Source organism: Saccopteryx bilineata, chromosome 1 (genome assembly GCF_036850765.1).
Source record: "Saccopteryx bilineata isolate mSacBil1 chromosome 1, mSacBil1_pri_phased_curated, whole genome shotgun sequence".
In the NCBI taxonomy this organism is placed as follows: domain Eukaryota; kingdom Metazoa; phylum Chordata; class Mammalia; order Chiroptera; family Emballonuridae; genus Saccopteryx; species Saccopteryx bilineata.
This window is the reverse complement of record NC_089490.1, coordinates 399,344,685-399,590,141: the sequence shown is the minus strand read 5'-3', so window position 1 is coordinate 399,590,141 and position 245,457 is coordinate 399,344,685. Positions and strand designations below refer to the sequence as shown.

The window sequence follows — 245,457 nt, the reverse complement described above, 5'->3', positions numbered from 1 at the left end:
TGAAGCTGGTGCTTGGACCAAGCAGACAGACCAGCAACAAAAATACAATTACTAAGGGTGGAGCCAGCCGAGTCACAGGTGGAGGAAGGGGCACTGTTTGTACCGGCAAAGGGAAGGGAGACACACTGGGAGCTGATGCCCCCTGATAGGTATGGGCTTTGTGTAATCCGGGTGGAGCACACTTCAGGCAAACTTGTGGCAAAACAGTATGTGAAGGCGCCCGTGGGTCTGAGAGCCAGGTGTGTGCAACAGGCCTGGGTGGCGGGTGTCTGTCTGGTCTGACAGCCCTCCTGGCACCACTCGGACCGTTGGCCTTGTGTGGGGCTTACCCTGACCCTCACGACCCAGGGTGGCGGTGGTTTCCCCAGCTCACAGCGGAGAACTCAAGACTCAGCAGGGCTTGAAGAGCAGGAGTTGTATGGATGAGATTCAAACCTCACCTGAGGGACTCCAGGGTGTGAGCCCCAGGAGTCTCTAATCCAAAGTCCCCTTTCAGAGAGAAAACAAAGCTTATATCTCAACCCCCCACCCCACCACAATTGGCAGCTTTAGACTCAGACCTGAGAAACCCACACGGAAGATTGAATAGATTAAATGCATCACTGCGGCCATGGCGTCTTGGCATAGCCCTCACTGTCCAGGGGTCACCCAGGACGTGCGGCATACTTGCTCAAGCTGTTAGAGTGCAGAAAACGCAGAGCTTGGTGGCTGGGAGAGGGGGCAGCCACAGCTGGGCGATCCGTGGTGGGAGCCTGCTTCCTCGGCCAACATAGCTCCATGGTACTGGCTGTGTGTTTTGAGAAGTGAGGACAATAAATAAGAAGGATGCGGCCAGAATTCATTAAAGCCCCGGAAGTGCAGTCAAGAAAGGTGGGGATAACCTCAGTGTGAAACAGCTGAGAGCGTCTGGTCTGGGGACAGACACTCATGCTTCTTACCTAGATTCTGCCTGAGCTGATCATGTGATTACATCAAAGTACAAAGAGTGTTAATAAATTGCAACTAATAATGCTTACCTGACCAGGAAAGAGGGAAAAAGAAAGAAAATGCAGAACTTAGGAATTTTCATGGGATGTAAGAAAAGAGCTGCCTGGCCGGCTGGGCCCGATTTCTAGGGCTTTCCTATCCCCCCACCCAGTACGGAGTGACTGCCCCAGGAAGGTAGCTGATGGGCAGAGGGGACTTGAGGAGGGGCTAAGAGCAGGTGGCTGCATCCTGCTGGCCTGGAGCTCAGGCCCCTGGTTTGAGTTTTTCAGGTTGGGGGGCTTCTCCCGGTTGTGATGGGGGTTCAGGAAGGGCCAGTGTGTGGAGAAAGGTGTAGCCACCCTGTGGGGGGGGTGCAGCAGCCACTCATCACCCCCTCCCCAGGTCCCTAGCTGACCAGCATCCCCAAAGGCCCCGCTCTTCAGGGGTTGGTCAGGCACTGGAAGGCTGAGCCCGTTGCACCCAGAGCTCCTATAGTAAGAGGACTTCGGGGCCAACTGCCCACATGGTACCTCAGAGTCCAGGACCCAGGAAGCAGGGGACCCCACATGGCAGCTCTGTTATCACAAGTGGGTCCTTGTGAGATCTCATCATTTTTTAATTTATTTTATTTATTGATTTTAGAAAGAGGCGGAAGAGGCCCTGGCCGGTTGGCTCAGCGGTAGAGCGTCGGCCTGGTGTGCGGGGGACCCGGGTTCGATTCCCGGCCAGGGCACACAGGAGAAGTGCCCATTTGCTTCTCCTCCCCCCCTCCTTCCTCTCTGTCTCTCTCTTCCCCTCCCGCAGCCAAGGCTCCATTGGAGCAAAGATGGCCTGGGCGCTGGGGATGGCTCCTTGGCCTCTGCCCCAGGCGCTAGAGTGGCTCTGGTCGCGGCAGAGCGAGGCCCCGGAGGGGCAGAGCATCGCCCCCTGGTGGGCAGAGCGTCGTCCCTGTTGGGCGTGCCGGGTGGATCCCAGTCAGGTGCATGCGGGAGTCTGTCTGACTGTCTCTTCCCGTTTCCAGCTTCAGAAAAATACAAAAAAAAAAAAAAAAAAAAAAAAAAAAAGCGGAAGAGAGAGAGAAAGGGGGGAGAACAGGAAGCATCAAGTCATAGTAGTTCATATATGTGCCTTGACTGGGGAAGCCCAGGGTTTCAAACTGGCGACCTCAGTGTTCCAGGTCAATCAATGTTCTATCTACTGTGCCACCACAGGTCAGGCATGAGAGCTCATCAAAACAAACATTTGTTTGTTAAAAAAGTTATCATGAATCTGACCCCTTGTCCTATTCTTATCTTAAATGAGGTGGTCACAGAACTTGCCCAAGGCCGCCAGGCTGTGACAGGGTTAGGACACCCAGCCACCAGTTCTGCCCCTCATTTTTAAGCCAGTAGAGGGCAGGCCTCGGGCAGACAGGTAGGGGCTGGATCCCAGGTCTGCTGCTCCGGGGGACTGCTGCTGCTTCTCCCTCCCGAATGCAGACGGGAACGCCTGCTTCCCAGAGTCAGGGTGCCTGGGTGGCCACCTTTGCTGAGCGCTCAGTGCGGTTGGTCAGGGTGGGGGTAAGGGTCGGTTTGGGGAGTCCAGCACCCCACCCAACTCCCAGAACAAAACAGATAGGAACCACCCTTCCCTAAAGCAGCTCACAGACTTGGTGGCGCCCAGGGGCCAGAGGGGTGGTGGCTGAGGGGCTGGGGGCCGGCTTCCTGTGTGCCCAGAAGGATTGTTAATTATGAAACCATGTGGGGCTGCGGCCTCTGTGGAGAGAGCGTGTGAGCCCCTATGGCCTGACGGAGCAGCACAGGGAAGGTTTTTGGGAAAAAAGCCAGGATGATGAAATCACCATATGTCCACCCATTTGGAGCTTTGGACTTTTCAAAGGACACACCCCTGGTGTGCTGGTGTGGGCGGGGAGTTGGAGTGTGGGGCTGCCAAGGACTAACTGGGGGAGTGGGGACCCTCAACCCCATTATTTTCATCAGCCTCTACCCCACATACACACGTTTGAATAAAATCTGGATCCTGAGCAGCAATGCAGCCCCCACCCTCCCGCCACACCCTCTTCCCAGAGACCGGTTGGCAGCTGCTGGTGGCCATCCCGGGGACCACGTGCCCCTCCCACCTGATCTGGGCCAGTTTTTCATTGCGCTCCACAGCAGCCCATAGAGAGAGGAAGTGACTTGCCCAAGGCCACAGCCTAGTCAACAGTATGACCCCACAGCCAGCCTCTCCTTGTTCCCTGGCTCCCTGGGGCAGGAGTGGGGACACTGTGCTTCCAGTGTGGCCCAGGGCCGGGCAGCAGGCCATTGCAAGCAGCTCCGCTGGACAGTCTGCTCAGAGTGTTTCCTGAGGCAGGGCTGGGAAAGGTTCACTCTCTGCCACGGGGAAGGGGAGCCATAAGCCCCGCAGGGAAGGCCTAAAATGTGGCTGGGAATGTGACAACTTCCCAATCCTGCCTGTGTCTGAGCCACTGCAAGACTCAGAGACCTATTCTCCGAGGGTCAGAAAGGCTGAGTTCCTTGCTACACCCTTGCACTGGGCTCTTACCTCCCCATCTTTGGGGATCCCCCTATCTGAACCATCCTCTTTCGCTGGGCCTGGATGGTTGAACTGACAGTTTCTGTTTTCACATCATCCAAGGCCCTTCACAGAAGCCTACATCAAGTCCATCACTGGCCTTTTCCGGTCCCCTGCCACTAGCGTCTGGGGCCACATACTGTCCTTCTACTGCCAGGCACTGGCCCAGGCCTGGAACCTGGAGAAGCTGGAGGCTGGCACCGCCCACCTCCCCAGCCTCAAGGTATTAATCTGTTAAGGGAGGTAATAACTCCCTCCTGTGGCAGGGCCCTTGTGAAGATAGTAAATCTGTAGTCACTTTGAAATGCTAAGGACCACAGGAATGAAGCTATAATCACCATGATTAGCTATCCCCAGGGCTCTGTAAGAGCTAGTAGTGCCAGTAACTCAATAACAAAGGGGGCAGGAAGGGGAAGGGTGTATGAGAGCAGGTGCCCCTGCACCTGGGTGGGACCCCAGGAAGCAGTGACTAGGGGGTCTGAAAGGAGGTAATAGGAAGGGCTTGTCCTCAACTCCCTGGGCCAGGGTCTCCACATGCCTCCCTGGGGCGAGGCCCATGCAGCCCTGGTGGTCTGGCTCACATAAGATCAGAGCCCAGACCTGCTGGGGCAAAGCTGGGGCAAAGCCAGGCCAAGTGCAGGACCCATTTCTGAGGGCAGGGCTGGAGGACTGGCTGCTCACTGAGCCTGGAGCAGGGGTTCAGGGACAGGCTGAGTCTTGAGGGGCTTTCTGACCTTGGAGCTGCGAAGGAGAGGGCAGGGAGCCAACCTTCTTTTACAGGCGAAGAAAACTGATGCTTGGAACAGGATGTAACAAAAATAAATACAGAATTAAACAGAATCAAGTATGAGATGGAATGCCCCTCATAGACATTGGTGGTCCCCCCCACCCGCTGTTATTTAAAAAGAGTTTTTATTTATTGGTTTGAGAAAGAGAAGGAAGGGAGAGATGGGGAGAGAGAGAGAGAGATCATTTGTTGTTCTACTTATTTATGCATTCATTGGTTGATCCTGTATGTGCCCCACCAGGGATCCAACCCCCAACCTTGATGTATCAGGATGATGCTCTAACCAACTAAGCAACCTGGCCAGGGCTCCCTTTGCTATTCTATGTGGAGATGCAGTCTGAAGGGCTGGTGGATGGACCTGTCTTGAGAATTTGGTATTCAGAGAGGCAAAATGACTTGCCTGAGGTCACGCAGGAAAGGAGCCAGGACCCACATGCCTCACCAGCTGGTCCTTGATGGCTGATCCCTGGGGGATGGGGGTCAGGGTGTCCAAGGGGCAGCGAGGCATGGCTCATTTTCCCACTCAGGAGCCTTTCCCTGCCTCATAGTTGCCCATGAGATGGGAACTTGGCCCTTTCCAGAACACCTGGCCCTCTCCTGGTCTCTGGCGCCCCCTTGTGGCCTCCCAGGGTGCAAACTCTTCTGTAGCCCAATCCCTGCCCCGCCCCCCAAAAGAGGGCCCAGAGTTCTACAGGTGAGAACCTGGAAGGCTCATCCACACAATCCCAACCCTCCTCCCAGAAGACACAGAAGCAGTCAGATTTGAATCCGGGCTCCCTTCCCCCACCAGATTTGGGTCCCTAGACAGTCTGTCCTCGTTTTCCCATTTCACACACTGCGGACAGATCTCAAAGGTGATCAAAGGGAGAGACCCGTGGGGAAGCCCCGGGGTCGCTAGGGATGCTCAGTTCAGTTCCAAGGACACGCACAGAGTGCCTCCTCCACCAACGCTGGCAACCTGACCCTGTCGAGGGGGGTCTCCGCCCGAGGAAGGAGGCACACTCCCAAAGAGAGCTTTGTTAATGAAAGATTTTGTTATCTAAATCAACTAAAAACCCCACCCTTTGATCCCTCCTCTTGGACAGATCCACAGTCCTATGGCTTCTGGTCTAGCCCAGCTGGAGACAGCTGGACAAGTCAGAAATTGTACCAGACAGAGCCAACCCCTCCCTCCTCTGACCTCCTCCAGCCCAGTCCGGACTTCTCCTTGGCCTTTAAATTCCAGGCCGGCCATAGGCCCTGCTCTCGCCTAGGCTTTAAGAGCCTAAGGTGGAGTTACCAACTCAGCCCCACTGCAGGATCTAGCTGCAAGGCACCCTCCTCCTCAGCCCCTCAATTTATCTTTGTCCTTTCCAAGTCTCAGTGTGTCCATCTGCCAATTGGGTGTAACCATCTCTGCCTCACATATCTGTCTCCCAGGTCAGCTGTGACGATCGAAATAAAAGGAAATCACAAACTAGCGAGTTCTTTTGTAGAGGGCGGGGGGGGGGGGGAAGGGGGGGAGCAAGCACAGTAGGCATCCCGGGGAGGGAGCGGACTACAACTCCCATCCGTCCCCGGGCCGCGGGCGTCCCCAGCCCCTCTCCCTTAGCTGAGGGAGAGGCGGCCGCTGCCCCGGCGGACGAGGGAAGCTGCAGTAGCCGGGGCATCCCCACGTAGGTTAGAGGTCAGCGAGGGTTCGGGTAAGGCTGGGTCTGGGGGCGCGCGGGGATCTTGCAGGCCATTCCGGCCCCCTTGAGACCCCAGCTTTGAGCCGCCCCACCCAGGAGTTAGGGTCCCGCCCCCCACTTCCTGGCCGAGGTTGGCCCCGCCCCCGCGCGCCTCCGTCCTCCCACCTTCACTTACTGTCGCGTCTCTTATTGGCCGGCGCACACCTGCCCGTCCGTCGGGGGGGCGGGACGGAGGGCGGGGCGGGGCGCACAGGTGAGGGCGCGCAGGAGGCGGCGGAGGAAGGTGACAGCGGGGAGGGCGGGAGGGTGGGGGGAGGACGCGCGGAAGACCCGAGGACCGACAGACGGACGGACCGACGGGTGGGCATGCGGGCAGGCCGGCACTAGTCCGGGCGCCGAGCATCGGCCGCAGCCATGGAGCGGCGGATGCGTGCGCTGGAGCGGCTGGCGCGGGGCGAGGCCGGCGGCGGCCCGGGGCTCGACGGCCTCCTAGATCTGCTGCTGGGGCTGCACCACGAGCTCAGCAGCGCCCCCCTGCGGCGAGAGCGCAACGTGGCGCAGTTCCTGAGCTGGGGTGAGTGACTCATGCGGGACCGACGGGGGGTGCGGGGGAGGGCGGACCGAGGGACTGCGCGTTGGGACCCTGTCGCTCCGCACTCCACGCTCCACACCTGCAGACCCTCCCACCTGGAGCCGCACGCCCACAGATTTACTGACCCCCTACCCACAGATACCCGGAACTGGCCCTGACACGTGCCACCGGACCCCGCGGGCCCCTTAGTCACCTGCACACCTTACTCTCACTCGGATTCACACACATGGCACTTCCCACTCACAGCACCTGGCACAAGTATACAACACACATCTCACATTGACTCAAAGAAACGGTCCCAGGTATAGCCCCCAGATACAGGTACACAATACATGCTCTACACAGAGGCAGGTCCAGAATTCTTCGCTCATACATCACACCTCATGACCTGTGAGAGCACACTCTCGCATGCAGACTCCCTTACATGTCACCCACGTACACACATGCTTTCTCAGTCTCCCACACACCACAGGGACCCAAGACCCAGGGAGCCCCACACTTCTACATGCAGACCACCCCCCACCACACTGACTGTTGCACACTCACCTGTTTCTACTCACAGATCTGTAGGTATCACACCCACACACCCACACACACACTTCCATCTCCCTGCATATAAAACCTCCTCAGGCTGGACATGGGAACCAGCCTCAGCCCCTTTGTGCAGTTAGCTGGCCAGGCCTCCTGAGGGCTTTTCCCTAGGGCCAGAGAGGGAGACCTCCCTGGAGATGGGTCTGCACCCCTTCCTGGTTGACTCACCTGAGTCACCAGGAGTGGCTGGCCCGGGGTGACCCTGAATTCAGTGTGAGCACTGGCACCAGCCTCAGGGCTCCCTGATCACGCCTGGCCAGGCCCAGGGGAGAGGGCATGGGGCCTGGCCCGGAGGGTGGAGTGAAGCGGGGGTTTGCCCAGTGGGCAGCTAGTGTTCAGGCACTCCTGAGCTCTGGGCTGCTACAAGGCCCAGCCTGGCACAGCTGGGGGACTGAGGTCTGCCAGTGAGTTGGCCCTCAGCCCAGCCCTTTCCTCAGAGGTGAGGGCAGTAAGAAGGCCCCTGTCTCCTCTGCTGCCCGCTCTTCTTTCTGGACTCCTGCACCTTATGTGAGTGTCTCACTGTGTTGTCATCCCTGCCTGTGACGCCATACCCACGTGTATGTGTGTTTGCACACACATGTGCTCCTCCCTGCCTGCTTTTGGCACCTCTGCCTGGAAGCCCGGCGTGGGGGCCTGTCTGTTGACATCTCCTGAGGTAACTTGCAGGGTGGTGACTCACTCTGCTACTGCCCCAGCTTGTCCCTGCCCCTGCCCAGAGCCCCCATCTCCTGGGGCAGGGCAGGGGGACTGGGCAGCCTGTCTTCGAGACCTAGATCCTCCTATCTCTGGGCCCCAGGTTTGGGTTCCTGTCTGGCTGTTGGGAGCTACCCTGGCCTTGGCTCCCCTCGGAGGCCTGTGGCTGCTGCTCTCAGCTGCACACACCGACCTGGGAAAGAGACAATTTCTGTAATGAGGTTTCCACCCCTGCTGCGGGGGTTCTGCCTGATAAACCTGTGGAGCAGCTCTTTGTCTCACCCACAGACCTGCCCAGCTGGCAGGGAGTTTACCTCCTGGCAGGGGGAAACTGAGGCAGTGAGACAGGCTGCAGCTGACCTGAATCCCTACTGGTCACTCTTGCCTCCCTATGTTCCAGGCCCTGGTTCCCTCCTCCAGGCCTAGAAAGGGCCTGGAAGTGGCTGGAGAGGCCCCTCTTGGGAGTATTAGGGACTCTGAGGAAGGAGGAGGTTCCTGGCCAGCTGAAGACCAAGTCCAAAGAGGGTGGCAGGGCTCAGCAGTGTAAGGCTGGTCAGGCCTGAGGAGATCCTGTGCTCACGTCCGTCAGTGCCAGCCTCAAGCACTAGGGAAAGGCTTTTTGGCCCTGTTTCTGAGTCTCGTGAGAATCTGGGCAGACCTCTCTGGGCCGGCAGATGAGGAGGCCCCACGTGGGGAGACGGAGCCTGTCCTCCAGAGCCCTGCTGAGCCGCTGTCCTACCTGTGCTCTGGAGCTCCCCCAGGTCTCACCCCCAGCAAGCTACTTCTGTGCCTACAGGGTCCCAGGACCAGGCCACAGCTCCTCAGTGGCAAAGAAACCTCTCTGGGGACAAGGAATGTTGCCTGTCCAGTTTCCTAAGACAGGCCCTGGCCTGGTCTTGCTAGGTGGCCAAGAACTGTGAGCTGGGGGTGGGACTGGTATCCCCATATGCGCCAGGGAGCCAGGCAGTCGGCGGGGTCAAGACCCCACCTTGCGTGCTTCCTGATCATGGCAGAATGGGCCTCACCGACTGTCAGCTCCTGGGAGGTCATCCTTGCCCTTGTCTAGAGGAGTCACAGCTCCTGGCTTTCTCTGGGTGAGAGTGGGATCTGAGGCCTTAGCAACAGGCTGCGTGAGTCCCATTCTGTGTCTCCTCAGCCAGCCCCTTCGTAACAAAGGTCAAAGAGCTGCGGCTGCAGAGAGATGACTTTGAGATCTTGAAGGTGATCGGTCGAGGCGCCTTTGGGGAGGTGAGCAGAGGGCCTTGGGGTGGGTGGGCGGAAGGAAGGTGTTTGCACCCAGACTGGGCTGACCCATGCTCTCTGTGGCCTTAGGTCGCCGTGGTGAGGCAGAAGGACAGTGGGCAGATTTTTGCCATGAAGATGCTGCACAAGTGGGAGATGTTGAAGAGGGCCGAGGTCAGCTCGGGGTCTGGCGGGACTTGGGTACCCTACATATGGGCGGGGGAGGGTGTGCTGCCAGTGAGATACTGCAGGGGAAGGGGTGGGCTGGCTGCCAAATAGGCAGAGGACCCACCCTGACAGCTGCCAACTCCCTCATCCCTTCCTCGCTATAAACCTTTCTTAGGAGCAAGTGGAGTTGTTCCCACTTTCCTTATGATAATACTGCATGGGCCCGGGCTTACACAGGTGACCTCGATCTGAGCTCCTAGTCTTACTGAGTGTACTCAGTTCCCCTGAGCAGGCATGGGCCTTTCCTGGCCTCTGATTCCATCCCAATCCCTGCTCCCCAAATGTGCTATAGACAGCCTGTTTCCGGGAGGAGCGGGACGTTCTGGTGAAGGGGGACAGCCGCTGGGTGACTGCGCTGCACTACGCCTTTCAAGACGAGGAGTATCTGGTGAGGATCCTGGGCGAGGATGGAGGAGGGTTGCTTGGGCATGAAGGAGAAAGTCCTCGGGGGCCAGAGGCACTGGGTCCAAGGAGAGAGAGAGACCCTTCCTCCTGGAACCAACAGTCTTACTTCCCTCACTAGTTCCAGGGCCTAGAGCCTCTGCCGCAGCTCTGGCTGGAAGCTGGCTCCCCCGAGCTGGTGGTAGACACAGCCCTGCCTCCCAGAGCCCCATGGGAACAATAGGAGGTGGGGCCCTGGGACAGGTTCCCCCTCTTTCCATCTGATTCTTGCCTCACCTGCCACCATCCAGTACCTGGTAATGGACTACTACGCCGGTGGGGACCTCCTCACTCTGCTGAGCCGCTTTGAGGACCGCCTTCCACCCGAGCTGGCCCAGTTCTACCTGGCTGAGATGGTGCTGGCCATCCACTCTCTGCACCAGCTGGGTTACGTCCACAGGTGGGGCCCACAAAGCCCCACTGCCCTGTTCAGCTCCTGCTGACAGCTCTGGGGACAGCTGACATTTGCTGAGCACTCAATACGTGCCAGGCCCTGTGCTAGGTTCTTCACCTGTATGATGCCTTTGAATACTCAGACCAAAAACCTTATGGGATGGGGGCTGCTGTTATTGTTCCATCTTACAGATAAGGAAGTCAGGGCTGGTGCAGGTAAGCACCTGCCTGGCCTCAAGGTGGCTCAGCTGGTGGGTGGGTCTGCACAAGGGAAGTCTGACTCCTGTGTCCCCCATAGCACACTCTGCTGCCTTCGAGGGTCATCCTGATGGATCCCTTTCCGTGATCTAACCACCTTCTTCCCTTCTGGGAGCGAGGAGGCCTCGCCACCAGCCTTCACCTATCCCATGTGCATGCATGCAAGAACACGTGTGAACACATCCATGCTGAGGTGTGCACATGCCCATGCACACACAGATCAGGCCCCTCCTCCTCCCTGCCTCCCCCAGGGATGTCAAGCCAGACAATGTCCTGCTGGACATGAACGGGCACATCCGCCTGGCTGATTTTGGCTCCTGCCTACGTCTCAACAACAGTGGCATGGTAACGACCCCACCCCAGAGGGACATTTGGCTGGGAGAGCTCCTGGGGCTTGGGAGGCAGCAAGCCTAGAGCAGGGGTCGTCAGGCTCCCCTAGGAAGGAAGGACTAAGCCCAGGCCCCAGGTGGAACCACTAGGTCAGCCAACCGCTAGGCAGTGGTGGTGCCAGGCCTAGACTCATGCTGACGGGTCAGCAGGCCCAGCCAGGCCCGGGGCTGTTCTCATGGCCTCATCGACATTACTACCCACAGGTGGATTCGTCAGTGGCAGTGGGGACTCCCGACTACATCTCCCCTGAGATCCTGCAGGCCATGGAGGAAGGCAAAGGCCACTATGGCCCACAGTGTGACTGGTGGTCACTGGGGGTCTGCGCCTATGAGCTACTCTTTGGAGAGACGCCCTTCTATGCTGAGTCCCTGGTGGAAACTTACGGCAAGATCATGAACCATGAGGTCTGGCCACCAGGCCCTGGGGTTCCAGGAGGGCAGTGGTACCCCCAAGTCCATGGGGTTTGCAATACCCCTAGGTGGAAGGTGGGATTTGGATACCCTCCCACACCTCTAGCCTTTGCCTGCAGGACCACCTGCAGTTCCCTTCGGATGTGCCTGATGTCCCAGCCAGTGCCCAAGACCTGATCCGCCAGCTGCTGTGCCGCCAGGAGGAGCGTCTGGGCCGTGGAGGGCTGGATGACTTCCGGAACCATCCCTTCTTTGAAGGCGTGGACTGGGAGCAGCTGGCGACCAGCACTGCTCCCTATATCCCTGAGCTTCGTGGCCCTATGGACACCTCCAACTTCGATGTGGATGATGACACCCTCAACCATCCAGTGAGTGGTGGGTCCTACTGCAGTAGGAAAGCTGTGTTGACCCTCCGTGGCTATGGGAAACCCCCAGCTGGGCTGGGGATGAGGCCTTCAGATTCCAGAGGGTTTGGGGAGTCATGGTTGACCTGCCCTGAGTAATGCAAAGTGAAGGTCCTTTGACCTCGTGTCATTCTATTAACCAGAATGCCTATAAGGAAGACCCCCAGTGGTGCTAGGAGGCCCTACCCTCAAAGACTCATGGGAATTGTAGTCTGTTTAGTGGGGACCATGTTCCCACTGAGCAGGAGGAGGTCAGCACTCCCAGTTCCAAGGCATCTCCTGGGTCTCAAGCCTCAGCTTGGAGCTGTGCCTGTTGACTATGACTCTCTTTCCATTCCTTCTGCAGGGGACCCTGCCACCACCCTCCCATGGGACCTTTGCAGGCCACCACCTGCCATTTGTGGGCTTCACCTATACCTCAGGCAGGTGAGTGTTGGTCCTCACACACCTGATGGGAAGCTGGAGCTGCCTGGCCCGGAAGACACCAGGCATGTAGCTTGTTAGGACCCTGGGAACGAGGCCAAATGTCCCACCTGGTGCCTGAGGAAGTATGCTCTGAGCCCTCAGGAGGATAGTCCCCATGTCCTCAGGGTCCTAGTGGTGTCATGCTTATGCCCCCTCTGGATCCTGTCCCAGCATTTGGCCCTCACACTACCCTCCATGGCAGGCTAGGAGTGTACTGGACTTGGAGTCAGAGGCCTTGCATCAGAAGGGCCGCGACTGCTCCCCGAGCCTCACCCTGTGCCTCTGTAAAATGGGTGGGATGACCCGTTTCCATGTGTGGGCTGGCCTGAAACCATGGTGAGGTCCTAAGAGAAGAGGCGCGCCCAGGTGTAAGCAGACACATCTGACCTACACTCAGGAGCGCCCACTGAGTGTCGGGCTGGGGCCGGCGGGACGTGTCTCACTGAGTCCCCTTAACAATCCTCGGAAGAAACCCTGTTATCACCTCCATTTTCCTGTGAGGAAACTGAGGCTCAGATATGTTAGATGACTGTTCACGGTCAAATAGCTCATAAGGGCCAGGGCTGGGCTTGAACTTGGACCTGTGGCACCTGGAGCCACTGCCCTGGGCTGCTGCCCATGGTACCAGCCTAGAGCCTCCCCAGGGCAAGGTCTGGTCTGATCTGTTTCGCTTCCTGATACAGAGCCCAGGATTGGCTACAGACCTGGCTCATAGTGGGTGTTTCTTGGTTGAATGAATGATTAGATGCAGGAGCATGGAGGTGCCTCTGGCGGGTGGGGTCTCTGCCAACCTTTGTTGCCCTGCTCTCCCCAGCCCGGGCCCTGAGAGCAGCTCTGAGCAGGAGGCTGCCCTGGAGCGGAAGCTCCATTATCTAGAGCAGGAGAAGATGGAGCTAAGCTGGAAGCTGCAAGGTACGGGGAGCCAGGTGCGCCAGCGTGGGTGGGTCTTCCTGGGACACTGCTGCTGGTCCAGCTACTCACCTGTGGGCTCTCCCCCACACAGAGGCCCTGCAGGCCCCCGCAGATCATCGGGAGCTGGAGCAGCTACGGAAGGAGGTTCAGACCCTACAGGACAGGCTGTCAGGTATCCCTGCTCACCTGTCCCTGCCCCATCTCTTCCCCCTGCCCTCACTGTGGAGGCTGACCTGCTTTCCCAGCACACCTGAGTCCAACCTGGGTTCCAGTCCTGCTCCTACTCTGTCCGTGCTTTAGGGTTTAGGGAATTACCTTAAACTCTCTGGGCCTGCATAAAGAAAGTGGACCAGAGAGGCGCACCTCCCAGGCTGCGGTGAGGGTCCCACAGGACACTGCATGTGGAGCGCCTGGCTGAGGCTGGGGCAGTCAGTGTATGCAGGTCTCAGTGACAATTCCTGGCAGACACACTGAGGGACAGCAAGGCCCCCTTGTGCCAGACGGATGGGCCCCCTGCTGGTAGCCCAGACCAGGACAGTGACCTACGGCAGGAAAGAGACCAGCTTCTCCAGGTGAGGGCCTGGTAAGGTGGGTAAGTGGCCCAGGGCTCGATGGTAAGAGGTCCTTGCCCTGAATCCAGGCTGCATCTTCCCTCCCCCTACCCTGACTGCCCAGGAGCTGGCTGCGGCTCAGGCGGGGCTGCGGGCACAGGAGAAGGAGCTATGCAGAGCCCAGGGGCAGCAGGGGGAGCTGCTCCATAGGCTGCAGGAGGCCCAGGAGAGAGAGACAGCCATGGCCAGCCAGACGCAGGCCTTGAGCTCCCAGCTGGACGAGGCCCGGGCTGCCCAGAGGGAGGTAAGTGATGGGGCAGGTGGGAACAGCAGTAGGGCCCTGCCCCCGTGCTCCCTGGCATGACTGGAAGAAGCCGAGGGAGCTTGGTGGGGGGTTCGGGAACACCGTGTGCTTTTGTGCCCCCCACTGGCTAGCAGAAGCCTGAGCACTGGGATGATGTTTAGAGTTGGGTGGGCTTGGGGTTCACTGCCTCCATTCCTGCTGTGGCTGGCAGAGGCCAAGGGTCTGCAGCAATGCCAGTTAGAGGGTTGGAGCGGACCAGGTCAGCACTGGCTGCCTCTGCACCCCATCACAGCTGCAGGCCCAGGTGGCCACCCTGAGCCAGGAGGTGACCCGACTACAGAGACTGCAGGAGCAAGGCCTTGAGAAGGAGTCTTCCCAGGTCCAGGTAGTGAGGTCTTACCCCTGCCAAGTGGCACTTCCCTCAGCCTGGCCAACTGAGGGTCCTCAGGTCTGAGCCTGTGTCCCGGGGACATGGTGGGCCATGCCTTCTCGGACCCTGCGCTGACCCATCTCGTGTTCTCAAGACCATCCACACTGCCTCTGAGACCAACGGGACGGGACTGCCAGAGGGCGGGCCCCAGGAAGCACAGCTGAGGAAGGAGGTGGCTGCCCTGCGTATACAGCTGGAGCAGGCACTCGGCCATGGGTGAGCTGGGCTGCTGGGTGGGGGTCAGGCCCAGGGCCCAAGCTGGGAGTCACTGAGCCTCCTCTCCTCACCAGGCCTAGCGGAAAAGAGGAGGCACTGTGCCAGCTACGGGAAGAGAACCGGTGGCTGAGCCGGGAGCAGGAGCGGGTGAGCAGGGTAGACAGCAGGCAAGAAAGACAGCCATGCCCTGGCCGGTTGGCTCAGCGGTAGAGCGTCGGCCTAGCGTGCGGAGGACCCGGGTTCGATTCCCGGCCAGGGCACATAGGAGAAGCGCCCATTTGCTTCTCCACCCCTCCGCCGCGCTTTCCTCTCTGTCTCTCTCTTCCCCTCCCGCAGCCAAGGCTCCATTGGAGCAAAGATGGCCCGGGCGCTGGGCATGGCTCTGTGGCCTCTGCCTCAGGCGCTAGAGTGGCTCTGGTCGCAATATGGCGACGCCCAGGATGGGCAGAGCATTGCCCCCTGGGGGGCAGAGCACTGCCCCTGGTGGGCGTGCCGGGTGGATCCCGGTTGGGTGCATGCGGGAGTCTGTCTGACTGTCTCTCCCTGTTTCCAGCTTCAGAAAAATGAAAAAAAAAAAAAAAAGAAAGACAGCCATGCTGTGGGACAGAGCAGGGAACAAGTGCCGCAGGGAGGTGGGCAGAACGGCCAGGTCCCAGGGCCGGCTGGCTGCTGGCCTATTGCAGTGCCTATGGCAGGCGGGCAGGCTGTAGCGGGGGAGCAGGGGTGGATACAGGTGGGGCCTAGGGGTGCCTGGGCCGCAGCGCTCACGCCCACCTCCTGCCGGGCCCCCAGCTGGCGGAAGAGCTAGAGCGGGAGCAGCAGAGCAGGCAGCGGCTGGAAGGCGAGCGGCGGGAGACGGAAGGCAACTGGGAGGCCCAGATCGCCGACATCCTCAGCTGGTGGGTGCCCGGGGCCGTGGGCCGGGCTGGGCCTGGGCAGCTCTGAGGGCCCAGCCCATGACCCTGAGCCCCCTTTCCAATCAGGGTGAATGATGAGAAGGTCTCCAGAGGCTACCTGCAGGCCCTGGCCACCAAGATGGCTGAGGAGCTAGAGTCCTTGAGGAACGTGAGCACCCAGACACTCCCTGCCCGGCCACTGGTGAGCCGCACAGATACCCAGTGGGGAGGGGTTGACAGCAGCCTGGCTCCAAAAGTGAAGACAGCTCACACAGAGCAGTGACCTGCTTAAGCCTGCAGCGTGTCAGTGGCCGAGCTGAGGCCTTAGGCCTGGCCAGGTGGCATGGCAGTTGTGTGCTCTGCTGGGAGGGGGTCTCTGAGGAGCCAGTTTCAAGGAGCCTCTTACATGGCGCCCCCTGGCCACAGGAGCACCAGTGGAAGGCAAGGCGGCTGCAGAAGATGGAGGCCTCGGCCAGGCTGGAGCTGCAGTCAGCGCTGGAGGCCGAGATCCGGGCCAAGCAGGGCCTGCAGGAGCGGCTGACACAAGCACAGGAGGCCCAGCTTCAGGCCGAGAGGTGAGACTGGTGGGCGCTGCTGAGGGGACCCGAGGCTGGTGCAGAGGCCCATAGTGACCTCACCCGCTTCTCCCCAGCCGTCTGCAGGAGGCTGAGAAGCAGAACCAGGGCCTGCAGCAGGAGCTGGCTGCCCTGCGGGAGGAACTGCGGACCCGCGGGACAGGTGGTAAGTGGCTGTCTGCAGTGCCCTGGAGCAGGGCCCTCACTCCAGCCTCACAGTTACCCAGGGGGCCCACACAACCTCGCAGGGCTGTGGAGACAAGAACTCATTCAGACTGCCACTTACCCACCACCTGCTAGCCAGCTCTTACTGAGCACCTGCTGTGTGTCAGGTCCCACTCCACAGCCTGCAGTCACTACCCCATTTTATTGAAGCGGAAACCGGGGCCCCCACTGGCCCCGGTTCCTGGGGATAAGTGTTACGGCTGGGCACCCAGCTCCCGTGACCCATACCCACTCTGTTTGCAGACACCAAGCCCTCAAACTCCCTGATTCCCTTCCTGTCTTTCCGGAGCTCAGAGGTAAGAACCTGGTGAAGGGGCTGGCTGGGGAAGAATCCTGGAGAGAGGCCCATGGACCTTGACTTTGCCTCCAAATCTCAGAAGGATTCTGCCAAGGACCCTGGCACCTCAGGAGAGGCCCCGAGGCCCGGGGCGGAGCCAGAGCTGAGGCCAGAGGGCCGCCGCAGCCTGCGCCTGGGGGTGAGGACCGGTGGGAAGCCTGCAGCCGGGGGCCCTCTGCACACGCACCTCTCACCTGTGTGCTCGCCCTCCCTGCAGGCTGTGTTCCCCAGAGCACCTGCTTCTTCCTCCGCCTCTGCGGAAGGTCCTCCTACAAAGGTTGGTGCCTAGAGAGGTGGAGCGAGGTCAGGGCGCCAAGCCATTCTGCTGGGTTTCCAAGGACCCTCTTATTCCCCCGTGAGCATCATGGTCAGCAGCCCACGGGGTGGGTGTGGCAGTGGCAATGATTCTGAGTGCTGCCACAGACTCACTGGGGCTCAGAGTTCACACTGACACCTGGCTCCTTCCCTGGTCCTGCCTGACACTTCAGGGTGACCTCGGGAGGCTGTGGTCAGACGTGAATCATGGCCTGTTCCCCTTCCCCAGCCCGGCTCACATGTGCTGCGGCCCCGGAGTTTCCCGTCCCCCACCAAGTGTCTGCGCTGCACCTCGCTGATGCTGGGCCTGGGCCGCCAGGGCCTGGGCTGTGACGGTGAGACCCCTGCTGCTCTCTGCGCCCCGCCTTCTGGGCACCAGCCATGGCCCCTAGGAGGAAAGGACAGAAGTAGCCTTGATCCTGCCCCACCCAGGCTGTTTCTCACTACTCAGTTGCTCTGTTTCTCTTTTCTTACTTGATGAAGAGGAGTTTGTAACAGCTCAGGTGCCACCACGGCCTCAGGGAAGTGGGGGCCAGAAATGCCCAGAGTCCTGGTCCCAGGCTGTCTCCACCCAGCCTCACACTGTCTGCCATCTGCTGCCTTCCCCACAGCCTGCGGCTACTTCTGTCACTCGACTTGTGCCCCACAGTCCCCACCCTGCCCTGTGCCCCCTGACCTTCTCTGCACGGCCCTGGGAGTGCACCCCGAAACAGGCACGGGCACTGCCTACGAGGGCTTCCTGTCGGTGAGCTGGGGCGGGGGCCGGGGAGGGGGGCGTGGTGGCGGCAGCCTGGCGGGCCCTCCCATGTATGCCTTCCCCAGGTGCCCCGGCCCTCGGGCGTCCGGCGTGGCTGGCAGCGGGTATTTGCTGCCCTCAGTGACTCACGCCTACTGCTATTTGATGCCCCGGACCCTCGGCTCAGCCCAGCCAGCGGGGCCCTCCTGCAGGCACTGGATCTGAGGTGAATGCCGGGCAGCAGCATGCGACGAGAGACAAGTGGGTGGGTGGGGTACAGCCAGGGGCAGTGTGACCTCTGACCTGTTCCATGGACCTCCCAGGGACCCCCAGTTCTCCGCCACCCCTGTCCTGGCCTCTGATGTTATCCACGCTCAATCCAAGGACCTGCCGCGCATCCTTAGGGTAAGTGCCTGGGGCAGGATGGGCCAGACCACCATCCACTGTCATGTTGACCCCCTTCCAGCAACTTCTCCATCCCCATGGCTGTCCTGCCTCATTGAGGACTCATCTGTGGCTCCTTATCACCCTATGCCTGCTCCTGACTGTGGCCATGAGGCCCTACATTTTGACCTTGCAGGTCTTTCCCGCCTTCCCTGGGGTCTTTCTCTGCTCTGACCATACCCTGCTTTCTCTACTTCTAAAAGTGCCCTGCACTCCTGGACCCCATCATATCCGCCCCCTGCGCCGCCCTCTGCTGGCCCCTCCCCTACACCCACTATTCTGAGTTACTCCACTTGTCCCAGGCTCCAGCAGACATGCCTCTTCCCCTGGGAGGTGCATCTCCCCACTTAGGTTGAGTTGGGGAGATGGCTCTGTTCCCACAGTGTCCCGAACTCCCCTCCTACCGGGCTCTGTGGTTGTCCCTGTGCTTGTCTGACCGCCCTGTCTAGCTAACCCCCTGTTCTAAAACAGCAGCTCATTCTGCACCCAGCAAGCTCACATCCAGGCTAATAGGCATTAGCTGCTAGAGAGAAAGAAGGGAGGAAGGGCCCTGGCCCTAGGTCCTCGGCCCTCCAGCCTGGGTCTCCGCCCACAGGTGACAGCCTCCCAGTTGACAGTGCCACCTGCCACGTGTACCGTGCTGCTGCTGGCGGAGAGTGAGGTAGAGCGGGAACGCTGGCTGCAGGCGCTGGCCGAGCTGCAGCGGCTGCTGCTGGATGCTCGGCCGAGACCCCTGCCCGTGTACACGCTCAAGGAGGCCTACGACAACGCGCTGCCGCTGCTGCCCCACACGCTCTGTGCCGCCATCATTGGTGAGCCTCAAGCCCGGGGGACACTGCGTGTCCGGGGCAGGCGGGAGGAGGGTTCAGGGCCTGTGGACAGTGCTGACTCACAGCCAGAGTTACGAGGGCCACTGTCACTGCCCAGTTGCTGCAGCCCTGAGCTGTGGGCTCTGCCTGGACGTGTGTCCTCCTTGACCATCCCCTGGGCATGGCCGTGTGAGGAGCCAAGGCAAGGGGGAGGGGCCTGGCTTCTGCTGCTCGCCCTCTGTGCCTCTGTCTCTGCTTTTTCTGAAAGAAACACAGGCTAATGAGCAGAGCAAGGGCTTTCGTAAGAAACAAATGAGGGGTTTGCTCCCGACTCTTACTCTAGCAGGTGGGTGACCATGGGGGAGTGTGGGCACTTGAACGTCACACTGTCTCCCATAGGGCTGCTATGTTCAGCAAGGAGCCTGGGCCTCCATGACAGACAGCTGGGGGACAGGCGCTCGCAGTGCTCCCTGGCTTCCCCGGGTCACCCAGGTGCTGACCCAGCCCGGCCCTAGCGAGCCGGGACCTCTCCCTACGGTCACTCGGCACGAGCCACAGAGAGGCCGTGCAGGTCCGCCGGGTCCCCTGTGTCGTCAGGAGGCGGGGGGCACAGGGGCGTTCACCGAGCGAGGGCTGCCGTGAGCTTACCGCTCACCCTGTAGCACTTCATCTCCACAGCCTCGCAGTGGCTGTGTGACAAAGGTGCCACTGAGGCCCTCAGACTTCCCCAGAATCCCACAGCTTGGGGTGGGGGCCCTCTCACCCAGTGTCTGCCCCCACAGCCCTCATCCATTAGAGTGTGGACTCGGGGACAGAAAGGTTCAGTGACACGGGGACAGGGAGAAACGGAGGCTCAGCAAAAGCAGGAGGTCTGCCCAGTCCCCGCCTCTGGACAGGCCCTCTGACCCCTGACCCTCTCCTTCCCTCTTCCAGACCAGGACCGGCTTGCTCTGGGCACTGAGGAGGGGCTGTTTGTGATCCACCTGCACAGCAATGGTATGTACCAGGCTGGGCCAAGGCCAGCGTGGGTGGGGCGTGGCTCTGGGGGACAAGAGAGTGGGCACTGGGCTGCTTCTCACCCACATGCTGGTGACGTTCTCCCTTGCTGACTCCGCAGATATCTTCCAGGTGGGCGAGTGCCGGCGAGTACAGCGGCTGGCTGTGAGCTCCACGGCAGGCCTTCTGGTGGTGCTGTGTGGCCGAGGCCCCAGCGTGCGCCTCTTCCCGCTGGCTGAGCTGGAGAGCGCAGAGGTGGCCGGTGCCAAGATCCCTGAGTCTCGAGGCTGCCAGGCACTGGCAGCTGGACGTATCTTGCAGGCCCGCACCCCGGTGCTCTGTATAGCTGTCAAGCGCCAAGTGCTCTGCTACCAGCTGGGCCCAGGCCCAGGGCCCTGGCAGCACCGCATCCGTGAGCTGCAGGCACCAGCACCTGTGCAGAGCCTGGAGCTGCTGGGCGACCGGCTGTGCGTGGGTGCAGCTGGGGCTTTCTCACTCTACCCGCTGCTCAATGAGGCTGCACCGTTAGCGTTGGGGGGCGGTTTGATGCCTGAGGAGCTGTCGCCATCAAGAGGGGGCCTGGGTGAGGCGCTGGGCGCTGTGGAGCTCAGCCTTAGTGAGTTCCTGCTGCTTTTCACCATTGCTGGGGTCTACGTAGACAGTGCCGGCCGCAAGTCTCGCGTCCATGAGCTTCTGTGGCCTGCCTTGCCCACAGGCTGGGGTAAGGCCAATGGAGGGCCAGGAGGGGTGGGGCCAGGCACCCTAGGGGTATCCCATACATCAGAGGAAGACAGGGTCCTGCCCAAACTCCTTAGCTTGGCATTGGCAGCCAGTGCACACCTGCCTGCCCAAGCACACCCTGCTCTGAGCTCGGCAGCTTGTAGGGATCTTTCTCTTCCATACCTTTGCGCAAACCTTTCCATTGCCTGACCTGCTCTTTTCGTACCTGGCAAACTCTTAACCAAGTCCAGTCCCAATGTCTGCCAAGGGCCTGGAGCTGATAGGCCCTCCAGAAATGACCACGACGCTTGCTGTCATCATTATTATTTTCACGCTCCCTTCCCGGCCCTCCCCCACCATTGGTCCTATGCTTCTTTTTTCTCCCCCATCTTTTTGTTCGGACTTCTGCCCTGGCTTGTCAAGACTGACTTGGTGCACCGGGAGCCTGCACATCGGTTGGGGCTGGTTTCTTCACCACAGCCAGCACCCACCCCAGCAGGCACGTCCCAGGAGCTCTATTTGGAGGAATGAGTGAATGAATGGGTGGGGACATGGGGGGATCTGGCACCCTTACAGGTAACTGGTGTGATGAGTGCTGGCTGAAAGGGAGGAACAGCACTCCCTTCCTGAGCAGTGGGCCTTCTGGGGCAAATTGGGTGGAGCATAGCCATTCAGAGCCATTGAGCATGTAAAGCTTGGAGCCAGATGGCCTGGGGCCAATTCCCAGCTCTCACCACTACTGGATGACCTTGCCCTTTACTTAGCTCTGAGGTTTCTGGTCCCCCATCTATAAGTTGGGGGTTGTTTGAGGATTAAACCAGAAAAAAGTACACAAAGTGTTTAGAACTATGCCTGGCCCGGCACAGAATGGGCTCCAAGGTTGTTATCACTGATTTGTTACGGAAGTCGGGTAGGGCAACGTGGAGAGTCTGCAGAAGAAGGGCTTTTGGTGGGGCAGGAAGTTCCTGTGCTGTGGCAGGGCACAGGGTGACCCCGTGGCAGAGGAGGAAACCGGCCCAGAGAGGTGCTTGACTTGCTCAGGGCTGCGCAGCACAGGCAGGTCCTACCTTGCAGGCTATGCAGCCCCCTACCTGACGGTGTTCAGTGAGAACTCCATCGATGTGTTTGATGTGAGGAAAGCAGTATGGGTCCAAACGGTGCCACTCAAGAAGGTGAGAGCCTGCCAAGGCTGCTGGGGCCGGATTGGGGTGGGACAGGTTAGCATGGCGTGACCTCTGTGCCTGCTGCCTCAGGTGCGACCCCTAAACCCAGAGGGTTCCATGTTCCTCTATGGCACCGAGAAGGTCCGCCTGACCTACCTCAGGAACCGTCTGGCAGGTGAGGAAGTGTGTACTTGTGTATGTGGGTCCGCATGGGTGCGTTCACCTGTGCACACGGGTGGGTGTGTGACCCTGAGCGCCAGCTGCCTGGCGTTCCGTCGCTGGCCATAGAGGCTGGGCGCTGCGACGCCTCCGAGAAGCTGTGGGGCCGCTGCGGGACGGAGCTACTACGGCCACTTCGGCCCTTCACTTCAGGGACCTGTTGGGGAACGGTGCGGACGGCTTTGGTCTCAGCGGCAAAACAGTCCGTGACAAATAAGCCCTGGGGACTTGTGAGCACTGCCTAGCTCTCTTCTCCCACAGAGAAGGACGAGTTCCACATCCCCGACCTCACTGACAACAGCCGGCGCCAGCTGTTTCGCACCAAGAGCAAGCGCCGCTTCCTTTTCCGGGTGTCTGACGAGCAGCGGCAGCAGCAGCGCAGGTGCGCGTGCGCACAGTGCAATAGCTGGGCTGGGCTGGGCTGGGCTGGGCTGGGCTGGGCTGGGCGTCCCACCCCTGGGAGGGCAGGGAGTCAGCACCGAGAGGGGCAGGGGGAAGAGATGTGACCTTTGCAGTCCTCCCTACACCCTCTCTGCTTGCAGGGAGATGCTGAAGGACCCCTTTGTGCGCTCCAAGTTCATCTCACCGCCCACCAACTTCAACCACCTGGTCCACGTGGGCCCTAAGGATGGGAAGCCCGGCGCCAAGGACCCGCCCCCGGTGAGTCATAGGGAGCCAATCACAAACCTCTTTGGTAGGGCTGAGCCAATCACTGGCTTCCCCGGTGCGCTTGCTGTCTTCTGCTTACCTGTACGAGGTCCAAGCGCGCTCCTCCAGGCTGGCGACTGAATGCAGTTTATTTGTCACGGTCTGGTTTTTTTTTTTTCTTTACAGAGGCAGAGATAGACAGGGACAGACAGACAGGAACGGAGAGAGATGAGAAGCATCAATCATTAGGGTTTTTTTTTGTTTGTTTGTTTTGCATTTTTCTGAAGCTGGAAACAGGGAGACAGACTCCCGCATGCGCCTGACCGGGATCCACCCGGCACGCTCTGCCCACCAGGGGGCGATGCTCTGCCCATCCTGGGCGTCGCCATGTTGCAACCAGAGCCACTCCAGCGCCTGAGGCAGAGGCCACAGAACCATCCCCAGCGCCCTGGCCATCTTTGCTCCAATGGAGCCTTGGCTGCGGGAGGGGAAGAGAGAGACAGAGAGGAAGGCGCAGCGGAGGGGTGGAGAAGCAAATGGGCTCTTCTCCTGTGTGCCCTGGCCGGGAATTCCTCCGCACGCTAGAATCATTAGTTTTTTGTTGCGCGTTGCGACTTCTTAGTTGTTCATTGATTGCTTTCTCATATGTGCCTTGAACGTGGGCCTTCAGCAGACCGAGTAACCCCTTGCTGGAGCCAGCGACCTTGGGTCCAAGCTGGTGAACTTTTTGCTCAAGCCAGATGAGCCCGCACTCAAGCTGGCGACCTCGGGGTCTCGAACCTGGGTCCTTCCACATCCCAGTCCGACGCTCTATCCACTGCGCCTCTGCCTGGTCAGGCGTCATGGTCTGTTTTGCCGCAGAGTCCAAAGCCCTCTGCACCGTTCCCCAACAGGTCCCTGAAGTGAAGGGCCGAACCGGCCGTAGCTCCGTCCCGCAGCGGCCCCACAGCTTCTCGGAGGCGTCGCGGCGCCCAGCCTCTATGGCCAGCGACGGGAACGCGGACCTCAGTAAGGACAGCCCCACAACCTTAGCACTTCCACGTTCCTCCCTCAAATTTCCATCCCCACTTTGGACCCCTCACATTTGACCTTGGATTTTGTCCCCTCACCCTGTACCTGGAACAGTGAAGAGGAAGCCTTGGACATCTCTGTCCAGCGAGTCCGTGTCCTGCCCCCAGGGATCTCCGAGCCCTGCAGCCTCCTTAATACAGGTGAGCTAGTGGAGGCTGTCCCCTCCACCACGCTAAGGACAGGCAGTTCTGGTCCATTTTAGGCCCTTTACTACGACCTGAAGCCAGAGAACAAGTTTAGTCCATCCCTTTCCTGGGTCCTAAGAGATGGAGACTCATTGTTTTGTTTTTTGTTTTTTATTTACTTTTAGAGGGAGAGCTAAACATTGATTTGTCCCATTTATTTATGCACTCCTTGGTTGACTCTTGTATGTGCCCTGACTGGGGATCAAACCTGCAACCTTGGCGTATTGGGACACTAACCAACTGAGCTACCCGGCCAGGGCAAAGAAATACAGGCTCTTACCTGTCTCACCTCACAGCAGGCCCCAGCAGAGTCCTGGAGGTGGAAATCTTGGCTCTGACTGTCCCACCACTGTGGCCCCAGGCAAGGTGCCTGGCCTCCCTATGCTTATCTTGCCTGTAAAATGAGGTGAATGAACAAAGGGACTTTAATTTGGGCTCCAGGATTAAGTACAAGTTCCCCAGGTCTTGTCACATAACCCCACCCTCACCCCACAGTTGGTCTCCTCCAAGGGCCCTGCTGCGGCAGGTGGTGGGGCCTGGGGAGGCCTCTGGAGCCCCAGGCTGGGTAAAGAAAGAGTCCTGCTCTCCTCTTTCCACCCTGACTCCTTCTCTTTTCCTCCAGGTCTCAGAGCGGCCCCGGAGCCTCCCCCTAGCCCCTGAATGAGAGAGCTCCCCTTGACACCCTCTGGCTGGGCCCACCTGAATCCCAGGACTGAGATGTGAGGGAGCAAAGACCTTGAGGAATGCCATACTCCGGCTGGTCCGGGACATGTGGAAATGCGGACTCAGGGAGAGCCTGGGCTGGGTAGATGCTGGAAGGCTGGCCTGGGTTCCCAGGACTTGGGAAGACTGATTCCCAGCCCTCATCCCATCTTTCTCCTCTACTCCCAGCCCATCCTGTGCTAGCCACTGGGAATAGAATGGTCCCCTTTTGCCCTGGGGCCGCCCCTCTGTCCTGGTGTCCAGAGATGATTGTGCCAAAACTCTTGTTTCTAGTGCCAAGCCCTGGGAGGCTTGTAAGCAGGAGTCAGGGTGAAAGTTGATGGAAGGGCCAGGTCCCTGGGAACAGTGTCAGGTCTGGGCTGCACACTGTCTCATCCTCAGTGAAGTCACGTTGGGGCATATCCGAGTCTCTGTTCAGGGTTCTGGGGGGGAAGGACAGGCTCTGACCCAGAGGAAAGAAAGGTAAAGAAGCCAGGGGAAGGAGGTCGGTGAAGGAGGTGAGAGGCAAGTGAGGAGAAAGGAAGTGGAGGAGGAGGTGATAGTGATTGGAAGGGAAAAGCCATCTAGAGAAGGAGAGAGGGATAAGGAAGGAGCAATGAAGAAGAGAGATGAGATGGGTGGAGGGGTGAGGGAGGAAACTGAAAGAACGCTCCTCTGGGTCCTTTCATTCTGGGGAGGAGTTTGGTGGGAGGGGAACAGGGAGGGTCTTCATAAGCCAACTGACATTGTCCTCTAATCCGTCCAGAGAAGAGAATTCCTCAGCAGGGCTGGGATGGGAGGGTATTTATATGGGCTGCTTGGTGGGAGATGGGCACCCAACAGGTCCACTGGAGGGCCTCCACGCACACTTTGGCTCTTCCCCAAAAGGGGAGGCGTCCTTTTTCTCAACGCTTCGACCAACTGTGTATTAGGGGATCATAGGGGACATTTTATTGATCACAGTCATTATTATTATTATTATTATTATATTACTATTTTTATTAAACTTCCCCCTACTGATAAGTAGGGGGCAAAATAAGTATTTATCTAAAATGTGCTATTCCCGGGAGGGGTCAACCCTGATGCTCTGTGAGGCAGTAAGAAAACAATAAAGAAAACTTTGTAAGCTGCCGGCCTCCCCACCTGGATCTGTTTTTCTGGGGTTCAGAAAATGTGAGGAGGGATCAGAAATGGAGGGAGGCGAGGTCGCCAGCTTGAGCACGGGCTCATCTGGTTTGAGCAAAAAGCCCACCAGCTTGAACCCAAGGTCGCTGGCTCCAGCAGGGGTTACTCCGTCTGCTGAAGGCCTGCAGTCAAGGAACATATGGGAGGGCAGTCAATGAACAACTGAGGTGTTGCAACGTGCAATGAAAAACTAATGATTGATGCTTCTCGTCTCTCTCCGTTCCTGTCTGTCTGTCCCTGTCTATCCCTCTCTCTGACTCACTCTGTCTCTGTAAAAAATAAATTAATTAATTAAAAAAAAAATGGAGGGAGGGTATCATGGAAAATCAAAGACCAGGTTGTCCTCCCTGTATTTTCAGGAATCTGGTAACATTCAAATGGAGGTAAATGAAGAGAGTTTAATAACAAAGGGATGGTTTTCTTTTCTTTCTTTTTTTCTTTTTTGTATTTCTCTGAAGTTGGAAGCGGGGAGGCAGTCAGACAGACTCCCACATGCACCCGAGCGGGATCCACCCGGCATGCCCACCAGGGGGGCGATACTCTGCCCATCTGGGGCGTCGCTCTGCTGCAATCAGAGCCATTCTAGCACCTGTGGCAGAGGCCATAGAGCCATCCTCAGCGCCTGGGCCAACTTTGCTCCAATGGAGCCCTGGCTACGGGAGGGGAAGAGAGAGACAGAGAGGAAGGAGAGGGGGAGGGTGGAGAAGCAGATGGGCGCTTCTGTGTGCCCTGGCCGGAAATCGAACCCGGGACTCCCGCACGCCAGGCCAACGCTCTACCACTGAGCCAACTGGCCAGGGCCTCAAAGGGATGGTTTTCAAAAGTGGGTAGCATTAAGGGAGCTCACTGAGAAGTGGCAGTGCCCCCAGCCTAGCAGCAGTAGGGCGCTCCTCCCACCCTTGGGCTGGCCAGGCAGGAAGAGGCAGTGGTGTTACCTGAGAGGAGCTGTGACTCCGTGGGAGAACTTGGAAGAACTTGGCCATGGCCAAGCAGGAAGGCAGCCCAGGAAATAAATTCCTCCTGCTCACACTACTTCCTCCCATCTCCCGCCTCATTTTGTCCAAACTGAGCTGTCCTCAGCCTGAGGCTAAAGCTGGAACCAACTGAGCCACTGGCTGCGAGACGGAAGACAGAACAGGGAGAGGGGTAGGAAGAGAAGCAGATGGTTGCTTCTTATGTGTGCCCTGACCAGGGATGGAACCCAGGACGTCCGCATGCCAGGCCAACGCTCTATCCATTGAGCCAACCAGCCAAGGCCTCTCCCAACATTTTATGTTAACAAATCTCAAACTTAGAGTGTAAATTCCTTGTATTGTTCACCTAGATTCACCAATCATTAACATTGTACTGCTTTTGCTTTACTCCCATATCTATCCGTACCTATCTATTTACTCACAGCATGTGATCTGCTACCGCTTGAAAGTAAGTTGTAGACATCTTGAACTTTGCACCTAAATACTTCATAGCCATCACTTAAGAATAAGGAGTCACCAGAAACCACTGTTATCTGGAGAGATTTAACATTGATACAATAATATTGTCAGACATACAATCTGTTATGGGTTGAATTTTAACCCCCCCATCCCTATCTTGAAATACTAATGTTAGCCCTGGCCAGTTGCCCAGTGGTTGGAGCATCTCAGACTTATAGCCTCCATTACTGTGAGACAATACACTTTTGTTGTTTAAGCCATGCACTTTGTGATGCAGTTGTGTCAAAATGGTATGTATATACTGCACTTAAAAAAAAAAACAAGCCTGCCCTGGCCGTTTGGCTCAGTGGTAGGGCGTCGGCCTGGTGTGCAGAAGTCCCGGGTTCGATTCCCGGCCAGGGCACACAGGAGAAGCGCCCATCTGCTTCTCCACCCCTCCCCCTCTCCTTCCTCTCTGTCTCTCTCTTCCCCTCCCGCAGCCGAGGCTCCATTGGAGCAAAGATGGCCCGGGCGCTGGGGATGGCTCCTTGGCCTCTGCCCCAGGTGCTAGAGTGGCTCTGGTCGCAATAGAGCGACCCCCCAGAGGGGCAGAGCATCGCCCCCTGGTGGGCAGAGCGTCGCCCCCTGGTGGGCGTGCCGGGTGGATCCCAGTAGGGCGCATGCGGGAGTCTGTCCGTCTCTCCCCATTTCCAGCTTCAGAAAATTACAAAAAAAAAAAAAAAAAAAAAAGGACAAGCCTGACCAGGCAGTGGCTCAGTGGATAGAGCGTCGGACTGGGATGCGGCGGACCCAGGTTCGAGACCCGAGGTCGCCAGCTTGAGCGCAGGCTCATCTGGTTTGAGCAAGGCTCACCTCAAGCAAGGGGTTACTCGGTCTGCTGAAGGCCCATGGCCAAGGCACATATGAGAGAGCAATCAATGAACAACTAAGGTGTCAACAAAAAACTGATGATTGATGCTTCTCATCTCTCTCTGTTCCTGTCTGTCTGTCCCTATCTGTCTCTCTCTCTCTCTGTCACTGTAAAAATAAATAAATAAATTTTTTTTTTAAAAAAGAACAAGTATCCAATTCTGGATCACAGCTCTGGCCAGGTAGCTCAGTTGGTTAGTGTCATTGCTATACCCCAAGGTTGCAGGTTTGATTCCTGGTGAGGGCACATGCAAGAATCAACCATTGCCTGACCTGTGGTGGCGCAGTGGATAAAGTGTCGACCTGGAAATGCTGAGGTCGCCGGTTCAAAACCCTGGGCTTGCCTGGTCAAGGCACATATGGGAGTTGATGCTTCCTGCTCCTCCCCCCTTCTCTCTCTATCTCTCTCCTCTCTCTCTCCTTTCTATTTAAATTTTTTTTAATTTTATTTATTCATTTTAGAGAGGAGACAGAGAGGGACAGAGAGAGATGGAGAGAGACAAAGACAGGGGGGAGGAGCTGGAAGCATCAACTCCCATATGTGCCTTGACCAGGCAAGCCCAGGGTTTCAAACCAGCGACCTCAGCATTTCCAGGTCGATGCTTTTATCCACTGCGCTACCACAGGTCAGGCCTCTCTCTCCTTTCTAAAATGAATAAATAAAATTAAAATAAAATTTTAAAAAAATGTTTAAAAAAAAAAAGAATCAACCATTGAATGCATAAATAAGTGGAACAACAAATTGAAGTTTCTCTCCCTCTCTCTCTAAAATCAATACATAAATTTTAAAAAAATTTAAGATTAATTTTTAGCCTAATCAGGTGGTGGCGCAGTGATAGAGCGTCGGACTGCGATGTGGAGGATCCAGGTTCAAGACCCCAAGGTTGCTAGCTTGAGTGTGGGCTCATCTGGCTTGAGCAAAGCTCGCTAGCTTGGACCCAAAGTCGCTGGTTCGAACAAGGGGTTACTCGGTCTGCTGAAGGCCCACGGTCAAGGCACATATGAGAAAGCAATCAATGAACAATTAAGGTGTCAAAACGAAAAACTAAAGATGCTTCTCATCTCTCTCTGTTCCTGTCTGTCTATCCCTCTCTCTCACTCTCTGTATTTGTAAAATAAATAAGTAAATAAAGATTAATTTTTAAAAAGATTTTATTTATTGATTTTTTTTTTTTTTTTTTTTTTTTTGAGAGAGAGAGAGAGGAGAGAGAAGGAGGAGAAGCCAGAAGCATCAACTCTCATATGTGCCTTGACCAGGCAAGCCCAGGGTTTCGAACTGGTGAACTCAGTGTTCCAGGTTAATGCTTTATCCACTGTGCCACCACAGGTCAGGAATAATACACAAGAAATTTAAAAATACTTATTTTATTGATTTTAGGGAGGGAGGAAAGGGGAGCGAAAGAGAGGAACATCAATCTCCTGTATGTGCCCCAACTGAGGATCAAACCAGCAACCTCTGTGCTTCCAGGCAATACTCTAACCAACCAAGCTATCCGGCCAGGGCACAAATTGTTTTTGTATACAATCAGAGACTGAATTCCCCTTGACTCCCTGTGCTGATACGGTAGTTTAGGTTAATGCGCTCCACATGTGCTCATACATATATATTGGTGGATCAAATCCCCTGGCCTTGCCTCCATCAGCAGGAATCAGATCAGAGTCTCAGGACCCCTCAAACCCTTGGCAGAAACCTCTGCTGCCTATGCCCTCATACTCACAGCGGGCTCCCCAGCCCATCCCCGCTTCAAGAGCGTCAGAACTGGTCCTGTCATTGAACCCTGTCGACAACTTTCACCACAAGGGACTCAGGCCTCCTCAGTTCTCCAGAGCTCTGGCCATCTCCGTTTCCTTCCCATTTGCCCCCTCAGCTCCTGATAGCTGTCCGCTGTGCCTTCTACAGCTGATGGTCCGTCTTTAGCAAAATCCCATGTCTTCACCTTTTGCAAACAGTCGGGTCCTTAACCCTCCTGCTCTAGCAGAAACCACGCCCTCCCTGAGGTCACCACTGCTCTCCTCTCACACTCGTCCAATAGACTCTCCACAGCCCTCCTGCCACTGGGCCTGGACGTGTGGCCGGCATCCCCTCCTCACCACTTATAGGTGTCCTCCTCTCTCCTCCTCCCAAACAATCAGCTTTGAACTCAAGTAGTTATCAGCTTATACCACACACTTTGTTTCTGCCGTCTCCCAACACATGGATCTCATACTTCTCGATCATTTTAGCTCCTGGCTTGCTGTCACTCTCCCTGTCCCACTCCCACTTTAATTCTCAGAGGCTTCAGTATGTCAGTGGATGATTCAGCTGCCGGGCCTCTCAGTTTCTTGGACTCTTCTTCCAGGATCTTGTCCTCCACCTCACCCGAGCCACTCACTCCCGCAGCACTCTCCCATTGAAAGCCTCCGTGTACATGCGTCTACTGAGCACTTGAAATATGACTGGTTTGGCCTGACCCATGGTGGTCAGTAAAGCATCAACCTGAAACACTGAGGTCGCCAGTTTGAAACCCCAGGCTTGCCTGGTCAAGGCACATATGAGAAGCAATTACAAGTTGATGCTTCCTGCTTCTCATCACCCCTTCTCTCTCTCCTCTCTCTAAAATACAAAAAAAAAAAAAAAAAAAAAAAAAAAAAAAGGAATATGACTGGTCTGAACTAGGATGTGCTGTGAGTTTAAAATACATACCTGATTTCAAAGATTTTAGTGAGAAAAAAATATAAATTATCATCAATAATTTTTATGATGATTACAAGTTGAAATAATTTTTTTTTATTAAAATTTTTTTTTATTTATTCATTTTTAGAGAAGAGAGAGACAGAGAGGGAGAGAGAGGAGAGAGAGACAGAGAGAAGGGGGGAGGAGCTGGAAGCATCAACTCCCATATGTGCCTTGACCAGGCAAGCCCAGGGTTTCGAACCGGCGACCTCAGCATTTCCAGGTCGACGCTTTATCCACTGCACCACCACAGGTCAGGCCAAGTTGAAATAATATTTTGATACATTATTAAAATTAATCTCACTGTGTCTTTTTACTCTTTTTTTGTGTGTGTGGCAGAGACAGAGAGAGGGACATATAGGGACAGACAGGCAGGAAGGGAGAGAGATGAGAAGGATCAATTTTTTGTGGCACCTTAGTACTTTTCGTTTTTTGGAGTTTTGGGTTTGATGGTATTTTTTTTTTTTTTTTTTTTCCTGAAGTTGGAAACGGGGAGGCAGTCAGACAGACTTCCGCATGCGCCAGACCAGGATCTACCTGGCATGCCCACCAGGGGGCGATGCTCTGCCCATCTGGGGCGTTGCTCTTTTGCAACCAGGGCCATTCTAGTGCCTGAGGCAGAGGCCACAGAGCCATTCTCAGCGCCTGAGCCAACTTTGCTCCAGTGGAGCCTTGGCTGGGGGAGGGGAAGAGAGAGACAGAGAGGAAGGAGAGGGGGAGGGGTGGAGAAGCAGATGGGCGCTTCTCTTGTGTGCCCTGGCCGGGAATCGAACCCGGGACTCCTGCATGCCAGGCCGATGCTCTACCACTGAGCCAACCAGCCAGGGCCTTTTTTGTTTTGTTTTGTTTTGTTTTTAAACAGAGCCTGACCTGTGGTGGTGCAGTGGATAAAGTGTCGACCTGGAAATGCTGAGGTCGCTGGTTCGAAACCCTGGGCTTGCCTGGTCAAGGCACATATGGGAGTTGATGCTTCCAGCTCCTCCCCCCTTCTCTCCCTCTGTCTCTCTGTCTCTCTCTGTCTCTCCCTCTCCTCTCTAAAGTGAATTAAAAGAAAACAGAGACAGAGAGAGAGTCAGAGAGAGGGATAGATAGGGACAGACAGGAACAGAGAGAGATGAGAAGCATCAATCATCAGTTTTTCGTTGCGACACCTTAGTTGTTCATTGATTGCTTTCTCATATGTGCCTAGACCGTGGGGCTACAGTAGACCAAGTAACCCCTTGCTTAGGCCAGTGACCCTGGGTCCAAGCTGGCGAGCTTTGCTCAAACCTGATGAACCCGCACTCAAGCTGGCGACCTCGGGGTCTCGAACCTGGGTCCTCTGCATCCCAGTCCAACGCTCTATCCACTGCGCCACCGCCTGGTCAGGCGGCACCTTAGTTGTTCTTTGATTGCTTTCTTATATGTCCCTTGACTGGGGGGGCTACAGCAGACCAAGTGACCTTGCTCAAGCCAGTGACCTTGGGCTCTAGCCAGTGACTGTGGGGTCATGTCTATAATCCCATGCTCAAAACAGCGACCCCACACTCAAGCTGGATGAGCCAGCGCTCAAGCCAGCAACCTCAGGGTTTCAAACTTGGGTCCTCCGTGTCCCACCGAGGATCTATCCACTGCACCACCACCTGGTCAGGCTCTTTTTACTCTTTTTTTTTTCTTTTCCTTTTTTTTTTCCTTTTCTTTTTTTTCCTTTTTTTTTCTTTCTTCTTTTTCCTTTTTTTTTCCTTTCCTTTTTTTTCTTTTTTTCTTTCCCTTTTTTCCCCCGTCTCTTTTTACTCTTTTAATGTAGCTAATACTTTAAAATTGTACATGCACCTCGTGTTATATTTCCACCAGAAATGTTGCTGTAGATATTTTCACTGCCAATAATGACACAATGATGATGTCGAGCAGCCCACTCTCACCAGGACCCCTGTCTTTCCAGCTTTCCAACTCCAGTAAATTTTTTTGATTTTTAGAGAGAGAGTAGTGAGAGAGAGAGAGAGAGAGAGAGAGAGAAGAGGGGAGGAGCAGGAAGCATCAACTCCCATATGTGCCTTGACCAGGCAAGCCCAAGGTTTCGAACCGGTGACCTCAGTGTTCCAAGTCGACGCTTTATCCCACTGCGCCACCACAGGTCAGGCTCCAGTAAATTTTTTACCTTATTGGAACCTACCATCCATTGATTTTGTCATACTTTTGCTGTTCCTCATCCCTCTTGTGTGTGTGTGTGTGTGTGTGTGTGTGTGTGTGTGTGTGTGTGTGTTTCAGAGAGAGAAAGGAATGGGGAGAGAGAGAGAGAGACATCAATTTGTTTTCCACTTATTCATGCTGTCATTGGTTGATTCTTGTATGTGCCCTGACAAGGGATCAAACCCACAACCTTGCCATATCAAGAGGATGCTCTCTAACCAACTGGGCTACCCATCCATCTTTTTGTTGAACACCAATCATGTGCCAGACATTCCTTGTCCTTGTGGAGCTTATATTTTGGTGGTAGGAGACAAAAAAAAAATTATATCCTATGCTAGAGTAGTGGTGCTCAACTAGGGGCAATTTGGCAATGTCTGGAGACATATCTAGCTGCCACAGTAGAAGGAGGTGTGCTATTGGCACACACTGTAGAAGCCAGGCTGCTGCTGAGCACCCTGCAGCACGCAGGCAGCCCCCAAACACAAAGAATTCTTGGCCCCAAATGTCAGTAGTGTCTAGGTTGAGACTTGCTGCTCCAGAAGCTGTTATTGCTTTTGAAAAATGAAGACAAAAAGTAGAGTAGGGTGGTAGGACTGAAAGAGGAATTTGGGCTGAGGCTGTGGTTTTAGCAGGTCTGGTCAGGGTTGGGTTGGCTTCATTGAGAAGGTGACATTTGAGCAAAGGTGTGAAGGAAGGAGGGAGGGAGACCAACTAGGCTTTCTATTTCATTGAGAAAATCAAAGTTCCCACCACATGTGCCTGTGTACTCTGTCTTCTCACCAATTATTGTGGATAAATTATAGCGTTCCTAGCAAAGGCCACACCTCTCACTCAGGAATGCCGTTTCCTCCAGCTGCTCAAGGCCATCGGTCCTGCACTCTCCTATTAAATAATAGTAGCAACCGGAGCATTTGATACCTTGCTCCCTGTTACTATGACTCAAATAAACTCTTGTATGTGTGTGTGTGTGACAGAAACAGAGGGAGAGACAGAGAGAGGGACAAATAGGGACAGACAGACAGGAAGGGAGATGAGAAGCATCAACTTTTTTTTTTTTTTTTTTTTTTTTTTTTTTTTACAGAGACAGAGAGAGAGTCAGAGAGAGGGTTAGACAGGGACAGACAGGAACGGAGAGATGAGAAGTATCAATCATCAGTTTTCGTTGCACGTTGTAACACTTTAGTTGTTCATTGATTGCTTTCTCATATGTGCCTTGACCGCGGGCCTTCAGCAGACCGAGTAACCCAGGGGTCCCCAAACTACGGCCCCACAGGCCTCATACGGCCCCCTGAGGTCATTTATCCGCCCCCGCTGCACTTCCGGAAGGGACACCTCTTTCATTGGTGGTCAGTGAACAGACTTTTTCCAGAATGAAACATCTGAAATCTTCAACCAGATCTAGATGAACTGATGCACACTTGCATCACTTGTTACAGCTAGCAGTGACAAATATGGAACCGGACATTGACCATCTATCTCATTAGCCAAAAGCAGGCCCATAGTTTTCATTGAAATACTGGTCAGTTTGTTGATTTAAATTTACTTGTTCTTTATTTTAAATATTGTATTTGTCCCCGTTTTGTTTTTTTTACTTTAAAATAAGATATGTGCAGTGTGCATAGGGATTTGTTCAGAGTTTCTTTTATAGTCCAGCCCTCCAACAGTCTGAGGGACAGTGAACTGGCCCCCTGTGTAAAAAGTTTGGGGACCCCTAGAGTAACCCCTTGCTCGAGCCAGCGATCTTGGGTTGAAGCTGGTGAGCTTTTGTTCAAACCAGATGAGCCTGCGCTCAAACTGGTGACCTTGGGGTCTTGAACCTGGGTCCTCTGCATCCCAGTCCGATGCTCTATCCACTGCGCCACCACCTGGTCAGGGACACCTTAGTTGTTCATTGATTGCTTTCTTTTCTTTTCTTTTTTCAGAGAGAGAGAGGAATAGACAGGGACAGACAGGAACGGAGAGAGACGAGAAGCATCAATCATTAGTTTTTCATTGCGCGTTGCAACACCTTAGTTGTTCACTGATTGCTTTCTCATATGTGCCTTGACCGCAGGCCTTCAGCAGACCGAGTAACCCCTTGCTGGAGCCAGGAACCTTGGGTTCAAGCTGGTGGGCTTTTTGCTCAAACCAGATGAGCCCGCGCTCAATCTGGCGACCTCGAGGTCTCGAACTTGGGTCCTCTGCATTCCAGTCCAATGCTTTATCCACTGCGCCACCACCTGGTCAGGTGATTGCTTTCTTAGATGTGCCTTGACTGAGAGACTACAGCAGAGCAAGTCACCAGTTGCTTAAGCCAGTGACCTCTGGGCTCAAGCCAGTGACCATGAGGTTACGTCTATGATCCCACACTCAAGATGATGAGCTTGTGCTCAGGCTTAGGATTTCAAACCCGGGTCCTCTGTGTCCCAGTCTGATGCGCTATCCACTGCTCCACTGCCTGGTCAGGCTGACAGTAAACTCTTTTTTAAAAAAAAATTATTTATTTATTTATTTATTTATTATTATTTTCATTTTTTTTACAGAGACAGAGAGTGAGTCAGAGAGGGATAGACAGGGACAGACAGACAGGAGCGAAAAGAGATGAGAAGCATCAATCATTAGTTTTTCATTGCGCGTTGCAACACCTTAGTTGTTCATTGATCGCTTTCTCATATTTGCCTTGACTGCGGGCCTTCAGCAGACCGAGTAACCCCTTGCTGGAGCCAGCGACCTTGGGTTCAAGCTGGTGGGCTTTCCCTCGAACCAGATGAGCCTGCACTCAAGCTGGCAACCTCGGGGTCTCGAACCCGGATCCTCTGCATCCCAGTCCAACGCTCTATCCATTGTGCAACCGCCTGGTCAGGCTCAATAAACTCTTAAGAAAAAAACAACAACAACCCAGCTACAACAACCTTCTTTTACCTTCTCCCTGCCCCACCCCCACCCCTGCTTCCATCTTCTTTTTCTTCTTCCCTTTGCTGCAAAGCTCCTTGACAGAACTGTATATTATTACTGTCTCTAATTTCTTTCCTCCCATTTTTCTTTAGCCCAGGAATTTTGGGCTTTCCTCCCCCAAACTGCTCTTACTGGGGCCACCAGGAGGGCCCACAGACCTAAATACAGTCAATCCTCATTGCTCAGCTTGCTGGCCTGTGAGTGGCATCTGACACTATCAGTCAGGCCTTTGCCTTGGTGCTCCGTCTTCTGCACCAGATGCTCATCTGGTATTCCCCCCATCTCTCTGGTGAATCCCTCTCACACTCCTTTGCGGGTTCCTCCTGGTTTCCCGACCTCTACACAAAGGAGCACACCAGAACTCAGTCCTTGGTGATTTCTTCACCGCTTCCCCTAATTTAAAAAAAAATATTTTATTTACTGATTTTACAGAGAGAAGAGGGTAAGGGGGCAAGAAGTAATTGCTTTACTCTAGTTGTTCATTGGTTGCTTGTTGTATGTGCTTTGATGGGGCAAGCCCAGGGTTCCGAACCAGCAACCTCAGCATTCCAGGTCGGTGCTCCATCCACTGTGCCACCACAGGCCTGGCTCTCTAATTTTAATATCTTACAAACCACGGTACATTTGTCAAAACTGATAAGTCCTGGCCAGGTAGCTCAGTTGGTTAGAGCGTTGTGTGCATATTCCAAGGTTGAAGGTTCGATCCTTGGTCAGAGCACATACAAGAATCAACAAATGAATGCATAAATAAGTAAATAACAAATCGATGTCTCTCTCTCTCTCTCTAAAATTTTTTTAAAAAAATTTCTTTTTGTATTTTTCCGAAGTGAAAAGTGGGGAGCAGCAGACAGACAGACTTCTGCATGCACCCGACCAGGATCCTCCTGGCATGCCCACCAGGGGGCGATGCTCAACCCATCTGGATCATCGCTCTGCTGCAACCAGAGCCATTCTAGCGCCTGAGGCGGAGGCCCTGGAGCCGTCCTCAGCGCCCAGGGCCAATTTTGCTCCCATGGAGCCTTGGCTGTGGGAGAGGAAGAGAGAGATAAGGAGAGAGGGAAGGGTGGAGAAGCAGATGGGTGCCCTTCCTGTGTGCCCTGACCGGGAATCGAACCCAGGCTCTCCACACACCGGCCAACGCTCCACCACAGAGCCAACCGGCCACGGCCCTCTAAAATCCATTTTAAAATTGATGAACATTATGAATGAAATTACAGACTTTATTTGAATTTCACAAGTAGGACTCTGGCTAAATGGCTCGATTGGTTGGAGCATTGTCCTGCAATGCAGAGGTGGCTAATTCGATCCTTGTCCAGAGCACATATAGAAACAGATAGATGTTTCTGTGTCCCCTCTTTCCACCTTCCTCTCTCTGAATTAAAAAAAAGTAATAATGAATTTCACAAGTATGGCTCTGAGGTGCCTGAGACTTGACTAATTTGGTTATAAAACTGAAAAGTCCATACCCCTGAAGTCCCCTCAGCCCTGGGCACTCTATTTACCAGCTTTTCCATTAATGTCTTTTTTCTGTCTCAGGATTCAATCCACCACATTGCATTTAGTTGTCTTGTCTCCTTAGTTTCTTCTAATCTGCAACAGTTTCTCAGTCTTTCCTTGTCTCTCATGACCTTAACACTTTTGAGGAGTACTGGGCAGGTATTGTACTGAATGTCCCCTCAGTCTGGGTTTGCCAGATGTTTTCTCATTAGACTAGGCTTCTGGATTTTGAGGAATAAAACCACAGAGGGCAGAAATTTGATCTGTTTTATTCACTGCTGCATATCCAGTGCCTAGAACTGAGTACATGGGCCACTGTAGGCACCAAAAACCTGTTTGTTGAATGAATAAGGGAATGAACAACTTTATAAACATTTAGTCCTGTTTTGAAGTTTAAAAATGTGAATATAAATACTATCCTATCAAACTTATTGTTTTGCTTTCTTCCTTCAACAATGTGTCCTAAAGAGCCATTTTAGGACATAGAGAGCTACTTTATTCTTTTAACTCTTGCACTATTACAAATCATTACAATGGTTCTTGCTCTCTGAATACGTTCGATTTTTCTCATGGGCAGAACTGGAGAATTGCTAGACATTGAGTAGGCACATTTATGAGTTAATGGATATTGAAAAATGTCCAACTAAAGTGGCTGAATACATTTACACTCCGGCAGCATCTGAAAATACCCGTTACCTCACATCTCGTGGAAACGTGATAACCTACAAAAGCGCAGTGACCGCCTGAGGGTGCCTGCCCGGACCACATCTCCCAGAACGCACTGCGGTTCCTCGCCTACCTGGTTGCGTAAAATGCAATGTCCAATCCCTGAGAATTTCAGAAAGGTGGCGAGGCCTCCACGCCTCACCTACCTCTGAGGCTCCCAGAGCAGCGACTACCACTCCCAGAAGCCACAGGGGACTGGCGCCGCTGGCCACCATTTTAAGGCCCTGCAGGGGTAGTAGAAGGTCCGGGTAGTAGAGGGCCCGGATTCCATTTCCCGGCAGGCAGTGCGGCCCAAGGGGGCGGAACTCCATTTCCCAGCAGGCTCCAGGCGGCGGGCGCCGCGGTGCCTTGTGTGGGATGTAAGCGCGGAGGTGGGCGCGGGGGACCGAGGCCAGGACTCCTCTTAGGATTTGGGGGGCTTGTCCAGAGGGTGCTTTCCGGACAGACTCTAGGGGCCCGGGGGTACGGTCGTAAAGAGGGAGCGGGCGGTCGTTGGCGGTCCTCAGGGGGGCTTTAGGGGCGCACCCCCATCGGGGCCGGTGCTCTTGGGGTTGTGGGCAACGAGGAGGCCCTACAGCCTCCGCTGAGGCGGGGGGTCTCATCGACGCAAAAGCAGATGAACGGGGGGGTGAAGGGGGCGGGGAAGCAGCAGTTATTGTGCTTTTTGGGGGGTGAGGGTGGGGATTGGAACCTTAGAGGAGCTTGGGAGGGGGCTCCGGGGCCGTGCCGCCCGACTCTCCCTCTCCTGGCTCGCCTGCAGGCCGAGGCCCGCCGCCATGGGGCTGAAGGCCGCCCAGAAGACGCTGTTCCCGCTGCGCTCCATCGACGACGTGGTGCGCCTGTTCGCAGCGGAGCTGGGCCGAGAGGAGCCAGACCTGGTGCTCCTATCCTTGGTACTGGGCTTCGTGGAGCATTTCCTAGCTGTCAACCGCGTCATCCCCACCAACGTGCCCGAGCTCACCTTCCAGCCCAGCCCCGCGCCAGACCCTCCCGGCGGACTCACCTACTTCCCGGTTGCTGACCTATCCATCATCGCTGCGCTCTATGCCCGCTTCACCGCTCAGATCCGAGGTGCTGTTGATCTATCTCTATACCCTCGAGAAGGGGGCGTCTCCAGCCGGGAGCTGGTGAAGAAGGTCTCAGATGTCATCTGGAACAGCCTCAGTCGCTCCTACTTCAAGGATCGGGCCCACATCCAGTCCCTCTTCAGTTTCATCACAGGTTGGAGCCCCACAGATGCCAGGGGGCGAGAAGCCTGTCCCACCTGATAACCTTGGCCCACCTCTTCACAACGCATGGTTGTGAGGTGGGGCAGGTGTTACTCCCCCACCCCCTTTGCAGTTAGAGAAACAAGCCCAGAGAGGGACAGTGATGTGCCAGAGTCACACAGAATGACAAGGCTGGGACCAAACCCCAGTCACTGGGCTCCAAATCCATTAACCACCCCTTGCCCCCTCAGTGCCCCCATCTCTGCCATTGAGCTATAGGAGTTCTGCAGCCCAGCATGAGGCACAGAGGGCACCTGCAGATTTGAGGGGTGAGGAGCCAAAACCCGGCTACATTTTAGATAATTAAATGAGGTATATGAAAAAAAATAACTTTATTATTTTTACATTGATTTGAGAGGGAGAGAGAGCGAAGCATCAGCATCAACTAACTCACTGTTTCCTTTAGTTCCATTTAGTTGTGCATTCATTGCTTCTCATACATGTCCTGACTGGGGGTCACACCTGTGTCCTTTGGCATGCCAGGTTGACACTTTATTCATTGTACCACCCGGCCAGGGTCTATGAAAACGTTTTGAAATTGAACAGACCAGGGCCTTCGCCTCTAGTGATGGCTTAAGGCTCAGCTTGCAAAGATATTTCTTTGCTCCAAGCCCAGCTGACCAGCAATCACATCCTGGAGTGCCGCCATTTTGGGAAGGAATCTGAGGCCGCTTCTGAGCTTAGCAGGAAAAGAGTGCAGAGATAAATTAGGAATATTTGCCAGTGGGAGTGTGAAAAAAAAAGTTGGTTATAGGTCCTATTTTTGCCCACTCTGTTATAACCTGATAGGCACAATAAATTGAGGAAATTCTTAAATTAACATAAACGTATAACATGATTGAAGAGAATGAAAGGGACAGGGTCAAAGGCTGAGTGGAACTAGGAAGATACACGAAGGTCTGTTGTTGATAGGGGATGTAAGTGGGAGGGAGAGGTTTTGAACATGGAGGAGGAGGGGATAGAAGGGTGATGGAGTGAGGTTTGGACACAGGCTTGGAGGTGAGGGTGGTAGGGAACATGGCCCACCACTACCTAGCCCCTTCCTCCAGGCCAGAGCTCGGAGAACCCTCTTTCACTACCTCCCCTTTCCACAGGCACCAAACTAGACAGCTCTGGTGTGGCCTTTGCTGTGGTGGGGGCCTGCCAGGCTCTGGGTCTCCGGGATGTCCACCTGGCCCTGTCTGAGGACCATGCCTGGGTTGTGTTTGGGCCCAATGGAGAACAGACAGCTGAGGTCACCTGGCATGGCAAGGGCAATGAAGACCGAAGGGGCCAGACTGTCAATGCGGGCGTGGCTGAGCGGGTATTGCCCCCTCCCCCTGCTCCCTTCATACTCCTAGCCCAACCCACCCAAGGGGCTATGCTTTCCTGGGCCACACTCCCCTCTTCCTATCACTACACATATATGTCAGGAAGGGGATGCAGAAGGGCCCTGTTCCTGGTTGTCATCCTCGGAGCAGGCACAGGTAGGCCGTTATGAGACATCTGGTCTTGTCCTCTCCCAAGAGCTGGCTGTACCTAAAAGGATCGTACATGCGCTGTGACCGCAAGATGGAGGTGGCATTTATGGTGTGTGCTATCAACCCTTCCATTGACCTGCACACCGACTCCCTGGAACTGCTGCAGCTGCAGCAGGTGAGGTGTACCTGTGGGACCCTGGGCAGGGGCACTTTCCTCCCTGAACCTCAGCTTCCCCTTTTGCAACATGGTTAACAATTACTGGCCTGGCCTTTCCCAGGGCTCTTGGGAGAAGGGTGTTGAGACATGAAAGGGCTTTACCTCTGGCTAGGGTCTGGTTCCTAAACTCGGTCCCTTCCCACCTGGTGGGAGGTCCCTGTGAGTTTTGGATCCCACTTCTACCTGGTAGAGTGAGGACTTCTTCCCCCTCTCCCCCCCAGCTTATACATCTCTCTTTTGGCTTCTAGAAGCTGCTCTGGCTGCTCTATGACCTGGGACATCTGGAAAGGTCAGTATGGAGAAGTGGCCAGGCTGGGCTTTCGGGGGGCTGGATGGCAGCCTGGACTCATGACCTTTTCCCAGGTACCCCATGGCACTGGGGAACCTGGCAGATCTGGAGGAGCTGGAGCCCACTCCTGGCCGGCCAGACCCACTCACCCTCTACCACAAGGTGGGGACATCTCAGGAGGGTACAGAAGGGAACTGCAACAGTGGCTGGGGTTCCTTTCCACCTGGGAACTGGGAGGGGGCAGGTGAGAGAAGAACGTTGTGTGTATTGGGGACTCTCACCCATTTTGTATTTACCATGTACATATTCAGCACTGTCTGAGGGGCGTTTTGGGAGTGACAGGGCCTGGATTTGTTCCCTCAGCCCTGCTTTCTCTGCTGCTTCTCATTGTCCTTCCTGGAGTATAACAGAGGTCAACTGTGTGAGCACTGAGAGGGGATGTTAACTTGGTGGGGATGGGGGTAGAAGGACATTGGGCTGGGCTTGGAAAGCTTTGTGTTTGTGTAGGAGTGTGTGGGAAAGCCTGAGAAAGGGATGTGCCCTGAGCTTGTAGGATGGGCCTCTTCTCTTCCCTAGGCCTTGTTCTGTGGGCGCTCCCCACCCTCTGCATTCTGGCCCAGGTCTCAGCAAGCAGTTCTGCAGACCTGGTAGAGGAAATGGTAGGGGTTAGAGGTGGGATTGGAGATGGGACTCTGCGATCTTGCCTATTTGCCTTCTGGATGTGATCTGATCGGACATTTGTGCCAAATGGTGCAGCTGGGGCTGCCTCCCTGAGGCCCCTCTGCTCTATCCCCAGGGCATTGCCTCAGCCAAGACTTACTACCGGGATGAGCACATCTACCCCTACATGTACCTAGCTGGCTACCACTGTCGCAACCGCAATGTGCGCGAAGCCCTGCAGGCCTGGGCCGACACAGCCACTGTCATCCAGGAGTGAGGATCCCCCCACTAGGGCCTTAGCCCATCCTTTCTTCCCCTCCCACCCAACTTCTAATTATCCTTATCTAGGAGTGAGGCCTGGGTCCCAAGCCCCACCCCTTCCTCAGGTTCCTAGGTAGCCAGGGTACCCATCACCCAGGAGGTAGGGACCCCTGATGAAGGCCTCATGCCTTTCCCTCCCTCCCCTCTTCTCCTAATTGCCAACTACCATCTTTCCAGCAGTAAAGCCTGTACCTCCTGCCCCATGCCCCCTCCTCACTCTTGCTCTGGGCTGATACAGACACCATCATTTCGGAGTGAGGACCCCAACCACTCAACTGGTCCCTAGATGATCCAGGAAAAGAAACCTGGGCTCCATCCCCCACCAGGTCCCTGGGGGTACCCACCATGGCTGAGGCCCCACAGTGCCCTACTGCTCTCACAGCTACAACTACTGCCGGGAGGATGAGGAGATCTACAAGGAATTCTTTGAAGTCGCCAACGATGTCATTCCCAACCTGCTGAAGGAGGCAGCTAGCCTCCTGGAGGCTGGCGAGGAGCGGCCGGGGGAGCAGACGCAGGTGAAGGGCTAGGGCTCTTTCTGTGTCTGCCTTCCCACCTGATCAGGGCTCCCAGTCACAGGATGTGGGGCCTGCTGCTCACAACTGGGTGCTGCATGAGGAAGGTGGTCCAGCACCCAGAGCTCTTCTGTTCATCAGTAGCCCACCCAGGTCTGGGTGAGGGTTTGAGGGAGCTGAGGGTATTATGGGGGATTCTACCTTGTTCCTTCAGGTAAATGGGGTAAAGCCCATCTCTTCATGGCCAGGGCTCCTTATTCAGTTGAGGGGTGGGGTGGAGGTGAGGGAACGTTCTCCCTTTTCTTGGAGTCCTGGATAAGGAAGGAGGTCCTAAGATTTCCCTCCCCCTATGCTCGCCTCTTCCAGGGCCAAAGCTCTTTGCTAGATGAGGGGCCTGGCTTGTGCCCTCTGATAAGGGGTGAGTAAGGGGTTCTGATCTGTGTCCTTTCCCTGTTGCCCAGGGTGCCCAGAGCCAGGGGTCTGCCCTCCAGGACCCAGAGTGCTTCGCCCATCTGCTGCGGTTCTATGATGGCATCTGCAAATGGGAAGAGGGTAGCCCCACGCCGGTGCTGCATGTGGGCTGGGCCACCTTCCTTGTGCAGTCCCTAGGCCGTTTTGAAGGACAGGTGAGGGGCAGCTGCACAGAGGGACTGAGGAGGACAGGTGGTGGCAGCAGCTAAAGTGGAGCTGGAGTCTTTGTGGCTGTGAAGGGGATCTGTTTATCCCTTCTGGGTGCATGGAAGACTGAGGCCCCAATATGATGGTTGAGGCTGGGTCCGGCCATTAGGTTGCAACCTTTCCTTCAGCTTGCTCTACCTGTCTGGCCCAGGTGCGGCAGAAGGTACGAATAGTGAGCCGTGAGTCAGAGGCAGCTGAGGCAGAGGAGCCCTGGGGCGAGGAAGTCCGGGAAGGCCGGCGGCGAGGTCCGCGGCGGGAGTCCAAACCCGAGGAGCCACCGCCGCCCAAGAAGCCTGCGCTGGACAAGGGCTCGGGCGCAGGGCAGGGCGTGGTGCCAGGAAACCCCCGGAAACCCCCAGGGACGATCCCGAGCACTGCCCGTGCCCCTGAATGCGGCAGTGTGGCTCCAGCGCCCGCGCCAGCCGTGTCGCCACCACCAGAGGGACCAGTGCTCACTTTCCAGAGCGAGAAGATGAAGGGCATGAAGGAGCTGCTGGTGGCCACCAAGATCAACTCAAGCGCCATCAAGCTGCAGCTCACCGCGCAGTCACAAGTGCAGATGAAGAAGCAAAAGGTGTCTACACCCAGCGACTACACTCTTTCCTTCCTTAAGCGGCAGCGCAAGGGCCTCTGAGCTACGCTGGGACTCGTATCACCCGCTGGGAGCCGACCCTTAGTCTCTATGGAGGCTCCACCCCAGGCCCCCCCCCCGCGAGCCCAGGCCCGGCCTTCGGGCCCCACCCCTACCGGAATCTAGGCTCGGGTAGGTCCTGGATTCTACCCTAGCGCTCTCATTGGAATCTAGATCCCCCGAGCATTCCAGCTGGCCAATTGAAACCTCACCCTGGGCCCCATCACCAATCGTTAAAAGTCCAACGACGGGAAACTCGGGCCCCACCTCAGAACCGAGGCTCCATCCGTAGGCCTGAGCAGTGTCGCGCCAGGTCGCCCTCAGCCTGTGGGGGTGCAGTGCCACCCTAAACCTAAACGCGCAGGTCCCGCCTACAGCCCCGGAACCTGGGACCCCGCTCGGAGAACATTTCCGCACTTCAGAATTCCATCCCTGGGGAATCCATGCCCCCGACTCCAAAGAATTGAAGGGGCGCTTCCCTTCAATTTGAGAAATTTGGAAATTCTAGCTTCCTCCCTTTCCTATCCCACGAGTTCGGGACACGAAACTCCGCCCCCGGCCTGTGTGAATCCTGAGCTCCGCCCTCTTCCTGACCAACTGGCTCCAGATCAGAGTAGACCTCTCCCGACCCTCTGGGAACCTCTCCTGGGTCCATCCCGTCTCGGGGGACGCCGGAGGAAATCGACGGGTTTGCGAGTGGGTGAGGGGAGTCTGACCTCTGTTTTGTACATAGATTTATTTTTTAGTTCCGAGGAAGATGAATACATTTTGTAAAAAAAAGTACATGTCTCTTTCATCTGGAAATTTGGGGGGGTGCGGGGGGGGGAGCGCTCTCCCGTCTGCTTTCGGGCTCGTCACCTGTAGGACCAAGGGTGCCAGTAGCTGGCTGAAGAGCTCGGTCCGGTCGGCTCCGCGGTGCTTCGGGACATCCCCTCCCGGCCGAGGGCCTGTCCCGCGGGCGCCTCCACCCGTCCCGGTGGTGGGGCATCCCCGGCCTGGCCCCGCCCTAGGCCCCGGCCCCGCCCCCGCGGCCTCCGAGCCACCGGCGCCTGCCCCGCCCCGCCCCGCGCAGCCCCGCGCCGGCTCCGGCTCCGGCTCCGGCTCCGGCTTCGCAACTCGCGTACGCCCGCCCGCCGGCCCGCCCGGCGCCGGGCAATGGCGCTGCTGCGGGACGTGTCGCTGCAGGATCCGCGGGACCGCTTCGAGCTGCTGCAGCGCGTGGGGGCCGGGACCTATGGCGACGTCTACAAGGTGCGCCGGGAGGCTGGACGGGCGGGAGAGCAGCAAGGAGGGTGCCGGCTCCGCGCCCTGCCGCGGGGTCCAGCCCCTAGCCCCGCCCCTCTCCCCACTCCCCTTCTCCCGCTGTGACCCTGTAGGCCCGCGACACGGTCACGTCCGAACTGGCCGCGGTCAAGATAGTCAAGCTAGACCCAGGTGAGGGCCCGAGGCCAAGGCCTCTGCGCTGGAGGGAGGGCAGAGAGCCTTGCGGTACGGGGTGAGCTGCTGTTCTTTGGCATCTGTCTGGCCTGGAGGGAGGTAGCACTCTGCCCATTTGCAGATGAGGGCACTGAGTTAGGGTGAACCCTCTGCCCTGCCATGATGCCCTGTGCTCCCCAGGAGACGACATCAGCTCCCTCCAGCAGGAGATCACCATCCTGCGTGAGTGTCACCACCCCAATGTGGTGGCCTACATTGGCAGCTATCTCAGGTGAGGCTGCTTTATCCCCCTGTCCCCCCTCTGGGAGCCCCCGTGAGGCCCTGCCACGTGCCCACCCGACCTCTGTGTCCCCCCAGGAATGATCGCTTGTGGATCTGCATGGAGTTCTGTGGAGGAGGGTCCCTGCAGGAGATTTACCATGGTGAGGGTCAGGAGTCCAGGTCCCAAAGGGCCACAGCCTTCTTCTCACCCTCTATCCCAACATGTGGCAGTAGGGGAGAGCTTGGGCTCAAGTCTATTCCTTACTGGCTGTGTGACCTTTCCTTCTCTGAGCCCTGTACCCCAGACTACCTTCTGCTCCCTTGACCTAGGGTGGCCTGGGGGGGGGTCAACATATCCCCCAGACACCTATGCCAGCCCTCACCCTTCCATTTCAGCCACTGGACCTCTGGAGGAACTGCAGATTGCCTACGTCTGCAGAGAGGCTCTGAAGGTAGTTAGGCCCATTAGGCTGCTCATACCCTCAATCCCCGGGAACTGTGGGCAGGAAGCCCTGCCGGCCAGTATGTGGGGGGTGGAGTGCCTCAGGCAGGCCTGGCCTGAGGGGCTGTGTGTCCTGGGAGAAGGGGCCCCAGCCCTGTTGCCGGAAGCAGCCCATTTCCCTCCTGGCTCAGTTACTTCCTGTTTGGGGAGAGGGGAGGAGGAAGCGGCTTGGGTGGGGGAGGCCCCTGGTGGGTGGGGGCCCAGTCCTCAGGGGTTTCAGGAGAGGTGGGATGGTGCTGTGTAGCTGCTCTCAGGGACTCCTCTTTGTCCCCAGGGGCTGTATCACTTGCATTCTCAGGGGAAGATCCACAGAGATATCAAGGTAGGGGTCCATCCTCAGGCTTTGGGGGAGGGGGGAGGAGGCTCTCAGGAGCACCAGAGGCAATTCTCTCTCCTCCATTTCTGCAGGGAGCCAATCTTCTCCTCACCCTCCAAGGAGATGTCAAGCTGGGTCAGTTCCCGGGGACACAGGCTGAGGGTTCTGTGGGAGCTCCTGGAGTCTTAGATTCTACGTTCCAGTGCTGGGCGTCCTTGGGCAAGTCCCTTTACAGCTCAGGCCTCGATTTCCTTATTGAGAAAAGTGGAAGAGTCCTCCCTTCCAACTGGAAGTTGAGTGGGGTTGGGTCTGTATGTAGTCTGACATGGGACCTGGCACTTGGTCAGAGATAGAAGGTGGCTGACCCTTCCCGGCAGGGGGACCTGGTCTTGGCAGTTGTATCTGAGCGTGGCCGCCTGCTGTCTGAGCTCTGCCAGGTGCATCCTGAGCCTGAGCCCCAGAGGTGGGTGGGGCGTGGCAGCCAGAGGGCGGGTACTAGTTGCTGTCTCTCTGTGCAGCTGACTTTGGGGTGTCAGGAGAGCTGACGGCGTCTGTGGCTAAGAGAAGGTCTTTCATTGGGACCCCATACTGGTGAGGCTGCACGTTGGGCTGAAGGGGCAGAGGCCACAGGTCGGGCACCTGGCTATCCTATCTGTGACCCTGCCTCCAGGATGGCCCCAGAGGTGGCTGCGGTGGAGCGCAAAGGTGGCTACAACGAGCTGTGTGACATCTGGGCCTTGGGCATCACTGCTATTGAGCTGGGCGAGCTGCAGCCCCCTCTGTTCCACCTGCACCCGATGAGGTCAGCTGATCACTTGCCCCTTGCCTGACCCCTGGGGCCCTGCTGACCCTCAGCTCCTGACCTGTTGCTCTCCATAGGGCCTTGATGCTCATGTCCAAGAGCAGCTTCCAGCCACCCAAGCTGAGGGACAAAACTCGCTGGTGAGAGCCCATGTCCCTTGCTGGGGCCCCCCTTTCATCCAGTCCTCATGGGGATAAAGGAGCTGTCTGCCAACTCCCTGGTGCAGCCCCAAGAGCCTTGACCTCTGGTATCCTGCTGACCATCTGTGGGTGGGGCCTGCCCCCGCCCCCACCTCTGGGACCGGGACTGGTGTGCACAGGGAAGCAGAGCAGATGGTTGTTGATGGAGGAGCCTCCATGTTGCAATAGCCTCAGCTGGCTCCTTCCTGGGCAGGCCCAGCAGACTCCTTTGGAGTGGTGGCAGGGGCAGGTGGCGGGACACCCTGCATGAGGGCTAACCTGGGTCTGGGGGTTGGGGACTCTTGTGCTCACTAGGACCCAGAATTTCCACCACTTCCTTAAGCTGGCCTTGACCAAGAATCCCAAGAAGAGGCCAACAGCAGAGAAGCTTCTACAGGTGGGAGGCAAGGGGTGGGGCAGGAGGCCCGATACTTGGAAGCAAGGGGCCTGAGGGCCAGGGACCAACTGGCCCTCTTCAATTCGCCAGCACCCATTTACAATGCAGCAGCTCCCGCGGGCTCTCCTCACACAGCTGTTGGACAAGGCCAGTGACCCCCACCTGGGCACCCTCTCCCCAGACGACTGTGATCTGGAGGTCAGTGAGCGGAGCTGGGGAATCGGGTCTTGGCCTGGGCTGGTTGTAGGGAATGCAAAGGTAATATAGGTCGAGGTTCCTTTAACCTGAATATTTCCAGCACAGGGAGCCTCTCTCCAGGTGAGCCACCCATTAGCAATCTTCCTCCCTGTATTGCCCCTTGATAGACTCCTGCCCTTGACCCAGGCCGACTGTGACTCTCATTTAGCTATCTTCTGCTTTCTCTGTGGTCTTTGGCCAGCAACCTGCCCCTGTATGCTGCTTTTCTCATTTGTGAAATGAGGGTGCCATTTAATCTCACAATAATCTCAGGGTTGTGAAAACAAAACACGTCGACTTGTGTAAAACGCAGTGGATGTGGCATGAGGTGCGCGCTGAGTGTCTGTCCATTGTTTGTGTTCTTTCTTAGACTTATGACATGTTTCCAGATACCATTCACTCCCGGGGTCAGCATGGCCAGGCCGAGAGGACCCCCTCAGAGATCCAGTGTGAGTCGGTGCAGGGTGTGTGCATGTGTGGATTTGGTGGGAGGCTGAGTGTATGGGTTTGGTGCGGGGCTGTGATTGGTGTGTGGTTTTATTTTGGGGACTGTGTGTATGGATCTGGTGTGAGTGAGGATGAGTCCTGAGTCTTCATCCCTCCTAACCTCTGTACACTGGGCCCCCAGTTCACCAGGTGAAATTTGGTGCCCCACGCAGGAAGGAAACGGACCCCCTAAACGAGCCGGTGAGGGGACTGGCTGCATGGGAAGGGCGGTGTGCGGGGGTGGGCTAGGGTCAAGCATCTCAAATCAGGGTCTTTGAAGCACTGGCCTCTGAGCCTGGGAAAGGTGTCCAAGCAGGCTTGTCCCCACCCAGGGCCGGGAAGGCTGGGGGCTCCTTCCTGGGCCAAGTCCATCTGGAAGGTGGCAGGGTAACGACACCTTTCTAAAAAGTGGGCCTGTCACAGACCCGAGCCCCACCCCACCCCGTGCAGCACATTTCTCTCTGCCTCGATCTCTGCGTCACTGGCTGTCTCACCGTCTCTCATTGTCAGCCTCTGTCACCCCACAGTCTCGGTCTCTCTCAGCCTTGCTCTCTCGCTCTCTCATCTCCTCTGCCGTGTCTCTCTCACAATTTTTTTTTTTTTTTTTTTTACAGAGACAGAGAGTGAGTCAGAGAGAGGGATAGACAGGGACAGACAGACAGGAACGGAGAGAGATAAGAAGCATCAATCATTAGTTTTTCTCTTTTTTTTCTTTTTTTTGGTGGAGAAAGTTTTATTTTTAGGTTTCTCAATCATTAGTTTTTCATTGCGCGTTGCAACACCTTAGTTGTTCATTGATTGCTTTCTCATATGTGCCTTGACCGCGGGCCTTCAGCAGACCGAGTAACCCCTTGCTGGAGCCAGCGACCTTGGGTTCAAGCTGGTGAGCTTTGCTCAAACCAGATGAGCCCGCGCTCAAGCTGGTGACCTTGGGGTCTCGAACCTGGGTCTTCCACATCCCAGTCCGACGCTCTATCCACTGTGCCACTGCCTGGTCAGTCTCTCTCACAATTTTTGCCTCGTCGTCTTCCTCTCTCTCTCAAGTCGCTTGCCGGTTACTGTCTCACTTCCCATCTGTCTGTCTTTCTCTCCTGCAGCCTCTTGTACACTCTCTCACATGGTGTTTCTGTCTCTGTCTGTCTCTCCCCATCTTTCTGACTCGGTCTCCCTACAGTGGGAAGAAGAGTGGACGCTGCTGGGAAAGGAGCTGAGTGGGTGAGTGAGGGAGAGGGAGGCCACAGGGGAGGGCTGGGGGGCGCGGTGAAGGCTGAGCTCCGACCCCTGCCCCGTCCTGCCCAGGAGCCTGCTGCAGTCGGTCCAGGAGGCCCTGGAGGAAAGGTGAGGGCTTGGCCTGGAGGAGGCGCGGGACAGCGGGGCTGGGGCGCTCACAGCTCATGCCTCGTTTCCCTCTGACTTGCCCACCATAGGAGCCTGACCATCCGACCAGCCCTGGAACTCCAGGTGTGGACTGGAGGGAAGCACGAGCCGCGAGTGGGGGAGGGTGCTGGAGGGTGCGAGTGGGCTGGGACCAGGCTGTGGGGTGACCTGCTCACAGCTGGGCTGGGACCAGGGAGCGGGGTGACCTGCTCACAGCTGGGCTGGGACCAGGGAGCGGGGTGACCTGCTCACAGCTGGGCTGAGCCCCCGACCCTCCTGCCAGGAGCTGGACTCTGCAGACGATGCCATGGGAACCATCAAGCGGGCCCCATTCTTGGGGCCATCCCCCCAGGATCCTGCAGCTGAGGACTCTCTATCCAGCCCCCCAGGTGAGTCCCAGGCTTGGGACCAGGAGGTAGGCTCAGGGTAGGGGTTGGGCTGGAATTGACACTGGGTTTGTGCCTGCAGGAACCCCACCGCAGCCTCTCTCAGGCCCTGACAGCCCCCCGCTTCTCCCCACCGCCTGGGCCACCATGAAGCACCAGGAGGATCCTGAGGTGAGGGGTGCTGCAGAGGGACTGGGGAAATGGAAGGCCGGGTTTCCACATCGGCCCTGACTCCTCCCTTCCCTTGCAGAGATCGTGTTGCCATGGGCTCCCCCCGACCCCCAAAGTGCATGTAAGTGTGTGCCCCGCCACCTGGCAACCCGCTGCCTGCTGCTTCTGTGCCTCCTTACCAACCTCCTGCCTCCCCCAGATGGGTGCCTGCTTCTCTAAGGTCTTCAACGGCTGCCCCCTGCGGATCCACGCTGCTGTCACATGGATTCATCCTGTCACCCGGGGTAGGCGGGGCGGGGGGGGGGGGAGCAAGGAGGAAGCGGGAGCCTGGGAATCTCCAGCTTGGGCCAGGATGCGTGACTGACCTCTGACCCCATGCCCAAATCCGCAGATCAGTTCCTGGTGGTGGGGGCCGAGGAAGGCATCTACACCCTCAACCTGCATGAACTGCATGAGGATACACTGGAGAAGGTGAGCCCGGCTGGCTGGGGAGGGCAGAGGGCCTTGGGGGCTGGGGGCTGACCGCCTGTCCCTCTGTCCCTCTGTGGTCTGCAGCTGATTTCACCCCGCTGTGCCTGGCTCTACTGCGTGAACAACGTGCTGCTGTCACTCTCAGGTACCTATTGGAGCAGTCAGGGGGTGGGGCAGGCAGGGCCCCATCCTGCCCTCCAGCGCTCTCTGAGCCCCCTCTCTCCCTCCTTGGCAGGGAAATCCACGCACATCTGGGCGCATGACCTCCCAGGCCTGTTTGAGCAGCGGCGGCTACAGCAGCAAGTGCCCCTCTCCATCCCCACCAACCGCCTCACGCAGCGCATCGTCCCCAGGTTGGGGACCCTGGGGGAGCTGGATGTGCAGGGGAAAGGGGGGCAGGGGGGAGGCAGAAGGGCAGAACCGCAGTTGGACTCTGGCCTTGCTGGTCACTGGGACAGTAAATCTTAGACGTGTTGCAGTCTGAGGCTCACCTGTCAATGCCGTTAGGGCCTCCCCTCCCCCTGCCCCCAGGCCTGTTGGGAAGCAAGAAGGCGGCAGTGGATGTGAAAGTGCTCTGCAAATTGTTCTTAGGATGTGGGGCAAACATTTACTGAGCCTTTGGTATCCGCTGTGTGCTGGGCTTGGAGATGGCGAATCAAATGGTCAGTCTTTGACAGGCAGCAGCTGGCGCTGAGCTGGGCTGGAGGGATTGCTGGGAGGGGCGGGGAGGCCTCCGAGAGAGTGGGTAAACTCATGGAGTTTGCATAGGGGTCTTCCAGGCAGAGGAGTTAGGAACAGCCTTCCTAGCAGAAGGAAAGCAGGTGTGAATGCAGTTCGGTGATGGGGGTAAAAGGGGTTTGGCCTGGGCCAGGAGGGCGGCATGGCCAGAGAGAGAGCTGCTCAGCTAGCAAGGCGCAGCTTCTGGGGCCCAGGATCTGGGCTACATTGAACTGGCAGCAGCACTGCGAGCATTTTAGAAGGACCCTTCTGTGTGGCCATCTGGATTCTTCCTGTTGCCAGTGATTCGACTCCCTGGCTTAGGGACAGAAGGGAATTGAATAGCTCATGTAGCTGAAAGTCCAGGAGTAGGGTTAGCTTCAGGCCCAGCTGGATCCAGGCGTGAATGGCATCGGGAATCTTTTTGCAGCTCATGGCTCGGTTTTCCTTTTGTCACCTTCATTGTCACATAGGCGTGGCGGTCAGCTGCTGAGTGCCCACAGGCCCAGCTCAACATTCACTGGTCCTTGTGGGACCAGAACCTCTATTTCCAAGTAATTCCCACAAATGTCTGAGGGCCAATTCTCTCTCTGTCTCTGTCTCTCTCTCTGTCTCTGATTTGGGAGCCAGTTTTTATTAGCCTAGCTTAGGTCCGTGCTCAGCCCTGAGTCAGTCACCGGGCCAGGGATGAGGAGCGGGGTGGGGAGGTGGGGCAGGCCTAGCTCGCATGCACCCCCGGTGCGTGGGTGGGGAGAGGGGGCCGGCTAGGCTGATGAAGACAGGGCGTGTGCTGGCAGGCTCCGGTGACAGTGGGAAGGAGAATGAATTGCAGCGAGGCTGAGGGTACCTGGGGAGGAGGCCAGCATAGTTGGCCCCAAGACAATGGGGATAAGGGACAGCGTCCCAGGACAGTGGGAACAGGAGAGACCCCAGCAATACTGAGGAAGTGGGTTGACAGGATTTGGGGATGGGTCAGAAAGAGTGTGAGGGAAGGCAGGGGCTGGGAGGCCTCCAGAGGAGCAGCTTGTGTCACGTGCTTTGTGGGGTGCCCAGGGGACATCCGAGGTAGAGAGTCCCTCAGTCATTCAGAGCTTCATCTGCTCCAGCAGTGGGCTAGGGGCGTGGAACCCACCCATGAACTAAGGGACCCATGTGTACTCCGGACTTGCTCGTTGAGAGAGACAGAGAGTCAGCATGGAAAAGGAGTCTGTCTGTGGTGACGCATGGAGGGGAAGTGCTGGGTGGAGAGCAGGCGCAGGCGGGCCGGGGCGTGCGGCGTGGATTGTGGTTTCAAACAGAAAGGGTGGTCGGGACGGACCTCACCGAGACTGATGTTTGGGCACAGACTTGGAGGAGGTGATGGAGCAAACCTCATGGCTGTCTGGGGGAGGGCCACCCCAGGGGGAGGGGACATCAGTGTAAAGGCCCCGTGGCAAGAGCAGGCCCAGCCTGTTAGAGGTTCTGTGAGGAGGCTGGGGTGGGTCAGCAGATGATGTGAAGGAGGAGGCGGGAGGGCCCATTGGCCACCATGTGGCCTTCTGCGTTGATGTGGAGCAGCCTGAGGGCCCCTGCGGGAGACAAGCGGGGACCGAGGCTTTTATGGGAGCACTCTGGCTCTGTGTTGAGAACAAGCTAGACAGGGTGAGGGTGGAAGCAGGAGGCCTGTCAGGAGGCTGTTGAAAGAATCAGATGAGCAGTGATGGTGGCTTGGAACAGGGTAGCAGTGAAGGAAGTAAAATATGGCCGAAGTCCGGTTTTATTTTGAAAGCTGAACCAACAGGATTTCCTGACAGTTGGTGGATGGAAGAGAAAGAGGAGTCAAGGATGACTCCAAGGTCTCTGGCCTCGGCCGCGGGAAGGATGGAGCTGTCATCAGCTGTGGGTGGAGAACTCAGTGTCGTGGTATTGAGTTTGCGATACACAAGTGGGACCTTTCTCTGCTGTTGTCTGGGTGAGGCGGAGTCCTGAGGGGGGTGGCTGGAATGTGGGCTTGGATGTTGTTATGACCAGGTGGGTGATAGAAGCCCGTGGGCTGGGCAGGGGTCCAGGCCAGTGGCCGTACCGGCTGGTGAGATGCTCTTCCCACAGTGTGCTCACTTGAGGACCAGATCTGTGACCCCCGACCTTGGGTTCCTGAGCTCAGTCCTAAGCTAGTCTATGCTTTGGCCCAAGATGACAGGAAATGGGCCCATCAGAGTCCCAACGGGTCACAGGCAGCTTTTGGGTGTGTGTTTGGAAAATCATGCAGTCACAGTGTCCACTTCAAATGTAAAGAACAGAGAATCAGAATTGGGGGTTTTTTTGTTGGTTTTTTTTTTGGTATTTTTCTGAAGCTGGAAACGGGGAGAGACAGTCAGACAGACTCCCGCATGCACCCGACCGGGATCCACCTGGCACACCCACCAGGGGGGGCAACGCTCTGCCCACCAGGGGGCGATGCTCTGCCCCTCCGGGGCATCGCTCTGTTGTGACCAGAGCCACTCCAGCGCCTGGGGCAGAGGCCAAGGAGCCATCCCCAGTGCCCGGGCCATCTTTGCTCCAATGGAGCCTCGCTGCGGGAGGGGAAGAGAGAGACAGAGAGGAAGGAGAGGGGGTAGGGTGGAGAAGCAGATGGGCGCTTCTCCTGTGTGCCCTGGCCGGGAATCGAACCCGGGACTTCTGCATGCCAAGCCGACGCTCTACCACTGAGCCAACTGGCCAGGGCCGGAATCAGAATTGTTTGGAGAAAAAAATAAAATAAATACAAAATCTGTTGAAGGCCAGTTTAGAGAGAGAGTGGGAGAAGCAAGGGGAGAGAGAAGAGCGAGGACAGGGCGCAGAGAGAAAGACAGACAGATAGGCAGGCAGGCAGGTGTTGGCTTCCTCGGCAGGCCTCACACCCTGGCAGAGGACTTGTGTTACTGGGAGGAGGACGCAGGACTGCTGACATGTAGCTGTGTCCCAGTGGAAGAAACAGGCTCAGAAAGTCCCCTGGGAGTTTGGGGGACAACCAGTAATCACGGCAAGGACCCTACTTGCCAGGCACCAAGGTGAGCCAGCCATTGGCTGCACATAGCTGTAGGCTCATCTGACACGGCTGGGGGCAGGCTATTTGCCTTTTCCTGCAAGTCTTTTTTTTTTTTTTTTTTTTAAGCAAGATAGAGACAGACACAGGAAGGGAGAGAGATGAGAAGCATCAACTCATAGTTGTGGCACTTTCATTTGTTCATTGATTGCTTTCTCATATGTACCTTGACCCGGGGGCTCCAGCTAAGCCAGTGACCCCCTTGCTCAAGCCAGCGACCTTGTGCTCAAGCCAGTGACCTTTGGGCTCAAGTCAGCGACCATGGGGTCATGTCTACTATCCCACGCTCAAGCCGACAGCCCTGTGCTCAAGCCAGAGACTTCGGGGTTTTGAACCTGAGTCCTCAGCGTTCCAGGTTGATGCTCTATCCACTGTGCCACCATCTAGTCAGGCTTTCCTGCAAGTCTTAATCTCTGGGCCTGTTTGCCCATCCCTGACACAGGCCATGTGGGGCAGGGATGGGCTGTGAGCACTCTGCTGCTTAGTGGAGCTGCAGCCTGCCTCAGCGCCGGGCACCCCGCCTTCCCTGCTGCCATGCTCTTGTGATGTGCCAGGCTCCCGCTGTAGTAATTAATTTAATCCTTACTGCGACTCCACAAGGTGGGTGGCCCATTCTACTGATGAGGAAATTGAGGCATGGAGAGGTTAAGTGACTTGCCCAGAATCACACAGTTAGAGGTCATCCTGAGATCCAAACCCTTGGACTGGACAGAGACTCCAGGCTGCTGAAGTGGGTGCTGGAGCCGCAAGACTAGCTTCAGATCCCATGCTCTTCACACCTGTGTTAACACAGCAAGTTGCTTTGCCTCTCTGAGCCTGTCTCTTACCTGTGAGGCGGAGATGATAATACTGACCTCTTAGGGCCCTGCAGGGGTCTCATCCATGCATGGCTCCTGCAATGAATGCCCTGGTTGTCACCCCTACAGGCGCTTTGCCCTGTCCACCAAGATTCCTGACACCAAAGGCTGCCTGCAGTGTCGTGTGGGTAAGAGCTGGGCTGGACGGGACCATGGCGGGGTGCTGGCGCAGGCCCAGCCCGGTGCCCACTGCCGGCCTCTCTTGCAGTGCGGAACCCCTACACAGGCAGTACCTTCCTGCTGGCCGCCCTGCCCAGCAGCCTGCTCCTGCTGCAGTGGTACGAGCCACTACAGAAGTTCCTGCTGCTGAAGGTGTGGGCTGGCAGGGTGAGGCCAAGGGGGCCCTCCTGTGGGCGGCAGGGGGTGTGGGGGAAGAAACGAAGACCTGAGCACCCCTGCTGCCCCCAGAACTTCTCCAGCCCCTTGCCCAGCCCAGCAGGGATGCTGGAGCCACTGGTCCTGGATGGGAAGGAGCTACCACAGGTGTGTGTGGGCGCTGAGGGCCCAGAGGGGCCTGACTGCCGTGTCCTGTTCCATGTCCTGCCCCTGGAGGCTGGCCTGACACCTGATGTCCTCATACCACCTGGTAAGCAGGAGGCTGGACTGCCATGTATGTGTGTGTCCACAGAAACATTGGGGGCCTTGAGCTCCCAACCTCCCGTAAGATTTTATTAGACCAAAGGGCTCGGCGCCTATGAAAAAGCTGAGCAATACTGCAGGGGCTGAGCCAGACTGGGCAAGGCGGGCTGCAGAGGCTGCCCGTCTGAGCAAGGAAACAGGGCTCTGGGGATTGGAGAGCTCATGGGAGCGGAGTGGGGGCAGTGGGTAAAGGAGCAGACAGGTGCACTGAACCAAGATCCTGCTCTGCCCCAGGCCCTGAACCAGGGTTCTGATGCACAGGATTCATTCTTACTCCTCACGACAGCCCTGCCGCCTTGGCATCATCATGCTGTGTTGTAGATGAAGAAACCAACACACAGTGCCTGAGTCCCAAAGCCTGGTCCCCCAGACTCCAGAGCCCCTGCCCTCCCTCAGCGCCCCAGAGCTCATCGCTGCTCCCTGTGAGCCTGCAGGAGGGTCCTGGGGCCTCTCTGCCTCAGCTCCCTGGCTGTGCAAGGAGATCCTGACCCTGCCAGGCTTGTGAGAATGAACTGCACTGTGGCCAGGGGCTGAATGCAGCATACATATCTCGTGTCCTCCCTGGGGCCACAGCAGGGCTGGTGGCTCACGTCTCCCTTCTCTGCCTTCAGAGGGGCTCCCAGGCTCGGCCCAGCAGGTGATCCAGGTAGACAGAGACACAGTCCTCGTCTGCTTTGACCGTGAGTGTCCCTGGGGTTAAGGCTTCAGGAAGCAGAGGGTGCCAGTCCATCCTCACCCAGCAGCCCTCTCCCTGTGCAGGCTGTGTACGGATTGTCAACCTGCTGGGCGAGCCAACAACTACACTGGCTCCCGTGCTGACCTTTGACTTCCCCATTGAGACTGTAGGTGAGTGAGCCAGACAGAGGCCGGCTAGAGGGGGGTGGGAGCATCCGGGGCCTGGGGCCTGTGCTGTGGGCCAGGGCCTTGTGGCTGACAGCAGGATTGGGAGTCAGATCCCTAGCCTCTCTTAAGAGCCATCCTGGCCACCTGTGGACTGTGAGGACCGCTGTGGCCCTGACCTGTGTCTGGGGCCTAGCTGGGAAACCTGACATCCTCCAGGCCGGCACAGGGCTGACAGCAGCCTGGTCCCTTCTAGTGTGTCTGCAGGACAGTGTGCTGGCCTTCTGGAGCCACGGAATGCAAGGCCGCAGCCTGGACACCAACGAGGTGAGTGGGACTCAGGAACCTGGCTGCCCTCCGCCTACTTGTCTCCGCCTACCTCTTAGGAGAGGACCTGCTGGGGTGGCCTCAGTGTCTCTTTTCTTCCTAGGTGACCCAAGAGATCACAGATGAGACGAGGGTCTTCCGAGTACTTGGGGCCCACAGGTAGGACATGTTGCCCTGGCCTCCCTTTCAGCTGCCCCGGAGGCCAGATGGATGGACCAGTGTCTTCCTGTCTTGCTTACCTTTGCTTCTCTCTCCTCCAGAGACATCATCCTTGAGAGCATTCCCACTGACAACCCTGGGGCTCACAGCAATCTCTACATTCTCACGGGACATCAGAGCAGTTACTGAGCAGTCCGGGCCTAGCTAGTGACACTCCCCCACCCACCCCCCTGCCTTAGCTGCAGTCCATTTTAGGCAGAAGGGCCCTCCCTCCCAGATCAGTGGAGCCCAGGCACTGGGGGGCCAAAGGGCAGAAATAATCCTGAGAAGTTTGGGGGCTGTGGAGGGAAGGGCACTCTAGATTCCTGTAATAACTGGACCAGAGGAAGCTGCTGTCACCTCCCCCTCCCTTTTGGGCAGCCTGGGTCCCTGTGTCCTGTGGCAAAGGCCCTGGTAGGGTGGGGGCAGGCCCTGGGTAATCCATTCCATTTTGTACCACATTTCCTTTCCACTCTTCCTGCCAAGAGCCTGCCCCTGAACCCTGTCCTGGGGACATAATATTTAAAAGAGAGAACTATATTGTTATTAAAGCTTGTTTGATTTTATTCCATTGGTCCTTCTGGGTTGGGGAATCTGAGCCCACTGCCCTGTTCCCTTCCTCCTCCCTGGTCCCTCCACATCTTTGTGCAGCACTGGCACTGGGCATGCACCATGCAGGGCAGGCCACCAGTGCTGTGGTGGCCTCGCGGGCGCCAGGCAGCAGGCAGCAGTGGTGGGGGAGGCCAGTGTTCCCAGAAGGCACCTTAGGGCCCGTCTTTCTGGGTTCCCTTGCTCGGGATGAGCCCTCAGCTTTGCAGTGTGGCCAAGGAGTCAGGCAGATGGGAGGCTTCTGAACAAAAGGACTCTCATCCAGGGCGGCCCTGCCCTATACAGGATCTCACCAGGCAGCCAGGGTCCGGGAGGACCAGCCAAGGGCTACTGCATCCAGCCCCAGGAGGCTATGGAGACAGCCTGCTATACTTGTATTTCCAGCCCAGGCATGGGGCTGCCTCCTATCTGCGGCCTAAGTATTAGTGTGCTCAGTCAGGCCAGGCCTGGTGAATGCAGGCACCATCATCAGGCTAGACCAGGGGTCAGGCACCTTTTTGGCTGAGAGAACCATGAACGCCACATATTTTAAAATGTAATTCCATGAGAGCCATACAACAACTCGTGTATGTTATGCATTATCCAATAAAATTTGCTGTTGTCCCGGAGGACAGCTGTGATTGGCTCCAGCCACCAGCAACCATGAACATGAGCTCATGAGCTGTAGGAAATGAATGGATTGTAATACATGAGAATGTTTTTTATATATATATATATATATATATATATATATATATATATATATATATTTTTTTTTTTTTTTTTTTTTTTTTTTTTACAGAGACAGAGAGTGAGTCAGAGAGGGATTGATAGGAAGAGAGATGAGAAGCATCAATCATTAGTTTTTCATTGCGCATTGCAACACCTTAGTTGTTCATTGATTGCTTTCTCATATGTGCCTTGACCACGGGCCTTCAGCAGACCGAGTAACCCCTTGCTGGAGTCAGCGATCTTGGGTTCAAGCTGGTGGGCTTTTTGCTCAAACCAGATGAGCCCGCGCTCAAGCTGGCGACCTCGGGGTCTCGAACCCGAGTCCTCTGCATCCCAGTCTGATGCTCTATCTACTGCGCCACCACCTGGTCAAGCGAGAATGTTTTATATTTAAAAAAAAATTTTATTTTTTATTTTATTTTATTTATTTTTTACAGAGACAGAGAGTGAGTCAGAGAGAGGGATAGACAGGGACAGACAGACAGTAACAGAGAGAGATGAGAAGCATCAATCATTAGTTTTTCATTGCACGTTGCAACACCTTAGTTGTTCATTGATTGCTTTCTCACATGTGCCTTGACCGCGGGCCTTCAGCAGGCTGAGCAACCCCTTGCTGGAGCCAGCGACCTTGGGTCCAAGCTGGTGAGCCTCGCTCAAACCAGATGAGCCCGCACTCAAGCTGGCGACCTCGGTGTCTCGAACCTGGGTCCTTCCGCTTCCCAGTCCGACGCTCTATCCACTGCGCCACCACCAGGCCAGGCTGTTTTATATTTTTAATGTTATTTTTTTTATTAAAGATTTGTCTGAGTTAGATGCAGCCATCAGAAGAGCTACATCTGGCTCACGAGCCATAGGTTCCCGACCCCTGGGCTAGACTCTGGGAAGACTAGCCCTGTCCATCTAACAAGTATTCCCAGAGGGCCTCCTCAGTACCAGGCCCTGGGCTCAGAGGGGCCACTACCAAAATGTGGATCAGCCCCCAGTGTCCTCCTTGACTGGAGCCTGCATCATGAGGGCACATCCATCCAGCCGTGGCTGACCTTGTGCTTGGTGTCGCCATTCTCACGTTTCCCTCTGAGGGCTCCCTCCCCCAGGGAGCCTCCTGTTGCCCCAGGCACTGACCAGGCTGCTCTTGACTGGAGCCTTTGGGCAGGTGAGGCCAAGGAGGCGGGATGGCAGCTAGCCTTGAAGGAGGGTTTGCTGCACAGGCAGGAGCAGGGCTGCAGCAGGTAGGGAGGCCCTGGGTCTGGGGGAAAAGCTTGTGCAAAGGTCCAGGGGCCAGGTCTTGAGTTTGGCCCAATCATCTCCCTTCTGATATTCAAGGCCAGTGTTTACATAAGAACTTATGTACACCTGGTGGGCTATTGGAAAGTATTTGATAAGTGAGTGGTGGGTAGATGGAAGTCTATGTGAAGAGTCTGCCACAGCCTAGTCCCTAGGGCCCTTGGCAGGGCCCCCCCAGGCTACCCAATGGTTGCCATATTGTCCCCTTGTCCTCATTCCAGCAGAGTCCTAGCTGCTCTGACTCCTAGTGACTGGGTTTCCAGCTGAAACAGGGAGTTAGACCAGGAGAGGAGCCGCAGCCCCTGTGTGCCAGGCGTTCTTGCCCGTGTTCTTTGTGAGACCTGAGGACAGAGAGACCTTCCAAGTTCTGAAGGTTTGCCCCTGCTTGGAGTGCATTTGACAGCTAAATGGTGGAGGGATAGGGATAGAATTCCTAATGTTCACTTTTCTAGATTTCTTGATGGAGGTGTAGGGTTACACTGAGGAGCCCCAGAGGTGGGACTCCCAGGCAGCAGAGGCCCTGGTCCCAGATACCCACTAGGGAGGACCAGCTTGCCCGCAGAGCACCAAGCTGTAGACAGCGCTACCTTGTGGCAGGTTTCCCCAGCCCTGGGCTGCCACCCTTGTCTCCAAAGGGGGGTTGGAGCTGTCAGAGTGTAGTGTGCCAAAGTGGGGGGCCTAGGAAAAGCAAGGGCTTCTGCTAAAATATTTGCTGAGCCCTGGTGGGATAGCTCGGTTGGTTAGAGTGTCATCCTGATACACAAAGGTTGCCCATTTGATCCCTAGTCAGGGCACTACAGAAACAGATGGGTGCTCCGTCTCCTCCTCTCCCTTCTTCTCTAAAATCAATAAATACCTTAAAAAAAAAATAAAACATTTTCTGATAGCAAAGGCGGGCCATAAACCAAAGAAAGATCAAGAAGCCAGGAAATATGTATGTGCTGAAAGACTAAAATTATTTTTTCATGTAATTTTAATAGTTAGCCTTCACCTACGGGACACAATTTAAATTCTTTTAAGATTTTATTTATTCATTATAGAGAGGAGAGAGGAGAGAGAGAAGGGGAGAGGAGCAGGAAGCATCAACTCCCATATGTGCCTTGATTAGGTAAGCCAGGGTTTTGAACCGGCAACCTCAGTGTTTCTAGGTTGACACTTTATCCACTGCGCCACCACAGGTCAGGCAATGGGACACAATTTAAAAAAAAATACAAAACAGATACTATGAAGTCTTCCAGGCCCTGGCCGGTTGGCTCAGCAGTAGAGCGTTGGCCTGGTGTGCGGGGGACCAGGGTTCGATTCCCGGCCAGGGCACATAGGAGAAGCGCCCATTTGCTTCTCCACCCCCGCCCCCTTCTTCCTCTCTGTCTCTCTCTTCCCCTCCCGCAGCCAAGGCTCCATTGGAGCAAAGATGGCCCGGGCGCTGGGGATGGCTACTTGGCCTCTGCCCCAGGCGCTAGAGTGGCTCTGGTCGCGGCAGAGTGACGCCCCAGAGGGGCAGAGCGTCGCCCCTGGTGGGCATGCCGGGTGGATCCCGGTCGGGTGCATGCGGGAGTCTGTCTGTCTCTCCCCGTTTCCAGCTTCAGAAAAATACAAAAAAAAAAAAAAAAAAAGTCTTCCACAAAGGTCCCAGTTACTTATGAACCCAGCCCTTTTTTTTTTTTTTTTTTTTTACAGAGACAGAGTGAGTCAGAGAGAGGGATAGACAGGGACAGACAGACAGGAACGGAGAGAGATGAGAAGCATCAATCATTAGTTTTTCATTGCGCACTGCAACACCTTAGTTGTTCATTGATTGCTTTCTCATATGTGCCTTGACCGTGGGTCTTCAGCAGACCGAGTAACCCCTTGCTGGAGCCAGCAACCTTGGGTTCAAGCTGGTGGGCTTTTGCTCAAACCAGATGAGCCCGCGCTCAAGCTGGTGACCTGGGGTCTCGAACCTGGGTCTTCCACATCCCAGTCCGACGCTCTATCCACTGCGCCACCGCCTGGTCAGGCCCCCCTTTTTTTTTACAGACAGAGAAGGATAGATAGGGACAGACAGGAATGGAGAGAGATGAGAAGCATCAATCGTTAGTTTTTCGTTTTGACACCTTAGTTGTTCATTGATTGCTTCCTCATATGTGCCTTGACCGTGGGCCTTCAGCAGACCGAGTAACCCCTTGCTCGAGCCAGTGACATTGGGTCTAACCTGGTGAGCTTTTGCTCAAACCAGATGAGCCCACGCTCAAGCTAATGACCTCAGGGTCTCGAACCTGGGTCCTCGGCATCCCAGTCTGAGGCTCTATCCACTGTGCCACTGCCTGGTCAGGCTTTGAACCCTTCTAAAAGTGTACACATTTAAGCAGTCAGGTATGCGTCGTTCTTCCCCCTTTTTATACCACAGTAACACTGCACACACCGTTTGCATCTTGCCCTTTAAAATCTGTCCCAGAGGTCTTTGTGATCAATGCACTTCCCTTTTAAATAATTATTTTATTTTTATTTTTTAGGATTTTATATATTCATTTTAGAGGGAGGGGAGAGAGAAAGAAAGGGGAGAGAAGCAGGAAGCATCAACTCCCATATGTGCCTTGACCAGGCAATCCTGGGGCTTCAAACCGGTAACCTCAGTGTTCCAGGTTGACTCCCTATCCACTGCGCTACCCCTTTGGGTTTTTTTATAGCCAGTGGTATTCTATTTTATTGGTTTCCCATAATTAATGTTAATTTACTGTAATTTGATCCCCATTGATGGAAGTTTGTTTCTAATATTTTGATATTAAAAATGATGCTGCAATAAATGCTATACCAATGGAACTCTGTACACATTCAACTGTCCATTAGAACAGATTCCTGGAGTGGCATTGCTGGGTCAGAGGTGGCTGTATTTGTCCTTGTGATAGTTACTGTCAAATTGCCCTCCCACAGCAGAAGCCTCTGGGAGGGGTTAGATCAACCTCTCTCAGTCACTCCAGGGGTGTGAGGGCAGTCCAGGTGTTCAGGTAGCTGCCCATACACCAGTCATGTGAAGGTCAAGAGGGGAGGTGACAAGCAGAAAGTGGCTGTGTTCATGGTGGCACGCCCAGCACCTGGTCACTGCCTGACACACAGCAGACCTTCAACATGCTTTCCAAGAGAAGGAATGAGCATGCTGTGGTAAAGAGCAGGTCCTGGAGACAGGCTCCTAGCCAAGGTGAACTTGCTGAGCTCAATTTTCAGAGTGTATCATATCTAAGTCAGCCTGCAGGGCTCTTGGGAGGATTGAAAATACTGTAATACACAAAACGCAAGCCAGATGAATCTTAAGATAGGTCATGGCGAATTAAAGTAGCAATGCATAAACTACACACAGTATTATAGCAAAACTAAACCACGTGTAGAACTTCATTAGGTGGTTAGAAGAAAAAGCAAAAAATGCATATTGCTGATCCCTGTAAGGGGAGTAGTGTGGGGTAAGGCAGGACCCCAGGGATTTGCAAAAGGTACTGGTAATATCTTGGTTCTTAGGCTGGGTAGTAGGTCACCGGTGTTCAATTTGTAACTCAGTTCCTAATTCACAGAAGGTGCACACCTTTTTTTTGTATGTATCAGATACTATGTAACAAACTATTAAGTTTAAATATTTTAAAGTAATCACACAAAAATGAAAGCCCTACAAATGGCTTTAAGAACAAAACAAAAGCCAAGGTAATCCTTTCCTAGATGACATCAAGGGGAGAGTTCCCAGTAATGGCTTTCTTCTGTTGTCCCCCACCAGGCCTCCTTCCATCACCATTTATTCCCCCTTGACTCTCTTCGACCTCCCTCACCCTCTTTCCCTCTTGTAATCACCATACTATTTTTTTTTTAATGTTTATTGATTTTAGACAGGAGAGAGAGACAGGAACACTGCTCTAGTCCTGTATGTGCCCTGCCCAGGGATTGAACTGGCAACCTCTGCACTTTGGGACAATGTGCTAACCAACTGAGCTATCTGGCCGGGGCACTATTATTTATTTTTTAAAAACAGCGCAGTGGATAAAGCGTCGACCTGGAACGCTGAGGTCACCGGTTCAAAACCCTGGGCTTGCCTGGTCAAGGCACATATGGGAGTTGATGCTTCCTGCTCTTCCCTCCCCCTTCTCTCTCTCTCTCTCTCTCATCTCCTCCCTAAAAATTAATAAAAGAAAAATTTTAAAAAGCTAAAAAAAAAAAAACCCCAAAAACCAGCTTTAGGGAGGTATAATTGGCATACAATAAACTGCATATAGGCCTGACCTGAGGTGGCGCAGTGGATAAAGCATTGACCTAGAACGCTGAGGTCGCTGGTTCAAAACCCTGCACTTGTCTCGTCAGGGCACATATCAGAGTTGATGTTTCCTGCTCCTCCCTCCTTCTCTCTCTCTCTCTCTCTTCTTTAAAATGAACAAATAAGTAAAAATAATTAAAAGACAAAGTAGTTTAAAAAATAAACTTCATATATTAAATATATATTTGGCTATTGGTCAGGTAGTTTCCGTTGGTTAGAGCATCATCCCGATACATCGAGGCTGTGTGTTTGATCCCTGGTTACAGCACATACAAAAATCAACCAATGAATGCATAAATAGGCAGAACAAATAACTTTTATTCTCTTTCTCTCCTTTTCTCTGAAATCAATAAATACTTTTAAATGTACTATTTGATGACTTTGACACATATATACACCTGTGATCCCATTACAAGATAATATCTCCAGCACCCCCCAAATCTTCCTCTGCATCTTTATAATCACACCCTCCTGCTCCTCCCCACCTCTCCATCCCAACCAACCGTTGTTCTGCTTTTTTTTTTTTTTTTTCCCAGAGACAGAGAGTGAGTCAGAGAGAGGGATAGACAGGGACAGACAGACAGGAATGGAGATGAGAAGCATCAATCATTAGTTTTTCACATTGCGTTTTGCAACACCTTAGTTGTTCATTGATTGCTTTCTCATATGTGCCTTGACCGCGGGCCTTCAGCAGACCAAGTAACCCCTTGCTGGAGCCAGTGACCTTGGATTCGAGCTGGTGGGCTTTTTTGCTCAAACCAGATGAGCCCGTGCTCAAGCTGGCGACCTCGGGGTCTCGAACCTGGGTCCTCTGCATCCCAGTCTGATGCTCTATCCACTGCGCCACCACCTGGTCAGGCTGTTCTGCTTTTTTAGTAAAACATTTTATTGACTTTAGTGACATAAAATCAATAGAGAGGGGGAGAGAAAGAGCGAGAGAAAGGACCATCAAATCTCTTCCTGTATGTGCCCTGACCAGGGATCGAACCAGCAACATTTGTACTTTGGGACAATGCTCTTAACCACCCAAGCTACCCAGCCAGGGCACCACCGGTCAGCTGTCAACATAAATGAATTTGCATTTTTCAGAGTTTTTACAAATACAATTATATGCTATGTACCCAAGTCTTGTCTAGCTTCTTTTGAGGTTTATCCATGTTGTTACATTGTTATTATGGGGAAAACCAATGTGTTTCAAGTTTGTAACTGTGTTAAGTTTGCTTGCTTATATATTGCCTAATTGTTGCATTGGGGGTGGGACTTGTAAAGCCAGTACCCCTGGCCACCATCACAGCTGCCTGTCCCGTGCAGGTTCGAATTTGATTTGGACAGACGGTAATGAAACAACGGAGCCAAGAACTGGTGGGCCATTAGCTTTAGTCCTAGCTTGCACCCCGCGAGCAAGAAATACACACAGTGGGAAAACACTTCCCTTTCCATTCAGGGCTCCCAAAGCCACTGACTCATCCGAGTTTCCTAGAATCAAAGGTTTCTACCTCACCAGCCTTATTCACCTCTGTTCCCCATCTCCTCCTCTCTGCACAAACTCTGCACAAACTATCTTTTCCCTCAGCACTCCACCATCTTGGCTGCTTCTCCTCTCCTCCACGTGGCCTTTCTCTGCTTTCTTTTATAGTGTAGAAATCCAAACCTTTAATTCAATAAACAACTAAGGAAGTCTCTGATACAAAGTCACTTATCTGAGGCATAAATGGGATTCCTCATAAGAGGAACCACCCCACATCATCCAACAGTCAAGGGTGTGGGGAAAAGCTTAGTTTTAAAACTAAGCCTTAGGCCAGGGGTCGGGAACCATTTTGGCTAAGAGAGCCATGAACGCCACATATTTTAAAATGTAATTCCGTGAGAGCCATACAATATGTTTAACACTAAATACAAGTAAATGTGTGCATTTTATGTGACACTTTTAAAGTACAAGTCTCTGAATTCTTTTTAATAACGTTGTTATGCTGTTGCTAACCAATGATGAATAAAGTACTTCTTACCATTAATGTGACTTCTGGTGTTGCATGGGTTTTTTTGTTTTTTAATTTAATTATTTTTTACAGAGACAGAGGGATAGACAGGGACAGACAGACAGGAACGGAGATATGAGAAGCATCAATCAGTTTTTCATTGCGACACCTTAGTTGTTCATTGATTGCTTTCTCATATGTGCCTTGACTGTGGGCCTTCAGCAGATCAAGTGACCCCCTTGCTCAAGCCAGCGACCTTGAGTCCAAGCTATTGAGCTTTGCTCAAACCAGATGAGCCACGCTCACGGTGGCGACCTCGGCATCCCAGTCCGACGCTTTATCCGCTGCGCCACCGCCTGGTCAAGCTCCTCTTCAACTTTGTTTACAAGTTTCCCCACTACTTCCAGTTTTATATTATTTTAAGATTGTTTAACGCTCGCCCTGCTGGGACTCTAATGGAACTGCATTATATACATATATAAACTAACTTTAGAATTGACTTTACATTCTTCTCCACCTAAGGGCTTAATCCTTCCATTAGACTTTATAGCCACCTCCTCCTTCTGTTTTCAAAGAAAACAGAATGTCCTTTTCTACCTGTGGCGTCAACGGATCCCGTTTATAGGCACACGCCGGCCCTATCCCCGGTTCTGGGTTACCATGGGAATCGAGGTTGACGTCACTTAAGGTTTACGATCCGGACCCCCAAGAACCGTGACTTTGCCCCGTTTACGCATGCGCGCTCCTACTCCACTTTCCCCTACCGCCGTAAATTTTTTTCGGCCGGGAAACCGCGACCTCTCAACTTATTCTCGGGGAAACTGCTCTCCCGGGTAGAGGAGTGGAAAAAAAAAAAAGTCGACAAACGACAACCAATCGCGCGACACTTTGACGCCGCCGACTTGACTGAGTCTATCAACTTCAGCCAATGAGAACGCACTTTCCGCTACGTCATAGTCTGCCCCACCCTAACCCCTCCTTTCTGGACTTCGAGCTCAGTTCGCGCAGTAACAAATGAAGTGCGCGCTGCGACACCTCCCAGCTCGCTAGGCTCGGCCGCCATTTCCTCGCTTGGCCTAACGGTCCGGCCAATCCCAACGCGCATCGCGAAGGACTGAAGCTCCACCAATCGGAGGCCGCCGATCCGACCCTTTGCCTCGGCCCGGCCCAATCGGGCTCCGAGCCCGTCGCCCCCGGCCCGCCCCCGTGGCGCCCTCTCTCCTCCCTCTTTGTGCGTCTCGCGCCGCCGCCGCTCGCGGAGTGAGAGGACGGGCTCCGCGCGCTTCGCGGCCGTGCGATCGGGTCCCCTCCCCCCAGAAGGCTCGCTAAGGAGAAGCCGCCGCTGAGAAGGAGCCGCCGGTGCGGGGCCCCGGGGGCGCCATGGCGACCGGAGCGAACGCCACGCCGCTGGGTAAGCTGGGCTCCCCCGGCCTTCCCTCCCTTCCCGGGCCGAAAGGGGGCTTCGAGCCGGTGCCATCGCCTGCCCCCGGGCCTGGGGCGGGGCTGCTGGTGCCCGGGCCGCCGCCTCCCCCGCCTGTGGACTCGGTGGGGGCCTTGACGGCGGCCTTCTCCTTCGCGGCGCTGCCGCCGCCGCCCCCCCCGCCGCCGCCGCCACCGCTCTCCCCGGGCGCCTCGTACCCGCCGCCGCAGCCGCCCCCTCCGCCGCCGCTCTACCAGCGCGTGTCGCCGCCGCCGCTACCGCCACCCCAGCCGCCGCGTCAGGACCAGCAGCCGGGCCCGGCCGGCGGCGGAGGAGGTGAGTCGGGCCTAGAAAGCGCGAAAGGCGTCGCGCGAACGGGCCCGGCCGGCTGAGGGGCGCGCAGCGGCGGCGACGGCGGCTGCACGCGGCAGGGGCGCGCGTGCGCGCGCACGGGATGCTCAGGCGGAGGCGCCACGGGGCGCGCGGCCTGTTTCTTGTACCTCGAGTGCGCACGCGTGCTGGGAAAAGGGGGGGGGGAGGCTTGTCTTGCGCAGGCGCAGTGCGCGACCAAGCTGTGCTACCCAATTAAAAGGCTGGGTGGGTGGGGTGCTGACAGCCCCCTTTTGTTTTGTTGCCCCTGGCATGGAAGAGGGTGCTTAGGGTGTCGAGTTGGGTAGACTGGGTACTGGATGTACGTGTCAGGAGGGTGTGAAAGGGTTAAGTGATGACGTGGAACATCCTTTTCCTGGTTGTAGCTGAGTCTGAAAGGGAGAAGACTATCAAGAATAGCTCATTTTTCGGTTGTGAGTCAGGGTTTTCATTGCAGAGAATGGAAGAGTCGAAAGTCTTCAGGGTCCGATGTACTGTGTCTCTTTGTTGAGGGGGTGGGGATTGTGTTTTCCTAACCTCCCTAAGTTTACCTGAGAGAAGCCAGGTAAAACATCTCTAGTTGTGACTTCACCCTGGGCCTGTGCCCCTCTGGGAAGTGGAATGATTTGTGTGTACCAAATCTTTAGGGAGTTTCTGCTTATATTTTGGGGGGAGGAAGATTTGGCTACTGTTGTATATAGTTTGTTCTTTTTTGAACTTTTGGTACATCAGACATTGTCCATCTGGGCAGGAAAATTGAATACTGATTTTGACTAAACTTTTGAAGAAAAAAGTGATCTTTTTGAAGAATCCCACCATAGGTTTTAGCCCAGTTAGAAAGGTGGTAAGGTGGAAGTGGGAGGATCCAGCAGTCCCCAAATACAGCTTTACAGCTTGTTTGGTTATTCATTCTGTTCTTGTCTCCAGAGGCCTTTAAAGCATTCGTGGGTGAAGTGTATAGTATATGGCTTCTCAAAACTACTTGAAACTTTAGGCATTGAGATTTGTCACCTTGCATAACAGTTTCTCTGTAATGTTAACTCTGCACCCAATTATAGGTGCCTAGTAGTGACAAAATATTTTTGATTTCTCAGGTTTGTCTTCCATTGTTTTCCATCTACATTTTAGGTCAAGTTCTCATTTTCACAGTCTGCTGAGCTGTGTGTAATGTCCTAAGTATCCTATTGGTGGTTGCTGTGATGGTTGTATTTGCATCTGATACATTTTATTTGCCTTTAGACTTCCCAAGTAAGAAGCGGAAGAGGAGTCGCTGGAACCAAGACACAATGGAACAGAAGACGGTGATTCCAGGAATGCCTACAGTTATCCCCCCTGGACTTACTCGGGAACAAGAAAGAGCTTATATAGGTAAATACACGTTCTGCACCCAAGTGCATTGCGGGTTAATGTTCTGAGTGGCATATTATCTGTTTTAGGTTTGAGACTTTAAAGCTTTCTTTTTTGAGATAATGTATGGTCAGGTGTACTTACACAACTTCAACATAATCCTTCTGTTTGCTCTGTGGGTCCTGCACTTGCAGCTCCTTGTTATGGTCTGTTGGTAACAGCAGTGTTCTCCATGAGTGCCATGAAGGTAGAGGGACCCACTTAGGAGTAAGAATAGTTCCCAGTTTTGAACCCCACCATTTTCAGCTGCTGTCATTGCCAGTTGATAAGGTGAGTGAGTGTCTTCTGCCTCTCAGGACGTGGCCTCAATGGAGAACACTACAGGTGTTGTAAGATCAAGTACCTTTTTCATAGCATGGCCTTTTACCATAATTTCATATTTCTCCCTTCCCCTAAAATATGGTCTTTACTTTTATAGGTACTTTCTAAAAGGAAAAAAAAAATCAGTTTAATCAAAGAGTGGTTCTGAAAGTTTTTACTATTTTGTTAAGATTAACCTTTCCTTCAGCATTTCCCCTGGTTTGGTTTTTGGAGAGCTGTCTTAAAATGAGGGCTCTTGTATTTCCTACTAAAGAACTTTGCTGGGAAAGGTATACTGCTTGGATATGGAATGAGGTGGGTAGAAGGATAAAGGATCTGTTGGAAAATTTTAAGAAGAATGACTGTCCACAGTGTAAATGAAATTAACCTCAAAATTACCTTTTTTTAAAATACAAGGTTTATAATGTAAGTTTGACCTTCATTCATGTATTGGTGCAGCTGTCTCAAAAATATTCACAGTACTAATATTTTTCTTCCCCTACTGTTCCTATCTACCCTCCCCCAACTCATGTCTCATATTAGGCAGGTGTGGATCTTCACAGCCTTGTGAAAATGTCCCTGTGGAACAGTATTCCAAGAACACAGCAGACTTAGAAGGGAGGGGGAAACTCATTGTTTACATCTAGTACTCTAGTTCTCTTCCTATGGAGGGAGTTAATGCATTGGGCCTTGAGGGCTATTTATAGCTAGAATCAGAGTAGCTAGAAACCCAGCCAGGGTTGATATAGATCTCCACTCCAAGGAAGACAACATTTTGATGTAATTTTAAGTGTCAGCTATTTCCTCACACAGACCCCAAACTCCTGCAGTCCAGTTAAGAGGACTGCTTGCCGCTGGTGAAGATGACTTTGCCTTGAGTTGTTGAGCTGAGTACTTAGTGCCAAGTCAGAACTCTTCTGGCGTAAAAGAGCTTAGGGAGCCATGTGTCTTCTGTCTCACATTACACGCTTCCTTGTACAGAATGCCCCCCAATGTTTTTTTAGCGATAATGTGGATTTTCATTTCTTCTGAGTTTGAATGGGTGTGTGATGTAGCTTGTGGGACGTATTTAAAGTTGGAAGTATATCTTGGGTCAGACATACGTTAATCCTGTCTTGGAGCCAGTTCAACTTGAACCCCCCCACCCCCAAGTAACCTTGCTCTTATTAGAGATGCCTACTCAGAACTCTCAGATGCTACAAAGGTAAGAAGAAATAGGTGGTTATTCAGCATGCTGAGCAAAGTGGTCTGGCTCTGCAGGTCCCATTAGTTTGAGTCATCAGCCGAGTGGCATTTCCCTGGAGTCACTGAAATTTTGTGAAATTCTCATCTCTCTTTTCCATGTGCAGCCTCATTTGTCAAGGTCTGAGGGCCACACCATTCTCCTTGACCCCCATTTTCCATCCTCTGCACCCCTACTTTTATTCTCACATAAGGAGCAAATCTAAAAACAGATTCTTGCATCTTTACCATTACTGGTTTATTAAGGTAATATGGATTGTCATCTAAAATTTGAATAAAAGCAGAAGGTATTTGGAGATCCTACTAGTATGGATCTGGTTTTACAGAAAGTATGTATGAACTTCTCTGAGGTGTTGAATTGGTTACTAAATGTCTTGTTTAAGAAATTTAAAACCTGGTGTCAATGAAAATGATCTTTGCTCAACTGGTATTTTTCCTTGTCCCACGTTAATTGGGTCTCTATTTGGGCTATGCTTAATATTTAGTGAAGAAAAATTAACTCTCAGGAGTCTTGCCCTCAAGAAAGTAATTTGGTGATTTTAATGTTTTGTTCTGGGTTCCAACTGTTAAAGCAAGCTTTGGTGGGGAGGGAGAGGTGAAACACCTCCTAATAATTGCTTTGATATTAGCCGTAGTGAACAGTCTGTACTGCTAACCCCTCTTCCAACAAACTGTTTGCTTCCTTAAGTGTTAACCATTTTGAAGTGAAAAGACCTATAGATGTAAATGGACTCCTGCCGATAGGTGGTTGGGAGTTTTTGCCTCAATGTGTTCACTGATCAATCGTCCCTTTCAAAGTCTCCGAGTTCTTCATGCTTGTTGTTGAGATTTGAGATGTTTTTTGGTAACAATGTCTTTTTTCCATCCTTTTTTTTCTTTCCTAACCTGGTTTCTTCCAGTGCAACTGCAGATAGAAGACCTGACTCGTAAACTGCGCACAGGAGACCTGGGCATCCCCCCTAACCCTGAGGACAGGTTGGGAAACAGTTTTAACCAGCTGACAGTAACGCTTTTACCTTTTTCTCAATACATTTTACTGGTGGCAACATAATTGTGTCAGTTCAATAAAATTCTAGTAAGACGACTGGTAATCTGACCATTCTGAGGAGTAGGGTTTAATTAGCAATGTGTATATATATATGGTCAGTTAGAAAATTGGAGTGAAAATTACTAGCAGAATAAAAAGTTACAGGAAAATGGGACAACTGGTTTCCAATTGGTAAGCATGTATATTTTAACCTGATTTGCCCACCTGTAGGGACAGTGAGGTGGGCCGTTAACCAGCCTTTTCAGTATCTGCTTTGGCTGAAAGCCCAGGTTGTAGAGTTTTTCTCACAGGTACACGATGCAGGGATTAAAAATATTTTTGAGCAGGCCAGAAACTCTTAATCTGGTCTGCTCATTACTACCCTCTTCCTGCTCATGGTTTTGAGATGGTTTTAAAATAGATGAGATTTCTAACCAACTTCCTTCACTGCCAGTTAATTTTCAGCCTTGGCCATTGCCTGGGGTGTTGGGAGGGGCCAGAATATTCTCACCTGTTTTTGGAAGGCAAATAAGCAACCTTGAATTACCCCCCACCACCTCTTTAGGGGGGAGTGTGGTCCTCAAACATCTGTGGTCATATTATCTCAGTTTAGAGTTTGACCTGTGAAAAGAAAAAAGTCTATTCAAGGGGCATGAACTTTTTAAACAGGAATTTTATTGGCTGATTGTGGTCTTTGAACAGCTAAAACCTGGTTCATTTCATTGGAAGAGCAATATGCCTCCCTCTTAATGAAATTTCTACGCTGTGCAGGCAGCGTAGTTGAGAACACTTTATTAAAAAGTAATGGTTTTTGGCTTTTGTTGCCCAATTAATAGCTTGTTAAATCAGGAAGATGTAATGGTTTTAGAAGCCACTCTCTTACACATCTTTCTGCTGCCCTCTGCTAGGAAACAAATTTATTGATTTTAATTTTACTTATTTTTTTCACCTGTAGATTTTGGTTGGAGGGTTGTGTTTTATTTTCATGACTTTTTTTTTAAATTATGATTTGTGTTGTAGGTTGCAGACCACAACTGTTAAATGCCCTTTTGGCCTTTTTTTCCTTTAATCATACATCTACAGGTTACCAGGCAATTCCTCAAAAGGTTGAATTTTTAACCTTTGCTTCTTGGAGAACTGGGGTTAGAATCTAGTTGATCTATATGATGCCTACTCAAAGTGAAGAAGTTGGGCCAGTCTAACCTTTAGAATATCAGGTTTTGCCTTTCACATTCATAATTTGGGAAGAGGTTAAACTGTTGGGAGGCCTTTAATTGACCAGTTTGTACGGGTAAAACTTGTTTTGGTGATTAGCTAGAAGTGCTTAATTCTAGATAGCTGTCAGGTGGGAATTAGAAGTGTCAAGCGTGCTAGAAGTAAAACCAGAGCAGACTTTCTTTCCCTTGTATTCAGTTTGAAGGAGTCCCTCATGCCTGATTGGTTTTGCTTTTGAGCCCAGATTGGAGGGAAATGCATGAGTTTCTTACCTTAATAAGATTATTTCTTAAAAAGGTGTATTTTCAATATTAAGCCACTTTATGCCATTCTGATATTGCTTAAGTTGCATAGTTAAAACTGTTATAAATTGCTTGTAGGCTTAAATGTATAAGGTGATAGTCTAATAAGCTGGGGTTTGTTTGCTTTTGTTCACTATTACTGGATTGTGCTAACAGTTTATACAAATGCTAGAAACGGAGGTGTCATTTAGCCGTCATTAGCCATGAACAAACCTGACCTTTTATTCCATCGTGTGTGTAACGGATGACATGGTTCCCTTCAGGCTGAAGACAGTGGGAGCAGCCGAGCTCAGTCCTTGCTCTCCAACTAGGCAAGGCTCTCTCAACTAAACCAAGGCTGTAGGAGTCTTGACTACTCTTCCAGGATGTTTTTTTAATAACCTGATCCACATGGTCTCTTCCCTTCTTGCAGCTGCTACTAAATTTTCATTCAGAAAAATCAAGCTATGGTCCTTTTTGTAATCCTAACTTAGAATTCTAGGAGTGTAACTTCTCTTTTTTTATTACCGCAAAATCCAGCTGTGGTAAACTGACTATTTTATCATTACTAGTTTTTACTTGTAGCAACAGCATTTTACTCAAAAAGAGAGAGAGAAAATCTATCTGCTTTCTGGACTTATAAACTCTGGTGGAGAATTGTAGGTTTTCCCCTTGCTGTTTGCAGGTTCAGACCTTAGACAAGTACTTGACCAAATCTGCATTTGCAGCCTCTCTCAGAAGCTGCTTTAGCATTTTAACGTTTTTCTCTATCCAGACTCCCCAACCTCGAACAGCCAGAAAACAGGTTGGCTCCTGGGCCTTGGACACAGCCAGTCAGGCCATTGAAGGAAAAGCAGAGACGAAGCCTTGAACCATCTCTCTCCATTGTGGGGGTCAAGTAGCTGCAGTAGCCTTCAGTCCTAGTTGCATTGGGTTAAAGAGCTCATACTTACTATGTGGTAGGGGTACAAATGCTTTCTGATAGGGTATGAGCTCTGCAAGAGTTAACATTTTACCTAAATTTGGGGTTTCTGTGGTTCAGAGTTGTAATACTGAACAATTTTTTTCAAATGATAAAATCATATTTGGCAAGAAGACTCCAGAGAGAACTGTCCTTGCCATTTGCCGTCCACAAATTTTCCCCCAAAAGGACAGACTTTTTTTCCTTCCATTTTTAGAAGCAAAACCACTTTTTTCCTTTCTCACATACACCCCAGTCCCCCTAATGCTAAGCCAGCTTCCGTCTCCCCATTCCACACGATCTTGAATAGCACACGTTATGGTCGGTTCCTCCGAAGAGTGTTGTGTTAGGGTCTGAGGCAGAGGGGCTGGGGGAGACTTAAAATAGCCCGTGTGGGTATGCAGAGAAGTGGAGACAGAGCAGTAACAGTGGCCTGTTTCCCGCAGGTCCCCCTCCCCTGAGCCCATCTACAATAGCGAGGGGAAGCGGCTCAATACCCGTGAGTTCCGCACCCGCAAAAAGCTGGAAGAGGAGCGGCATAACCTCATCACAGAAATGGTTGCTCTCAACCCTGATTTCAAGCCACCTGCAGATTACAAGTAAGCAGAGGGGCGGGCAGGGTTCTCTGGGACAAGGACATGCGCAGATTGTGTGTGACCCGGTACAATAATTTTGGTACTGACTTCTCACCCGAGACGCCCTGTAATTTAACACATGGTGCCAGGTGTTCTGGAGGAGCTAGTGTCAACTCAGAAACATGCAGTCAGTGAGTTTCTTTCTTCCTCAGACCTCCAGCAACAAGAGTGAGTGACAAAGTAATGATTCCGCAAGATGAGTATCCAGAAATCAACTTTGTGGGACTGTTAATTGGGCCCAGGTAAGTAACTTCTAGCAAATGGGATATAGAATTACTCAGAACCTGTGAGGTTTGTCTTGTGCCAAATTAGGTACCATTGTCAGCACCTGCCCATTTCTGGGAGGACCTTCACTTTGGCTATGGCTACATTTGTGCCTTTCTGTGAGAAACATCTCTTTAACACCCCCCCCCCCCCCTTGACTGCAGAGAAGTCAGACCTTGAGGATTGCTATGGCTGACTTGACGGGAAAATCCAATTCTCTGCACTCCCAGTTTCCTATTGGTGCCTAATCAGCTCATCTGTCCCCTTGCAGGTTATAACAATTCAATCTTTTCTGCCTCCGTTAGAGGGAACACACTGAAGAACATAGAGAAGGAGTGTAACGCCAAGATTATGATCCGGGGAAAAGGGTCTGTGAAAGAAGGGAAAGTCGGGCGCAAAGATGGCCAGATGTTACCAGGAGAAGATGAGCCACTTCATGCCCTGGTTACTGCCAATACCATGGAGAATGTGAAGAAAGCAGTAGAACAGGTGAGGGAGCAAGAAAGGAAGCCCCTTCCAGAAATCTAGGTGGTTGTCCCAGTGGTTACGTAATTGCCAGTTTTGTCTCGTAGATAAGAAACATCCTGAAGCAGGGTATTGAGACCCCTGAGGACCAGAATGATCTACGGAAGATGCAGCTTCGGGAGTTGGCTCGCTTGAATGGGACCCTTCGGGAAGATGATAACAGGTATGTGATCAGTTTAGAGGGGGGTGCACAGAAACCTGGAGAACCTATCAAAGTAGGCGTAGATTGACCATAACCCTTGAGTTGACTTGTTCTCTCTCAATAGGATCTTAAGACCGTGGCAGAGCTCAGAGACCCGCAGCATTACCAATACCACAGTGTGCACCAAGTGTGGAGGGGCTGGCCACATTGCTTCTGATTGCAAATTCCAGAGGTAAGGGGCTGCAGTTGTGGTTTGCTGGAGCCTGTGGTGTACAGGACAGCTCTTTAGCACAGTGGTTGGTTGCTATTAACCAGTGGGCCCAAGGGAAGCTTGCCTTTCTGTGACTGGTCTGAAGTGGTGTGATTTTTTTTTTTAAATTTTTATTTATTTATTTATTTATTACAGATACAGAGAGTGAGTCAGAGAGAGGGATAGACAGGGACAGACAGACAGGAACGGAGAGAGATGAGAAGCATCAGTCATTAGTTTTATTGCGTGTTGCAGCACCTTAGTTGTTCATTGATTGCTTTCTCATATATGCCTTGACCGCGGGCCTTCAGCAGACTGAGTAACCCCTTGCTGGAGCCAGCAACCTTGGGTTCAAGCTGGTGGGCTTTTGCTCAAACCAGATGAGCCCGCGCTCAAGCTGGCGGCCTCAGGGACTCGAACCTGGGTCCTCTGCATCCCAGTCTGACGCTCTGTCCACTGCGTCACTTCCTGGTCAGGCTGAAGTGTGATTTTAAAGTCCAGGATGATTAGAAACAGTCTATGCAGCACACCTCTATTTTATTGCTCATCTTGAGCCCATGAAAACTGGAAATTTCCATTCTGGGCATAAGGATTTTCACTGTGCTCAACATTAAATGATTTACTGGCTGCTGAAGGTGGGTTTAAGGAAATCAAGCAATGTAAGGATGTTGACCAGTTGCAGAGCAGCACCTGATAGCAACATTTTCCTGCTTGGGTGGCTTTGTTAAGGCAGTTCTGGCAGTTGTGTTCCAGTTTTGCATACATTGCCTTCCCCCAGACTGAGAATGCAGAAATTGATGAAACCTGCTACTTAGGAGGACCTATGTTTGCCTGGTTGGGTGCCTGGCTGTTTGTGGTCTGGTGCTGTCTCCTCTGTTCTTGCGCAGGGGTCTCTGCTGTGGCAGAGACACATGTAATCCCAAATGCAGAGCTGGGCACACAACTGAAGAATTGATGGGACTATTTTGAAGGAGGCATTAGGAAGGATGATTCAGCTCCTCAAAACTTTCTGTAAATTTCTCAGGTTAAAAGTTTCCTCCTTAATGGTTTTATCTCCCTCTTTATGTCTGCCACCCCACCTCAGGCCTGGTGACCCCCAGTCAGCCCAGGATAAAGCACGGATGGATAAAGAATATTTGTCCCTCATGGCTGAACTGGGTGAAGCGCCTGTGCCGGCATCTGTAGGCTCCACCTCTGGGCCTGCCAGCACACCTCTGGTCAGTGCACCTCGGCCTGCTGCTCCCGCCAACAACCCACCTCCACCGGTGAGCTTCACACTGATGCTTGGGCCTGGCCCCCTGTCCTCTCAGACTGGAGGCTATGGGCAAGTACTTTGGGCAGAGCACATTGCTTGGCATGGCTGGCAACATTGTTCTTCCAGAATGTCAGGATGTTTGGGGACCACATTTTGGGAAGATTCTGTCCTTGTGTTTTGGTTGTCTGGCATAACTGAAAGAACAATGTTGCCACCAGGGGGAGCAGGCAGGGACGTTGGCGGGAAATGCTCTCACATAGTCTCTCATGTCCACCACCCAGAGCCGTCCACCCTGGATGAATTCTGGCCCTTCAGAGAGTCGGCCCTACCATGGCATGCATGGAGGTGGTCCTGGTGGGCCTGGAGGTGGCCCACACAACTTCCCACACCCATTGCCCAGCCTGACCGGTGGGCATGGTGGACATCCCATGCAGCACAACCCTAATGGGCCCCCACCTCCTTGGATGCAGCCGCCGCCGCCACCGATGAACCAGGGCCCCCATCCACCTGGGCACCATGGCCCTCCTCCAATGGGTAAGTAAGTGTCAGACCAGAAACCTTGGGGCTTTGGGATAAGCAAGGATTACAGCAGATTGACTGCAAACTGTCACACTGGGTCTCTTGTCAAGGCCTGGGCTCCAGCGGGAGCAAGATTCCGTTCTAATTCTGTGTGGGGTAGGCATAGGCCTATCTCTCATAGCCAAGGTTCCAGAACTGCTCTTGTAAGAGTAGTAATTGCAGACTGTGTGACTGAATAAGCTGTTGGTGGGAGTGTCTTCCCTGGCCAGTTCAAATGTCCTGCTAAGTCCCTGCTCTTTCCTTCCATCAAGATCAGTACCTGGGAAGTACGCCTGTGGGCTCTGGGGTCTATCGCCTGCATCAAGGAAAAGGTAATGGAGACTCACTTCTGTTCACCTTGAGCGCTACCTGGGAATAAATGGGGGTCTGTCCCAAATCTCTCCTCCCAGAGGCTTCACCCTTTCCTTCACCTATCTGTAGGTATGATGCCGCCGCCGCCTATGGGCATGATGCCGCCGCCACCGCCGCCACCCAGTGGGCAGCCCCCGCCCCCACCTTCTGGTCCTCTTCCCCCATGGCAACAGCAGCAGCAGCAGCCTCCGCCTCCCCCTCCGCCCAGCAGCAGTATGGCTTCCAGTACCCCCTTGCCATGGCAGCAAAGTGAGTGGCATATTTTGGGCTTGTGGGGGTGGGTGGGATGAAGGGGTGGTGCTGAGAGGAATGAGATAACCTCACAGCTCACAGGTGGGCTGGCACCTTGGGATGAGACTCTGATCTCTGTTGGGGGTATAAACAGAAAGGGCCTCATGGCCCCTAGGGGTCTTGGGAGGAGATCTGATGTTTGGTGTGGTTGTGTCTGGGGAGAGGTCCGTGAAGACCTGGAGGGGGGATTTGCTGTAGTAGTTAGGGTGCCAGATGTCCGGGTTCTCAACTGGCTGGGTGAGCTGTTGGCTGGCTAGGGCCTGTGCGTATGGCCAGGGGCGGGTGGAGCATGCATGTTCTGGAGAGGGATGTGACTGGGGCCTGAGAGACTGCAGGGCTGGGACCTGGCAGTGGGAAGAGTAGCTGTGGCCTTGAGGTTGAATGTGCCGTTCGGTGGTGGCGGCGGATGGGCAGAGGGATGTCAGAGCCGGTTTTTGTGTCTGGTACTTTCCTGGCAGCCCTTCCAGAGGGCATTGGTGACAAAGGGCTTACTAAGTTAAGCCCAGAGACCTCGAGGCTGACCCTAGGGTAGTCCTGCCCACCCCTCCACTCCCCATCACCAGGACAGCCCCGCCCACCCGCCCCCCACCACCGTACCGCATGCCAAGCAAGGAGCCAGGCGCCCCTCGCCCCCATCTCAAGGCAGCAGCCGCAGAGAACCGCGGTGTGCCCCCGCGCGTGTGACCTTGGGCTTCTTTACCACCCCAGATACGACGACTACCACCACGAGCGCTGGCACAGGGTCCATCCCGCCATGGCAACAGCAGCAGGCGGCTGCCGCAGCTTCTCCAGGAGCCCCTCAGATGCAAGGCAACCCCACTATGGTGCCCCTGCCCCCCGGGGTCCAGCCGCCTCTGCCGCCCGGGGCCCCTCCCCCTCCGCCGCCTCCACCACCTGGTTCCGCCGGCATGATGTATGCCCCGCCCCCCCCTCCTCCGCCTCCCATGGACCCTTCTAACTTTGTCACCATGATGGGCATGGGGGTGGCGGGCATGCCGCCCTTCGGGATGCCTCCAGCTCCCCCACCGCCTCCACCACAGAACTAGACTCGGTTTTTTAAGAAAATATATATTATATATAGAGAGAATTGGTCTCGTTTAAACACACGCCGAACCTCACCATATGGAGCCAGACATTGGGACGCACGCATGTGATTGTGTGCACGCATGTGTGTGTGTGCACGCACCAGGCTGGGCCAAGCGACTGAGGACTCGCTTGGGTACAGGCAGGTGGTAGTAGGGGCGCCAGCTTGGGCTTTCCTGGCGCCCCGTAGCATCGAGTGTCTTTGTCTTCTTTCTCTCCTCACCCAACTCCCTTTGCCTCTTCCCAAACTGGGCCGCCAGGATCCCTCCCCGCGGCAGCGATGGCCCGAGCCATGAGAATGAGGACTTTCCGCGCCCATTGGTGACCCTTCCAGGCAGACAGCCTCAGCAGCGCCCCTGGTGGACAGGATGGTTCGGCAAAGCAGCCTGAGTTATTTTTGTGGACGGAAACGGAACAACGCTGGCTCCATATTGTGACATTTTTATTAATTTTTTCTTTTTCCTTTGTTATTTCCGTATCTCTTCCTTTCTTCAGACTCCGTCCAAGGAGATGCTCTCCCCGGTCTTCTGCTGCAATCAGATTCCTTTTCTCCATTCCTTACTCTTCTCTTTCCAGGGAGAGAGGAGCAAATGGTTTTAGGCAAAGGCCTTGGCCACTGTCAGGCTAGTTGGGAGGGGGTTGTTTGGGTCTAAGATTTCCAAGGTGCCATAGACACCCCAAGATTTTCTTTTTTAAGTGTGGGGTTTTGTCTCTTCTACCCTCATAGACTAGTGGCTTAATCTCCAGGTCTGGGGTCCATATTTACCCCGATACCCATGCCACCTTGGGTTTGTCTGCCAGACTGGAGAGTCGTTTCTGCATTCCCTGAGCACCTAAGCTGCCTCATATTCCATTTGTTCCTCCTTCCTGAAAGGCTTCCTTTTAAATTTTCTTTGAATCCCAAATGTATATTTTGCAGTGTCTAGGGTGTTGAGCCCTTTGTTTTCGTTCTGCCTTTCCCTCCATTGCCTTCCCTTTTCATGGAGTGGTTATGTTAACAATAATGTGTAATGCGTGTTCTCTTCACTGGTTTTCACTGATTTAACTGCAGAAATTTCTGGGCTTTTTTTTCCGGTGTATGATTCAACACTGCGTTAAAGGGGGGTATTCCATTGAATAAAAGAGCAGTGTGGTTTTCTGGGTCTGTTTCTTTATTTTCTCTTAAACTTCCTCTTCCCCCACCATTAGCATCAATTTTTTTTTTATTTATTTTTTGTATTTTTCTGAAGCTGGAAACGGGGAGAGACAGTCAGACAGACTTCTGCATGCGCCCGACTGGGATCCACCCGGCACGCCCACCAGGGGCGATGCTCTGCCCCTCCGGGGCGTCGCTCTGTTGTGACCAGAGCCACTCTAGTGCCTGGGGCAGAGGCCAAGGAGCCATCCCCAGCGCCCGGGCCATCTTTGCTCCAATGGAGCCTCGCTGTGGGAGGGGAAGAGAGAGAAAGAGGAAGGAGAGGGGGAGGGGTGGAGAAGCAGATGGGCGCTTCTCCTGTGTGCCCTGGCCGGGATTCGAACCCTGGGACCCCTTGCACACCAGGCTGACGCTCTACCACTGAGCCAACTGGCCAGGGCGCATCAGTTTTTTAAAATTCATTTTAGAGAGGTGAGAGAGAAAGGAGGGAGGAGCAGGAAGCATCAACTCTCCTATGTGCTTTGACCAGACAAGTGCAGGGTGTCAAACTGGCAACCTCAGAGTTCCAGGTCGACGCTTCATCCACTGCACCACCACAGGTTAGGTAGCAGCATCAAATTTACTTATGTTCGGCAGCTGGCCTCAGTCTTCACCTTCTCCCAGGGGAGACTGGGACATTAGCTAAAGAAGCCTCCTGCCCACCTCTTTATGTGGCTTTGCTGTTGGAAGCAGAGTATGTGGGCAGCCCTCCTGCCTCTTATAATTAGTTAGTAGTTGAGAATCAGGCTCTCCCCTTCCTGGTCACTCATACCTCTGGTCCCTGTCCTTTTGAAGGCATTTCTCTGGGGCTCGGACACCCCCACATTTGCTGAGCTCCAGTTGTGATTTGTACCTGGAAGCTGCCACCTGACTAAGGCCCTGGGCCTAGGGAGGCATCATCACTAAAGGTCAGGCCAACTAATCCTGCCTGTCAGGCACAGAGCAGCTAAAATTAAAATTGCCAAGTGGTTTTTCTTTCTCTGCTGGTGACTTGCAGCCTGCCAGCCCTGCAGGCTTTGGGGAGTGGAGGGGGCAAGAGAAAATGCCCACTTTGTGCTTTGTAAGCACTTCCTTACAGAGGGTCTTAGGCTGTTTCTTTTATATCTGGACAGTACCTATTGTGGCACCAGAAAAATCCGTGTCTGGTCTCCATGAGGCAGTGAGGTTCTTGCCCTGCTGCACTGCTCCTGGGAGAGTTGTGTTAGAGCTGGCCTTTCCCCAGCTGCCTCATGTTCGGGAGGACAAGGGATGGCCAGCTCCTGCTGCTTCCAGCCTTAGGCTGGAGCTGGTCATTGCTGTTGATCGGAGCAAACCCCCTGTATCTGGGCCCTGTCCAGGGTGCTTGTCTTCTGCTATTACACGGGCAGGGGTTAAGAAAGGCTCAGGAAGTTTTCACTGAGTCCCCAGCCTTAAACCCCAGTTGACTAGGAGGAGAGGGGGAGGTCTCTTTGTTCTTAACTTACTGAATGGAGGCAGGGCTCGGCCTGGTTACCCTCTTTGACCTTGGCTTCACCTCATTGCTTCCCCTCAAGCTTGGTTTCCCTGGTGGGCTCATTGGGTGGTTAATTAGCTCTTTGAAGTTCTGGAATAGGCAAAGTGGCGCTATGTGGGTTTTAGAAATAAAATCAATAAATGACTTAACCACAGCCCAGCAATCTCCTCTGTTTCTCTCCCCTGGGGCCAGCTCCATTCCTGTGCTCACTCCTTCTCGGCTCCCTGCCGGCAGCTTTTGTTAAGGTTTTGGAGAGTAACAAAGTGGCTGACAAGGCATCAGTCTTGGGCCTTTCTCCAAGTAGCGCGAGACCCTGAAATGGAGGAGAGGCAAGAGGAAGGTTTGGCCCTTGGAGTGGCAGCAAGCCACCTGTCTTTGTGGTAGTATGGGGAGAGAGGAGAAATGCTTCCCCCTGTTCCTGGAGACAGCCAGGGTGGGAAAAGGCCCTCCCAGGACCCTGGTGTTACAGAGGCCCCGGCAGCCTTGCTCCTGTCTGCTGCTGCAGCGTCTCCTCACCTTTGCAAAGCTTGGTTGGTGGAAGGAGTGCCAGTTGGGAAAGGTCAGTGTTTGGGCTCTGTTTCTGCAACCCAGCCACGTGCTCAGGAGAAACCCAAGATTGGTCCAGGGAAGGAGGCGGGGTTTCTGGTGAGACACCTAGTCAGACATAAACAACCTGGAGTGAGTTCAGGATTCTTTACCATAAATGCATATGCAACAGTAGGAAGTGAAGGAACAGGGAAAACGGTGAAACAAGAAAGGGCAGTCAGTTCGAGTCTTCCAGGTTTCATCCTGCTGGGTTGGGGTATTAGGAAAAGTTCGGAAACAGTTGGTGGCCACTGGTGACGACAAAGACTGGAAGAACCCCACAAGAGGCAGTTAAAGGAGTCCAGTACATCGGTTTGCCAGTAGAAATGGGGTATGTCCCCATTCAGCAAATGCTCTGAGTGCAAAGGGAAGGTTGAGCACTGAATTGATAAGCAGGGTGAGGGCCCAAGCCAACTGCTGTAGAACTGCATTCGCTTGGGAGCTGTATGAAAAGATGGGAACGGTTTGTTGGGAGCCTGTCCATAGCAGCAGGAAGAAGTCAAGCAATTAGTGGTCAGTGCAAAGGTATGTGTGACCAAGCGTGCTGCCACAATTGGGATGTGAGGTGACAGCACACAAAACTAGTGTGCTCTGCTTGGACCAACCCTGCACAGAAAGAACAGGCCAGGTGGCTGGGCCAGAGGCCTGATGGAGGGTGGGCTGAGGCTCGCACAGAGGCATGGCCCAGGAGCACAGGATGGCAGCCGTGACCAGACCGGAGTGCCAACCAGCATTCCTTTTGTAAATATGTATAAAAGAGAAAACAGCCCTGGCCTGGGCTGGTGCAGTGGATAAAGTGTTGATCTGGAACGCTGAGGTCACCTGTTTGAAACCTGGTTTGCTGGGTCAAAGCACATATGAGAAGCAACTATGAGTTGATGCTTCTCGCTCCTCTCCCTTTTTTCTCGCTCTTTTTCTCCTCTATAAAATCAATAAATAAAAATCGTAAAAAAAAAACAAACCAGGTCTTTTCTTTCAGACGTTTCCCACCACTCTGAAGCATGGCACTGTGGAAGACCAGTGCTAGTCCTGTCTCTGGGTGCATGGGTGAGGCAGGGCTTGTGTGTCAGGAGGCCTGGGGAGGACTTGTATTTGGCTCCCACACTGAACTGTAATGACCTGGCTGGGCCTGCTGTGGGTTGGCCTTCCCCCACACCAGACTCAGGAGCATCCTGCAGTCGTCCAGGCTGCTAACTTGCCTTGGTCCGAACACCGAGTTTTCCCCTCCACCAACCCACCACTCCAGGAGGCTCAGGCACCCTTTGAAGTAGTGCAAGGCCCTGGGCTTGCTTTGCTAGAAGAAAGTAGGGTCCAAAGTTGGCTTCCACAAGTTTTATAAATTTGATGAGTCCAAAGCTCAGAAAAGTAAAGCAACCAGCCTAAGGCCACAGAGCAAATCGACTCTGAGGCCAGACCATGAGCGCTGAGTTGGAGGCAGCCAGAGCCTCCAAAGGAAGATGAACGGTGTAAAGTTCCTGGGTGCAGGGGCCCCATTTTACCAGTGAGATCGTGAGCCCTGGATGGTTAACTCCGTCTCCAGTGGTAGCCCCATGTGAAAGGAGTCAGTGGAAGAAGGCCTCCAAATCACCCGGCAGCTGCATCACAGGAAGACCTAATACCATCAGCCAATATTATTGGGGTGCTATGCTTCAGTTTCTTCTGACCCTGTCCGCCCAGGACTACAGTTCCCAGGGGCCCCTGCCCTAGGCTGTTGGCCCCTAGCCAAAGTTGGCCTGTAATCTGACCATCCCTCTGGAAAGGTCACTTCAGAGCTTGAGGGACAACAACAGGGGGAACTCAGAGCAGATCAGCTTTGGTGGGGGTGGGGTGGGAGTCATAGCCCTGCCCCAGGTGACAACCCCCATACCATCCCCTGGAACTCAGTCCTAGTCTCACTTTTCTCAGGCCACCTAGTGTCAGACTGCAGGGGTGGAGGGTTTTGTCCCCCTTTGCCACATTTGTCCTTCCTACCAGAGTCCGGTTAACAATAGCCCCCAATGTAACCATTATGGAAGCATTCAGCCTGTGGTTGGCCATCTCTGGGCAAATGTCTAAAGCAAACCAAGCTGCTCTGATGCAGGCTCCTGACTGAAAAAGCCCACAGTCCAGCCCCACCCTCCATCTAGAACTCGGGAAAAGGGCCAGATCAAGGCTACCTCTTAGGCTAAAGTCAGAGCCGATTGGCTCTAGGCAAGCCTCAGGCCATTCTAGTCAAAACTGCCTGCTGCGTCTTTGTTTCTGACCGTGCAGAAGGCAGGGACAGGGACAGGGACAGGAGACCCCAGTATGCGAGGCCTGGAGGAAGTGGGTCAGAAAAGGGTTGTGTATGAGCCAGGCTAAGGCTGGCCTGGCCTGGCCCCTGTGGAGCTGGGCCCTGTTCTCTCTGCCCGCTCTCTTTCTCCTCTCACCCCCAAAATAGCTCCTGGCTAGCAGGCCAAGACCCTCCCATTGTAGGGGGAGGCGGGGCATGCTGCCCAGAGACCGGCTTTAAATCACCAGACACCCGGGGATTTCCACTCCCTGGCTGGAGGCACCGCTGAGGCCGCCTGTCCGCCAGTCCACCAGTCAGTCCGGCCCACCCTCCTGCAGCCATGTCCCGGCCCCTGTCAGACCAGGAGAAGAGAAAGCAGATCAGCGTGCGTGGCCTGGCCGGCGTGGAGAACGTGACCGACCTGAAAAAGAACTTCAACCGGCACCTGCACTTCACACTCGTGAAGGACCGCAATGTGGCCACCCCTCGAGACTACTACTTCGCGTTGGCCCACACTGTCCGCGACCACCTCGTGGGCCGCTGGATCCGCACGCAGCAGCACTACTATGAGAAGGACCCCAAGGTGCTGCTTGGGGCACCCTGGGCGGGGGAATGGACAGGGGGACTGGCAGGGGGCTGGGAGATCTTGACCCTTTCTGGGGTCAGTTTTCTGCAGCAAAAAAAGGGTCACTCCAGGTTCCTGAGATTGGAGGATCCAGGTGTTTCAGGTGTCCCATGGGTGCTGTGGCAACCCAGCAGGAGATACCTGAGACGAGGGCAAGTTAGGGGGCTCAGGTCCGGGGGGGGGGACTGGGGGCACAGGCCCAGTGCAAACTCAGTGAGGGGAGGGGCTGCTGGGGGCCGGACAGGCCGACCCCAGAGACGGGGGTCGGACCTGAAGTGGAAGAACACGTCACTGAACGTGTGTGCTGTGTGCCTGGGTAGCAGGTGGCACGCAGCTGGGGTAGTCGGGGCAGTGGAGTCAAGTGTCGGGGTCAGCTGTAAATGTCAGCAACCTGACACTCCTGAGCAGGCATGGGGGAAGGGCACTTGGGTGGGGCAGAGAGGGGACCCGGGAAACCAGTAGACAGACACCATCAACATCCTGGATCCTGGTGCCTCTCCTTCCCCTTCCTGGGGCTGAGGCTTGAGGTCCAAGGAGAGCAGCTAGGACAGGAAGAGGCTGACTCTAGCTGTGAGTCATTGTGTGACCTTGAGCCAATGACTTCTCTCTGAGCTTGGCTTTCCCCTCTTGGGAAGTACTTGCAGGTACTTCTCTATGTCCTGATTCCCTGCTGGGCCGTCGGGAGGCTCGTGTGGGATGGACAGGGCGCCCACCTCTCCCAAGCACCTTACTGCCTGAGGTAGAGAAGGCCAGCCCCATTTTCCAGATAAGGAAACAGGCTCAGAGAACAGAAGTGATTTGTCCAAAGTCAGAGGAAATGCTGGGATCAGAGCCTTATGTGTTGGGTCCCAAAGCCTGAAACGGGGAGAAAGAAAGTGGAGACAGCTGCGACATGCTGGGACCCAGGAGCGGGCAGGACATGGGAGAGCTGTAGGCCCAGCAGAGCCTACCTGAATGTTGGTTGGAAGTCCTGACCTCCTCCCTCTGTGCGTCTGTGTCTTGGGCAGAGGATCTACTATCTGTCTCTGGAGTTCTACATGGGCCGGACGCTGCAAAACACCATGGTGAACCTGGCCTTGGAGAATGCTTGTGATGAGGCCGTCTACCAGGTGTGGGAGGGGTGAGGATGGGACAAGCCTTAGGGTGTGGGGCATTCCCCTTCTGTCCCTTGGCCCTGACTGCTGCCACACCCTGCCCCCTCTAGCTGGGCCTGGACATGGAGGAGCTGGAAGAAATCGAGGAAGATGCAGGGCTGGGCAATGGGGGCCTTGGCCGGCTGGCAGGTATGTGGAGGGTAGTGGGATAGGGTAGGAGAGGGTTCTTTGGTGCTGGGTCCCTGACACTCCCCTCCCTGCACATCCTCAGCCTGCTTTCTGGACTCTATGGCAACACTGGGTCTAGCTGCCTATGGTTATGGGATCCGCTATGAGTTTGGGATTTTTAACCAGAAGATCTGTGGAGGCTGGCAGGTGAGCAGCTTTGGGCCCTTTGTGGGGACCTAGTAATGACGAAGGGGACCCTGATTTGGTCATCCATCTCTGGATAGGCCAGAACTAAGCCCAGCCTTGATGACCCCAAAGCAAGCTGGTCACTCCTGAAGTGGGTGGTTCACACCTGTGGCACCTCTTGAACTCTCATACACATACCATGTCCCATCAAATACTCCGCCAGACCGGGGCCCACCCCAGAGCCCTTAACTGACATCCTATGTAGGGCACACCAGGGCCACTGCTCCTGCCCTCCCCACCGTGGCTGGTACACTAACACTGCCTTCCTTTCTCCCCTTGATCTGCCTTGGGCTCAGATGGAGGAGGCTGATGACTGGCTTCGCTATGGCAACCCCTGGGAGAAGGCCCGACCCGAGTTCACGCTGCCTGTGCACTTCTACGGCCGAGTGGAACACACCAGCCAGGGGGCCAAGTGGGTGGACACACAGGTGAAGAGAAAGTCAGGAAGGGGGGGGGAGCAAAGGAGAGGGAGGAGGCGGCTCCTAGAAGAAACGGAGATGCAGGGAAAGAACCTGGAGGCTACTAGACCTAGTGCTCTTTTACCACAGAGGACACCAAATCTCAGAGAGGTTAAGTGACTTAGTTGAGGCCACACAGCTGGAGCCAGGGAAAAGTTAGAGACAAGGAGGGTCACAAGGGAGCCAGGCCAGAGCAGAGCCGGCGAGGAGGAGAGAGGCTGCCCTGTTCCACCAGTGCCCCTCCCCTGACTATGCTCCTCTTCACCCCACAAGGCCCATCAAAACATAATCATGGTGACTGGACCCCCCCCCCCCACACACACACACACATCTGAACTAGAGGCTTGACAGGAAACAAAGCAACAGGCCAGAAAGGGGAAGAGGAGAGAAAATTAAAGCCTTGAGAGGGAGACTCTCTTGTTCAAGATCACATCGCAAGTTAGAGGGAGCCCCAAAGCCAGAGCAGATGTCTGATTCCAGCTCAGTCTGTCCTCTTGCTGTGGCTGCGGGTCACCGCCCTCCAGGTGGCCATACAGAAACTGCTAGGCTTTCCGAGTGGGCCATTGTCATCTACACTGAGGTCCAGCAGGGATCTAAGCTGCCCACCTGTCTGTCTTCTCTTGGGCCTGTCCCTTCCTTCTCCAAGTTCCAGCTTCCACTTGGCTCCAATCAGGGCTAGTTAGTATTGTGGCTGGACAAGTGGATGTGCCCCCACCTCCATGAACGTAGGCAGTTATTGGCTGTGGTCACTGATGTTCGCTAATTGTGGGAGGTGGGGCCAGCACTGGTCACTGCTAATTAGCCCTGTGGTCAATCAGGCAGAGTCCCTTGGATGGACTTGAACTCTGTGACTCCTCCAGCCAGGCCCCTGTGGGGGCAAAGGATCCTCCAGCTCCTTCATGAGTCCAGCGTGTCCTCAAGGTTGTGCTCAGGCCAGCTGGGCCAGCTCACTTTCACATTCCCATCACTGCTGAGTGGACAACAGAACCCCACCTTGGGTGCTTAGCTCATCGTGGGCCGGCCCATTCCTACCGCAATCCTTACAGCAGCCCAGCACGGTGGGGGTGGGGCATAAGAAACAGTGGTGGTGTCCTTCCTTACTTCTTTTTTTTTAGATTTTTTTTTTTTTTTTTTGTGGCAGAGACAGAGTCAGAGAGAGGGACAGACAGTCAGGAAGGGAGAGAGATGAGAAATGTCAATTCTTTGTTGCGGCTCCTTAGTTGTTCATTGATTGATTTCTCATATGTGCCTTGACTGGGGGGCTAGAGAAGACAGAGTGACCCCTTGCTCGAGCCAGCGACCTTGGGTTCAAGCTGGTGAGCTTTGCTCAAACCAGATGAGTCCATGCTCAAGCTGGCGACCTCGGGGTCTTGAACCTGGGGCCTCCACAACCCAGTCCAATGCTCTATCCACTGAATGGAAGTATGCCTGGTCAGGCCTTACTTCTTCTAGTTTTTTTTAATTGTATTTATTCATTTTAGAGAGGAGAGAGAGAGAGAAGGGGGGGAGGAGCAGGAAGCATCAATTCCCATATGTGCCTTGACCAGGCAAGCCCAGGGTTTCGAACTGGCGACCTCAGCATTCTAGATCACTGCTTTATCTGCTGCGCCACCACAGGTCAGACCTGGTGGTGTCCTCTCTCTGTGGATGAGGTCCAGAGAGGTGAAGAGGTTTGCCTGAGGTCTCCCAGAGTTGGGACTAGACCCTACGGCTGGGAGTGGGTGGAAGGCAGGGACAAAGCTTGGAGTTCCAGCTCTCTGGGCGCACAGGTGAGACACAGCAGAAGCCTAGCTCCTGACACCACCTGGGTACCCCCACAGGTGGTGCTGGCCATGCCTTACGACACGCCTGTGCCTGGCTACCGCAACAACATCGTCAACACCATGCGCCTGTGGTCTGCCAAGGCCCCCAATGACTTCAACCTCAAGGACTGTGAGTTCAGCCTCTGGTCGTCCGCAGCCCCCGCCCTGCCCAACCTATGCTTGGCCCAGGCCTGATCCTGTCCCCTGTTCCTGCTTTTGTCCCCAGTCAACATTGGTGGCTACATCCAGGCTGTGCTGGACCGCAACCTGGCTGAGAACATCTCTCGTGTCCTGTACCCCAACGACAATGTATGTTCCCCCGGGCTGGGGGCAGGAAGCCTGCATGCGTGGGAAAAGGCAGGAGAGGGGAGGGCCCTCCTCTGGTGCTCCAGCCACATCCAGGACACATTGCTGGTGTCCGGGTGTCCTGTTTGTCCAATCCCAGCTAAGTGAGAGGATGCCCGAGTCCTGGGGCAGCAGGTTAGGGTAGGCACTGCGGAAAGCTGTTCCCGGTCCTTGTGCAGCCCTCTCCTGACCCTGTTCCCACTGCTACTTCTTGGTTGGGGAAAGACCCTTGGGTCCCGGAGATGGGGCAGGTCTTGGTGTCTGGGGTCCCTCCTGGCCACACCCACAGTCGTGTTAAGCCGTGTCCTCACTGCCTTGACGCTCTGCCTTACACTGTCCTCAGTTCTTTGAGGGGAAGGAGCTGCGGCTAAAGCAAGAATACTTCGTGGTGGCTGCTACTCTCCAGGACATCGTCCGCCGCTTCAAGTCCTCCAAGTTCGGCTGCCGCGACCCTGTGCGGACAAGCTTCGATGCCTTCCCAGATAAGGTACCGGGCTGCCGGGAGGGCCGCCCCCTCCACCTGTCGCGCTGTGTGACATGCTCTCTCTTGCAGCTTCAGCCTGCCCGCCCAGTTTAGAGATGAGAAAGTGGGGGCTGGTGGTGTGTGAGGGTGGCCTGCTCTGGATCCTCCAGCAGCGGGCTCACGACCTGGGCTTCCCTCCTGCTCCTGCCCCGCCGCTGCTCCCACGACAGTTTCCACCTCCGGCTCAACCCTAGAACTATGCTGGGCCCTTGCAGGGCACACTAACCAGAGCCTTGGTTTTGAGCCCAGACTGACTCCCCGTCTGTCCCTCCCAACAGGTGGCCATCCAGCTCAATGACACCCACCCCTCCCTGGCCATCCCTGAGTTGATGAGGATTCTGGTCGACCTGGAGCGGTTGGACTGGGACAAGGTGGGCTTCCGGACCCTTCCGCCCCTGCCTGACCCTCTCTGCGTTAGGCTTCCCTTCCTGGTTTGAGGCGTGGAAAGATGCGAGCAGAACCCCCACTAAACAGATGGCAGTGTGAGGCCCAGAGGGCGGGTGTCCTAGCACAGCGGTGGCCGGGCTCCTGGCTGCACGGCGTGCGGGGGTCCCAATTCTCCATTCCTCCGCCAGGCGTGGGACGTGACAGTGAGGACCTGCGCCTACACCAACCACACAGTGCTGCCCGAAGCCCTGGAGCGCTGGCCGGTGCATCTGATGGAGACGCTGCTGCCGCGGCACCTCCAGATCATCTACGAGATCAACCAGCGCTTCCTTAACGTGAGTGGAGGAGGGATGGGCAGTGTGGGGCACGTCTAGTGGGGAGGGCCCTGGGCCGAGTTCTGAGGGCGCAGGGCTGGGGACTGGGTTCCCGCAGCCCATCCTAGCTCTGGCTTCTCCACAGCGGGTGGTGGCCGCGTTCCCAGGGGACGTAGACCGGCTGCGGCGCATGTCACTGGTGGAGGAGGGCGGGGTGAAGCGCATCAACATGGCCCACCTGTGCATTGCCGGTGCTCACGCCGTCAACGGCGTGGCCCGCATCCACTCTGAGATCCTCAAGAAGACCATGTGAGACCCCGACCCTCCTGCTGTGCCTGCTCACTGCTAGACCTCTGTCACTCGTAGGCTCGCCCCTCACTGCACGGCACAGCTGGCCCCTCCACAGGTAGCATTGCTCTAACAAGTGTCCCAGCCCTGACAGCGGGTCCAGGCCTGTCCCCAGAGGACTCCCTCTTACACACAGCAGCACCTCTGCCCCCCAGGCCTTATTCATCAGGAAACCAGGATAGGGACCCCAGAAGAAGGCCTTCATCCCACAGGGGTGAGCGGTGACCTCTGAACTCCATTCTGCAGCTTCAAGGACTTCTACGAGCTGGAGCCTCATAAGTTCCAGAATAAGACCAATGGCATCACCCCTCGCCGATGGCTGGTTATGTGTAACCCTGGTCTGGCCGAGGTCATTGCTGAGGTGAGAGGACACTGTATGGCCAGTAGGGGTCAATGTGGGTCACTGCAGGAATCAGCAGGGTCTGGACACGTAGGTGGTTCACTGGAGGGTACCCAGTGGAGGACTGAAATTCTGGTTGCATTTCGTTCCAAGCCTCGCATGCGCTGGGAGGAGGGAACCATTTTCCTACTTGCATGAAGATGTCCTGTGGGCTACAGAGGCCCTGGCTAGGAAGGTCAACCTGGTGGAGCTGACGATCTAATGGAGGGGTCGTCAATAGGTCACATGTGAAGCGAGACTGGAAGGGGACACAGGTCATTGCCTATATAAGGAAAAGGCCAGGAGGAAGACTTACTGGGGTCGGTTCAAGGTTGGGAGGGGAAGAGGATGGACCTTCTCAGATCACAGCCCAGCTGGGAAGCTGGGGAGGGAGGGGCTGTCGGCCGGGGATGGGGCTTGGCTGACCTGGAAAGGGAGTCCTCTCTGAGGGAAGACAGAGGAGGGAACGGCCTGGCTGAGAGCCATCCTCCCACAGCGCATCGGGGAGGACTACATCTCAGATCTGGACCAGCTGCGCAAACTGCTCTCCTATGTGGACGACGAAAACTTTATCCGGGATGTGGCCAAAGTGAAGCAGGTAAGGATTATTGCCACCTGGGACCCCTGTGCCAGGCCTGAAGTGGAGACGACCGGAGGGCCAGAAGTCCCGGTCAGGAATGGCCAATAGAGCTCATCTCTCCTGCAACCCCAGGCCACTGGTAGACGTTGCATGGAGTCTGTGGTGGGAAAGCATCATCGGACCTCACTGGAAGCGTACTGACATTGATTAGCAGTGTCTGCCCTGGTGTAGGAGTGGACGAAGGTGGCATGGGAGCCCTCTGTCCTTTCCCTTCCTGAGAAAGAAATGAGACTGTGGGATCCCCTGAGGCTGAGGCCTACTGGTGAGCTCTCCCCCTCCCCCTCCCCTGCCTTCAGGAAAACAAGTTGAAGTTCTCTGCATATCTAGAGAAGGAATATAAAGTTCATATCAACCCCAACTCACTCTTCGACGTCCAGGTGAAGCGGATTCATGAATACAAACGCCAGCTCCTCAACTGCCTCCACATCATCACCCTGTACAACCGTGAGTTGCAGGAACCCCACTCGATTTCCTGGTTTCCCTCTCTGTGTACCTCCCTGCACACTGCCTGCTTCCTAAGCAACGTCTCCTTTGGCCTCGGGACAACTCTCGGGACATGGAATTACCCCCATTTAACAGATGGGCAAATGAAGCTCAGAGAGGAGAAGGGACAGATCTGAGGCCACGTAGCAAGTGATTGTCCCAAGTCAGGCCTGCTGCCTCCCACCCTGGGCCCGGGCTAGATGGGTACTGTCGCGAGCTGCTTCCCAGAGGGAAAACCTGGCCCACTTCATCCTTCTCTTTCTCCACAGGCATCAGAAAGGAACCCAATAAGTTTGTTGTGCCTCGAACTGTGATGATTGGAGGGAAGGTGAGAAGCTGGGCCACAGACCCTAGCTCTTGTCTTTTGATATCTGGGTTGAGGTCAGCCGTGGCTGGGTTGCAGGATTTAGGTCGGGAGTTGGGCCATGGAGCTGACTCCAGACTGCCCCCACAGGCTGCCCCTGGGTACCACATGGCCAAGATGATCATCAGACTCATCACAGCCATTGGAGATGTGGTCAACCACGACCCCGTGGTGGGAGACCGGCTTCGTGTGATCTTCCTGGAGAACTACCGAGTCTCACTGGCTGAGAAAGGTGGGGTGCTGCCGGTGGGGACCCTAAGGAGGCTCTGATTAGGTGGTGCCCAAAAGAAGTATTAGTCGTCTCGCCCTAAGGTACTTGAACTTTAAAGTAGAATCTGGAGAGAGCAATGATTAAACCATGAGAATGTCCCCCTAATGGCAGAGTTTCTGGTAGTATGGGTGAAATTATAGGAAGGTGGGTCTTGTTGGTGTCTGTCAAGTCACACGACGGAGCAGAATGCGGGGAGGGGGGGTTCAGGTTAGACCCCTGATGTTCAAGAATCATCAAGGGGCTGGGGAGTGAAATCATCAGCTGCTGAGGACTGAAGATGGGGGGCAGGGGCTCTGAATCTGGCTATGCCGAGGGCCAGATGAGCTCTGGAGTCCCCAGCTGGGGTGGGACTCTTCCTCTGCAGAGCTGACCTTGTCCTCCCACTGCTGCCCCACAGTGATCCCAGCCGCTGACCTCTCCGAGCAGATCTCCACCGCGGGCACTGAGGCCTCAGGCACCGGCAACATGAAGTTCATGCTCAATGGGGCTCTGACCATCGGCACCATGGACGGAGCCAATGTGGAGATGGCAGAAGAGGCCGGAGAGGAGAACTTCTTTATCTTCGGCATGAGGGTAGAGGACGTGGACAAGCTTGACCAGAGAGGGTGAGGAGGTCAAGGGCTCCTAAATTCACAGTCTGTGTGCAGAGGACACCAAGGCGTGGCTGCTGGAGGGGAGAGCCGGGAGTAAGGGGTGTGCCAGGAAAGGCTAGAGTGGGCCGCTCAAGGTCTCAGTTATGCCGTCAGAATTCTGGAAAACTTTTGAGATAACTTACAAAAAAATAAGGTTAATAAAATGGGAAAAGAACCTAGTAACACAGAACTGAAGGAAAACAAAGAGAAAATTATATCAAGTCTTTAAAATAATATTATCTCTGGAACTGGAAGTAAACCTAAATTCTTAGCTCTCTGTCAGCCATGGCAAAAAGGAAAATAGGAATAACTGTACTTGTGGTCACAAGCACAGCTCTTTAGAGGAGATATTTCCCTGGCATTATGTTTTTATTTTTTTAATTTTTTAAAATTTTTTGTATTTTTCTGAAGTTGGAAATGGGGAGGCAGTCAGACAGACTCCGCATGCGCCTGACCGGGATCCACACGGCATGCCCACCAAGGGGTGATGCTCTGCCCATCTGGGGCATCGCTCTGCCACAATCAGAGCCATTCTAGCGCCTGAGGCAGAGGCCACAGAGCCATCCTCAGCGCCTGGGCCATCTTTGCTCCAATGGAGCCTTGGCTGCAGGAGGGGAAGAGAGAGACAGAGAGGAAGGAGAGGGGGAGGGGTGGAGAAGCAGATGGGCGCTTCTTCTGTGTGCCCTGGCCGGGGATCGAACCCGGGACTCCCGCACACCAGGCCGATGCTCTACCACTGAGCCAACGGCCAGGGCCCCTGGCATTATGTTTTTAAATTTTATTTTAAAATATGAATTTTTCTTACCATAAAAGCAATAATGCTCATAAATTAAAAACACACAAAATTACAAAAATAAAATGTCATCCATAATTTTGTCACCCAGATTTAAAGTCACAGTTCTCTTTTTCTATGTATATTTATATATGTGTGTCTATGTGTATAGTTTTTACTTTTTTGCACGTGTGTGTGTGCACGCGTGCGAGTGACAGGTAGATAGGAAGGGAGGGAGAGAGAAGCATAAACCTGTAGTTGTGGCACTCTTAGTTGTTCATTGATTTCTTTCTCATATGTGCCTTGATGGAGTGGGGGGGGGGCAGCCTCCACCTGCACCAGTGACCCCTTGCTCAAGCCAGTGACCTTGGGCTCAAGCCAGAGACCTTCGGCTTCAAGCCAGTGATCTTTGAGCTCAACCCAGTGACCATGGGATTATGTCTGTGATCCCACACTCAAGCCAACACCTCAGGGTTTTGAACCTGGGTCCTTAGCATCCCAGGTCGACGTTCTATCTACTGCATTAGCACCTGGTCAGTCTATGTGTATGATTTTTAAAATTTGAGAATAATATATGTACCATTTTGAATACTGATATCTTTCTTTCTTTTTTTTTTTTTGTATTTTTCTGAAGTGAGAAGGGGGAGACAGAGAGACAGACACCCACATGTGTCTGACTGGGATCCACTTGGCAAGCCCACTAGAGGGTGATGCTCTGCCCATCTAAGCTGTTGCTCCATTGCAACCGGAGCCATTCTAGTGCCTGAGGTGGAGGCCAAAGAGCCATCCTTAGCACCCCGGCCAACTTTGCTCCAATGGAGCCTTGGCTGTGGGAGGGGAAGAGAGAAACAGAGAGAAAGGAGAAGGGGAGGGGTGGAGAAGCAGATGGGCACTTCTCCTGTGTGCCCTGGCTGGGAATCAAACCCGGGACTTCCACACGCTGGGCTGATGCTCTAATATCTTTCTTTAAAAAATTTATTTATTAATTTTAGAGAGACAGGAAAGAGAGGCAGAAACATCAATCTGTTCCCGTATGTGCCCTGACTAGGGATTGATCCCATAACCTTTGTGTATTGAGATGATGCTCAACTAACTGAGCTATCTGGCCAGGGCTACCTGATATCTTATTTAACATTGGAGAGGCATTTTTCCATGTCATTAAATAGTCTTCAAAAATACTTTTTTCTTCAATAATACTTTAAATGATTGTATAGTGTTCCATCCTATGGACATGCCATAACTTATTTAACCACTCTCTATAGTTAGACATTAAAGTTGATTTTACTTATTAGTGTAAATATCACTGTAGTGACCAACATTTTACATCTCTGCCCACATCTCTGATTATTTCTCTTAATAAAATTATTAGAAGGGATATTTCTGCATCAAAAAGTGTGAGTTCTTAAGGCTTTTGATACATATTGCCATATTGTTTTCCAGAAAGTTGGGCCCTGGCCGGTTGGCTCAGTGATAGAGTGTTGGCCTGGTGTGCGGGAGTCCTGGGTTCGATTCCCAGCCAGGGCACACAGAAGAAGCGCCCATCTGCTTCTCCACCCCTCCCCCTCTCCTTCCTCTTTGTCTCTCTCTTCCCCTCCCGCAGCCAAGGCTCCATTGGAGCAAAGATGGCCCAGGCGCTGAGGATGGCTCTGTGGCCTCTGCCCCAGGCGCTAGAGTGGCTCTGGTCCCGACAGAGCGATGCCCCGGATGGGCAGAGCATCACCCCCTGGTGGGCGTGCCGGGTGGATCCCGGTTGGGCGCATGCGGGAGTCTGTCTAACTGCCTCCTCCCCGTTTCCAACTTCAGAAAAATACAAAAAAAAAAAAACAAGTTGGTACCAGTTTACACCCCCACCAACAGCTTATGAGAGCTGGCATTCAATATTGAAAGGAATTTCTCCTGTGATGCCTGACTAGGAAGTTCAGACTTGGTCCTTTGGGTGGAAGGGAGATGTGAAATGTTTTGAGCAAGGTCTGACATGTTAAGAACTAGGCTCCAGTAGGGAAATTTTGGCTGCAGGATGGAGACTGGACTGGAGGGGGGCAAAATACAGATGGGGGACCAGAGGGCAGGTAAGGATAGAGATGAGACTGGCCTTGGGGACGGTTTTGGGGATGGCTGAGATGGGCTGTGCTGCCTCAGAAAGTGGGACACTGGAGGAAAGCTGGTGGCGGGCACAGCAACTGCCCGGTTGGACAGTCTAAGTAAGTTTAAGGACAGTCCTTAGGATAAATGTTAGCTCCTCTTGGAGCCTGAAGGGCTGGACTTAGGATAGTAGAAGAAGAAGCTATTTTGGAAACACACTGGTTAGAAGACGGTGGCGGTATGTGAGCTCTGACACCTCCTTTCCGCTCTCTCCAGGTCTCAGTGTCCTCACCCACATAAAAGGGGGTGAAAAACAGCACAGAAAGAAGAGGGCCTCCAGGGAAGGAACTCCAGTGGCAGGTGCAGGGAGGGCAGACGCAGGCTGAACCTGGGGCTTAGACCTTCTGGGATTTTCTTTGGAGGAAGAGCCAGGACCTCCTTTCCTGGGTGCTGACCAGTGCTGACTGCAATTCCTCCCTGCAGGTACAACGCCCAGGAATACTATGACCGAATTCCTGAGCTTCGGCAGATCATTGAGCAGCTGAGCAGTGGCTTCTTCTATCCCAAACAGCCCGACCTATTCAAGGACATTGTCAACATGCTCATGCACCATGACCGGTGAGCTAGCCGCCCAGGGATCATGCAGGTGGGCTGCTGGGCTAAACAGGTCTTGGTGCATTAGGGAGGCTGGGCAGGGGTTCTGGGCCGTTGGGCCGACTCCCTTGGAAGCAGCATCACTCTCTAGGTCCCTAGAAGTCCACAGGACAGGATGGGCTTGGCCCTTGACCTCACTGAGCTTCTTGCTTCTCCATTCCCCTCCAGATTTAAAGTCTTTGCAGATTATGAAGACTATATTAAATGCCAGGAGAAAGTCAATGCCCTGTACAAGGTAAGAGGTGCTGGGCCAAGGGCTGGCAGGACTTTGGTGGCCCTGGCTGGGTTGAGGCAGAAGGTGGGGACCCTACCAGCAGAGTGAACCCAGAGTTCCCTTTTGACTTGTAGAACCCAAGAGAGTGGACGCGGATGGTGATCCGGAACATAGCGACCTCGGGCAAGTTCTCCAGTGACCGCACCATTGCCCAGTACGCCCGGGAGATATGGGGCGTAGAGCCTTCCCGCCAGCCCCTGCCAGCCCCTGATGACACTGTCTGAGTCCCCAGACCAGACCCCAAACTTGCCCTTGAGTCTGTTTGCAATCCCTTGGTCCAACCCCATCTCCTCCTCCAGAGGGTGAGGTACTGCAGTTAGCTATCCAAGCCTCTTCCTGAAACACTCATTACCCTCCCCCAGCCTTGAGGCCCAGTGTCCAGTGTGCCTGAGGACACTGCTCCTATCTTGTCTTCGGGCTTCCTGCCCTTCCTATTTATGGGTCTGACCAACTGCACCTACCCCTCAATAAATTGATTCTCCTTGGGAGCCTCCCTAACTCCTCTCTCGGTTGTGAAATATTTTTAGCTCAGGGCTTGCACAAAAGCAGCTGCGCAGTCACCGTGGGTTGCCCCCACCCGTGTCAGGTGCATCCCCTCGGAAAGGGGGTGCGGCCCATGGAGGCAGGGCCCAGGACTCTCCAGCCCCCATCCCGACGTCACCCTCCACGCCTCTCTTCCCAGTACTGTGTCCATACTAGGTCAGCGGCCTGCCAGGCTGGCCGGGGCGGGACGTCCGCCTGGGTGGGGCCCACCGGGGCTGCGAGCTGGGACTTGGGCCGAGGCCTCGGGGACTAGCGAAGATCCACGCTGCCGAGGGCGACATCAGGGAGGAGGAGGGGCCTGTGGAAGGTTGGCGCCTTCTTGACTCCGCCCTCAGCCCCGCCCCACTGCGGCTTTTCAAGGGTCTCTAAGCTGGTGCCTCTGCTTCAACCGAAGTCAGGGGAGTGTTTGTGCGGGGGACATTCATAGACTGTCTAGATCAGGCCAATTTTGCCCCCACCTTGTTTTGGGGAAACTGAGGACCAGAAAGGGACTGTTGCTAGGCCTCGTAGTACCTAGATTGAAGTGTTGGGGAGTCCTGACTCCCCAGCCCCGAATCAGGGAGGGGCAAACCTCGGGAGGCAGGTTTGGGGCGGGTGGTTTCACAGTGAGTGTGTGTGAACCCAAAATCCGGAAACGGTTTCCGGCTCCCCTAGGCCCTGCTTGTGGGGACCCCAACCGCCTGTCCCTCCCAAATTCCTCCCTGCCGAGGGCCCAGGCACCCAGGCCTCCAGTGTCCAACCTGCGGAGAACCCACCCACAGCGGGCAGCTGCCCCTTTCCATCTGGCCTCGTGGGAGCCAGGCTTTCGGGGACTCAGTCCCGCCTGTGTGAGCTGGAGCTCCCCCGCCCCCCACAACATCCCCAGACATCGAGGTCTCGTCTCCAGGTAGCAGCGTTTCCATTCCTCCTTCCCCACAGGGCCCTCTCCCCAAAACGCTTCCATCTTGCTCTAGCCCCTCCCCGGGACTATCACAAGGACCCGAGGCCCCACGCCCGGATCTCCACCAGGCCTGAGCCCCCCGCTGCCAGCAGGAAGACGTTCGGCCCCGGGTCGGGGTAGCCCCGTGGGAACGGTTTGTCTCGAAAACAGGAACCCGGGCCGGGGGCTGGGCGGGGCGCCCCTTCCCCACCGCAGTCCGCTTCCTGCCCCTCCCGGCTTCCTCTGCCCAACAGCAGGCAGGGCGGGGGGCACGGGGGCGTCTGGGGTGGGGAGGGAGGGCCCTTGGTTTTGAGCTCCCCTCCGTGTCTGGCGCGGTCTGAACTCTGCTCGCCCACCCGCGGCGCAGCCAGTGGCGCAGCCCCTCGCACGCCTCCTCGGTCTTTGGGCGGCGCGGCAGGGGAGGGGTTAAGCTGCCGCAGGGACTGCCGCGTGCGGGGCGAGAGGGATCCCCAGTGGGGGAGGCGCAGCTGCGGTGCCGAGCCCCGCGCAGGGGCGGGGAGGGGAGGGGGAGGCCGCGGCACGGGGGCGGGGCGGTGGGGAGCTGGGCCACAGCGCCGAGAGCGGGCGGGAGCCGCAGCCGCAGCGCGGCGGGCGGGCAGGAGAGTACGGTGGTGGCGCCTCCCGGGCCGGGTGCAGACTCCTTGCCGTGGGTCCCAAGAGTGAGTGCACTGTGCGCGGGCGGGGCACCGCGCAGAGGAGGGCCTGGCCCCTAGGGGCTCCCTAGGGCGGCGGTCGGGTTGGTGGGTGCGGAGTCTGCGGCCGTGGTCGGGGGTAGGGAAGAGCTGCAGAGACAGCTGAGACGCCCTGGACAACCTGCCGGAGGGGGTGGTATCGTGGCGCACTCGGCCCTTCCCAGCCACGTCTCAGTGGGACTTTTTTCCCGCGGATTCCCCATTTGACATATGAAAAAATTGAGGCTCCGAGAGGCCAAGTGACTTTCAAGGTCACACAGCAAGGAAGTGGCAGAGTCAGGAGAAGATGGCTTTGGGTGGCTTCTATGGAAAGTCCGCCAGAGAACTCCGTGGAGGAGCCCCCGGCGCCCCTCCCCTGCCCGAGGGTGTACGTATAGGGTCGCGGTACCTTTTCCGTGGCGCAAAGCTCTGTCGGTGGCCCGCGATGAGGAGGGCGGGGTGAGGGGGCGTTAGGGTGTTTGGCCTCAGGGCTGGCCCTGGACCGTGGATGAAGGGGCGGTGGTGGAATGGGCGTGTGCGCGCAGCCACGGGGGTGTGTGCGTATTGGGAGAGTGTACATGCATGTAGGAGCACTGTCTGGCGTGTGTGCACACGTGTGCGGATGTCAGCGCAGCCCCAGCTGAGAAACTCCAGGCTGGCCTGTCTCCAGTGAGCAGAGGGTCCGAGAGCCAGCCCCATCTGTGCGTTTGCATTCTGAGGTAGAGAGCTGCGTATGTGTGCCCGAGGGTTCTAGGTGTGCGCAGGGTGTGGGTGCCATTGTGTGTGCGACACGTAGGATGAGAGGCAAATGCCTGAGGCCCGGTGTATGTGAGCCGGGGCATCCTGCACCCCATTGTGGGTCCCTGTCCTCGGTGACAGAATGAGTGTCCCTGACTGGGTGCGTGCTGGAGTTGCTGGTGGAGTCACACAGGCACTCTCCAGCCCCCACGGCAATGGCGCCCCCTTCTGTGCACCCTACTCTGTGTGTCCGACCGTGGCAGGCCAGTGTGTACGCTCACAGTTCGACTGTGCAGTATGGGTAAGGAGGCTGGGTAGGATGGCTGGCGAAGAGGCTACGCAGGAACCCCTGGGGCCTTCCCGGAGGAGGTGGCTAGGGAGCGCGCTTTTCCCAGGCTCAGGCTTCCCGCTGACGCCTCGGGGCCGCAGCGGGCTCCCCCCACCCCTACCCCCGCCCTAGGAATGTTCCTTTCTACTCCTGTCCGCTTCCCCAAGGGCAAGCCCCTGGGGACCGCTACAGCTCCGCCTCTCCTTCCCGGGAGCCCGGGAGGGAGCGAAGCGGGCAGGACGCCTGGGTTCCTCCCTCCTCCTATCCCAGAGAGAAATTCCTCCGAGGTCCCCTCAGGCTCTGGGTTCCCAAAATAACCCTGCGGGGGAAGGGAGTCTGTGGAGGAAGGGAAGCGAGCGGGGCGCAGATCCGAGCTGCGGTTGCTGCAGGTGCTTCTGGGGAGAGGGCGCGAGGAGAAGAGGGCATACATGAGGCTGAGGCACCGATCGGACCCCTGGAATCCTGGCTCGTCCCCTTAGCCAGAGAGTCCCTTGGCCCTCTGGCGACTCCCGGGGTGGGCCGGAAGTCTCTCGGCCAGTGGGTTTCCCAACTGGTGGGTTGCACCATCTCGGGCCAGACCGTTTAACCCCGGGAGCGGCCGCAGCCTACGACTCCGCCCCTGCCCAGCAGGGGGCGTGCCTGCCCCGCCCCGTTCCTGCCCACCCACAGCTCCCCCAGCCCCCAGCCCGCGCCTCCGCCGACTCCCACTCTACCTCTCTCGGGACAGGGGTCCGGTCCGAGCCCCGTGGGAGGCTCCCAGAGCGCAGCTTGGCCTAGCCTACTCGCGCCGGCGGCCATGGCGAGCACCCTAGACTTGGACAAGGGCTGCACGGTGGAGGAGCTGCTTCGCGGCTGCATCGAAGCCTTCGGTGAGTGGCACCGGAGTATACACCCAGCCTGAGCCCAGCTGGGAGCTTGAACCCTGACCCACTCAGCTCCGCATCCTGCATCCTCTTTAACGAAAGCCTCTTCATCGTAGGAGAGATCTCCACGCTTCGAAAAGATCAAATATTTCCCTTCCCTAGTATGCCAATTTTGAAGGCAGGGACGGGATCCTCTGACTCTGACACACGGGGAGCATTATCTGCCGCCCCCCCCCCCCCGGGAATCCGGAGGAACTCTCTATCTCCGGCCTGGGAGCTGTTTCCGGCTGATGCGGGGCGGTTTATCTGGTGAAGGGGTGCCCCTTCCCCCAAGCACTCAGGAAATGACCTCTGGATTCTTGACCCCGGGGAACCCAGGCTCCTTCCGCCCCAGCTGGTTCCCCTCCGGACGATGGGCCAACTCAGACGCTCCCCCCTGCAGTTCCTCGGATCCTGCCTTATAGCGCTCCCAACTCCACCTCCTGGTTGTGAAATCCTGAGGAAACAGGAGATGGGTGGGGGGTCAGATACCCGTTGGACTGAGGGGTAGGGTTTAGGGACCATGGCTGCTGGACGAAGAGTCACAGGCTTCTCTTGGCCCCCTCGGATTAGATGACTCCGGGAAGGTGCGGGACCCGCAGCTGGTGCGCATGTTCCTCATGATGCACCCCTGGTACATCCCTTCCTCTCAGCTGGCGGCAAAGCTGCTCCACATATATCCTTTGCGGCCTTGCCAGAGCCCGTGCAGACCGAGAACCCAGGCGAGCCCCGAGCCTCGGGCTGGGCCCAGGGCCCCTACAGCATCCCACAATTCAGGCTTGGCCCCGCCCCTGACTGTCACCCCACCTAGGCCTTGCCTTCCCGCTCCCTACCGTGTCGGACAGTTCCCTTCTGCCACCTCAGTCTGCTTCTTGCCTCTCCCAGAAACCAGGCTGTCCGCTAGTCCCAGAACCTAACTCCCTTACCTCTTACCCACCCTCCTGAAGCTCACCCCTCATCTCTCCCTTCAGCCTCTTTCCAGAGCTTGGATCTGGGCCCTGCCCTTGCCCCAGATGCTGCCCCCAACATTTCTACTAGAACCAGCCCCTCCCCCCGCCTCCCCCGCCCCCACCTCTTTCTAGGATTAGGCTGCAGCCTGGTTTTCCTTAACGCTTCCACCTACAGACAATCCCGCAAGGACAACTCCAGTTCGCTGCAGGTGAAGACATGCCATCTGGTCAGGTGAGTCTTCCCTCTTGGAGCACTGTCCCCTCCCTCCTCTGCTTCCTTCTCTGTCTTCCCACTGGCCTGAAGGAGTTAGTTATGTGGGTTTACCCCGGGCTCTGTCTATGGTGGCAGTGCTGTCACAGGCCTGCCCCTTTCTGGGCCTGCTCTGGATTTTCCGATCTGTTCAAGTTGGGGGGAGGGAGGACAGAGTTAGGACAGGGGGAACCACGGTTGGAGGTGCTTTCCCCCTTTATGGGGAACTGCAGTACCAGGCGGGGTGGGGGAGGGCTGCCTTTGGTGATTCCCTCTGCGTTGCAGGTACTGGATCTCAGCATTCCCGGCAGAGTTTGACCTGAACCATGAGCTCGCTGAACAGATCAAGGAACTGAAGGCTCTGCTGGACCAGGAAGGGAACCGCAGGCATAGCAGTCTCATCGACATCGAGAGTGTGTGCGTGGGGGGAGCTCGGGGGCAGGGGGGGCGGTGGGCATATTACACCATCTGCGCTTAATAAATGTTTGTTGAATTGAATGAGTGAGGGTCATGTCACTCTCTTGCTTCAAAACCTTCTGTGGTTCTCTGTCACCTTAAAAATGTCTTGGCTGGGGACTAAGGTCCCTCATGGCATCCTGCCTCATCTTCCACGGCCTACCCCCCCATCCTGTGGTCACACGGGGCAGCTCCCCCCATCCCGCAGTCACAGGGGGCCGCTCACCATTTTCCAGCCCTGCGTCCTCTCCCATCACAATGCTCTGCTGTATTCCCCTTGCCTCTCTGTGTTATCACACCCAGCTCAAGTGTGGAGTGTGTGGGCCAGGCTTTTCCAGGGCAAAATTTGTTGTTCCCTCCTCTGTTCCCATGTGGCACTTTGTGCAAAGACCTGTACACACGCCACACAGTTCTGTAATTGTTTGTTTCTGTGTCTGTCTCCTTCAGTAGCCTGTGAGCTCCTCGGGGGCCAGGAACCATGTGTCGCTCATCTCTGTACCCCCCCAGTGTCTATCTAGCTCAGTGCCCGGTACAGAGTTCGTCTTCCGTAACTGGGTGTGGAGCGCATGATGGAGGGGAGGCTGCGGGAGTTCTGGGACTAGGTCCTCGGTCAGCTTGAGTGGCGGATTTGCGTGAGTGTGGGCATCTCCTGCAAAGGGCTCACTGCCCTTGCCCCCCCACCCCAGCCCCACCTACAAGTGGAAGCGGCAGGTGACTCAGCGGAACCCTGTAGAACAGAAAAAGCGCAAGATGTCCCTGTTGTTTGACCACCTGGAGCCCATGGAGCTGGCAGAGCATCTCACCTACCTGGAGTATCGCTCCTTCTGCAAGATCCTGGTGTGGCCCGAGGGCCTTCGGTCGGGTGGGGTGCAGGCCGGGGCTGGGGGCCCAGAAGGGACAGGGTCCCTGGGGTAGGTGGGGTCACAGGGTGCATGGGTGCCTTTAGTGGAAGCACCAAGGATACCTGGAGGGTGAGGAGTGGCCTTGGGTGAGGGGAGTGGCTCACAGGGCCCTGAGGCTGCTCCCACCCCCAGTTCCAGGACTATCACAGTTTTGTGACTCACGGCTGCACAGTGGATAACCCTGTCCTGGAGCGATTCATCTCCCTTTTCAACAGTGTCTCGCAGTGGGTGCAGCTCATGATTCTCAGCAAGCCCACAGCCCCACAGCGGGCCCTGGTCATCACACACTTCGTTCACGTGGCAGAGGTGCCTGGCCTTCTCCTGCCCCTTCACCTACCTCTCCAATTGCCAGTCTGGCTGGGTTCCTCCTTTCCATGAACTCGCTGCCTCCTTGTCAGAATGGCTGGGCCAAGTTCCAGGCTCGTTCAGTGACTCCCCTGCCCCCTTTGTCCCCTAGAAGCTGCTGCAGCTGCAGAACTTCAACACACTGATGGCGGTAGTCGGGGGCCTGAGCCACAGCTCCATCTCGCGCCTCAAGGACACCCACAGCCACGTTAGCCCTGAGACCATCAAGGTGCCTGGGACCGGGGGGTCAGGGGAGCGGCCTTGTCAAGGCCGGGGACAGACCTTCCCAGGTCTGGCTTCCTGGGGAACCTACAGCAGTGAGCCCTGGGCTGGGCACTCCTGCTCTCATTTGACAGATGGGGAAACTGAGGCTCGGAGAGATGAACAGCTTACACAATGGAAGTGGCAAAGTGGGCGCTCACAGACCTGTCTGACTCCAAAGCTTGTGTTTTCTCCTCTTGTTTTGTTTAACATATCGGGTGACATATATGATATATACGTAGAAAAGTAAATAAAACATATATACAGTTTAAAGAAAAATCATAAAGAAAACCCCTGTGTAACCACCACCCAGGTCAAGAAATAGAGCATTGCCAGCCCCCGAAGCTCCCAGCACCTTAGAGCCTAACTCCCTCCCTGTCAGAGGTAACCAATGTCATGACTTTCATAACAATAATGACCTTGCTTTTCTTTATAGCTTTACCACCTGTGCATGTACCCCAAAACTATGTGGCTTGTTGTTGCCTGTTTTTGAACTTTCTATGAATAGAATTAGGTCGTTAATATTACTTTATATCTTCTTTCATGCATACATTCTGTTATGTGGAGCAGTTGTTCATTGATTTCCATTCTTGTATGATATTTTATTGTAAGTCCACTCCAATTTCTGTATCTACTGTTGGATAGTTGGGGTTTTCCCAGTTTGGGCTGTTATGAACGACACACCTAACTAAGAACATTCTTCTAATTATTTTCCTGTGCTGCCTTTGCTTCTTCCCTGAGCCTCAGTTTCTTCTCCTGTTAAATGTTGATCATCTGTGGCCAGGCCTCGTGTAGAGGTGCAGTACTTGGCAGTGAGTGTCCCCTTGAACTCATGACCTGTGAACTCTGACCACTGGCTAAGGAGCCAGTGTTGGGGGACAGTGAGGGACGATTTTGACTTTTTACTCCTCCCCGACTCTGACCCTCATCCTCTCCCATGTTTCTAGGGCTGAGTGGGGAGGATGATTGAGCCAGTGGTGTGTGTATGTGTGTGACCCTCTGCCCTTTGCCCCGCAGCTCTGGGAAGGTCTGATGGAACTAGTGACGGCCACTGGCAACTACGGCAACTATCGGCGGCGGCTGGCGGCCTGTGTGGGCTTCCGTTTCCCCATCCTGGGTGTGCACCTCAAGGACTTGGTGGCCCTGCAGCTGGCACTGCCTGACTGGCTGGACCCTGCCCGGACCCGACTTAATGGGGCCAAGATGAAGCAGCTCTTCAGCATCTTGGAGGAGCTGGCCATGGTGACCAGCCTTCGGCCCCCAGTGCAGGCGAACCCTGACCTGCTGAGCCTGCTCACGGTGAGGGGCCATCAGCAGGCTTGACAACCACACCTAGTTCTGGGTTTACACATGGCTACAGGTAGGGCCTTGGATTCCTGGTTTTGGTCAAAGGACTAAGTTTCACCTGGGCTCCTGGTTTGGAGTCAACTCTGAGATGGGTCCCAGGCTCCGGGTAGGACTGCGGACTGAGGTCTGATCTCCAGGCTGGCGTGTGGGCCTCAGGTTGAGTTCCTAGCAATGGGTTGTGTTCAAGTTTTCGGACCAAGCCTGGATTCTGGGTGCAAGGGTGATTTCTAAACATGGTGCTGAGCTCTGAGGTTCCGGGCTTGAACTTGGACTTGGCGGGAATTAGGTTCTAGTCTAGATCTGGACCAGGTTCTAGACATTGGGCTAGGCTTCGGTTTTGGGTTTGGAGTGAATTCTTAGTTGTTCCTGGGCTCTGGACTTGGATCAGGGGTGAAATCTGAGCTGGATTCTGGATGCTGGGTTGGGTTCTAGGTTGGGGGTGAGTTTCAGGGCTCTTGGCCGGGTTCCGACCTTCCTGGCTGAGATCTTGGCACTGCATTGTGCTCAAGGTTTAGGGGCAAGCTGGGGTTCTGGTCTGTGTGCTCGGCTGGCATGTGGCTGCTGGGGTGTGTTCTACGCTGGCCAGTGCTCGAAGTCTAGCTTCTGGCCTGGGCTTGGGGCCACACTGCGCTCTCCACGTGGACCTGTGACCTGGGCCCTGAGCAGTGGGCTTCTGAAAGCAGCAAGGCCAGTGGGTGTGATCACATTGTTGTGTCACAGGTGTCTCTGGATCAGTATCAGACGGAGGATGAGCTCTACCAGCTGTCCCTGCAGCGGGAGCCACGCTCCAAGTCCTCGGTGAGGAAGAGCGTTCCTCTTCCCCACCCTGCCCGTCCTCTTCCCTTCCCGCTGCTCCTCCTAGGACGCCCAGGCTGTGAGGGCAGGAGGAGCTCTTTGTGCTGCCTCGCCCATCCTGCCTGCGTGCCCACTCCCTTAGCCCCAGGGTTTCTCCCCTTGCTCCCCTGCATCCTGGGCCTGCTCAGCTCCGGCCCTCCCTCAGGCCTGACCATTCATTCCCACAGCCAACCAGTCCCACGAGCTGCACCCCACCTCCCCGGGCCCCAGTGCTGGAGGAATGGACTTCGGCTGCCAAACCCAAGCTGGATCAGGCACTCATGGTGGAACACATTGAGAAAATGGTGGAGGTGAGACACTGGCAGTGGCTCTGAAGCCTGAGGTCCAGAGTGGTCCATCAGGACTGGTTTTGCCAGGAATCACCGCCAATGCCAAGTTCAAGGGCCAGCACTCAGTCTCCAGAAGGCATGGGGGTACGGGACAGAGCGGTGGTGGGAGAAATGGGCAGCTGCTCACATCTGAGACACCCTTCAAACACAGGCTGAGAGTGTGGGCAGAATGGGGCTGATGTTCCTTTTATTCTCCTGCCCTGTGTGTCCTTCTGTGTCCCCCAGTCTGTGTTCCGGAACTTTGACGTCGATGGGGATGGCCACATCTCACAGGAAGAGTTCCAGATCATCCGTGGGAACTTCCCTTACCTCAGCGCCTTTGGGGACCTCGACCAGAACCAGTGAGGAGGCCTGGGGGCTGGGGGAGAGGGAAGGCAAGCTCGCTTCCCCTTGGGTTTCAGTTTCCTCCTGTGCAAGATCATGCCATTGGACCAGATGATCTCAGCAAAGAAAGCTACTAATGTGGGAAGGTGCTCCTATCTGGGGGGGAGGCAGCTGGCCGCGGAGGCACAGGGCTGTCTCGCTCATTCAGACAGATGGGGGCTCCACCTGCATCTTACAAGGACTGTGGCCTGGGGACTGTTGCTACACAAATGCCATTTTATTTGTGGAGTTCACAGCTGGCAAAAAGTGTGGGCAAGCTGAACTCCTGGGTAGCCTGTTTTAATGAATAGATAAGAAAGGCCTGTAATTAGCAGCACCCACTTGCTTTTATCAACAATTCACAAGCTGATAATTTGGACAAACAGCTGGTTGTCTGAGGTAGGTTAAACGTGCCCCTTGCAACAATGTTTATACCCCTGGTTTGCTGAGCAGACAAAATTCCAATTAAAAGTTATAAGCCCTGGCCGGTTGGCTCAGCGGTAGAGCATCGGCCCGGCGTGCAGGAGTCCCGGGTTCGATTCCCGGCCAGGGCACACAGGAGAGGCGCCCATCTGCTTCTCTACCCCTCCCCCTCTCCTTCCTCTCTGTCTCTCTCTTCCCCTCCTGCAGCCAAGGCTCCATTGGAGCAAAGTTGGCCCGGGCATTGAGGATGGCTCTGTGGCCTCTGCCTTAGGTGCTAGAATGGCTCTGGTCTCAACAGAGCGATGCCCCGGATGGGCAGAGCATCGCCCCCTGGTGGATTCCGGTTAGGCGCATGCGGGAGTCTGTCGGACTGCCTCCCCGTTTCTGGCTTCGGAAAAATACAAAAAAACAAACAAACAAACAAACAAAAAAACCCAACATCTGGTTCACCAGGAGGGAGACCAGCAACCCCTCCTGGGGCAGCTGTAGGGTCCGGCCCCACCCTGACTCACTGCCTCAGCTTGAAGCTCCTCCTTTGGCTTGAGGGTATCTATTTCTTTCCTGCAAACTCACCTATTTAAAGATTTTTTTTTTTAAATTCAGTGAGAGAAGGGAATGTGGAGACAGACTCCTGCATGCCCACAACCAGGATTCACCCAGCAAGCCCACTAGGGGGTGATGCTCTGTCCATCTGGGGTGTTGCTTCGTTGCTCAGCAACTGAGCTCTTCTTAGCACCTGAGGTGAAGGCCATGGAGCCATCAGTGCCCAGGACAAACTCGCTCCAATTAAGCCATGGTTGCAGGAGGAGGAGAGTGAGAGAGCAAGAGAGTGAGAGAGAGAGAGAGAGCGTGAGAGAGAAACGAGGGGTGGAGGGGAGGAGAAGCAGGTGGGCACTTCTGTGTACCCTGCCCAGGAATCGAACCCAGGACATTGCCACGCCGGGCCGACGCTTTACTACTGAGCCAACTGGCCAGAGCCATATTTAAAGAAATTTTTACACTTGATCTTAACCAAAAGGCCGAGAAGCGATTTAAAACAATTTTTGATATATTTTAACCAGCACCTAGGTATTTGTGGCAGTAGGGTTTTCAGTTTTTGGGTGTTTTTTTTTTTTTTTTTTTTTTTTTTTTAGTCACTGTCTTGACAGAACTGCATGCCTTGCTTTTTTTCCTTTTGTTTCCCACTTAAACCTTTATCCTGGCCATCTCTCCACAACGATTCATGTGGAACTGCCTCATTCTTTAGAACAGCTTCAGAGTGTTCCGTGCTGAGGCTGGGTGTCATCTACCTCGCCGTCTCCTGCTGATGGATGTGTAGATTGTGCCCAGTTTCTGCTATTAATATACACCAGGCTGCTGTGCGCATCTTTGTAGCGATGGACTCAGGCTACTGTTTCCGCAGGAGAAATTCCTGGAAGTGGGATAATTGAATCAAAAGATATGCACATTCTAAATTAGGAGAGAGACTGCCAAAATGACCTCAGGCAAGGTTGTGCCAGCTTGCACCCCCATCAGCAGCAAACCAGTGCCCATTTCCCAACTTCCTTGCCAACAGTGGAATCTATAAAAAGCCTTACAATTTTGCCAGTCTAATTGGCAAATGGTGTCTTGGTTAAATGCACATTTCTTTAATACTAGTGGGGGTAGGATATCTTTTTATATGTTTATTGGCTACTTATATTTCTTCTGATAATTGCCTGTTCATAGTCTTTGTCCGTTATTCAACTGGGTTTGTTGGTCTTTTTCTTATTGATTTTTAGACTCTCTGTTAATGGATTAACCCTTTGCTGTTGAATGTGTTTTGCAAATATTTTCTTCCAGTCTGTCATTTATGTTGTCTTTTCCCATATAAAATTTTAAAAAATTTTGTGCACTCAGTATGTCAGTCTTTCCTTTATGGCTTCTTGCATTTGTGTTATATGTAGAAAGGTCCTCGTGTCCTCAAGATTACAAAGTTATTCTCTTTATACCTTTTCAGATACTTTGATGATTTTTGGTTTTTACATTAGTGTTCTCAATTCAGTGGGTGTTTAGTTTTTACGCACAGTGTGAAGTAGGAATCCAAGCTTATATTTTTTTCTAACTAGCCAGTTGTCTCAATACCCCATTGATTTGAAGAACCCCCCCCCCCTGATCACATCATGGAGCCCCAGCTACAAAAAACTAGCAAAAACCAGCCTCGACAGAAATAGCCCTGGGTAGCCCAGGACCTATTAACTAAACCAGGGGTCGGGAACCTATGACTCACGAGCCAGATGTGACTTTTGATAGCTGCATCTGGCTCGCAGACAAATCTTTAATAAAAAAAATAATAACGTTAAAAATATAAAACATTCTCATGTATTACAATCCATTCATTTCCTACCGCTCATGTTCATGGTTGTGGGTGGCTGGAGCCAATCACAGCTGTTCTCTGGGACAACACCAAATTTTTATTGGATAATGCGTAATGTACATGGGTCGTTGTATGGCTCTCACGGAATTACATTTTAAAATATGTGGTGTTCATGGTTCTCTCAGCCAAAGGAGTTCCCGACCCCTGAACTAAACAGACACTGTAGTAAATAGTTCACGTGCAGTATCTCATTTACTCCTCACAACCCCTCCTCCACCCCGAGATGTTAGGAACTATCATTACCCTCGTGTACAGAAGAGGAAACTGAGGCACAGGGAGATTAACCCGCTCCAGGTCACACAGCCAGGAGGTAGTGGAGTGGGAATTTGAATGGAGGTCTATCTCCAGAGCACATGCTCACTGTTTTTCTAAAATATGGGACTAGGTGATAAAGTGGTTCTGCGGAAAGCCCTGGATAATGGGGAAATATTGATTACAGGTGTCTTTCTGGCAGGATTATGCCAGAGTTCCTGGCCCCAGAACTCATCAGAGAGCTCTTTAATTCTCCTGGCTGTGAACTGGTGTTTGCCAGAGCTCAGTGTGGGAAACGGGCTGATAACCCCAGGGGCAAGTTGCACAGTTCTGTGAGTTTCCACACCAACTCTAGGAAGTGGGCAGGGCAGGAATTATAATCCCCATTCTTCTGGGGGGAAACCCAGGAGAAGTGACTTGCCCAAGACCGCACAACTAGTTAGCTGTAGCCACTACATCTGCTTGACTTCAGTCTAGTGTTCTTTCTCTTCCCTGCACCAGGGGTCCAAACCAGGAGTTGGGTGAGACCCTTTTATTTGGTAGGGTTTTTTTCCCCAGTGGGATAGGATAAGTGGGTGGTGGGTGGTCCTGGGGAGGGCTCAAACTGAGGTGCTCAACCTCCCCCGACAGGGATGGCTGCATCAGCAGGGAGGAGATGATCTCCTACTTCCTCCGCTCCAGCTCTGTGTTGGGCGGCCGCATGGGCTTCGTACACAACTTCCATGAGAGCAACTCCTTGCGTCCTGTTGCCTGCCGCCACTGCAAGGCCCTGGTGAGAGCCCCCGCACCATTCCCGCCTCAAGCCACACCCCTCCAGCCCTGTTCCCTCCCACCTGCGCCCTTCAGTGTTCATTCTTTCGGCCCCGCCCCTGCCGGAGCCGGCTCACCTCTCAGCCCTGGCAAACCTCATTAATTTCACCTGCCTCTTCTCTTGCTGCTCTGCATCCAACCCTAACGCCTAAGGCCTCAGACAGGGTCAGTCCCAGTCTCCGCCCTGCAGGGGTCTCCAAACTTTTTACACAGGGGGCCAGTTCACTGTCCCTCAGACCATTGGAGGGCTGCCAAATACAGTGGTCCTCTCACTGACCACCAATGAAAGAGGTGCCCCTTCCAGAAGTGCAGTGGGGGCTGGATAAATGGTCTGAGGGGGCCGCATTTGCAGCCCGCGGGCCGTAGTTTGGGGACGCCTGGATCACCTCTAAATCCCTCCACCCCCAGCACGGCCCTCTCCTCTATTTCAGATCCTGGGCATCTACAAGCAGGGCCTCAAATGCCGAGGTGAGATGAAATGGCAGGGTTGCCCGGCTGAGGTTTTTTTTTTGGAATAGTTACTATTTGGGTAGGGATTCTTATATTGGTGGGGCTGTTGCAAAGAAGTGAGGTACTTCAGAGCCAGAGAGGCATGATAATTATATGGGAAGGGCTTTTATTTTGGTGAGGCAGCTGCCCAGGAACAGAAAACTTTGAGAGGGCATAGAATGGCAAGTAGGATAAAGAGAGAGCACTTTGGAAGGAGAATTTTGTTTTGGTGGGACAGCTGCTCAGGAGCAGCGGAACCTGGGGAGACTGCAGGCCTGGAGAATGGAATGGAGGGTGTTCTGACCAGTGGCTTTGGCTGGGCCCCTCATCTGCCTCCCCCAGCATGTGGTGTGAACTGCCACAAGCAGTGCAAAGATCGCCTGTCAGTGGAGTGCCGGCGCCGGGCCCAGAGCGTGAGCCTGGAGGGGTGCACACCCTCACCTTCACCCACACATACCCACCACCGAGCCTTCAGCTTCTCCCTGCCCCGCCCCGGCAGGCGAGGCTCCCGGCCTCCAGGTAAGGAGGGGTCTCATTCTGTACTGGCCCGGGGAGGGAGGGAGGCAGGGTCATTGCGGCCAAGTCTTAACGTATCCAGGGTGGAAACCATATCAGAGTTTGTAATTCTTGGGTTTTCCTGGGGCAGCAAAGAGGGTTGGACTGCTAAGGGTGCCGGAAGGTGACCAGGGAACCCTCGACCCTCTGAGGCTGAGGAGGAGAGAGACTTTAATATGTAAAGAAGAATAAAAATGAAAGAAGTTTTAAGATTCCAGTTACGTTCTTATTTTGTTGGGGGGGTTGACAGCGGATAAGAGAGGGAGTTATGTGAGCTCTTTACTTAAATTTTCCTTTTGGCTGCTCTGGAGGCCATTCTGAGAATTCTAAGTCCTTTACCCCGAAAATCTCCTGGCAGCTTTCTTGGGGTCTTTAGTGGTTTTAGGTCAGTTTGCTGAATGACAATTCCTTAAACGATTATTTTGCTGAGGGCAGTCTGAGCAGCTATGTTAAACTGGGGTCTAGGGCAGTTGACCACAACCGTTTGGACTGGCATAAGTTCTCAAAAATAGAAAAGATAAAACCATTTGCATCGAGCCTTCCAGTAGTGCTGGGGTCTAAAATGTGAAACACACACAAAATTGACATTTAAGCAAACGGCGCTGACACATCTGTGGCTGCGGAAAAGCTGCGGTGAAACAAAAAGCTAGAAAAAGAGCTTCAAAATTGGGCCGTTCGGTCATTCAGTGAATTGATTTTCAGTGGATGGGTCCGCGTCTGGAATGGGGCTGAGTGCCTCCTGTGCGTGGGGGCGGGGTAGGGAGGGACCCAGTTGATTTTGCGACCCCCCCTGCCCCCCAGAGATCCGAGAGGAGGAGGTACAGATGGTGGAGGATGGAGTGTTTGATATCCACTTGTAATGATGGTGAGTCCTCCCCCAGCTTGTGCCAGGGCCTCCCCACTGAGGGCCGGGGCAGGGTGGGTCAGGGAAAGAGGCACTCTGTACAAATGGCCCTGGCAGGGCGATTCCTCCTTTCTGCGGCAGGATCTTCGTCACCATCTCTGTTTTTCTCTTCCCAGCTGTGACTGGATCAAGCACTCACGCCTGCCTTGGAGAAGAGACCCAGACCAGAGCAGGGAGCCTGGGTGCCAGGGCAGCAGGCTGGGGCTGGGGGTGGGGCATGCGGGTGGCATGAGGGTGGCATGCGGCTGAGGGCAGGGCCAGGGCTAGTGTTCTGAAGGTTGTACAGACTCTTGTGAATATTTGTATTTTCCAGGAATAAAAAGGCCCGTGTCATGAACCTGTCCTAGACCATCAGAGCCTAGAATCCTGGAGGGGGGAAAGGGGCTGTAATCACAGGGACTAGAATGTTGGAATCTAGAACGCTGTAGTCAGAGAATCTTGGGAGATCTGGGATCTCATGTGTCTGGAATCTTGGGGGGAAGACTAGAATCCTGGGGGACCAGAAGACCTTGGAACTTAAACATCTTGGAGAGGATCTGAAATCCTGAGGAGTCCAGAATCTTGGAGGTCTAAAACTTGAAACTAGCACATCTTTGCACCGAGAATTGCTGGGCCTAGTGGTTTTGTGTAACCATAGCCCACCGTCAAAATTCCCTTGCTTGACAGGTGACCTTTCGGCACCTGCTTGAATACTTCCAGCAATGGGGAGCTCACTGCATAGAGTCATGGGAGGGAGAGAGCAGCCCAGAGTGCCGGCTGTGGGGGGAGGGAGGTAAGGGCTTGGGCAGCTCCCCTGCCTGAGGGTGGCGGCTATACTCCTTGGGCCCGCAGCCTCCTGGCTTGCCGCTGCTGCCAGCCAGCCGGAAGGACAGTGACTTCCAGAGGAAATGCATATTGATCCTGCTCTCAGCCTCCTGTGGCCTCTCCCAACCCAGCTCCTCCCTCCTGAGTTTGCAGCTCAGAGGTTTTGGGGATCACTGCTACCTGAGGGCTGCTAAGTCTACTTCTAAGTCTTGGTTCGGAGGTGAACAGGGGTCTTCCAAAGGTTTTGAAGCTGGGCCAGGCTGCCCCTGGGGTTAGGAGACTCCAGATAGCAGCCCTGGAAGTACTTCCCAAGCTCCCCACACTGGGGCGTGTCCTACAGCTGCTATGGGTTGTCCTGAGGTGGAGGCCTAAGCACCCGGACTCCTTCGTGCAGAGCACAGTATCTGTGGGCCTGGCACTGGCCTCAGCCCCGTCAGGGTTCCCTGGCCCATGCCCATCTCTCCCTTTGAGACATCGTGCCCCAGGTCTAATCCTCATTTGGGTCTCCTCCCATTCTGTTATTTTTCAGCCCCACATTGGGTCCCCCACTCTGTCCCTCCTTCTACCCTCAGCCCCTTCCCACCCCTCCCCCTCTTGAGGCTGTAATATCCGTTTCACGATTTGGGGGCTGAGTTGCTATAACAACAGACAGCGATTGTGTTGTGAAGAGCAGCTCACTCCCTGCACTGCCCGCCTCCCATGCTAGCTTCATCCCTGCAGCCTGGTTGGCTCCCCTCCCCACCTCCCCCAGCCCCAGCCTGGCCTCTTCCCTGGCCGTGTGTGTGTGTGTGTGTGTGTGTGTGTGTGTGTGTGTGTGTGTGTGTGTATGCATAACGTGCCCAGGGCCAATCTGCTGGGAAGGTGACATGAGACTGTCTTTTCATGGTTGCACTTGTGTGAGTCTGGTGTATGAGCTTCACATGGTATGTGTGCATGTGGGTGCACAGACACGCACGCTGTATTTGCTGCATTTCCCTCCAACGTGTGTCCCTGTTGGACTTGGCACTGGAGAAGGGCCACATTGGAGAAGGGTGGGAGACTATTCAGGGAAGTGTCTTGAGGTGGTGGGTCCCAATTGCATCAGATAGTCTGAACCTTGGACCTTGTGGGGGGACATCCTTGTAGCTGGGGGGAGGGGCAAGGAGGTGCAGCAGTTGCCTGATGACCTTTACTGCCCTTGATGGGTAAAGGTGGCTCAGGGAGCTGAGGGTGGGGACAGGAGACAAATACTATTACATTTTTCCTAAGCCCTGCCCTCTCCCCACCCCTTCTCACACCCATCTATAAGGGTCTGAGACACAGTCTGTGAGTCACTACACCTGCCTGTCTGTTCATCTATGCCCTGTCCCTGGCTGGATAAACATGTGTGTGTAGGCTGCAGGGAGAGGAGCCATGGGGGATGGGTAGAGCAGTGGGCTGTGGGGTCAGAGAGGCGATTTCACATCCACAGGCCCTGACTCAGCAGTTCTCATTCTCTGACTTCTCTAGTGGCCAAGGTGGGGCCAGCCTGAGGGTCTTTCCAAGGTCAGAGTGGGTCCCAGGTCTGAGATCTGACCCAGGGATTTCTTCCTGAACCCTTAGGAAATGCCACCTGCAGCCTGGGTCTCCCTGTCTTCCCATCACAGGCTGGGGAAGGAGACCTCTGGTAGTTGGGTGTCCTCATTCATCTACTCAGTAATTGACCACTCTGTGCCAAATGCCTCGGGGGGTAGAGGGCCCGTGGGCAGGTCCTCTGTATACACCTGTTCCCCTGGGTGTGTATTTGACTCTGAGTGTGTAGGCACCTGTATGCACAAGTTTGTGTATGTTCCTTGGCAAGCATGTGCTTCCTGTGGGTTTCTTGCCATGGTGGGTCTGCAGCTGTCCCTGTGTATTGCTTTGAGAGTGCCTGTGTGCACATGGATAAGTGTGCATGGCTGTGAGTGTGCCCTGTATTAGCAGTCGAATTGAGTTTTCCTGCATGTTCCTCTAGCTAAGGCAGCACCAACTACCACTGGCTGTGAGGGTCACAGACCCTGCAACAGCGATCAGGATCCTTGAGTGAGCTGGCTGCATGGTCTGGTACACACACACACACACACACACACACACAAACACACTCACACTGCTTCATTCAGAAGCCCACCGTCCAGCATTGTGACACACACGAGGTGCCAGGTCCACCTTTCATTGGCTGACTGAGTGAAGGGTTGTCCCATCCTTCCCATACTAATACACACGCACAGTGATGCAGACGCCCTGACAGGGCAGAACTTCACCCCGCACCACCCTTGCTCTGAAACTCACACTGTTGTCAGTTCTCTTCAGGGCAGTGTGTGCAGTAGCATTCCTGCCCTCAAACCTAACCTTGGGATTCCAAGCACGACTGGGAATCAGGCTTCGAACTCTTGGATTCCCATGAGGCAGGGCTGGGAAACTCCAAGCCCCTAGGTGTAACCAGCTCCCCTCCCTGCCTTTTCTTCCCCCACCGCCTTCGTCCTTATCCCAGCAAAGATACTCCCTCCTCAGTTCTAGGGTCATCCAGAGAACCCTCGAGCGGTGGGAGGCGGAGGCCAGGTTAGGGACTGGAAATAGCCCCTAACAGCCGCGGGCAGGGTTCCCCTTCCCTAGTCTCCTTGTTAGTCCGGGCCCGCCCCCGGACATAGCCAGCAGAGGGCGCTGCGGTCCGGGTCCCATATTGGTCCCGTTTGCTGGGTACCCCAAGTCGGGGCCTACAGCCTTCCCTTCCGCTCGTCCCAGCTCTGGGCACTGCCACATGGGCCCACCGGCTGGGGGATGGGAGACCCGAGGACCCAATTCAATGAGCGAGAGGCTAAGCGCCTGGGTTTCCAGGAGAGGCATTGTTGCTGGGTTGGGGGGGTCTACCTGTTTGGGGCCCAGGCGCCAGGGCTAAAGACTGCGAGAGGCGAGGAACGGATGCCCCGGGCCCGGACGCCTGGGTCCTTCTCAGGGGAGGGAGGTGGGCCTGTGGAGCCGCCGGACTGGCGGCTTTTCCGCCTTTGCATTGGCTGCGTCACTCGTCCTTTAGAGCAGTCTAGTCCAATGCGCGCGTCTGGGGGGCGGGCGCTGGTGCTGATGCTGCCGTCAGTCGGTGTTGCAGGGATGCGGCGGCGGGAGCAGCCGCCCTGACTCGCAGCGAATCCGCCTCCGAGCGGCACCGCGGCGGGGCGGGCGGGGACGCGGCGGGGAGCGAGCGAGGCGCGAGGCAGCCGACACCGCTAGCCCCGGTTCTGTCACCCACCGGAGACAGGGCGGCTCCGGGGCGCAGATCCCCACCGTCCAGTTCCTGGAGCCCCCAGAACCAGGTACGGGCGGTTGGGGGGGGGGCTGCGGCGGAGACGGGCGGGGGGCGGGAGCCGATCCCGGGAGGGGAGCGACCGGGGGGCGGGGGAAGCAAGGAGGATGGATTGGGGGGCGGGGGCGCTGCCGCGTTGAGAGGGCTGGCTGGGTGACAGAGGGGAGGCTGAGCGCCGGGGTGGGGGTCGGAGCCTCCCTGTGGAAGGGGCCCTGGCCCTGAGCTGGGGTGAATGGAGGTGGACGGAGGGTGGGGGAGAAGGAGGGCTGTGAGAGAGGCTCCGACGAGGAGGGGTCCCCGGTCTGTGCTAGCCCCTGGAAGCAGTGCTCGGCCGGAGGGACTGGGGAACTGCTGTGCTCTGAAGGGTCTGCAGGGGAGAAAGCAGCGAGGAACGGGGCTTGGTGGCGGGAGGAGAGGGGGCTGGCGAGGGGAAGAGAGTAGTGGAGAGGCGAGGAGCAGGGGCCAGGCCGAGGGCTCGTGCTGGGGGGCCCCACTGAAGACCAGGCGGTACTGGGGGATGGGAGCCAAGGAGAGGAGGTTATCGGGAGGGAGAAGAGGGGAAGGTGCCAAGGCGATTGAGGCAGAGATGGGTCTGAGCTGGGGGAGAGCTGGGGAAGATGGGGGGCCTGAGGGAGAGGAGCAGAAGCTTGTGGGGGAATGCTGGGGGTGATGAGAGAGGGAAACTGGGAATCAGTAGGAGGGGGCTGTGCTGGGTGGGACTGCACTGGGGCGGTGACAGGGTTATGGTCAGAGAGTGCTGCAGGGAGAGGAAGCTGCGGGGCCCTGGGCTGGCTTCCCGCCCCCAAAGAGAAAGGGACCTTTTCTCAAGTCCCAACCTCCTTCCCCGACTGTAGTAGACACCTGCCCTGGGTTCTTTGGGCTGGGGTAGGAACCCTTAAATCTTGATGGCCCTAGCAAGCAAAATTGGCTTTAGGGAGGCTGTTGTCTTCTTTACTCTCAATCCCCACTCGAGTCCTGGGTGAGGGTCTTTAGTGCTTGACTGAACCAGCAAGGTTTGGGAGGGGGCTGTTTCTTGGTGCCTGGAAGTGAAGGGGGAAGCTGTTCAGTTCTGAGTGATGGAATCAATTTCAGGGGGTGGGTCTTGGGTCTCCAGTCTTCTTGACTGCTTTGGGGGCTTCTGTACACCTTTGGTTTTGTATGTGTTGGGGGTGGGGTGGGGGGCGGCGAGGACCTTCCATTCATTCCTGCCCCTCCCTCTTGTCCACCTTCCCAGTTTCTGGGTATTCCTTTTGGGAATGGGTGGACTTTACCGCTTTGCATTCTCTATCTTCTGCCAGAGGAGTAGAAAGAAAGAAGGGAGGTCAGCTGGTCTGTTAACCAGGATGCTCTCTGTTTGCAGACTGCTTCTGCCACTCAGGTCCCTAACTCCTCTAAGGGATGCTGGCCTCTGAGGCTGGGCTGAGTCTTGCTTGGGGTAAGGGAGAAGAGTCTGGCAGGGGGTTCCTTCATTCCTACTAGAGGAGGTGTTCTCAGACCCATCTTGTCCTCAGATCCACAGGGGCGGATGGGACTGACAGGCTGGCAGAGGCCGGCGGTCACTCAGTGGGTGGCTGGGGAGTCCTCTCCAGGAGCTCAGGCCTCTTCCGGCTTCTTGGCCTGGGCCGAATCCACACTCTGGATCCCTGAGGGAGGGCTGGGTTCTGGAGGGGTTGTTGGGGACCTACCTCTGTTCCCTCCAGATACTGTCTCTACCCAGGTCCAGCTGCTCCCTCCCATCTGCCTTTGCCAGTGACATAGACAACTTGATGCTGATACATGTACTCTGTGGCACCCACCCAGACACACCTACATAGACACACATACCTGTGTATACAATGCACCTCCTGACAGCACACTACCTACACTCCTCGCCCAGAGGGAATGCCCCTCACCGCCTCAGAGAACTCCTCCAGGCACCTGCTGTCATGTACACGCTACACACATGGTTCCGACAGACCCCTGGAGCCCCAACAGGGCACCATCAGCCCTCAGTCTCCATCCAACCATCCACCTCCCCTGGTTCCTACAGTCATCCAGGCATACCTGTAGTCTTCCATACACTCCTCCACTGCCTGGGAAACACCCTCCCCTTCAGGACACCCACCCATGCACACCCCCAGATACATCAACACCTCCCACCCACTCATGCTCACAACACACGTCATTAAGTACCATGTTCTTGTCTGATCCCAAGCACTTTGCCCCAGGCCTTTGTGTGTGCACGTGTGTGAGCACACTGCACACACTCATGCATACTAATAGTCCCTTTAAACCTGGCTTCCTGCCTAAGCTTCTCTCTCACTTTCACTCTCTCTCTCTCCCTTGCTCTCATATCTTTGTAGCCTCAGAAAGCCCCCAAGCCCCAGGTGCTCCTGCCCCTCCTGACCACAGCCACAGTCCCTCCGCTAGTCCAGCTCTCAGCTACCCCTGGTCTTCCTTGGAACCTTCCCATTTCTAGGCACTCCCTCCCAACACTCACACTCCCCCTGACCCTTGGGGCCCTGCCCCTGGCTGGTGCTGACCATGCTGTTCATTCATTCTGAGCGCCTGAGCCCAACCCCTATGGGGACATCCTGACTGTCTTACATGCAACCAACCCTGCTGCTCCGTCTGTTGGGGAGCTCCCTGCCTGGCCCTGTCCACACTGGCAGGCCTGTGGGCTCTCAGAGGCTCATCCAACAAATAATCTAGCATGGGCTAGGCACCTCATTGTCATTTACAAAGCCACCGTTTAACACGTGAGGTAGGATGAGAGCAAGGCCCCACAGGCTCAGCTCTGTCTTTCTGCGGTTGTGGGCCTCAGTTTCCTCATCTGTAAAATGAGGGTCCTCATACCTACCTCACAGGGTTCTTTCAAGGACAAGATAAGATGATTATGGCAATGATCAGAGTAACAACTGTATTTACTGTAGCCCTGCTGTGAGCCTGGCTCTGTGCTCAGCGCTCTGGGAACTTTGCTGGGTCTGATGCATTTGTCAGGCACACAGTGAGCCCCCTGTAAATAGCAACTGTCTGCATCATTATTGTCATAACCTTCCACACACACCTGTCATAAATAGCATACTTTCGGGCACCTCACGCTTACTCAGAAGGCTGCCCCCGGAAGCCATCTGTCCCCTCTGCATGGCTGGGGTGTGCCCGCCCAGGTTGGAATCCCTGAGCTGTGCACAGCACAGTGATAGGCACAGGGGTGGGCTTGCTCTTCCCACTGCCTACCTCCCAGCTCTAGGCAACTGTGCTTTGCCCCCACTCCACCGCCACCGAGCCATTCAATTGTACCTCGGTCCCCAGCCCACCCAACCATCTTCTCAGCCCCACACACCTGGCAGCAGCATTGTCATGCGCACCTCAAGCTGTCACCTCTTGTACCCAGCCCCCTCATGCCTCTCTCCATGGACACAGACCTGCTCAGGAGGACGCATGAGCCCAGCTCGTGCTGCTGGGCAACTCCCATACCCTTCATACCCTTCAGCCCCATTCCTCCACTCTCCCACCTTCCTGGGCAGGAGGAGGTGTCCAGTAGATCGGAGAAGGGCCAGGGGAGGGGGGGAGGGGGAGAAATGAGCTGCACTTAGGTCCTCACTTCCAAGCTGTCTGACCTTAGAGGGGGGTTCCTTCTCTGCACATGTCAGTCTCACCATCTGTAGAAGGGGGCAGTGATAAGACCTGCCTTGTTACTTTCCTCACTGGGCCCCGGTGAGAATCAAAGGAAACAGGAGACACATGGAGTTTTGCAAACTGTAAAATGCTGAAAGAAGGAGTTTTAATAGTGATCACTAATACAACACATACTTTCCCACGTTAGTCTATGCTAGCCACTGTTCTAAGTGCTTTACATATGTTCACTCTTAATTTTGACACCACCACTGTTACCTCTATTTTACACGTAAGGAAACTGAAGCCCAGAGAACTTGCCCAAGGTCACACAGCTCCAGTGTCGGTGCCTCTAATCACTGCACGATCTCATTCTGCCCATTGCCGAGGTGTGGCTGGATGTGGACATGCACGAAGGCTTTTTTTTGTCTCTTCTAGGTCATGGGGGCTGGAAGGAGGCAGCAGGAAGGGGAGGTGGGAACTGTTTGCAGCCTGCCAACCCTGCCTAAGGTTTTAGGGAGGAGAGGGAACCCTCCAAAAAAAACACATTCTGTGACTGGAAGGGATCTCAGGGCTCAAATAGTTTGATGTCCCCCTTCCATATGACTCAGGAGCCCGTCTTGAGCATCTCTGAGCAGTAGTCATCCTGTCTCAGCTCACCCGCCTCCACAGATGGGGAACTCACCATCCCCCGGAGGCGGCCTCCTCTACTGCGGGATGCTTCGGATTGCCAGCAAGTTTCTCTTTATCTCGAGCCAAAACCTCCCTCCTCATAACAGGCACTTCTCCCACCTGTCCACGGGCTGCCTTCTGGGGCCACCAGAATGTGTGTAAACCCAGCTCTTCCTCCCTGGCGCCTGGGGGAGGCCCCTGTTGTCACACTCCCAGCTGGCATGAGAGGGAGCTGGCGAGAGAAGAGGACAGCCAGAGAGAGGCTGGCATTCCCATGGCTGGAGGGGTGTGTGTGTGTGTGTGTGTGTGTGTGTGTGTGTGTGTGTGAGAGAGAGAGAGAGAGAGAGAGAGAGAGAGAGAGGTGATGTAGATGTGACTAGAGAAAGGGCTGAGTGAATGCTGGGAGAAGACCCTGGCTAAGGGCTTTGATGACCTCGCCCCTGGAATCCATTTGCTCTACATCTAGTTGCTCGGTTTGCCTGGTGACACGGGGGCTAAGGCCTTTGGGAAGATGGCAAGGCCCACAAACGAAGGATGAAACAGCAGGCACAGTGGCGTTGGTAGTAGTTGGACTCTGCTGTGTGATGCTGGGCAGTCAATGTCCCTCTCTGAGACTCCGTTTCCACCTAAAAAAAAGAAGAAGAAGAGAAGCATGTATTCCATTAGCTTTGAGGTCTGTGTATTTCAGCTCTAGGGGCAAACTCAGAGTCTGGGCCATCTGCAGAGGGCAGTGGCACCCCGTGAAGGCCGGATCAGAGAAGGGTGGGCTCGGAGCCTGACACTGCCCTGTGGCCCGTGGCCAGTGCAGGGTACGAGTACAGCCACCCCTTACTTGTAATCGAACTTGAGCAAATGAATTCATCATTCTAAGCATAGGCTTCTTGTTTGTAAGACTGAGGTGACACAGCTACCTCCTGGAACTGGAGAATCAAGTGCACTGGTTGTCCAGTCTGTACCTGACTCACAGTGGGGAGCCCAAAAGTCATAGCCCAGATGCCACAGTGGCGCTGGCCTGGCCGTGGGAAGATGAGGAGGAGGTTGTCAGCTGAGGAGGACCCAGAAATAGTCTGGGGGAGGACTCAGCAGGGAAAAGAGCAGGACAAGGCCCTGAGAGCAGCCGAGTCACCCCCTTCCCCAGCACCCAGTGCTGCCGGCTCAAGGCTGCTGGGTCCATCTGGGGCAGGGGGCGCTGGGAGCTGACTGGGTCCAGAGTCCCAGATTACATTGGAGAGGTCAGTTCCCCGGGGCAGCAGTGGCTGGTGGTGTGCATGGCAGTGACGTCAGTCAGCAGGCTGGGTATCCCGAGGCTGCTCTGGCCAGGCCAGTGCTCGTGCACTGGCAGTGGGCACTGAACAAGAGTGGATCTTGGGGAGCAGTGCCTGAACTCTGTGGGAGCAGGGGGCTTCCATGGCATTGCATGAGCCTGGGGGGTCCTACACAATGCCAGGGGACACTGTCTACTTGATATAATTGTGCAAGGCAATGGTCCTGGTCACGGCCACGGGGAGATCTGAGGCCAGATGCTGTGTGTACGAAGAGTGGAAGAAGGATGGGGCATCCTAGCTTAGAAGGAAGCCCCTGTGTCCTGGGAGGAAGGGTCACTGAAGGCTGGGTCAGTAGAGGCTTGGGCCTGGGGCGTGAAGGCTGAAGGGAGGGGAAAGAACAGTAAGGAACAGGTGTCCTGGGAGCCATAGGGTGGGCTGGGTGGAAAGGACCCAGCTGTCTGCTTGGCTCATATTCCTCTTGGGACAGTGGTATCTGGGTCCCTGGAGAGAGGACCCAGGTAAGGCTAGGGCTTCTTCCTGGCCAGCCCTGCAGCCCCTGTGCCCCTGGCACTGGGCCAGGCTGGCCTGCGCTGCAGAGCTCGGGCTGTGGGGAGAATGAGTAATGAGCTTTGAGGGGGTGCAGTCCCAGACCCTGGCCTCGCCCCTCCCGGTAGGCACCCAGAAGTTCAGCCTCTGTCCCCATAGCTAGCTCCCAGACACGTGCCTGTGCATAGCACACCCTTCCGTCCCACACTGTCCCTCCACATCTTGGCACACACACAGACCATTGGAGTCACCCCTTCCTAGACTTTCAGTGAATTTGCTGCCATCACCTGCCCAATCAGGGGACATTCTTTCTGGTTCTCAGGCCTCGACTTCCCAGTCCCTGGAGGCCTCTCCACCATCCTTCACTCTATTGGTCCTCTGCCAACTTCCTGAATGAGGGCACCCTGCCCCTAGGCTTTCAGCAAGTACCCCTCTGCCCTCTCTCTAGCAGGCAAGGATGTATGACAGAGGCACTGGGCTGGGGAGCAGGGCAGGGTGACTAAAATCCCCTCCCTCTCCTGAGCTGAGGGGTGACAGGACAGCGGCACAAAATTCTATTCCTTCTGCCAGTGGAAATCAATAGCTAATTAATTCCTACCCCAAAATAGTGTCAGGAGATGGGGGCTGGGAGAGAGGCTGAAAGAGGCTAGGCCAGACTGAGACTGAGACCCCAGCAGGGGAGGGAGAGAGGATGCCATCAGGGGCTGTGCATCTGCTGGGGGTCACTGGCTGACCCTTCTGGAGAACAGGAGTGTGGCCTTTCCCTCCCCGCGCCTGCGGTCTCCCTCCCATGCCCTGGGCTGGAGTGGGAGTGTGTGTGTGCGGGGGTAAAGGCGTCAATCAGGCTGGGAGCAGGTGCTGCATTTAATTTGATTGGCTAATTAGCCCGCTCATGTTAATTATCCCCATTACCCAATGAGGAGAGGCAGTGGCAAAGCTATATATAACCCCATAGTGTTTAGAGGGAGAGGGGCTGCTGCCTGGATTGCCTCTGCCTCTGTCTGGGAAGGGGCAGCCCTTGGAGGGGTACTTGAGTCCCTCTTGGAGTCTGTAGGATTGGGGGCTTCCGTCAGAAGGAGCCAGAGGGAAGGACCTGTGAACTGGGCTTTGAGGGTCTATTGGAGATGGCTCCCTAAACACTATCACCAGCCTCCTGAGGACTTCTCTACCCCATCTTCCTTCTACACATGCCATTTCAACCGTCCCTGCCCTCCCCTTCACTATGGAGTTTTAGGGAGTCCCTAGCTTTCTCTCTCTTCCTTCATACACCAGCTACTCCCACATAGCTCTTTATTATTCTTTTTTAATTAATTGACTGATTAGAGAGAGAAAAGCATTGACTTGTTGTTTCATTCATTCATGCATTTATTGGTATGTGCCCTGACCTGGGATCGAACCCACAACCTCGGCACATCAGGATGATGCTCCAATCAACTGAGTACCTGGCCAACACCCACATAGCGCTTTGACTCCTCACCACACCCCTCCAGCGTTCTCCCTCTTCAAGTCACCCCTCTCCTCTTCTTTTGCTTTCCATCTCTCTGAGCTACACCTGCGGCTGTCCTGCCCTTTGTCCTTTCTGGAGACAGACAGATGTGGATCTAAGTTTCAGTTCCCTGCTGACTTGTTGTGTGACCTTGGGCAAGTCCCTAGACTTCGCTGTGTGGGCTTCCCCAATGGTCAATGGGAATAATGGGGCCTTTCAGATTGATGAAGTAAAATGACATTTATAAAAATGCCCAGCATCCAGGGTCTTGACAAATGCAGTTTGAATTTGGAATTTAATTTTATCTGTCTGTCTTCTCTCTCCTTTTCTCCCCATTAGGCAGCCTTGCTCCTCCATTACTCTTCTGTCTCTGTCACTTTTCATGCAATCCTTCTTTCACTTCTTCTTTCAATCTTTCCATGTCTTTTACTAAACTCTGGCCCCTCCCCTGCTTCTCTCTCAGACTTCTCCCCACCTCCTTCCCTTCCTCCCTCCCCCAAATAAAATCAATGCAATATTCAGGAGGGTTGTTGGATATAAATAATTACGACTTGGAGTTTAACGAGATGCAAATTCCCCTCCCCTGCGTGGGGTATAAATTGCTCTCTGACAGCCTGTTACAAGGGTAATCATTTCAGAAAGGCAATTTTATGCAAATGAGCCTGCCTCCTGGTGGCTCCCCCAGCCCTGGATGGGGAGGAGAGGTGAAACTGAGAGGTGAAGAGAACCCAGGTATTGGGCCAGGTCTGAGGCTGAGGACTAGGAGCTGGAGGTTGAGGGTGACAGGCATTTAGGTTCTGGAAGGATCCACGCTGGTGAGCAGTGGGGTTGAGGCCCAGAAAAGGGTGAGTGTGGTTGGGGTGGAGGGTTGGGGAGTGGAGGAAAGAAGTCAGATGCCTGTGTCCTTGCATGGAGGGAGAAGGCTTGGGGCCTGGATGCCTTGGTCCTGTCTGGCTTCTCTCCCTTACCCCTTTTCCAGCCAGGTTACTCTGTGATACCATTGACGAATTGACATTTAATTAATCCCAATGAATTATTTAGCAACTTCATTATCCAGCATCAGGGGCTGATAAGAGAGAGCCTTGGCTGGGGTGGGAGCCATGCTTAGGGGTTGGGTGGGCTCAGAGGGGAAGGGGTTGAGGTCACCGGCTGTAGGAGCTGACCCTGGTCCTGACGGCAGGCGAGGGTGAAGGCATCCGGGTTGGGCCCCTACTGGACTCTACCGTGTTACCTGTCCACGTCTTAAACCAAAAATGTCCTGAGGGAGTGCCATCTCTCTCCCCTCAAGTGTTGAGCTCCGGCATTCCCATCCCCGGAGGTTTCTCTGGCTCTCCAGGTCAGGGCGGCTCCTCAAGTCCTAGAGGGAAACTGCTGGGCTCTTGCTGGTTATGAGGGGGGATCTGGACACCGACAGCTTCCCCTCCTCAGAGCCCCTCGTTAACCGTTTCCTCTCTCTTTTCCTGCAGGCATCCCTCCCCCATCTCTCGTCGGAGCCCGCAGCGGGGGAGGGGCGCCTCCGCGGTGGCTCGGAGAAGCCGGCACTTGGGCCTCCGCGCGCCTCGCCTCGGGGCCAGGCCCATGGCACTGTGAGCCGGCGAGGGAGCCCCGCTCGGTGCGGAGGGCGCCCGGCCCCCTCCCCGCCCCATGTGCCCGCGGCTCTGAAGCCTGAGCGGGGCCGGGGGCCGGGTGGGGCCGGGGCCGCCGGAGGCATGGCGCCCGGGATCCCGTGGCGGCCGCCGTCGCCGCCGCTGTTGCTGCTGCTGCTGCTGCTGCTGGCGGCGGGCGCGGGCGGCCTGGAGTTCGGCGGCGGCCCGGGGCAGTGGGCTCGCTACGCACGCTGGGCGGGCGCGGCGAGCAGCGGGGAGCTCAGCTTCAGCCTTCGCACCAACGCCACGCGCGCGCTGCTGCTCTACCTGGACGACGGCGGTGACTGCGACTTCCTGGAGCTGCTGTTGGTGGAAGGGCGCCTGCGGCTGCGCTTCACGCTGTCGTGCGCTGAGCCGGCCACGCTGCAGCTGGACACGCCAGTGGCCGACGACCGCTGGCATATGGTACTGCTGACCCGCGACGCGCGCCGCACGGCGCTGGCGGTGGACGGCGAGGCCCGAGCCGCAGAGGTGCGCTCGAAGCGGCGCGAGATGCAGGTGGCCAGCGACCTGTTCGTGGGCGGCATCCCGCCCGACGTGCGCCTCTCGGCGCTCACGCTCAGCACGGTCAAGTACGAGCCGCCCTTCCGCGGCCTCCTGGCTAATCTGAAATTGGGCGAGCGGCCACCGGCACTGCTGGGCAGCCAGGGCCTGCGCGGCGCCGCCGCCGACCCGCTGTGCGCGCCCACGCGCAACCCCTGCGCCAACGGCGGCCTCTGCACGGTGCTGGCCCCCGGTGAGGTGGGCTGCGACTGCAGCCACACGGGCTTCGGCGGCAAGTTCTGCAGTGAAGGTGAGCCCCGGGAGCCACCGCGGGGCGCCTGGGCGTGGGAGGGAGGGGCTGGAGGTCTTTGGGGTCAGGTCCTGTGAATGTGCGCCACCATGCGAGGGTCGTGAGGCCTGTCCCGTGTGGGACGGGTGTCGGGGCAGAGCACGTGTGGATAGCTCGTGAGCGCTGGAGGCAGGTTAGGGTGGGCGTGGCCTTCGAGGGCTTAGCTCCCCCCACTCCAGAGGATCCTTTGGCTACATGTAGGTAGGCGTGTGTAGTCAGGTCCTGGCGAGACGGTGAAGGTCTGACCCCTGAGGGCCTGTGGATTGGGCCAGAGAGGGGACATGAGGCGCCTCAGACACTTGTGGCTGTGGTCTGTGTGGGCGTGGCCTACGAGGGCAGTGGGCGTGGCCTTGTGGGCGGGAGTCTGAGGGCGTAAGGTTGGAGGCCGGTGCGGGAGTCCTGCATACAGTCAGTGGGTAGGGTCTGTATGGCTAGGCCACGTAGGGCTGTGAGGGCAAACCGCTAGGCTGGGGCACGCGGGGCGGGTGCTGCTGGCTGCAGTCTGTGGCCGTAGGCGAGTGAAGGGCGGGAAAGACCGCCTCTGAGGACCCTCTGAGATAGGTGGGTCAAGGCCTAGGCGTGAGGGCTGTGTGCGTGGGGAGGACGGCACGAAGGCGCATGAGGGCGAGTGGGGATGGCGAGGCTGTGACTGCACGTTCCCGGAGGGCGGGACCCCAGCCTTTCTTATTTCCAGAATCCGCAGAGCGCCTTCGGGAGGCGGCTGAGGCTTCTCGACTAGGAGTTAAGGGATTTGTTAAAGGGCAAAAAGTGGCTAGGCTCTCCCAGATGAGAGAGAGCCAGGGAGGAAGTGGAAGCTTCTGTTTCAAACATCCAGTCTTTACCAGCCTGGGCTTCGGAAGGGAGACTAGTCGTCTGGAGAGGGGTTGGTAGGACGCTGGAGGGTGGGATCGAATGTGGAAGAGGGGCTCCAAAGGGAGGGAGGGAGAGGTTCTGCCAGCAAGCCAGCTAGCTGCACCAGGCAGAGAGGGGCGAAGTGAGAGGATCAGTCGCACCCGGCCTGGGGCGGGCTGTGGTTTTGGTGGGGCTGGGGGAAGGAGGCAGTTTTAGGCACCTATTGTACTCTGGTTGGGGAGTGGGAGAGTTTCCCCATCTCCCTCGCCCCAGGTCAGGGGCCGCTGTTCTCTGCAGACATGTGCGAACAGAAATGCTTTCCTCTCCCTGGAAGCTGTGAGCCACTCAGCAGTTGTGTGTGCCTTCCCTAGAGAGGTAGTCTTTGGGGAGTGTGTGCCTATGCACAGGTGTGCCCCCAATCTAGTGTGGCCCTGGGACTGCTCTGGGGATGAGTGTCCTCGTGGCTGGCACTATGTGGACAGCCATAGGAGGAGCTGACTCTGCCCGTGTGGCCTTGGGTTTAGGAAATCTGTACTGTGCACAGGAGTTTGATAAGGTGTTTTGGATTGCTTTTGTGTGGTTATTTGGGCAAGGTTGGGGAATAGATCTTCAGAAACTGTGTATTAAGTTAACCTGCTGCCTTCTCGCCTTTTCCCTACGGAGTTCAGATGCTCCCTAAACTGTGAAATTGTGTATCTGTGTGTTTGCCTGCATGCAAAGACCTGTGAGTCTGGCAGTGTGTATATGTGTGAATGAGACTGTTTGAATAGTAACGTTTACAGATTGAAATCTAGTGCCCAGTAGAGTGAGGAGTACTCAGAGTAAGGGCATGTGCTCATGTGTACGTACCCATGTGCATGTATTAATGCGAGGCCTTGGTAAGACACCTAGACTCCATGAGGGATTTCTCTTTCTATGACCTTTCTATGACTCTGTGGTCCCCGTGACATCTCCCATTCAAGCCTTCCTAAAAAGATAGGATGAACCATCCTTCTAACTTGATGGAAGGGAAATTTGAGCCAGAGAGAGGTACAGTAATTGGTCCATAGTCTCACTGTGTAGAATTGGGCCTGGGTGTATGAAAAATGCAGCCGGAAGCACCCTGGTCAGACAGAGCACTGTATTCATTCCCTGAAAGGATTAATTGGCCAGAGGCTCCCAGTGAGCCAAAGTGTGTGCTTCTGAATGGGATTGTGTGGTTGTGTGTCTGAGATATGCTCGAGTGCCTGTGTTGAGAGGGACTGTTTTGTGTATCATATGAATATGTGCTGGATATATATCAGAGGTGTCATCTGTGTTGGAGCTGTGAGAGGTGGCTATGTATATGACCCATTGTATGTATGTAGCATGTTTATAGTATCTGTTGAGGGTGTCGTGCTTTGTCTGTGATAAAAAGGCAAGGATATTCATCTCTATTCCCTGCACCTAATATAGTATCAGTCACTTAGTGGGTGTTTGATATAGATTTGTGGAATGAGTGGATATTAATATGTATTTGAGAAATTAAAGGCTTGGGGTAAGGCTGGATATGCATATGAAAATATGCATGTGCATATTTTCAGATACATGTTGTGGGTGGGCTGGGGGTTGTAAACACTGATTGCATCTGGAGATTACAGGCCCAGTGACAGCTCTGATTCTCCTTCCCACCCCATAATCAAATTCCCTCTCCTTATATTTTTGTTTCTGATTTTCTGGGCAGCTTTTGTAATACCCTGTGCTCATTACACTTCTAGTACATTTTCACCTAGCCAAGGAGGAATGAAATGGGCTCCCAGCCTTGGCTATTGGGGTTAAAGGAGGAAGACTTCAAGGAAGCAGCCCTGGGTCCTGATCTCCAAGACAGATCTTAGGGTCAGAGGCCACAAGCTTCCCTGGAAGTTACAGTTACTTCATTATTATCTGCTTTCAGTGATTCTCAAGTTTTTCTGAGATTAAGGATGTTATTTTTAATTTTTATTTATTTTTTTTGTATTTTTCCAAAGTGAGAAGCGGGGGGCAAGGGGAGGCCAACAGACAAACTCCCGCATGTGCCTGACTGGGATCCACCCGGCATGTCCACCAGGGGGTGATGTTCTGCCCATCTGGGGCGTTGCTCTGTTGCAACTGGAGCCATTCTAGCGCCTGAGGTGGAGGCCATGGAGCCATCCTTAGTGCCCAGGCCAACTTTGCTCTACTGGAGCCTTGGCTGTGGGAGGGGAAGAGAGAGAGATAGAGAGAAAGGAGGGGGAAGGGGGGAGAAGCAGATGGGCGCTTCTCCTGTGTGCCCTGACTGGGAATCGAACCTGGGACTTCCACACACTGGGCTGATGCTCTACTACTGAGCCAATTGGCCAGAGCCAAAGGATGTTTTTAAAGCCAGTAATTCACAAGTATCCTTTTCCAAATAGTAGTTATTTTTATATCTGTTTATTGTGAAAATAGATGACTCAAAGCTACTATAAATTCAGGAAAGCTTTTAGATGACTGGTGTTATATTTGCTATTGTGGTTAATCCAGTATACATTGGAAAAAATGGTTTTAGCTTTATATGCAAGACATACCGACCTGCCTTCAGGTATCTGGTGTGCATATGGATTTGCGGACCCTTTGGATCCCTCCCTCCTCCCCTCCTTCCCAGGTCTGGCCCTACCCATTGAGTGAGAATCTCCATGTTAGGAAATTTTCTTTTTTCCTCTGGGGTGTCTGGCTGCAGGTAGTTGAAGACAGAGCTAAGTATGAACAACTGAGTGTGTGGGCCTGCTGCTGATTACCCGCCAAAGCTGGGCTGGAGTAGACCAGAATTCTGTAGTGGTTTGTATGCGAACTCTTCCTCATGTCACTCCTGTGTATAGAGAAGGGCTGAAAGGTGATCGAGGAAGAAGGGTGTGCAGGTGTGTGGGAGACCGCCAGAGGCGTGGGGCTGCAGAGGTATGGGACCGTGTTCTTCTATGTGTACCTCGCTTGGGACAAAAGTATGAAACTAGTGGTAAAGTGCATGTTGCCAGTAAGGTAGAGACAGGTGCTTGTGTGTGTGTGTTTGTAAGTTTGTTAGTGATTTTATTCAACAGGGAGTTTTCAAGGCCTCCTTTGTGATAGGCCTTGTGTTCAGAGATGATAAGATGCTGCTCCAGGAGTTGACTGTTTAATTGGGGAAGCAGATAAAAAAACCAGTTCAGGCCCTGGCCGGGTAGCTTAGTCGGTGAGAGCGCTGTCCCGAAACAATAAGGTTGTGCGTTCGATCCCCGGTCAGGACACACACAGGAAGCAACTAGTGAACATACAATTAAGTGGAACAACAAATGAATGCTTCCCTCTTTCTCTATCTCTTTCCCCCTCTCCCTTTCTCTCCCTATTTCTTTAAAATTAATCAATAAAAGAACTAAAACAAAACAACAACAACAACAAAAATCAGCCCATTGTGTGGTTAAGAGAGCAGCTCCTGCAGCCAGACAGCCTGGGCAGTGACCTGAGACTGAAACTCCCTGCCCTGGTTTCCTTGTCTGTAAAATGGGGACAATCATAGTACCTACGTTATAGATTTGTTGTGAGAGTTAAATTAGCTCATTTTTGTGAAGTGCTCAGAATAGTGTCTAGCACATAGAAAATGCTAATAAACAACAGCAAAAGAACAATGCAAAGTAGTGTAATATACACCGCAAGGAATGCAGAGAGACAGTGTGGCTTAGTGACTAAACCATAGACTCCCGAGCCTGAGATCGGGATTCAAGTGTGACTTCTGTCCTCACTATCGGCCTGTGACATTAGATGAGTACCTAACCTTCAGATTAATTTACCTAAATGGGGATAAGCAGGCACACCATCCCAGGTGTGTTATGGGAATTAAATGAGTGTGTGGTACATACTAAGCGGTGAATAAATGGTAGTTACTATTATAGGCAGAAGTGCGCTTGGGGTTTTGAAGAAGGGGAGAGCTTAAAAGTCTGGAGGGTCGGTAATAAAAACATGCTATTTAAGATCGGCCTTGTGCATTGACTACTAAGCTTGATTTAGGGCAGGTCGCTCCAAGCAAAGGAACCTGTAAGAACGAAGGCACGGAAGGGGTGAAATGTAGTCATGTCTGTAGAGGGGCCCCGAACTGCACAGGGAAAATGGTGGAAACTAAAGTAGAAGGAGCCGATTGAGACCAAGTCTTGGAGTTTTGACTTAAGTCATTCAGCTAACATTTATTGGATGCTGACTGTCTATAGAGTACTGGCAGATGGAGCCACAAAAGGCTTTTGAGCAGGTGTATGAATAAAAAGAGATGTTTTGGAAGCTGGGAATGAGGTGTAGAACGGATGAAAGGGGGCAGAGTTATGCCATAGGTCAGTGAGTCGGGAGGTGGTTCAGGAAAGAGATACCGAGGCCCCGCCCCTCGGTTGTCTTGGGAGCGGCAAGGCAGGGTGGTGGCCGCTGTCTGGGCAGCGTGGGCGCAGTGGCCGAGAGACATTGCTGAGCCTGGAGCTGTGGGCTGGAGGCGGGAAGGGGCAGAGAGGATGAGATTTCAGGTTCGTGTGGCTGAGAGGATGGTGGGTGGGTGCAAGGAAAAGGGGAGTCAGGAGGGGGGCAGGTTTGGCCGCAGATCATGCGTGTGTCGAGTTGTGACATCACTTGGTATTGCGAGACAGAAGTGTCCAGACAGCAAGCCCCACAGCTTTGAACTGAAGGTGGGGCTGCCGATGGAGACCTGGGAGCCTCGCACTTGGAGAGCTAGTATTTCAAGCTCCGGAATCGGATGAGGTGGCCAAGGAGAAGGAAAAAGACTTCAGCCCGGCCTGTAGTTGTGCAGTGGGTAGAGTGTCGACCTGGAACGCTGAGGTTGCTGGTTCGAAACCCCAGGCTTGCCCGGTCAAGGCACATCTGAAAAGCAACTACTACTTGATGCTTCCTGCTCCTCCCCGCATCGCCTTCCGCTCTCTCTCCTCTATCTAAAATCAATAAATAAAATCTAAAAAAAAAGAAGAAATAAAGAAAGACTTCAGAGGAGCATCCAGTTGGGAGGAGGAGGGAGAGGCGCAGCTGCGGGCAGCAAAGGAGCAGAGCAGGAAGAGAATCAGACCCCACAGTCAAGGACGGAAGGCACGGACCGTGGCAGCTAGCGAGCGTTTGCTAGGCGCCTTGCATGTTCTATCTCATTTCGTCCTTGCGACAAGCACCTGAGATGAAAGAGCCGGAATCTGAGCCCTGAGCTGACTCCGGGACCCGTTGCCCCCACCTCTGTCCATGCTGCCTCCGCAACAGAGTGGTCGGTCAGCTGTGCCCATGGGTTACCTGTAGCTTGGGGACAGTGTTTGATCAGAAGCCAGGAACTACCCCAAATCTCTCAGACCACAGCCGCTGCTGTACGCCGGTATGGGATGAGGGTGTCCCTGTGTTTGTTGGTCAGCTGTCCCAGCACTGACAGAGGGCAGTGGACATCCATCAGGAAACTCTCGGTAGTCTGAGCCCTGGAGGAAGAACTCACTCTGGAAAGCAGGGCTCCCCCCCCCCCCCCGTTAAAATACACAGCTCACTAACATTTAAAACATTCCAATGGAAATCTTTCTCTACGTTGCACACCTCCCTGCCTCCGTAAGCATATTTGGAATGTGGTTTCACCTTTTCTGGATGACTCAGGGTGTCATTCCCCTTGGGTACCATGTTGCGTTGTTCCCCCTTTGAGAGTTGTCCCTGCCGGCAATGATGCTTGACTGCTGGACTTTTGAATTCTTATATTAGCTCTTTCTAGTTTGCTCACCTCTGCCTTAGGAGGAGTTGTCAGGTAACGACTCATATCCATCACTCTCTGTGTGTGAACTTGGAAACCAGCATCCCCCAGCCTGTTAGGTTGTGTGTCACTAACAGTAAGTGGAGTCTGGGTAGGGTCTGAGAGGCTCTCCTACGAAGAAATAACAGTTTTCCTGCCTAACTGTTATGATGTGGGCTTTGCCTTCTCAGAACCTTTTCTTTTCTTTTGTTCTAGTCTTCATCACTGTCCTCAATAACGCACCTGCTGGGATCACAAATTTATGTTAGGCAAGACAATTCTTGTGCCCTCTGGTGGGGCAGTCACAACCTATGTGTGTGCAAATTGAGTAAATGAGATCATGTTTGTGGAATCACTGTCAGCTCTAACATCCGATACCTGCGGTCCTGACAGTTTCTGTGGTTGGAACTGGCTCCGGGCAAAATGGGACCAAGTGCTCAAAAGAATGATACAGGGAGCGATGGCTGTAAGACCTCAGAGATGATGTAGATGTTCCCAAGAAAGCCTCCTGTGGCAGAATGGCTCAGAGCATGGGCTGCCCGTGTTTGAATCCCAGCTTTGCTACTTGCTAGCTGTGCGAACTTGGGCCGTGTGTTCAATCACATTGTTCTCCCATGTCCCACTCTGTGACATGGAGGTTACAATGTTGTTTAAGGGCTAAATGAGTTAATGTATGGAAATTCTTTACAATGTGCTAGGCACTATTCTAAGTGATCAATACATGCTAGCATGATTATTACTCCTGGTAGTCAGGGAAAGCTTCAAGGGGTAGGCGAGGTGGAACTCGGCTGGATCTTGAATGATGCCTGAAAGAGATTTGTGAAGGTGAAAAGCAAAAGACAGGAAAACAGCTTAAATGAGGAGTCTAGTGGACCAGGCAGGGGATGTGAGTAGTGTCTCAGGGGTGGGTGAGGAGACCAAAATATTTGTGCTTTTCATTGGAAGTTTTAAAGCCAGACAGATTTCGGTTCAGATTTTGACTGTCCCTCATGAACGGCATGATCTTGGAAAAGTTTCTTTCACTTTCTGAGCCTTGGTTTCCCCATCTCTACAAGAGAATGATAAATATCTATCTATCAGGGGATGGTGGTGAGGAAATGATACAGTGCATGGAAAGAGTCAGGCACACTTGACTCATTATGTGCTTTTTATTATTCATTCAACAAACACAGTAATCCTTTTTCCTGTGCCAGGAACTGTGCAAACAGCTGGATAGAGAGAGATGAATGAGATATTGTTCTTGTCCTTGGATATCTCACAGTCCAGTCAGGAAGCAGAGATGGAAACACAATCGCAAGACTGATCCGATAAGTGAAATAATAACACAATGTACATACCGAGAGCTGGCACAGAAGAGGGGTCGATGGCCTGTGCCGCCTGGGAGGTCACTTCAGAACACAGACAAAGCTATCCGGAGCTGGTCTTAAAGCAGGAGTTGATTTCTTCAGGCTTGCCGAGGATGAGAAGAGTGAGGATGGGGAAGGGCATGTCAGGCTGAGGGAATAGTGTGTGCAGAAACACGGCATGTCAGGGAAATGGGAAGAAATCTTGTGTGGCGGGAGCCTGGATGGTTTGCGGAAAAAAAGATGGGAGAGAGGCATGGTCAAACTTGAATGGACTTTCTGGAGAAGATTGATCCTGTAGGCACGAGAAACCATGAAAAGTTTTAAGCACCATTTGGCGGTGCTTGGACTATGAGTTAGTTGCAGGGTGAGAAGACTGGCTATAGAAGCTCTGGCCAGGTAGCTCAGTTGGTTAGAGCATTGTCCCAAGACTGCAAGGTTGTGGGTTGGATCCTGGTTAGGGCCCATACAGGGATCAACTGATGCATGCATAAATAAGTGGAATAAAAATTGATGTTTCTCTCTCTCTTTTTTCACCTCTCTCTAAAATCAATCAATAAAAAAAATTTAAAATACTGGCTGTAGGGGGTGAGTGTTTAAGAGGCTTTATTTTTGAGGAGAGGATCTGGTCAGGCTCTAGCCTGGGGGCTGTGCTGATAGTGATGGAGGGGTGGAAAGAGTTTCTAGGAGCTTAGTTTAGTTTTTAAGGTTTTAGAAGGTGGAACTGATGGACCTGGTGATTGGTATGAAAGCAGAACAGGGCTGATTTCTGGGTGCCCAACGTGGTCAGGGAATGCAGGCAGGGAACAGGCTGGGCGGGGAAGGGGTTCCGAGGCCCAGCTCCCACACAGACACGTGGAGGGTGAGAAGCCCAGGAGACACTCAGGCCAGGCTTTTCCGAAGGCAGGTGGATATATAGGTCAAGAGGACAGAAGGAGGGTTTGTGCCAGAGCCACTGAAAACTCCTGAGTGTGTGCGCACGTGCGTGTGTCGTGTGCCTGTGGATCACAGCAGTATCTGGTCAGGTGTATCTGGTACCTGTGCCAAGAGAGCCAAGCTGGGGATGGGCAGGGAGACCAATCAGCAGGAGTCTAATGCAGGGGTGAGGGTGAGGGCTATGGTGACTCAGGAGTGCAGGGGACAAAGGCCGAGGTGCTTTGATGCTCCTGGGCAAATATCCTTTTCTATCCAAAGGAGGTGAGTCATCCCACTGAGTTCACGCAGGCTACTGTGAGGCTGCCGTGCCCAGCATGTGCTGAGGGTCTGCACACTGCACACAGCACACTAGTGGACTCTCAGGAGCCCGGCAGAGTGTGGGTCCCCTAGTGGGTGCTCAGGAAGTGTTGGTTGAAGGCAGTGCCTTTGCCGAATGGAGGGAAATGGGCACTCTCTTATGGTCTGGGATATCGTGCATGGTGTTAGTGGAAATTTGGGTGGCAGAGAGTCACCCAAGTCACTGCTGAGCGGACAGGTGAGGATGCAGGGCTGGCATCCAGGGGGTGGGCTGGGGCTGCAAATACAGTTTTGGGGGGGATTTTGAAGCCATAAAAGTGATCTATCACCGAGGAGGACTAGAGAAGAGAGAGGAGTGTGGCGGGTGGGGGACTGACCCTGGAGGGCCCCGGGGTGGCAGGGAGGGACACAGGTGAATCAGCAGCAAGCAGAGAGCCGCAGAGAAGGCGAAACCAATAAGTCCCGAGGTGCCTCCTCTCAGAAGCTAGGAGAGGGAGGACTTGTATGGGCAGCAGACCAAACTTGGTTGTTTCGCTTTTCTGAGCATAGCATGACCCAGGGCGGTGGCGCAGGGCAGTACCTTTTGCAATACCCACCGTGTTGGATGACCTAGAGGTCACCATGCCTCCTAGTTTGTGCCGGTGCTGGAGGGATGGTTGTGCTGACTGGCCAGGGCCTTTGCACACTGGGGCTGAAGGGGCCTGGTGTAGGGCTCTTTATGAGAGCCCAAGGGTCTTCCCCAGGGCCCCTTCCATTAGCCAGGCCCCACAATGTACTGTGATTCGGTTTATTTAAGACAGTCGTATACACAGGTTTGGGGGAATGCAGCTGTCAGGTGAAAGAAGCTATGTGGTATAGAAGTGTGTAAGGCTTCTCTATAGAGGCCTGTGTGTGTAGGGTTAGGAAATGGGGCGAGCCAGCTAGGCAGAGGGGAAGGGAAATGTGCACCTCGCAGGGCGTGTGGGGTGGCGGTGTATGCATCTAATGTTGTGCATTAGATCACTGCGGGTATTGATTCTGCATTCAGCCTGTGTGTGTATTATGGGGGTGGTATAAGTTATGATAAATGACAGTATGTGTTTCTGGAGTAGAGATAAACTCCTAAGAGCGAATGAGCAAATAACACAAAATGAGGTTGGAGGTAGGAGGAGACAGTGTGTGCGCTTGCAGGGCTAAATATGTACCGAACAGCTGTTTGTATGTTTGCGTGCGTATCCTGGGGCGTGTGTGTGTGTGTGTGTGTGTGTGTATCTCCCCATGGGGTCTGTGTGTTCGCAGGCTGTGCTGCTTCTCTTCCTGCCTGTTGCTTCTCTACAGGCTCCCAGGAGGTGGGCATGCCAGCAGTGACTGGGGGGTGACTCGGTCCTCTTACAAAGCAGGCCAGAGCCCCGCCTGCTGCCGGAATTGTAGCTTAGTTGAAGAAATTGCCTCCGTCCTCTCTTCTTTCCATCTTCTCTCGGCTCATTTGGCAAGCCGCAGGGCCAGGCCCAGGGTGGATTGCCCGAAGGCTGTGCTGTGACCGAGGGATGGACCTAGTTTGGCCCACTGACTATTGACCCCCTGCCACCCCTAAAGTGGCCCGCCCAGCCTGGGAGCCCTTTGCCTCACTCAGGTGTTAAGAAGAAGGCATTTATCATAGGTCGCAAAGCCAGAGCCAGAAGGGGCCTCAGAAATGATCTGATCCACCCCTCTCACTTTTGCAGAAGAGGGACTGGGGGCTCGGAGAGGTTCAGTGGCTGGGATGGGAGACACACAGCACTTTGAGGCAGAACTGTGTTTTCTGATTTGCATACCCATGACTTTTCTCCCCTGGGTGGGTAGCGGGTAGGGGGCAGGTGGGTCCTGGCTGCAGAGGCTTTGGACGTGAGCTGTGTGAGAGATCATACCTGTCTCTGGATCAGTAAGTGCCTATGTGTGTCAGTGTGTCGCTGAGATTGGGTGTCTCTGGAGTCCCCCTCTGTCTCAGAGACACATAGGCATGCCGGTGAGGAGAGGGCCCGGGGATGTCAGGATGCCTGACCGCTGCTCTTGGCTCTGCCTCCCATTCTCCATGTGACCTTGAGTGGTAACTTCCCTGTCCTGGGCCTCAGTTTCCTGAAATGCAGTCTGAGGCTCGGGGCCTCATGGGCTGTGACCCTGTGTGGGAGGCACTGACTCGGGAAATACCCCAGTCTCTGTCTCGTCTCCAGCCGAGCCTTCCAGCTTGGGTGACTTGTGTCAGGACCTGGGTGGGCATGGGGACCTTGCACTATCACTGTCCTTGGAGCCTGTCGTAGGTATCCTTGCTAACAGCCCTCCTTTCTCTCTCTCTCTCTGCCTCACCCCTTCCTGCACCTCGCTGGCCTGCAGAGGAGCACCCTATGGAAGGTGAGTGATGCCTTTTGGTCACTGGAGTGGCGGATCAGTGGCTGTGGGGTCCTAGTGAGGGGGTGTTGTGGCTACCTAAGGGCTCCCTCCCCTGCCCACGCCCGGGGGAAGGGTGTCTGGCATCCTCTTGGCAGCCTCGGTCCCACCCTGGCCTATTCCCTCTTCCCTGGTTTGCCGGAGAGAACTGCCAGGCAGAGGGCAAGCCCTTCCTCGCCCATCTTCACCGCCAGCCTGTCGACTGGCATTTCTTCTTCCTTAGGGAGGAGACAGGGACTGTGAGGAGAGGGATGGCCTAGGGGAGTCTGACGTGCCCAGAAGTGAGTCAGGAGACACTGTTCTGCCCAGCCCAGTTGAGGAAGCTTAGAGAAGCCCCGCGGAGAGGGGCTGGGAGCCGTGTGTGGTAGACAGACTCGGCTCTGGGGTCTGGAGAGTGTGGGCAGAGGCTGAGTCAGGGAGTGTGGGAAGGTGGCAGCTTCTCTGGTCTGGCGGACACTTGCAGCAGGCCCCTGTCCCCTGTCCTACGGGCTGGCAGGTGGGAGTAGTCTCCTTCTACCTTCAGCCCAGGCCAAGGGCAAGGGTGGGGAGCATCCTCCGGGGAGATCCTCTCTGTGGAGTCTCTCTCTCCATTCTTTCCCTGTCTTCTCTTTCTTTTGCCTTTTCTCTCTCTCTGGTTTTTCTCTAGGGCTCTGTCCCTGGACCTCTGTCTTTGTCTCTGGTTTCTCCCCTGGCTCTCTTTGGCTTCCTGTCATTCTCTGAACCTCCCCTTCGCTTTGGTTTCCCCTCTTTCTCTTCTTCCTCTGGGGTAGACTGGGTCAGGGGGAGGGAAGACTGGCTTGGATGGTCCAGACTCGGAGGCTGGGTTGCAGGTGAGCTCACGCGGCCGCCTCGGAGAAGGCAGGCAGCAAGGTGGTTAGGAGATGGGCCCAGTTACCAAACCTGCCCCACGTTCTCCTCCCTTTTCCCGGAGAAGCAAGTGGGAGTGGGTGGGACACAGACAGCCCTGGGCTGGCAGCTGCCTGGGCCTGGGCCCTGCCCTGGGAGGAGCCGGGCAGAGCAGGAGTCCTGGGAAAGACGGGAGGGACTCTTGGCCTGAGTGCGGGGCTGGAATCCATTTTTCCTGGTGTTGTCTAGAGTTGGACTGGTCTCTCTGGTTGATGTCTCTTCTCTGTGGACGCCCTCAGGTCCCCTGGTCCTAGTGTGCAGGCACCGTGGGTGTGTGTGTGTGTGTGTGTGTGTGTCTGTGTGCACACGTGCATACAGCTCTGCTGCTTTGTTGTGTTGCATGGCTGTACACACCTGCTGTGCGTATGCGTCTGAGTGTTTGTGCGGGGCGGTGCCTCCCTCGCGTGTCTTCTGCGGTGTGGTCCACAGCTCGGTGCCTCTGTAGGAGTGTCTGCATCGGTGTCTGCATCTGTCCTGTCTGTGTCTGCCTCTCTGGGTGTCAGTGTTTACCTCTGTACGAGTGAGCGCGAGTCTCGTGTGTCTGGGTGGACGCAGCCTTCTGAGGGCTGGAGATAAGATTTAGTGCTGATGTGACTTTTACTTGCTCTTGATGTCATGTCTCCTCCGGAACAAAGGGAGAGATGAAGGGAGGAAGAGAGGGGGAAAAGGGGGGAGGAGAAAGGCTTGGGGGGAGGGGAGGGGGCAGCTACTCAGGAGGAAGGGGAGGGGGCAGGTAAGGAGCAGTGGGAAGAGGAAGGACACTCGTGGAGGGCGGGACAGAGACTGAAATGGGGAGGGAAACAGCCAGGCCCCTAAAGTAAGCAGGGGTCTGCTGGGGAGAGAAGTATCTGGAGCTGGGCTGAGGGAGAGGAGGGAGCAGTTCTTTCAAGCAAGCAGGGTAGGCAGGGGCAGGAAGGAAGCTGGGCTTCGGAGACTAGTGAGGAAAGAGACCGGTGACGTGGCCTAGTCCTTTCTTGGGGGTGGCATGATGATCTGCTGGTTTGGATGTGACCCTGTGTGTGCCTGCATGTCAGTGGCCGCACAGGACTGTGTGTCTGAGGGTATGTAACTGTGAGTGTATGGTGTGATGTTTCTGTGTGTCTCTCTGTGACATGTCTGCTTGTGTGTTTCAATCTTGTCCCCTCTAACCAGCTCCCTTCTTTCGATGCTGGTCCTCTTGGGATTTTGGAAGGAGAGGAAGGGAGTGAGGCTACCAGTGGTTTGGCAGGCTGTGGTTTCAGGGGGTGGGCAGGGCCTCCTTTGTGGCACTTGCTCTGGACTCCGCGGTTTCCCCTTCCGATGTGAGTCCTCCGGGCCTTCACCCTCTTTTCTTGCCCCGATGCTGTGTCTCAGGCCTAGCTTTCTCCCAGGAGCACAGCCATCCTGCTCCCCGGTCCCCTGCTGAGCATCTCCTTTAGAGGGGGGTCCCTGCTGCCCCACCTCCTTTCCCTCCAGCCTCTTGTAGCAGAGAGAAGGCCCAGAAGCAGCCAGATAAAGTACCCTAGGCGAGGACCCTTGGTAATGCCATCCATCACTGCCAGCCTCTTCTTCAGTGGTGGGAGGAGGGGCCGATGCCACAGGTAGACATGGGGCGGGATGTGCGGAGGGGAAGCTGGGAACGAGAGGAGAGCGGGGATTTCAGGGCCTGGGGGGAGGTAGGCTTCCGGGAGGGCACCCTTGGACCAGGCTGGGCTGAGCCGCGGGAGACAGGGCAGAGAACTGGCCTCCCATTCACCAAGATGGCTGGTGCTGTCACGCCTGAGGGAGCCGAGCAGCTGGTTGCCGTGGTGACAGAGGAAGAGTGCCGCATGCTAATGAGGCTGGCTAGGAGCTGGGCAGCGGAAGGGTCTGCAAAGGGGGAGCTGCTGCTCCCCGGGGCAGGAGGACAGGCTATGGGGCAGAGAGCGGGTCCATGGGCACAGAGAGCGGGTCCATGGGCACAGAGAGCGGGTCCAGGGCACCAGCTCCCAGGCCTGGGTTTCCAAGGGTGGGAGCCTGTGAGCACGTCTATTTTTGCCATAAAGAGTTAGATGAGGGGTTAGAGCTCTGACGGTGGGTCCTGGATTTAGGGATTTGGAAGAATATGCCAATAATTCTTGGGAAAAGAGTTGGTAGGAAGCATTCAGAGCAAGATACAAGACTCAGTCCAAAGGTTTGGGCCCTCCACTGTTTTGTGGGTAAAACCCTTGTCTTCCCAAGAGCTGTTCTGTCCCAAGACAGCCCTTAGCAGCTGTGCTCCCCTCCCTCAGCTGGCCACAGACCCAGAGGTGCGGAGAGACCACTGCCACCTGAGAGAGAGGGGGCATCACGGGCCAGCTGCCCACACCTTCCACAGGACCCGGGCCCGGCCTCAGCCAGGCCTCCCTGGCTTCCTCCCTGCTTTCCTCCTGAACCCTGGCTCACGGGCCCTCAGCTCCGTCTCAGAGACCCCTGGAGCCCTTCGTCCTCCATGCCACCGCCCTGGCCCTGCCTTTGAGCCCCGGAGCCACATCCCGTTGCCACAGCAGCCGATGGCTTCCGAGGGCATGAGGCACTTAGCGCAGGGCGGCTCCTTTCTCCCCTCCCGGCCGGACACTGCGCGGGAGGGCTGAGGGCTAGTGCCGCTGGCCGGTCATCTCAGCTTCCGGGACCTGGTGCCACCGGCCTCTCTGCCGAGAGCTTTCCTCGATCAGTGCCTTCGGGGACCGGGGTCCTGGTCCAGTGGGCCAGAGTCTCTTCCCCTAAGGCTGAGGGGTGCCCTGGGTCAGGGCTGACCAGGCTCTCTTAAGGAACCAAGGTAACTCTGAAAAAAATTCCTGCCGGTCTTGCTCACAATGTTGGATTACAGGGCTTCTGTTTTCCATTTTCAAAATTCAGCTTTGGGTCATCTCAGAGAGGGCCTGGCCAGAGAAAGGGGTCCCTGGAACAGTTGATGAGCGAGGTGTTGGACCTCTCAGAAACCTGGGGCCTCCTCCTGTGGGGCTTGGCTGTCCTCTTCACCCTGGCTGTCCGAGAGCACTGGCCGCAGCCTCTCACCTTCCTTGTGGAAGGGCCCACCCCCCATCCTTGCTCCAGTGTCTCCCTAGACCCCGCTTTCTCTTACCTGCTTCCGCTCCCACTTGGTCCCCCCCAAACGCTGGCTTCCTTGTAGAACCCAGGTGGCAGGGTGCCTGCTCTCCATACAGAGGCTGTGGGAGGAGCGGCTGGGAGGCTTGGAGCCCGAGAGATGCCTTCCCGAAGCTCCCTTCCTCCCTTCGGTGGGGGTCCCTCTAGGCCCAGGCTCATCCTCCGGCCCCTCTCGCCCTTTTCTGCCAGGATCATAGTGGTGACAGGGATGGGGCACGGGGGTGGGAGGTCCCCCTTGCCCACTCAATCCCATGCTAACAGGACACTCTCTCTCTCTCCAGGTGGTTTTGATTTTTGTGTCGTGTTTTATTTTCTCCTCCATCTGAATCGTTTTTTCTCGTTGACCGTTTTTTTTTCTCTCCGTCTCCCGGAAGAAAAAAAAAAAGAAAAAAAGAAAAAGGAAAAAGCAGTTCTCCCAGCCTCATGCTTCTCCTCCTTTTCCTTTTTTTTTTTCCGGCAAGAATGAAAAAAAGAAACCAAAATCTCCTCTCCCCTGCAGTGACTCCCTGCCCCATTCCTCCTCCGATTCTGCCCCCTCCGGCGCCTCCTTCTCTCTCTCTCTTCCCCTCTCATGCCCTCTCCCCTCTGTTTTGGCATCGGGCCCCTTTCCTCAGCTCCTGGGCTGGGGGCTCCCCCCTCCCCCCGATGTCTGTCACAAGTTAAAAAGGGTTTTTAAATTGTGGCAGCAAAAGCTTTTTCTCCCCTCTCTCTGGCTGATTTTGATGACTCGTGTTTTCTTTGTTTCTTTCCCTTCTTTCTTTTTTCTTCCTTTTTTTGTTTTGTTTTGTTTTTCCTTTCTTTCTTTCTCTCCTTCCCCTTTCCAAGGTCCGGCTCACCTGACGTTAAACAGCGAAGGTATGGTTTGAAGTTCTGGTTTGCTTTGGATTGGACTGGATTGCCCCCAACCTGCGCCTGGATTTTCTGTTCCTCTCCTTGTTCCCTTTCCCTTCCTCCATCGGCCCACCTCCTTCCTTCCCTTCCCACCCCTTCCTTCCATGTCTTCACTTTATCTGGGGGGGTGCCGGGGGGTCGGGGGCTTGTCTGTGTCTGTGCTCTCCCTTCTCCCCTCCCGACGTACTCCATCCACCCTCATCTCACCTTGGTTTCTGACATCAAGAGATGTTTGAACTCCTGCCGTTGTCTCAGTCACCTTTTTGCGTTTTCCTGGTAGTAGATCTTGCTTTTTTTCTTTCTCATGGTGATGTTTTATTTCCTTCCACTCATTCTGGTCATTCTTTCTTCTCCGGGGACTCCAAATAAACAGAGAAAAGCACGGGCTGGAGAAAGAGGGTTTTAGGGAGCCTCCTTGCCCTCTCCCTGCCGCTGTGGGGGGCCCCCTAGGTCCACAGTGGAGGAAGCGGGAAATGCTGGTGTGGGGTCCCCCCTTCCACAGCTGTCCCACTGCATGCTGCCACCCCAGTCTCTTCTGAACGCCTCTTGACTCTAACAGATGCGGACGTTTGGGCCCAGAGAGATGAAGTGACTTGCTAGTGATTACACAGACTAATTGGTGGTGCTGTTGGGACTGCTCATCTATTTTTAGCCTTGACAAAGTCCCTACCATTTTAAAAAGCCCCGGTGTTCAGCAACCAGACACAAAGCCCAGGAGCTCTGAGGTGATCCCGGTCAGCCATGACCCCCCCCCCCCCCCCCCGGCCTCCCTGTCATTGACTCTCTTGAGCGCCTGCATTCGGTCTCCTAGGCCTGTAGGCACTGCTCCCTGCTCAGGGCCGTCCTCTGTTGGGGCTCGTCTTCCATCGGGATGAAGTGGGACCTTTACTGGTAGGCGGTAGAGGCCTGCAGGATGAAGATTGGGCGGTGAGGAGAGACTCAGCTTTGGAGTGTGGGATGAGTTTAGGTCTGGGCCGGCAGGGCCTGTGATTCTTGCAGGGATGTGGAATTATGGCAAGAAGTGTGGGGGAAGAGCAAGTCCCAAGTGGGGAGTCAGGACCTGGCTGGTTCGCTTGCATCCTTCTTGCCTGTCAGTGCCTGGTTCTGGGAGTCCTGGATGTGGCTCACCTTTGTCATAGGTGAAGACCAAAAGGACCTTCCACCCCGCCAAGGTCCATAGCTCAGGTGTTATTTCTAGCTTTAGTTCTGGGTATCTGGGGTTGGGGTGGGAGTAAGGGCCCATGTAGCGACTTTTAAACTCCATCCTTGAGTACCCCTCATCCTGAAGCCATCCCATGGGGTCTGGCAAACAGTGTGGGTGCCTAGGAACTGGGTGCTGAGCGCACAAAGTTCACCAGCAGGTGTGGGTGGAGGGCTTCAGCTGACCTGGAGCCAGGCATGGTAATACATACAGTACTCGTGGGTGCCTTTGGAGAGGAGGCCTGGGGTGGGCGGTCCGGGCGGTCCAGAGCGAGGAGTAATCCCTGAGAAAGGGCTTCCCACAGATACGAGCTCCAGCCAGTCAGGACCTCCCTGGGCGTGCACAGCCCTCAGAAGGCACAGTTGGGGGCCAAATGCAACGGAAACCATGGCCCTGCCTCTGCGTTGCCCCACCCTCTAACTGGCAGTGACACAGACAAAAATGCCATCAAGAGCACTCCCTGTAGGGAATGAACCAGGTGTAGACAGAGAACCAGGTTTGCCTCGAGGGTGGGCAAAGATCGGAAGAGGGGTGTAGTGTGTGGATTGGGGAGTTTTGGAGGAAGGGTGCCTGTATCAGGCTTTTGAACAGGTTGAAGCGCATGAACTCTGGCCCAGCAGAGAGGGTGTGAGCAAAGACACAGAGTGGGCAGGAGAAGGAATCAGGAGCTGGAAGGGGAGCTCAGGGGCCCCCAGGTCCTGAGGGTCGGCCAGTGTGCATGTTGCTGGGCAGAAGGGGCTCCTGAGCCAGCAGCGAGGCCTATGCCCCTCCGCCCGTCTCTCCGCTCCTGGGGAAAGGGCCGAAGTTGGTGGTCATGAGTCTGATGGGGTCTCTGGGGCCATTGGGATCCCTGATTTGTCAACAGACTCTTTGCCTAGAGTCCCCAGAACAGCTCCCCTCGCCCCAAGCCCATACCTCCATGCAAGAGGACCTCTGCCCCAGAGAGGGCCCTCCATCGCTCAAGGCTGGGGTGGGACCGACTGGGGAGCCCCTGTGCCTGACTCCCCAATTCTGCTTCTCCAGTAGGGTCCTTACTGTTCTCCGAGGGGGGGGCCGGGAGAGGAGGAGCCGGTGATGTGCACCAGCCAACAAAAGGTCAGTGACCCCTCGGTCCCCAGAGAGCTCAGCCCTCGCCCCCTTCAGGCAAACTGCACTTCCCATGGGGGAGGTTAGTCAATGAAGGTATACTGTCTCTGAGCCCACGGGGCCTGGTGGGCCTGCACCCCCGGTACTCGCCCGACCTGGTGTGAAGGGCCACAGACCTCCATTTCTTTCCCAAAGCTCATTTGTCCCGGTGGCCTCTGTCTAGAATACAGATGGCTTTCTGTGCCAGTTGTTCAGACTCATTGCCAGGAAGTATGTTTCTCTGGGTAAAATGACAAACCAGGCAGCAAGGTAAAAACCCCTCCCCCCTTATTTAATTGTCAAATTCTGGATGGCGAATGTGGTATTGTTAATACATATGTATCACGTGTGCCACTTAAATGAGCTTCCACAACCCTGGTGAAAGGGCTCATTGCCCTGGGTCTGCAGAGGAGGAAACTGACGCTTACCAAAGCCCCCGAGACCAGCGCGGGGCCCTCGAGCCTGTCTCGGGGCTGGAGGTTTTAAGCACTGAGGCTGCCTGTCTTAAGAGATTCCCTTTCCTCAGAAGTTTACAGGGCCCTTAGCAACCCTTCTAGAAATGCCCATGGGGGTGAGCCCTGGGACTATCGAGTCCTGTCTGCGTTCCTTCGGGGTGTTTCCGCTGTCCCTGCCCTCCTCCCGGGCTCTTTGGCGTCTCTTTCAGCTGACTCCTGAAAAAGCAGCCAGGCCATTCGCACTGCATGTTGCCCCTGAACTCCCCAGGCAAACCCAGACACTCTGCGGTGTCCCCGTGTTTACACATCCGTCATTTACACATCCGTCATGTGGCTCATTTTGCTGTGTCGTCACTGTCACTTGACTTGTTTGCCTCCCTCACTGGCCGGAGCCCCCTGACGACAGCGCTGGGGGGGTTTTATTTGCGGACCCCCAGTACTTTACATGGCCCCTGGCACATTTAGTAGGCGTGTGCTCAGCAAATTTATTTTAAATGGGTGAATGGTCCTTATTCTCAAGGGGCTCATTGGCATCTAACAAATGAAAACAATAAAGCCTGATACATACAAAGTATATGAAAAGCGCAGACTTTGTCCAGAGGAGTTAGTTTATTCATTGATCTAGAGAGAGAGGCAGCGCGCGTGCGCGCGCGCACACACACACACACACACACACACACCCAGTACAGAGGCGTTTATTTGTGGAACGGTTCACAGTTTAGGAAGTCGCACCCATCTGTTCTCTTTCTAATGGTCATAGTAACCTGTGAGGTAGGCCGATGATTAGCTCCTTTGTGCAGAGAAGAAAGCTGGGGCTTAGAGATGTTGCCTCCTGGCCAAGGTCACAGAGTGGGTGGAAGAGCCAGCACTAGTGCCCAGGTCTTTCTCACATCACACTTCCTCTCCAGGGAGCAGTACAAGATGTTACGAGGCAGGAAGTGCCAAATGAGCAAAACAGACAGCTGTAGTGCTTGAGAGCAGGGAGGGCTGAGGGGGCTGGAGGCCTTCCCGGAGGAGGGCTCTGGGCTGGGCCTGGGAAGGAGGCGGCTGCTCTGTCCCTCACGGTGCTCAGAAATCCAGGGCCACAACAGTTGGTCTCTGGCCACTTTCCACTTGACTGGGGACACTCGTGGGGCTCCACACTCCCTGACTTGGGAGATAAACAGGTTTCAGCCACTGCCTGCCTGCCAGGGCCAGGGGCTAGTATAGGAGCTGTGATTGTTGTTCAAGCGCTGCTGGGAGTTGTAGTTTCAGGATGGTCTAGGGCAGTGTTAGTCAGCCTGGTCCCTACCACCCACTAGTGGGCGTTCCAGCTTTCATGGTGGGTAGTAGTGGAGCAACCAAAGTATAAATAAAAGGTTTAACTATAGTAAGTTGTTTTTATAAAGATTTATTCTGCCAAACTTAGCGAAAATCTGACATAAGGTACTTGGTAAGTAATTATTATTATATGCTTTAACTTGCTGTAACTCTGCTTTATAAATTTTATAAAGTGACTTCCCTACTTTATAAATCACCATGACTGTGGAACCGGTGGGCGGTTAGAAAATTTTACTACTAACAGAGATACAGAAGTGGGCGGCAGGTGTAAACAGGTTAACTGCCCCTAGTCTAGGGCTAGGCTGTGAGAGGGGGGAGAACATCCCCTGGTGCTTCCGCTCTTGCTCCTCAGAGATCTGGTTTTCACTCTGGCTGGCTCCACATCCTCACCTTGAAAGACCCCCCCCCCCCAAATCCCTTGAGGTCCTGCTGCCCTCCTCCCCACTCAGGGTCTCTCTGTCCTTCCCGCCATCCTTGGGTTTTCTTGTTCACACTTGCTCATCTCTTTTCTGTCCCTTTCCTCGAATTCTTTCAGGCTCCCTCCGGCTGACCAGGCCTCCCTCCATCTCTGGGTCTCTGGCTGCATTGGATGCCGGAGAACATGGAGGCTCGGGCCCCACGGCGCTGGCTCTGCCTCCGCTCTCCGGAGACCCGAGGCAGAGCTGGAGGACTCGAGGAATGGCCTTGTCTCCGCGCTTGGCCTTGGCTGCTGTGGCTCGGCCCCAGGCCCGCCTCTCTCCTTTTCACTGGCCTCTTTTGTTCTGTCCCAATCACTCTTTCACGTGGTCACCTTATTCTTTCCTTTCTTCTGTTTGACACTCTCTTTAATGGCATTTTCTTTGACTGCAGTGAAGGTGAGAGAGAGGGATGCCAGGCCTGGCTCCTGGGAGGGACGAGGACTTGTGGCAAACCCAAGGTCAAACACGGTCCCTTCCCTGGGCCTTGAGGCTGCTCCCCCCCCCCCCCCCCCCCCCCCGGGCCAGGGCTGGTTGCCATGGAAGCAGTAAATTCCTGAGAAAACCGTGGCTTCCACTCCCTAGAAGTCGCTGTCCCCCTTTCCTCGCTGGCCCTTCTCCCACCTTCCCGGCACCCTCCCCTGTCCCCATCCCGCCCCCGTGTGCTTCCTTGTCTTCGTCCAGATCGCTTCACTCTGTCACCTCTCGTCCCCACGCTGCTCTGAGCCCTCACCGTTTCCTTTCTGTCCCCGTGGTCCACCTTCCTCCCTCCCTCCGCGGCTTCCCTCCACACCTATGCCTTCTCCTCGGGCTTGACTCCTCCCTGTGACGCCGCCTGGCCCTCCCCACTGGAGCCCTGAGGTAGGCAGACTGGGTTCCAACTGTCCCCGCGTCGCCCATGTCCTCACCAGCCTCGCTGCTCTGTGGCCTCAGGAAACTGGGCCTTGCCAGCTGCAGTCAGTGCCGTGCCAGGCTCTGGGGCAGCAGCTGGTGCTTTGGCATCCGGAGGCAGTGAGGACAGAGTCTGCGGGCAGCATGCCCAGGCAGAGAGAAGCTGCCCAGGCAGGGCAGAGAGATGCGGAGCTGTTGTGTGTAGGTGAGGGGCGTCAGCAGGACGTGCACCCTAAGACCTGCACTCCATACATGGCCTGTGGCTGCGGCCTGGCCTGGCAGGTGCCTTACCCCCCCCCCCCCCCACACACACACTAGCGTCGTGCTTCGCTCCTGCCAGACCTGCGGGCCTACCCTGAGAACCCCCCTCCCCTCCATAAAGGCCCTTTGCCAACATTCTTGTTCCTTTGAGGTCGGTGAGAGGAACTGTTTGCTGGGGCGGGAAGCAAGTCGCTGTCAGGTCCAGGTTCTCTGCTCCCCCGGCTCCTTGCCCCACTCACTCCCCTCTGCGTGGGCTCCGGCCCGTGAGCTGTGCCGCTGGGACCCCGGCTTCCCTCCACCGCGCCACTGACTTCTCCCTTGTCCCCCACTGACAAGATGCTAAATACCCCTCAGGCTCTCTCAGTCATTTTTGCTTCTGCTTAAAAAGTGTCTGTGGAAGGAGCCGTGTGCACACACACGTGCACATGCACGCGTGAGAGCTGCACCTGCCTTTGCACGTTCATCCCCAGGCACCTGCCTGGTGCGTGGGGGCTCCCACCCGTGCTTCGGGGCCCCTCAGAGGCTCTCTGCCTGAGGGCCCAGCTGTGCTGCCCTCTGAGGGTGGAGCCAGAGGCTGGGGCTGGAGGCGAGCACTGGCATGGTGGGCACTGCGTAAGCCCTGCCCTATGTCCTGCTGCTACCTGGTGCACATCCCATCACCCGCATTGCCTTCCCACATGTCTTACCCTGCCTCCCCCCCACCTCCACCGCTCTGCAACCTTCTCATCGGCTGCGACCAGCAGGCCCACTAGTCCCATCCCTTGTGGCGAGGCCTGAAGCTGTCCCTGGGCTGAGGACGGTCCTCATTGAGAACTGGCAGGAGCCCTGGCGCCCCCACAGGGGCGGCGCTCTCGGGGAGAAGGCGGGGGGGGGGGCTTATGTGTCTCATCCGCATCCCTCCGTGCGGGGCGGCTGATGGGAGACTGGTGGGGGAGGGGCAGGGAGGATGTCTGCTTGGCCTGGCCCTGTGGCAGCTTAACTGTCAGCTGTCAGCATGAGAACCACTTAGCAGCCTCCTGCTTTGGAAAAGGACCAGGGGAAGTTGACTTCTGATGGCAGAGAGGGCAGGGTCCAGAGAGGACGATGGGCATGGTGGGGGAGGGGAGAGGGCCTAGAGCTTGCCCCCGGGGCTGCAGGGCTGCTGTGCCAGCCCCGTGCCTGGCTGCTGGAGGGGCCGTGGGAAGTCGGGCATACCCTGTCCCACTCAGCCCTGTCCCCTTTCCCCACGCCGCGGCGTCCAGGCAAGGAGGAGTTCGTGGCGACCTTCAAAGGCAATGAGTTCTTCTGCTACGACCTGTCCCACAACCCCATCCAGAGCAGCACGGATGAGATCACGCTGGCCTTCCGCACCCTGCAGCGCAACGGGCTGATGCTGCACACGGGCAAGTCGGCCGACTACGTCAACCTGTCCCTCAAGTCCGGCGCCGTCTGGCTGGTCATCAACCTGGGCTCGGGAGCCTTCGAGGCCCTCGTGGAACCCGTCAATGGCAAGTTCAACGACAACGCCTGGCACGACGTCCGGGTCACCAGAAACCTGCGGCAGGTAGGGGGGGTAAGATGGAGGCCGGGGCCCCCGCCAAGTCGGGGGCAGGGCGGGGATGAGGGTGTGAGGCAGCAGGGCACCGAGGCCTGGCCCTGCAGAGAGCACGGCTGGGAGCTGCAAGGGTCCAGGACCGTGGCAGCAGCGGGCAGCCTCGAGGACTGGGGAGTGGGGCTGGGAGGTGGCTGACGAGCTCCCCAGGGGAGGGGTCTCAGGGACAGGGGAGGGCTGGGCTCAGGTGGGTGGCAGTTGCTGGGGTTTTGAGGGCTGGAGCTAAGAAACCAGGTGATTTGGCAGGGCTACTTGGGAGATGGGAGGCATGAGACAGAGCCTGGATGGGTGGGCCCTGCGGTGCTGTGGGGTGGGGACACACTGGCCTGCTGTGCCCCTGGGGGTGTCCTGACACTAGGGCAGAGAGGCACCAACCAAAGCCAGGTGGGGCTCTTCTGGGACTGAGGCAGGGATCGGGTCAGAGCAGCAGGCGTGTGAGGGACGACAGCAGGAGGGGAGGGGCTTGGCCCCCCTCTCCCCTGGGCCGCACACCCCCTTCCCTTTTCCTGGCCACCCCCTCCCAAGGGGCCCAGGCCCTCCCAGCAGTCCACGGCTGTCTCCTGTGGCTCCCAGGCCCTCCCAGCAGTCCACGGCTGTCTCCCGTGGCTCCCAGGCCCTCCCAGCAGTCCACGGCTGTCCCCCGTGGCTCCCAGGCCCTCCCAGCAGTCCACGGCTGTCTCCCGTGGCTCCCAGGCCCTCCCAGCAGTCCACGGCTGTCCCCCGTGGCTCCCAGGCCCTCCCAGCAGCCCACGGCTGTCCCCCGTGGCTCCCAGGCCCTCCCAGCAGTCCACGGCTGTCCCCCGTGGCTCCCAGGCCCTCCCAGAAGTCCACGGCTGTCCCCCCGTGGCTCCCAGGCCCTCCCAGCAGCCCACGGCTGTCCCCCCGTGGCTCCCAGGCCCTCCCAGCAGTCCACGGCTGTCTCCCGTGGCTCCCAGGCCCTCCCAGCAGCCCACGGCTGTCCCCCCGTGGCTCCCAGGCCCTCCCAGCAGTCCACGGCTGTCTCCCGTGGCTCCCAGGCCCTCCCAGCAGCCCACGGCTGTCCCCCGTTGCTCCCAGGCCCTCCCAGCAGTCCACGGCTGTCTCCCGTGGCTCCCAGGCCCTCCCAGCAGTCCACGGCTGTCTCCCGTGGCTCCCAGGCCCTCCCAGCAGTCCACGGCTGTCTCCCGTGGCTCCCAGGCCCTCCCAGCAGTCCACGGCTGTCCCCCGTGGCTCCCAGGCCCTCCCAGCAGTCCACGGCTGTCCCCTGTGGCTCCCAGGCCCTCCCAGCAGTCCACGGCTGTCCCCTGTGGCTCCCAGGCCCTCCCAGCAGTCCACGGCTGTCTCCCGTGGCCCCCAGGCCCTCCCAGGAGTCCACGGCTGTCTCCCGTGGCTCCCAGGCCCTTCCAGGAGTCCACGGCTGTCCCCCGTGGCTCCCAGGCCCTCCCAGGAGTCCACGGCTGTCCCCCGTGGCTCCCAGGTCCTCCCAGCAGTCCACGGCTGTCTCCCGTGGCTCCCAGGCCCGCCCACACAGGAGCTGAGAGGAGGCTCTCTGGTGGTTGGCTTCTGCAGGTGGACAGGGCTCTTCTGTGCAGTGTCCCCTCAGCTCCTGCTCCCACACTCACCCCCTGGAGAGGTGCCGATGTTTCTGGGCACCCGCCTCCACCCCCTGAGTCCTAGCTTCTTTCCCTCTCACAAGGCCCAGGGTCGCCATGACAGGCAAGGCCATCTCTCTGGCAAGGCCCCTGCTGGTGGCAGCCCCTAAAGCCTGTTTCCAGCCCTGAGAAGTTCCCGCCTCAAGCAGGGTCCAAGCCAGACCCTTCTATGAAAGCCGGCGAGGCCACTGTGCATCCTGTCTCTGCCTCCTGACTCCTTTCCCTGCTCACGCAGGTGCCCAGGCCCTTGCTGGCCCTTTTCTCTCTGGTCCACTGCTCTGTCTTATAGTGGACGGCCAGGAAGCTTTCCCGTCCCCGTCCCCAGCGCTCTAACTGCAACCAGGGGCACGCAGCGTCTCTGCCTCGGGAGGCGCTATCGCCGCTGGTTTACAGCCCTTCTCTTACTAGTTCTCGTCTCTGTGCTTCCTGGCTCTGGTTGTCCTTCTTCATCATCGTCATCCTCCTCCTCCTCCTCCTTCTCCCCTTCCTCCGCTGAAAGGCTTGTCAGTGGGGACCGGAATTCCGGCTGACCTCTCGCTCTTCTTACCTGTTCTTCCTCAACTCTGCTGAGGGACGATCTCCCGGGTCCTCCTCCGTGTTCCTTTCCTCACCAACGCCCTGAGGGACCCTGCTGCTCTTCGGAGGCTGCTCTTGCAGTTGGGCCCCTTCCCAGGCACCTGTTCTTAGTGCCCCTTGTGCTCTGCAGAGTGGCATGCTCATTGGGGGCACTCCGCCTTGGTGCAATGCCCCTCTTCATGTCACATCATTCCCCTGACCAAGTCAGAGGTTTGTCCTGTGCTGTCACCACTGTCTGGGCAAACCTGAGTGTGTCAGGTAACTCTGTCATACTTTTATGTATCATGCACATTTTACTGTGGGGTGTGTGTGTGTGTGTGTGTGTGTGTCTGGGTTGCCATTGGTGCTTCTTGCTTGCTTTCCCTCTGGGGAACCAGCACTGTCACATGGTACTACTGCCTTTGGCAATGAGACGCTGCAAGCTCAGAGTCCCTATCTGTGCATCATTTGGCCACCAAACGCACTGTGTGTCCATACTGTGCGCGGAGGGAGAAGAGGCAGCCCTACCAGCCTGTCAGCTCTTGAGGAGACAGGATGAGTCTGCTAAGAGTGAAGTGGGCAGAGCCACGGGGGTGCCAGCCGAGGGACGGAAACTACCTGTTGTAGGAGCTGGAGAGACGTGGAGAAGAGGGAGAGGGCTGCGGCTAAGGGAGGTGGGAGAGCCGCAGAGGGGACGGGGCCTGGTCTCAGCAGCACTGAGTGTGGACAGGGACCCCTGGTAGCCTCTTCCTGGGACTCACAGTGTCATGGATCCAGCTGGTAACGGATAGAAACGACTTCCCCCGGCCTGTCCTTCTGGGCAGGGTAGAGCAGGGTCAGGCCATGCTGACCCGAACATAGGCCTTCAGGGCCAAGGACAGTATCTGCTTAAAGACTCTGATCAAGAGCCTCTTTGAAAAGGGTTTCTGGGGTATTTTTTTTTTTATTCTAGTCCACGCCCATAAAGAGGTACGGCCTTTTAATGGTGCCGCAGCCAGCGAGGGGAAGGCCGGCCTCGGGACGGTGCTACCACCTCTGCCCTCACCCATGGCCTCACCTGTGGCGGGTTTATCCTCACCAAGCCCCTCGGAGGCCCGTCTTTCAAAGGCTTCTAAGAGTAAGTTAGCAGGCGTCCCCAAACTATGACCGCAGGCCACATGCGGCCCCCTGAGGCCATTTATCCGGCCCCCCTGCCGCACTTCTTGAAGGGGCACCTCTTTCATTTTCATTGGTGGTCAGTGTATGTGGCAGCCCTCCAACAGTCTGAGGGACAGTGAACTGGCCCCCTGTGTAAAAAGTTTGGGGACCCCTGAGTTATTGGGTCCTGTTGTCCCTAGAATAGTAGTAGTTCTTGATCGAGGGTGGTGTGCCCGCCTCTTCCCAGGAGATGTTTCGGGCTATCACAGCTCAGGAGAGGGTGCTGCGGGCATCTAGTGGATAGAAGTCAGGACGCTGCTAAACATCTCACCGAGCATGGGACAGCCCCACAGCGAAGAAGATGTCCCCAAAGGCCAGGAGTGCCGGGATGCAGAAGCCCTGCCCAAACAAGTTTCTACAGTGCCCAGATGGTGTCCTTGGACTGGAAAAGTCCTTCTGTGATCTGAGGGGTGTGATGAGTTGGGGCTGGGCGGTTTTAAACCAGTGTCCTGTCTCCCCAGGTTTTGTGGGCAAGCAAGAACAGAGGAGGTAATGTTAGAAATGACATCTGCTTCCCTCACAGGGTAGACTCCAGGGTCTGAGAACACCAGGTTCCACGCTGTTCTCCTCAAGGTATTAGAAAGGCCAGGCTGGGGTGGGTCTGCCGACTGGGCACTGGGGGGGGGGTCTCCCTTCCCCTTGGTCCTGGGTTGAGAGGCCAGCTCCAAAGACCGGAAGGAGGCAGAATTTCCCCTCTCCCCCCTGAACTAGGTGATTGTCCCCAAGGTCGTGAAGAGGCTCTCAGAACACGGGGGTTGGGGCTGGAAGAGGCCTGATGGAGACAGCGCTGGCTCTCGCCTTCTCCCTTCCAACCCTGCCTGAGGCCACTGTGGCTGGAGGTGTCCTTGGGGGATCTTTGCAGGAGTGATTACCTTTGAGGATTCCCTGAGGGCTATTTTAGTCTTGGGTCCGCTCTCCTCCCATACCCTGCCTGCCTCCACCACCACGGGAGCCGAGTGCAAACCGTCTCATCATTAGCCCGCCCCGCAGCTGGGAGCCACGCTGCTTGCTTCCTCCTCTCCAGCTCCCAAGATGCTGCTTCTCAGTGTGGAGATTTCCAGGAGCTCTCCTGGCCCCACGGAGGCGTTCTCCGAAGATGAGGTCCTCCAGACTTTTGGGGTCCCCCTCCCACCTTCCAGCCTGGGCCAGTCTTCTTCTCTGGCCACTCACTCGCCCTGCTGTAGGCTCTAACTGTGCCCCTTTGCCTGCTCCATCTACGCTGGCTTCCCCAGCGCCCCCTTTGCTCCCACACTTCTCCCACAGACACAAGCTCTCACCCTGCTTTCCTCCCGGTGAAATCCTAGAGCTGCGTTGTGAGTCAGACAGGCTGGGTTCTAATCTCAGCTCTGCCACTAGTTTGAGAGGCTCGAGGCAAGTTGCGTAACATCCCTGCGCTTAGCTGCTTGATGTGGAAGTGGGCCTCTGTTGATGGAGACGAGGAGGCAAAGCACAGGCCTGGCCCCTGGGGGCGTGGAAAGGCTCTCCTCCACTACCAGCAGCTGGCCCTTCCCAGTCCTCAGGCCCCTTCTTTCCAAAACGTCCCTTCATCCTCCCACCCGCAACCCGTCTTTGTTCTTTGCTTTGTTACAGCGCCATCCGACCTCCCCTCAGTGTGGTCAATATTTGCGTTCATTTCTTTTCTCTATTTCTAGGTGGTAAGCTCCTTGAGGGCTTAATACCAGCAATTATTGATTGTTCCTCCTTGTTTTCCTAGTTGTTGTTTTTTTTCCCCCTTTCTTTCTCTGGTTCACTGGGGCTCTTTCTTGAAGCCAGTTGGTGAGGTTTGGACACAAGGACCCAGCAGATGTATTTCATATGATCACTGAACTACCTCTTGTCCTCTGGGAAGGGCTCCCATTAGCTTTACAAAGCCAGGAGGAAGTGCCCCCCTGCATTCCCCCAGGACCGCTCCCCTCTCACAGCCGCCCTCAGGTGGCACTGTCACATCTCCTCTGCCAGCCCTCAGGTGCTGCGGTCTTATCTCTCTTTTGTATCTCACTAAGTTTTTCAGTCTTCCTGTGAAGTGGGAGACACTCCCCTGCTCCTGGGGAGGAAGTAGAGACTTGGCAGGGTGAAGAACTTGCCCAAAGCTATCCGTTAGGAAGTGGCAGGCCTGGAAGCCGGTCTGGCCTCCCCCCCGGGCCTCTGCCTCCCGGGTGGGCCTGGCTGTTGTCATTGAACAAAAGGCAAAGGGGGCTGTAGTTCATCTGTGGTCCTGCTATTCTGGGATGTTCTCAATTTTTGAAACCAACTGCATGTCTGCTTGTCTCTTGGGAAAGGGGCCCTCTTCTCTCTGAGTGGAAGGGGCGCCTCTTTTCTGCTCTGTCCTTCTCTTGCTCTGGTTTCACAGAGCCGGCATTCGTACAGACTTCTGTGATTTTTATGTGTAATCCCCTCTGGCTTTCTTTGGGGACGGCGGCTACACTCAGAGTTCAAGTGGAGATGGGTATGGTTTTGTGCCAAAATCCTTGGCTGTGGGAAGTTTGCATTTGATGGAATGACTGACTTTCCTCCTCGATGACTCGATGCCCTCCTCCCTCATCGAGTTCGCCGCCCTGGGGCTCCTGTTCTGTTTCTGTGAGTGGGCAGAGCGCCCCTCACTGCTCAGCTGTTGGTCGGAAGCTCAGCTCTCTAGATCCCGCCATTTGCAAAGGCAAGGCTGACATGTCACAAGTCCCTAGGTCTGGAGTGCCCCCCTGTCTCCCACTCCAACCTTCAGAGGAAGCCTGGATCTCTGGACACCTTAGTGGTAGGCCCAGGCTCCGAACTCACATCTCTTTCCCCTTAATCTGGTTTCTGGATTTGCTCTTCTATTTGTTAAAATGGAGGTTGTCCACGAACACTGAAAACTGTTCTTTTAAATTTTAGTTTTCACATCCAGTTCTATTTCAAAAGAGTAGTTGCATTTCTCCTCCAAAGAAAGCCTTTTTTCATGCCTTGTTCTGCCGGTGCGGTGAGGTCAGGTGGCTCTTACCTTTTTTGTTGCAATCGGTTTAGCCGCCCTACAGCCAGCTGTTCCTTCTTCTCACTAGCTGGCCTCTTCATTTCACGACAGGCCCACTCACTGACAGTGCTAGTTCTCGAATCACTCGTAATCTCCTCACCCATCACTGCCCCCACAGTCAGACTCTCATCCTCCTGCTATGGGAACTGCTTCTGCATCACTACTGATCAGTACTGGTCATCCAGCACTTATAGCTGCTAAATATTGAATTCTGTTATTTTTAATTATACGAGGCCCTTATTAATTGTGTTACTGAATTAGCCCTGTGCCCACTGGTTATAATAACTCTCTAACCAATGACTCTGTCCCTAGAATCCCTTTCCTTCTCGCAAATCACTGCTTTGGGGTGTGCAGTTTAGTATTTATTTAATGGACATCGAACAATAGTGTCCCTCCATCTCTGATGCTCTAAGTGAAGCTGCCTCAGTCCCTTTGACATCTCTTCCCCAAAGATCAGAGTAATTTTGAAGGTGGTGGTTGCTGCTGTCTTTGGCTATGAGAAGAGAAAATGAACTTGGGGGTAGAAGAAGCTGGCTTATAGTTTAGGGAGGAGTAAAGGAAGTTAGAGGTAGGTGGGCCTCTGTGCCTTTTTATGGTGTGGTGTGGAGGGGGGCGTGAATTTCTGGTGCTGGCTGTGGGCGGTGGCAGCTCAGGGCTCCAGGGCTGGGCCTGGGAGGAAGCTGGGCTGCTGGGAAAGCTTTAGCAATCCCAGAGACTTGCAGGGGTGGCGGTGGAGGGCGCTTAATTCTGGGATGGACAGCTGCCCAGAGGAGCATAAGAGGATGTGGGTGGGGCCACTGAAGAACCCGGGGAAGTTCCTGGGCAATGTGGGCCCTGCAAAGTCGAATCAGGCAGGAGAGAATAACGGGCTATGGGCGGGAGAGGGGCGGGGGGGGGGGGGAGTCTGGGCCGGTTAGATGCAATTTGAGAGTGCGCCCTCCGCCAGCCCACGGAGGGCAAGGTTTCCTTTTTCTCATTCTGGTGACACCTTACTCTCTCTTCCTTCCTCAAGGAAGAGAAACAGAGAAAAATAAAAACAAAAAGAGGAGCTGCCCCTTCCCCATGCCTCCCTGGATCTCTTTGCCTGTCCTGCATCCCCAGGACAAGCAGACACCCAGATCCCCTTCTGTGCTCCTGGGAACCCCTTCCCTTTGTCCCCAAATGAAATTCTGCCACTCCTGTGATTCTCTAGGGGCGTTGGGCCCCTCTTCTCCTAGCCTGACAGCCAGCTGGCCCGTCACCAAACAGTTAACCCATTAACACAACATGGTCATTGGTCAGCTAGCTGGCCAGCACCAACTCACTCTTTAGCCAGTTCTCTGGAAAGCCACCTGGTTGACCAGTTAGCCAGTACCCCCTCCCCCCAACCCTGTTCATGACCCAAGTCAATAGTTCATCCCTCTCTCACACCTGTGCTCCCCCCTTCCTCCCCCCGACTTCCTAACATTTCAGCTGATAGGGTTTACTAATACTGCATAATCAGGTCTGCTTCTTAACCCCCTGCCTTCCCCTCTTTCACCCTCTGTTGGAAAACCCCGTTGCCAACTCTGTGTGTGTTACTAACACGCTTATAACCCAGGGCACCAAGGGACGGGCAGGGACAGGTGGGGCAAGGTATGAGTGAGAGACTGAACTAACCTTTCTGTCTCATTTGCGGAATGTCGGCCATCTTTTAAGTCTTTGCTTTCTTAGTCCAGTTCTTTTGTTGTTTTCTTCTCTACTAACCAAGGTCTCTAACTGTTCCCCTTCTCTGCAGCGACTCTTCCTCCGGGAGGGGATGGGGGTGGGGGAGGGGAAAGCCAGGCGAGAGGTTGGGGAGGGCTTAGGAGAAGAAGGGATTTAATTTCTTGTATGTGTTTTATTTCTCCTTCCCATCATAATTTAATTTTCTTTAAGCAAAATACTTAGCTGAACCTAAGGTGGGAGGGTCTGAATCAACAACCAAATATATCTGGTTATATATTTTTCCTCCTTCCTTGAGTTTCACAGTTGGTCATTTTATTTTTCTTTTCTTTCGTTCTGTCCCTTTGTTGTCGTCTTCGTTGTTGTTGTTTTTTTTGCCCCCACCCCTCCCCCTATCTCCGGTGAAGCACGCAGGGATTGGACACGCTATGGTAAACAAACTGCATTATCTGGTAGATATCACTCTAATTGTCTTACCGTTTGGTTTGCCGTGGGTTTTTTTAACTGTTCGATTCTCCCTCTTTTGTTTCCTTGCCCCTCTGGTTTTGGTTGTTTCGCTCTTCTTTTTTTTTTTTTGCGTCCTGGACAATCTTTAGATTTTTTTTTTTTCTTTTGCTTCTCCTTTAGTTTTCCTCTTTCCCTTTTTCTTTCCTTTTTTGGTCCAAACTCAAATCCAAAAGACAAATGGAAACCGAGGAATTTGGCCTGTCCCTGCCCTAAGCCCCGAGTCCCGGATTCAGACTCCTGGCCGGAGGCCCGGGGGCAGGCCCGTGTCCATCGCTCTGGTCAGACCAGACCCGATGCTGCTTATTTCTATTGCTTTGTTTTGTTCATTTTCCCCTTCTCCCTCGTTTTTTTCTTTAATTTCTTTCTTGGTCTCCTGAAAATCCATGGAAAACACCATCCCATGACACGCTCTGCTCTGCTCACTGTCAGCTCCCCGACAGGACCCTTGAGCTGGAGGAGGGGCTGGGGGTGTGCCCTCCGGTGGCAGCCAGCTGGGCAGGTTCTGGGGGGGGGTGTGCAGCAATGGCCTGGGGGGACACGCAGCAGCCTGGGACCAGTCCGGAGAGCACCTTCACATCACCAGTTCATACCGGTCGGGGGCTGCCCCATGCTGGCTGCCAGGGAAGAGGTGACATCCCACTCTCCCTTCTCAACCTTGAGGGTTCCTGGGTCCGTCTTCCCCCACATTTTGCATGGCACGAATGGTCTTCCCCCCCCACCAGGGACAGTGTCCAGTTCCCCCCACAGCTCTGCTTCTCTGACTAACACTGTGCTTCACACTGTCTCCCTTCCCGTCCCCCTCTCCTCCCCCTCTGTCCCCTCCCTGCCTGTCGAGCGAGCATGGCCTCTGACCGGGGTCAGTTTCCTTCCCTGTTGAGGGGCTGAGAGGAGGACACCCAGCCGGGGTCAAGTTGGGGTGGCTGTCACCAAGCTCCTCTGTTTGGGTTGGCTCCATCCCTGTGAGTGTCGGTGTGGGTGTCTGTGTAAATGCTGCTGGTGTGTGTTGGTGTGTGGGTGCAGTGTGTGTAAACGTTGGTGTGACATTTAGGGAGCGTTAGTGGGAGACTGTGCGGTGCGTCTGAGACTCTGCTGGTGACGCTGCATGTGTGAATGCCGGGCTGTGTCTGTGTGTGCTTCTGAGCCTGGGGAGGGCTCTGTGCGGGGTGAGCGTGGGGGCAGCAGCAGGGGCGGGGCGGGGCTGGCCCCTCGCTCTGGGCCTCGCCTTAGGAGGGTGTGCCCGCAGGCCCTGCTGTGCGCTGTCCCCGGGGATTCCCTGGTGCCTGCCCTGGCCCGGCCCTGCGGCAGCAGGCGGTTAGTCATCGCCTATTAATAATGCAGAGTGATTGAGCACCAGGCCGGGGACCCTGCAGATGGACGTGTCTGCTCCCACGGGGCCCACGCTGCCTGGCGCAGCTGCCTGGCCTTCCCGGCCTCCAAGGCCCGTGTGGCTGCCAGGCCGGCAAGGCGGGAAGCGTGATCGTGCGGCTCCCGAGCTTAGTGGCCCCCTCCCCCTGCCTCCCCTGGAGGCTCTGCCTCTGAGGCCAGGCCTGACCTATTCTGTGTGTCCCTGCACCCACAGGCTCGCGGTAGCCTGTCCTCTGCCCTGCCCATGAGCCAGTGCCTGTCGCTGTAGCCACCCTAGCGCTCCCCAATCCGAGAGCTTATCAGGTCACTCCCAGCTGTCCCCATGTTGAATGGAGCCATTCGGTGGTCCAGTCCCACCCCTCCACAGTCTCTGGTGTCCACTGCTGCTTCTAGGATTGAGATGCTGCCCACTTCTTGGGCCAGGCCATTGAGTACTTGTCGGAACTCTCTTTACAGAGCTTCGCTGTGACTTTGGGGGCAGAAGGGAGGCAAGATAAGCCCATGTAGCGTACCCCCTGCACCTGGGGCCTGCCATCCGAGACTTAGGGCCTTGCAGACCTTCTAGTTTCAGTTCAGTTAAAAATTGGCCGTGTGACCTGGGGCTAAAGCTCCATTAGCAAATGGGCTGATTGTACACCTGCCTTGTCTATTTCATGGGGTCGGTGTGAAGGTCAGGCAGGGTCACAGAAGCAAAAGCATCTGGACGCTGTAAAGGGACTTATAATTGTATTAAGTTCTGTAACATGCGAACTGATCAGCTCAGTGTTTCCAGGGCAGAGATGTTTGGTAAAGACCATGATTCCCTTCTCCCAACAAACCCTGGAGAATTCTGTTGCTGGCCCCACTGGAGACCCGATCACCATCCCTTCTTAGGAATGAGTCCTAAAATAACTGCAGAAACCCCAGAACACCTCAGGAGACAAGCCTGGGGAGGAGGAGAGACACGGTGACTTGCGTAAGCTGGTTAAGAAGCAGAGAATCCCGTCTGGCTTCCTCCCTGGTGAGGGAAGTCGCTGCTGAATTCTCCATCCCCGAAGTTCAGCATGAGCAGCGCTGATGACGATCAGAGCTGGTTGTCTCGGGGTGGCCTCATACACCCTTAGAAATCTGTCCCGGGGGCCAGCTCTTTTCAGGCCAAGACTGGAGTCAGAGAACGGGGTGCCGCAAGAGGCAATGTTCAACATGTTCTGCTTCCTGGGCATTCCTCAGCCTGGTTCTCTATTTATTTTTACTAACTCTTTTCTTATTTGAACATTTCTCTTTGGGGGAGAGGGTGGATACAAACCAGAAAGGCCAACCAGTTGAGACATTTGGTTTGGGTGTGGTCAGGCTGATGGAAGTTTTTTGGTAAAAATATAATAATAATAGTTCTTTGTACATACACCCAGGGCTTTGGTTCCTCTAAATAGCTCTCACCTTTTGAATATCATTTAAACTCAGTGAATGTCTAGATTCCAGGCAGAGATGATTCCCAGTTAACAGATGGGGAAGCTGGGCCCAGAAGAAGCCTGGGGTCACATAGCCAATTATGGAAGATGTCAGTGCTTCCTTTTCAGCTGTCTCGTTTGATCCTCACAGTCAGCCCGAGAGAAGGGGGAATGATGGAAGTGCTTAAACCCCGTTTACAGATGAGAGTCCGAGAGATAGAATGAGGTTGTTCTGGAAACTGGTAAAGGCTAAGAACTCAGGATTTCTGACCTGAAGTCTCTATTCCCAAACTTTATCCAACCCAGATGTCGGGATATACCGTTGGGCTATAACTGCTGGCTAGGTCATCTTCCTGGCTTGTCTTTCCAGCCAGTCTCTAGTTTCTTCCCTACCCCAAACAGACGGCTAAACCTAAACAGGTAGCGAGGCTGTGCGCATGCCTCAGATGGCCTTTTGCGCCTTCATTCTCTGCTCCCGCCCCGCCCCGTTCTGAGTTAACCACCTTCGGCTGGCTTGGCCGAAGCCTTTGCGAATTGGATGACACAGGAACGGCCTCTCAGAGGAAAACAAAGTGCCCACTGATGTAGTTTTGTCTACAATGTCAAGGGGCTTCATGAATCCCCAAAGCCTATCCAGTCCACTCACGAGTTCAAAACACGTTCCCTTGTTCAATCTTATTTCCCCCCAAATAAGCCCCTTCCAAGGAGGCTGGTGACTGCGATCATCGCAGGAAACCGAGAAAGGCTCTGGGCGATGCCAGAGGGGAGTTCAGTCCTCCCCAGCCTTTCTTCCTGGGGCATGTGGACAAGCAGTGCCCCTGGGGGCTCTGTGGCTAGGGCCTGGTTTCACATCCTAGCAGCCTGCCCAAGTAGGGTGCTGAGCAGAGCAGAAGAGAGACAAGTCAGTGGGGAGGTGGAGAGCCCACCCGGGTGGCAGGCGGCCCCTTGTGGCGCCTCCAGCCCCCCTCCCTGCTCCCGGGGAACAGAGCCTGGGCTTTGCGGCTGGGGGCTGAGCTCCTATGTGCTCGGTGCTCCCCACTGTCCTCCTTGACTGGGCATGGCTCTTTCCTCCTGGCCCCCTCAGTCCCCACTCGGCCCGACCTGTCTGTGTTGAGTGGACTGGCTGAGTGGACCGGTATGGGTTGGGTGCAGTGTCCCTGCTGTGTCTCGGGGCCCTAGCCGTGGTCCTGATGATGACAAGGATGCTGGTTGGAATTGAGCCCGTTGGGACTTCCCCCACGGCCTCCAGTGGGGTGTGGTGTATGAGCAGGTGTGTCTGGGGTTCGTGATCAGTGCTGAGTGGGCGGAGGGAGTGAGCACGCCTGGGTCACCTTCTGGTGGGGCAGGTCTGAGTCTAACGCCCCTTCCCTGTCTACTACCACTCATAGACATCTGTCCTAGTGAGAGCCCCTCTCCCCTCCTCTGCAGGAAGGAGGCTTCTCCTGCCCGCGCCCAAGGCTCTTTCACCTCCATCTCTGCTCTCCCCTGTCTCCTGGCCCGCACGCCTTCTCACTCCTCGCCAGTGGCTGTGTCCTCCCGCCTCTCCTGCCGGGCCGCCCGGCCGGGCCCTCTAACCCGCATGTGCCTTGGTGCAGTGGCTGTTCTGTGTTGCATGGCCCCTGCCCCCTTCCCTGCCGGCCCTCCCCCTTCCAGAAGCTGCGCGGGGCGGGGGTTGGGGGGCAGGGGCATCATGAACCCCGAGGGTGGAGGGGGACAGGGGATTTGTTCCCCTGTTTCCGGCTTTTACTAACGAACCTGCCATTTTTGTGTCTGGACTTTGATTTGTCTGAGGGAACAGTTGGTTTTACTAATCTGTCATCTCCCTCCTTGCCTTCCCCAGAGACCTTCCTCCATCCCCCTGCCCTTGGCTTCCTTTCCACCCAGTGCCCGTCCCCACTTTCTCTACCCCCCCAGGCTGCCCCCTCCTCCCTGCATCTTCTGATGCTACCCTCCTCCTGCCGCCCTGTCCCCCCCACTCCCCGGGCCAGGGCTGCTCTAAAAAAGTAGTTGTGAGTTGAGGGACAGACAGGAGGATGATTAAGGCTACCCTAGTCTGCTAGCGGGCCCCACGTGGCCGTGACGTGTATAAAGCTGTGGGGGCCGGGGGGCAGGTGTGCACCCAGTCTGGAGGGACCTCCTCCCCAGTCCGGTCCTTCTAATTCTGAGAGGGCACAGGCAGGTGAGCTGGCCCAATGGACCGGGCCGAACAGAGCCCACAGGGCGAAGAAGATGCCAGTTGCCGGTGCCCTGGCTTCTGGGGCTGGGGTGGGAGGCCAGGTGAGTGCCTTGGGTGGACTAGAAGGCCGAGCATACTGATGGAGGCCAGAAGGACCTCCACTGGGGGCTGGGAGGAGGGGTGCCTGGTTAGAGCAGTCTCGGCAGACTGAGGCTCTGTCCACCAAAGGTTCCTGAGGCAGAGGATTTATAGGTGGGACACAGGCAGTGAGATTCAAATGTGATCTTGAGTCATAAAGTGACTTGATGATCACCTATAATGACTGTGCTGTGTCCCTGGAGACTGGGCTGGGATTGGTGGGTCTACAGGGACACATCAGGACAGGTGCGCACCCTTTAGCAGCTGAGTGTCTGTTTGGGGTTACCACATGTAGCCTCAGGAACTAATTAGTGGCCCAGTTCAGGAGTGGAGGTGGAGGGCAGGATGGAATGGCATTTTTCCCAGAGAGACAGACCCCTTACCCTTCCACCCTCCCTGTCTTTGCCCCACCCCTGCAGCCCAGTCCCCTTCCCCCCCTCTCCAGCCCCCTTCTGCCGGGTCTAATCTTGTCTGCATGTTTTTGTGACTAATACTTTGACCCTTCCCTTTTCTGCCCAGACCCCCACTTCCCAGCCTCGGGTGGGATGGAGGGAAGAAGAAATAAACATGATGACCAGCCCTCCCCTCAAAACCAGACTCAGGAGCTTTCACACTGCCCCCTTCCACAAAGATACCCCCTTACCATCTGTCCTTGAACCTGGTCCCCCCAGCACAAGGTTTGATGGTCCCCAGGAAGGGGCTTCTTTCGCCCTGGCTTTGCTCAGCCCCTCTCCCCGCTCACTGGGAGCCTCCAGCTTAGCACACGGGGGGCTCAAGCGTCCTGTGGGGGAGGTTCCCCTTGCTCCCATTCTGCTCATGTCTCTTAGGAGTTCCTAGCACCCACCCCTGCCCCCGTGACAGTGGGACACTGGAGACCAGTTGCTGGAAGATGGCTGGTGGCATGAGCAGTTGGACTGGTATGGGTGGGGACATCAGTCTCCAGACTTTGCCGGCAGAGGGGTGCTGAAGCACTTTAGGGGAGCGGGGAGCAGGGTGAGCTGTGGCCTGTGGAAGCGCGTGTCTGCTTCCTGATGGCCTTTCAGAAACCTGCCTTCCTGGAGTGGGCTCTCATGGTCCCACAGACCTTGACTCTGCCCCCACCACCTTGCTGGGCGTCTGGAGCCCTGATGGGCTATTCCTATGGGTTTCTCAGGGGCCAGGTGGGCACTTGCCTGGGGAGGTAGTTCAGGAGTTTCCTGCCCCTGTCACCCCCCTCACCCCCCAGTATCACTCTGCCTTTCCCAGGCCACTATTGAACCCTTCTCACCTCGTTGGAACACCAGACATTCCCCACCCCATTCTTATCCATCTTGCTTTTTCACTCAACTTTTCAGCCCTGGGTCAAGGGGTACCAGGAGGTTAGACCTCTGACCCTCTGTTCTCTCTTTAACCTGGCCCCGACTCCCTAGAGTATGATGGTGGCATCAGTAGGGAAGACAGAGGAAGGAATAGGTAAAGTGTTGCCCTCTCCTTGGGAGACATGAGAGTGACCCGAGTCCAGAGGGACCTGGGGTAGAGACAGACTCAGGAAAGGAGCGGAGTGGTGGGACTCAGCCCTGAAGGATGTTCCGCGTCCCCCAGGAAGTTCCAAGACTCCCCAGGAATATCTGAGTTCTCGATCCTCATGCCCTTGCTTTCTGCCTCCTCCCTGCTGGGCTAAGCCTGGAAGGACTCCTCAGCGCCCTGAAGGGGGAGCTGCAGGTGAGTCGAAGCCACCAAGTTCCCACGTGTTCTCTGCCACGTTGATGTGAGACACGCTGAAATCCCATGTGGGTCCAGAGAGCACCTGCAGGAAGAGGGGGCTGAGGGTGCCATTTGCATCCCCCCTCCTGGAGCCCTGACCTGGGGTCCCCCTTCCATTTGCAGCCACTTCCAGGAACCAGTTCTTGGTGAGCGCTTCAGTACCCTCCAGCCTCTGTCTGCTGAGCTGGGGGCGTGGGGCAGGCCTTAGCCCACCCTGAAACCATCAAATCTTGTGCTGCCTCCTTTCCCCACTTTCCTCTCTCCCCCCACTGTTCCTCCTCCGAGACAAGCAGACATAAAAATGGGGGGCCCCCTCCGCCCTCGCCCCCGGGCCCCTCCCTCGCCCAGCCCTCAGCTCTCCCCAGGGAGCTGATGCCGGCTGTCTCCTTGTCTCTCCCCCTCCCTCCCTGGGCCGGGCAGGTGACCATCTCGGTGGACGGGATCCTGACCACCACAGGCTACACGCAGGAGGATTACACCATGCTGGGCTCTGATGACTTCTTCTACATTGGGGGCAGCCCCAACACAGCTGACCTGCCGGGCTCGCCCGTCAGCAACAACTTTATGGGCTGCCTCAAGGACGTGAGTAGGGCTAGGCAAGGGCTGGGCCAGCCCAGCAACCCTGGGCCCTGTCAGGGGGATGTGGTCTGACCCGGCCAGCTGCCTGGGGCCTCTGTGCCTCCCATGGTGGGACACCTTCCCCCTTCAAATCCTAAGGCCGTTGGCTCCACTAAGAGGCTTCTCTTGCCCTCCCTTGAGCCTTGGAAGTCCCCTGTCTTCTCAGAGGACCCTCGAGGCAGCAGTTGGATATGGAGACCAGACCCCTGTGTTTGAGTCCCAGCCCTTCCGCTCACTAGCTCGGTGACCTTGGCGAGTCCCCTAGCCTGTCTAACTGTTAGTTTCCACATCGGTATAATGAGTGGTCAGTGCCTCCTTCTTCAGGTGGCTGTGAGGAGCACACGAGAGTGTAAACAGAAAGACTTGGCCAATTGGGAAATGTCAACCAGATGGTGGCTGTGATTGTCTTGCCATTCTTATGAATGGGTCCCTGTTCTAGTGCTGGACACTAGATGGGACAGAGAGAATAGGGGGGCATGGCACTTGCTTGTTCACAGCCTCTGTGTGTGAAGTTCTACAACAGAGGCCACGCCAGTGGACTGGTGGTGCTGAGCAGGGACCCCAGGCCGGGTGGCGGGGCCCCATGGCGTGGCAGCTGCTGGGCAGGAGCGGCCAGGCCCTCAGCTGCTTCTGCTTCTTCTCCCTACCTCTGCCCCTGCCCCCTGCAGGTGGTCTACAAGAATAATGACTTCAAGCTGGAGCTGTCCCGCCTGGCAAAGGAAGGGGACCCCAAGATGAAGCTGCAGGGCGACCTGTCGTTCCGCTGCGAAGATGTGGCTGCTCTGGACCCCGTGACCTTCGAGAGCCCTGAGGCCTTCGTGGCGCTGCCCCGCTGGAGCGCCAAGCGCACCGGCTCCATCTCCCTGGACTTCCGCACCACGGAGCCCAATGGGCTGCTGCTCTTCAGCCAGGGCCTGCGGGCCGTGGCTGCAGCCGGCGCTGGCGGCCACAGCTCCACCCAGCGGGCTGACTACTTTGCCATGGAGCTGCTGGATGGCTACCTCTACCTTCTGCTGGACATGGGCTCTGGGGGCATCAAGCTGCGGGCGTCCAGCCGCAAGGTCAATGATGGCGAGTGGTGCCACGTGGACTTCCAGAGGGACGGGCGCAAAGGTCAGGAGGCCTCTGGTCCCTTCTCTCACACTGGCCACTCCCGTCCCCCTGCCCTGCCATCCTCCCCAGGTCTCTGTCCTGCACAGTTTCCTGTACCCCTCCGTGCCATGCCCCTGCGTTCCTTCTCTAGCCCTCCTGGCCCCCTCCGGGTCACTCCTGCCGAGGTGCCCAGGCTGGAACGAGTATAGAATCGACAGACCTGGGTTCACAGCTCAGCGCTTGCATTCCCTGAGTGTGTAACTTTGGGCCTATCACTCAATCCCTTGCAGCCTCAGTTTCCTTATCTATAAAAAGAACCGATACTTCAGGGTCAGCAGAGGAGAAGTTAGAGGACACTGTGAAAGCATTAGCAGTGTCTCTGCAGAGCAGATATCTCACTCCCCTAAAAAACCTTCCTGGTCCCGCCTCCCTTCTGTCTAGAAAGATCCACTCCACTTACCTCTATTGGCGCACGTTAGAAATGTGTATGGAGGACGGCTGCCCTCGGTGCTGTCCAGGGTGCTGGACTGGGGGAGCCGCGAGCTGAAGTCTTTGCTATCGTAGAGCTCCTGTGCTGGGGGGCAGGTAGAGCTCCTGTGCTGGGGGGCAGGACGGTCCGTGGCCACCGGCGAGGACTCCCACACAGTGAAGCCGCAGGGCAGGGAGTGCGGAGGTCAGGCAGGTCTGATTTGAACCTTCTGTTGCTTTCAGCCACCCTCTCCCATCCTCTCCTTGTTTTCCGCCCCATTCATCTTGTTAAACACTAGAGGATTATCCGAGAAAGGGAGAACCGAGATGGATGAGAACTGACATTATCCAATTTAAGCACTTATCAATGTCAGCTCATTTGTGTGCTCCCCAGCTGTCACCGCACTGGGCCTTTGAGTCTAGGTGGAGTGACCATTTGCCCACACACAGGGAGGCGGGGGCTCGGCCATGGCTTCCGGGAGAGTCCGCTTTCCACGGGCTGGCTGTTCCTTCCTCTCCCTTCCTCAGAGAAAGGCCGCCTTCCCTGGCCTTTATGGTAAATGGGTTCATCTCCTGGTTTTGCCCCACGATGTCCCCCGGGGTCCTCGCTTGCTGCCTCCTGCTGTTCCACGCAGGCGGTCAGTAGTTAGTAGCTCTTTAGGGTGGCAGGCTGCTCAGGCTTGCACAGAACACCTGGCCTTCTGCTCCTCGTTGCCTTCAGGGAGTGCTCTTCACAGCCTCATCTAGAACTCCAGAGCCCACCCGCTCGGTCTGGCTGGTCCTGGGTCAGCCGGCTCTGTCCCGGCCAGCTCTGGCCATGTCCAGTGGCCCACATGTGTCTGTGCACACAAACATAGACTCGGGCAGTCATCCCAGCACCACTCTTGGACCTTTTCCCTGCTTTCAACAAACTGTGGCAAATGACACATAACATAAAATTTGCCATTGTAGCCATTTGAAGTATGCAGTTTACTGGTATTAAGTACCATATTTCCCCATGTATAAGACACATCCTTTTAAAAAAAAATTGGGGTCTGAAAACTGGGTGCGTCTTATACAGTGGTTGTAGATTTTTTTACTTTCATTTCCCGCTTTTTTGCGTGGGTGAGTTGTATGAATTTTATGATGAATAAAACTTGAGTTCAATAACTTTATGTAATACATTTTTAAAAAAAAATTTTGGGCCCCAAAATTAAGATGCATCTTACACACAGGGAAATACGGTACCTTCACATTATTGTTACGACCACCACCACCATCCATCTCCAGAACATTTTCATTTTCCCAAACGGAACTTCTGTCCCCATTAAACATTAACTCCCCATGCCCCTCCCTCAGCCCCTGGCAACCACCATTCTACTTTCTGTCACTATGAGTATGACTACTCTGGGGACCTCATATAAGTAGAGTTATACAGTATTTGTCCTTTGGGTCTGGCTTGTGTCACTCAGCAGAATATTTTTTTTTTCCTTTCTCTTTTTTTTTCAATGAGGGGAGGGGAGGCAGAGACAGACTCCTGCAAGCACCCCAACTGAAATCCATCCAATAAGCCCACTAGGGGGCAATGCTCTGCCCCTCTGGGGCATTGCTCAGTTACTGAGCTCTTCTTAGTGCCTGAGGCAGAGGCCATGGAGCCATCCTCAGTGCCTGGGGCCAACTTGCACCAATCGAGCCATGGCTGCAGGAGGGGGAGAGATAGAGAGAGAGAGAGAGAGAGAGAGAGAGAGAGAAGCAAGAAGGGGAGGGATAGAGAAACAGATGGGCACTTCTCCTGTGTGCCCTGACCGGGAATTGAACCCGGGACATCCACATGCCAGGCTGATGATGCTCTACTGCTGAGCCAACCAGCTGGGGCCTCAGCAGAATATTTTCAAGGTTCATCCATGTCACAGCATGTGCCAGCATCTCCTTCCTTTTTATGGCTGAATAACATTCCATTGTGTGTTGTATATCACAGTTTATTTCTCCATTCAGCCATTAATGAACATTTGAGTTATTCCCTTCCCATGTTGTAGACTGACCTTGGAGCAAGGCCCCTACTCGAGTTAATTTCCTCTTTCTCAGTAAAAGGTTTTTTTTTAAAAAAAATTTAATTATTTTGTCACAGTGATAGAGTTAGAGAGAGGGACAGACAGGAAGGGAGAGAGATGAATGAGAAGCATCAATTCTTTGTTGTGGCACCTTAGTTATTCATTGATTGCTTTTTCATATGTGCCTTGATGGGGGGGGCTACAGCAGACTGAGTGACCCCTTGCTCGAGCCAGCGACCTTGGGTCCAAGCCGGTGAGCTTTGCTCAAACCAGATGAGCCCGCGCTCAAGCTGGCGACCTCGGGGTCTTGAACCTGGGCCCTCCACATCCCAGTCCGATCCTTTATCCACTGCGCCATCGCCCAGTCAGGCTCAGTAAAAGCTTTGAAGCTCCTACCCAATCCCAAACCTTTTCCTAAGACAAGCAGCTTCTCCTCCCAGAGAACTCTTACCCTTCAGGAGCTCCTTGCCTGGCCTCCTCTCCTGCTCCTGGCCGCCATCCTGTCTCACATGCTCCAGGAGTGGATCTGCCTGCCTATCTTGTCCCCGGGCCACAGAGGGGCTCCAGGCCGGGGGTGGAGAAAGCAGGCCCTGGGGTGGAGAATGCTGCCTGGGTGGGCACTTTGGCTCTTCCCCTCACCTGCGGTGGTCTTTTGGATAGGTTCCCCAGTTTCTCACAGGTTTATCTGCCATCTCAAAGTGGGATTGTGAAGGACAGATTTCATAGGGTTACTGTGAGACTTAACACATTGTTGACCGCTCACGAGTTAACTTGTGTTTGCCCTTGCATTAGCTATTTCAATTTTTGAAACTCAGGATAATATAGGATTATTGTATTTGTGACTCTTTGCCCTGATGGTTGAAGTTCGAAAACCAGCACACGGTTCTATATTCCCATGCGGGCTCCTTTTCCTCCCACGCCTCCAGGCGTGAGACCGCAACATCCAAGGTACAGTAAACAATCAGTGTCCAGCCGTCTAAACTTGGACCATCTTCTAACTGCTCGCAGTTTGAACATACATATCAAGGGTATTGTAAAATCTTTCTTTGCTGTGTTCAATCCAACTAGAACATGTAAAAGTGTGTGTTTCAAAAGGAAAGTGCTGCGAAGCCAGATATATTTGCAAAATATGTAGCGTATCATTACACGTCGGTGATTGCTATACAGCAGGGGTCCCCAAACTTTTTACACAGGGGGCCAGTTCACTGTGCCTCAGACCGTTGGAGGGCCGGACTATAAAAAAAACTATGAACAAATCCCTATGCACACTGCACATATCTTATTTTAAAGTAAAAAGACAAAACTGAAATAAATACAATATTTAAAATAAAGAACAAGTAAATTTAAATCAACAAACTGACCAGTATTTCAATGGGAACTATGCTCCTCTCACTGACCACCAATGAAAGAGGTGCCCCTTCCAGAAGTGCAGCGGGGCCGGATAAATGGCCTCAGGGGGCCGCATGTGGCCTGCAGGCCGTAGTTTGGGGACCCCTGCTATACAGTATACCGCACCAAAAAAAAAAAAACTACTAAAATCTATAATATGTATAAAATATCATATGTAGCAGATATGTACAAAGTTTCACTTAAATTCATTACGTATAAATAAAGTACACTGACGTTTATTTAGGTTGTTTCACTTTCGTACTCAAATATGAAAAAATAGCCGGTGACACGAGATAACTTCTGCGTAAAATTGCCGGTCAACAATGTGTTAAGTAAAATGCTAACTGCTCGGCATATGGTCATAAACGCTCAGTGTCAGCGGGGAAAACCCTTTAGAGTCCAACCTTTCGGCATCCTGAGGGTTCTGTGCCTCTAGTTCTTGGTTTAAGGTATGGTGGGGGAGAATGACCTGAGAACGATGCCTTCCTTTTGGGATCTGTTCACCTCCTGAACATCTTGTGAGGACTCACTCGCTCGGGTGGGGAGGGAGGGGTCTGGACGTCATACTGCAGCTGGGCTGGGGCTGGCTCCTGTGAGCTCCTGAACGTGGCAGTACCTTTGCCAGGCTGTATCAGAGCAGGCACGCGAGGCCGAGCGCCCCGCTGCAGGGCGTGGGGTGGAGAGGCCCAGCTGCGAGCTCACTTACCCTTTCTGGCCTGTGCCCCCCCCCCCCGGGATTGTGCCTTGCCCACTGAGGCTCACTCTGTTTGGATCCCTAGGTTCCATCTCGGTGAACAGCCGCAGCACCCCGTTCTTGGCCACTGGGGAGAGTGAGATCCTGGACCTGGAGAGCGAGCTGTACCTGGGCGGCCTCCCCGAGGCGGGGCGAGTGGAAATGCCCTTGCCCCCAGAAGTGTGGACGGCGGCGCTTCGGGCCGGCTACGTGGGCTGCGTGCGGGACCTGTTCATCGATGGGCGCAGCCGAGACCTCCGGGGCCTGGCCGAGGCACAGGGGGCCGTGGGCGTTGCCCCCTTCTGCTCCCGGGAGACGCTGAAGCAATGCGCATCGGCCCCCTGTCGCAACGGGGGGCTCTGTCGAGAGGGCTGGAACCGCTTCGTCTGTGACTGCGTCGGGACCGGCTTTCTGGGGCGGGTCTGTGAGAGAGGTGAGGCCAGTCTTCATCCCAGGTGTCCCTGCCGCCCCTCCGCATGACCCTTCCCCTTCAGGGGGCCCCTCACAGACCGCCCTGGGCCTGTCCTCCTGGTAACGATGCTCTCGGTCTTCTCTCTCCCTCCACGGGCCTTTGCCTGTGCCCTGCTGCCTTCTCCCCCCACTCCTGGGGCAGAGGCCACGGTCCTGAGCTACGACGGCTCCATGTACATGAAGATCATGCTGCCGACTGCCATGCACACGGAGGCGGAGGACGTGTCCCTGCGCTTCATGTCCCAGCGGGCCTACGGGCTCATGATGGCCACCACCTCCAGGGAGTCGGCTGACACCCTGCGCCTCGAGCTGGATGGGGGCCAGATGAAGCTCACTGTCAACCTCGGTAACCACCCCACCCCGTGCTGCTGGCCCCTCCCCTGACCTTGCCTCTGACTCCCACCCCCTCTGTCTGGAGAAGCTGGTGGTGGCACCGGTGAGAATTGGAAGCGGGGAGGGTCAGAGCCCCAGAGAGCTCCGGTCCCCGCTGAGGACGCACAGGGTAGGGTGGTGCTCCGCGCTCTCAGCAGCACTGTGTGGAGGTAGGGGGTGCCCTGAGCGTGGCCACACTGTCTGCCCGAGTGTGTGTGGGGCCTGATAGCCGCCCTCCCTCTGCGCTCATGTGGGTCTTGCCGGCGTCCGGCCTGTGTACGCATACTCGCAACAACAGCTCATTCTTGGTTGTTGCCTCATCCACTGGCTCATTCATGGTTCATTCATTTGGGGAGCACACGGGTACTGAGCCCGAGCTCAGTGCAGCAGCAGAGCCGGAGCGGAGGAGGGCCCGCCCCCTGCAGGCCGCCCGTCTGCTCTGCACCTAAAGAGCCCGTCTGTCTGTGTGCTTAGGGGCACGTGAAACACCTGATGCTTTGGGACACGGAATGTCATCTTCCTCTTGTTTGCTTTCGCGTCTGAGTCCCGTAGCTGCCCTGTGAGGACACCAGATCACCAGATGGGTGTTGTTGTCCCTATTTATAGATTGTGAAATTCATATATTGCCTTCTCCAACGTCACAAAGCTAGTGGTGGAGTGGGGTGTGGGAGCCCAGACTTGAACTTGGGTCATCTGCCTGAAGTGCAGTGCTTTTCTCGTGGCCTCTCACAGGGCTGGGGGTGGAGGGGTGGACGGGGCCCTGGCCATCAGAGGGCCCTTGTCTCTGCGCCTGCCCAGAGCAGGCCGCGGCTCCGCTTCGCCTGACGGCCTCCGGCTGTCGTGTGGGCAGGACCGTCAGGCCCGCGGGGCAAAGAGGACATAGCGGGCTCACTCATTCATTTACTGTTCACGGGGCCCCTTGTACGTGCTGGGGGCATTCTGAACCTGGGACTGTGGTCGATCGTGGGTGAGACGTCCCCACCCCCGCGGGGCTTTCAGCCAGGGACACAGGGGCAGTTAGAGGTCCTGAGCTGCCCAGGCTGGGGTCACATCCGTCCGTTCCAGACGAGGCTCTCTCAGTGTATCGACGTGTAGCACCCAAGGGCCTGCCATGTAGGAGAGGTCAGGCCCCTGCAGTCACTTGTGTCCCGGAACTCGGAAAAAAGTAGGGTTCTTCTGAGCAGAGTAGAAGTCTTGACCGGAGACAGCACAGAGCTTTGAGCTTCTGAATCTTTATCTGGAGCCTCATGCTACCCTCGGCCTCCAGGCCATTTGTGGGATGGACCGGGGCCTTGAGGACCCACCCTCTCTACCTTGTGAATTTATACTGGTTTTTCCTTCCCCCTCTTGGCCACCTGGCCTTCGGACTCCTGGGACAAGGATTTGCGGAGTAAGGTGGGAGCTGGGGGTGGGGCGGCGTGCAGGTGGCCAGGGCCTCCGAGGGGCTCTAGGGTCCCTGGAGCTCAGCTTCTAACCGTGATCACAGCCCAGCAGACGTGGCGGGGCAGCGCTGCCAGGGAACGCGGGGTCGGAGACACCTTGGGCCGGGGCTCTGTGGGTCTGCCCATACCCCCAGCACCCCAGAAATGGTCACAGGAAGAAGGCACCAGCCTAGGGCCCCGTGAGCAGTCCTGTGCCTCTCAGACTGCCCAGTCAGTGCACCCCGCCAAGGTCCCCCTCACCCCAGGATGTGTGTGTTCTCCATGCGCCCAGCACAGGGCTCTGTGTGCCCGGCGGGGGCAGGGCGGCGAGACTCCAGGGCCTTCTGGTTGCAGGGAAGACAGGCCCTTCTTCCTCACCCGGACTCTCCTATGTCCTCTGCGAAGAGGCTTGGTTTCCTTTAGATTAGACAGGGGTCGGCGTCCTTGGCCTGAGAAACGTACTGTGCTTGTCCTCAAGACCTTCCCCTCTTAGGACCCATCTCTCCTTCCCGTGGGCATGTCTTTCTGTCTGTGTCACATACACACTTAGAGGACAAAGGGGCCCTCAGGCCGATAGCCAGCACTGCGGTCCTCCTGCCTCTCTCTCACCCTGGGCTGGGCCCCATCCACAGAGATGCCGTTTCTAACACGGCTCATGACAAGCTGTGGCCAAATGCTTGGTGCAGACACGCGTGTCCACAAACCCCGAGTGGTGCAGAGCTAGGGAGGCGTGTGGCCGCCGTGTGGTCGCACAGACACACGGGTTGCCCTCAGCCAGCCGCCCGGCCTTGGGCTGTGACGGGAAGAGCACTGGACCTGGGGCCCAGGTCAGGGTTCGAGCCCTGGTACCCTTGACTGCTGGGTAAGTCATTCCTTCTCTCTGAGCCTCTGCTTTCTGCTCTGTCAAACGGAGACAAGAATCCTTGCTCTGCTTACTCTCTGGGATGGTTTTGAGGATCAAATGGAATAACGGGAGTGAACATATTATGCAGATGCAAGACACATGTGCAGAGTCCCCCGCCTTCTTGAGGGAACATTGTGCTGGATACGGATATAAGCTTAGAGCCAGGCTGGGGGCTTGCTTCCTTCCACATTGCGTGAGCCCACCTCCTGATCCCCATTCTGATCCCCCTCCTGCTTGCTCCACAGGGCCCGTAGGGCCTCACAGACAGGCAACACCACGGAGGCCCCCAGGCCCGGGCCGGAGTCACTTCTGGGGAGTGGAGAGAAGACGGATGGGGCTTGGTCTCTGGCCCCATGGTCTCATCCTACAGGAAGGGAAGCCAGCCTCATGCAGGCTGCTCGTTGGGATCTCGGTGGAGTGACGCGGATGTGGGAGGGGGGCGCGCTCTGCCGGCGACCACTTCAGTGGGACGGCTTGGAGGAGGCACGGAGTGTCTGTCTCAGGAGACGGGGTGTTCTCTAGGCCAGAGAGGCCCCGAGGCCATTGCTCCCTCTTCCAGGCAGAGGAGGCCAGGGAAGCTGGACGGTGCCTCCTGCCCCTTCCCCTGGCCTCCAGTGTGTCTGCAGCCCCTGAGCAGAATGGTTACTACTCTCTGACCCTGGAGGATCATAGAGTCCCCTGGCTTCCTCACCTGCTCCGGAGTGACCTCTGTTCCTGGGTTCCTTCTGCCCAGTGCACGGCCCTGGCGCCCCTACCCAGCCTGGCCTCCCGTCCCGCCTCACCCTCCCTGGAGTTCCCTCCACCAGGTGTACCCATGTGTCCCAGCTGTCAGCGAGCCGACAGGAAGGGTGCGTTGAGATGAAAGAATCTTAGAGCTGGGGGTGGGCTTCGAGGTCACCTTCTGCAGCCCGTCCCCACGTGTGGATCCTCGGTGCCTTCTCCCACTGCCAGGCCGCTCTCCGCCTGTGCTCAGACTCAGCCTTCCGCGTCAGGGGCCCCTCCTCTCTGAGATGGCCCTTCTAATCATTGCGCCGTCCCTCCTGGTGGCAGCCTCCTCTTCTGAAATTCCCACTCGTGGACCTAGTTCTGCCCTCTTGAGCCGTACAGAGAAAATCCAACTCTCGTTCATGTTGTAAGCCAGGCTGAATACACATTGCATCCCGAAATCTAATCCCTGGGGCGTGGGAGGACACCTTGTTCCCACCTGGGGCTGGTCAGTGGCTCTCGAGCTCCCTCTGTTGGCGGGGCTCCTGGGGCAGCCGCTCTGAATGAGAGCCGCACGGGGAGTGCGCACTGCCCCTCTGCAACATCACCTCTGAGATGAGATCCTGGCCAGCGGGCTCCTGAGGCTCCTTGCATAGAAGCCTCCCCCACCCTGCACCCCCCTCTGATCTGGGGGGCTGGGGATGGGTCGCAGGGCGTCAGATGGGGCACAGGAAGCCTGGATTCTTTCCCTGAGTTCCTTCCCATGCAGATGACTTCTTCCCACACGTTCCCTCACACATTCGTATCCTCAGCCTGGTCTCTCTGTTCAGCCAGGGCCTCGGTGAGTCTGTGCAGACCAGGCATTTCTGTCCACTCCCTGACCTCGAGGCACAGGTTACTTGCTAGTCGATGTCCCCGGGCTGTGCCCTGGGCAGAGAGGTGCCTGGAGAGAGTTTCTCCCTCGTGAGCAGCTCCTGCCCCCCGCCCCGCCCCCGTGGTGCTGGCTCCCTCCTGGGATGCCCATCTTCCACGGGTGTTTGTTCTCTTCCAACCCCACTGGACCGGGCTGGTCGCTGAGAGTGTCGTCACCGCAGAGGGTGGGCCTGGAGCTGACACTTCTTCTCCGGACAGATGACCCCCATTTCTGGTGCTGCCCTGCTGAGGAGGGGAACGAATTGCGCTCCACCCTGGGCCCTTTCCCCAGTGGAGTCGGCCTGCCCTTCCAACCCCCTTTTTTCTTTTTTGGACCCTTCATTGGTGAAGATTCTGCTGGCCCGAGAGAGCCCCGTGACCTGACTCCAGGCCTGGCACCCTCTTCCCTCTCCCTCCTTCCTTTCCCCTCTGTCCGGCTGCTTCTCCCTCCCTCTGCTCCCCCTTTTCTTCCTCTTTTCTCTCTGCCCCTCTTTGTCTCCTTCCTCTTTCTGGGACTTCTGACTTCCTCCTGTTTCTGTTCCCTGACCTTCTGATCTCTGCCCTCCCTTGGTGCCGGGTTGGGGTGCAGGGTCCCGGCCGCTCCCCCCACTCTTCTGCTGTGGTTGACGACGCGTGTGGAGCTCAGCTGTACTGCCCGAGGGGCCATGTCCCCCAGAGCCACAGGGAATCTGTTTACCTCCACTGCAGGAACCTTCAGGGCCCAGGGGATGTCAGGTGCCCCTACGCCCCTTTGCTTCTTAGTCCCTGGGGTTCTGGGCAGAGCCTGTTCTGGCAGGAGCCACAGGAGGACGGGAGGTTGCTGTTCACTGAGGAGGGGGCACTGTCCCCTCCGAAGGGCAAGGGACAGCCCAGGGAATGCTTGCTTCTTGCTCCCAGCTCAGGATCCTCTTGTGCAAGCCCCTCTACATGGTGGGGGGGGGGACTGAGGCTCAGAGAAAGGATCTGCCCAGGCACATGATGAGATGAGGACCCAGCTCTTCTGCCTCCTGGTGCAGGACTTGCTGCAGCTCCCGGGTGTCGGGTCTGAAGGAATGGTGCAGACATTCAGGGCCCTGAGCCCCAACTCCACAGGCCTCCAGTGCTCTGTGCCCTCTGCAAGGCTGGCTAGCTGGCATGTCATGGGTAATGTCCCACCAGGGGGACGGCCAGAGGCCCTGGGCCCCAGGCTGCAGCTGTGTAGGCAGTGTGGCTTCTGACCCTGTGGGGCATGGAAACGGAGGACAGCAACCCCGGGGCTGGGCCAGGGGACGTGCTTACGGTGCCTGCTTATCCCTGACTGGCTGTGTCCTCAGAAGCCATACTTTGGGGGCCTCAGTGTCCCCGTCTGTGAGGCTGTGGCTCCTTGTAGGAAAACAGGTTAATACCAGTTCCTCTTCAGGGTGAGGGCCCCCTGGGCCCCTAGTGACGGCCCGGCAGCTTCCAGGTTGGGAAGGGTGGAAGGAAGGTTCCTGGAGAGGTGGTGGCGGCCCCCTGGGACTGTGGGAGGTCTGTGGTCACGGGAAGGGGGCCCTGGGGCAGACCCCTCCATTTAGCTCAGAGCCCAGAGGGCATGGGAGTGACGTGTCACAGCCTGGGCTCTGAGCAGGGAGTCGTCCCAGAGCAGGGGACGCAGGGACTCTGGCCTGCCCCACACGTCTCCCTCTCAGAGATGAGGAGATGTTGGGTTGGTCAAGCCCTTTGTCCCCCGGTGACCCCCTGTACGCTGAGGTTCCCAGGGTGCCCATCTCCCTCAGACAGGAGAGGCCTGGGCCCTTCTGAGAAGGGAGAAGCAAGCCCTCTTCCTGTCACCTGACTGCCCTGCCTCCCAGCCTGGGGGAGGAGTGGATCCCCTTGGGGGCAGGAGGCACAGGGGTACAGCTGAGGAAGGGGAGAGGGCACCTGGGCACGCGTGGTCCCCGGAAAGTGGCCCTGGGGGGAACCCCGCCCGCAGACACCCCTCCCTGTGAAGGATGTAAAAAAAAAAAAAACTTGTTCTGCCTTTTTGTCTCCCCTCCCCTCTGCCCGCCCCATGGCCCCCCCAGACTGCCTGCGCGTCGGCTGCGCACCCAGTAAGTGGCTTCCCTCTTCTTCTGCAGAGCCCCAAGGGGCTTGGGATGCTGGACAGTGGGGGACGGTGGGGGGGAGGAGAAGCCTTCATCACTGGCTTGTGTGGGGGGTGGGCAGCGGGTGGGGGGGCGGAGTGGTGTGGATGGCGGCAGCGTGGTTGTGGAGGGCAGGACGGACAGACGAAGTCAAACCAGGGAGTCTGTGGAAGTTTGGGAGTCAGCATGCTCACTGGATCTGGGGAAAGGAAGGCCAAGAATCGTCATCATTTCAAGTCCTCGGGAGAGTGGGGCAAAGTCTTGGTGGCACCTGCAGCAGAAGGGTCCGCCCCCCCCCCCCCATGAGCAGGAAGGGGTTGGCGAGGCTAAGGTATTTTGCTGCATCTCCAGAAGCGGCCACAAGGGGGAGGGCGAGGCACGCCAGAAAGAAGAAGAGGTGGCTTAAGGTCCGTGGAGTTGAGGATGGTCGGGCCTCAGAACAGCCCTCCCCAGCTCCTGTGTTGGGTAGGGGCTAGGCTGAGTTTCTGCCAAATGGGGGTGCTTTCAGAGGTGACAGTGAGGCTTTCTGCATCGGTGACAAGGAGAGTGATTGTGGACATTGCTGAGCATCCCGGTGTGCAGGGCTCCATGCTGTCTCCGAGTGGTTCCTCGTGGTGTGCCGTGAGGTCATGTAGGAGAGCACAGGGCATGGCAGGTGGAGGCAGAGGGCCTGTGCTGAGCGCGTCTCTGCGTGTTCAGCTCCCGTGTGCCTATGTGTGGTGAGCCCTGCTCCCTGCTGGCATGAGCGCTGGGGGGCCCAGGGGTGACCTGGGACTGCTTCAGGGTTCGGGACCACTCTAAAGAGAAATATTTTTGTTTTAGACTTGGGAGCAGATAATCCCGGTCTTGAATATAAATGGTCATAATTTCTCAAAACCATTCCCCTCTCTGGCCATGCTGAATGAGCCGTGAGTGGGTGCATGGCGGGGTTTGGAGTTAACCGGTGTGTGAGAAGGCACCCGGGGTCCCTGCGAAGATGGGGAGGTGTGTGTCTACGTGGAGGTTCCGCTGCCAGCCAGGCAGCTGTGGGTGCATGGCGAGGCTCTGTGCTGTCAGAAGCTGTAGGTCTATGCATGCATGCAGGGAACTGAGCTGCTGGCTACACACAATGACACCGAAGGTCGTTGGCGACTCGGGGACGAGTGTGTCGGTTGTCACACGTGACTGTCTGCGTGCAGGGCCTCAGGGCACGACTCCAGAGGCACAAGGCACATCAATTCTCTTCAAATGGCACCTCTGGATATTGTACAAAGTTGGCAGTACCTGAGTGTGTCTGGGTGTGTAAAGAGCTCTGTTCATGTGAGTGTGAGAATCTGTGTGCCTGGGTGAGGGGCACAGCCAAATGCGTGCCCTAGGCGAGTGTGAAGCTACGTGCCCGTCTGCAGGTGGTGCGCGTGGGTGTTTCCAGGTGCCATGCTCACTCCCCCCTTGGTGCCGCAGGTAAAGGCCCCGAGACCCTCTTTGCGGGGCACAAGCTCAATGACAATGAGTGGCACACAGTGAGGGTGATGCGGCGTGGCAAGAGCCTGCAGCTGTCTGTGGACAACGTGACTGTGGAGGGTGAGTGGTCTGGGGCCAGGGAGGTGGGCACGGCTCTGATGACCTGTGCTTGGCCTGGTTCTTCCAAGTGCCCAGCCCAGGGCAGCGTTCCGTTACACCGCTGCTGGCACCTCTCCCGGAGGGGTGTCATACTGTGGGAGGCCTGGGCCCCAGGGACCAGTTCAGCTCCCTGCAGACACATGTCCCTGGGAGCCTGTCAGCCCGGGACTAACCATCCCCACTGCGTTTCCTGGGCCCAGGGGCTGTGCTTGCTGTCGGCACCGGCCTGAGGTTGTTTGCTGGTGCCTTTCCCGTATGGCCCTTGTGCGGAGGGGAAACTCCTGGGGACCCAAGGCCCAGCCTCAGGAATGACCCTACAGTCTGTGCCGCAAAGCCACTCCTCATCTCCGTCTCCTATCCCAAGCAGGACAGATGGCAGGAGCCCACACGCGGCTGGAGTTCTACAACATCGAGACGGGCATCATGACAGAGCGGCGCTTCATCTCCGTGGTGCCCTCCAACTTCATCGGGCACCTGAGCGGGCTGGTGTTCAACGGGCAGCCCTACATGGACCAGTGCAAGGATGGGGACATCACCTACTGTGAGCTGAATGCCCGCTTCGGCCTGCGTGCCATCGTGGCCGACCCTGTCACCTTCAAGAGTCGGAGCAGCTACCTGGCCCTGGCCACGCTTCAAGCCTACGCCTCTATGCACCTCTTCTTCCAGTTCAAGACCACTGCCCCCGACGGGCTTCTCCTGTTCAACTCGGGCAACGGCAACGACTTCATCGTCATCGAGTTGGTCAAGGGGTGAGGCGCCGGGCACTGTGCCGCTGTCGAGGAAGGGGGCCTCCCTCCCTGCTGGCTGAGATGCAGCTGAGCTGTCTAATCCCCCCCAGCAACCACAGGGCAGAATTGAGGTCCCCAGCCGCCAGCCAGGACGGCAAAGCAGCACCCTGTTCTTCCGCCCTGGTGACCCGCCACTTCCTTCCTTGCCAGGGGTTTTCCGGTTTTATCTGTCCTCCAGCCACTGTGCTGACCTGGGTCCTCCGGTCCTCTCTGCAGGCAGAAGACAGGGCCGTGCCCCAGGGGCCTCTCTATCCTAGAACTGCTCTGTCCCTGACCCCAGGGGACCCTGCTGCCCCCACAAACCTTTCCCCTACCCGCTCTGCTATGGCCCTCCCTCTCCACATTCTCCCCAAGAGCAGAGTCCTCATGCCATTGGTTGGGGTCTCTCCCCGTGAGGCCTCCCACTCTGTCCCTTCCTCCTGTGGCACCTCGGACCCCAGCCAGCTGCAGCTCCGCCTGGCCGGCCCTGCCCCACCTTGACCCGGTGTCTCCTCCCTCCTGTGGGGCAGGTACATCCACTACGTGTTTGACCTGGGGAATGGCCCGTCCTTGATGAAAGGGAACTCAGACAAACCGGTCAATGACAACCAGTGGCACAACGTGGTGGTGTCCAGGGACCCGGGCAACGTGCACACACTCAAGATCGACTCCCGCACTGTCACACAGCACTCCAATGGCGCCCGGAACCTCGATCTCAAAGGTGGGGCCCGGGGCCTCTGGAGAAGGCCTGGCCCTGGACCAGACCCCCCCTAGGCCCCACGGGAGCACCCCGCGCTGGGTGTTCTTCCGCCAGCACAATCCTCCCTCCTCTGAGGCCCCGGTCCCCCCTCCTCCCTGTTTCCCACCGGGTCCAGTCTGGCTGTTTCCTGTCAAAGGTCCGCTCGCCTCTGCGAGGCTGCCCTCTGAGCACTGGGGGCCTGGCCGCAGGCTGTGTCTCCCGGGGAGCTTGGTGGCCTTACTCTAAAGCTCGGAGTAGGTAGTCCAGGCCCCCCAAAGTCCTCTTGGTCCTCTGAGGTTGAGAAACCTACCTGGATGAGAGGCTGGAGAGACTAGACATTGAATTCATTCTCCGCTTGGAGAAATGGAAACAAGTTTCTCAAGACTAGGGGGCTCAGCATCGGGCAGCTGCCTCTCCTGGGAGGGGCGGGAGGGGCAGTGGTGAGGGGAGCAGCGTTGGTGGGTCCCTGCATGCTGTCCTGGTCGTGTCCTTCGGGCTTTACTGGGCTGGCTCTGCGGACCGTTCTTGTATCCGGGCTTCCCTGGTGGGCTCAGCATCACGCCAGGGCCCCCATTCCCCAGGGCCCCCTCAGTAGCTATCCAAGGAGTTATTACCAGCTGCGAGAAGGCGTGGTTCAGAAAGCTGGGAAGAGGAGGAGGAGCCTAGAAACTGGGGTGTTGGGCCAGGGGTGAGGACGATGCCTGCGGCTATACAGGAGCCCAGTGGGGCACCGTGGGCGACTTCTTTCATATGCTTAGAGAAGCCCTCAGTTCCTTAGGGACCCCGGAGTGTCAGTGTGGGACCCCGGGGTGTCAGTGTGACTCAGGCTGTCCGAGCTTGAGGAGGAGCCTCAGAGACCATTGAATTCATTCCCCGCTTGGAGAAATGGAAACAAGTTTCTCAAAACAAGATAGTTTGTCTGAAGTCACCAAGTGAGCAGATAGCGGAGCTGGAACTGGGAGCTTGGTCGGATCTTGGGCCAAATCTTGGGGCACGGGGCTGCCAATTCTCCCGGCTCCCAGAAGGGGGTGATGCATCACAGGGAACCCACAGTGGCAGCAAACCTGCGGTGGTCTGGGCCTGTCTTATGATGCACAGAGCCTATGGGCCAGGACAGCGGGGCTGCCCTGTGCCTTGCTGAAGCCCTGCTATGGGCTGGCCCAAGCCTCCAGCGAGTCAGGTGTGAGGCGGCCAGGCAGTGATGTGGGACCAGGTGTTCCTGAGGAGAACTTCCCAGTGTCGCCCAGAGTGTCCAGGCCCAGCCTTAGTGGTTGGGGGGATGAGGCCGGGCTTAGAATCCCCTAGAAGAGAACTCAGAGCAGGGAGAGGCTGGGGGAGGCTGGGCGAGGCCTGGAGGCTTCGGAAGGAGAGGGAGCGGGGTAGAGGGGGTTGGGGTGGCACATCTATGAAAGGCCCTGATTACAGGCCGGAACTGGACTCCGATGTGTGGGCCGGAGCATGGAGCGGCTTCCTCCAGCTGCTCCCCCAGGCTCCCCCAGCCCCCACCCCGCCCCTGCAGCTGGGCTTCTCCGGGAGAGGAGCAGACAGATGGCAAAGTGGAGAAGAAAGAAGGGGGGTGGATATGCAGGAGGGTACTGCATCTCTGTAAAGAAGCGAGTCTGGGGTGGGACACTGCTCGCCAGGAGTCCCTGACCACCAGACGCGAAGTCCTGGGAGGGCGCGGGGACTGGGATACCTGGTGTTGACCCCTCTCCCTTTGCAGGGGAGTTGTACATTGGTGGTCTGAGCAGAAACATGTTCAGCAACCTGCCCAAGCTGGTGGCCTCCCGGGACGGCTTTCAGGGCTGCCTCGCCTCCGTGGACCTCAACGGGCGCCTCCCAGACCTCCTTGCTGACGCCCTGCACCGCATCGGTCAGGTGGAGAGGGGCTGTGATGGTGAGTGGAGGGTGGAGGCGCCAGGTGTGCCCCTGCCGGCTGCAGGAGGGCCAGCGGTAGAGGCAGGCCAGGGCCACCAGGGGCCTTCCTTCTCAGGCCTCGCGTGAGCCTGCCCCCCAGCTCTGGAGCGGGGTATAGCAGGGTCTAGGCCAGGTCCTTGTCGCCTCCCACCCTGGCCCCTTATTCCAGTTCAAGACCAAGCCTGGCAGTCCTTGAACCCCCGTTCGCCCCGCCCCCCCCCCAGTACTTAGCCCGCTCGGCCTGGCAGAGCTGAGAGCGGGCCTCTCAGCTGGTCCTGAAGCTTCTGTGCTTCCTGGGCTGGGAGGGGGCTTGACTGAGCGGGGTGTGTTCCTTCCTCCTGCATCTTCCAGGCCCCAGCACCACCTGCACCGAAGAGTCTTGTGCCAACCAGGGCGTCTGCTTGCAGCAGTGGGATGGCTTCACCTGTGACTGCACCATGACTTCCTATGGAGGCCCCGTCTGCAATGACCGTGAGTGCCCGGAGGGTTGTGGGGACCAGGGGGAGGTCCTGGTCCCTTCCTAGCCTTGGGGACTGCTGGGAGGAGGGGTGGTCACGGACAGCCTGGATGCTGCTTCCTTCTCATCCCTTGTTATGGGAGTCCAAGGGGCGCTGCTGGCTACTGTCCCCTGTCTCTTCTCTCACGCCTGTGCGGGACTGCCGCCGCCTGAGTTCCTGGGGTGACCCAGTGATACATGGACTCTCTTCTTCATTCTGAGCTGCTGGGACACTGCTCCCTTCACCCGTAACCGAAGGTGCAGCGTCAGTCGCCCTCCCCTGCAATTTTGGCCATGGCTGTACATGTTGAATGTGAACTCACACGTGTACACTACTGCACAGAGCATGGGGGTGCCGTCAGCCTGCACTCCCTTCCCTCTGGGGCCCTCAGTTATGAAGTGGAATCTGTTCCTTGCTGCCCAGAGAGGTCCACGACCCACAGCACAGGCCCAGGAGATCCCCAGGCAGGCCCATGGGTAGCTGGCCTCCCTGGCCAGCAGCGTGCAATTCTCTCTTTCCCTCCCAAGAACCCCAGCCGCGGGTTGTCCCTTGGGGTCACAAGGACACTCCCTAGTGTCCTCGCCTGCTTCTTCCACTCCCTGGTTGTGTATCTGCCTGCCAACTTGCATATTGCTTGACCCCACCCCCCCTTCCAGGGCAGCCCCGGCAGCAGTTTCCCCGTCCCTGGTGCTTGGTGGCCAGCCGCTGGGTAGGGCACCCTGGTGCTTGGTGGCCAGCCGCTGGCTCGGGCCCCTGGTGCTTGGTGGCCAGCTTGGTGGCCAGCTGCTGGGTAGGGCATCCTGGTGCTTGGTGGCCAGCCGCTGGGTCGGGCATCCTGGTGCTTGGTGGCCAGCCGCTGGGTCGGGCCCCTGGTGCTTGGTGGCCAGCCGCTGGGTCGGGCCGGCGGAGAGAGGACAGCTGGGGCAGGATTGGGGAGAGGCAGCCTCCAACCTGAGGGGGTTTGGCGTTCGCCTCTGCCGGTCAGGCTGGGGCAGCCTCTGGGGAAGTGCCGCTCCCTTGGACATCACTTCAGTGGTCACTCCTGGGGTGGCCCTGCTGGGAGACCAGGGATGGGACCACGCAGCTGCCTAGGAAAGGAGACACACGAGTGCGCGTGCGTGCTCGCTCACGTGCACACATACACGTGAGGACAGGGCTTCTCTATTCTATGAACATGGGAACTGAGGCCTGGAGGGTGAGTGGCTTTCTGGAGGAAGTGACTAGTAGATCTGGGCCAAGAGTGGGGTTAGTGCCTTGCCTCTGGCCACACCTCCGAGCCCTAGTACCGTGGTCATCTGGGTGGAGTTCTGAGTTTCTTACAGAATGCACTGGTTCCGGAGTGGGCTCTTGGATGGGTCATGGTTCTCCTTCTCCCTTGGAAAAATGTCCAGCCATCTCCCTTGGCACTTCCCGGGTGCTCTCAGGCAGCGCCTGCCCTGGGGTCCCTCCACTTCCCTGCCCTGTCCCCCAGGACTCTCCACATCTGACCTGCCGTGCTGTGTACGTCCCAAAGCCCCCGGATGAGGGCCAGCTCAGGGGCACTCCAGCCTGGCTGTCCAGAGTCAAGATGGGACTGGCTGGGCCCCGTCCTCGCCAGCTCATTCAGCCGAGCACACATCTGAAGACGGTGGTGACTTTGCTGCTAATAGGAACAGTGTTTTGGAGCTTGCAAAGCCCTCATAATTTGTTCCTCAGAGAAGGCAGTGGGACACAGACCGACCTCCCTATTTAACTGGTGGGGAAACTGAGGCCTCAGTGAGGCAGTTCCTCGCCCTGTCTACGTCAGAGCGCAGGGCGGAGCCCAGCTAGGACCTAGGTGCTGCTGATTCTCTAACTCACTTCAGCTCAGTAGGTCCCAGAGTGCTGAGGGTGCCCGTGCGGGCCCTGCTGGCTGTGGGTGCAGGGGGTCGGGATCAAGGAGCACTGCTGCTCACCTTCACACTGTATGCCCACATGGCGGAACCTGCTGCACGAGGGCACAGAGACGGGTGGGGGTCTAGGGAATCAGGCTGTCTTCCCGCAGAGGTGGGAACAGACGTTGGGTCCTCTCTGGTTCCAGGCAGGTGGGAGGAAGGGAGTGTTGGGTCTGGGGAAGTATCACCGTACAGGAACACTGGTCTGCAGTCTGGCGGCAGAGCCATGGAGGTAAAGACAAGGTGGGTGCGACCTGGGAGTCCCTGAGTGCCGACCGCGGGGTGCCTCTGAGGTCTCTGCCGCTGAAGCGCAGGGCAGGAATCTGGGAGTCGGGGACGGGCTAGGGCTTCCAAGCCACAGTGCCCTCTTCTCTCGCGTGGCGCCTCCTCCTGGGCTTCCGTGCTGGGCACTGTGTCGTGTTCATGCCATCTCTCTGGGGCTGCTCTTCTTGGGGCCCCACTGAAGTGCAAGGTCAAGCAGGACACCGGCTGAGGTCTGTTCAGATGTCCCCCTCCCGCGTGTGAAGGTCCTGGGGGCACCACTGGGCACCAAAGATCCCTTCATCGAAGAGAGGGAGGTGGGTGGGACCGGCCAGGGTGTTGGGTCCTGTATGGAGCCGTCTGGGGTGGGGATGGGGGGGTGGGAGATTGGGATGAGGAGGGGTCCAACCTGCAGAACATTTCCCCATGTTTGGCCTCAGTTTCTCCATCCGTGACCTGAGGACTATGCGGGAATCTCTGTGTCCCTTTAAGGTTCAGGAATCTGTTCTGGGAAGGGAGGCCAGAGAGATCAAAGGGAGGGAACTCATCTCTTCCATGAGAAAGAGGAAAGCGGGAAAAGGATGCAAAAGAGAATATGAAATGGGAGAGGAAGGAGGCGAAAAGGAGGGACGCTTTCTGACATACAGCTGAGACCCCAGGCTGCGGCCCAGGACCCCGCTGCTCCTTGGGGCCTGTTCGCTGCCCTGGCTTTCAGAGCCTCTCTGGGAGCTCCCGGGCAGTCGGTTCTTCATGGTCTCTGGGCCCGCTTCTCATCGCTCCATTTGCTCGGTTCAGCTCTGCAGCCTCTATTGATCTCTTGCACACCTCTGTCTCTCCCTTCTTTCTTACCCTCTGTCCCACCCCCACCCCCCACTCCCCAGTGCCACCCTCCTCCAATTCTCTCCGCTTCCCACTCACTGATATTGATTGGCCTCTAGGCGGTTTTCCTTCCTTTCCTCTAGCTACCAGTTCCTCCCTCCTTCCCTCTGGGACCATAAATTTTCTGCCTGCTCAGAGCTGTGTCAGTCTATATTTCAGAGCCAGGGGCACAAGCATGCGATGGAGAGGGCAGGAGAATCGGGCTTGGGGGGAGCTGTGCCCGATCCCCAGCTTGAATGCAGTTTCTCCTCTCTCCTGGGGACGTGCACCCCGCAGACCCTCCTCCTGGGTTTCTCGGAGGACACCTTTCTTCAGTTCTGAAGGGCCAGAGTCAAAAGGGACCCTGGTACCTAGCCAGGGTGGGAGCTGTCCTAGGTCTGACAGCACCCAGGAGCTGGGCAGCAAGCATGGGGCTCCGGGCCATGGCTTCTGCTCTGAAATGGAATTCAGAATCGATAAGCAGGAGCCAACCCTTTCTCCCCCACATTCTCCCTCCCCTTGCTCACACCACCCCCTCCTTTTTGCCCCTTCTTCACCACTTCTCCTAACTTTATGACACTGTTTCCTTGACTCCTAGGTTCTGTCTCCACCTCCCTCCCTCGTTTACCCCTTTTCTATCCGCCCTTCTTAGCAGAGCATCCTCTGGGCAGAACCCAGGTTGAGGTGGGTGCGGAGGTGGCATCCAGAAGAGAAGGGAGCCCCTCTTCTCTTACCTCTTGGGCTCTGCAGGTGCTTCCCAGAGACCCCCAAATGCCTGGGGGGCAGATCCCGGTGGAGGGGCACCTTGAGGACGAAGTGACTTCCTCAGCTGGACGTAAACGACCCAGGAAGGATTTTGTCCCAAGTGGGACACTCAGTGGACAGGTGTCCTGGAAACTTTCTGTGGAGGGAGAGGTTGAGGCTGGGGGAGGAGCAGGGGGCCTGGAGAGGAAGGATTAAAGGAGACCAGGAGCGTGTGCAGAAGGCTAGGGGCACCCTTTGGGGGAGTGGTAAGGAGGCCTGTGTGAGATGTGTCTTACTCTGGAGCATCTTCGAGGCTCCGGGTGCATTGTTGGTATGCATATGGGTGATCCTGTTCTTGGAGGGTGGGCTGGGGGCAGGTGTCTGTCTACTTGGCAGTTCATTGCCTGTGACCAAACATGTATGTGTGTGTGTATGCCTCTGTGAGCGTGTGTACACACTCGGATGAGTGTGAGTGCATGTGCCAACCTCTATGAGCACATGTATGCATGTATGTGTCTGAGCCTGTGTGTGCATGCGCGCACACCGATGCCTGTATGGGCACGTGGGTGTCTCCATCCCCAAGCCTGTCCACATCCTAGCGTACACATGTGTTCCGAGGGGTGCGTGCAGAGGTGTCGGTGGCCACATCTCTGCGCGCTGGACCAGCGAGCACTACTGGGGTTCGCCCAGGTGCGGGGGGAGAGGGGGAGGAGGAAGAGAGCCGCCTCTTTTGCTAGACTCAGTCCTGTTCAATTATTCAGCAGGGCCCCTTCTTCGGAGGGGGCCGGAGGGAAGCGCGCGCCCGGGCGCGGGGGAGGGGCGGGGAGCGCGCCTAGGAGAGGCGAGCGCTTGGCGGGCTAGCCAGGTGCCGCGCGCGGAGCTGCCCAGCGCCGCCCGCAGACCAGGAGCCGCTCGGGTCCCTCCGCCCTGGCCCCTCCTCCTCCCGCTCCCCCCCCCTCCCTCCTCGTCGCCCTCCTCCCTCTCCCTTCCAGCCTCTCTGCCTCTGCAGCAACACTCCGCTGCCTCCATCGCTCCGCCGGAATCTCGCAGGCTCGCGCCTTTCCTCAGCTCGGCCCCGCTCCCCTTCTCTCCTCTCCCCTCCCTTATCCCATTCCCCCCTCACCCGGATTTGCTTCCCTTCCCCCCTCTCCCGCCCCCTCCCCCCGGCCGCTCCCTCCTTTCCTGGGCCTCCGTCGGGCGGCAGCGGCGGCAGCCGCGCGGCCGCCCTGGTCTCCGCCGGCCTCGGCTCCTCCGCCGGCCCCCCGCTCCTCGCCTCCGGGCCCCTCCCCGGCTCGGTTTTTCCGCAGGATTCCCCGCTGTCCCTCGCCCGCCTGGCCCCGCGCCTTCCCTGCCTCTCCTCCCGGAACGATGCCCCCTCCCTCGGGCGCTCCCCCGGGTATCTGACGGCCCCCCGTGCCGCCGCGACCCCGCTGGGAGGCGGGGAGACCCTTAGCTGCCCGCGATGGACCCAGGCGCTCTGGACCTTGGCGTTGCCGCTCCGCAGACCCCGGATTCCCCGGCGGGATCCAGTTGATTTCGTTGGCTCCGAACCGAGGCTTGGGCTCCGGTTTTCCTTCTGTTCAGCCCTCCCCCCCTCCCGGGGCTCGGAGCCGGAGGGGGCTTCGCGGGCTGCGCAGCCCCGCGCCCCGCCCGCGGCCATGGGGCTGTGAGGCGGCCGCCCCGGGCCGAGATGCCCCCCGGGGGGAGCGGGCCGGGGGGGTGCCCGCGCCGCCCCCCCGCCCTGCCCGGGCCCCCGCCGCCGCCGCCGCCGCCTCTGCTGCCGCTCTTGCTGCTGCTGCTGCTGCTCCCGGGGGCGGCCGAGGGGGCCCGGGTCTCCTCCAGCCTCAGCACCACCCACCACGTCCACCACTTCCACAGCAAGCACGGCACCGTGCCCATCGCCATCAACCGCATGCCCTTCCTCACCCGCGGCGGGCACGGTAAGTGGCGCTGCCGGTGCCGCCGGCCGGCGGGCCCCGGGCCTCCGTGCGCGGCCCTGGCCTCCGCGGGCCGCACCCTAGCCTGCGCGCGCCAGGCCCAGCCCCTTGCTTTGCGGCCTGCGCCCCTCGCCTCCCGTCTTCTCAGCCCCACCCTCGCCTCTCCGTCGCAGCCCCTCTTCTATCACCTCATCTCTGCCTTCGCCACTTTCCCTCTGCCTCCCCTTCGCTCCTTCTCCCCAGCTCTGGTTCGTTACCACCTTCATGGTTTCTTCTCCCACCACCTCCCAGCCCCTGCCTTTCACCCTCTGCCCAGCTCTGCCCTCCCCAGCCTCCCTCCCTCATCACCTCCTCCGTCGCTGCCCCGTTTCTCCATCTGGCTTACCTCCACCTCTGCCTCACCCTCACCTTCCCATTGCTGCTCTAGCGTCTGTGCACCCCATTGCACCCCATTATCTTCTTATCTTTGTCCCTCCATGACCACCCTCCTGCCTCTGTCCCATCTGTCATCCCCACCTCTGACATGTCCATCTCTTCCTCTTTCCCCTCTTCATATCTGCCTCAGTTTCACCCCCCCTTCCCTTCTTCTCCCCATTCCTGCCCTTCCACACCTGCCAATCAGCTCACTCCCCTGTCCCATCCTCCTCTGGGCCTCACTCCCTCCATCTTCAGTGCTGCCTCCTTGCTCCACCCCACTGCCTCCGCCCTGCCCCCACTGCTGGTCCCCAGCACCTCTCACCCTTATAGCCTTACTGCTTGGACTTGACTCCCCCAATTCCAGTCGCCCCTTCACCTCCCACGTCAGTCCCCATCACCTCCTGGGTCAGCCCCATGTCACTTTCCACTCCTGTCACCTCACCTCAGCCCCTCTTAACCTCCCATCTCTGCCTACTCTGCCTTTCCTCTCAGACTTCACCAGCTCCATTCCTGACCTCTGTCACCTCTTGTTTCTGCCTGTCATCACCTCCCATCTCAGTCCCCTCATCACCTCATGTCTCAGACCCTTCAGATTCTCTGTGTCACCTGTCCCATCTCTGGACCTGCCACCCCCGTCTCTGCCCTCCGTGTTCTCTGGGCCCCAACGCTGCACCCTCACACTATCCACTCGCTGTCCGCCCCTTGCCTCCTGAGTCTCTTCCTGTTCACGTTTCCATTTCCACGTCAGACTTAGTCCTGTCTCGCTTCAGTCCCTGCTTCACATTCCATCTCAGAGCTCCAGTCATCTCCTGTCCCGGAGACCCAGTCACCCCCTGTTTTTGCTCACTAATCACCTCCCTCTTCCCCTCTCTGCATTCCACATCACTCCCCCTCTGGACCTCGCCATCACAGCCCTAGGGCACCCCACTCCCTCCGCTCTGTAGCTCTTGCCTCTGGTCTCTGGACCTCTGTCACCTCCTGTATGGTACCACTCATCACCTCCACCTGAGCCCTCAGGCTGCTCCCGTCTTGATGCTTTGTGGCTTTCCATCCCGGCCTCCGTCTTGGGCCTCCGTCTCGGGCCTCCGTCTCAGCCCGCCACCACTTCCCACTTCCATGTCTCCATCACCGTCCCTCCCTGTGCTCTCATCACCTCTTACACAGGCCTCCCCCTGGGCGCTCTGACACCTGCCTGCTCCCACTGCCTTTATCTTTACTACTCCTGTCACCTCTTGTCACTGCGCCTGCGCCAGGTCGCCCTCCGTACCCTGGCTGCCTCCCCCTTCTGTCCTTCCCTCGCTTCCCATTTCTATCCAGCCATCACCTCTCGCTTCTTTACCTCATCTTTGTTCCTCCCTCCTCTTCCACGCCTGCATCCCCATCCCGCCCGTCTAGGCCCACCGTGGCGTCCCGTCTCTGTCTCTGCACCCTCTCTGCCTCCCCGTTGTTGCTGTCCATCTGTCCGTCCTCGCGTCCCGGTCGTTGTTCCTCCGCATCACTTCCCATCTTCCCACCTCTTGTCTCTTCATCTTTGCTTCTCTCCTACTTCATCTTTATCTAATTTTTCATGCCTCTACTCTCTCCTTACCCAGTTCCCAGGCGTGTCCCCTTCCCGCCCCCTCTCCATCGCTCTTCTCTCTTCCCTAGCATCGCCTCGTCTCTCTTCCCTAGCATCGCCTCGTCTCTCTTCCCTAGCATCGCCTCGTCTTGTCTTGTCTAGTCTCTGTCCAGCTAGGACCTCTCCATCAGACCTTTCCTACCTCCTTCTCGTTCTTCCACTCACTCACCCCACACTTTGCTCCTCATCTTAACTCTTTCTCCCCATTGTCTTTCTCCCCATCCCCTTGTCATTGTCCCTCCTTGAGGCCCAGTGTTGTTCCCAGAGGGGCCCAGCTGGGACATGGTCTTTCTGGGCAATGGGGAGAGGCACAAAGGGGCGAGACAGGAGAGGGGAGCCGGGGACATCGGGAGAGCGGTGTGGGTGATGAGGAGAGCTGGTCGAAGAAGAATGGGAAGGAGAGAGGCACTGGCCCCCAGAGAGGAGCGGAGTGGAGGGAGGGCTCTGGGCGCTGGAGTCGGGATGTGAAGCCTGGGAGGGAGGGAGAGAAGTGGAGGAAAGAGCACTGGGGGCTGGCAGGGAGCCCATGGAGTGTTGGTGCTGGGGTTGTCTCAGAGGTGGCCACCCCTTTGCTAGGCAGAGGGGGGGAGAAGCCCCAGGAGGGGCAGTGACTGCCCAGTGCCACGTAGGAGCAGAGGAGCCGAAGGGCACCACTGATGGAAGGAGGTGGGAGACTGGGTGGAGGAGCCCCTAAGGGTTAGGTGAGAGGAGGGAAGAGGGTCAGGGGACGGGGGTTGGGGGGGCCACCCCACCTGTCATGGCTGAACTGTACCTCTGCTCACCTCGTCATGGGAGTGGCAGAAGGCCAGGCTTCTCCGGGGCCCCATGCTTGGCTGGAGGAAGAGGCCAGCTTGGAAGACCTTTCTAGGCCAGGGGAGACCTTTCCTCTCTGCCCCAGTGTCTCCTTAGCATCCCCGAGTGTGGGGGAGCCTCTCTCTCTGCACATGCTTCTCTCCTTCCCTTGGGGGAGTCTCACTGCATTTCTTCTGGTACTCCTTCCCTCCTCTTCACTCGTTCCTCCACTGACCCTTTCGTCCCCCAGCCCCTCCTGTGACATTATACCCCTACCGGATACCCACGACACCTTGCACCTGGTGCTGGTTGAGCCATGATTGGGCCAGGATAGCTGGGTCCTAAAAATGGCTTGAGAGGGTGACACTCTCCTGACTCTTGACCCAAGCTTTGGTTTCAGAGTCCTTGAGGAGCTTTTCAGGCCCGGCCTTCATTTCTGGTCCCCTCTGAAGCCAGGACTGGGGGGTCAGTCCCAGCTCAGCTCTGGGTCATTAGCTCCCGGGCTTCTGGACTCATCACCCCTCCAGCTTATAAAGGGGGCTATCATTTGTTCTGATGCTGGATGCGGGTGTGTTAACCTGGGTTTCTAATTGGATGTTTTATGGCTAAGAATGGGCTGATGACTTGAAGGGATATTATTCTGGGGTTCTAGATCAAGAGACAGCTGGACCCAGGGGTTGGATCTGTGGAGATCCCTCTGGGTTGGGAGGGTCCACGTACAAGAGCTGGGCTGTGGGCACCGAGCATGTGGCTTTCTGAGGTTGTGTAGGACTTTTTACCCTTCCGTGATTCTTTACCTACCGGAAGGTTTCTGCCATGGCTTACGCCGCAGGAAGGCGGGAGGCCAGGGTCTGCACGTGCAGCTTTGACCACAGGAGCACCCCGCTCGGGGTGTTTGCATGAGACGAGTCTGTTGTCTGGGTCTTGGTTAGCTAACCCTTGCTAATGGTTGGTTGTTGTTGTTGTTTTTTCTAGAATGCAGGTGTGTGGGAACTCTATGGAAGATTCTTGATCATTTAGTGTTTTACTGGGTCACTGAATTTTTGGGCCTAGGAGGCATTGAGGGGATTATGTTGGGTGTGGGCAGAAGGTGCCAGCCTTGGGCCTTTGGGTGGTGGATCAGAGTGGTCTCGTCTTGGGCTTCAAGGACGTGCGATGCTCCTGAAAAGTTAAGCCCAACAGAACTCACTAGTGGTGTTCTGGGAGATAAAATACAGTGGGTCTGGACCAACTGAGGACACCATTTGGGCCTTGACTTGGGCCCCTCTCTACTCTGCAGCCTTTCCAGACCTTTCAGAAGTTCTAGATGTGGTGTGACATCCTGGACTCCATAGCTCTGTGCTTTCCCCCGGGAGTGGCTAGGGCAGAGGGTGCTTTGTGGGGTGTGAAGCAAGAGGCCCAGGAGGGTCCAATCCAGGGGGGACGTGGCAGGACCCTGCCCCTCCTTCCTCCCCTGCCCCTCCTCCCTCCCCTGCCCCTCCTTCCTCCCCTGCCCCTCCTCCCTCCCCTGCCCCTCCCTCCTCCCCTGCCCTCTGCACCCTCTGGCAGGAGCACGGGCTGGGGAGAGAAATGTCTCCCCAGGGTAATTAGTGCTGCCCCAGTCCAACAAACCATTCATCCTTCACCTCCTCAGCCCCAGAAGTGTCTCTGCCCGATTCCCCTACAGTGTAATAAACGCCTAAGGCGTTTACAGATTCCCGCCCCTCCGGTGCAGTAAACTGGCCGCAGTGTGAGAACAGCTGGGTAATAAATCCCAGGGGTGGGGGAGGCCTGGCTGAGCAGGGGCGGGCAGCCCAGGTTCCCTCGGCCTCGGGGGCGAGGACTTGTGCGCCCTCCTGCCCTGCGCCTGCCAGCCCCTGCGCTCGCCGCCTGCCATGGCCCGTCTTTGTGTGCTTGCTGCCATGTTTCCCGGCTGCCTCGCGTCTCCTGTGGGGGCTCAGCCTCTCCACGCTGGGTCTCTGTGTTGGTGTGGAGCCTGTGGGCGTGTCTCTGGGGACGCAGGCTGTGGGGCCTGGGGCTTGGGGTGTGCATGCTGCCTCCGATCCCTGGGCCTCGCTGCCCAGGGGGACCTGTGGCTGCCTGCACCTCCGGCCTTCTCTGGGCTCAGGGAGAGCTCCCCCAGGGTAGTGTGCAGTCTGGGTTGCTGGGAGGGCAAGTGAAGAGCAAGGGCCTTCTTTCCCCTCGACCTGGGAGATTTGGGAGCAGGCCCCAGGTAGATGGCATTTCTCTTGCTGGTCTGAGAGACCAAGAAACCCAATAAGCCATTCCTTCGTCTCAGTGGGTGAAGTGTTGGAGCCAAGGGGGTGAGCAGGAGGCAGGGAGGGTGTGTGTGGAGGAGGTCAACATCTTAGCTGCCCTGGCCCTCCCCGCCCCCCAAATCTGGCCGAGCAGTTTGTGAGTGAGTGGAGGGAGAAGGGAGGACCCTGGGTATTGTGGTTGCCATGGAAACAGCCGATTTTTCAGAGTGCTGCATTGGGAGTGGAGAGACTATTACTGGCTCAGGCCTACCCTGTTCCCGGCCTTCAGGCCCTGCCCTTTCCCGGCGGGGGCCCACCCTGACTGTGGGTGCAGCTCACTGAGGACTGCCCCCCCCAACTCGCCACCCTAACCTTGGGGTTCCGTCCTGAGGGGTGACCCCTCAGCCCTGGCCCTTCAGGGCCCTCAGGTAGGAAGGACACCTGGGTCTGGAGCGGGCAGAGCCAAGCTCCCTGTGCGGGCTGGAGGTGCTGTCCTGGTCACGTGCTGAGGGAGGTGGCAGTGTTTAGACATCAGGGTGGTTCTCCGACCCCTGTGCTGGCTCTGGGGATCATCTGTCCTCTCTGGCCCTGCCTAGGGCGATGGAGGGCACTGATACACGTGCCCGGCGAGTAGTGGTTGCTCCCCTCCACCCAGCCTCCTGCTGGCCTCCTGCCTCTCTGGGACCCAGGCGACAGCCTTCTCCTGAGCTCCTCCCTGGGCCTGCGGACGGTGCTGCCCTCCAAGGCTCCCAGGAGTCCACTCTTTTTGGGGAGCCTGGGAACTCCTGGGCCAGAGTGCCCTGACCCTGAACTTAACTGTCTGAACTACAGTGGGGCTCCTGAGTCCCGGAGGGGGAGACCCTGAGGTGCTTGAGGGGCCCTGCCTCAGTGTCACTGGCTGGGCTACCACCCTGACAGAGCAGGCCTGTTACTTGAAAGTTCTCAGGCCCTCCCCAACCCCAGTGTCTGCCCCTGCCCCAGCCCCAGTCCCTGCCCCCTGCCCCTGCCCCAGCCCCAGCCCCAGTCCCTGCCCCCTGCCCCTGCCCCAACCCCAGTGTCTGCCCCTGCCCCAGCCCCAGCCCCAGTCCCTGCCCCCTGCCCCTGCCCCTGCCCCAGCCCCAGTCCCTGCCCCCTGCCCCTGCCCCCTGCCCCTGCCCCTAACCCCTGCCCCTGCCCCCTGCTCCAGCCTCTGCCCCAGCCCCTGCCCCTTCCCCTGACTCCTGTCCCCGGCCCCTAACCCCTGTCCCTGGCCCCTAACCCCTGCCCCTGCCCCTAACCCCTGCCCCTGCCCCTGACCCCTGCCCCTTCCCCTGCCCCAGCCCCAGTCCTAGCCCCTGCCCCTGCCCATGCCCCAGCCCCTGCCCCTTCCCCTGACTCCTGTCCCCGGCCCCTAACCCCTGTCCCCGGCCCCTAACCCCTGCCCCTGCCCCTGACCCCTGACCCTTCCCCAGCCCCAGCCCCAGCCCCAGCCCCTGCCCCTGTCCCTGCCCCAGCCCCTGCCTCTGTCCCTACCTCTGCCCCTGCCCCTTCCCCTGACTCCTGTCCCCGGCCCCTGACCCCTGTCCCCAGCCCTTGACCCCTGCCCCTGCCCCTGCCCCGTGCCCCCAGGTGCTCTAGCTCCCGGGAGCTCCCCCACCTCCGGGCCTCACTTCTCTCCCAGCCCCACCAGACTTCTTCCCTCTGGCCCCGGTCAGACTCTCCTTCCTCTCTGGATAAATCTTCCTTGAACCCCTCTCCCCTCAAGAAGTGCTTGGAGAGGAGTCGTTAGTGGCTAATTATTTAATTAAGCATTTTATGAATCTCATCTGCCCCATTTATGTTCTAAAGAATGCAAGATTGTTCTCTTCCCTTCTCTGAAGGCCCCAGAGTACTAGTCCTGTAGGCCTCACAGACAAGGATCCCTTCCCGGAAACGGGGAGACCAGCCCCCACCCGCACCTGCCCGCCAGTCTGCCCCCACCCTCTACCCCCAGGGAGCCCAGTCAGCCGCAGGAGGGAACATGGAGACTAATGGGGTTTATTTTGGGGCTGAGATCGTTAGGGACCTCACACCCACCCCCGGTAGCCGGATGGAGAAGAGGAGACAGGGGGAGAGAGGGTGGGGTGCGGGAGGGCAGGGAGAGGGAGCCTTCATCTCTGCTCCCACTCTCCCACTTTCCCTCACCTACACCCCTCTCTGTCCCTCTCCGTCCATCTGTCTCTCTGCCTCCTTCTTTCTCTGGCTGTTAGTCTCAATGCCCCCCAACCCCCTATGTCTGTCTCTTCTTTTCTGGGCAGGGCTCCAGGAGCCCCCTGTTTTGGGACCCAGGCAGCCCCCTAGTTGCGAGTGGAAGCAGTGAGTCCTGGGAAAATGGACCAGGATTTCCAAGGGCCTGGGAGGGATGGGAGGCAGGTGTTGGAGGGGTGCCAACCTGTGGGCTGTGAGTCAGAGCTGAGCACAGCCCTGCCCCTCCTCCTGCCATCGCCCGGGGCGCCTCTTGCCTCGGTGCCTGCTCAGCGCAGGCCCACAGGAGCACACACCTTGAGCACTGGCCTCTGCAGCCCTGGGAGCTGGTCCAGCTCAGGCCCCTTGGACTCGACCTGCACCAGGAGTCCTCTCGGTCTTCCTGCAGCCTCTCTCTGGGCTCTCTCTGTGTCACACTCTCTCTGTTACCTCTCTGTTTGCTGTAATTAAAGCCAGGATTGTTGATGAGGCAGCTACATCTGTCTGTGCACGTGCACAGCCTCTCACCCGGGCACCCTCCTGCCAACTGCTCCCCGGGACTGCAGGGCCTGCGGGCTGCTGTGGGCGTCCCGGCTGAAGCGCTGTACCCTAACCCTGGGGTCCTAGTGCTCTGGTCACAGCCCCAAGAACCTGCTGATCTTAGCCTCCTGATGTCATACCTCCCTCTCCCTTTCCTTCTCTCTGCAGCCGGGACCACGTATATCTTTGGGAAGGGGGGAGCGCTCATCACCTACACGTGGCCCCCCAATGACCGGCCGAGCACGAGGATGGACCGCCTGGCCGTGGGCTTCAGCACGCACCAGCGGAGCGCTGTGCTGGTGCGGGTGGACAGCGCCTCGGGCCTCGGAGACTACCTGCAGCTGCACATCGTAAGGAACTGGGGCTCCGGCCCCCGGCCCCTCAGCCTTCCTGCCCCCAATCCCATCAGCCCTTCCATTGCCGTGGGATCCGTCCCTCAGATCTGCTCCTCGTGTGAACACCCGGAACCTCTGTCCCTTCGGTCCCGGTTTCCTCTCAGTGCTTCTGTTTCTGAGACCCGTTCCCTTCCTGGTCATTCATGAGACGCCCACAGTCCCTCTGCTGGTTTGAAGTCCCTGTTCCCCACTCCTTGAGACCATCGATGTCTTCCGACTTTTCAGAATGCCGTCCAGGGCCTCCTTGAGTCTTCCAGGCTGTTCTTCAGCCTTTGGAAATGTCCCCACATTAATGACAGCGTTGGGCTGCTGTCTGCCAGTCCTGGACTGCCCGAGGCAGCCCGCTGTGCCCTGCACCTGTTCCTGCGGCCCTCCCTCCCCCTCCCTGTCCCAGGGCAGCCCACCCTTGCTGCTTCACCTGGCTTTCAAACCCCGCCCCTGCTCTGCCTGCCCTTGACCTCTGCTTCTCTGACCTCTGCCCTCCCAGTTGCCCTCTGAGCCTGCCACCCCTCAGCCAGCGTCTCTGTCCGAGCTCACTCATTTCTGACCTCTAGGCCCAGCGCCTCACCCTACCTTGACCTTAGTTCCCATCCAGCTCTGCCTTTCTCTGCCAGCCCCTCCCTGCCTGCTTCCTTCCTGGACCTTTCTCCCTTCCCAGCGCCTCCCTCAGGGCTCCTACGGCTCCACAGCTCGTCTCCTTGCAGTTCCCGTGGGAATCTGGTCTTCAGGCAGCCCCCTCTTTTCCCCACGCTTTCCCCACCTCTGCCTCTGGCCTTGCTCCATGTCATTTCTGCTCTCAGCCTCTCCCTGGCCCTTGTCCACGCTTTAACCCCTGGCGCTCTGACCTCAGTCTCTACTTCCACCTGCACAGCGCTTTGCGGCGCCCTCCGTTCCCTGCCTGCCTCCCGCATGGAGACCCTGGCCACGTCCGCCCTGGCCAGGACCCCCGAGCTGGGCAGGTTAAGTCGGCTGTGTGCTGGGAAAGTTTGGGTGGGAGTTGGGAGTCCCTGGGCTTTAAGAGGGATGAGGAAGCCAGGGTGTGTGTGTGTGTGTGTGATTTGTTTCGGCTCTGCCCCCCCATCTGATTGGGGCTGTAGCTCTTGGGGCCAGGGTGCGCGCGTGTGTGTGTGTGTGTGTGTGTGTGTGTGTGATTTGTTTCGGCTCTGCCCCCCCATCTGATTGGGGCTGTAGCGCCTGGACCTTTCTTACCCAACAGTGTTTTAGGTCCCATGGCTGCACACCCTTCCCCTTAGCGCCAGGGCGCACAGGAGGGACGTGAAAGGAGAGGTCCCATGGGCAGAGCGGAGCCCGAGCGGGAGTGGTGCTGGGGGGCGCTGAGTGGGGAGCACAGGCAGGGAGCGTGGAGGGAGGGGTGCAGAGTGGAGAGTAGGAGGGGAGGGGCCGGGAGTTCCGGTCCCCCGAGAGGGAGGCGGGCAGACAGCGTCTCGGCCTGCGTGTGCAAGGCACTGTGTGGGTGACCGTGGGGGCCGGTGACTGTGTCAGGAGTGACGGTGTGAACGTGGGGATGACGAGAGAGGCTGCGTCTGCGGCCTCCGCTTGGGTGTGTGGCTGTGTTCGCATTTCCTGGTGGAGGGGTGTTTGCTGTTGTCTCAGTCTCCTGACCATGCGTGGCCGGGACCCTTTCTGTGGCCGAGGGCTGCTGTTCTCGCCCCACAGTCGTGAGCAGCAATGCGTGGCTCTGGGGCCGGGGGCCCGGACTGGAGTGCCCGCTCTGCCGCTGCCTCGCTCTGTCCTTGTGCAGTGACCTCACCTCTCTGAGCCCAGTCTGCTCCTCTGTGCAGCGGCGTGGCAGGGGGACGGGAGGGTGCTGGGGGGTTTCAGTGAGAGCGTGTCTATACAGCACTGAGGACATCGCCCAGCCCTGAGGAGGCACTTGGAGTTGGCTAACATCCCTGTGCTAGCTGATGTCATCTGTGGTTGCCCCCTGGATGGATTCTGTGTCTGCCTCTCTGACAACTTCTGTGTGTCTCTGTGCCTGTGGGTCTAGAGCACAGGCGCCCCCTAGTGCTAAGAAGAGAGGGCCGAGGGTCGGGGTGCAGGAGGAGAGCTCTTCCCCCGCCCCTCCCAGCAGTTGCCCATAGGCCTGGCCTGGTGCAGGGTTAGGAGGAGCAGGGCCTGGTGCCTGGTGCTGCAGGGGGAGGGAGGGGGTGCCTGGCCCTCAGGTGGGGGGCCTAGGGAGGGCAGGGGCCCTGGAAGAAATGTGGCAGCCACGAGAGGCCAGTTCTCAAGGGAGAGTTGGGACCAGATGGGCTGCGGCCCCCTGGGAACAGCCCCCGAGCTCCCTCCCCACTGGTGACACATCAGCTCCCACCACAGCGACATTAGCAGCTCTCAGAGAGCGGGGAGGCGGCAGCAAAATAAGAGAAAAGCAATTTGACGTTTCTAATAAAGCGTCGCTCCACTTTGCCAAATTAATTTTGACTCCCATAATTATTTGCTGTAGGAGCGGCCGCGTGCTCCCCACCGCCGCCTAATGAGGTAATTGGGGAATTAGGAATTAATGACTTTAACAGAAGTGACAACTGACTTCACGTTGGGAGCAGCTCTGGGGAGCTGCCTCTTCCCCAGAGTGCAGGGCTCTGAGCTCGACTGCCTCCTCGGAAACCCAGGTGCCCGGCCTTCCAGCTGCCCCGCTGGCCCTCTGCCCGCCCGGCGCCCGGGCTGCACCTGCTCCTTGACCTGACCGCCTGCACTGCCCAGCTGAGCCTCGTGGGGAGACGCCCTCAGAGGCGTCCAAAGGGCTGACGCTCTGCTGGGTGGTGCTGTTACTAACAATAGTACTGGGGAGCCCCCCTCACATGTGTGGGAGCAGATGATAACTCTTCTCCCTGGGATGTTGTCAGTTATGGGTGGTGGATTGGGGGGGCTTGCTAGTACTCTGTTAGGCAAGGCCAGCCTCAGTTTCCCTGCTTTACTGTATCTGGGAAGGAGAGATGCTGCATGCATGTATGACTGTGTGTGCACATGTGCGTGCATGTGTGTGCGCATGCATGGCTTTCCCAGGTTCTAGGAGGAGAAGTGGATCCACAAGTGGGGAAGGACTAGGGTGTAGATTTCCAAGTGAGCCACAGCTGCACACCCTGCCTCCCAGCCCGCCAGACCCCAATCCCTGCCCCTTCTGTGAGCCTCCCTATTCCCACCCCCAGTGCCACCGTGCCTCTTGGTTCCATTGGATGCAAGAGGTGGCAGCTGAGTGGTGCCTCGTACCCGGGTGGGGCGGGAGCAGCCTTTCGGGAGGACCCCAGGAGTGCGGTGCGTTCTGTAATGAGCTGGGTTTCAGTGACTGTGTGATCCGGGGGACTGAGAGAGCCTGTGCCCATGTCTGTCCTGTGTGGGAGGAGTGTGGGAACACGGGGGCCTCAGTCAGGGGTGCTGCAGGGAATGCAGGGCGTGAGTGGGGTAGGGGCTCAGGGTGAAGACTAGTGGGCCTTCCTCTGGCTTCTTTACATATCTTTGTTTTTAGAGGTAGAACAGCCTCTCGGTCACTCCCCATGCCAGCCCTTGGAGTTAGTGTCTCCCCAGACCAGCTGGCAGCTGGAGAAAGCCCTGGCTTCGGAGTCAGACCAGCTGGGGCTGCTTTCCTATGGGCTCGGAGATTTTGAGATGTTACTTAGTTTCCCTGAGCCTCAGTTTCCTCCTCAATAAAATGGGGATACTATAAGCTTCTTCAGAGGGTTGCCCGTAGGGGTGAAGGGAGCGTGTGCGTCCAGTACCGACAGAGAGCCTACCACATTTTAGGGGGTTTGGTGAAGCAAGCTGTCCCCCCTACTCAGGCACCATCGGCAGAACCTTCCTGGTCTCAATCCTGGGTGGCCACTGCAGGGTCCCCATGCAGGGTCTCTCTGGAGCCCGGGGCCTAGATCCCAGAGGTTGCTCAGATTGACTCTTTACTCTCTTTCTCTAGGCCTTGGTCCCTGTCTGTTCTCTGCCTGCCTCCCACCCCCAGCCCCCAGCCCCATCCTCTACCCAACACCCCCTTTCCTTAGTTAAGTCTGATGTGGTCTGTCTCCCTGATCTCTCCATACCCGTCACTGCCCCAAACACACAGTTCAGACTCCTTACCCTTGCCCCCATGACTGCCGAGGGGCTTCCCCCACACTCAACCCTTTGACCTCCATGGGGCCAGATGGGCTGCCAGGAGAAGCATGCTAGTGCCCTGGTGTGGGAGCCCCTGGGGACCTGCTCAGTGCTGATCCTGCAGGGAGAGGAGGCTTGAGGCTGGGATGGAGGGGCGGAGGAGGTCAGACGTTCCCCAGGCACTGGGCGGGCCTCTGCGGACTTCTCTGTAGGTTGTGCCTTAGGGTGACCCCACCCTCTGTGCTCCCACTGGTCCCCAGCGTGGCCCTGGTCATCCTGTCTGAGGCCTGGGTTCAGGGGCCCTTGGACAGAGTAGGTGTCCTGTGAACATTTGTGAATATTCTGAGTAAAGCAAAGGGCAAGAGGCAGCTGTGGGTAGTGGAGGTGCTGAGTCCAGGCCGGCACCCACAGTGCCTGCCTAGCCTGTGTATGGGAGGGGGGCAGGCCTGCCCACCTCTTTGAGCAGGTGAGAGTGTCCAGTGAAGACACGACTGGGAGAGGTGTGTTGTCAGGCTGTGAAGTGCCCTGGAGCTAGGCCAGCGGTGGTCACAGGTGGAGTTCTAGAAGGAGTGAACAGTTGGTCCCTTCCAGTCGCTGACCTCTATCTCCTTTTCTGTCCTCAGGACCAGGGCACTGTGGGGGTGATCTTCAATGTGGGCACAGACGACATTACCATTGACGAGCCCAACGCCATTGTGAGTGATGGCAAATACCACGTGGTGCGCTTCACCAGAAGCGGTGGCAACGCCACCCTGCAGGTGGACAGCTGGCCAGTCAACGAGCGGTATCCGGCAGGTAGGTGGCCTGGGCGCATGGAGGAGGTGTGGTGGGAGGGGCGGAGCAGGCTGGGTGGCCTTTGATAGGGGCACTGCCTACATCGGGGGCGGGGCTACGTGGTGAGGCTCCATGAAGGCGTGGCATGGGAGTGGGACAGGATAGGCGTGGCTAAAGTAAACCAGTGGGTTTTGTAGGACTGGGCAAGACTGTGATCCTTGGAGTATGACAGCTGGGACAGATGGCGGAGCTGAGTGGGAAGGCTGCAAGGTCAGGGGCCAATGTGGGGATGAGGGAGAGGAGGAAGGGAGGAAGGGCAGAGAAAGGGGAGACCCAGCTGAGGAAAGGATGAGTTCAGAATTGAGGGACAGGTGGAAACAGGGCAGCAGATGCAGAAACCAAGGAGAGAAGATCCAGAATAACCTGAAACACACCCTGGCAAGTAGGCAGAGCTGTTCCCAAGGACGGGACCGAAGAACGCACCCAAGCCTTTACAAAGAGCAAGTCGAAGATCCATATTAGGAGACCTAGATAAAGGGAGAGAAGTAACCATGGAGACCTGAAGATAAGGAACCCCAACGTGTCTCAGGGGGTAAGGCAGAGAGAAACCAGTGAAAAAAGTGAAAAATATGGTCATGTGCATTCAACAAACCTTTATTGATAACCTACTAGGTATTATCAGGTTCTGTGCTAGGCAGGCCCTGGGGACACAGGTGATGGGGACACAGCCGCTGCTTGCAGGTGGCAGCGAGCACAGGGACACAAACAGACCCAGTTCAACAGGGTGACAGCCATGGTCCCGAGGACAAACCAAGGTGTGAGGAGCTCAGGGGAGGGACAGGGATGAGGACGTGAAAGAAATGAGGAAGCAGAGACTCTGCAAGATACTGAGGGAGGCAGAGAAAGAGCCTCCACGTGAGAGGGAACCAGGGGAGGAGCGATGGAGAGATAGGGAGAGTCCCTGAGCCGGCAGCTAGGACGGAGGCAGCTCCCGGACTGAGGCAGAGAGATAGATGGGACGCTGTCACGCCGTCCCAGCCAGTGAGGAAAGCGCGGACAGAGCCTTGGGAGGAGAGGAAGAGGGAGATAAAGAGGGAGGGGAAATCGAGCCACTGCAGGGGAGAAGCACTGCACAGAAACACAGCGATGTGGAGATAAGGGCTAAGTGGCGCTGCAGTCACGCACACGGTGCTGCCTGAGAAGCGGACAGTGCCTGCCTCTCTCGGGCAGGGATGAGAGTCCAGGCGGAGGCAGAGAAGCTGACCATGGGCAGAGGACGGTGGGAGGTGCAGGTGTGCAGACCCCCGGGGGCCCGCTCGTGCCGGGAGAAAGATGCCAGTGTAGTCTCACGACCGACAATCATGTGAGCTTGAACCCAAACATTTTCGGGCAGGCCCTGGACATGTAGAGCTGCATGGCCGACTAATAAACACAGAGGCTGGTGGACACACAGGCCAACCCCGGACACCGGGGTGACTGCAGATGTTCATATGTTCAGACAGACATGAGAGAAATAGCCTTGCAGTGTGGTGCTAGGCTACACGAAGGGCCTGATGTGCATGAGGTCACGCAGACGCACAAGCAGTCCTAGGCTGAGTTCCACACGTGCACAGACACTGACAGGCCTGCGTGGGCGTGATTGCCCTGTGGGCGTGAGACATCTCTCTCATGCACATGTACATCAGAGCAATCTTTGTAGCAGTGAAGACATCAGCTCGTGCTGGGCAGAGCTGGACTGTGGGAGGCACTCTCACCACATGAAGTCACAGCTCGGGTCCAGAGCTTCTCCCCAGAGAGCCCAGCAGGCCAGAGGCCAGGTTGCAGGAGTCACCCTGCCTTCCTCTGCTTGGGGACCCCTGGCTGGGGGTGGGGAAGGCTGCTGGGTGCCCCTTCACCTGCAGAGCCTAGTACCCTGAGGGCCTGGTGGCTGCCTGTGTGCGCTGTGAGCAGAGCCTCTATGCAAGCGGCGTGCTGCCCGAGCAAGAGCGGCAGGCCAGGCCGCAGTGCGCACGCGCCGAGAGGCTGCCCGAGCAACAGCAGCAGGCCAGGCCGCAGTGCACGTGCGCCGAGAGGCTGCCCGAGCAAGAGCGGCAGGCCAGGCCGCAGTGCACGCACCGAGAGGCTGCCCGAGCAACAGCAGCAGGCCAGGCCGCAGTGCACGTGCGCCGAGAGCCTGGGCGCCCAGACGCCCGGCAAGGGAGCCTATAATCCCAGCCTCCTAGGAAGTCATCTAACCTCTCCGAATCTCAGTTTCCACCTCTGAAAGTGGACATAATACCTACCTCATAGCGATACTGTGAGAATTCCTGACGTAAGCCGAGGAAAGTGCCAGATCAGCTTTGTTAGAACCGTGTGTCAGTGAGGCAGGTGTATGTTCTTCCTTTTCTCTCAGACACACACACGGACAAACACCTAGACACACAGACACCCAAGTATGCCACGCAAGGGGGCCCCTGAATACCTTCTGGCCTTCGGCCCTCTGCCCGTGCACTTCCCTCCCTGTGTGACGCCCTCTGGCCACCACACCTCTCCTTCAGTGTCTCCTCCGGCTCCCTGCACCCCTGCCCACAGGGGGGATACCCTTGCGCCCTCTAACAGAACACAGAACACGGCTAGTCATTGCCAGCCACCCCCTCCCCCCCACTTCGCTGGGGCTTCTGTTGGGCAAAGGCTGGGCCTTCACCTTTCCATCTCTAATACCCAGCACCAGGGATAGAGCAGGCACTGAAGAAACGTTTGTTGAGTGACTAAATGAATGAATGATCCATTTTCGACTTGAACATGAGTGACCTTAATATGTAGGGAAGGCAGTGTCTCCTTGACTCATAACACCGAGGGAGGCACCACCATGCACCCATGGGCACATGGTGTGCTCGTTCAAGGAGGTGCACCCCGGCAGGCTCAGGCCCAGGTGTTGCTGGGCAGACGAGCGCAGCTGTGCAATGGGAGATGAGAAGAAAAGCCCCCCCCCCAGTGCATGCTATTGAACAACGTGTAAGTGGTTTCAATGGGAAGACTGGCCAGATTCCCAAAGGAAATCATTTCCACGTCCACAGCTGCTGACTGGGGTCACCCACAGCTCATGACAAGGGAGTAGCACACAGATCTCCCAAGCATGCAGACAAACCTGTCCACAGACCCACAGACATGCACATAGCATGCACACATCCCCCATCCTTGTCCCCAGGGCCTGCAGCATGGGGAGTGGGGACAGGAACGGGTATCCTGATGCCCAGCTGAAGGCTGAGGGGGCGGGGCTTAGGCCGAAGGAGGAAGGCTTGTGAGTGAGGGTGGTCAGGAGCTGGGCTGGGTGCCCAGGGCAGAAGGGAGAGAGTCCCTGAGCATAGATAGGCCTCTGAGGGTCTTAGAATGGAGCTGAGAGGGGGAGGAGAGAGGGCGCCACCAGGCAGAGGAGGACTGGGCGCCTGTAGGGAGGGAACGCTGGCCTGGGGAAGAAGGTGGAAGAGGAGGCGAGATGGCACCAAGAAACTGGGAGAAGTGAGGGGGACGGGGCTGCTGGGATGGTCCAGCCGCCATGCCAGGCACCACGCTGGGGTCACCAGGGAAGTCACCTGTAGTGGGGCTGGTAGACAGAGAGCGGTGACCAGGGTGAGACCGGAAGTGCCTGCAGTGAGCAGTGGTGGGCTTGGGGCTGTCGGGGTGGGGCTGGGGCTGTGGTGGAAGCTGGGGGTGGGACGGCTGTGGGGGGAGGGGGAAGGGGGAAAGTTGGGGGGTGAGCACCGAAGGTCAAGGGAGCTGAGACCAGCTTGGAGAAGGGAATTTGAATTCTCACTGTTCAATGAGTGTGTTGGGCCTCCCCCCTAAATGCCGCATAAACCCCTGCTTAACCTGCCCCTCCCACTTCTAAACCGCCCTCTAAACGCAGTAACCAGCGGGGCCGCAGAGGCCTCCCCCCCCTGAACATAAACCCGCTAAATGCCCCTCCCACTGCTGCCCCACTCTGGGATTGGGAAGGAACAGGGCGACAGCTTGAGCTCAGAGACAACTGGTTCACCGCTGACCTTTGACCTTCCAGCTGCCTTTTCTTTCCTCCCCTTTCCTTTTCTTCTTTGTCCCTCTCTTTTCCTTTGGGTCACGCCTGCCCTCAGGGTGGGGCTGGCTCTGGACAGGAGCCTAGGAGCCCAGGGGAGGGGACGGGAGGACAAGGGACCCAGCGTTTTTTCTCCCGCCTTGGGTGGACTGTCCCCCCTTTCTGTTGGATGTTGCTGCTTCCCTGAGTCTCCTGAGAAATGCGTAATTACTTTTCTAACTCCTTTGGACTTCGCCGCCTGAGAAACCTACTGTCTTTCTAAACTTTTCCAAGGAAACTTTGATAACGAGCGCCTGGCGATTGCTAGACAGAGAATCCCCTACCGGCTTGGTCGAGTAGTAGATGAGTGGCTGCTCGACAAAGGTAATTAACCAGAATTAATTAATTAATTAATTAACTTTAAAAACACTATCTTAAAGGTGCAGAGCTCTCTCTTTCCCCATCCATGCCTTCCCCATCACCCGCCCCCGCCTCCCCCCCTCAGTGAAGGGACAGTTGTCCCGCTACAATGCCCCCTTTCTCTCTGTAGTCAAGGATCTGGGTCTTTTAGAGCGCTGTTGTTGGGCAAGGGTGGGGGTGTTTCCTACAAGAGTTCTCCTCTCTTTTTAAGCCTAGGTTGGGACTAGGGTCGTCTAGTCAACCCCAGTAAGGCAGGCTGGAATGCAGGCCGGGAGGGAGGTGGTCAGCTCAGAGGTGTCGTAAAGGCCAGTTGAGGGCTCCAGCGCCTGAGAAGCAGGAAGGCTTGGGGAAGCAGGAAACGCTGACCCTAGCATCCGAGGACAGTTAGGAAGACTTCACCCGGGGCATCTGAGAAGAAAAGGATATAGACTAGGGGCCTCAGACCCACCTGGAAAGGCCCCCCCCCAAGAAAGTGGCCATGGGCCCCTCTCTGGAGGCCCCCTAGAAGTAGTGGGATTGGGAAGAGACGAGGGAAGAGGGGCAGAGGGAGCCGTCCCCTGGGGTCTCCGCGTGGGCTGAGCTGACGAGGGAGACAGCGGGCCGTGAAGGGGCCGCGTGTGGTCAGGCACTGCAGGGTGTGAGGGAGAAGGCGGCTTGTCACCAAGGGAAGTTGGGGCCAAGGGCAAAGCCATCCCATTCCCTTTGGAGAGGGGGCGAGCTCTGTACCTCTAAGGCTAAACTCTAGGGGGGAAGTATAACTGTTAAACCTCCATCTAACCAGCTGATAACTGTGATTTTAAAGTCCACTGGGGCCTCCCCCAACTAAAAACCCCAAAGGTCACCTCCAGCCCCCACACAGTCAAGCGGGGACTAAACATGCTGATAACCAGATGTGATAAATCTGTAACAGGACAAAAAGTTAAAGGGACTGTAACCGACATCGCTAAAACCTACAGCCCCCAGCCACACTGGGCTGCTCTCTCCAGCGGGGCGAACTTTAACCCTTTGAGGAGTTCATGCAGGTGGGGTCGCAGGGGCCAGATTTGCTAACCTATGTAGCTTCCTCTTCGTTACCCACCTCCCTCTCCAGGAACTAGAGAGGCCAAGGAGCAGCTTGGGCTGAGGCTGGGACAACTTGTGACCCCAGTGGGAAGGGAGAGCAGGACAAGCCCCGGGCCACGGAGGGGCAGGACTTGTGGGCCAGATTGGGGAAGAGCTGGGCTGGTGATTGGAACCACAGCTGTCCGTCACTAGCTGCGTGGCCACGCCTTCTCTCTAGGCTTCTGTTTCCTCTCCTAGGAAGGGAAAGATTGGGCTCAATATTCTAGTATTTCCCCAGCTGTGGAAAGAGGAACTCACCTCTTGAGTGGCTTTAGTCAGGAGGGTCCAGAGGCCCTTGCCGGTACCTCGGTTCCCTTCTGGGGAGCACAGGGACCGTGCTCGCCTCTCGGGCCCCTCGCCCCCGCACAGGGTGCTGTGAGGGTGAGATGCAGTGAGGAGCAGAACATATTGGAGCACAAGACGTGGCACCCTTGGAGGGACTGCTTTCCTGTCGGCACCTGGCGCATAGGAGGTGCTCAATAAATATTTATTGAATGAATCAACTTTCCAGTTCCGAAATATGTCCTGTGAAGCATTGGGTGCTTCACAATCAAGAGGCTTGTGAAGTGAGCTGAGGAAAGGCCGTGTCCCGTCTCCTCCTCTTGGGGACACCCAGGGACATTGGTTCTATAAAGGCTCTGAGAAGTCCCATGAGAAAGAACACTTGTGTGATTGTGAAATGTTTGCTTCCCAAGCCCCTTTGACTCTTATGCGCCACCTATTCTTAATTTTTCTCATCATTCTTAGGCCTGGGAATAAACCCTGGACGCGGTGGCCCTCAAAGGGCCTCTCTGGGTCTGGTGTCCCAGCTGCCACTCACTCGTGCTCAGCCTCTCTGGGCTCTGGCCCCCACCTTTGTAAGATGCAGCTGTTGCTCCAGGGCCCAGTGAGGTGCTGGGCAGGGGGAGGGCCTGAGCGGAAGGGTGGAGCAGCAGACACACCTGTGGCCAGAGGCCAGGCAGAAGGGGTGGGTGTCCCAGGGAACTTGTGTTTCCAGAGAGTATGGGTTTCACAAGTTGGACTGTCCTCAGCCCAGGTTTTAGGGGCAGGGCTTACAGGCACCTAACTCTAAACCAGATCTTTAACGAGGCACTAACCAGAGGCTAACAAGGGCTAAGCCAGGTCTTAAACCCCCTAAAGCCAACAACTGAAGGTCCGGAGGAGCAGGGGGCAACGTAGTGGTTCCTCCGCCCCCTTCCCTCCCCAAATAAGCAATACCAAAACCAAAGTTAAATCTAAACTTAAACATAATAAATATCTTTTCTAAAAACCAAACCAAAGCAACAAACTCAGAGGGTTAAACCGACCCCCAGATCCATTAAAACCAAACAGAACAGCAAAAGCCCATCTTGGCGGGAATTCGGAGGGGTACCTGCTGAGTGAGGGGTGAGATTGGAGCTGGAGCGCTTTTCTTTCTGGCTGTCAGCGAGCAAAGCAAGGTCCCTTTAACATTTTCCATCTCTGTGCTTGCGCAGGCTGGCAGGGAGGGAGGCCTCAGCTCTCCGGGCCTGACCCAGGGCGGTGGCGGGGCCTGGGGGCGGGGGGAGAGGGCGGCCTGGCCAGAGTCTGCTGGCCTGGCGGCCCCTGGGAGGGCTGGAAGGCCCTTGTGGCTTCTCCCACCCTCACGCCGTGCTCCGCCCCCTCACGGTCCCGTCCACCCCCTGGTCTCGCCTCCCTCCCTGCCCTGACGCCCACCGACACTGCCTGGCAGTTGCCTTGTCTGTCTCTGCCTCTTCGTGTGCTCTATCTGCTGCTTCTGAGGGCGCCACGGCTTGGGGCTGGGCACGGGGTGTGGGGTGCTTGGGGGGCAGTGGGACAAGATGGGGATCAAATTGAGGGAAGGGAGAGAAGGGGTGTGTGATGGCCCTGAAGAGGAGAGCAGAGGGCGATGGGAAGGTCAGAGGCATGAGCATGGGGGGAGAGGGGGGAGCTGGCTTCCTTTCCAGCCCATGTGTGCCCTGGGGACCCTCCCCCCCCGGGGTCTCTGCTTGGCTAGGCTGGGGGCTCTGGCTGACAAGGACTTTCCCTCTGGTGTCTGTCCCTTCCTTGTTTCTCCCTCCCCCCTCCCTCACTCACTGGTTTCCACCTTGATTCCTCTTCCCTCCCCTGGCTCTTCTCCATTCTCCCCATCCTTTTCTGGCCTCCCCCCACTGCCTGTCTCCCCTCTGTCTGTCCCCCTTGCCCATTCCTCTCCCCCCACCCCACCCCACCCCCAGGCCGCCAGCTGACCATCTTCAACAGCCAGGCTGCCATCAAGATCGGGGGCCGGGATCAGGGCCGTCCCTTCCAGGGCCAGGTGTCCGGCCTCTACTACAATGGGCTCAAGGTGCTGGCGCTGGCCGCCGAGAGCGACCCCAATGTGCGGACCGAGGGCCACCTGCGCCTGGTGGGGGAGGGACCGTCCGTGCTGCTCAGCGCGGAGACCACGGCCACCACCCTGCTGGCTGACATGGCCACCACCATCATGGAGACCACCACCACCATGGCCACGACGACCACACGCCGGGGCCGCTCCCCCACGCTGAGGGACAGCACCACCCAGGTGAGGGCCCCTCGGCCTGGCAGACAAGGGGTGGGGCTTTGGGTGGGGTCAGGACTGATGTCTGCCTGGCACCTGCAGCGTCCAGGGGAGGGCCCCTCGGCCTGGCAGACAGGTGGTGGGGCTTCAGGTGGGGTCAGGACTGATGTCTGCCTAGCACCTGCGGCGTCCAGGGGAGGGCCCGGAGGGTCTGGCTGGATCCTGGAGGCTGCCGCCCTGGTCCTTGGGGTGATGGTTCCGATGAGGCAGGCAAGGCCTCCTCTCGGGAAGTGTCCTTTGCCCTGGTAACCCCACGTGTGGAGGTGGCTACTGTTTCTAGAGGACTCTTCCTAGAGCTGAGGGGCAGTTTGATAGCCCAGCTAGACCGGGGAAGACTACTTACTCCCCGTAAGAGGAGGTCTCTCCTGGGGGTGAAGGTGGAGCGACCCCATCTACTACCCGTCTTGTAAGAAGGCCATGCCCAGGGCTGTGTGGGCAGCACGGGCGCAGGGCGCAGAGGTGCAGCCCTGGAGGGGCGAGAGGGTTACCTGGCAGTGGCAGCCCTGGAGGGGCGAGAGGGTTACCTGGCAGTGGCAGCCCCTCTCCAGAGGCTGGCGGAGGCCTGGAGCGGCCTCTTCCTGATCGTTGGAGCCCCTGCAGTGGGACCTTGCTCTCACAAGTCCTGTGACCTTGAGCAGGCGCCACTGTGCAGCGAGCCTCCCTGTCCTCAGTGGGTGTCGGTGCAGACAGTCCCCTGGTGCTCTGCCCTCCCCACGCCCGCCCCTCCCGCTCAGGGGCTCTCCCTGGGTCAGGTGAAGCCCAGGTAACTTGAATTTGTCTTGTCTTGTACCCGGGGGAGCACCAGAAGGGGCCATACCTGGAGAAAGAGAACCCCCCTGGGGTGGGGCAGGCCTGGCTCTCCTGATGGCCGAAGCCATCGAGCATGTGTGACTTACGGAGGCAGCCTGGGGGCCCAGCCGAGTTTTCTAGTTGTTACCACCAAACGTTGTTGGTCTAGGAGTGCTCATACCTGGCACATGGGATCTTGTTTAGTGTCCCTGCCCCTCTCCCCAAGCTTCTCTGTCCCCCATTGCTGTGGCTCTTGGGCCTCTGGGCCTAAAGGCACCTCTGTCCCCCCAGGTTGAGGGAGGAGCCGGGGGCCACGTGGGAATGTGTCTGCCTTCACCACCAGCCAGCCCGCCCTTAGCCTCTGTGGGTGCTCGGGCCCGCCCGGCTCCAGGGCCCTCGCCTCTGCGGTCTGCGCTGCGGGAGCCTGGAGCCGGCCGAGAGGCCCGTCCAGGCAGAGCGGCAGCCCTGAACCTCCTCCCCTTTGCTTTCGCTGCCAAGAAAGCTGAGAGGACTCAATGCCAGGCCTTGCCCCAAGGAGTGGCGAGCCCTGGGAGAAAGGCCCAGCTCCACGCACAGCGGGGCACCCAACACGGCCAGTGCCTTCCTAACACAGGCCGGCCAGTGCCTTCCTAACACAGGCTGGAAGAGCCATCCAGGTTCAGTGAGAGGGTGACGGGCAGACCGGCAGGTTGAAGAGGGGTGGGACCCCTCAGGGCTCATGGCTGTGCTGGAGAAGCCCCCACAGGGGAGGCTGGAGGAGGGGACAAAGATGCAGAGTACAGCCTGACCTGTGGTGGCGCAGTGGATAAAGCGTCGACCTGGAAATGCTGAGGTCGCCGGTTCGAAACCCTGGGCTTGCTTGGTCAAGGCATATATGGGAGTTGATGCTTCCAGCTCCTCCCCCTTTCTCTCTCTCTGTCTCTCTCCCTCTCTCTCTCCTCTCTAAAAAAAAAAAAAAAAAAAAAAAAAAGAATAAAAAAAATGGAATAAAAAAAAAAAAAGATGCAGAGTACAGATGGGTTCTCCAGGCCCCGCCTAGCCCTTGGGTGAGAGTGGCGGTGTGAAGATCAGGGGGCGGGGAAGAGGCAAGAGGTCACCCTCTCACCCCCTCCCCACCGCAGACTTCTCCCACCTTTGACCTTCAGCCAGGCCCTCCCCGACCCCGGCCGTCTGTCAGGCCGCCTTCCTGCCTGGACTCTGGGTTTCCCTCCTTTTGGGTCTCTTCCCTAACACCCCCTGAGGATCCCCCTCCTTACACTCACTCATCTTGGGGATTCTCTTTCTTTGTAATCAGGAGGAGAAAAAATGCTGACAGAGTCAACTCCCGTTGTCATGACAACTCTAGCCCTAATTATTGTGTGCAGCCTGGCTCCCCGGCTTCAGGAAGGGGGTTGGGAGGGAGACGAGGGTGTTGGGGCTGTGAGGCTGGAGCTGAGAAACCCCTCAGTCCTGCTCCCCTCTGCCCAGGCTGTCTTCAGAGGCCCCTGGCCTGTCTCCCTCCTGTCCCTGGGTCCCCTTGCTCCAGCCCCGAGGCCCCATGTCTGGCGTCTGGTCTCCCCAGATGTCGGGACGTGCCGCTGTCTCGCTGACCCCCAGGAGCCATGGGGGGCGGCTGAGGGCGGGTGCCATTCAGTCTTCCTTTGCAACACAGGAATGAAGGGCCACATTACCCACCAGGGAGGAGAGAGCTAGGGCATGGGCCAGGGTGTGTCTCCGCCCAGAGCCCTGTCCCCTGTGCCATGCCACACCTGAAGAGATGGCTGTGGGGGTCTGCTGACCCACCCTGGACCCCTCTTCTCTCCCCACCCCTCCTCTCGCCCTCCCAGAACACAGATGACCTCCTGGTGGCCTCGGCTGAGTGTCCGAGCGATGACGAGGACCTGGAGGAGTGTGAGCCCAGTACTGGTGAGTACCTTTCCCCCCTCCCCTGCCCCGGGGCCCACTGCGACGCTGATGGGAGGGGGCGACTGTCCCTGCCACCTGGCCCAAGCCCAAGGGCCTGATGCCAGGCCTTAGCTCTCCCTGGTAGCTCTTCTCCCTTCCTGCTGTGCCCAACCCCTCAGGCCCTCAAGTGCCCTCTGGCGAGGCACTTTCTGGTCTCCTGGTGCCCCAGCCCTCAGAAGTAGTGAGGTCCTTATCTTGGGGTCCTGGGGTTGATAGCCAAGGAATGCTGGGAAGGAAAGAGGGAGACTTTTCCCTAGAAAGTTGAGTAACTACAGCTCCCATGAGTTCCGGGGGTGGGGATGTAGGGGATGCAGGTTTAGGAACTACAACTCCCACCAGCTCTTGGGGTCAGAACTGCAACTCCCATCAGTCCCTGAACCTGATGTTCTAGAGTCTAGGTCACTAGTAGAGGTCTCTGCTGGATCCCAAAGCCTCCTTGTCCCCAGTCTCCAGGAGGTGGCTGGCCATTCTGCCAGGGCTGCCAAGCCAAGCAGGGCAGTACTGCACAGCTGCTCTGTGCCCAGCAGTGAGCTGGATGGACGGTACCCCTTGGCCAGACATGTACTCCCCCGGGGAGATTGGGACCTGAGGTCTGGTCTAGTGAGAGAGCCGCTATAGGGGGAGAGCAGGGCGGGAGGGAAGGCTTCCTGGGGGTGGCGTTCTGGTCTCTGCTTGCTCCTTCCAGCTGCAGAGAGAGACCAGATGGGCAAGGCAGGGGCGAGCCTTGAGTGCCGACTGGGAACTGGGGGGTGTGGAGTGGCACGGGGTGGGTGGGGGTGGGGGTGCAGGGCTGCTCATCTGAGCAGGTAGGCGGGTGGCTGAGAGGAGCTGAGGTCCTTGTGCTTGAGGCTGGCAGTGAGCATGGAGGGAGCACCGGATTGCCTGTCCGGGGAACCTGGGCCTTGGTGGCAGCCTGGATGAGAGCATGGGAGCATACACACCCCTTGCCTAGGCTTCTAGAGACTTCTGATGACCTTGCAGTGGGAGGCGCCTGGGCTGTTGCGACCAGAGGCTGGAGGTTGGGGCAGGTCCATGCAGTAGCAGGGAGGTGATGTGGTCAGCTGAGGTGGGCAGGGTGACTTGGGTACCTACTGAATCTGGCCTGGGGGGTCTGCCAGCCCCAAGGGGAGTCTGAAGCTGAGGGTATGCTCCAGCCGTGGAAAGGATGTGGGTGGAGCCCTGAGGCAGAGGCTCTGTATCCAGAGACCAAGGGAGGGGGTGTCTTGGGTGCAGGTCTCCAGACCCCGAGGCTGAAGATGGCCCCCTGCGTGCCCCCAGTACCACAGCTGAGGGGTGTCTTTCTGGTGGTCCTGGGCCCTGAGACACTTGGGGGAGCCTCAGGCTGCTGGGCTAGAAAGAGCGGCTCACCTGCAGCCAAGGGCCAGTGCCTCTGGGACACGCGCCTCCGCTGTGGGGAGGCCCCACTTCCGGGGCTGCTCCCTCCATCCCACCCTCACACTCCACAGTTACTTTGGGCTTCTGGAAGTTTCCACACAGCAGTCCTCGACTGCTCCACCCCCTCTGACTAGTCACTCACCGAGGCTTTCTGTAGGTGCAAGGGCCACTAGCCCAGGCCCAGAGCAGCTGTGATAGAGGGCCTCAGAGAGCCTGGGGCTGGGGCTCTGGGGACAAAGGGCCATGTTGCCCATGAAGAAAGGGCGTGTGGCTCCACCACACGTGTGTGCACGCATGTGCTCATGTTCACACATACTGGAATGGCAACTCCTGGGCTGGGAGGAGGCATTTCTGCTCTCCCTGGACCCCGCAGAGAGGAGTGTCGGGCAGATGGCCACCATGCAGAGAAGGCTCACGGGGTCACGCCAGTGCCACGCACTGCCCACCGAGGTTCTAGCTTCCCAGCTCCAGCCCGAGTCTTGGTAGGGGCCGGGGTGTGATGCTGAGTGTGCGCAGGGGGGTGGGGGCTGAGCTGGGAGAAGGGAGTGAGGAGGCGGAAGTAGACCGCACAGGTGGCCGGGCAGCTCTTCCTGGGGAAGGGGCTGAGGAGGGGGTGGGCGGGTGCAGGGTGGACGAGGAATAGAAGCTGGGGGTCAGGGAGAGGTTGGGGGCTAGCCTTGCGCCCAGCTTTAAAAATAGGAGGGGAGAGAAGCCTGCCCTGTGGTGGCACAGTGGCTAAAGTGTCGGCCTGGAACGCTGAGGTCACTGGTTCAAAACCCTGGGCTTGCCCGGTCAGGGCACATATGGGAAGCAACTACTATGCATTGATGCTTTCCACTCCTCCCCTCCCATCTAAAAATCAATTTAGAAAATTAAAAAAAAAAAAAAAACAGGAGTGGAGAGAAGGCAGAATGCACACTTGGGCCCCAGAGGAGACCAAGGGAAGCCACAGCTCTCCTCCAACGCATGTCACCTGTGCGCTCCTCGTTCCCGCCGTCTGAAATGCTTCCAGGTGGATTCTTCTCGTTTTGTGGAAGGCCGGGCGAGGGCCAAGCGATCTGGGTTGCCCAGGCTGATCCAGACTGTGCCACCCCCACCTGGAGCCCTTCCTATGCCCCCAGCACAGGGAGGCTTTTTCTCTGGTGGAGGACCAGCCTCCCAGGGCCCAAGGGTCAGCAGGAGAGGTGGAGGCAGCCTGGCTAGAGGCGGCGGCTGCCCAGGGGCTAAGCCCGGGGTGTTTGCCTTCCTCCCGCCTGTGGGATCCTCCTCGCTGGGTCCAGGTGAGAAGCCCCAGGGTCATCACTGCTCACCTTTCCGACATTTCCCATGACCTGGGCCCCACGCCCCACCCCCCAGCTTAGTGAGGTCATCCTTTAACTTCGTTATTTTACCTGAGGTTGGCAACCTAGTAAAAAAAGGGTGTTGATTGATGGACACAGCATTTTTTTTTTTTTTGTATTTTTCTGAAGTGAGAAGCGGGGAGGCAGATGGACAGACTCCTGCATGTGCCTGACCGGGATCTACCCAGCATGCCCACTAGGGGGTGATGCTCTGCCCATCTGGGGCATTGCTGTGTTGCAATGGGAGCCATTATGGCGGAGGCTATGAAGCCAGCCTCAGCACCTGGGCCAACTTTGCTCCAATGGAGCCTTGGCTGCAGGAGGGGAAGAGAGAGACAGAGAGGGAGGAGAGGGGAAAGGGTGGAGAAGCAGATGGACGCCTCTCCTATGTGCCCTGGTCAGGAATCGAACCTGGGACTTCCATACACCCGGCCAATGCTCTACCGCTGAGCCAACTGGCCAGGCCTGGACACAGCATTTAAGTTCTTTTGTGTGGGAGTGCCTTTAGGGCTCCATGTGCTGCATGGTTGGTAATGCCCCCCCCTCCATCGCCATCTCAGCCAGCCTGACCCACACGCAGTGCTGTGGGCCTGGCCCCTGCAGGGACCTGAGCTGGCGCCTGCTGAGACACATGGGAAGTGCACACCGGCAAGACCCACAGTGGCACACATTTGTATGCACACATGTCTGACCAGAAGTGTGCACGCATACACCCATGGACACACTTACAGACCCACCAGCAAGCTCACATGTGCCCACTTCCATAGGCACATACATGTTCAAACCTAGAAGCATATGTCCATTTGTTCCTGGACCGACAAAGGCTCACACGTGCTTAGATCTTAGGAAACACGTGTACTCAGAGCCCCAGAAGTTCACACACAGAACGGCTGTTGAGACTCACAGCAGCACAGATCCATAGGCACGTGCAGTCTCACAGAGGGACACGTGTACTCAGAGCCACAGTTCATACATGTGTGCGTAAAGTTCCAAATCGCCTGCACAGAGGTGCGGGCTCACAGGTACCCACCTGCTCAGACCCAGGTTCATGCACGTGCTCAGCCACACAAAGGTGCACATGCAGTGTGCCTTCAATGCAACAAGGCACTTGTGTGTGCTCAGAGCTGCACATGCATGTCAGACCCGCTGCGGCATGCCCAGATGTTCAGAGTGGCACGCATATACTCGGACCTATGGAAGCACTCGCATGTTGCAGGCATGTACATGTACGTTCTGGCCTGAGCATGGACATGTGCTCAGAGCCATTGAGGCACATGCATGTACATGCCCTCAGACTCACAGAATTCCACATCCACGCTTGACTCACAGGCACACACGGGTGCTCAACCTTAGGATCCTCCACTCACGCTCAGACTTACGGCTGCTCACAGATGTTTTAGAATTATAGGTGCGTGTTCAGAACAGTTACATACACGATGTGTTCAGACACACCAAGGCACAGGTGCACACGTGCACAAATGTGCAGGAATTCAGGGAAGTGCCCGCCTGTGTCCAGGCTCACAGCAGTGTACGTGTCACTCCTCTGCCCAAGTGTACACTTGTGCTCAGACCTGCATATGCGCACATTCCCCAAGACGCACACACACATCCTCAAAGGGGGTCCTCAGGTGCATCCCCACAGAGGCGAGCCCGTGCACACATGGAATGCTGCTCTGTGCTGAGACCCAGGGTACACGTGTGTGTGTTCTCAGCTAGGCTCCGTGCCTGGACCCAGGGCTCCATGCACAGGCACCCTTTTCTTCTGACTTACAGACCCGTACCCCTCCCCACTGGCCCATGAGAGGACCTGAGACGCCCACCTGAGCTCAGACCTGCATACAGAAGCCCATTCCTCCATGTATGCTCGTGTGCTCAGACCCCTCAAGTCATGTGCACACATCTCCATTGGCCACATAGCTACAGCTACTTTGCATTTAAGCACACACCAGAGGCACCCATGCGGCTGCGTGTGGGAGGGAATACACATTCTCAGACGTCAGGCTACACACCATGTCCAGACCCAGTGACCTGCACGATTGTATCCACACAAGGGGAGCACACAGAGCTGTTCAGACCCGCACAGATTCACATAAGCCCATATGTGCTTCAAGCCCCAGGAGCCCCATGCACTGTTCACATGTCCGTGCCCCTCCTGAGGCATTGCCCTCCCATGCACACACAGCCGAGACCCTCAGAGGTGCACATGGGCTCAATTCTGTAGACACGGACACATCTGCTCAGATTCCAGAGTGTCTTAAGGTAACACTAGTATTGTAAGAGATGAACCAGGACATCTGTAGTTTAACACAGATTTATTTCCCCTTCTCGTAAAGTCACAAACAAGTGCTCCTGAGGGGTGGGCAGCCCTTCCCCAGGTGCTGACTCGGGGTCCCATTTCCTTCCATCCTGAAGCTGCACCATCTTTAAGGGGTGGCCCCCTGAGTTGCGGTGGGAGGGGTCAAGCAGGAGGGTCACAAAGGGGAGGGTTTCATGAGCCAGGTCCAGGAGGGAGGTGCACACTGCTCCTGCTGACTCTTCCCGTTGGAGCTCAGTCCCATGGCCACAGCCTACCTTCCAGGGGAGCGGGGAGGGAGGGCCTTGCTGTGCCCCCAGGAGGACGCAGCAATGGATCTGGTGACCAACTAGTGATATACATGCTGTAATCTGGTTTCCAGGCCACCAATGACCCATTCCAGTCTTCCTCCCACCCACAGAGCACACCCACCCCTCCCCAGGAGACACCCAAAGCCCCACCTAGATAGGACTGTGATCTCAAAGATGAGGATGTCTGGGAGATGGCTGCCCACTCCCCTGGGTATAGACCTGCCTCCTGGGAGCCCACGTGTGGTCTGGATACCCGTGAACTCGGAGGATAATTGATCCCACTGCTCACACAGCCTCAACACACACCCAGAATATGGTGGTGGGCCAGAGATAACCACCACAAAAAACCTCCCATTCAGAAAAAGGATGGAAGACAGCAGCTCTTAGTTCCTGACGTGGAGGAAAGCGGCCAGCGCAGAGAGCGCAGTGCGCCAGGCGAGGCCAGGCCAGGCCAGGCTCTGTCCTGCGGTGGGAAGCTTCGTCCTCCAGCCCTGCCTCTGCCGCCTGGGATGAGCGCCCTCTCTGGGGCTCTGGGGCTGCCGCTGCAAGCTTCTTCCTGGTCTCTGGTCTCCAGGGCCCTCTCTGAAGGGGGTGTTGGGAAAGTGTCCCCTCTGGGCACCCTGCAGAGTTAACGGCTGCTTCCTGCTCATGCGTAGTTGGGGGCCTGCAGGTTGTCTCAGGGCTCAAGCAGTCAGCGACCACACTGAGTTCTCTCCTAGACATGATTCTCCAGACAGCGTTCCCGGTGCCTCTGCCCCCAGGCCTGTCTCTTAACTCAGCGGTGACGATCTTGAAGGCATCCGAAACAGTTGGCAGGATGGCGGCTGCTCCCTTAATCTGATCCTGAGGCAGGGCTGAGCCCCTTGTCCAGGTGGACATTTCACTGGGCCGATGCCCCTCAAAGCCATTGTCCATCGTGTGTCTTACTTACAGTTTGGGGTTTGGAAGCAGTGGCTCTTCTGACACTTGCAGGCCCCACCTTTCTGGGCTCCCTCTGTTCCCTTCGTCTCTGCAGCCGCACCAATTCCTGCCTAACTCGGTCTCTCTCTTGTAATCCGCCACAAGAAGCAGAAGGTACCAGCCAGCACTGCCATCCTGGCTTCCTGGCCCTTCCCCTTAGCGCTGCAGCCTCCGCATGGCTGGCCCTCCGGTCATCCCGAGTTGTGGGCGGCGCATCACGTCCTGCCGCGCGCTGTGTGGTTCTTCATCTGTCCAGCTGCCGGGCCACCCCCTTGGCTGGTTACACAAATGCCACAGGGGTGACCCCCGTTTCCCGGGCAGTGTCTGTATTGGGGTGACATTTGTTCCTGGAACAGAACAACCTCAGTGGGAGTTTCTCACTCAGGTGCAGCCCAACCCAGGCGCTCCTGATCAGCGGCTGCTCGGCCTCAAGGGCCGAGAATCCAGACTCCTTCCACTTGGTGGCTCCTCCATCTTCAACACCAAATGGAAGGAGTCTTGGGAAAGAGGTGTCCCCAGAAGCAGACCCACGGTGGCATGCTCCCATGTTCTTGGGCACATCTGTGCATCCACACCTGCACACGTGAGCTCAGAGCCAGAGGTTCATTTACAGGCACACATCTGCTCAGACTTGCTGACACACACGTGCTCAGCTCCGAGGCTCACGTACGCACATGCTAAGAGACGTATGCCCGGGTGCACAGCAGCGGGCCCTCCGAGGGGTGCGTTCCTGCACGTGCACACAAGGACCTCTGTCTCTGACCTTGACTCTGCCCTGGTGTTTGCCCTTGTGTGTCGGTGTTTCTAGGTGGGGAGGGGCACCATCCTCAGGTCATGGCACAGAGTCACACAGGTGGTTCTTTGCTGGAAAAGGTAAGGGCTGAAATCTAGCCAGTGCCCTGCTTGCCAAGCCATGTGTCCTGGCCCTGGAGGGTGAGGCTGTGTCACCAGAAAGACAATACCTTTTCCAAATTGGCACAGAGATGCCGTTTGCCAAGTTGTGCACCTGCAGGGCTGTGGGCATGTCAAGGAGCTGCCTTTTTTTCTAATTGGTATGAAATGCCCTATGGGTTAGTGTCCTTCTTACCTTCATGGCCTGGGCAGGACACCTAGTGGTAGAGGCCTTAGCCAGCTGATGGCTTACTTCCTGACACTCAGTTTCAGCTCTGGACACCCCGTTGGGCGTAGGAACATCTTGTTTGGGTGGGACCGGGATCCAGGGGTAGGCTTCCAGTCAGGAATCTTCTATCCCCAAAGGCAGGAAGGGCTCGGCCTGCTGGGCCAGCAGCCCCCAGAGGCAGGGCGCTGCGGAAGGAGGAGTGCTCAGGAGTGGCTGGTGGTCTCCTTGGCCAGGATGGAATTCTCTCTAGTGAGTGAGACTGACATGCACCGAAACTCAGTTTCAGAGCAGCAGGTGGCTGGCATCTGACATAAGTACACCTGTATTTTCCAAATGCTGCCGCTGCCTGAAGTAGAGGAGGAGACGGGGCTGCCTACAGTCCTTCTCAGACTCCCAGGAGCACCCCATCCTAATGTGCACCCTTGGTGTGGAGCTGGACTCGGTCCCAGCTACCAGCGCCTTTGTGAGTCTGCACCCCTAAATGCCCAGCAGGAGGGGGGACTAGGGAAGCCCCATTGACCTTTCACAGTGAGGCATCTCTGGGACCCTGCAGGCCCTGCTAGTTCCTGACCAGGGCAAGCTTGTCTGATGCTTCCTGGACGAGTGTATGACCCCAGGAAAACCCAGTACCCCCCATTGTATGTGACTTGACTGCCAAAAAGCCCAAGTCAGCTGGAGGGGATACTGGGGAAGGAAGAAGGAAGGCAGCGTGGGCTTTTGAAAGCACGTTACTTGCGGTGATGTCTTGGTGAGGGTGTGAGTGCTGGGAGGAAGCAGTGGGGGAGGTGGAGTCTGGCGTGCAGGACCACCAGAAGGAGGTACTCAGGGACGGTTGTTGCTGTGTAGGGGACACGGGTGAAGGCAGGACACCCTCAGGAGATGCTGTCAAAGCCTTGAGCAGAGAAAGGCCCAGGGAAAACCCCCAGAAGAGCAGGGACAGGGCTATCCACAGATGGAGACCAAGAAGCAGATGAAGGGAAGGGGAAAGAAATCCCATGTGACCAGGCTTGGGAGGGCTCTGGATGTGGGGAAGACTGCACAGGGGAACCTGGGAGTCTGCGTGTCCCAAGGGCCCAAACAACCAGCAAGCTGGAGCAAATGGTGTGGGGGTTCAGGTCGGGCAGGATTTGTCTGTGGTCCGAGGCCTGAAGCCTCCACATACCATAGTCTAGTCGTGGGGCGAGGAAAAGGGTAGTAAGCCAAGGTCTATGCCCCAGTCAGCCCCTCTAGGGCATTATGTGGCCCCAGCAAGGGCCTCCTGGGCTTGGAATTCTGCTGGGACCGTAACTGGTTAAGAGCCACGAGCCTGCCTAGGACAGCCTTGGTCCTGAAGTTCCCAGGAGCAACTGGTGGCCTGGTTTACGACTGAGGGTGGAGACGGTGTGGGTGAGAGCTGGCCCACAGAGCCAGGCTTCTGCCAGGCTGGCCTCAGTGCCCACTGGGGTGGGTTGGGGAGGAAGGGTGTTCAGAAAGTAGCTGCCCCGGCCGTGAGAAGGGCCTTCAGCCCTTTCTAGCCTGGCCTGGCTCAGAGGAGATGCCTGATGAATACACCTTCCCTTCCCCGATCAAAACACAAGGAACCCCCGCTCTGTGACAGGTTTGGCTTTGGGTGCTAAGGACATAGACAGATGGGCCTTAGGCCTTTTCTGGCAGTGAGTTCAAACCTGAAGTCTTCCTGGAAGAGATGTTTGGCTGGATTTGAAGGATGAGTGAGATGACCAGAAGGCAAAAGTCAGGAAGGGGCAGGTGGTGTGGACCAGCAGGGAGGACCCCAGATGCAGTTAGGGTCCATCCAGGGAGGGGACCCTGCCATAACTGGGGGCAGCGTGCCATCGCTTGAAGGGCTGGCCAGCTTCCTGAGAGCTGATTTTGCCCCTTACCCAGGGACCAGGTGCTGGGCCATCCTCTGGGTCTGAGCTCAGGTGGGGATGGGAGGACAAATTATGATCATCCATTGGTTGAGATCCGTGGGATCCAGGTCTTTGCTCTCACCTGGGGCCAGGAGCCCAATACTCTAATTTTATAGATGAGATCATTTCATAGGTGGAGACTCAGAAAGTGAAAGAAACTTGCCCACAGTCACAAAGGAATTAAAGACAGAACAGATCTGTGGTCTCCTAGGTTAAGCCAAGAGTTAAACCGCCGAGCAGGTAACTACAAACGCGGGGAGGAGGAGTCAGGCCTTCCCAGTCTCCTTGTGAGACTCAGCCCTTTTCTGCCTCTGACTGCCACAGAAGGGACTGGGTAGTCCATTGATTCACCTAGCCTGACACCAGTACCTAGTGACCTTGGAGACTCAGCATTCTCCAGGCCCACCCCAGGCCTCAGCATTCTCCATAAAAAGCCAGGTTGGATGGTCCATCCCAGCTCCATAAAACATACTCGTCTCTTGGCTCGGTTTTTCAGTGTGGTTGAGCCCCTGGAGGGCCAGGCGCCCTGGGCCCTCCCTATCCGGGTAAAGGTGAGCCCCAGCCCAGTGGGAGACCGGAGCCTGGTAAGGAAGACAGCCTGAGGTGCTCAGCAGGGCTGCAAGTTCAGTGGCAAGATCTTGGCTGCGGTTGGCCCGAGTGGCCAGGGACGGATCCGCCAGATGGCCGGGCCTGTGGTCTGAAGGATCAGCAGAGGTGTTGGAACAGCACCAGAGCAGCTGGCCCGGCTGCAGTGCGGCAGGCTGGACCGGGGGGTGGAGGCTGAGGATGCTTCCTGCTGAGGGGTAGAGAGCTTATGGTGTGATCTGTGAGGACCACACCTTGCAGAGACCAGAGAGAAACATTCAGGTGGGGGCAGGGCTTTGGGCTATGCTGAAAAGAGCTAGAGAGAAAACTTCCAACCCTCATCAGCCTCCTAGACCTGGGTTCCAGCTTCCCAACACAGCAGGTTGCAGTACTTTGTGTATGGGGGGGGGGGGGAGCAGTGGGCTGATGGGAGTTGCAGTTTGTTGACCCAGGGGCTGATAGGAATTGTGATCCACACCCCTCAAAAGCTAATGGGAGTTGTAGTTCTCACCCTTTGGGCCTGATGAGAATTAGTTTTTGCCTAGGGGTCCCCATTCATCAGACCTAGGGTGGGAGGAGAACTGACCCCCTAAAAGTCCTTCCTACTGATTCCCTCGGGCCCTATATTAGCAAATACTTCCTTCCCAAATAGCTGTGTATGTATTTTTTTCTTTTTTTTTTGCTTTCTTCTTCTTTCTGTTGTTTTATTATTGTTTTAACAATAATAAGAGGGCCAGAGGCAGTCAAGCCCTGGCCAGGTCCTGGTGGCTCATGGGGGTTCTGGGGAGGGGGAGGGGGGGAGTCAGTGGGGGTCAGAGGTGAAGGTGGAGGGTAAAGAAAGAGAAAGTTGGGGAGCTAGTTACGGCTCAGGAATGTGTTCCTGCCCCCACCCCTGCCCTCCCTCACTCCCTGCTCCTCCCCACCTTCCCGCCTTTATGTGACTGGTCACCGCCCTTCCCAAAGGCCTGTAGCACAAGACTCTCCTTCAATGTGTCTGTCTCCTCCTTGCCCACTCTTCCTCATGGACCTTGTCACCTCCCACCTTCAATTTCTCCTCTCTTTATGGCCCACCTGCAGCTAGCCTCCAAAGCTCCCTCCCGTGACCGTCCCCTCCCAAGTCTTCTCGCCCATGTAGCAATTCCTTCATAGCTGCCGCCCAGGTCCTTCCCACCGCCCTCCCTTCCCCACAAGCGCCACACTCCATGCCGAGTGGCGGTAACCGCTCCTGCACACCAGCTTGCCCTGCAGATGGTAGCGTTGTTAGTTTGATGAGGGGGAGAGGGCACATGTGAGGGAGGAGAGAGAGTATCCAGGAGGAAGCAGGATGTCCAGGGAGAGAAGAGTGAGGGAGGGAGATACCGAACAGGTAGACAGGAAACGTGGTGCAGAAAAGTTGTTTTTTCTTATTTTTTTTCCGGGAGAACCCGCTTACACAGCTCTGTTTGTAATTTTTTTCTTCATGCTAAAATCACACGGCCTATTTGTTGATGTAAGTTGCCTGAATTCCGTGGTATGCTATCTTCTTTTTTAAAAACCAAAGAAAAAAAAAAGCAAAAAAAGAAATATCTAGAAAAAAAAACCCTAAAAGATATTGTTGTTAGGTTTGTTTAAATGCTGCTCTTGTATCTGTTTTTAAAGCCTTAAACCAGTAGAGTTTTTTTCCGTTTCTTTTCAATTTCCTTTCCTTTCTGTTCCTTTTGGTTTCTTAAGACAATCAAAAAGACCAAAACCCAGAGAGCCACAGAGCCCGTGCGTGGGGTGCCCAGGGCATCCAGCCGCTGCCCGCTTAAAGCGCAGTGCTGCGGCCGGCTGGCGGGCGGGCGCAGCCCGTGTAGTCTCCGCCAAAGCCAATTGGAACCGATTTGGGTGTGTGAGGCTGTTGTTTCTCTCTCTGTGGCGGCCGCCTGCGCCCTGGCCCTCGCTGACGCCCTCTCTTTTCTCTTCTCTCTCTTGTTCTAGGAGGAGAGTTAATATTGCCCATTATCACGGAGGACTCCTTAGACCCCCCTCCTGTGGCCACCCGATCCCCCTTCGTGCCCCCACCCCCCACTTTCTACCCCTTCCTCACGGGCGTGGGCGCCACTCAAGACACCCTGCCCCCGCCCTCCGCCCGCCGCCCGCCTGCCGCCGGGGGCCCGTGCCAGGCTGAGCAGGATGACAGCGACTGTGAGGAGCCCATCGAGGCCTCGGGCTTTGCCTCTGGGGAGGTCTTTGACTCCAGCCTTCCCCCCACGGACGACGAGGACTTTTACACCACCTTCCCCCTGGTCACGGACCGCACCACCCTCCTCTCACCCCGCAAACCCGCTCCCCGGCCCAACCTCAGGACAGATGGGGCCACGGGCGCCCCTGGGGTGCTGCTAGCCCCCTCTGCTCCAGCCCCCAACCTGCCAGCGGGCAAAATGAACCACCGAGACCCGCTACAGCCCCTGCTGGAGAACCCACCCCTGGGGCCCGGGGCCCCCACGTCCTTCGAGCCGCGGAGGCCCCCTCCTCTGCGCCCTGGTGTGACCTCCGCCCCTGGCTTCCCCCGTCTGCCCACAGCCAACCCCACGGGGCCTGGAGAGCGGGGCCCGCCGGGTGCCGTGGAGGTGATCCGGGAGTCCAGCAGCACCACGGGCATGGTGGTGGGCATCGTGGCGGCCGCGGCGCTCTGCATTCTCATCCTCCTCTATGCCATGTACAAGTATCGCAACCGCGACGAGGGCTCCTACCAGGTGGACCAGAGCCGGAACTACATCAGTAACTCGGCCCAGAGCAATGGGGCAGTGGTCAAGGAGAAGGCCCCGGCGGCCCCCAAGACGCCCAGCAAGGCCAAGAAGAACAAAGACAAGGAGTATTACGTCTGAGCCCCCCGGCACCGCGCCCCACTGCCAGCTGCCCCTCCCGGGAGGGCCCGAGAGGAGGGTGCGGCCCTCTCCCTGTCGGGGCCCTGGGGACCCACTCCCTGGCTGCCTCAGACTTCTCTCACGAAGAGGAAACGCAAAAAACAACAACAACAAACAAACAAGAAAGAAAGAAAAGAAGAGAAGGAAACCCCGTGCTCGTCCCTTTCCTCCTGCCGCCCGGGGCGGCCGTCAGTCCTGGGGCTGGCTGTCCCTATCAGCCCTGCGTTCCCGGCAGGGCGCGTGCTCACAGCCCTGGGTTGATTTATTTTTTTAAGGGGTGTAGTTTTATTTTGATGGGGTTGGGCGGGAAGGAAGGCCGGGGGTTTTGTAAAGTGTCCACTACTTGTCCTGTTAATTTTCCTCGACTTTTCTTTTTCCTCCCTCCACCTCTCCTGCCTTCCTTCTCTTCCAAGCCCGCCAGTCCCCACCCCAGGCTTGCAGCGTCTCTCTGTCCCCGTGCTCCTCCCCACTTCTTTCTTGTGTCTGGTTTCTCCCTTCCTTTCCTCCCTTCGGGTTTCCAGAGGCGGCGGGAGAAGAGGGGAGGGTGGGCGAGCAACCCAATGAAGGGGGGCAGGGGGGAGGGCTGGGCGGGGCAGTGGGTAGCCCCAGAGCGCCCTGACTCTGCGACTCTGCCCTCTGCCCTCGGGGGAAGGCACCTTCCTGGTGCCGCCCAGGGAAGGGGCTCTGGCCTGGGAAGGCCTGTTCCGTGGTGTGCCGCCGGGCGATGTGCATTGCTGGGGAAGCTGCTGGAGGAGCAGGGGTGGGGGGGCGGGGGGGAGGGGAAAGGCAAATGCAGATATATATTAAAGACAAATAATCTAGATACCGCGAGCAGCAGCCTGGGGCACCCACTGGGCTCCAGCAGCAGGGAAGAGAGCGAGCGAGGCGTCGCCCTCGGACTGAGGGGTCACTTCTCTGCCCACGGGCTCCCTGCTCCCCCAGTTTTTTTCTCTTTGTTAACAAATGTGTCTGAGTCTTGGAAAACAACCCAACCCCGGAAATGTGTGGGAAAAGAAAACAAAACTTTCCAAACCCAAAGGTCCTGTGCAGTTTGTTCGGGGTGGGGCTGTTGGGACCAAATTGTTGGGACATTGGTCCTGGCTCTGGGCTGGGGTCTGAGCCCAAATTGAGGCCCGTGAGAGTTGTTAAGTAACCCCTAAACTTTTGGGCTGAGCATGGCTTTGGGCTCCTGGGGCAATTGTCTCAAGTGGCTGAGGATGGGGGCAGGAAATAGCCCCCAATCTGGTGGGCGAAGACTGATGTCTGACCCTGGTTGGGTCAACCCACCTAAGGACCTTAGCTTCTCTGAATGGGGACAAATGCCCAGAGGCAGGAGTGCCGTGCTGCCCTCTAGTGGTTGCCACAGCTCTCAGGGGAGGCTGGGCAGTGTTATTCCTGGGTGACAAGGGCATCAGTGGCCGGTCCAAGGTCTCGAGGTGGGTGAATCAGTAGCTGAGTCCAGTTTCTGCCCAACCCCAGATCTCTGCTCCTTCTGCGTCTCTAGAGGTGTGGACCCTGTCCCTACCACAACTTCCATGTCCACTCTGGTTGACTGAGGGCAGTTCCTGGGACTGCAGATGGCAGTAGACCCAGCACACCTCATCCCCAGGGTTTTTCTCCCTCCTGGCCCACAGGACCAGGCGAGCTGAGAGATGGCTCTGTATTTGTTAAGCCTCTTGGTTGCAAGGAGCGGAGACTCAAGCAGAGACTCGAAGGCGGGGAATTGGGGGACCAGAGTGTGCAGGCCCCCTCGGGAGAGCGGGGTGTGGGTGGGTTTGCAGCACCACTCCAATGAACACGAAGACATCTCGCAGCCACGCTTCTGTCACCTAGGTTGCCTCTGCCTTTTGCTCGAAGGAGTTCGCCTCCCCTCCCAGCTCTGGCCTCTCATGGCCTGAGCTTGGCACTGCCCTTCACTGCCGCATGCAGCCTCCTGAGTGTCCATCGCGGTGGCTCTGCTGCCGCCTGGCTGGTTCTCCGGCCGTTTCCCAGTCCACAGGCCCGGTGCAGGCTGAGGCTGGACGCCTCCCAGGCCCTCGGGTACAGTGCCTGCAGGAGTACCACCCAGTTGGCTCATCGCCGCCACCTCCTCTCCATCCTGGGATGATGCTTTTGTCTTGGGACCCTCCCCACTATGGGGTGTGCCTCCAGAGGTCCTGGGGTCCTACCCCAGGGTCCTAAGAAGGGGAGGAGATGGGTCCTCCCCAGCTGCCTGGGGTGTGGCTCTCTACGGTCCTGTTCTTCCTTGCCCTCCTAAACCAGCCACGCGGGGAGAGGGAAGCCCTGGCTTGCCCTTTCCCTCACTGCTCACACTTTTGGAGCCTGAGGTTGACATCCCCAAGGTCAGCTGTAGCCCCTTGTGGCTCTGCTGGTGCTCTCTCTGTTCAAGGGACAGAGACTTATCTCAGGTTCCCCTGCCCCTGTCACCACTAGCCAAAGAAAATAAGAACAGGCAGGCAGTAGTTCTTTGGTGTCAAGAAGAGGACTATCTTTGCTTCAGAAATTTCTAGAACAGCCCTGAACAGTCTGTCAGAGTAGGGGGCCAGAGAGAGGGGCAGTGCAGGAGTTGGAAGGACAGCCCCCAGCCCTGCTTTTGCCATGTGGCTGTGGGACTGGTGTTTTCTTCTCTGCATAAAGAGGCGAAGAACTCCTGTCACTCAAAAGCTTGGTTGTAAGAGGAAAGATTTCTGAACCCTGCCATTGACTCAGTTTACCCATCTATAAGAGATGGTTACCTAGGCCTCAACTTCTTTGTCTTGGGCATCTAATGTTGAACTTAGCACCCGATCCTCATGGGCTCTCGAGTTCTGGCTGGCCTGGCCGTGACCCCCAGGAGGGTTCAAACAGCACTTGGGGGGTAGCTGAAGTTCTAGGCACCCCACTCCTTGACAGGAGAGGAGATTCTCCTGGGTGAGGGTTCAAGGACAAGGTTTGGGACAGAAGCTCAGAATAAAGTCTGGCTGCAGCCTTTGACCTTGATGGCCTGCCCTGGCCCTCCAGGCTCCCGGGGAAGGGAACACCAGCTCAGCCAGGGCTGGGGCTGCTCTGGGAGGATGTGCCCCTCCTGGAGGTGGGTACGGAGCCTGTGGTGCCCAGCACTGCCCGTCCCCACACACCTTCCTGGGTGACCTATGTCCCAGGCCAGAGGCAGGAGAAGGGAGTGGGTCCCGAGCCCCTGCTCCGTCTTCGCTGTCTGAAGCCTCTGCTGCCGGGAGGAAGTCACTGTGGGCGTGGTTGACGGGTGCTTCTCTGCACACTGCCCCCCACCTCTGTTGCTAGGTCTCTTCCCAGTGCCTTCAAGGGCAGGGGCTCCCTGTGGCGGAGGTCGAAAGAACGCTTGTATTCCAGGGAAGGCTGCCATTGCGGCCGGCAGCACCCAGCCCTCCCGTGAGCCTGCAGCCCCGCCCAGGGCGCACCCCGCCATGGTGGTGATGGTGATTTCATTCCCTAGTAGTCCCCAGAGGGGCGGGGCCCTGGGTCCCAGAAGACTGTGACCACCTGGAAGGGCGGGCAGCAAGGCCCCTCTGAGCGCTTGTGAGCCAGAGAACACTCTGTGTGTGTGTGTGTGTGTGTGTGTGTGTGTGTGTGTATGTGTGTGTGTGGAGGGCATTGTGAGGAGCCATCTCCCACCAGCCCTAGCTCTGCCTTCTGGAAGCTTCTGGACACCCTGGAGCCACAGGAAATGCTGAACAAGGGTAGGAAAGGCAGCTAGGGCTCAGCCAGGCAGCAGGCAGACATGACAGAAAGTCTGGGGTGGGCTGGGACAACCTCGGTCCGGGGGGTCTTCACTGAGGGGCAGCAGTAGGCAGATGACTGAGGACACAACCTTCCGAGGCTCAGCGGCTGCAGCTGGTAAGACCAGGCCAGGGAGTGATCTCATCTCCCTGGGGTCGAAGAGCTATGTTCTGTTTTCCCGTGAACCTTCTTCTGTATTTGTGCACCTGTGTGTACACATTGTGTGTGTGTGTGTGTGTGTGTGTGTGTGTGTAAGCGTGCAGCTGGTTCTGGAAGCAAGACACAGGCCCAAGTGGCCCAGAGACCAAGTGAACACAGCTGGCGGGACCTCCCGGGGCAGCAGATGGCTCCCGCCTGCACCTGCGTCTGTTCGCTGGTGGCCGGGAGTTCCGGGCCTGCCCCTTCCTGCCGGAGCCCCTGCACTGCGCCCCCCGGAAGTGGTGCCCAGGCACCCTGCAGGCACCCAGCTGGTTCTGAGAGAGGCCCATGCCCTTGAGGAGCACCACTGGACATCTAGATTGGGAGGCCTGAGGGCAGGCTGGGAGTGTTGTGGCCACAGCGGGGCTCTGGAGACCTACAGACCAGGGTTTGACTCGAACCCACCCCCTCCTGGCTCTGTGTCACAGGCAGTCAGTTTTCCCGTCTGTGAAACAGGGCGAAGTCTACCTCAGAGGATTCAGGAAAGATGCAATGAGGGACGCCCTGCGGTGCCCAGCCCGGGGCCTGACCCACACCAGGGGCAAGGAAGGGCAGCTACTCAGGCAGACACTCGAGGCAGGAACGCTGGCCTGGGAGGGGTCACCCCAGGGAGGAGCCCCCACCCAGGCCCACCCCCCTGGGCCCATCACAGTCGGTGAGGGCCTGTTGTGCATTCCTTTATTCACTCTTGTCTCCCCCCCCCCCCCCGCCATGGTCCTCCGCCTAGCTGTGTGTGGGAGCTGGAGACACCCCAACCCTCTGGGAATTCACAGGCTAGCAGCGGGGAGAGAGGTACATGGCTGCAACCATGGGTAAGGGTTTCCTTAGACCTTTGGGCAGGCCCTGGACCCTTGGACTGAGGACATTGGCCCGGGTCTGGGAGGTGGAGTGGGAGTTTGCAGAGAACGGGGTGGGGGGTGGGGGGTGGGGGGCATGCACTCCCAGCAGAAGGCGTGGCCAGCAGGCAGACTGGCTATGTGCTAAGGGGCGGTGTGGAGAGGAGCAGGAGCCAGGGGCCGCCAGTCGGGCGGAGCTGCAGAGTGAAGCTGCCATCACCTGTCCAGAGCCCTCAGGCTGCAGGGAGAAGCTGGGAGGTTTCACCTGGGATGATGATCGGTCTCTGAGCCCAGGGCAGCAAGAGGGAAGCATGGGGTCAACAGGCTGGCCCCTTCCCAGGGCCTGGTCCCTGCTCCTCTCTGTGCGCAGGAGTGAGGGTCGGGTGGCCTCCTGTCCATCACACCACCTTCTGCCCTGTGTGTGTTGAAGGGTGTTCCTCTGTCTGAGGAACAGGGCTGGGCAGGACGGGCAGCTTCCGGGCCCTCTGGAAATCAAGGCCTTTGCTCTCCTGCCTTCAGCAGAGGATCGAAGACTCCCTGTTTGTCCTGTCTCAGGCTCTCAGGAAGCCTAAAACTGCGTGGATTTCAGGACAGAGGGCTCCCGGGTGTGGTGCATTGCCTTCTTTACTGCCCTGTTCAGGAAAGACATGGAGAGGTTGTGTCTCACAGGTGCAGTAACCCCTGACCTCTGACCATTGTCTATCCTGAGGACTCAGAGAATACTGATGCGCTCTGGGGCCCAGGACTGAGCTCCCTGAGCACGTGACGGAGGCTGTGTGTGTGTGTGTGGGGGGGTAGTGGAAACCTGGTGGGGGTAGTGGAAACCTTCACAGGTATCTAGGGGCTTTGGTTGTAGAGTCTGGGGCCAGTGAGAACCCCAACAATGGCCACCATGCCCTCAGCTCTCTCCCTTACACAGGACTACACTCTCTTCCCTTTGACCTCTTTCAAGGTGGAACTGGGATTCGCTGGGCCATTTGGACCTCAAATGGTGGAATGAAGAGCAGGGTACAAAATCCCCACTGTCAGTCAGGAGACCCAGCCCTTGGCCTCCACTCTCTCACAGATGTGCTGTGTGACTCTCAGCCAATCTTATCCCTCTCTGGGCCTCTGCTTCTACTTCCATCCAGTGATGGGGTGCTCTAAGGGAGAAGACACTGGTCCCGGGCGAGTCCACTCACTGGTTCTGCACATCTTGGAGGGTGTCGGGCAGCGGCAGGCCCTGCGTCTCGGGCAGCAGCAGTGCAGCCAGGCCGCTCAGCACTGGCACAGCCCCGTACAGCAGCAGGGGCAGGGAGGGGTGGTACACATCCAGGAGCCGGACCAGAGGCCCTAGTATGGCTCCCCCTCGGTTCACCATGTGACCCAGGCCCACTGCAGTCATCCTGCCGGCACAGGTGCAGCTGTGAGGGGCCACTCTACCTGCCCAGGGCCTTGACCCCCCACTCCCACCCAGCCCTGTTCTGCTTAGGGAGGTGGTGTGGGTCAGGCTGGGCAGGGGGGCAGGGGGGCACCTGGGCAGCCAGCCCCGAGACGAGGTGGAAGAGAGACACAAGGCATGAACACCCAGGTCTGGAGCAGACCCCTCTCAGCCCAGGGCAGCCCTCTCGGGGGCCCGGGCACAGCCTCACCTGAGCGGGGTGGGGAAGAGCTCACCACTGTAGATAGTGGTGCAGGTGAAGGAGGAGACTACACACCAGACGCCCAGCATGGCCAGGACTGCACGTAGGAATGGCATCTCTGTGGACAGAGCCGGGGTTAGCAGGGAGGGGGCAGGGGCCACAGGGTCGGATGGAGTTTCTCCCCCCGACCTTTCACACGTGTGTGAGTCACCTTCACCCGAGTGTCCCCACATCTCACACAGGTGCCATGTCCTAGATGATCTCATTCTCTGAACCCCCCCCAATCAGCTCCCCACCCAGACATCCAGAGCAGACCCTGGGAGTCCTCCCTGGCCCTTCCCCCCAGTCTCCTTGCCCCTGTCCGCACACTCCGTCACTGAGTTCTTATTTTCTCTCCACAATTTTTCACAGTGCCACCCGCCCGCCTCCATCTGCCCAGTATGTGCCACCACCGGCTGTCCCAGACACCCCAACAACCTCCTTCCTGAGCCCCTGTTCTAGTCCAATACCCTCTAAGGAGGAGGAGCCAGGTGTCCTCTCCTGGCCCCGGCCCCCTCAGGGAGGAACCTCCGGCCGCAGCTCTGTGCCCAGACAGGCCCGCTCACCGTGGGGCACCAGCATGTTGGCCAGGATGGAGAGCCCTGACAGCAACAGGGATGCCACCTGTATGGGGCGGCGGCCCAGGCGGTTCAGCAGCATCATGGTGGCTATCCTGGCTGGGATGTCCAGGAGCCCGAGGAGGGCCTGGAGCAAGAAGGTGTCGCTGTGCAGGGCCTGCAGGTCTAGGGTCAGGCCAAAGAAGATAAAGCCAAAGGCAAACCTGGGGGTGGAGGTGGGGCAGGCAGGTGGGGTCAGGCAGAGGGATTGGGCTGCTCCATTGCTTGTTTGTTCTCAGACCCATTTCCGCCCTCCTCCTGCTGCCCTGACATGGCAGAGGGTGGTCCCCACAGGCTTCGTTTCCGGTCCTCTTGCCTGTGCTGCTCCTCGTTAGGTTTGACCAGTGGGAGGCGCTAGTGAGAAGCTGGAGGTGCGAGCAGAAGCAGGGGCGTCCCTCCCTGCCTCTCCCTGGGGGCTGTGTCCTCTCCTCAGCCCCGTCTTCCACTGAGCAGGCCCTCCCTCGGAGGCCTCACCGCTTTCAGTCTTTGCTGGGTGGCCCTGACTCCTGGGCTGTCCGGGTCCCTGAAAATTGGGTAGATGTCCCTTTCTGCTGTTGACGTCTCTGACTGCCTCCTGTCCCACTGGGCTCTCAGCTGCCTCAGCACCTTTGTTAGAAATCGTTATTAACCTCTTCTAGCGACTGCCCCCTGAGCCTGCCTGGCCTGGGCAGTGTCCTCTGGAGAGCCCGACTGGAAGAGGTGCCAGTGCGATCAGCCTTGTCCTGGCGGCGCCTCCAGGACTGTGGGACCCACGAGAGGACATCGGAGGGCCCCTGGCTGGATGCCAGCTCGAGCCTTGATTCCAGCCTTCCTAGCTGCCAGCCGCCTGCAGCAGGCCGGAGGAGGGGGCCGGGGGGGTTGAAGGAACACCTACCAGCACAGAGAGGTGACAAAGGTCCGGAGGCCCAGTATACGCGTGCAAAGCAGGGTACTCAGGCTGGCAGGAGTCTGGCGCACCCTGAGCTCTTTCTGCGTGGCTGACAACAGGACCTTTGGGAGAGGGGCACTGCTAGTCCTGGGGGCTCTGAATAGGCCCTCCTCTTTAAGACACCTCCTTTTTCTAAGTGAGGAGGGAAGATAGACAGCTCCCACATACGCCCCTACTGGGATCCACCCAGCAACCCCATCTTGGGCCGATGCTTGAATCAACAAGCTATCCTCAGTGCCTGGGGCTGATGCTTGAACCAGTCGAGCCACTGGCTGCAAGAGGGGAAGAGAGAGAGAAGGGGAGAGGGACGGGGTGAGAAGAAGATGGTCGCTTCTCCTGTGTGCCCTGACTGCGGATCAAAGCTGGGACGTCCACACACCGGGCTGATGCTCTACTGAGCCAACCAGCTAGAGCCTCTAAGACTCTGATATTAGGGGGCTGGGTCCCTCGGCTTTCCTCCCAAAGGCCATGTGCAGGGCAGGGAGAGGGTCTGAGGGCCCAGACCTGGGAGAAGGCTTGTCCCTGCCTCACCTCCATGGTCAGTGTGTCCCGCACTGCCTTCTTCCCGTTGACGGCAGCTACCATCTGCAGCTCCCGCAGGCCCTGCTCCAGCCTGCCTACAGTGATGAGCCATCGTGCCGACTCTGCCAGCCACCTGGGGCAGGGGACAGAGGGAAGACTGGGTGGGGGCCACTGCCTGTGGCTCCTGCTGGCCCACTGGCTCCAGTGGGTGGCCCAGGGTCCGGCCTACACAAGCTTCACTGCCCCTCTTTCCCCTTCTGCCCAAGGGGTGGCCTCACTGCTGTCCACAGGCCCCGGGCTCAGGCTAGGGAGGTCAGGGGGTGGGAAGAGAGGGACACTGTGACGTGTGGCAGCGGCCACACCATCTCAGCCACCGTCCTTCCCGGAAGGTCAGCCTCTCTCCCTCCTCCTCCCTCCTCCTCCCATTGGGTTGAGGTGGGGGATCCCTATTCTCCCCTTCCTGCCGCCCTCCTGACCCCATGGCCCTTCCCCTGCCTCACCTGGGAGCCAGGCCACCCCTGTGGCGACAGGATCACAGTCCTGCCAGCCCACCAAAGGAGCCGAGCCTGCCAGGTCCTTCCTCCACTCTGTGGCACTCCCCAGATGTCGCATGGCCCCGTTCATCTCCACGGTTGCACCTTCCTGCCTGAGCTGGCCCCTCCCCCGCCCCTCCCTGCAAACAGAGTCCTTAGTCCCGGCATCAGCAGCACCCCTTGCACCTGGTCGCTCGACACCTAGTTCCGTCACCTCTAGCATCCCTTGTGCTCGACTGACCCTGCGTTCCTTGCCTCACCTTTGTCCCTGTTGTCCTAGCTGGGACAACAGTGGCCACCTCCTGAGTGTCATTTGGCTTCGTGCATGCCAGTGTCCTTTCCCCATGGCACGACCCAGGCCCGAACACTGCCCTGGCTCCCACAGTCCCCAGCACCAAGCGCGCACCCCCTGCTCTGTGTGCCCAGCTGGCCGAGCTCCCGGGATGCCCACCTCTCCACCCTGGCTCCTACACCCAGGACTGTGCTGCTGCAGGTTCCCAGCCAGACACGCTTTCCCTGTGAGCAGCCACAGGGCGGGGCCACTTCCTGCACACCTGCCAGGACCCTGAGGTCCTCTGAGGTTTACAGAACAAGTGACAAAAGGGAGGACTCAAGTGTCTTTAGAGGTAGAGTTGACAAGACCCAGGGACCTGCTGAACTTGGGGTGGGGTAATGGTGTTGGGGAAAGAGGTATCATGGCACCTCTGACTCCCTTAGGTGGTGGACGGGGGCTGCTATCACCCTGGGGGGCCTGGGGCGGAGCGAGTGTAAAGAGATGTTGTTTGGATGCTGCGGCCCCAGTCACGCAGCTGTTGCAGCTGTTGCACAGGCCGTCGGGAACAGGAAGCTGGTGGCCCGGGGAAGGCAGGGCCGGAGAGGGCATTTGGGGTCGGCAGCATTTGGAGGGAGAGTCATGGGCACAGGTGAGGCTGCCCGGGGAGAGGGCACAGCAGGCACCCACCACGTGCTACAGAGGCCTAGCAGAGTGAGGGGGGGCAGGGTGGTGAAGGGTGAGGAGAAGGGGGGAGGGAGGTGGATGAAGCAGGAAGGAGCACCCTGAAGGGCGGAGGAAGGAGACGAAGGTGATGAGGCCCGGGCTCCCGGGCGAGATGGGTGAGCATCAGGGGCTTGCAGTCAGTCACCAGCTGTGCCAGGCTCCCCTGGCTCCCCTCCTGCCCTGCACCCCTGGCCTCCTGCGCCCCCAGCCCTCTGTCTCCCATTTCCCTTAGTGGAGGACGGGGCGGGGGCGGGGTGGCACCCACCAGGAGTACACAAACATGAGGAAGAAGGGGACAGAGAACACCAGCTGCAGCAGCACCCAGTTGCGCACGCCGTAGGCCACTCCGGCCAGCAGGACCATGCCGACGCTGAAGCCCAGGGTGTTCAAGGTCATCATCAAGGTCTGGGCTTGTGCAGACGTCCACTCCATCACTGCAAGGAGACCATCCAGGTCATGCCAGGAGCCTTCGAGAGCCTTCCCTGCTCGGCTCTGGATCAGAGGCACCTACTGAGAGTACTGCTGCTCATCGAGATGCCCGCTATGGTCATGCCCGCCAGGAAGCGGAAGAGGCAGTACGTAGGTAAGTTGGGGGCAAAGGCGGTCGCCGTGCCGAACACAGCTATCTGAAGGTAGCACCAGGTCAGCACCGGCCTGCGCCCAAACCTGTGACACACACGGGGAGTGTGCTGGGGTCCTCAGTGGGCCACGATGTTGGCCATGTGAGTCTGGACCACCAGAGCCCACCCTATGCTTGCACACTCAGCAGAGAGGGATGCTAAAATGACACCTGGTGCCAGACCCACATTCTTTTTCTTTAAATTTATTTTTATTTTTTATTTTTTATTTTGAGAGGAGGGGAAATAATGAGACAGACTCCCGCATGCTCCCTGACCAGGATCCACCCGGCAGCCCCCGTCTGGGGCTGATGCTCGAATCAACAGAGCTATCTTCAGTGCCCAAGGCCAACACTTGAACCACTCCAGTCACTGGCTACGAGAGAGGAAGAGAGAGAGAAGGAAGAGAGGGAGAGGGAGAGGATGAGGAGCAGATGGTTGCTTCTCCTGTGTGCCCTGACCAGGGATCAAACCCGGGACATCCATATGTTGGGCCGATGCTCTGTCCCCTGACTTGACTGGCCAGGGCCAGAACCACATTCTTCGTCTATGGAGGGAGGGCTCATGAGCACAGGTGGGTACTCTCAGCAGAAAACGAGTTCTCCATCAGCAGGAGCGCCCAAGCAGCAGCTGAAGGCAGGCGTGCGGCTGAGCAGGTTCAGCAGTGAACGTTTGAGTGAGAGCATAGGAGCCTCCGCAAGCCCAGAGGAGAGCTGGGGAAACCAGGCCCAGAGAGGGTGCGCACCTGGCTCAGCAGCACAGCTGGAGGGTGTCAGGAGGGAGACTCCCACGCAGGCATCTGGGAGCCCGGAGTCAGCCAGGCCAGCGGGGCCTGCCTGAATGAGAAGGGGGAGGGGGATACGCACCTGTCGGAGACCGGGCCGCATATGACGGCCCCCACCAGGATCCCGGCCAGGAAGATGGACTGGGTCATGGGCCTCAGGGCATTAGAGTCGCACACCAGGTCCCACTGGTGGGGGAGGAGGACGGAGCTGAGCTCAGGAGGCAGAGGGGGCGCAGGTGGGAGGGGCAGAGAAGCTACAGGGAAGGCCCTTGGGAGCTGGGTCTTGGCGGCTGGCCTGGTGACCTCTAGGGTTGTACAGAAGGGCCCTGTGGGACAGCAAGGGCTGTCACCCCTTGCCTAAGCCCCTCCATGGCTCCCCATGGCACCCCAGGGAAGGGCCAAGCCCCTCTAGCCTCATCTGCCCTCCCCCGCCTTGCCCGAGCTGGTGCCGCACTCCTGTCCCTGTGGTCCTTTGCAAAGAGGCCCCTTCCCTGTGGCTGCGATGGGCCACCCCTCTCGCTTTCCCAGGTTTTTCCAGTGTCCCCTTGTGGGGTCACCTCTGGAAATCTAACAGATCCTCCCTGAGTCTTCTTGTGACGGAGAGGAGCAAATGGGCTGCTGCTGGTGGGTGGCAGCAGGTCTGCCCTGGGCATCCAGGGTGCCCACTTCGTGTGACCTGCTGTTCTCCCATCCCAGGGTCTTCGTAGGCTGTTTCCTGCCACCAACCCCTCTGCAGGTGGAGGTGGTCATGGAGGGGCTGGCTGGAAGCTAATGGCAAGTGAGGAGGCCTCCCGTGACCGGGCCATTGTGAGTCCTACCAACCACAGGGCCTGGGAAGGTGTTGAGGGAGGCTCCTACCTTGGATACAATGGTGGAGGTGAAGGTGCTGTGGTCGTAGACCCAGCCGTCCGTGCACGGCTCCGTGGCGGCCTCGCTCCAGTTGGCGGCCGTGGCGTTGGGCTCCAGGAGCTGCCACTGAGGGTGGCGGAAGCGGCGACACCGGTGGGGCCCGTGGTTGGGGCCCGGTGGGATGGACACAGCCAGGAGGGCCTCGGGGCCCAGGGCGCCAGGGGCGCTGGCCTGGGCGGAGCTGTTGTCCAGGAGGGGCACCCAGCAGCGGTGCGCGGGCACTGCGGCCGAGAAGTTCTCCAGAAGGTTCTGGCCGATGATCCACATGAGGGGCACCAGCAGCGCCGCTGTCTGCAGAGCTTGGAAGCGACCCAGGCTGCCCACCTGGTCCAGGAGCTCAGCAAAGGCCATGGGGCTCCCAGGGCACCAGTGAGGGTGCCCACGTCACCGAGCCCGGTGGAGGGCCCAGGGGCTGATGGCAGTGGCTCGCTTCCCCGGTGGCAGCTATGGCTTCTCCCGTCGTCGGGCGGCCTCGAGCATGACAGTGGCCCCTCTGCTTTGCTGACTCTCTGGGCTCCCGCCCAGCGCCTGTCACTCAGGGTGGCTCTGACTGGGACCTGAAGCTGTGTGGTGGGACCCTGAAGCCACTGTCATCTCCCCCAGAGATGTAGCTGCCCCTGTCTCCAGGAGAAGCTGAATTTGGGAAGTGAGGAAAGTGGAGGCCGAAGTCACCCAGACTGCAATTAAACTGTGACCAAGTAGCATTTATGGAAGAGAGGTTAGTAATCATTTCCTCAGTGAAAATTAACCCAAATCTGCGGGAGCAAATCAAACACACGGCAGTCCCTGCCCAGTGTGGGCTGGAGGCCTCGTGAGCAGCCAGGTCTCTGACCCTTGCGCAATGGGATGCCTTGACCCTGTCCTGGGACGCAGGCGGCTGTAGCCGCCCCTGACCACCCTGCCTCCTCCCTGCGGGGCTGGCATGAGCCTGGAGTGACATCTGTGCGCTAGGAGGACCCATGTGTGTGTGTGTGTGTGTGTGTGTGTGTGTGTGTGTGTGTGTGTTTTTGTGTGTGTGTGTGTGTGCACGTGCACGCGCGCCCCAAGTCACCGGCCTAAGGGACATCTCTCTATCCCACTGGGCACCGAGCTCCCGCCGCACACGCCTCTCCACGGCAACCCCATCGCAGCTCTCGGCGACCCCTCCCCGCAGGGTCAGTAGCTCAGGACAGCACCCTGGGCTCATCACTGACCCCTCCCCTCCTCCTTTCACACCCCCATGCCTTCGGCCAGGAAGTCCTGTTGGCTCTACCTCCCGAACCTCCCCGGGCCATGCCCACCTCTCCCTCGGGCCATGCCCACCTCTCCCCGGGCCATGCCCACCTCTCCCTCGGGCCATGCCCACCTCTCCCCGGGCCATGCCCACCTCTCCCTCGGCTGCCGCCGCCCCCGGGCCCAGGCCGTGCCCTCTTTCCCTTGGCTCCCTGCAGTGGCCTCTCCACTGGCCGCCCTGCCTCCACCTGTGAGCCTCTATAGCTCGTTCTCCACACATAGACAGGTGCTGCTTCTCCTGTCAGGCCCGGTCACGGTGGTGCTCGGTGCTCGCAGCCGGCAGCGTGCCCTCGGCCGCGGAGGTGAGGCCCGAGCCGGACAGTGCGCGGCCCTCTCCCGCCCCTCGGGGCTCGTCTCCTCCTAGCCTTGCTTTCTCCACGCCGGCCCCATTGGCCCGCACTGCCTGTCGCTGGAAGGTGCAAGGTGTGCCTCTGCCTCAGGGCTCTTGCACTTGCTGTTCTTTCTGTCCCAAACCTTCTCCCAGAGAGCCGACAGCATACATTTCTCAATTCTTCGTTAGGGAGGTTTCTTTCTCAGCGAGGCCCTCCCTGACCTCCTCGTTTAACTCCCCCTGCCCTACCCCCAGCTCTCCCCAGGCCCCTTCCTGCTTCCCTCCCCCCCCCCAGCTTCACACCACCCGGTTCCCTTCACCTCCTGCTCACGGACCTCCTTTCCATCCCGCCTCTCAGCACCAGAATGCAGGCTCCTTAAAGGTGGGGCTGGGCAGATTCTGTTCACTCTGTATCTCTGTCACCTGGGGCAATGCCTGGCACGTAGTAGGAACTTTGTAAGTGCAGAGTGAATGGATGAATGAACAAATATCTCAATTCCATATTACCAACCCACCCCAGAATCCAGTCGGAATCAATCTGGTGGGAGGCGGGCGGCTCCAGTGTCCAGCTCACGAATTCGCTCCTTAGTTGAATTTATTCTGCTCTCCAGCCCCTCTGTTGAGACCCTTATGTCCCAAACCATGGGAGTTTTAGGTTCAGAATGTATACGTTTCGTTTCAAAATTACTCTTGGGTACTCTGTAAACTGCCTGTTCTTGTTTCCTAACTTCTATTTTCTTATCTTGTGGCTGCAATCATTTCATTGATCTCTTGGAGGATTTTAAGTTTGCTTTTCTCTTATTATTAAGGGGTTTATTTATTCATTGAGGGGATTTTTCTGAGTGGTTATGGACCAGCCACTGCCCCTGGCACTGGACAAACAGCTGTGATAAAACAGGAATAGTCCCTGGCTTGGGCTCTGTGGAAGGACATGCCAGTGGGGGAGGGGAGACAGACTCAGAAATAATGAACACAATCTACTGATGAGACATGCTTGTGTCATGGACAGAGATCGGGTGGCAGAAGGGGCAGAATACGGGGCCCACCTTAGCTGAGCAGTCAGGGAAGACCTCTCTGTGGAAGTGACATTGGGAGAGACCTGAATAGGTGAGGGGACAAGGCATATAGATGCTTGGGGAAAGGGCATTCCAGACAGAGGGAAGAGCAAGTGCAAAGGTCCTGTGGTGGGCATGGTCCTAGTGCGCTCAAGGAGTCGTGAAAAGGCCAGTGTGCCTGGAGTGGCATGAGCAAAGGAGAGAGTGGGATTAAATGTGGGTCGAGCAGTTATGGGGCTGGAACATATGGATCCTCACAGGGTTTTGTGGGGAGGAGCAACATGGCCTGGCATGTTTTAAAAAGCTCCCCCCGAGTGCTGTGTGGAGAACACACTGAAAAGGGAGCAAGGGTAGGAGGAGGTTCCCAGGAGGCTGTTGTGTGGCCCACTAGAGTGATGACGAGGATCCGCTGCAGCACAGCAGGGCGGGTGGGGAGAGGTGCTTGCACTTACGGTATAATGGTTTGCTTTGCGTTTGATGTAACTGCTGAGAGGGGAAAAAAAGGATGACCCCCAGTTGGGTGAGTGAATGGGGGCATTTACTGAGATGGAGGACGTGGCTGGGGAGAGAAGTTGGAAGAGGAAGTAAATCATCTGGCTTTGGATAAGACTGACATGGCCATTAGCCAGCCGGGCAGTGGCGTTGGGGAGTGAGCCGGTGTTGGAAGGCATTCCAAGTATGGGATGAGGAGAGCTCCCCTAGGCAGAAACCTTTCAGGGCAGAGAGGGGGTGGAGCCTGAGCCCTATGCTTTTCAATCCTTAGAGCTCAGGAAGGAGAGGACCCCGCAAAAGAGCTTGTGCAGGTCAAGCCAGCGAGGCAGGAGACCCAGGTTGGGGCCGCTGCCTGGAGCCGGAGAAGAGGCCCTCGGAGGGGCAATCAGTCAGCGACATCCAGTGCTGCGGGGAGGCGGCCTGAGGTGACGACTGGAGCCGACCTCTGGGTTGGCAGGTGGACTTGCTCGGTGATCTGAATGGGACATGGTTTGAGTTCATGAGAGTGATACCAGCTGCTGTCACGCCCAAGCCCCAAAATGTATAAGGACTCAAGCACAATGGAAGTTTACTTCTTGATTATGGAAGGTCCCATATGGGTGTGGCTGATCTGTGGGCTGCACCCCCCCCCCCGTGGTGTCTGGGAGTGGCGGGCTTCCCCACCGCAGCCTGTGTTGTCCGTGATAGGTCACTGTACTTGCACGCATCAGGCCAGGGAAGGGCACGAGAGGCTTCCACACGCGCTCCATAGTGAGAACCAGTTCCACCTTGATGGCAGGCCGGGTGGGAACGGGAAGCCGGGGCACTGGGCAG

General features: G+C 56.6%; 8 protein-coding genes across 57 annotated transcripts; 7 read left to right on the top strand and 1 right to left on the bottom strand.

Moving 5' to 3' along the window:
* Window positions 1-6,262: 6,262 nt before the first annotated feature.
* On the top strand, window positions 6,263-25,688 carry CDC42BPG (CDC42 binding protein kinase gamma). 3 transcript variants are annotated; one of them, XM_066251962.1, is made up of 37 exons: window positions 6,263-6,571; window positions 9,030-9,121; window positions 9,206-9,289; window positions 9,636-9,731; window positions 10,036-10,184; window positions 10,687-10,780; window positions 11,029-11,229; window positions 11,355-11,603; window positions 11,986-12,065; window positions 12,919-13,016; window positions 13,108-13,188; window positions 13,482-13,588; window positions 13,692-13,871; window positions 14,164-14,256; window positions 14,396-14,517; window positions 14,592-14,664; window positions 15,310-15,416; window positions 15,501-15,615; window positions 15,840-15,988; window positions 16,066-16,154; window positions 16,457-16,509; window positions 16,594-16,689; window positions 16,768-16,827; window positions 17,095-17,200; window positions 17,477-17,610; window positions 17,688-17,827; window positions 17,925-18,006; window positions 18,641-18,857; window positions 19,788-19,850; window positions 19,972-20,571; window positions 21,645-21,742; window positions 21,824-21,908; window positions 22,214-22,334; window positions 22,495-22,612; window positions 23,494-23,608; window positions 23,726-23,811; window positions 24,479-25,688. In XM_066251962.1, exons 1-37 carry the CDS (start codon window positions 6,412-6,414, stop codon window positions 24,518-24,520), a joined length of 4,635 nt encoding a protein of 1,544 aa, XP_066108059.1. In that variant the 5' UTR covers window positions 6,263-6,411; the 3' UTR covers window positions 24,521-25,688. The 3 variants fall into 3 exon arrangements, with proteins under 3 accessions (XP_066108059.1, XP_066108058.1, XP_066108060.1); XM_066251961.1 differs by having other exon boundaries at window positions 6,264-6,571; window positions 16,591-16,689; XM_066251963.1 differs by lacking the exon at window positions 14,164-14,256 and having other exon boundaries at window positions 6,264-6,571; window positions 16,591-16,689.
* Window positions 25,689-38,349: 12,661 nt separating this feature from the next.
* MEN1 (menin 1) lies at window positions 38,350-44,939 on the top strand. 3 transcript variants are annotated; one of them, XM_066251959.1, is made up of 10 exons: window positions 38,350-38,495; window positions 38,885-39,345; window positions 40,487-40,695; window positions 40,899-41,027; window positions 41,318-41,358; window positions 41,433-41,520; window positions 42,155-42,291; window positions 42,722-42,857; window positions 43,316-43,480; window positions 43,684-44,939. In XM_066251959.1, the coding sequence occupies exons 2-10, from the start codon at window positions 38,901-38,903 to the stop codon at window positions 44,164-44,166; spliced, it is 1,833 nt and encodes a 610-aa protein (XP_066108056.1). In that variant the 5' UTR covers window positions 38,350-38,495; window positions 38,885-38,900; the 3' UTR covers window positions 44,167-44,939. The 3 variants fall into 3 exon arrangements, with proteins under 3 accessions (XP_066108056.1, XP_066108054.1, XP_066108057.1); XM_066251957.1 differs by having other exon boundaries at window positions 38,357-38,483; XM_066251960.1 differs by having other exon boundaries at window positions 38,443-38,586.
* A 282-nt stretch (window positions 44,940-45,221) lies between these two features.
* MAP4K2 (mitogen-activated protein kinase kinase kinase kinase 2) lies at window positions 45,222-58,393 on the top strand. 4 transcript variants are annotated; one of them, XM_066251955.1, is made up of 32 exons: window positions 45,222-45,414; window positions 45,540-45,597; window positions 45,781-45,871; window positions 45,958-46,022; window positions 46,258-46,313; window positions 46,638-46,685; window positions 46,772-46,814; window positions 47,198-47,246; window positions 47,350-47,481; window positions 47,559-47,621; window positions 47,976-48,057; window positions 48,148-48,255; window positions 48,665-48,743; window positions 48,923-48,981; window positions 49,955-49,995; window positions 50,080-50,118; window positions 50,208-50,241; window positions 50,441-50,546; window positions 50,626-50,714; window positions 50,794-50,835; window positions 50,914-50,998; window positions 51,106-51,185; window positions 51,270-51,330; window positions 51,421-51,538; window positions 55,893-55,951; window positions 56,032-56,150; window positions 56,232-56,409; window positions 57,074-57,142; window positions 57,222-57,308; window positions 57,559-57,629; window positions 57,733-57,788; window positions 57,890-58,393. In XM_066251955.1, the coding sequence occupies exons 1-32, from the start codon at window positions 45,319-45,321 to the stop codon at window positions 57,975-57,977; spliced, it is 2,451 nt and encodes an 816-aa protein (XP_066108052.1). In that variant the 5' UTR covers window positions 45,222-45,318; the 3' UTR covers window positions 57,978-58,393. The 4 variants fall into 4 exon arrangements, with proteins under 4 accessions (XP_066108052.1, XP_066108051.1, XP_066108050.1 ...); XM_066251954.1 differs by having other exon boundaries at window positions 47,198-47,270; window positions 56,032-56,135; XM_066251953.1 differs by having other exon boundaries at window positions 47,198-47,270.
* Window positions 58,394-67,701: 9,308 nt separating this feature from the next.
* On the top strand, window positions 67,702-81,410 carry SF1 (splicing factor 1). 11 transcript variants are annotated; one of them, XM_066251951.1, is made up of 14 exons: window positions 67,703-68,433; window positions 69,706-69,834; window positions 72,315-72,390; window positions 75,346-75,498; window positions 75,687-75,776; window positions 76,104-76,287; window positions 76,371-76,486; window positions 76,590-76,697; window positions 77,800-77,980; window positions 78,231-78,504; window positions 78,801-78,860; window positions 78,970-79,149; window positions 79,900-80,104; window positions 80,535-81,410. In XM_066251951.1, exons 1-14 carry the CDS (start codon window positions 68,058-68,060, stop codon window positions 80,662-80,664), a joined length of 2,262 nt encoding a protein of 753 aa, XP_066108048.1. In that variant the 5' UTR covers window positions 67,703-68,057; the 3' UTR covers window positions 80,665-81,410. The 11 variants fall into 11 exon arrangements, with proteins under 11 accessions (XP_066108038.1, XP_066108048.1, XP_066108041.1 ...); XM_066251952.1 differs by having other exon boundaries at window positions 67,708-68,088; window positions 79,900-80,088; window positions 80,465-81,410; XM_066251941.1 differs by lacking the exon at window positions 80,535-81,410 and having other exon boundaries at window positions 67,702-68,433; window positions 79,900-80,374.
* Window positions 81,411-86,023: 4,613 nt separating this feature from the next.
* Window positions 86,024-99,135, top strand: PYGM (glycogen phosphorylase, muscle associated). The gene is made up of 20 exons (XM_066251935.1): window positions 86,024-86,359; window positions 87,409-87,510; window positions 87,606-87,684; window positions 87,767-87,870; window positions 88,206-88,337; window positions 90,188-90,299; window positions 90,396-90,478; window positions 90,858-91,001; window positions 91,316-91,408; window positions 91,613-91,759; window positions 91,884-92,047; window positions 92,333-92,447; window positions 92,962-93,063; window positions 93,402-93,549; window positions 93,858-93,916; window positions 94,043-94,184; window positions 94,621-94,828; window positions 98,193-98,327; window positions 98,532-98,598; window positions 98,712-99,135. Exons 1-20 carry the CDS (start codon window positions 86,117-86,119, stop codon window positions 98,859-98,861), a joined length of 2,529 nt encoding a protein of 842 aa, XP_066108032.1. The 5' UTR covers window positions 86,024-86,116; the 3' UTR covers window positions 98,862-99,135.
* A 3,483-nt stretch (window positions 99,136-102,618) lies between these two features.
* Window positions 102,619-114,962, top strand: RASGRP2 (RAS guanyl releasing protein 2). Of its 3 annotated transcripts, XM_066251940.1 has the most exons (16): window positions 102,619-102,726; window positions 103,333-103,435; window positions 103,879-103,941; window positions 104,245-104,376; window positions 105,102-105,252; window positions 105,450-105,623; window positions 105,775-105,891; window positions 106,941-107,222; window positions 107,991-108,068; window positions 108,293-108,415; window positions 108,680-108,795; window positions 112,518-112,659; window positions 113,129-113,165; window positions 113,529-113,705; window positions 114,543-114,606; window positions 114,762-114,962. In XM_066251940.1, exons 1-15 carry the CDS (start codon window positions 102,654-102,656, stop codon window positions 114,599-114,601), a joined length of 1,827 nt encoding a protein of 608 aa, XP_066108037.1. In that variant the 5' UTR covers window positions 102,619-102,653; the 3' UTR covers window positions 114,602-114,606; window positions 114,762-114,962. The 3 variants fall into 3 exon arrangements, with proteins under 3 accessions (XP_066108037.1, XP_066108036.1, XP_066108033.1); XM_066251939.1 differs by lacking the exon at window positions 103,333-103,435 and having other exon boundaries at window positions 102,637-102,726; window positions 103,885-103,941; XM_066251936.1 differs by lacking the exons at window positions 102,619-102,726; window positions 103,333-103,435; window positions 103,879-103,941 and having other exon boundaries at window positions 104,253-104,376; window positions 105,778-105,891.
* A 3,627-nt stretch (window positions 114,963-118,589) lies between these two features.
* NRXN2 (neurexin 2) lies at window positions 118,590-229,709 on the top strand. 28 transcript variants are annotated; one of them, XM_066251918.1, is made up of 23 exons: window positions 118,590-118,754; window positions 127,774-128,746; window positions 140,291-140,308; window positions 145,181-145,210; window positions 147,471-147,542; window positions 152,196-152,497; window positions 161,023-161,046; window positions 168,392-168,553; window positions 169,258-169,702; window positions 174,348-174,734; window positions 174,915-175,118; window positions 181,129-181,155; window positions 182,629-182,748; window positions 183,155-183,536; window positions 184,085-184,275; window positions 186,017-186,190; window positions 186,562-186,681; window positions 200,395-200,576; window positions 205,343-205,514; window positions 209,818-209,907; window positions 213,261-213,586; window positions 216,238-216,316; window positions 228,814-229,709. In XM_066251918.1, exons 2-23 carry the CDS (start codon window positions 128,017-128,019, stop codon window positions 229,116-229,118), a joined length of 4,542 nt encoding a protein of 1,513 aa, XP_066108015.1. In that variant the 5' UTR covers window positions 118,590-118,754; window positions 127,774-128,016; the 3' UTR covers window positions 229,119-229,709. The 28 variants fall into 28 exon arrangements, with proteins under 28 accessions (XP_066108015.1, XP_066107999.1, XP_066108014.1 ...); XM_066251902.1 differs by having other exon boundaries at window positions 228,229-229,709; XM_066251917.1 differs by having other exon boundaries at window positions 181,129-181,157; window positions 182,622-182,748.
* Window positions 229,710-229,746: 37 nt separating this feature from the next.
* Window positions 229,747-242,177, bottom strand: SLC22A12 (solute carrier family 22 member 12). Of its 4 annotated transcripts, XM_066251931.1 has the most exons (10): window positions 241,444-242,177; window positions 240,668-240,771; window positions 239,696-239,850; window positions 239,450-239,618; window positions 237,664-237,787; window positions 237,079-237,194; window positions 236,154-236,368; window positions 235,558-235,666; window positions 235,108-235,311; window positions 232,718-234,558 (listed from the first exon to the last, which is right to left on the bottom strand). In XM_066251931.1, the coding sequence occupies exons 1-10, from the start codon at window positions 241,843-241,845 to the stop codon at window positions 234,495-234,497; spliced, it is 1,662 nt and encodes a 553-aa protein (XP_066108028.1). In that variant the 5' UTR covers window positions 241,846-242,177; the 3' UTR covers window positions 232,718-234,494. The 4 variants fall into 4 exon arrangements, with proteins under 4 accessions (XP_066108030.1, XP_066108029.1, XP_066108031.1 ...); XM_066251933.1 differs by lacking the exon at window positions 235,108-235,311 and having other exon boundaries at window positions 229,747-234,558; XM_066251932.1 differs by lacking the exons at window positions 239,696-239,850; window positions 240,668-240,771 and adding an exon at window positions 240,547-240,637 and having other exon boundaries at window positions 229,747-234,558.
* Window positions 242,178-245,457: the final 3,280 nt, after the last annotated feature.

What these genes read in the sequence shown, in the direction of transcription:
- CDC42BPG (XM_066251961.1), top strand. Translation starts at nt 6,412, where the DNA reads ATGGAGCGGCGGATGCGTGCGCTGGAGCGGCTGGCGCGGGGCGAGGCC. An exon ending in GAGCAGGCACTCGGCCATGG is followed by an intron (nt 14,518 to 14,591) that starts GTGAGCTGGGCT and finishes TCTCCTCACCAG; the next exon opens with GCCTAGCGGAAAAGAGGAGG. An exon ending in GCGCCAAGGACCCGCCCCCG is followed by an intron (nt 22,613 to 23,493) that starts GTGAGTCATAGG and finishes GTTCCCCAACAG; the next exon opens with GTCCCTGAAGTGAAGGGCCG.
- MEN1 (XM_066251957.1), top strand. An exon ending in CACTCACCCTCTACCACAAG is followed by an intron (nt 41,521 to 42,154) that starts GTGGGGACATCT and finishes CTCTATCCCCAG; the next exon opens with GGCATTGCCTCAGCCAAGAC. An exon ending in TAGGCCGTTTTGAAGGACAG is followed by an intron (nt 43,481 to 43,683) that starts GTGAGGGGCAGC and finishes TGTCTGGCCCAG; the next exon opens with GTGCGGCAGAAGGTACGAAT.
- MAP4K2 (XM_066251953.1), top strand. Translation starts at nt 45,319, where the DNA reads ATGGCGCTGCTGCGGGACGTGTCGCTGCAGGATCCGCGGGACCGCTTC. An exon ending in CTGCCTGCAGTGTCGTGTGG is followed by an intron (nt 55,952 to 56,031) that starts GTAAGAGCTGGG and finishes CCTCTCTTGCAG; the next exon opens with TGCGGAACCCCTACACAGGC. An exon ending in GCAGCCTGGACACCAACGAG is followed by an intron (nt 57,630 to 57,732) that starts GTGAGTGGGACT and finishes TTTTCTTCCTAG; the next exon opens with GTGACCCAAGAGATCACAGA.
- SF1 (XM_066251941.1), top strand. Translation starts at nt 68,058, where the DNA reads ATGGCGACCGGAGCGAACGCCACGCCGCTGGGTAAGCTGGGCTCCCCC. An exon ending in GGACTGTTAATTGGGCCCAG is followed by an intron (nt 75,777 to 76,103) that starts GTAAGTAACTTC and finishes TGCCTCCGTTAG; the next exon opens with AGGGAACACACTGAAGAACA. An exon ending in CCAACAACCCACCTCCACCG is followed by an intron (nt 77,981 to 78,230) that starts GTGAGCTTCACA and finishes GCTCTCACATAG; the next exon opens with TCTCTCATGTCCACCACCCA.
- PYGM (XM_066251935.1), top strand. Translation starts at nt 86,117, where the DNA reads ATGTCCCGGCCCCTGTCAGACCAGGAGAAGAGAAAGCAGATCAGCGTG. An exon ending in GAGATCCTCAAGAAGACCAT is followed by an intron (nt 92,048 to 92,332) that starts GTGAGACCCCGA and finishes TCCATTCTGCAG; the next exon opens with CTTCAAGGACTTCTACGAGC. An exon ending in AAGTCAATGCCCTGTACAAG is followed by an intron (nt 98,599 to 98,711) that starts GTAAGAGGTGCT and finishes TTTGACTTGTAG; the next exon opens with AACCCAAGAGAGTGGACGCG.
- RASGRP2 (XM_066251940.1), top strand. Translation starts at nt 102,654, where the DNA reads ATGGCGAGCACCCTAGACTTGGACAAGGGCTGCACGGTGGAGGAGCTG. An exon ending in CGGCTGCATCGAAGCCTTCG is followed by an intron (nt 102,727 to 103,332) that starts GTGAGTGGCACC and finishes CCCTCGGATTAG; the next exon opens with ATGACTCCGGGAAGGTGCGG. An exon ending in GGGGACCTCGACCAGAACCA is followed by an intron (nt 108,796 to 112,517) that starts GTGAGGAGGCCT and finishes CTCCCCCGACAG; the next exon opens with GGATGGCTGCATCAGCAGGG.
- NRXN2 (XM_066251901.1), top strand. Translation starts at nt 128,017, where the DNA reads ATGGCGCCCGGGATCCCGTGGCGGCCGCCGTCGCCGCCGCTGTTGCTG. An exon ending in CCGGAACCTCGATCTCAAAG is followed by an intron (nt 184,276 to 186,016) that starts GTGGGGCCCGGG and finishes CTCCCTTTGCAG; the next exon opens with GGGAGTTGTACATTGGTGGT. An exon ending in GGAGTGTGAGCCCAGTACTG is followed by an intron (nt 216,317 to 228,228) that starts GTGAGTACCTTT and finishes CTCTTGTTCTAG; the next exon opens with GAGGAGAGTTAATATTGCCC.
- SLC22A12 (XM_066251931.1), bottom strand. Translation starts at nt 241,845, where the DNA reads ATGGCCTTTGCTGAGCTCCTGGACCAGGTGGGCAGCCTGGGTCGCTTC. An exon ending in CAACATGCTGGTGCCCCACG is followed by an intron (nt 235,667 to 236,153) that starts GTGAGCGGGCCT and finishes CTCTGTCCACAG; the next exon opens with AGATGCCATTCCTACGTGCA. An exon ending in CTCTTCCCCACCCCGCTCAG is followed by an intron (nt 235,312 to 235,557) that starts GTGAGGCTGTGC and finishes CTGTGCCGGCAG; the next exon opens with GATGACTGCAGTGGGCCTGG.